The sequence below is a fragment of the Leptopilina heterotoma genome, unplaced genomic scaffold, assembly GCF_015476425.1.
Source record: "Leptopilina heterotoma isolate Lh14 unplaced genomic scaffold, ASM1547642v1 Lhet_223, whole genome shotgun sequence".
NCBI lineage: Eukaryota > Metazoa > Arthropoda > Insecta > Hymenoptera > Figitidae > Leptopilina > Leptopilina heterotoma.
In genome coordinates, this window is record NW_025110941.1 from 667,501 (window position 1) to 955,858 (window position 288,358).

General features: G+C 31.6%; 4 protein-coding genes across 9 annotated transcripts; 1 reads left to right on the plus strand and 3 right to left on the minus strand.

The window, feature by feature from the left end:
* Positions 1-4,441: 4,441 nt before the first annotated feature.
* LOC122502242 lies at positions 4,442-5,284 on the plus strand. Its single transcript, XM_043612188.1, has one exon. It carries the CDS (start codon positions 4,442-4,444, stop codon positions 5,282-5,284), a length of 843 nt encoding a protein of 280 aa, XP_043468123.1.
* A 622-nt stretch (positions 5,285-5,906) lies between these two features.
* On the minus strand, positions 5,907-6,752 carry LOC122502243. The gene is made up of 2 exons (XM_043612189.1): positions 6,577-6,752; positions 5,907-6,390 (listed from the first exon to the last, which is right to left on the minus strand). Exons 1-2 carry the CDS (start codon positions 6,750-6,752, stop codon positions 5,907-5,909), a joined length of 660 nt encoding a protein of 219 aa, XP_043468124.1.
* A 496-nt stretch (positions 6,753-7,248) lies between these two features.
* On the minus strand, positions 7,249-8,109 carry LOC122502244. Its single transcript, XM_043612190.1, has one exon. It carries the CDS (start codon positions 8,107-8,109, stop codon positions 7,249-7,251), a length of 861 nt encoding a protein of 286 aa, XP_043468125.1.
* Positions 8,110-107,708: 99,599 nt separating this feature from the next.
* Positions 107,709-236,595, minus strand: LOC122502218 (titin-like). 6 transcript variants are annotated; one of them, XM_043612155.1, is made up of 12 exons: positions 236,495-236,533; positions 235,019-235,129; positions 219,011-219,162; positions 195,228-195,294; positions 182,022-182,278; positions 171,702-172,017; positions 164,452-164,953; positions 152,418-152,768; positions 138,857-138,927; positions 123,068-123,231; positions 111,116-111,275; positions 107,709-108,036 (listed from the first exon to the last, which is right to left on the minus strand). In XM_043612155.1, the coding sequence occupies exons 2-12, from the start codon at positions 235,115-235,117 to the stop codon at positions 107,980-107,982; spliced, it is 2,196 nt and encodes a 731-aa protein (XP_043468090.1). In that variant the 5' UTR covers positions 235,118-235,129; positions 236,495-236,533; the 3' UTR covers positions 107,709-107,979. The 6 variants fall into 6 exon arrangements, 5 of the variants coding, with proteins under 5 accessions (XP_043468090.1, XP_043468091.1, XP_043468092.1 ...); XM_043612156.1 differs by lacking the exon at positions 236,495-236,533 and adding an exon at positions 236,398-236,414; XM_043612157.1 differs by lacking the exon at positions 236,495-236,533 and adding an exon at positions 236,167-236,177.
* Positions 236,596-288,358: the final 51,763 nt, after the last annotated feature.

The window sequence follows — 288,358 nt, forward strand, 5'->3', positions numbered from 1 at the left end:
TGCTGGACCAAGGTCGGGTGCCGAAAAACCTGCATGTGGATCAAGGAAAAGAATTCTACAATATTAATTTTAAAAATCTCATGAAACAGTATAAAATAAATATGTATTCTACATTTAGTAATTTAAAAGCTTCGATTTGTGAACGCTTTAATCGTACCTTAAAAAACAAAATGTGGATGCAATTTAGTTTACAAGGCAGTTACAAATGGTTAGACATTTTGCAAGATTTACTTTTCTCGTACAATAACACTAAGCATCAAACCATTAAAATGAAGCCAAAAGATGTAAACAAAAATAATGAAAAGGCAATTTTATTTAATGTATATAAAACATTCGTTGCAAAAACTTCGAAAAAGAAACCGAAATTTGAAAAAGAAGATAAAGTTAGAATAAGTAAACTTAAACATATTTTTGAGAAAGGTTACACACCCAACTGGACAACAGAAATTTTTACAATTGATCGGGTAAACAATACTACACCAGTCACATACTTGCTCAGAGATTATCAAAATAGACCTTTAGCTGGTAATTTTTATGAAGAAGAAATTGCTAAGGTTAGAAATCCAGATATTTATTTAATTGAAAAAATATTAAAAAAACGTCGTCATTGAATGTATGTTAAATGGTTAGGTTTTGATAATTCTCATAATAGTTGGATAAATGAGGATATGTAACAAATTTTTTATTGAAATAAATAAATTCAAGAATTTTCATTAAAATATATTTATTGTTCAAATTTATTCTCCTTCAATATAATAGTTCTAAGTTATTACATCATCATCTTTTTTCTATTTATATTTCATTATTATCATTTTGCCATATGATACATTTCTTGTAAATTACACATTGATATAATTATAAAATATATTTTAAATACAATACATATGCACAATTAATTAATTTCATTCTTCTTTGCATCAATTATCATCTATTTTTCCTTGAAACAATACTATTTTTCCTTGAAACAATAATTGGTTTTCTTCAATTTTTGGATAAATTTTGTGAAATCTACTGGACAGAATTGTTCTGAAAAATATAACAGATATAAATTAAGTATATTATATATTAAGAAAATTTATACACAATGAGAAAACTAAGGAAATACTTACATTCTAATTTTCATGATATTTTGTTTGTATATTTCTGAATGTAAATTAAAACTTCATTACAAATTTCCTTTGAATGAAAAGTCATAATCTCAGAAAATAGCTTTTCTATATTTACAGGAGATGGACATCCACTATTTAATAATACTTTTTCTAAGACTTTAAAATAATTTTTCTCAATAAATTTTTCCAAAGCCGTCAGTTGGTGTAGTTCAAATCGCTGATACACAATTTCTTCAATTGTTTTAATAACACCTAATTTAATATATTGCAAAGGTAAAAATGTTATTTCCCTTGCACTTTCTTTCACACAGCGATTTAATTGCTTCAAAGCTTTAAAAGTTTCAAATTTCAGAGAAAATGAGTGTATTGAATCTAATTCTTCTTCTTCTTGTGAATTTCTAATTAACACAAAGCGATGATTTAAATAGCTGACAAAATTCAGATGGAATGTGTCACAGTTGATTTCATGAGGTTCAGATTTATTATCAAAAAATACCTCAATTTCTGAATAAAAAGTGGTAAAAAATTTCCATTCTAGTACTGAGAATGAGACTGATGTTTGTGGGTGGCTGCTTATTAACTTAATTTTTATGGATAAATTGCTCTTTAATTCAGCTCCAATAATTACTTGTTTTGTAAACGATGAATTTAAGTTATATGTGGTTGAAAGAAGTAGTTGATTACGAGGAAGATATGTCATTTTTATTATTCTGCTTTAGACACAAATTCAAAGTAATTATATTTTCCACCCAAAAATTTTAATTGTAATTCTCCTTTTTCTGCTGCTTGTTGTAAGTGAGTCAATGATTCATCATTACTTTCCAGAACCTTTACCATTCTTTGTGGTAAAAATACAACGTATTCACTATTGATTTCAGCCACAATTTTCAAGCCAAATTTTGTTGTCGTTTGCTTAATATCTGTAATATTATAATATTCATTAAGATTTAATTCACTCAATTTTTTGATAGGTAAAAAGCTAGCAGCTCTGTTTAATTTCTTTAATTTTCCATCCATTTTCTTCACTTTCTTATCAACCACACTGTATTATTTAAAGCTGTTTTTTCTTACACTGACAACAGTTTCTAGATTTTTTAACGCAAACACTCAGTTACAACTTCTCAGTACAGATCAATTACCGAAGACTTTATGGAAACTGGTAGCTAACTCTCACATTTTATACTCTTAAGCTTCATTCGCTGTCTCTTTTAAATAATACATTTCTTCCTTCTTTATTTATATAGATAAGTTTGCAAAATTAAAATTAGATTTCTTAATAAATATATATACCTATCTTTGTCTACCTTGGGGAATGATGAAGACACTAAATAACATATGTTCCTTTATATGTACACTTATGAATAATATAATGTGCTGACATGTATCATGTTACACTTCGGATGACTCCTCTCTGAAATGTACATGACTATTTTTATCATCTATGCAATAATTACTAATAACATTAACAGGTGATGCTTCCACATTCTTATTAATAGACAGCTGATTAATTTTCTATTAAATAATTAAACAATTTATTTGAAAAAATTTTCTACTTACCGTAAAAGCTTAAGATATAATAAAACAGTATGTTAAAGTATACATAATAAATATACTTATTCGTTTCTCAGTTTTGAAAAAAATTTACAAATTTTTTGAATAAGTTTTTTTTTGGAAAAATTTTTAGAAGAAATTGCTCTTCTCTTCTTTAGAAGTTTCTCGAATAGAATGGATTAGAACCATTTTTTTATTTCAAATGTCGGTAAATGTCGGTAAAGGAATCTGTATCCAGAACCGGCCCTATATATCTACTAAGACTGAAGTATTCCAGCGCCATAAGTTATTGAGTATTGGCTATTACATAAAATGCAGCTACGATGAATCGTTATGTAAATATGTACCGTGCCCGAAAAATGAATCTGATCCTGCTAAATGGTTTACTGAGGAATTAAGGCAATTATCTGAAAAAATTGATAATGTATTTAAAAATCCGATACCAATGAATGCCTTAACTCCTCAAGAAATTAGTGATTTCAAGCGAGCGACAATATGTCACATTTGTCATGAGAAAATACCGGCAAGCGAAAAGAAAGTCCGCGATCACTGTCACCTTACTGGCAAATATAGGGGTGCTGCCCATGAATCATGCAATCTAAACTACCAAGATTGTCAGACAATTCCCGTGGTGTTCCACAATTTAAGTGGCTATGACGCCCATTTTATAATTCATGCGATCTCGACGAGCTTTGAAGGAAAAATTGACCTCCTCCCCATTAACAAAGAGAAATATATCTCTTTTACTAAACACGTCAAGGGGAGTGAGGTCAAATTTCGATTCATTGACTCATTGCGATTCATGGCAGCATCCCTAGAAAAACTCGCATCGTACTTAGACGAGTATAAAATTGTAAACTCTGTTTTTGCCAGTACGGTGACAGATCCGGATAAAATAAAATTGCTAACGCGTAAAGGTGTGTTCCCTTACGAGTACTTTGACTCAAAAAGCAAGCTCGACGAAACCGAATTACCCCCGATAGAGAAATTTTATAGTACGCTTTATGATGCCGGTATTTCTGATGATGAGTATGCGCATGCGCAGAATGTATGGACCGAGTTTAACTGTCAGAATCTCTACGACTATGTACATTTATACATGAAAACAGATGTATTGTTACTTGCGGATGTCTTTGAAAATTTTCGAAAAGAATGTGTTAAAGCGTACGGGTTAGATCCTGCTCACTATTATACGACCCCCGGTTTAACTTGGGATGCTATGCTCAAGTACACGAAAATAGGATTGCAACTAATAACCGATATCGATATGATTATGTTTGTTGAGTCTGGTATTAGAGGTGGCATAAGTCAATGCTGCAACCGATATACTATAGCGAATAATAGATATATGGAAAATTTCGATGATAGCAAAGATACAAGCTACATCATGTACTTTGACGCCAACAATTTATATGGTTGGGCAATGGCTCAAGCGCTCCCTTATGGCGGCTTCAAATGGGTTGAAAATGTCGACAACTCTTTCAATTTTAATGTATCCATCCGACGATTCATCTGTTGGATACATACTCGAAGTTGACTTGGAGTATCCTGAAAATCTCCACGATACTCACAAAGACATGCCATTTTGCGCAGAAAATGCAAAACCACCTCTCTCGAAACAGGAGAAATTATTAACAACTCTCCAACCAAAAGAAAAATATGTGATCCACTACCGCACTTTAAAACAAGTTGTCGCTAACGGCATTAAGCTTGTTAAAATTCATCGAGTCTTACTGTTTAAGTAATCAACATGGCTTAAACCATACATAGACTATAATACAATGATGCGAACCAATGCCAAAAATGAGTTCGAGAAAAATTTGTTCAAGCTCATGAACAACGCTGTGTACGGCAAAACAATGGAAAATGTCCGTAAACATGTCGACATTAAACTTGTCACCCAATGGTTTGGCCGCTATGGAGCTGAAGCCCTAATCTCTCGCCCGAATTTCCATAGTCGAGCGATATTCAACGAAGATCTGGTTGCCATTGAACTGCGTAAAACCGAGGTACTACTCAACAAACCAATCTATGTGGGGTTAAGTGTGCTCGATGTTTCCAAAACGCTAATCTACGATTTTCACTACGGGTATATGTTAAAAAAATACGGCGACAATTGTAAACTGATGTATACCGATACAGACAGTCTAATCTACGAAATTAAATGTAAAGATGTCTACAATGACATGAAAAATGACATCCAAAAGTTCGATACGTCAGACTATCCCGCAAACAACGTGTACGGCATTCCGCAAGCCAACAAAAAGATTCTCGGTCTAATGAAAGACGAATGTAACGGCAAGATCGTTACCGAATTTGTTGGCTTGCGGAGTAAGATGTACAGCGTACGGGTTGAAGGTCAAGATTTTATTAAAAAAGCTAAAGGCATTAAATCCGGCGTTGTGAAAAAATCGATTCACTTTGATGATTATGTAAAATGTCTGCGAGATTTTGACATTCAAACTCGAACACAGTATAATATTAGATCACGATTACACAACCTTGAGACTGTAAAACAAATTAAAGTAGCTTTAAGACCGCAAGACGACAAACGGTATTTGTTACCGGGGAGTACCGACACTCTACCGTGGGGACATTATGCGATCCCTAAAATCGACGAATGATTTTGTAAAACATGATGGTAAAAAAATAAAAGGTTTGTTAATAAATAATGCAATTATATTCAATTTCCATATGTTTTTATTTAAAAAATCCTTCCATATATACATAATAACATATAATTAAAACTTATATTAATTTAAATGTGCAAATCGCCTCCAGTAACTTAACGCAAATGCCAATCAACCAGCAAAGCAATCAAAGATTAATGTTAGCGTAGAACCTCTCTATAAATCAAAATTACTTCCAACAACAGGCCTTCACAATGCCAGTGCCAACTGATTCATTGTTGATTCATTGTTGATTCATTATTGATTCATTATTGATTCATTAATGATTCATTGTTGATTCATTATTAATTCATTATTGATTCATTATTGATTCATTGTTGATTCATTATTGATTCATTATTGATTCATTGTTGATTCATTATTGATTCATTGTTGATTCATTATTGATTCATTATTGATTTAATGTTAATTAAATTTGGCACTGGCAGTGTAAAGGTCTGTTGTTGGAAGCAGTTTTGATTTATAGAGAGGTTCTACGCTAACATTAATCTTTGATTGATTTGCTGGTTGATTGACATTTGCGTTAAGTTACTGGGGACGATTTGCGAATAATAGATTATACATTTGCTTTATCTTCCCACGTATTGTGAGAATTATCAAAGCCAAGCCATTTGACAAGAACTTTGTTTCCACGTGTCCTGAGAATTTTTTCCACAAGATAAATATCTGAATATTTTACTTTAAGAAGTTCCTCTTCATAAAATCCTCCGCTGATGGGTTGATCCTGGTAATCCTTGAGCTTGTAAGTCACTGGTTGAGTTGATACAACTTGATCCACGGTGAATATTTTTGTTGTCCAATTGGGTGTATATCCTTTCTCGAAAACGTTTTTATATTTGCTTCCTCGAACTTTGTCACCAATTTTATACTTTGGTCGTCTTAAAGGAATTTTTCTCAGTTTAGAGATCCTTTCTTTTAAAATTTCAACGTCTTCTAAAGTAACATCTTTAGGCTTCATTCCAATTGTTCTATGTTTTGTATTATTGTAGTTGGAAATAAGAGTAGGCAATATATCATACCACTTGTAATTTCCTCGTAAACTAAATTACATCCACATTTTTCTTTTTAGTGTTCGATTGAACCGTTCAACAATAGAAGCCTTCATATTACTGTATGTTGAGTAAAAATTTATTTTATGCTTTTTCATTAATGCTTCAAATTGTGAATTATAGAATTCTTTTCCTTTGTCACTATGCAAGTTTTTTGATATGCGTTTTTTAGCAAACATAGATTGCATTGCATGAGAAACATCTTTTCCATTTTTACTTTTTACTGGAACAGCCCAAGCATACTTTGAAATTATGTCTATAACTGTTAGTAAATACTTGAAACCTTTATTTATTCTTGAGTAAGGTATCATCTCTACTAAATCTGCTTGCCATGTCTCATCAATATCACGCATTTCAACTCGCCGTCGAGGATAATTTTTTCTAGCCTGAGTATGAAGTTCATTCACTACTGTTAATTTTTTGTTGTTCATTCAAAAGAGCACATAAGCGAGTATCCAATTCACTAATAATTTCAGCTGTTCGATAAGATAAGTCTGGATTTATATCTTTTTCAAAATTTTTTATTTTTTCTGTAATCGAGTCTTCAAGAACTTTTAGAAATAAGTTGTTATTGTCCACCTCTGATCTAAGTGAGGCACTAGCTTCATACAATAAACGCACTTCGTGTTTTATCATATGTCGTACAAGTTTTAAATTGACAGCGTCGTTTTCTTCTTCAGCGTTAGCAAGATTAGAGAGTTTTCTTCCTTCAACGTCAAAGTTACCTTGAGAATTAAGTTTAAAACCAACTCCAGGAGGCCCTCGTCTTGCTGTTCCTCTTTGATTGAGAGGATGTCCGAACACGTCAATGCTCATTGTTGAAATGAATGATATTTGCTAAAACACATCTTAATATATCATTTTAGCTTCACGTAGTTCCTCAATGATAGACATGATTTCATTATTGTGACTAGGATTTCCAGCAGCTTGAGAAGCCATTAATAGTCTAAGACGGTCAACCAACTCATTTGGATCATCCCAATAGATATATTCTCGTTGAAAATTTCTGTTTGTAATCATAAATTTAGGTAATGAACTACCGCTTACAGATGGCTGTTTGGTAGGTGTTCGAGGGAAGAATTGAGATATAAAATTCAAATACTTGTAACTCTTATCCGTGCGTATAGATTCAAAGGAACTATACTTCTTTTTGTGTGCATTAGTAGCAATCAGAATCTCTTTATAGTTTCTTTCATCATCTTCACGTATAAACGATCTCGTAGGTTTACTTTTGAATAAAAGTTCAAGTAATCCAAGCGTTTGAAGATATCGTTTATTACCAATTTTTACATGCTGATCTTCAAGAGTTATTAGTGAATCACCAATCATAAGTGACCCATCACTTAGCTTACGTACGCCGTATGTTGAATCTAAACATTGCTTTCTATTATGATTTAATAAGTATAGAAATTTATTACTTATTTTATCATCATCTGCAGATTTTTCAGTTTCACTTTCATAGTTTATGCTATCATCTATCTTCTGCTCTTTCTTTTCAACCTTAACATTTTCATATTCAGTGTCTGTCAAGTTAATAATTTTTTGTAAGGGTTGAACTATCGGTTTAAAAGTTTCAGTCAGCACATTTTCAGCATCTTCTTTTCCTAATTTTAACATACGATGTTTTCGCCTAATTGCCTCACTAGCTTTAGCAATTTGATGAAGATATTCTTTTTCTTTATGAAACATGTTATTATTACAAGGTTTCATATTGAACTAACAATATTTTAGGAATGATCTTATATTTATAGTGTTACAAAGCTGTCAAATCCTTTTCTATACCTTCCATCATTTAAATCAGAATCCTTATCAATTACTACAAATCCATATTTGTCTGAATTCCAACATGTTGAACATAGTTCTCGAAATTGATTAAATGTCATGTCAGTATTAACATGATCATCATAAACATGCCTTAAATTTTTCTCATCTTGACGAAAAAGAACTAGTAAATTAACATTATCACGTACTAAATGTTTAGGAACGCGGGCATATGTTTGACAAAGATAAAAAGAATCAACATCAACATGTCTACCCATGCAAAAAAATGCCCTTACATTATCTTGCTTCTCACAAGCAATATCATCAAATATAAATATTGAATTCCGTTTTGCATCTTTAGGAGTAATGACTTCTTCATGCTCACTAAATGGTAAATACTCTACTCCTTCAACATTACTTACAACTTGTTCCAAGAATTTATACTTGGGTTGATGTAAAGACTTTGAGTATAAGTAAATATTATCAAATCTAAGACCATTAGGATGTAAAATTAAAGAAAGGAGTACATTTGTCTTTCCACAATTTGATGGTCCACAAAAAATAGCTCGAATACTACCTGATAACAAGCTACCATGACGCTTCACTGTCTTCTCTTGTTGTTCAACAATCGAGTCTAGATTGACGACTGGCAGCTTGTGAAGTTGTTCCTTGAACCGCATCCTGATTTAGACTGCCGCTAAAGGTATAAATACAGCGCTTATATAGCTCACAAGTCATTCTAATTTTAACTTTCACAGAGTAAGGTATGATTATACATCATCGCTCTCGAGGAAAAGGTTTAATTAATAAACTTATAAACAAGTTACCATTTGAATTACATTTGCCAGGTTATCAATATTGTGGACCAGGTACAAAGTTAGCAAAACGTCTAGACAGAGGTGATCCAGGTGTTAATCCATTAGACGCCGCTTGTAAAGAGCACGATATTGCTTACTCGAAAAATCGAGAAAACGTTGAAGAAAGAAACGCTGCTGATAGAGTATTAGCTGACAAAGCGTGGCAACGTGTATTTGCTCCAGACGCACAATATAGTAAAAGAGCTGCAGCTTACGCAATAACAAACGCTATGAAAGCAAAATCAAAATTTGGAATGGGTTTAAAGAAGAAGAAGACAAAGTCAAAGAAACGAGTAAAGAAGATAAAATCAAAAAAACGAGTAAATCTTAGAAAAATTGTTGATGCTGCAAGAAAATCAATAATTCCTGGTAATGATGCTCGATCAACAAAAAGGCAGCTATTGAAACAGCTCGAAAAGCTGTAAGGAAATCAGGTGGTAGAGAAAAAGTTTTAACACCTCGTATTCTAACTGTCCCATCAAAAGTTGGTGGTCTGTTACCATTGATTCCCATTTTTGCTGGTCTAAGTGCACTTGGAGCGCTTACTGGGGGAGCTGCTGGTGTAGCAAAAGCTGTTAATGATACAAGTGCAGCAAAAGAGCAGTTGAAGGAAGCTCAGCGTCACAATAGAGAGTTAGAAGCAGTTGCACTTGGTAAAGGTCTACATTTAAAACCATACCGACAAGGTTTGGGACTTCATTTGAAAACATACGTTAAAGGACAAGGTATTAAGAGACAATGTACGAAAAAAAAAGTTTAAAGCTACCTCAGCGAGCACTTACTGATCTAGATTTACTTAAATATGCTAAAGAAATGAAAATTCCTCACTTTCAAGGTGTTTTCATGCGAAATGAATTACCTATAAGAGGTCCTCGAAAAAACGAATCAGCCATTATTAATTTAGATGATAAGGATGGTTCTGGAACTCATTGGGTTGCATATAAAAAAGTTAATAATAAAGCAGTATACTTTGATAGTTTTGGTAATCTTCAACCACCCTATGAACTTGTCAATTACTTAGGTTACAATACTTTAATACAGTATAATCATCAAAATTATCAAGATTATAATAGCTTTAATTGTGGTCATTTATGTCTAAAATTCTTATGTGGACAGCTTGAAATTACTAAAAAATATATTCTATATAAGTGATTGTAAGTCATTCCAGCTAATCAGTTTATAAAAAGTCATCAACATGGAAGAATCTTTTACTCTGACTATCTCAGGCAATTCATCTGTCCTGGAGGCAGAATATTTTCCTCCGATAGAATTATTATCTAATAAAAATTATGTACTTGGCTTAGTTGAATTACTAACCTTCAATTCAATTCCTAATATTGATCAAGGTAAAAATAAATTTTATATTGGTGATAAAGTGATTACTATACCCCCTGGAAGCTATGAAATTGAAGATATTGAAAAATATATTCAAAACTCTATTGAAAATGGATCTGAAATTGTAAGAATTAAACCTAACAATAATACTTTACGTAGTGAAATAACAAGCAGCCTTGAAGTGAGTTTTGAACAAAACGATTCAATTGGTAAATTATTAGGATTTACTCCACGAATATTGACAGCTAATAAGCCTCATACGTCAGATATACCAGTAGCTATTCTTAAGGTAAATGCTATCAGAATTGAATGTAACATTACTACTGGTGCATACATAAATAATAAAAAGGTACACACAATTCACGAATTTTTTCCAATTGTTCCAGCTGGACATAAGATTGTGGAAGTTCCATCCCACGTCATTTACCTTCCAATCGCCGTGAAGACAATACATAATATTCAAGTAAGAATCGTTGATCAAGACGGAGATTTAATAAATTTTAGAGGTGAAACTATAACAATTCGATTACACGTTAAAACAACGTAATGGGAATTGTATTTCATAGAAAAACTGGTGGAAGCTATATAAAAGAGTTGCCAGGTCAGAAGTCATTCATTCCTCAATCAGTTCGCAAGAGACTAACATCTCAGAACATACTATTTCTGAAGCAGCTCGGCCTAAGAGTTTATCAAGAAAACAAGGGAAAAAATTGATTTTTCACATACTTTTTATTTGTTGTTGTAACAAAAATGGAAGAAATTTTAAACATTCTAAGTCCAGTTAAATTTGATAATTCTGTGGCACACTATGAGATTCATGCACATCAACCATACGTGTCATCAGCATTTAATAACAGTGACGAGATTCGAATTGCAGTTCAACATCAAGACTTGTACATTCTTCCCTCTAAAAGTACTCTACACGTCACTGGCAGAATTGTTAAGCCAAACAATACGCTTGTAACTAATACAAAGTTAATTAGCAATGGTATTTCCTACCTGTTTAATGAGATTCGTTATGAATTAAATGGTGTTGAAATTGATCGCTCTAAAAATGTTGGTATTACAACCACAATGAAAAATCTAATTTCTCAAACACCTAATCAAATGATTTACTCTGAAAATGCTGGTTATCTACCTTATGATGATGATAGTAGAGTAACAAATGATGCTGGATATTTTGATGTAAATATTCCACTAAGTATGATTATTGGTTTTGCTGAAGACTATCGAAAGATTGTTGTAAATGCAAAACATGAACTTATTTTAACAAGATCTCGTACTGATCTCAATGCTGTAGTAAACATTGGAGCAGCTGAGCGTGAAGAATTTAAAATTATAATTAATAAAGTTGAATGGTTGATTCCATATTTAATGGTAAATGATCGCCAAAAAATTGAATTATTGAAATTCATTGAAAAAGACTCACTTATAACAATGAGTTTTAGATCATGGGATTTATATGAGTATCCTATGATTCCTGCCACTCAAAAGCACGTGTGGACTGTAAAAACTTCAACACAAGTTGAAAAACCTCGATATGTTATTCTTGGTTTTCAAACAAATCGAAAAGAAGATCAAGGAAGGTATGCAAATTTATTTGATGCCTGTAATCTTCTCAATGTTAAACTTTTCTTAAACTCACAGTACTATCCTTATGGAAATTTAAATTTAAATTTTACTCAAAACAAATTTTCCATACTATATGATATGTATTGTAATTTTCAACCATCCTACTATGGAAAAGAATCTGAACCTTTATTAACTAGAAATAACTTTAAAGATTATGCACCATTGACTGTTATTGATTGCTCAAAACAAAACGAATTTCTAAAACAAGCATCTGTAGATGTGCGATTGGAATTTGAAGCAAATGAAAATTTTCCAGCCAATACAGATGCATATTGCCTTATAATTCACGACCGCATTATACAGTATACACCAATCAGCGGCGTTGTTAAAAAAGTAACGTGATTGGTGGAAATAATGACCAATCATAGACGACATCGGTAGTGGGGGTATTTGGAGTGGTGGGGGAAAGTCTATAAAGAGAGCGTCTCTTTAAGGCTTGAGCCATTATTCTATTTCAGATACCATGGCGTACGTCGTAGATATTCAATGCTTCAAAAGACCTTACAACGAGTTTGTCATCAAAGAGTTGGCGATTCTACCACTTCAACAAGATGCTCATCCATTGGTCTACCTCTTCGAGCCGCCATATGCCTGGAGTCGATTGCCTGCAAGATACAAATGTGAGAATCGATGGCTTACAAATAATTATCATGGTATCGATTGGGCTGCTGGTGACGTATCTTATGAAGAATTACAACCTATAATAAAAGAAGTATTAATAGATACACCTACTGTTTATGTAAAAGGTTTAGAAAAACAAAAATGGTTAGAAAAATATACATTAAATGTGTTTAATTTAGATGATTTTAAATGTCCGTCGCTAAAAAGTTTAAGTGTAGATAGTTCATCTACATGTACAAATCACACACGTAGCTTCAGCAACTGTGCTGTGAAAAATGTATGTAATCTACGAAATTGGTTGATACAACCATCGAATGTACTACGAAATAATATAGAAAATAATGATGAAGTTGACAATGATTGTACATTGAAAGATTTTTATAATGATTGTGAAAATTTCCTATATAATGAATAAATGTATTAAATGTCTATTAATGTTTACTTTAATTAACCCTTCCCTATCCGATTATCTTTATTACACATGTATAAAACTATTAAACATGTTAAAACTAGTTTAAACTTGTCTTATGACGTCTCAAAGTGGGCGTGGCTCAATAATAAAAAGTGGGGGTATTTTACAAACATAAAACGCTATTGCGCATGCGTAGAATTAGTGGTGGGGGGTAATGCGCATGTGCAGAATTAATGGTGGGGGTAATGCGTGATATTTGGGTATAAATAGAGGCACCTTGAGCTGTAAAGCTCATTCTGTTTTGTAACTTCACAAAGTATTATCTCTAAGAAAAGATGGATCTAACCAAAATCAACGCTATTGGTCGCATGGATGCTTTCCTGCCTACGAAGCCGCTTTCCGAGCTGACTCCTGGACATAAGTATCCTATAACAAAGATCCAGGTTGTCAACACCAGGTATGGAGTCAAGGTCGTCGTTGAGGTGGATAAAAAGTTCAATACATTCCTACCTTCAAGATTTGTACCAATGTTCACTAATGACTCTATATGCTTGGATCAGATGCAAGAAGCCATTAGTTCTGGACAATTACGGCTGAAATATATTGGTGGTCCATACAACCACATTGAATTTAAAATAAAACAAGTGTAAATATTGTATATTGAATGTAAAACAAGTGTAAATATTGTGTATTGATTATAATAAATGTATGAAATGTTATTAATATTGTATTTAATTAAATACCCTCATTAGCATTTAGTTAGACATAATTAGAATTAAGTTAGAAATAATTAGCATTAAGTTAGAATTAATTTGTATTAATATCCTGTAATTCAAAATTGAAACAATATTAAATCAAAGTTAAATAGAATTAAAGCTAAATTGTAGTTGATTCTATGTCAAGCCAAAGTTAGATTATAACAATTAATTAACTATATTATTATTTAATCAATTCGAGAATAGGTTTAAAGTATAAAACAAAATTTCTATAAAGTTAAAGTGAAATGAATAATAAAGAAAACTCATGCAACTAAACTAAATTTAAAAAACATGTGAAAATAAAACAAAAGTCAATTACAAAAAAATAATTAAATATGTATTATAGGAAAATATACATATGTACAAATGAAGATATATATTTTTATATATATACAAAACAAAAAAAACTTTTTTTTACATATGTATGTTTCCAAGAAAAAAAGAATATAAACAATTAAAAAAAAACTTATAAAATGAATGAAAACATGCAGGCAGTATTGAAAATGAAAAAAATGGTAAAGCGTTTAATTAAAAAGGAAAAACTAAAAAACAAAGCACAAAAAAGGTTTAAACTTGATGTTCAACTAAAAAAACTAAGTATAAAAAAACATTAAACTCAATGTTTAACTACAAAAAAAATGAAGACACTTGAGAAAAAAATAAATTTATCTCAACATTTTAAGGGACTTTCGCAAACGTTGATGCAAAGTTCCTTTTAGTGGTGGAGGAGGAATGAGAATTGATCTCCTTGCAGCTGAAGCAGCACGTGGCGGTGGTATTGGAGCATGAGGTGGTGGTATTGGAGCATGAGGTGGTGGTATTGGAGCACGTGGCGGTGGTATTGGAGCATGAGGTGGTGGTATTGGAGCACGAGGTGGTTGTATAGGAGCACGAGGTGGTGGTATTGGAGCACGAGGTGGTAGTATAGGAGCACGAGGTGGTGGCATTGGAGCACGAGGTGGTGGCTTTGGAGCACGAGGTGTTGGCTTGGGAGCACGAGGTAATGGCTTTGGAGCACGAGGTGGTGGTATTGGTGCATGAGGTGGTGGTATTGGTGCATGAGGTGGTGGTATTGGTGTATGAGGTGGTGGTATTGGTGCATGAGGTGGTGGTATTGGTGTATGAGGTGGTGGTACTGGTGTATGTGCTAGACGACGTTTTACTGGAACAGGATATTTTTCAGACTCTATAACATCTGCAATTTGTTGTGTAGGAGGTTGCAAACAAATTGCAGATGGTTGGTATGATGTCGTTAATTTTGGTGTGGTTCTACGACGGATCCATAATGGTTTATCTTGCAGAACAACCGGTTGTTCTGCAAGCTGTTGTTCTGCATCCTGTTGTTCTACAACCGCTTGTTCTGCAACCTGTTGTTCTGCATCCTGTTGTTCTACAACCGCTTGTTCTGCAACCTGTTGTTCTACAACCGCTTGTTCTGCAACCTGTTGTTCTGCATCCTGTTGTTCTACAACCGGTTGTTCTGAAAGCGGTTGTGCTGCAACCTGTTGTTCTACAACCGGTTGTTCTGCAAGCGGTTGTTCTACAGCTATGAGTGATTGATCACGTGGCTGCTGATCTCAGCGGCTAGCTCGCCGGATGAACAACTGAGGGTGTGAAGGATCGTAAATCATGGCACTCATACCATCGATTGCTCTTTCAATTTCATTCTGAAAGGAAAAAAAGTATATTTTTAATACAATAAATTTTAAGGAAAATATTATCAAATTATCTTATTATTATTATCCTCTAGTTAACCTCTAAATTTATCTCTGGTTTTTTTCTCACAAAATAAACAATTCAAGAAATTCTTTCCGATTTAATACTTGTCACTGGTTTTTTTCTCACAAAATAAACAATTCAAAAAATTCTCTTTAATTTAATACTTGACAGTGATTTTTTTCACAAAATAAACAATTCAAGAAATTCTTTCCGATTTAATACTTGTCACTGGTTTTTTTCTCACAAAATAAACAATTCAAAAAATTCTCTTTAATTTAATACTTGACACTTATTTTTTTCACAAAATAAACAATTCAAGAAATTTTTTGCGATTTAATATTTGACACTTATTTTTTTTCACAAAATAAACAATTAAAGAAATTCTTTCCGATTTAATACTTGTCACTGGTTTTTTCTCACGATAAAAACAATTCAAGAAATTCTTTCCGATTTAATACTTGTCACTGATTTTTTTTCACAAAATAAACAATTCAAGAAATTCTCTTTAATTTAATACTTGACACTTATTTTTTTCACAATAAAAACAATTCAAGAAATTCTCTTTGGTTGAATACTTGTCACTGGTTTTTTTTCTCACAATAAAACAATTCAAGAAATTCTTTTTGATTGAATACTTGTCACTGGTTTTTTTTTCTCACAATAAAAACAATTCAAGAAATTCTCTTTGGTTGAATACTTGTCACTGGTTTTTTTTCTCACAATAAAAACAATTCAAGAAATTCTCTTTGGTGGAATACTTGTCACTGGTTTTTTTTTTACAATAAAAGCAATTCAAGAAATTCTTTCCGATTTAATACTTGTCACTGATTTTTTTTTCACAAAATAAACAATTCAAGAAATTCTTTCCGATTTAATACTTGTCACTGGTTTTTTTCTCACAAAATAAACAATTCAAAAAATTCTCTTTAATTTAATACTTGACACTTATTTTTTTCACAATAAAAACAATTCAAGAAATTCTCTTTGGTTGAATACTTGTCACTGGTTTTTTTTCTCACAATAAAACAATTCAAGAAATTCTCTTTGATTGAATACTTGTCACTGATTTTTTTTCTCACAATAAAAACAATTCAAGAAATTCTCTTTGGTGGAATACTTGTCACTGGTTTTTTTTCTCACAATAAAAACAATTCAAGAAATTCTCTTTGGTGGAATACTTGTCACTAGTTTTTTTTCTCACAATAAAAACAATTCAAGAAATTCTCTTTGGTTGAATACTTGTCACTGGTTTTTTTTCTCACAATAAAACAATTCAAGAAATTCTCTTTGATTGAATACTTGACACTTATTTTTTTCACAATAAAAACAATTCAAGAAATTCTCTTTGGTTGAATACTTGTCACTGGTTTTTTTTCTCACAATAAAACAATTCAAGAAATTCTTTTTGATTGAATACTTGTCACTGGTTTTTTTTTCTCACAATAAAAACAATTCAAGAAATTCTCTTTGGTGGAATACTTGTCACTGGTTTTTTTTCTCACAATAAAAACAATTCAAGAAATTCTCTTTGGTGGAATACTTGTCACTGGTTTTTTTTCTCACAATAAAAACAATTAAAGAAATTCTCTTTGGTTTTATTATCATGCTGGGTTCAATTTATATGTTGAAATTTGTGAATATACTTCACTTACCATTTCTCTTTGTAGTGCTCGATAGTAACACTCCTGTTGTTGACAGCTACAATAATACCTTATTTGTCTTGAGTTCTATGCAAAACAAACAAATATATTAATATAATTCATTATATTTCTATATACAGCAGATATGAGGCATTATTCCTGAACTGCCCCAAAAATAAAAAAAAGTTCTTGGATTTCCTTTATACTTTGGAAATATGTTACCCTAGTAGGTACAAGTTACTACACCAATTTACAGGTCCAACCCCCCACCCCAATCAAAAGGGTGGGGGGTTGAAATTTCAGCTTCAACTCGAACATGCATTCTTTAAACATTTGTAGTTTCTACTTAAATTATTCAATTAAAAAAAGTAAGTAGTGTTTTAGAAAGGTTTTTTTGTGTACTTTTAAAATATTTTATTTATATAATAAAAAAAAAATTTTTTTTGCAAAAATTTTTTAAAATAAATAGTTTTTTTGCAATTTTGTGCAAGTTCGGTAGTTTTTATTTTCTTTTTAATAATCTCAAATGAAAGCTTGGGAATTCCCCTAAAAGAAGATATAAGTCTGAAAATGGGCCGAAACAATTTGCCAAAGATGTAGTGTAATAAGTAAAATTTGTCCGTCCGCTCGCGCACTCCAGCGCGATGAACAGTGGGATTTTTTTTCAACTTACTATTGAAAATTGTCTAGAAACTATAAATTTTATCGGATGTTGATGTTCTTGATTTAAAATTACTAAGAGATCCATCAAAGTCGATTTTTGAATTTTTAATTGTTTATTTTTTTCTTGTTACTCAAAAATTTGACAAATTACAATATTTTTAGAAAAAATCATGTTAGTTTTTTTATTTTTCCATTACACATGATCGAAATCAATTTAAATTAGTCTAGTATGACCACCGGACAATTAATAAAGCATAATACAATTTATTTAAATTGTTGCAAACAATGTTAATTAACAAATAGATTACTTCGGACCTTCTTCATAAAAAAAATTGGTTTTTTTTGCAGACAAGTTTAAAGTTATGTCTAATTTAGTAAAAAACTATTTTACAGTTAAAAATTATCATTAATATTAACAATTATATAAACAATAATCAACTTCCTTTTGTATTTGTAAACATTTTCGTCATTTTTCAAACTTTAAATATTTGTATCATATGTACATTCTTTCAAAAACTTAAAAAATTTATTAGCTTAAACAATTACATTTGTTATAAACAAACTTTTCATTTTTAAACAAATAAGTAGCTTTTTTCATCAAACAAAATTTTTTCCTTTTTTTTATATTTACTATCATAAAAAAGAACTCCTTAATGAAATGGGAATACTATAAATTATTTATTTAATTCTAACGAACATTATAAGTTAAGAAATATTTATATTTTTAATGAAGTAAACCATTATTCAGTTAAAACAGTTCATCGCGCTGGAGTGCGCGAGCGGACGGACAAATTTTACTTATTACACTATATCTTTGGCAAATTGTTTCGGCCCATTTTCAGACTTATATCTTCTTTTAGGGGAATTCCCAAGCTTTCATTTGAGATTATTAAAAAGAAAATAAAAACTACCGAACTTGCACAAAATTGCAAAAAAACTATTTATTTTAAAAAATTTTTGCAAAAAATTTTTTTTTTTATTATATAAATAAAATATTTTAAAAGTACACAAAAAAACCTTTCTAAAACACTACTTACTTTTTTTAATTGAATAATTTAAGTAGAAACTACAAATGTTTAAAGAATGCATGTTCGAGTTAAAGCTGAAATTTCAACCCCTCACCCTTTTGATTGGAGTGGGGGGTTGGACCTGTAAATTGGTGTAGTAACTTGTACCTACTAGGGTAACATATTTCCAAAGTATAAAGGAAATCCAAGAACTTTTTTTTATTTTTGGGGCAGTTCAGGAATAATGCCTCATATATAAATAATATTTATATTTATAATAATAAATTAAAAAAACGATTTACCATCATGATCAGTCACTGGATAGGTATTCTAAAGGTTAGGTTTGACATAAATATGGCAGCTCAGGGGTGAAACAATCAAAATCGTTCCCCAAATTTTTCAAAAATTTTATGATTCTCAATGATAATGTAGTTAATACATTAAGAAAATATCTTAATAGGAATAGAAAATTACGTTTCACAATTATTAAAGTATAAAAACATAAATCTAATAAATAAAATAAAAATGAAACTCAAAAATTCCCGCCGCGCAATAAAGTCTTATAAAATTGTGGAAATCACAAACGTGAATTTCGAAGATAAATTAAAATAAATATTTATGAAATAATAAAATTATTAACCATATCCAAATTATTAAAGTTTCATTATAAAATTATTATTTTAATTAAAAATTCCATGTTATTGTTTAATTTATTTCTCGATGAAAGAATTAACCAATAGAGAGACTCCATTCTCTTGGAGCAGGCACAACATCGATTCAAATATATCGAGAGTAAAGTTAGCGCGAAATTCAATTTGAATTCGGAAACGCTTTTTTGTAATTTTAGGTAATAATTTTACTTACCTTAATTATAAATTGTTTATAATTAATAAAATAATGAAAATAGTAATAATAATAAACAAAAAAATAACTAAGCTCACCTTAATTAAATAAATAGTTTTAAGAATAAATAAATATTAATTATAAACAATTTATTATTTTTTGTATTACGGTAAATAAATATTAATTATAAACAATTAGTTATTTTTTATATATAATAAATATTTATAAATAATATTTTATGAAAAAAAATTAAACATACCTTCATTAAAAAAATTTAGTGGCGCCATCTATCGGTGGCAGCCGGAACTAAAAAAATTGGTCGGTTAAACAGAGCACCCTTTCTAAGCCACTTGAAAGTTTGAAAATAAATTTTTAAATTTCCCGCCAAAGGGGTTTGGAATTCGCAAGTGGCGCCATCTAGCGGTGGCAGCAGGAACTACACTCGGTCGGTAAGGTAGAGCACACCCTACCAACCACTGATAATGTAGGAATCTACCTTACCGACCTGTCCCAGTATCCTCATAGCTATACTACTTACATTTCTACGTACCTTCCATATTATTTAAAATCGACTTCATATTATTACAAATTAAAATAAATTAAAATAAATTTTATTTTTAATTTACAAAAATTTACAAAAATAATATTATTTTTTGTAATATTATTAATTAAATTAATTTTCCTGCTTTATTGTTTATTAAAATTATTTATTTCAACGTTTTTTTCGAAGATATATTACAGGGAAGAAACGAATTTTTTAACTCAAAATCTAAATAAAAAGAAATTAGTCATGTCTTATATTCCGGACCTGATTTCAAATACTACAATCTGAATCTATAATTTTGAGATACAAAATTGGTTACTTCCCCGTAGTGTAAATGACCAAGTCTGGGAATAGCCTGGGAAAAGGTGTCTAAAAGACATTAAAAACCTTGGGAAAACCCTTGGACAAGGTAAACATAGTCTCCGGGACTACCCTTGCTAATGAACATTTCCCAGGGCCTGGGAATTGCCTAGCTGAATACCATCATTAAAACTTACAAAATTTATTAAAAAACAAGTAAATTTCCCTGGCTAAACCCTGGCTGCACACAAAAGTAGCTTTTCCCAGGCAAAACCATGGCAAAAATGATTTCAAATTAACAGATTTCATTACCTGGCTACACCCTGGTTGCACACAACAGTCGCTATTCCCAGGCTAAACCATGGAAAAATAATTTCAAATTAACAGATTTCATTCCCTGGCTACACCCTGGCTACACACAACAGCCGCTTTTCCCAGGCTAAACCATGGCAAGAATAATTTCAAATTATCAGATTTCATTCCCAGGCTACACCCTGGTTGCTCACAACAGTCGCTTTTCTCAGACTTAACCATGGCAAAAATAATTCCAAATTTAGATATTTCATTCCCTGGGTACACCCTGGTTACCCACAACAGTCGCTTTTCCCAGGCTGAACCATGGCAAAAATAAATGCAAATTAAGAGATTTCATTCCCACGCTACTCCCTGGTTACACACAACAGTCGCATTTCCCAGGCTAAACCATGGCAAAAATAATTGCAAATTCAGAGATTTCATTCCCTGGCTACACCCTGGTTACCCACAACAGTCGCTTTTCCCAGGCTGAACCATGGCAAAAATAAATGCAAATAAAGAGATTTCATTCCCACGCTACTCCCTGGTTACACACAACAGTCGCATTTCCCAGGCTAAACCATGGCAAAAATAATTGCAAATTCAGAGATTTCATTCCCTGGCTACACCCTGGTTGCACACAACAGTCGCTTTTCCCAGGCTAAACCATGGCAAAAATAAATTCAAATTCAGAGATTTCATTCCCTGGGTACACCCTGGTTGCACACAACAGTCGCTTTTCCCAGGATAAACCATGGCAAAAATAAATGCAAATTCAGAGATTTAATTCCCTGGCTACACCCTGGTTGCACACAACAGTCGCTTTTCCCAGACTTAACCATGGCAAAAATAATTTCAAATTAACAGATTTCATTCCCTGGCTCCACCCTGGTTACACACAACAGTCGCTTTTCCCAGACTTAACCATGGCAAAAGTAATTTCAAATTAAAATATTTCATTCCCTGGGTAAACCCTGGTTGCACACAACAGTCGCTTTTCCCAGGCTAAACCATGGCAAAAATAAATGCAAATTCAGAGATTTAATTTCCTGGCTACACCCTGGTTGCACACAACAGTCGCTTTTCCCAGACTTAACCATGGTAAGAATAATTTCAAATTAACAGATTTCATTCCCTGGCTACACCCTGGTTACACACAACAGTCGCTTTTCCCAGACTTAACCATGGCAAAAATAAATGCAAATTAAGAGATTTTATTCCCTGGCTACACCCTGGTTACCCACAACAGTTGCTTTTCCCAGACTTAACCATGGCAAAAATAATTGCAAATTTAGATATTTCATTCCCTGGCTACACCCTGGTTGCACGCAACAGTCGTTATTCCCAGGCTAAACCGTGGCAAAAATAATTGCAAATTAAGAGATTTCATTCCCCGGCTACACCCTGGTTACACACAACAGCCGCTTTTCCCAGACTTAACCATGTCAAGAATAATTTCAAATTATCAGATTTCATTCCCAGGCTACACCCTGGTTACCCACAACAGTCGCTTTTCCCAGACTTAACCATGGCAAGAATAATTTCAAATTAACAGATTTCATCCCCTCGCTACAACCCTGGCTGCACACAACAGTCGCTTTTCCCAGGCTAAACCATGGCAAAAATAAATGCAAATTAAGAGATTTCATTCCCTGGCTACACCCTGGTTGCACGCAACAGTCGTTATTCCCAGGCTAAACCGTGGCAAAAATAATTGCAAATTAACTGAATTCATTCCCTGGCTACACCCTGGTTGCACACAACAGTCGCTTTTGCCAGGCTAAACCATGGCAAAAATAATTGCAAATTGAGAGATTTCATTCCCTGGTTACACACAACAGCCGCTTTTCCCAGACTTAACCATGGCAAGAATAATTTCAAATTATCAGATTTCATTCCCTGGCTACACCCTAGTTGCACACAACAGTCGCTTTTCCCAGACTTAACCATGGCAAGAATAATTTCAAATTAACAGATTTCATTAACTGGCAACACACTGTCTACACACAAGAGTCGCTTTTCCCAGGCTAAACCATGGCAAAAATAAATGCAAATTAAGAGATTTCATTCCCTGGGTACACCCGGGTTGCACACAACAGACGCTTTCCCAGACTTAACTTAAGTCTGGGAAAGCGTCTTTAATCCATGCCAAAAATAAATGCAAATTAAGAGATTTCATTCCATGGGTACATCCTGGCTGCACACAACAGTCGCTTTTCCCAGGCTAAACCATGGCAAGAATAATTTCAAATTAACAGATATCATTCCCTGGCTACACCCTGGTTACACACAACAGCCGCTTTTCCCAGGCTAAACCATGGCAAAAATAAATGCAAATTAAGAGATTTAATTCCCTGGCTACACCCTGGTTACACACAACAGTCGCTTTTCCCAGGCTAAACCATGGCAAAAATAAATGCAAATTAAGAGATTTCATTTCCTGGCTACACCCTGGTTACACACAACAGCCGCTTTTCCCAGGCTAAACCATGGCAAAAATAAATGCAAATTAAGAGATTTCATTCCTCTGGCTACACCCTGGTTGCACACAACAGTCGCTTTTCCCAGGTATACCCTGTTTGCACAAAAAATTTGCTTTTCCAATGTAATCCCATGGCAAAAACGAATATCAAATAATTGCAAATTTAAATATTCTGTTTTACGGCAAAATCATGGTTAAAAACAAAAATACTTCAGTTAAAGCAAAACCATGGGAAAAAGCAACTTTAAAATATTTAAAAAATGAGTAGTTTTCATTTATGAGTAAACCCTAGTTGAAGACAAATGAAGTTTACCCAAGGCAAAACGATGGCATAAAGCAGTATACAAATATTTGAAAATTTAAAGATTTTGTTCCATAACAAAACCTTTGATTAGAACATATTGGCAGCTCAACCATGACAAAACTACGTCAGAATTCAGTTTATTGAAATTTAAAGATTTTGTGTTATAGTAAAAACCTGGCTGAGGACATAGGGACCTCAAACAAGGCAAAATTATGGCAAAAAGCAGTATTTAAAAATTTTGTTTCATGGCAAAACCCTGGCTTAGAACATTGGTACCTCAACCAAGGCAAAACCATGGCAAAAAGCAGTATTTGAAAATTTAAAGATTTTGTTTTATAGCAAAAACTTGGCTGAGGACATTGGCACATCAACTAAGGCAAAACCATGGGTAAAATCAATTTAAAATTTTTGAAAATAAATAGATTTTCTTACATGGCTAAACCTTGATTATAAATGTAAGGTAAATTATTTACATATTATATATAAAATTCTGACTTGATTGTTAAAATTTATTAAAGTTATTACATATTAATACAGTTTTAAAGAGTATAGTTATCATTAGGAAAAGATTTAAATATAATATAATTTTTATATATATATATATATATATATTTTTTCTTTAAAGTTGATCCTTGTTAAATGACGCCATCGTCTCGATCCAAGCAATGCATAGTGAAATGATGTGAATGTGGTTGTCTTTAGGGTTTAAATTATATTTAAAATTATATCAATTGTTGCACAGATTCTAGAGAAGGAAGCGTTACTCTTTATCACATATTTAAATAATTAAAGAAATATCAAATCATTTTTATGTATAATTTTTTTTTATCTTTTGGTAGAAGAGAGAAAAAAGAGTTTTAAAAGTCCTTTTTTCTGAAAATGTTAAATTTAAAAAAATTATAACTTTTATAATTTTTATTAAATAAAAACACGTATTTTCTTATTTTTCATATAGAAATCGAAAAAAATTGTTTTAATCCAAAAATAATTTTGAGTGAAAATTTCACGGAGAACACCCTATAAGGAAAAGTGAAAAGAGCGCTTTGTTTTGGTTCTTAATGAAGTAAAACTCAGTTACTAGAAAAGAAAATCCTGACTTAATTGTGCAGAGCGGTTTTTAGAATCTAAACACTTATGTCTGAACGACAAAAACACTTGTTTTTGTAATAATTAGTTAAAGTTATTACATATTAATACTATAGTTAAGATTTTTATTTTTTAAATAAATTTTACAGTTGTTTCATACATTTGTAATTTTTAAATATTTATTTTTTCTTACATGTAACATTTTATGTTTATTTTAGTCACTTTGTATAAAAATATTTGAAGTTCTTCATCCAATTTGTTAAATTTTATTTGAATGCTTCCATATTTGCCGTAACGATTCTGTTCTAGAAATACATTTTATTATAAATTAAATTTGTTCCGTCTTATTTTATTCTCGTTCTTAAATATTAAATTAAGGTTATGTTATTCAGTCGTCACTTGTTCCCATAGAAAGTATATGGGGCACGTGACCACTGAATAACATGACCTTAAAGGGCTATATAGAATAAGCCGTCGAACGCGAGGTTTGATACTTGACTGATATTATCCCTTTCAACCACGCGTTCGTCCCCTTATTCTATGTAGCCCTCCAATTATACATTTTGCAAATAAGTAGTTTTATTGAATTACGATTTAACTTAAACATACTTACTCTTTTTGTTATTTTTTTTATCTTGAGTATTTAAATACATACAATAAGAATAATTCAATATATTAAAAATATTTACGGCAAATTTTATCAGCCGAATAGTTCTCTCCATATACTTAGAAGTTGAATGTGTGATTGTGATAATATTAATGATGATAAACGCTGTTTTTTGGTCAGCCAAAACTGTGGCGAACATTTTTACTATTAGTGACACTTAATTTCAGCCAATAAGTTTTTAAATTGAATTCAGCCATATGTTTATCAAATATTTTTAACTTTAGTGGCGAATTATTTTAAAAAGCTTTAATTATATTATACATAGTTAGAATTGAGCCATGTAATAACAATAGTAGTGGCGAAGATTTATAGTAAATATTTTAAATTTTACTGTGCCATATTTGTGAAAAACATCTTTATTATTAGTGGCGCGTGGCGATTAAATTAAACAAAAATATAATTCCACTCTGACAAATTTGTGTCGAAATTATAAACGTAATATTATTTTCAATCCATGCAGCCGCCAAGTATATTTTATTTTTTCACACAAAAGTATGTCACTTTTTCATAAAATATGATATTTATCATATGTTTATATGATAAAATGTTATCATTTTATTCATTTTCTACTAAATTTACCGGTTGAGAAATAAACGTTGTTGTTGTATTTTCCTTTTGAACATTTATAAAGAAACATACGTTTTGTAAATTTTCTACACTTACAACATCCATTTGATTTGGCATTTCATAAACTCTGTGAATAAAGTTCAATCTTATTCCGGAAAGAACAGTTGTTGGAAAAGCAAGTTCACTTTGGTACCTTCTAATAATAGCATAGTACGTTCCTGGACAATTACATTTATTTGGACATTCACAAGAAAATATTTTTAAAAACAGTCGAATAATTCCAAATCTGTTGTGATTGTTTGCAATATATTGTGCACATTTGGAGTTTGTAACTTTGGCTCGTGTGTAAATTTCGGATGTATATATAATTTTATTTTTCTTTAATTTTTTAAATACTCTATATTTCATACCATGAATTCCATGGTTCAGAAATATTTGATGTACATCATTTGGAATTTGTAATCTGGAAAATGCGCCAACAATATGTAAATTATCTCCTATACATTGCAGTCTTAATTGCTTTGTACTACATATATACTTCTTGCAAAAATTGTGCGCTTTAGATTCTATATTAAGTTGGTCTTGATTTAGTGTGAACGTGTTAACATATAAAGATGCACCAAAATATATTTGTAGTTGCGCCCCTTTGCTGCCATGCACTAAATTCTTTAATTTCCCATTAATATCTTCATATGTAAAACACAAATACATATAGAGAGGGCCATTATCTCGTACATCTTGAACAAAATGCAACAACGAATGCAAATTATTTGTCATATTGCGAGCATCGTAAAGATATTCATATCTCGAAACAAATTCATGTATCATTCGATCCGCGTTATTTAGCATATCCTCTGATATGCTTGGTTGACTTAAGAAATAGATAGCGCCAACTAGTAATTTCAAATGCTCAAAGTAATCAGGTTTTAATGTTCCTTCTAAAACTACAAGAGACACATAAAAAAAGAAAACTTTTAACTCTGATGCTTTCCAGTATTTTATATGCTCTTTAATAGATCGCAGTCGTCTTTGAACGAATTGTGGCAATTTAATGTTTTTTATTAGCCCATCGATGTCGTCAACTTTTTCGTGTATAGAATAACGTTCGTATGCATGAGAAGGGTCGAACCAAAGATTCAAAAGTGCTTTAAATACGCCGAGAAATACGCAATGCATAGGATCTATCGCTGTTGTTCTAATCCATTGATGAACAAAGTAAGACAAAATAGTTGGCCCTTTAACATCAAAGACAGGTTTTTTACTAGTACCTTGTTGAGCATACTCTAATGTTTCGGCTTCAGTCCTTAGTTCCAGCTTACTTTGATATGGATAAATCTGTCTATTATCTTCTCTGTTACTTTCAATTTTACATTTATGACAACCACATTTCGAGTTATATGGGCTCATATTTAGGAACAATGCTTTTGCTGGAAGATCACATTTCTCACAGATAACCATAGCCTTTACAGTAATTACATTTTCATTTTCATTTTCAGGTATATTAACATCAATGCCAGTTGCCATTTGCACAACTTCGTCTTGAAGTGGTAGCAGAAATTGGTTAGGAGAAGGTTTAGTTTCTCCAAACCAAATTCCCGCTAAAATCAGATTCTCTTTTTTAAACCTTAGGTCGTAGGGAAGTTCATTAATTACTAAGTAGAAATGGCCAAAAGGAAAATTTGGATGATTTAAAAACTGTAACACCATCTGTGTACCAAGAGAATGAAATATTATTCTGAAAAGATAAAAAACCACCAGGCTCGCTTAGTTCTTTATAAATATTTCCGTCGTAAATGTCTTCGATATTTTCCAAATTCAATTTAGTTCTATTAAATCGATGTTGTAATTTTTGATAGAACCCTTGTCTTTTATAAAGAGCTTTAAGTTGAGCGATTATTGATACTGTTATAAAATAGGTACTTTTACATTGCTTTGAACAATGTGGACATCTCAACATTTCTGTATCATGATTTTGTAAACAAAATGAACAATAAAAATGTCGAGTAAGAGGACTATGTAATTTTTCGAAATATTTTTTAAAATGATACAAGGTTTTTTTACAATTATTTGGTTCAGGACAGTGCATGGCCAACAATTCTAGTATAGCATTTGTTATTACTCCTGAAAGAGAAAAACGCAATACAACAGCGAGAATAGACAAAATGCTTTCCCTGACTGTCAATGGTGAACCATTATAAAGCGGAAGATCTTGATTGTCCTGTTCAATATTTTCGCTATAATTAGAAGCGTTTTCTATGTCACTGTTATCATCATCAGAATCAGAATCCTCACTATTATCTTCATCATCATTAACTTCATGATTTAAAATTATATTCAAATCTATTTCATTAGCAGAGAGAATATCATCATCAGCATCAGAAGGTTCTGTATAACATTATAATTTTTATATACAAAATTGTTAGAACTAACATTTTTATTAACTAGTAAAATTTATATATAAGTTTGAATTTGAATAAAAAATGTTCGAATTTGAAACAATTGATGATTTCAAATTAATTATATTTAATTAGATTCGATTCACGATCTGAAAACCTTGATTTAAATTCTAAATGATTAAGAAATGTTTATAAATTAAAGAGAGTAGTCATCATTGAACCGGGTTGTTTTTATGAAGGACTAGTATTAATTAAATTTTACCCATTTTGGTAATTTTTTCTCATCAATATAAAACTAAATTTATTTTTAAGATGATGCGTTTTGCTCTGCTAAGTTGAGTAACTCCGATTCTTTAAACGAGCAAGCTTAAGATTTCCCTACTTTAGTATCGGTAAAAAAACACTGCGAAAGGCCACACCAATCAAAAAGCGGCAATGCTCAACAGCGGCATTCGATAGCCTGTTTACTCAAAACTTACTTACCGCTGGGCCACAACTATTTGTACTCTAGAAATTACTCCTTCATTTTGATAATGTATACGTTGAACCAGAAATCCCTATATTTTTGAATTTCCGAGAACAGAAGCGTTCAGTAGTGACATCCGAATGTATGTATAGAATAAGGAAAATTACATTCAGTCATTTCTTAAAAAATTAATAAGTGGTTCAATAATGGCCACTCTATCTACACTCAAAGACTACAATATATGTACATGATCACGTACAAATACGTGAAAAATAAATTAATTGCTTGAAAATTCTGTAGGGAGCACGGGCAGTGCGCTTTGCGAACGAGCGATAGTTTCGAGGACTTCCTAGAAAATATTCGAAAGAAGGAAGCTAAGGAGATTGAAAAAATAAAGCGCATTCTTGAAAAAATAAAAAGTGCAACGCTGAGGCAAACAAACTTCAGAAAACACATAAAACTAGGTCTCTCTAAAATCGAAGAGTCTCTGGATGTTCTTGATTATGAGCTTCTCAGCCAGTTGATAATTGATCATAAGGCAGATATTGTTCTGGTTAGCAAACTATACACCAGGAAAAAGACGGCAGGATTTTACTCCGATGAATTAGGTACAGCTGCTATATAGATAATGAGTTCTTTAAAAGGACAACTGGAGGATCAAAAAGCAGGTAGAGAATTCTTGTAGGTAAGATAAGTTATCTGTAGGTAGTTAAACATTTTTTCAAATCGTATGAAATTTTAAACTAGAGTTAGTCGGAAAAAATTAAATCTTAAAGTCAGACTATTTAAAGAAAATGAACCTCTCACAAGAAGTAATAATAATAAAGACGCTTATGGGCGCAAAAGTTAGCGTTTTTAAACTTCTGAAGACAGTGAATAAAGACTTTTTTCATGCATGTAAAGAAAATGTGAGATTCGCGATAAAGGTGAGTTATTCTAGAGTTATTTTATAGACATCTATGGGTCAGACATAGAACGTCTTTTGTGGACTGCTATAGGTCTTCTTTTTCATGCTCCCTACTGCCCATTCGTGTTATCCTTACATCAGAATGGAAAAGATTGTTAAAAATTCTTTAAACATCGTTTAATAAGTTTTCATACTTAAAAATTTATATTGCAAATATAATATTTAGAAAACGCTAAGAGACAACATTTTAAACTAATATTTTACTCTTGTAAAATGTTTTCGAATAGTGGTACAATTAATAGTAGATTGTGCATCAAGGGAGGGAAATAGTTGATTTTCGACGAGTGTAGTTTGCAGTTCGAGGCGTAGCGAGCGCACGAGCCGAAGGCTAGTGCTTTCGAGCGAAGCCCTTGTTCTCCACTCGTTGCACAATATACTATTCCTCCCGAGTTGCACATACTATTTTCTCTAACACACGTATACCGAAAGTACAAACGCGGTAGTGTGGTTGTTACTTTTGACTGTATTGTATTGTCCTTATCGAGAAAGTCGATAAGGACCCATGGGGTCTGGCTTTTAAAATCGTTTCTAAGAAATTAGTAACGAGGCAAAAGACCCCCGGCCTGGATAACCCCGATTGGGTCAGAAAGATAATAAAGTCATTGTTTCCTCCTACAGAGCCATTCCTTAGGATGGACTGGAGTTCTTGCAAAGTCGAAGAGGAAGAACTTTTCACACTAAGTGAATTGAAAAATGCAGGCAAAAGATTGAAAACAGGCAAGGCGCCTGGAATGGATGGGATAAGTAACGAGATCCTGAAATTGGTTATCGACACTTCACCCGAGATTCTGCTTAGATGCTTCAATCTTTGTCTAGAGAGAGGAGAGTTCTTCCGCGACTGGAAGCGTCAGAGGTTAGTCCTCCTAAGGAAAGGTGAAAAACCTTTAGATAAAGTCACGTCGTACAGGCCTATATGCCTATTGGATACGATGGGTAAGCTTCTAGAGGATATGGTTCTGCAGAGAATGCAGGGCCACTTGACCGGAGAGAATCGTCTATCGGATCACCAATTTGGTTTCCGTAAAGACAAGTCCACAGTTGATGCCATCCAGGCAATAGTGGACATAGCCAAAGAAGGAAAAAACAAATTGGGACCAGGGAAGAAGAAGAGCGATTGACATACGCAACGCGTCTAATTCCGCGAGATGGAAAGATCTCATCGAGTCGATGAGAAAGAAAAACATGCCGACCTACTTGTTACAGATAATGAATAATTATCTTAGCGACAGGTGGGTTATTTATGAGGGAGACATCTGCACTCTTAAGGAAGAGATGCAGCGTGGGGCTCCTCAAGGCTCGAGGGTGGGTCCGTTTGTATGGAATACATATATCTTATGACGACTTCCTAAGAATAGACCTGCCCGAAGGTGCGGTGATCATCGGCTTTGCGGACGACGCGTTGTTTGTGTGCACTGCCGAAACTGAGGAAGCTCTAGGGACATTGGTGAACGAATGTCTGCTACTAGCAAAAAGCTGGCTGGATGCCAGCGGTCTTGAAATGGCCCTGGAAAAGACCGAGGCAATGCTGGTCACACAGACGTGGTTATGAGTTCCCACGAATCGTGATAGACGGATTTGAGGTCAAGTGGAGGAAGCAACTGAAATATCAGGGTGTGGAGTTGGATAAAAGGTTACATTTTCATCACCACATGGCTACGGCGTCTAATAAGGCGATCGAGTGTGCAGCTTATCTTTCGTGAACAAAAACGAAGACTGGTGGCGAGTGTCGCTCACGCTAAAATGCTTTACGCAGCACCAGCGTGGGCCCCATCCCTGAGAGGTAAAAGATGTTTGACCATCTGTAATAAGATACTGTCGGCGCAGAGATTGATAACAATGCGTATCATCTCTGCATATAAGACGGTATCTACGAGTGCTACGCAGGTCCTTCCTAGTGTCCCGCCAGCAGATCTTTTGGCAAGGGAAAGGGAGGAAATGTTCCTCCTTTCTAAAGAGAGAAGTTCCTCGGATGAGGAATTAAGGCCAAGCAAGGGCCTGACCCGCAAAGAAGCGAGGCGCAGGCTCATAGAAAGATGGCAGGAAAGATGGGATGGTGAGGAGAAAGGTCGATGGACTTATCGCCTTATCCCGACACTCGCCACCTGGATAAATAGGAGACACGGTCAGGTTTCCTATTACTTGACGCAAGCGTTTACAGGGCACGGGTGTTTTAACTCGTACCTGTATCGCTTTAAATTACGCGAAAACGAGGTGTGTGCGTATTGCCAGTTCCCTGGGGACGACGCGGAGCACACCCTCTTTTCATGCAAGAAATAGGACTTGGAGAGGCAAGCAATGTTCGACGGTGTAAACTGCCAGGTTACACCAGAAAACATGGTAAAGCTTATGACCCAGTCAAATGAAAATTGGCGGCAGATCGAGAACTTCATATTCTCGGTTACGGCGAGAAAGAATCTCGACGGCCGCCAAAAAGCCTAATTTAAAACAGCTTTTAATTGGTTTGTTCCGTACTAATTTATTTTGTGATTTATTTGTCCGTATACAATTTTAATTTATTCTGTTATTTTTTATTTGTCCTTATATATTTTTATTTACTTTGTGATTTTATTTGTCCCTTTACAATTTAATCCATTTGACTTACTTACCTGTTCATTTTACTTGTTTACAATTTTATCTTTTGACTTTCTACACTTCTTTTAACATTTGTTTTTTACTGTTGTGCCATCGCGACAGAGTTGAAGCGCCGCCCTCGTAGGCTAAAGACTTACGACAGTTCCGAGGGTGGGTAAAGGGCTTCAAAAGAAGGGTTACGGGTTTTAGTGGGTCGGGGCTGGCAGTAGGTCGCCAGCTTATGAAACAATTTTATAAATTTTATTTCTTTACTTATTTTTTCATATTCGTTTCTTATTTATTACCAACCCCACATAACTTTGGAAGTACGGAATCCAAAGTATCTGTGTGCAGATTTTCTAAAAGTCCCTAAGCAAAAAAAACCTATGTTACGTAATTTACGTAAATCGCTTAAATTATGTTACGTAACTTACGCAAATCGTGTAAATTGGGTTATGTAACTTACGTATTACCAATGATCACGTCAACGGGAGGTAATGTTACATTACCTCCCGCTGACGTCACTAGCCTGGAGGTAATGTAACATTACCTCCCGCTGACGTCACTAGGCGGGAGGTAATGTATATTACCTCCCGCTCGCCGGGAATCATAAACTTTTCTCCCGCTTGACAGGTAAGAAATGCTGTACTTTCGGTGCATATGTTAGAAAAAATATTGTATCTTGTATCTTTTAATAATAGAACGGTCAAGTGGACAGACCCCTTTCGCATGTAAGTTTGGCCAGCCGAAAGGCAAAGCGGGACGCCTGCGCTGGAAACGCGGAAGTCTGCTCATTATTTTGGCCTTCCGGCAGGCCAAACTTACATTTTGAAGACATAAAAATAGACTCTAAAAATTTTTAATTGATCAGCTCTGGCATTTGAGTTTAGAGCTTTCATTTTTTTGTGCTGTAAAGCTGATGACTTTACTGTTTAAACTGTATATATAACTTTGTGTTTTACTAAATCCAAATTAATTTTACATCTCCAAATAGAGGATCACGGCGGGTCCAGCAAGCTTCCTGGTAGGCCCCTTGTACGTTCTATTATTAATATTTTATGCTATTATTTTGCAAGTTAATTGAGAAAATATTGACAATTAACACTATACTTCGGAAACATTAATTACAATGCTCCCCGACGTATTACTAGATCCTAAAAGAATTATTTTCAGGGTACCTTTCGTTGTTAACATCTCTTAAAGGAATTCAAGGTTAAACTTAATGGCAGTCATATAGATTCTATGTATTATCTGAGAATTAAGGCGCTCGCACAGCTCTACTGCCTGCCTGCAGGTCGTCATGGTAACACCTAAGAGTAAGAGAGTCAGAAAATTCAAATTAAATGTTTTTTCTCCCTTCCTCTCATTGCGCCTGCGCAGGCAGGCAGTAGAGGTGAGAGAGTACCTTTAACCCTCTGCCTACTCAAGTGACCATTATCGACAAAAAACGGCAATGGGGTCGCCTAGTGGGGACTATGGGAATTACATTCAAAAGAGCTAGACCTCAACGTAGGCTGAAGGTTGATAAATATTTTCGATTTCATTGATTACACGGGCCGTTCAAAAAATACGTAACGCTTATATATTTAAATAGAGAATTAAATAAATTAATTTTTTATATAAAGTAATAAATTTTTTTTATATTACAAATCAAACAAACATTATTTACCATTGTCTGATATTTCATCATCTTCTTCTGAGTTTGAGTTATATGATATATTATTGTCGCTGTTACTACTGCCAAGGCTAATAGAACTGGAACTCATATTTTCATTAGGTAATTCTATATTATCAATTTCCATTTCATTGACATCATTTAATGCCGAGTTTTCAAGTTGTTGATTTTTTATTTCAAAATCCTAATTAAATAATAATTTATGTCATAATTTTAATTATATTTTATATTTAATAGCAGATGTGTTAAAAGCTAGAAGCTCGATCGAGCTCAGGTTCAGGCTCGTCTATTCGAGCTTTTTTAAACATCTTTAATATTCGATAAAGAATGGAAGATTTGATTCTCTTAACGAAGAATATTTGGAGAAGCATGAAGAATTAAAAGAGAATATACAATAAAAATTTGATTCTCATTTAATTCTTCTCAGGTGTACATATTTTCACTCTTGCACTAACAGAATTAAAGATAATCAGGTGTAATCTGCTCACTGAAAAAACTCGATCTCAAATTGAGTAAGAATCTCATTCAATATGATACGCATAAAAAATAAGTAAGGCAGCTGGAGCCACGTTCTTTGTCATTGAACATAGACTCATTTTGAGATGCAACAAAAATGAGTTCAAGTTTTTTCTGTGCTCTCAATGATTTTTTAGTGATTTTCTATTATTCTTCATTGATTCTCTATAAACATTGAATCAACACGTGATCGCTGTATGTTAAAACTTTCCTAATTTTTTCATAAAACTATTTTAGTAGCATTTTCTTACAATAATTTTAGGAGGGATCAATGTTTTTAAAAATCTCTGCTTTGGTTTCTTATTTTAGACTCAAACATATAATTGCTACTAGACCTATTCAATTTCAATAGGTTTCAAATCATGTCCTCTGAAAAATGGCCAGGCATAACAAATTTTATTAACATACATTGAGAGCTGCAATGCAACAACACGTTCGAGGCTCGAAAAATTTTCGAGCGTTGAACGAGTTGTTTAAAAACCTTTGACTTTCTACAAGTTTTTAAAAACTTATATTAAAATTAAAATAGATAAAAAAATAATATCAGTTTAAGAATTTTGAATTTTTAGTGGATAGAGATTCTTAATTAGTGAAAATTGTGAGATTTACATCTTACAATTGGATCGTAAACTTCGAAAAAGGCTCAACTGTGATTTTGGTTCAAATTTCACTTTTTGTATTTTTTTGCATTATTACATATTTATTCACGTTTTCTTGAAAGGTTTGTTTTCTAATCTTAATGTTATATCAATTTTCTCTAACCTATTGTTATTAAGGACAATTATTTTATCATTTTCTTAGATAACATAACATATAGTTACTACAAAAAAAGTTAAAGCTGTTTGAAATAAAAGGACCCTAAAGTTTCATACATTCATTTGAACAAATACCAAAAAAAAATTCGAAAATTTTAATATTTAGTGTGAAAAACAACCCTTAAGCAAAAATACGTATGGTATATACATTAATATCTATATACTATAAGTATCAATATTTGCATCGAATTCAGAGTACTTGTTCGGATAATTATAAAAAACAAATCCCACCATGTAAGAACCGGCGCTCATCCCAGAAAAAACCACCCCTATTTTTTAAAGTTTTAAAGTGCACATATCGAGAGTACTTTTTCCGATATTAAAATTTTAGAAACGCTAAAAATTTTCTAAACTTATAACAAACAAATCCTACCATGTCAGAACCAGCGCTTATCTCCCCCCAAAAAAACCACCTTTAATTTTTTGAAGTTATAAGTGCGCATATCGAGAGTACTTTTTCAGATATTAAAATTCTAAAAACGCGACAAAATTTCTAAAATTATAACAAACAAATCCTACCTTGTCAAAACCGGCGCTCACCCCCTTAAAAACCACCCAATTTTTTTTAATTTTAAAGTGCGCGTATTCAAAGTACTTTTTCGATATTAAAATTTTAAAAATGCTAAAAATTTTCAAAAATTATAACAAACAAATTCTACCATGTCAGAACCAGCGCCCACCCCAAAAAAAACAACTCCTATTTTTTTTAAGTTTTAAAGTGCGCATGCTAAGAGTCATTGTTCCGATATTAATATATATATCAAAAATTTTAGAAACGCTAAAAATTTTCTAAACTTATAGCAAGCAAATCCTACTATGTCAGAACCAGCGCTTACTCCCTCCCCTCCCCCAAAAAACAAAACCACTTCTATTTTTTAAGTTATAAGTGCGCATTGTATATCGAGAATACTTGTTCAGATATCAAAATTCAAAAAACGCCAAAAAAATTCTAAAATTATAACAAAATTTGTAATAAAAATTCCACATGTATACTGAATACAATAATAATAAAAAGTAAAATCATAATTCTTAAAAATTTAAGTGTTTTATTTTTGTACATTTATAAACTTTCTATTATTATATTGCGTTAAAAATAGAAAATAAATTAAATTTTATATGATGATCAATACATTAATTACACAAGCAAACAATTAATTCTGACATTAATTCTGTGTTGTTAAAGAATAAATTTGCATAAATATAATTTCCTATTTTGAAGAAAACCTGTTAATTCTTTTTTTTACTTTAATTCTTGAATTTTAAATTTAAGGGTAGTTTTTACGATTTAAAAAAACAGGGGGTGATGTAGTATTTCTGACTTCATATTTGTTTTCAGGGGGCTAAAATACTATAAGATATGTATGTCTTGTTCAATGAACAGACAACTTTTTTTTGTGTGACTGTGTTATACTTTAATTGATGCAATTGTCAATAAATTTTTTCTTGACTTACTAAAGTTATTCACAATGATAATTTATATTATTTTTTAAGTCTTAATTAAAAAAATTAAAAAGAATTTGAAATCATATTATTATAACCTCAAAAATTTTTTTTTTACTTTAGTTTAAAGATTTTTAAGTAAAGCTAAAAAAATTTAAATGTAATTGAAACCCGTTGATATTGTTGTAGTTACTTTTATTTATTGTGTAACAATGTGCTTTATATTTAATCTAATTATAAGGAAATTATAAAGCAAACAGTGATTTTTAATAGATAAATTATTTTAAAGAATTTAATTCATATTTTCAATTTTTAAAGTAAAATGTATTCCTCCTTGTTTTTCTCCACGTTCATTTCTTCCCCTTGCTCCTACTTCTCGTCTTCCATTATATACTTTTTGTTGATATCCTCTTCCTCTTCTTTTAAAATCACAATTCCATTCTCTTTGCTGACTAAAATTTCCTTTCCAATATTTGCAAACTTTCCCTCCTTTGTCATTACTGCCATTTTCATTTTTATAATTATTCCATTGGCTTCGTCTCTTATACCATTCTCTTCTACTTTTACCGGCTGCCTTAGTTCTTTTTCTTAAATTACCTGTGTTTAATAGAAAACAATAATCTTATTCTCACGATGAAATAGTACATTTTTAATGAACACAATTATCTAACAAAAGCGGGTTATCATATTATAAACAGATTTTTCAACTTTAATTGTGTCTTTAAATGTGTCAATTTCTAAAAGGTGTAAAAAGTGATCAAAAGTTAAAATAAGAAATAAAGGCTGACTAAAAGAACTAAATTTGTATTTATTTCATCCACACTTAAATCTCTGTAGGTGAAGTATAAAAAGTCTTTTTTCTATTTCTTATACTTTAAAAAATTTAGATTTTGAAAGAAAACATAAAAAATAAACTATTTATGTACAAAAAATGTATTTCTTTTGTTACCGATATTTTGCTATAAGCTGTTCGTGTTCGATATTTTAAAAAGTTTATACAACATAATAGACATTTGCAAAAAAATTATTTCATTCGCGACCTATAGTTTACCATAATTATCCTTTAGTTTACTATTCAAAAAAGATCTTGTTTTAAAATAAACAAGTTGCGGAAAAAATAAAAAATTCTTTAGTAACCATCAGTTTGACATATTTTTTATTACTTAAAGTTTTAAAAAATTAGACTTTCCATTATAAAATTATGTCAAGAGGACAAATCCTATAGTTGGCTACAGCGATTTAAACATAGACGAAATCTTGAAAAATATTATCCTATTGTCTGCTTTTAATTTCACGACGGATGCTAAGAGATAAATATTCTCTGTAATTTTTATATAACTCAATTTACTATAAAATCAATTTTTAATAGACGATTTTTTAATTGGAATTAAAAGACACACAATTGGATTGTGTGTCTATAACTTTCAAGTCAAAACTCTCAACTGGAAATTTCTTTCCTCTAAAAGTTAATTTTCTTAACCTTCTGTCCGTTCTTTATCCTTATTGATATATCTTGACGAATTCTTCCACTCTCCGCTCCAAACTGGAATAAATTTTTCTTTTTCTCGCTTATCTCCATCTAAAAGGAATGAATTTATATTATTTGTTAATTTTTTAAAATAAATAATTAATTAATTTAAATAAATACATTCATTTTTAAAGCAAATTTTTCTATTACAAAATATACCATTATTATTATTATTATTATTATTATTATTATTATTATTATTATTATTATTATTATTTTTTTGCTTAGGGACTTTTGGGAAATCTGCCTACAGATACCTTGGATTCCGCACTCCAAGGTTATGTGGGGTTGGTATGATAAAACAAAAGGAAATATAAAAAAAAGAAAAAAAAAATATATATATATCAGAGTAAATTTAATAAACTGGCGACCTACTACCAGCCCGACCCACTAAAACCCGTAACCCTTCTTCTGGAGCCCTTTACCCTCCCTCGGAACTGTCGTAAGACTTTAGCCTTCGAGGGTGGCGCTCCAATTCTGTCGCTAATGCGACTTTCTTCTCTGCGGTTATCCTGCGTTAATAGTTAAAAATTTAAAACTATTTCAATATAAAGCGGAATTAACAGCACAACAATAATTAAAAATAACAAATGTGTAATTAAGTGTAAAAAGTCAGAAGATAAAATTATAAACAGATATATAAAAAAAAGAAAAAATAAACGCGTATAAAAAATTGAAAACATAAAACTGTACAAAGATAAAAAAAAAAAAAAAAAAAAAACACAAACACAAACAATTAAAAAATGTATAAGAACAAATAAATCACAAAATAAATTAATAAAAAACAAACGAATAAATTAAAAGCTGTTTAAATTACGCTTTTTGGCGGCCGTCGAGATCCTTCCTCGACATAACCGAGATTATGAAGTTCTCGACTTGCCGCCAATTCTCCTCTGACTGGGTCATCAGCGATACCATGTTCTCCGGTGTAACTTGACTGTTTACACCTTCGAACATGGCCTGCCTCTCCAAGTCCCATTTCTTGCATGAGAAGAGGGTGTGCTCCGCGTTGTCCTCAGGGAACTGGCAATATGCACACACCTCGTCCTCGCGTAATTTAAAGCGACACAGGTACGAGTTAAAACACCCGTGACCCGTGAGCGCCTGTGTCAAATAATAGGAGACTTCTCCATGCTTTCGGTTTATCCAGGTGGTGAGTGTTGGAATCAGGCGATAGGTCCATCTGCCCTTTTCCTCCCTATCCCATCTGTCCTGCCATGTCTCGATAAGTCTGTTTCTCGCGTATTTGCGGATGCGGTCCTTGCTAGGTCTTTCTTCCTCTGGGTACTCGGGATTATTTCTTCTTTTAAAAAGAAGAAATACTTCCTCCCTTTCCCTTGCCATAAGATCTGCTGGCGGGACACTTGCAAGGACTTGCACAGCACTCGTCGAGACCGTCTTATACGCAGAGACGATACGGGTAGTAACACATCTCTGCGCAGACAGCATATTATCGCAAATGGTTTTGCTTCTTGTTTTAAGTGAGGGAGCCCACGCTGCTGCTGCGTAAAACAGCTTAGCGTGGGCAACACTAACCACCAGTCTCCTTTTCCTTTCACGTGGTCCGCGAACGTTTGGCATAAGTCGTGCCAAGTCTGACGCACAGTTTATCGCCTTATTTAAGGCCGTCGCTATATGGTAATGGAAGTTTAACCTTCCATCGAGCTCCACTCCTAAATACTTAATATGTTTACTCCACTTGACCTCGAATTCGTCTATCACGATTCGTGGGAAACTATAACCACGTCTGTCTGTGACGAGCAGAGCTTCGGTTTTTTCCAAGGCCATTTGAAGACCTCTGGCATCCAACCAGCTTTTAACTCGCCGCAGACATTCGTTCACCAATGTCCCAAGGGCTTCCTCGCTTTCCGCTGAGCACACGACCAACGCATCGTCCGCAAAGCCGATGATGACCGCGCCTTCAGGTAGACCCATTCGCAGGAAGTTATCATAGGATACATTCCACACGAATGGTCCCACCCTCGAGCCTTGGGGGGCACCACTTTGCATCTCTTCCTTCAGAGTCCAGTTGTCCCCCTCATATATTACCCACCTGTCGCTAAGATAATCATTCATTATCCGCAACAAGTAGGGCGGTATTCTCTTCTCCATCATCGACTGGATGAGATCTTTCCATCGTGCGGAGTTAAACGCGTTAAGTATGTCAATAGCCACCAATGCACAGAAGCCCTTCTTCTTCTTTGGTCCCAATTTGTTTTTTCCCGCTTTAACTATGTCCACAACTGCCTGAATGGCATCAACCGTGGACCTGCCTTTGCGGAAACCAAATTGGTAATCGGATAGACTATTCTCTCCGGTCAAATGGGTTTGCATTCTCTGCAGAACCATATCCTCTAGAAGTTTACCCATCGTATCTAACAGGCAAATAGGCCTGTACGACGAGACTTTATCCAGAGGTTTTTCACCTTTTCTTAGGAGGACTAGCCTCTGCCGCTTCCAGTCGCGGAAGAACTCTCCTTTTTCAAGGCAAAGATTGAAACATCGGAGCAGAATCTGGGGTGAAGTGTCGATAACCAATTTTAGGATCTCGTTACTTATCCCATCGATTCCAGGCGACTTGCCTGTTTTCAATCTTCTACCTGCATTTTTCAATTCTGTAAGAGTGAAGAGTTCCTCCTCACCGACTTCGCAGGTACTCCAGTCCTTCCTAACCCACTGTTCTGCAGGAGGAAATAGAGCTCTTATAATCCTTCTGACCCAATCGGGATTGTCCAGGCCGGGGGTCTTTTGCCTCGTTCCTAATTTCTTAGTAACGATTTTAAAAGCCAGACCCCATGGGTCCTTCTCGACTTCATCAATTAGGTCTTTCCAGCAACGGCGTTGTGAAGCTCGAATCTCTTTTTTCAGGCTTTTCTTGGCCTCCTTAAATACTTCCTTTAGCAAAGGATCTCCCTTAGAACGGGTATAATTCCTTCTAGCTTTGAAGCACGCTTTCCGCAAGGAGGCCAGCGCATCAGACCACCAGTGCACCGAGTTTTCCCGTGAAGGGGTTCGCTTACGACGCGGCATAGATGCATCGCAAGCTGTGGTGATGGTTTTCCTCACCGCTCGTACCTCTGCATCCAGGGTATTTGCCCTCTGCACCCAACCCAATTCCTCAATGAGGCGGGATTCTTCCAGGGATCGGACAAATTTCTCCTTATCGATTTTCTTCACATTCCAGGAGAGGCGTTTTCGACACGGTGCTTCCTGTCTTCCACCATTTCCTGTGTCTCCCACTGAGACTGAAAACTCGATGTACTGGTGGTCACTTGCGGTATACTCCTCAGAGACTCGCCATTCGTTTATGCGTCTGAATAGAGGAGATGATGCAATCGTAAGATCAATGATCGATCCAATTGCACCCCTCCTAAACGTCCATGTCCTTCCCCGGTTCACAATCGTTAAATTGCTCCTGGAGACCATTTCTCCGATCACTCTGCCTCTTTTATCGAGCCTTGACTCGACCCACTCCGGCGACTTAGCATTTAAATCTCCGGTGACGAGTACATCCAACCTGGATCCTCTAAGGCTCGACTCGAGTTGCCGAATGTCAGCTTCAAAGTCCGTCAGTGCATCGTTTGGCGAGAAGTAGCAGCTGTACATACGTATGCCCGCAACCTCTACCCAAACGAATCCACTGCTCGTCTCCAGATACCTGGCAACCCGCAGCTCAGGATTGCACACTTGAACAGCGGCCCTACCTGATTTATCCTGGTACCAAGGAGCGAGGTCGTTTTTCCTGTGTTGCTCGCTGCAGAACAGGATGTCGATCCCTTTTTCCTTGACCGTCTGCATCAGGAGGGCCTGCGCCGTCCTGCAGGTGTGCAGGTTGACCTGCAGAAACTTTAAGGGTTTGCCTTTTTAAGCCTCTGCAGCAATTCCCTGTAAACCGGGCAAGAGCTTTTCCCGGATATATGGACAATATCTGTCTTTCCTAAATCTGTGCATGTTAAGCACTTAAGTTGTTCGACAGAACAGTTCTTTGCCATGTGACCCTCACCGCCGCATCTCCGACAGTTTTTAGTTCTGTCGGGGCCTTTGCATGATCGGGTCACGTGTCCATATGTAAGGCACTTTAGACACCTCACAACTTCCAGATGCTCTCTGACTTGGACGTTTAGCCATCCTATTCTCACTTTGCCGATCTTGAGCAGAGTCTGACTATCAGCCTCTGCCAGGCGGACCAACGCAACTTTTGTGCCACTAAAACGTGGCAGAAGTCTGCACACTATGTCCGTGTCAGGCTTTCCCAATTTCTCCCTCAAAACTGAAACTACATCCTCCTCAGTCGTAGTTTCATCAAGGCCGTTCAATTCCAGACACCTCTTATTTACAAGAGCCGTAACCTCGGCCCTACCATGTGAGGCCGAGGCCAGAGCCCCCGCAAACTTCAAGGTTGATCCTGAGAACCTCAATATTGGACTCTTCAGGCCTCACAGAGCGTTTCATTTCAGTCACGATCTCAGCGATAGCCTTTGGGTTTTTCGCTGAGATCCTTACTGCCTCTGTATTTCTCGGCTTTGAAGGATACTTTTGGAGCTCCTTCTCTTCTTTCTTTTTTAAGGCCTTCTTTTTGGCCTTTGCCTTTTTATCGATGACAGCGGCAAAGCCGTCGCCATCCACTGTGTCATCCTTTGAGCTAACTGAAGCGTAAGTCTCTTTGACTTCTTTCTCGGCTTTTTCTCCACTACCTGGCTTCAACGGAAGGGTTTGCGCAGGTACTTCCTCGCTCTTCCTCTTCTCAGACTGGCCATCAGGATGTGGACTCGCTTCTGAACCATTCCCGCTTCTCCGGCGCTTTCTATCATTAGTTGCACCGCTCGGACTCGCCGCAGCACGCCTCTGTGATGGTGATACACAGTTTGCGTTTGTTGGCTCTGGGATTATGAAGGGCTCGGGGATAAATCTCATGTTCCTGCGAATTATTTCGTGCACCTTTCCTAACGCCACCATTCCGTCCTGGACGTCCTTGCTAATGTTTTTCTGCTTTTTGCAGGCCCGCCACATACCCTCGAGTATTTGAGGCATTAGTTCGACCTGCTCTACAACATTTTTTTGGAAACTGTTAAGTCCCTTCTCCGCAGAATTTTCGTTTTGGCCCCCCCCCAAAATCCGTGGGGCCTGCGACGGTCTTTGAAAGACCGACGGGAGTATTGTCCCCTTGCGGGGTTCCTCCTTGGGGTAATTCATTTACACTTTGACTCATCTTCATTAATTTTTGGTTTTTTTTATCAGGGAACCACCCTGTTGGTTGTCCTTTAGTGAAAAGCCCCGCCACCACGGCAAGGTCTACCGAACATATCCAAGATGACAGTCGTGTCTGGCAGCGAACCCACTTCTCCCAACTCATCAAAGAAATCAATCATGTCTGGCAGTGGACCCACTTCTCCCAACCCATCAAAGAAATCAATGATGTTCGGCAGCGGATCCACTTCTCCCAGCACATCAAAGAAATCAATGACATTTGGCAGTGGATCCGCTTCTCCCAGCAAGTAAAAGACATCGATGAAGTTCGGTAGTGGACAACCATCGGCGGGGATTATTATTATTATTATTATTATTATTATTATTATTATTATTATTATTATTATTATTATTATTATTATTATTATTATTATTATTATTATTATTATTATTATTATTATTATTATTATTATTATTATTATTATTATTATTATTATTATTATTATTATTATTATTATTATTATTATTATTATTATTATTATTATTATTATTATTATTATTATTATTATTATTATTATTATTATTATTATTATTATTATTATTATTATTATTATTATTATTATTATTATTATTATTATTATTATTATTATTATTATTTTTTTTTTTTTTTTTTTTTTTTTTTTTTTTGCTTAGGGACTTTTGGGAAATCTGCCTACAGATACCTTGGATTCCGCACTCCAAGGTTATGTGGGGTTGGTATGATAAAACAAAAGGAAATATAAAAAAAAGAAAAATAAATCCATAAAAAATTAAATTTAATACACTGGCGACCTACTACCGGCCCGACCCACTAAAACCCGTAACCCTTCTTCTGGAGCCCTTTACCCTCCCTCGGAACTGTCGTAAGACTTTAGCCTTCGAGGGTGGCGCTCCAACTCTGTCGCTAATGCGACTTTCTGCTTTTCTCTGCGGTTATCCTGCGTTAATAGTTAAAAATTTAATACTATTTCACTATAAAGCGGAACTAACAGCACAACAATATTTAAAATAACAAATGTGTAATTAAGTGTAAAAAGTCAGAAGATAAAATTATAAACGGATATATAAAAAAGAAAAAATAAACGCGTATAAAAAATTCAAAAAACATAAAACTGTACAAAGATGAATAAAAAACACAAACAATTAAAAAATGTATAAGGACAAATAAATCACAAAATAAATTAATAAAAAACAAACGAACAAAATTAAAAGCTGTTTAAATTACGCTTTTTGGCGGCCGTCGAGATCCTTCCTCGACATAACCGAGATTATGAAGTTCTCGACTTGCCGCCAATTCTCTTCCGACTGGGTCATCAGCGATACCATGTTCTCCGGTGTAACTTGACTGTTTACACCTTCGAACATGGCCCGCCTCTCCAAGTCCCAATTCTTGCATGAGAAGAGGGTGTGCTCCGCGTTGTCCTCAGGGAACTGGCAATATGCACACACCTTGTCCTCGCGTAATTTAAAGCGACACAGGTACGAGTTAAAACACCCGTGACCTGTGAGCGCCTGAGTCATATAATAGGAAACCTGACCGTGTTTCCTATTTATCCAGGTGGCGAGTGCCGGGATAAGGCGATAAGTCCATCGACCTTTTTCCTCACCATCCCATCTTTCTTGCCATCTTTCTATGAGCCTGTGCCTCGCTTCTTTGCGGATCAGGCCCTTGCTTGGTCTTAATTCCTCATTCAAGGAACTGCTTTCTTTAGAAAAGAGAAACATTTCTTCCCTTTCCCTCGCCAAAAGATCTGCTGGCGGGACACTTGCAAGGACCTGCACAGCACTCGTAGATACCGTCTTATATGCAGAGATGATACGCGTTGTTATCGATCTCTGCGCAGACAGTATCTTTTCACAGATGGTCACACATCTTTTACTCCTCAGGGATGGGGCCCACGCTGGTGCTGCATAGAGCATTTTAGCGTGGGCGACACTCGCCACCAGTCTTCTTTTTTGTTCACGGGGTCCGCCAACATTTGGCATTAGCCGTGAAAGATTAGCCGCACACTCGATCGCCTTATTTGACGCCGTAGCCATGTGGTGGTGGAAGTGTAACCTTCCATCTAACTCCACACCAAGATATTTAATTTGCTTACTCCACTTGACCTCGAATCCGTCTATCACGATTCGTGGGAGCTCATAACCACGTCTGTCTGTGACCAGCAGTGCCTCGGTCTTTTCCAGGGCCATTTCAAGACCTCTGGTATCCAGCCAGCTTTTAGCTAGTCGCAGACATTCGTTCACCAATGTCCCAAGAGCCTCCTCACTTTCGGCAGTGCACACGAATAACGCGTCGTCCGCAAAGCCGATGATCACCGCACCTTCGGGCAGATCCATTCGCAGAAAATCATCGTAAGATACATTCCATACAAATGGACCCACCCTCGAGCCTTGAGGAGCTCCACGCTGCATCTCTTCCTTGAGAGTGCAGGTGTCTCCCTCATATATAACCCACCTGTCGCTAAGATAATTATCCATTATCCGCAACAAGTAGGGCGGCATGTTTTTCTTTTCCATCGACTCGATGAGATCTTTCCATCTTGCGGAATTAAACGCGTTGCGTATGTCAATTGCTACCAACGCGCAGAAGCTCTTCTTTTTCCCAGGTCCCAATTTGTTTTTTCCTGCTTTGGCTATGTCCACAACTGCCTGGATGGCATCAACCGTGGACTTGCCTTTACGGAAACCAAATTGGTGATCGGATAGACGATTCTCTTCGGTCAAGTGGCTTTGCATTCTCTGCAGAACCATATCCTCTAGAAGTTTACCCATCGTATCTAGCAGGCATATAGGCCTGTACGATGAAACCTTATCTAGAGGTTTTTCACCTTTCCTTAGGAGGACTAACCTCTGTCGCTTCCAGTCGCGGAAGAACTCTCCTCTCTCAAGGCAAAGATTGAAGCATCGAAGCAGAATCTGGGGTGAAGTGTCGATTACCAACTTTAGGATCTCGTTACTTATCCCATCGATTCCAGGCGCCTTGCCTGTTTTCAATCTTTTGCCTGCTTTTTGCAGTTCACTAAGTGTGAAGAGTTCCTCCTCTTCGACTTTGCAAAAACTCCAGTCCCTTCTAAGGTATGGTTCCGCAGGAGGAAACAAAGAATTTATTATCTTTCTGACCCAATCGGGATTGTCCAGGCCGGGGGTCTTTTGCCTCGTCGCTAATTTCTTAGTAACGATTTTAAAAGCCAGACCCCATGGGTCCTTATCGACTTCCTCGATTAGGTCCTTCCAGCTACGGCGTCGCGACTTGCGGATCTCTTTCTTGAGGTTCTTTTTTGCCTCCTTGAAAGCCTCTTTTAGCAAGGGATCTCCCTTAGATCGGGTATATGTCCTTCTTGCTTTGAGGCATTCCTTCCTCAAGGAGGCTAGCTCCTCTGACCACCAGTGCAAGGATTTTCTTACGGGAATGGCGCCTTTGCGTGGTATTGACGCATTGCAAGCGGTGACTATCATGTTTCTCACCGCTCGCACCTTCCCATCCAGACTGCTCGGCCTTTTCACCCAGCCCAAGTCCTCAATCAAAAGGGATTCTCTTAGGGACCGGCCGAACTTTTCCTTGTCGAGTCTCTTCATATTCCACGAGGAGGTTTTGCGACTAGGAACATCCTGTCTTTTTTCTCCTCGTGTGCCTCCCATCGAGACTGAGAACTCAATGTACTGGTGGTCACTTGCGGTATATTCCTCTGAGACCAGCCAGTCGCTTATGCGGCTAAATAGTTTAGACGATGCGATCGTTAGATCTATAATTGATCCGATCGAACCTCGTCTAAAAGTCCATGTATTGCCTCGGTTCACAGCTAATAAGTCGTTTCTGGAGATCATTTCTCCAATACGAATTCCTCTCTTGTCGAGTCTCGTCTCACCCCACTCTGGCGACTTTGCGTTAAAATCGCCAGTGATGATGACATCCAGCCTGGATTCTGTGAGGCTCGCTTCTAGGTCTTCGATATTGGCTTCGAAGTTTGTCAGTGGGTCGTTGGGTGAGAAGTAGCAGCTATACATACGTATATTAGCTACCTCTATCCACACGAACCCACTGCTCGTCTCCAGAAACTTGTCAACCCGCAATTCTGGGTTGCACAGCTTTATGGCGGCTCTCTTCGCCTTATCCTGATACCAAGGGGCGAGGTCGCTTCCTTGATACTGCTCACTGCAGAACAGGACATCGACCTTATTTTCCCTTGCCGTTTGCATTAGGAGCAACTGTGCATCCTTACTTGTATGCAGGTTAACCTGCAAAAATTTTAAGGATTTGCCTTTTTAATCTTTTGCAGTTCTTCCCAGTAAACCGGGCAGGCTCTCTTTCCGGACTCATGATTTGTTTCTGGCTTTCCCAGGTCCAAGCATGTAAGGCACTTCGGCTTAACGTTACAGCTCTTCGCGAGGTGTCCCTCTCCGCCGCATCTCCGACAGTTTTTACTTCTGTCGGGGCCTTTGCAGAATAGGGTTCTGTGTCCGTAACCTAGGCACTTTTGGCACCTAATTACTTCAACATGCTCACGAATTAGAGCGTTTATCCAGCCGATTTTGATTCGGCCAAGTTTAAGCAGAATGTCACTTTCTGCTTCTGCTAAGCGGATTAGAGCCACCTTAGTACTTCTAAAGCGCGTCAAAAGGTGGCACTCTATCTTCAGATCAGGTTTGCCCAGCTTATCTCTCAGAACTGAAATCACCTCATCCTCCGTCGTGGTTTCATCCAGCTCCTTGATCTCAAGAGACCTTTTATTTACGAGAGCAGTGACGTCGCATGGCAAGGCGCCATGCAGAGCCGAGGACAGTGCTTCCGCAAACTTCAAGGTATCTCCACCCTTTTTCACTATCACAAGAACCTCCTGTTTAAAGGTTCTCCTGATTTTATGAATTACGGTACCAGTGTCTTCTGGTTTAATCTTTGCTTTTATCAGCGGCAAGATACCCTCATAAGATTTTGGGTCTCTTGCCGTAATCTTTACCGCTTCCGTGGTTCTAAGCTTCAAAGGGTGTTTTGGGAGCTCTTTTTTCTCGCCTGGGGGCTTTTTTCTTGGAGCCCGTTCCCTTCTCTTTCCAATAACCTTAAAGCCGTCCTCATTGTCCACTCCGTCTTTTAATACGGTCTCAGCATACGTCTTGCTGGGACTACTTGAGGGCGCCTCTTTTGCTCCAACTAGCGACTCAGAATTAAGCTGTGGAGCATCCTTTCGCTTAATCCTCTTTCCGCTCCGAGTTACTTGTTGAGGACTCTTATCCGGGCTTACACCTTCTCTGGGGCGCTTACTCACCTTCTTTTCCTTATTAGAATCTGTAGCTGCTGCACTATCAAGAGTTGCAGCAGCACTCCTCTTTTGCCTTGGAGTTCCCACAGTTGAAATCCGTGGCTCCTGATCTCTGAACGGTTCAGGGATAAAACGCAGATTCCTACAAATTGTTAAGAACGCACTCTCCAAAACCGCCACGCCATCCTGGATGTCGCGACTGACGTTCTTTTGGCGCTTGAATGCCTGGTGCACGCTCTTAAAAATCCCGGGAATAGCCAGGAACTGATTTGCGACATTTGATTCGTAGCATGTCAGCTGGCTATCTATTTGGCTCCCTCCAAAATCCTTGGAGCCATCTGCACCGACTATCGGGGCTTGCACCCGATCAGAATCGGTGGTGGGATTACCCTCTTTCGAGGTACCCACTTGGAGTATTTCATTAAAAATTTTGTCCATTCATTCATTTTTTTATTTCTTTGTCCCGTGTCGAGGGACAATCGGGCCTTAACAGGGTACTACCATCTGGCCAGGATGGGCCCTGAACCGCCTCCGTTAGTTACATAAACGTTATAGCATTGCCGGAGCATTGATGCGACGTCTATGATATCCAAGGGCACGTGAACATGTATGTTCGGACGTGGAGGTCGATGTGTCTCTCCAAGATAGCAGGAAGTTTCCGCAAAGGGAGTGCATCCTGGTATCTCTTCACAGAGTTTACCCTCATTATTATTATTATTATTATTATTATTATTATTATTATTATTATTATTATTATTATTATTATTATTATTATTATTATTATTATTATTATTATTATTATTATTATTATTATTATTATTATTATTATTATTATTATTATTATTATTATTATTATTATTATTATTATTATTATTATTATTATTATTATTATATTTTATTATTATTATTATTATTATTATTATTATTATTATTATTATTATTATTATTATTGATTATTATTATTATTATTATTATTATTATTATTATTATTATTATATTATTATTATTATATTATTATTATTATTATTATTATTATTATTATTGTTTTTTTGTTTTTTTTTAGTCGGAAGTGGAAAAATCTGCGAATTCAGATACCTGGTTACTGAATTCCAGGTTATGTGGGGGTGACCGCTCTTGTTCTGGTCTACCCACTAAAAACCACTCCCGTCTTAATTTGGGACGCTTGATCCACCTGCGGAACTACCGTCAGGCCTTTAACTATCGCAAGTGGGGTCCCCCTTACCGTGTTCCTTAACGTGCTTTTAATCCGCCCATACAATGTGGAAGCGTGGGTGGGAGGAAAACTAAGTGATTTCCTCCCCCCCACGCTCACACACAGCTGAGCACTGGATTCCTTCGGTCAACCTCGTCTTCCGTCTCTATCTTTTTCTTTCATTACTTTAATAATGAAGGATTCAATATGCCTCCACGAGTCCACGTTCTGAACCATGGTAGACACCATGTTATCGGCGTTGATTTCAAAGCCAACTGCCGTAAACATGACCATTCTATCATGGCTCCAGTGCCCGCAATAAAAGAGAGTATGCTCCGCGTCATCTACTGCAGCGTCACAGTAGGCGCATTTTGCTACTCTCTTAATCTTAAACCTATGAAGGTACTGTCGGAAACATCCGTGACCTGACAACACTTGTGTCAGGTAGTAGCCAACTTCACCGTGCTTTCTTCCTAGCCAAGTGGCGAGGTTGGGGATTAGGCGATATGTCCACCTTCCTTTAAGATCCCCATCCCATCTCTCTTGCCATTGTTCAAGGAGTCTACATCTCGCCTCTTTGCGGATAGCCGCTTTGGCGAGATTTCTACTCTGCTCTTGCGAGGTAACTAGATCTTTGTTACGCTGAAAGACTTCCTGTCTTTCCCTCGCCAGTAAGTCCACTGGCGGGAGACTCGCAAGAACTAAAGCAGCGCTCGTTGAAACTGTTCTGTAGGCTGAAACTACACTCCGCGCACAACCACCCTGTGCGGAGAGTAGCTTGTCAGAGATGCCGCGGTTCTTTAGGGACTCAGCCCATGCAGGGGCAGCATAGAGTTGCTTTGCTTGAACCACGGTCGCCACTAATCGGCGTTTCTTTTCCCTGGGGCCACCGACATTGGGCATCATCCTAGAAAGGTTTCCCATGCAGTCGGCGGCATTCAGTGACGTGATCTTAGAATGTTGGTCGAACTTTAATTTTCGATCCAACGTCACTCCCAGGTACTTTAAACTGTTTTCCCAGGAGACTTCAGTCTGTCCTATCCGAATCTTCGGGACCTCAAAGGATCTTTTACTTGTGACAAGCAAAGCTTCTGTCTTCTCTGTGGCCATTTGTAGGCCGTTGAGATCTAACCAGAGCTTTGCTCGTCTCAAGCTTTCGTTGACCCTTATTTCTAGAATCCGAGAAGTCCGCGCGCCACACACTATAATGACGTCATCCGCAAAGCCAACCATTATCGTATCTTCAGGTAACTCAATTCTAAGGAAGTCATCGTACATGACGTTCCATATGAATAGACCTACCTTTGATCCTTGGGGAGCTCCGCATGTCATTTCATGTTTGAGATGACATGCATCGCTCTTGTATTCAACCCATCTGTCGCTGAGATAGTTGTCTATCATTCGCAACAGATAGGTTGGTACCCCTTTACGACGCATCGCCTTGATGCAATTGTCCCACTTTGCGGAGTTAAATGCATTACGTATGTCGATGGAAATAAGCGCGCAGAATCCCTTCTTCTTGTCCTCTTTGACTTTCCTCGCATGGTTTACAACAGTGAGTATTGCGTCAACTGTTGACCGGCCTTTACGAAAGCCAAATTGATTCTCCGATAGGCTATTTTCACCTATCAGGATTTCCTGAAGTCTCTGCAGAACCATTCCCTCTAGAAATTTGCCCATCGTATCCAATAAACAAATTAGTCTGAACGATGTGACCTTATCCAGAGGTTTATCGCCTTTCCTGAGAAGGACCAACTTCTGCGTTTTCCAGTCACCGAAGAACTCTCCGTCTGTCAAGCACTTATTAAAGACGTCAAGAAGCAACTCAGGATCCACTGCGACAATCTCTTTTAAGATTTCGCTCGGTATCCCATCATTGCCCGGCGCTTTGCCGTTTCTTAACGTCTTTGCCACCTTTTTTAATTCCTCAATCGTGAAGAGCTCCTCGTCTCGTACTACGCAGTGAGTGTAGTCCTCTCTGGGGCTAGGTTCCGCATAGGGAAACAGTGCCTTTATGATTTTCAGGTCCCAAATCGGATCATCCAAACCAGGGGTTTTATGCCTTGTCACTAATTTCTTAGCGACAATCTTAAAGGCCAAACCCCACGGATCCTTCTCGGAATCTCCGATTAGGTCCCTCCAGCAACGGCGTTGGCTACTTTTCACGGCCTGCTTAAAAGTACGTCTGGCTTTATGCCATGTTTCCCGCAGCTGGAGGTTTCCCTTCGAGTGGGTAAAATGCCTCCTTGCTGCGTGACACTCTCTCTTAAGACAGGCCAGTTCTTCATTCCACCAGTACATAGATCCCTTTCCCGTTTTTCTCTTTTGCCGGCGAGGCATAGAGTGATTGCAAGCTTGAACAATCACCCGCCTCGCCTCTCGCACTATACCCTTTAAAGAAGCTGGTTTCCTCACCCAGTTTGATTTGCGAATAAGTCGCGACTCTTCTAGGGATTCCGCCAGCTTCTCCCTGTTTAGTCGCCTGAGGTTCCAAGAGGCTCCCTTGCTACCATTTTTTGGTGCGGTACGTCCTCGAAGTTTTTCCTCAGAGACTAAAAACTCTATGTACTGGTGGTCACTCAATGTTTCCTCATCCAGTACCCTCCATTCTCTTATTCTGCGGGCTAGGCGGGGAGATGCGATTGTTAAATCAAGGATAGATCCCGATTCTCCCCTCCTGAACGTGAACTCGTGGCCCCGGTTTAACACCACCAGCCCATTCGTCGCCAGCATGTCGGAAACCAAAATTCCTCTCCTGTCCTGACGAGTCTCTCCCCATTCCGGCGACTTACTATTGAAGTTTCCCGCAATGAGGACATCCCCGTCAAAAGCTCTCAGACTTTCTTCAAGATAACGAATCTCAGTAGCGAATTTTCCGAATGGGTCGTTGGGCGAGAAATAGCAGCTATATATACGAATACCTGCCACGTCCGCCCAAACAAACCCCTTGTCTGTACCCAAGAATGAACCGGTGGTGATACCCGGATTGCATATCTGTATTGCCGATCTACCTGATGAGTCTTGAAACCAATTCGAGAATCCTTGCTTCTTATACTGCTCACTAATAAGCAGTATATCCACACCTCTCTTTCTGGCAGACTGCATCAGGAGATTTTGGGCAATACTTCCTTTTCTGAGGTTGACCTGAAGAAATCTTACCTCTTCTGTTTCAACCTCTTCAGTTCCTCCCTATAGACAGGGCAGGACCCACTTCCTGGAGCATGATTTGTCTCCTTTATCCCTTTATCCTCACAAGTTGTACAGTGGAATTCCTTTGCACACTTCTTGTGAGAATGGTCTGAAGATCCACACTTCCAGCAAGCCTTGCTTCTATCGGGTCCTTTACAGACCCTTGCCAGATGTCCGTAGCCCAGGCATCTGTGGCACCTATCCACTTCCACCCTGCTGCGGATCCTGCAGTTTATCCAACCTACCGTAACCTTACCGGCCGTAAGCAGAGCATCAGCGTCTGCTTCTGGCAGTTGGATTACTGCCATCTTTACTGATCCACGCAGGGTGATGAGTCTGCAAGAAACCTCCAGATCGGTCCTGCCCAAAGCTTTTTTCAAGGCCTTAGTGACGTCATCAATCTCCGTTGTCTCATCTAAATCTCTTACCTCTAGTGATCTCTTTGTCACCAGAGGTGAGACAATTGCTTTGCCTTTGAGGGCCTCGGTCATCTTTCTGCTGAACGCCGAGAATTCCTGTCCCTTTTTAAGAACAAAAAGCAAATCTTCCCTTTTTGTTCTTCTAATAGACAGAACCTCTGTTTTCGTTTCAGCAGGGTTGACCGTGGCAAAGATCTCCTCAATGAGTCCTTTTGGAGGAACCTTTCCCTCCTCCATCGATACCCTGATAGCTTCGGTATTCCTTTTTTTGATCTTCCCTCGACGACTAGACGGTTTTTTTGTCTTTTTCTCTTTTGTCTTCTCTTTCCTCTTCTCCTTTCTGGAAACTACCTCGCTCCAGTCAGTGTTATCCCTCTTTGACTGCGTGTCGGATTCCAGATTTGTCTCCTGCTGCATTGGCATAGAGGCCGGCTTTTTTGTCTGTCGGTCCTCGGGAGATGTTGAGGCGCCTCTCTTCGTGCTCTTGGTAGAAGAGGGGGCCTTTTGTTTCTTCTTTTCTTTCGGAGTGGTCAACGGCGTTTTAAGATTTGCCAATTGACCTACACTTCGGTACTTAAGTGGCTCCATTGATTTTTGGAGCCTATCTGCTGATGACCGGAGAGCGAGGCCCGCACTCCTGACTCCGGCAGAGATTTCCTTCGCTTCAGCCATGATCTCTCTTACCTTCGTAGGTGTGTTCTTTCGGAACGAATTCTCCATGGCTAAAAGAGTTTTCTCCATCGCTTCATTTTGAAGCCTTTGCTCCGCCATGATACCTAGCATGATCTTCCATACTTCTGCCCATGGCGGGACTGATGGGCCACCTTGTTTTGCTCCATTTGTAGCAAAGGTTGCGCTTTTTCCTTCCTCACTTGTGGGAGGGAGCTGATGCACCTCTGCTACAACCTTTATTTCTTGGAGACTCTCATCTGACATAATAACAGACTCCGTATCTCCGGTCTCCATTACCTCGATTTTGTTTTCATCGTTTTTCTTATTTTGATTCTCCATAAATTCGTTGCTACCAGCGCATCGTCTGTGGAGGAGCGGGTCAATATAGTTGGGAACGGGTGTACCCTCGGACGTATCCTACCCCAGTTCCCTGAGGCCCAACCACCGCTTAGCCGGTCCCGGAATACACGGACGGACCGGACTCGCCCGGAGCAATATGGATTCCGACCTCCATATTCACCACAGACTCTCCTGATCAGGGTCCCGAAGGGGCTGGCTCCTGATTCCTTACCTCGGCTGACACATCGGCAGAGCAAGCTCACATCAACCCCTAGGCCTCGAACACCGAAAACAAGTGAACGAAGTTTCGGGGTACTCCCAGTGGGCCGAGGAAGGAAACAATCATATGGGTGTGATACGTGTATTGTGAATATGTGTGAAAAAGATGTATAAATGATGTAATTGTGTGTAACCCATATATGTGTAGAGAGGTGTATGTGTAGAGTGTACTGTTTGGTTGCCCTTTGGTGGAAAGCCCCGCCACCACTGCAAGGTCCACCGAACATATCCAAAATCACACTCGAGTCTGGCAGCGGACAGGCATCCCACCCCTGTGACCAACGCCGTCAAGAATGGCAGTAATGTCTGGACTAAGGATATGCATCCAGACCCAGCACACCCATGCCATCAAAGACGGCAGCCGCGCCCGGGAGAGGATAATCATCCGCTTCTCCCAGAACATCAAAGACATCACCGATGCTCGGCAGTGGACAACCAGCGGCGATTTTTATTATTATTATTATTATTACTATTATTATTATTATTATTATTATTATTATTATTATTATTATTATTATTATTATTATTATTATTATTATTATTATTATTTTTTTTTTGCTTAGGGACTTTTGGGAAATCTGATTACAGATACCTTGGATTCCGCACTCTAAGGTTATGTGGGGTTGGTGTGATAAAATAAAAGGGGATAAAAAAAAGAAAAATAAATATATAAAATAGTAAATTTAATAAACTGGCGACCTACTGCCAGCCCGACCCACTAAAACCCGTAACCCTTCTTCTGGAGCCCTTTACCCTCCCTCGGAACTGTCGTAAGACTTTAGCCTTCGAGGGTGGCGCTCCAACTCTGTCGCTAATGCGACTTTCTGCTTTTCTCTGCGGTTATCCTGCGTTAATAGTTAAAAATTTAAAATTATTTCAATATAAAAGCGGAATTAACAGCACAACAATAATAAAACAAATGTTTAATTAAGTGTAAACAGTCAAAAGATAAAATTGCAAACGGATATATAAAAAAAAGAAAAAATAAACGCGTATAAAATATTGAAAACATAAAACTGTACAAAGATGAATAAAAAAAAACACAAACAATTAAAAAAAAATGTATAAGGACAAATAAATCACAAAATAAATTAATAAAAAACAAACGATCAAAATTAAAAGCTGTTTAAATTACGCTTTTTGGCGGCCGTCGAGATCCTTCCTCGACATAACCGAGATTATGAAGTTCTCGACTTGCCGCCAATTCTCTTCCGACTGGGTCATCAGCGATACCATGTTCTCCGGTGTAACTTGACTGTTTACACCTTCGAACATGGCCCGCCTCTCCAAGTCCCATTTCTTGCATGAGAAGAGGGTGTGCTCCGCGTTGTCCTCAGGGAACTGGCAATATGCACACACCTCGTCCTCGCGTAATTTAAAGCGGCACAGGTACGAGTTAAAACACCCGTGACCTGTGAGCGCCTGAGTCAGATAATAGGAGACTTCTCCATGCTTTCGGTTTATCCAGGTGGTGAGTGTTGGAATCAGACGATAGGTCCATCTGCCCTTTTCCTCCCCATCCCATCTGTCCTGCCATGTCTCGATAAGTCTGTTTCTCGCGTATTTGCGGATGTAGTCCTTGCTAGGTCTTTTCTCTTCTGGGTACTCGGGATTATTTCTTCTTTTAAAAAGAAGAAATACTTCCTCCCTTTCCCTTGCCATAAGATCTGCCGGCGGGACACTTGCAAGGACTTGCACAGCGCTCGTCGAGACCGTCTTATACGCAGAAACGATACGGGTAGTAACACATCTCTGCGCAGACAGCATATTATCGCAAATGGTTTTGCTTCTTGTTTTAAGTGAGGGAGCCCACGCTGCTGCTGCGTAAAACAGCTTAGCGTGGGCAACACTAACCACCAGTCTCCTTTTCCTTTCACGTGGTCCGCGAACGTTTGGCATAAGTCGTGCCAAGTCTGACGCACACTTTATCGCCTTATTCAAGGCCGTCGCTATATGGTAATGGAAGTTTAACCTTCCATTGAGCTCCACTCCTAAATACTTAATATGTTTACTCCACTTGACCTCGAATTCGTCTATCACGATTCGTGGGAAACTATAACCACGTCTGTCTGTGACGAGCAGAGCTTCGGTTTTTTCCAAGGCCATTTGAAGACCTCTGGCATCCAACCAGCTTTTAACTCGCCGCAGACATTCGTTCACCAATGTCCCAAGGGCTTCCTCGCTTTCCGCTGAGCACACGACCAACGCATCGTCCGCAAAGCCGATGATGACCGCGCCTTCAGGTAGACCCATTCGCAGGAAGTTATCATAGGATACATTCCACACGAATGGTCCCACCCTCGAGCCTTGGGAGGCACCACTTTGCATCTCTTCCTTCAGAGTCCAGTTGTCCCCCTCATATATTACTCACCTGTCGCTAAGATAATCATTCATTATCCGCAACAAGTAGGGCGGTATTCTCTTCTCCATCATCGACTGGATGAGATCTTTCCATCGTGCGGAGTTAAACGCGTTACGTATGTCAATAGCCACCAATGCACAGAAGCCCTTCTTCTTCTTTGGTCCCAATTTGTTTTTTCCCGCTTTGGCTATGTCCACAACTGCCTGAATGGCATCAACCGTGGACCTGCCTTTGCGGAAACCAAATTGGTAATCGGATAGACTATTCTCTCCGGTCAAATGGGTTTGCATTCTCTGCAGAACCATATCCTCTAGAAGTTTACCCATCGTATCTAACAGGCAAATAGGCCTGTACGACGAGACTTTATCCAGAGGTTTTTCGCCTTTTCTTAGGAGGACTAGCCTCTGCCGCTTCCAGTCGCGGAAGAACTCTCCTTTCTCAAGGCAAAGATTGAAACATCGGAGCAGAATCTGGGGTGAAGTGTCGATAACCAATTTTAGGATCTCGTTACTTATCCCATCGATTCCAGGCGCCTTGCCTGTTTTCAATCTTCTACCTGCATTTCTCAATTCTGTAAGAGTGAAGAGTTCCTCCTCACCGACTTCGCAGGTACTCCAGTCCTTCCTAACCCACGGTTCTGCAGGAGGAAATAGAGCTTTTATAATCCTTCTGACCCAATCTGGATTGTCCAGGCCGGGGGTCTTTTGCCTCGTTCCTAATTTCTTAGTAACGATTTTAAAAGCCAGACCCCATGGGTCCTTCTCGACTTCATCAATTAGGTCTTTCCAGCAACGGCGTTGTGACGATCGAATCTCTTTATTCAGGCTTTTCTTGGCCTCCTTAAATACTTCCTTTAGCAAAGGATCTCCCTTAGAACGGGTATAATTCCTTCTAGCTTTGAAGCACGCTTTCCGCAAGGAGGCCAGCGCATCCGACCACCAGTGCACCGAGCTTTTACGTGAAGCGGTACACCTGCGACGCGGCATAGATGCATCGCAGGCAGCGGTGATGGTTTTCCTCACCGCTCGTACCTCTGCATCCAGGGTATTTGGCCTCTGCACCCAACCCAATTCCTCAATGAGGCGGGATTCTTCCAGGGATCGGACAAATTTCTCCTTATCGATTTTCTTTACATTCCAGGAGAGGCGTTTTCGACACGGTGCTTCCTGTCTTCCACCATTTCCTGTGTCTCCCACTGAGACTGAAAACTCGATGTACTGGTGGTCACTTGCGGTATACTCCTCAGAGACTCGCCATTCGTTTATGCGTCTGAATAGAGGAGATGATGCAATCGTAAGATCAATGATCGATCCAATTGCACCCCTCCTAAACGTCCATGTCCTTCCCCGGTTCACAATCGTTAAATTGCTTCTGGAGACCATTTCTCCGATCACTCTGCCTCTTTTATCGAGCCTTGACTCGCCCCACTCCGGCGACTTAGCATTAAAATCTCCGGTGACGAGTACATCCAACCTGGATCCTCTAAGGCTCGACTCGAGTTGCCGAATATCAGCTTCAAAGTCCGTCAGTGCATCGTTTGGCGAGAAGTAGCAGCTGTACATACGTATGCCCGCAACCTCTACCCAAACGAATCCACTGCTCGTCTCCAGATACCTGGCAACCCGCAGCTCAGGATTGCACACTTGAACAGCGGCCCTACCTGATTTATCCTGGTACCAAGGAGCGAGGTCGTTTTTCCTGTGTTGCTCGCTGCAGAACAGGATGTCGATCCCTTTTTCCTTGACCGTCTGCATCAGGAGGGCCTGCGCCGTCCTGCAGGTGTGCAGGTTGACCTGCAGAAACTTTAAGGGTTTGCCTTTTTAAGCCTCTGCAGCAATTCCCTGTAAACCGGGCAAGAGCTTTTCCCGGATATATGGACAATATCTGTCTTTCCTAAATCTGTGCATGTTAAGCACTTAGGTTGTTCGACAGAACAGTTCTTTGCCATGTGACCTTCACCGCCGCATCTCCGACAGTTTTTAGTTCTGTCGGGGCCTTTGCATGATCGGGTCACGTGTCCATATGTAAGGCACTTTAGGCACCTCACAACTTCCAGATGCTCTCTGACTTGGACGTTTAGCCATCCTATTCTCACTTTGCCGATCTTGAGCAGAGTCTGACTATCAGCCTCTGCCAGGCGGACCAACGCAACTTTTGTGCCACTAAAACGTGGCAGAAGTCTGCACACTATGTCCGTGTCAGGCTTCCCCAATTTCTCCCTCAAAACTCAAACTACATCCTCCTCAGTCGTAGTTTCATCAAGGCCGTTCAATTCCAGACACCTCTTATTTACAAGAGCCGTAACCTCGGCCCTACCATGTGAGGCCGAGGCCAGAGCCCCCGCAAACTTCAAGGTGTCACCGCCCTTTCTCACAACGAGGAGAACATCTTTATTGAGTGCCCTCCTGATCCTGAGAACCTCAATATTGGACTCTTCAGGCCTCACAGAGCGTTTCATTTCAGTCACGATCTCAGCGATAGCCTTTGGGTTTTTCGCTGAGATCCTTACTGCCTCTGTATTTCTCGGCTTTGAAGGATACTTTTGGAGCTCCTTCTCTTCTTTCTTTTTTAAGGCCTTCTTTTTGGCCTTTGCCTTTTTATCGATGACAGCGGCAAAGCCGTCGCCATCCACTGTGTCATCCTTTGAGCTAACTGAAGCGTAAGTCTTTTTGACTTCTTTCTCGGCTTTTTCTCCACTACCTGGCTTCAACGGAAGGGTTTGCGCAGGTACTTCCTCGCACTTCCTCTTCTCAGACTGGCCATCAGGATGTGGACTCGCTTCTGGACCATTCCCGCTTCTCCGGCGCTTTCTATCATTAGTTGCACCGCTCGGACTCGCCGCAGCACGCCTCTGTGATGGTGATACACAGTTTGCGTTTGTTGGCTCTGGGATTAGGAAGGGCTCGGGGATAAATCGCATGTTCCTGCGAATTATTTTGTGCACCTTTCCTAACGCCACCATTCCGTCCTGGACGTCCTTGCTAATGTTTTTCTGCTTTTTGCAGGCCCGCCACATACCCTCGAGTATTTGAGGCATTAGTTTGACCTGCTCTACAACATTTTTTTGGAAACTGTTAAGTCCCTTCTCCGCAGAATTTTCGTTTTGGCCCCCCCCAAAATCCGTGGGGCCTGCGACGGTCTTTGAAAGACCGACGGGAGTATTGTCCCCTTGCGGGGTTCCTCCTTGGGGTAATTCATTTACACTTTGACTCATCTTCATTAATTTTTGGTTTTTTTTATCAGGGAACCACCCTGTTGGTTGTCCTTTAGTGAAAAGCCCCGCCACCACGGCAAGGTCTACCGAACATATCCATGATGCCAGTCGTGTCTGGCAGCGAACCCACTTCTCAATTTATTACTTATTCATTATTTTCTTGTCTATTATTTTTATTATTTACTTCTTCTATTATTTACAATTTGTTACTTATTATTATAGCTATTTATTTTATTTATTTCTTTCTAATTTATTACAAATTTAAAAGTAAAATTTATTTAATATCAATCATTTAAATTAATTTTTATTTTGTTATTTAATAAATAGTTATTAATTATTTATTTTATGTATTATTTATATAGTAGTTACTTACCAGTTTAATTTTTCTTATTTATTTCATTTACTTATAATTAATTGATTATTTACGTGAATATTATTGTTATTAATTATTTTTTCTATTATTTACAATTTGTTGCTTGATATTATAGCTATTTATTTTATTAATTATTTTCTAATTTATTAAAAAATTATAAAGTATAAATTATTTATTAACTATCATTTTCTTTATTTTTAAATTCATTACTTATTAATTGTTCATTGCTAGTATACTTAAAAATTTTTAATTTATAATTTATTAACTATTTACTTGTTTATCATTGTTATTTATTTTATATATTATTTACACATTGAATATTTTTTAAATTTTCAATTTATTACTTATTCATTATTTTCTTGTCTATTATTTTTATTATTTACTTCTTCTATTATTTACAATTTGTTACTTATTATTATAGCTATTTATTTTATTTATTACTTTCTAATTTATTACAAATTTAAAAGTAAAATTTATTTAATATCAATCATTTACATTATTTTTACTTTATTATTTAATAAATAGTTATTAATTATTTATTTTATGTATTATTTATAAAGTAGTTATTTACTAGTTTTATTTTTCTTATGTTTTTCATTTATTTATAATTAGGGGAGAGTAGGCTACATTGAACCAGCGTCAACAGTGAACCACTTCAATTTTCTGAGAAATGACTGAGTGAAATTTTTTCTTATTTAATATATAAGTTAGTTTTACTGAAACAAACTATGTCCAAAAATTACGGGCACGTAGGTTTATTATTTATAAAGAAAAACTAAAAAAACTGTTTTTCACTTACAAAACAAAAAATTTTGTGGAAATATAATCAAGTTTCTTTTTTGAAATAGGAAGTTTTAAAAATTAGTAAACTTGTGATTTATTTCGCTTAGGGTATCAACTTCAATATTCCGATGTGATAAAGAATTTTAACTCTTACATAAATTTATTATAAACAATTTTTGTTGTGAATGTCATGTGAATACAGGGAGTGCAGCATCATTAAACCACCCGAAAAAGCAAAGATTTTTCAATTTTAAGAGCTTTAAAGTTGTCTGCTCTACAAATTAGTAAGAAAAATACTGGAAGACATGCTTTCATCACAATTGTGAACGAGATAAACTCAAACTGTCACTTTACCTACCTAACCTGACATCAAAATATATTAATCTCCTATATTAACAAATAATAACTCTTTAACAACAATTTTCTATTTTTTTGAGTGAAAAATAAGATTTTTTACAATGTGTAAGTGGAAATATTATTTTTGAAGTAAATTGTAGTGTTTTATTAGAGGTGGTTTAATGTAGACACACATTCTTCAAAATTAGAAAAGTGTAACTTGTTAAAAAAAATTAAATTTTATTATTTAATCATAATAATTTGTGTTTGTAACGTGTTTATTAACTAAAGGAGTACTTCAGCTTAATTTTGATACAAAAACCTTATCAAAATTTGTAAAATTTAATTAGTTCTTGGACTTTATAAAATACCCGGTTCAATGTAGCCTACCCTCCCCTACTTGATTATTTACGTGAATATTATTGTTATTAATTATTTTATCTATTATTTACAATTTATTGCTTGATATTATAGCTATTTATTTTATTTATTATTTTCTAATTTATTAAAAAATTGTAAAATATAAATTATTTATTACTTATCATTTTCTTTATTTTTAAATTTATTACTTATTAATTGTTAATTGATAGTTTACTTAAAAATTTTTAATTTATAATTTATTAACTATTTACTTGTTTATCATTGTTATTTATTTTATATATTATTTACATATTAAATTTTTTTTCAATTTTCAATTTATTACTCATTCATTATTTTGTTATCTATTATTGTTATCATTTACTTCATTTTTTATTTACAATTTGTTACTTGTTATTATAGCTATTTATTTAATTTTTTAATTTTAAATTTATTACAAATTTAAAAGTAAAATTTATTTATTATTTATTTTATGTATTTTTTTATTAGTAGTTATTTACCTGTTTTATTTTTCTTATTAATTTTATTTACTATTAATTAAATCTTTATTTACGTGAATATTATTATTATTATTAATTATTTTATCTATTATTTACAATTTGTTGCTTGATATTATAGCTATTATTGTTTTCTAATTTATTACAAATTTAAAAGTAAAATTTATTTATTATCAATCATTTACATTATTTTTTACTTTATTATTTAATAATTAATTATTAATTATTTATTTTATGTATTATTTTTCAAGTAGTTATTTACCAGTTTACTTTTTTTATTTACTTTATTTACTATTAATAAATTGATTAATTACGTGTATATTATTGTTATTAATTATTTTATCTACTATTTATAATTTGTTAGTTTGTTTATTATAGATATTTATGTTATTTATTATTTACTGATTATACATTTATTTATTATTATTATATATTTACTTAAATCATTTTTAATATAGAAGATAAGAATTACTTGGAAACTTTGGAAGTTTCAACAGCGGGATCGATATTAAAAAAGGGACAAAATACAACAAAAACATCAAAAAAAAAAGTGACAAACAAACGGAAAATTCAAGAAAGACAAAGGAAAGAAATGCTATACAGACCGAAGTAAACAAGAAAATTCTTCAATTAAATCCTGTATCAAATTTAGTCACTTCAAGGAAAGGAAGGGAAAAAAGTAATATATTATTTTTAAATTTATCTGTTATTATGATATCTAGTAAATAAGACATATTTTCAACGCAATATCTCAATGATAACCCAATTGATTAAAATTTCTTATATGAGTATCGGTGTGATATTCTATACTAATATTTGACACATTTCTATTATACCCAAGCAGCACGTAATATAATCATTCCCCTAATATTCTCTTAACATCATCTTGGAATATTCCGTCAACATTACGGTGTAACATTCCCTCAAAATCATTTTGGAATATTCCTTTAATATTACCGTGAAACATTCCGTCAATGTTATCTTGAAATATTCTTTTGAGGTGGACATTTTAATCTTACCTTAAGATCTTTGGAACATTCCACTAGAAAATTTTAAATATATAATGTAATTTGTCTTTATTGTAATGTTATATTCTGTGCTTCTTGGAATCTTCTAAATGCTTTTATTCACATTTTTTAATAAATGAATAATATTTTAAAAAATCTATAAAGGTGAACAGACTTCAGCAAATAAGAGTGCTGCAACAACTAGTCAAGATAAAAGTATACCGCAGCATCCTAAATCTAATTCGATCAAAACACCAACTGCAAGTACATACGGTGCAACAATTGAACAAGAAACACGTGTCTTACAGCAACCTCAATCTCAAAGTTTACAAGGTATTTCTAATAATTTAAAAGAGAAGACATAGCCAGAAAAGAAAATAAACGTAAAGACCACCAGAAAACAACAAAATAATGAATCTTCCTTTTCTCTCCTGAACGGTGATTTACTTTTCTGTACTTAAGATCTACTCCTAAAGTTCGACACTTGATTTTTTTATTTAATATAATTTAAAAATCCCGAACTGTTTCACATACTTGAAATATTTTTATAGTTTGATGTATTTTGATGGATTTTACCTGTACTTTCTTTTCCACGCGGGTATAAATTTGATAAATTATATATTATCAAATTTCGGACAAATTTGGAATAAAAAAAACAAAACAAAGTATCTAACTGAAAACCTTTTAATTAAGATTTAAACAATATTTATTATTATTTATAGTAGTAATTTTATCTAATGACAATTTAAGGTAAAAAATCAGAAAGAATTGCAAATGCTGAGAAGTTATCAACGACCAGAAAGAAGATTTCGCGAGCTCATGAAAGTGACAGTTCAGAAGACGAAATCGTGACTACAAATCAATCTGAACTTCAAAAGAATGTCATTTTTAATGGTGAAATATTAAAATATATATACTACAATTAAGTAAGAAAGAAATTTTTAAATATATAAAGTGACAAATACAGGACCTTTAATTGCAAGAAGTCTAAAAAGACAGGCTTCGCACTCTTCTACTAAAAGCTACTATTTGATACTTTTTTAATTCGAGGCTACTTTTTTTAGCATGATGCTACTGAAAACTACTTTTCTGAACAAATAGTCAAATTTAGATTTTTAAGTTTTCACATTTCCATTTTAAAACAGCGTTAAAAACTAAAATTGTTAATGAAAAACGACCGTCAATAAGATATTTGAGAATAATTTTCTCTCTAAATTTGAATCTGTTAAAAATAACTGATTTAGAAGCAAAAAGTCAATTATTAATTCAAAAAAATAATATTTCTACTGATAATTAGTTTAAAAAAATGATTGTCAGTTAAAAAGAACTGAAGTTTTAGTAATTTTTTTTTTTGACTGATTCAATTAGTCAAGTTTAACTAATTTTTTAGTTAATTTTAACTGAATATTAGTTATTTTTTTTACCGAAAATCATTTATTTTTAACAGATTCAGGAGCAAAAAGTCAGTCACTGATTGTCAGTTAAAACCACGATTTTTAACTGATTTAAATTAAGAGAGTTACTGACATTTACTCCATCAATAGTGACTTATTATAAATAGTGTTTAGGTTTTATGCGGAAAAAAGTGCTTAGTTTTGCCTCTTTTTGTTCAAGAAAATTCCCGGTTTTATATTTTATTTTCTCTTCAAATTTTAATTTATTTAATTTCAAACATAAATAAATCTACCAATGGCTTCTTTGAATTTTCTCAAAATAATGGTTTTTTAATTATTTTCATAAAAAAATTTGGAAAATAATTGAATTAAACAAAGAATTTTTTCAATTTTTTAAAATAATCTTGTCTGTTTATAATTATAATTGAAAATTTATTGATACTAATTGAATTTGTGCGTGCAAAGAATTTTACTATTTATAAAAGTAATTGAATTCTTACAAAGAATATTATTATTTATGAAAATAATTAAATGCTTGCGGAGAACTTTATTTAAATTTTTATAAATTATTCTTTTGTGAAGAACAATTAAATTGTTTATAAAAATAATTGAAATTTTGAGAAAAATTAAAAAAAAAATTTAAACATAATTGAATTTCTGGGAAGAATTTTTGAAAATAATTGAATTGTTTTTTTTAATTTTATGAAAATTTTTAAAAATAATTCTATTATTAAGAAGAATATTTTTTTAAATTTATATTCGAAAGATTCCGTAAATTTAAAGAATTTTGCTATAATGAAAATAATTAAATTCTTGAAAAGAGTTTTTTTACAGTTTCTGGAAGTAATTGAAATCTTTCGACAAATTTTAATAAAATTTTTAGGAATAATTACTTTTTTCGAGGTATTCGATTAAAATTGTATTAAAAATAATTGAAATTCTGCTATGAGTTTTACTATTTATGAAAATAATTAAATATATTTTTATTCTAGTTTTTATACAATGAATTTCCGTATTTGTAATTAACTCTAAAATTTCTTTTAAGGTGAAAACTTTGATTTGACTAATGGTGACTCTCTAAATCATCCAGGAAGTTCTGAACTTACTGAAAATTTGACTGAGAATACTTCAAGTAGTCCAATTAATAATCTGCCAGAAGTCGAAAATTTTTGTTTCCCAGCAGGTTGGAATTTTTTCTTTAAAAAATTTTAAATTTAAACTTAACCATTGTATTCATTTTTATATTATTGTAACACCTTTCGAATAATATTAACTATTTAGACCTTATTTATGACAAAAGTATTCGTAAATATTTATTAAATTCAGTTAGAAACATTATTTATCTTCTAGTAACTCCTGAAATTGCTGTGTTCCTGCAGCAGCTTGCAGTTTACGCTCAGGCAAAATTAGGTGGAGATAAATCTGCGACTAATCCAGTTAGTTACATTTTACAGTATTATTTTATCAGCTTAGGCATGTGTAAGTGTAAATTAACTATACTTTTATTAAATTCATACAAAAATATAGTTCTTGATTCCGTCATCCACGAACAATATTGCTTCAACATCATCATCGTCACTGATGATAAAAAATGGGGACATTGTATTCAACAAATCTAAAAAAGTAGAATTTACAAGATTTAAAAAAAGGCCAGAAGAAATGGTTCGTCGTTTGCTATTAGAATTAGTAGGGCGAGAAGAGCTAAAGACTATGACTGCACTTGGCTTTGCAAGAGGTGGAAAAACGGGAAAAGCTGTACCTGAGGAGATTAGAAATGCTGTGTACAGTGTGTATTTTTTAAAAATATTGCTTTTTTAATTAATTGCTTTCTCATAGGGGAAGGATGTATTGGCAAAATTTTCGATTGCTATTTTTTGACATGTTTCCATATAATTTTATCTCAAAAGTTTGAAATATGTCCATGTATGTGTATATTAACAATATCTCAAACCGAGAAAGAGCTAAAGGATTCATTTTTAATTTCATGTCTTCCAGGGGACATAGAATGAAAGAAGTTTTATCCCAATTCATAAAGTTTAACTACATTTTTTAGATTTTTAATTTTTCAAAGAAACGTTTTTTGCTCATAAGTTAAAAAAAGTAAATATTTTTTAATCATTTTTTCAAATGTATCTTTTGAGCCTCTGTTGCTCATTTTTTGTCCTTATTAGCCATATTTTCGTCCATATTTAAAAATTTCAAATTTTGAAAAATAGTACTTTTGGAAATTTTGTTGAAAAATGTATCAGAAACTTTAAAAATATCCTTACCAATTTCTAACGTATAAAAAAACGCTTTAATTGACCTATTTTTGAACAAGATTAGTTAGAAATTATAACATTATTAGTATTTTCAAAACTTTCTTCTTTATTAACTTTTGTGTAATTATTAAACAATTATAACCATCATATAGAATGTATAGAAACATACTTTTTGGTAAACAATTTAATGATTTTTAACAAGATTATGGAGAAGAATAACTATATTTCAATTATGGATATTTTTATGAGGAAGCAAAGTGTTTATGAAATGAACAACAAAATTATAACAAAAATATATAATTTGGCAGCGGAATTAAATGTATTTTAATTAAATTTAATTCAAATTGAAATTATTTTGAAATTTCAATAATTCTTATAAGTAGTCTTGACTGACAATTTGCAATATTGTTTAGATTATGTTAAACCTAAAGCAAAAGGATTTAGATATGAAAAGTTTATCGACACAATTAACAACCAATGCTGTACTTTGCGAAATCCGAAAAAAGAAAAGCCAGCAAATTAAAAGGTGAAGAAAATTCGTAAAGTAAATAACAATAATGATAATCGTGATGAACAGAATGATGAAATCGATGGAAATAAGGATGACAAATGCGCAGATAGTAATGACGAAAATACTGATCAGGAAGACAAGGATTCTGAAAATCAGGATGAAGAAAATGTTAGGTATTTCTCGTTCAGTAAACAAGAATTTAGAATCGATATTTAGAAAAAAAATTAATTAAAATCTGTAACACTTTATTCAAAAATTAAACAAAGTATTTAAATCTATTAAATTATTGTCCCACCTGTCGCAAACGACATTATCTTAATTTTACTAACTACTATTCATTAATTCAAAAAATAAATAATCTTTAAAATGTTATAAAATTCAAAACGTCCAAACACATCTTAATAAATTATTATATAATAATTTAAAAATTAACATCCTAATAATACAGCGCTAATCAAATGTTTTTTTAACAGTAAACCACCTATACAACCAGATTCAGAATCACCAGTTGCCAAAAAAAGGAAGCATTAAAAATAATGAAGAAAAGAAAAACAATTCTATTCGTGTTAACAATTAAAAATTAATTATATTATTAAAAAAAATTTTGTTTAAAATATTAAAAAATAAAATACAGTTTAAATAAACTTAAAAAGCAAAAAGAATACTTAATTTCTAAAAGCAAATAAATAAAAAATCTAGTAGATTCTCCATAGAAAAAAACAATTTACATTAAGAAGGTAAAAAAACAGGAAAACCAGAGTTAAGCCATGGTTCGGCCTTAAAAAAGCAAGAGTAGTGAGTAACCAGGAATTAGCAAAGGAAAGAAATCTCTTAATTAAAAATTATTTTTGACATGGTTTTTCTTAAAAAAGCGACTTTTAAGTGCAACCAATATTCAGCCAGAAAATAAAATATCTTAATTTGAAAATTATTTTGCCATGATTTTACATAGGAAAGCGACAGTTATGTGCAACCAGGGTTTAGACAGGAAATAAAATCTCTAAATTTGAAATTATTTTTGCCATGGTTAAGTCTGGGAAAAGAGACTGTTGTGTGCAACCAGGGTATACCCAGGGAATGAAATCTTTTAATTTGCAATTATTTTTGCCATGGTTTAGCCAGGGAAAAGCGACTGTTGTGTGTAGCCAGGGTGTAGCCAGGGAATGAAATCTCTGAATTTGCATTTATTTTTGCCATGGTTTAGCCTGGGAAAAGCGACTGTTGTGTGCAACCAGGGTTTAGACAGGAAATAAAATCTCTAAATTTAAAATTATTTTTGCCATTGTTTAGCCTTAGAAAAGCAACTGTTGTGTGCAACCAGGGTTTACCCAGGGAATGAAATATCTTAATTTGAAATTACTTTTGCCATAGTTAAGTCTAGGAAAAGCGACTGTTGTGTGTAACCAGGGTGTAGCCAGGGAATTAAATCTCTGAATTTGCATTTATTTTAGCCATGGTTTAGCCTGGGAAAAGCGACTGTTGTGTGCAACCAGGGTGTACCCAGGGAATGAAATCTCTGAATTTGAATTTATTTTTGCCATGGTTTAGCCTGGGAAAAGCGACTGTTGTGTGCAACCAGGGTTTACCCAGGGAATAAAATATCTTAATTTGAAATTACTTTTGCCATGGTTAAGTCTAGGAAAAGCGACTGTTGTGTGTAACCAGGGTGTAGCCAGGGAATTAAATCTCTGAATTTGCATTTATTTTTGCCATGGTTTAGCCTGGGAAAAGCGACTGTTGTGTGCAACCAGGGTGTAGCCAGGGAATGAAATCTCTGAATTTGAATTTATTTTTGCCATGGTTTAGCCTGGGAAAAGCGACTGTTGTGTGCAACCAGGGTGTAGCCAGGGAATGAAATCTCTGAATTTGCAATTATTTTTGCCATGGTTTAGCCTGGGAAATGCGACTGTTGTGTGTAACCAGGGAGTAGCGTGGGAATGAAATCTCTTAATTTGCATTTATTTTTGCCATGGTTTAGCCTGGGAAAAGCGACTGTTGTGTGTAGCCAGGGTGTAGCCAGGGAATAAAATCTCTGAATTTGCATTTATTTTTGCCATGGTTTAGCCTTAAAAAAGAAACTGTTGTGTGCAACCAGGGTTTACCCAGGGAATGAAACATCTTAATTTGAAATTACTTTTGCCATGGTTAAGTCTGGGAAAAGCGACTGTTGTGTGTAACCAGGGTGTAGCCAGGGAATGAAATCTGTTAATTTGAAATTATTCTTACCATGGTTAAGTCTGGGAAAAGCGACTGCTTTGTGGAACCAGGGTGTAGCCAGGGAATTAAATCTCTGAATTTGCATTTATTTTTGCCATGGTTTAGCCTGGGAAAAGCGACTGTTGTGTGCAACCAGGGTTTACCCAGGGAATGAAATATCTTAATTTGAAATTACTTTTGCCATGGTTAAGTCTGGGAAAAGCGACTGTTGTGTAAAACCAGGGTGGAGCCTGGGAATGAAATCTGTTAATTTGAAATTATTTTTGCCATGGTTAAGTCTGGAAAAAGCGACTGTTGTGTGCAACCAGGGTGTAGCCAGAGAATTAAATCTCTGAATTTGCATTTATTTTTGCCATGGTTTAGCCTGGGAAAAGCGACTGTTGTGTGCAACCAGGGTTTACCCAGGGAATTAAATCTCTGAATTTGCATTTATTTTAGCCATGGTTTAGCCTGGGAAAAGCGACTGTTGTGTGCAACCAGGGTGTACCCAGGGAATGAAATCTCTGAATTTGAATTTATTTTTGCCATGGTTTAGCCTGGGAAAAGCGACTGTTGTGTGCAACCAGGGTTTACCCAGGGAATAAAATATCTTAATTTGAAATTACTTTTGCCATGGTTAAGTCTAGGAAAAGCGACTGTTGTGTGTAACCAGGGTGTAGCCAGGGAATTAAATCTCTGAATTTGCATTTATTTTTGCCATGGTTTAGCCTGGGAAAAGCGACTGTTGTGTGCAACCAGGGTGTAGCCAGGGAATGAAATCTCTGAATTTGAATTTATTTTTGCCATGGTTTAGCCTGGGAAAAGCGACTGTTGTGTGCAACCAGGGTGTAGCCAGGGAATGAAATCTCTGAATTTGCAATTATTTTTGCCATGGTTTAGCCTGGGAAATGCGACTGTTGTGTGTAACCAGGGAGTAGCGTGGGAATGAAATCTCTTAATTTGCATTTATTTTTGCCATGGTTTAGCCTGGGAAAAGCGACTGTTGTGTGTAGCCAGGGTGTAGCCAGGGAATAAAATATCTGAATTTGCATTTATTTTTGCCATGGTTTAGCCTTAAAAAAGAAACTGTTGTGTGCAACCAGGGTTTACCCAGGGAATGAAACATCTTAATTTGAAATTACTTTTGCCATGGTTAAGTCTGGGAAAAGCGACTGTTGTGTGTAACCAGGGTGTAGCCAGGGAATGAAATCTGTTAATTTGAAATTATTCTTACCATGGTTAAGTCTGGGAAAAGCGACTGCTTTGTGGAACCAGGGTGTAGCCAGGGAATTAAATCTCTGAATTTGCATTTATTTTTGCCATGGTTTAGCCTGGGAAAAGCGACTGTTGTGTGCAACCAGGGTTTACCCAGGGAATGAAATATCTTAATTTGAAATTACTTTTGCCATGGTTAAGTCTGGGAAAAGCGACTGTTGTGTAAAACCAGGGTGGAGCCTGGGAATGAAATCTGTTAATTTGAAATTATTTTTGCCATGGTTAAGTCTGGAAAAAGCGACTGTTGTGTGCAACCAGGGTGTAGCCAGAGAATTAAATCTCTGAATTTGCATTTATTTTTGCCATGGTTTAGCCTGGGAAAAGCGACTGTTGTGTGCAACCAGGGTTTACCCAGGGAATGAAATCTCTGAATTTAAATTTATTTTTGCCATGGTTTAGCCTGGGAAAAGCGACTGTTGTGTGCAACCAGGGTGTAGCTAGGGAATAAAATCTCTGAATTTGCAATTATTTTTGCCATGGTTTAGCCTGGGAAATGCGACTGTTGTGTGCAACCAGGGTATACCCAGGGAATGAAATCTTTTAATTTGCAATTATTTTTGCCATGGTTTAGCCAGGGAAAAGCGACTGTTGTGTGTAGCCAGGGTGTAGCCAGGGAATGAAATCTCTGAATTTGCATTTATTTTTGCCATGGTTTAGCCTGGGAAAAGCGACTGTTGTGTGCAACCAGGGTTTAGACAGGAAATAAAATCTCTAGATTTAAAATTATTTTTGCCATTGTTTAGCCTTAGAAAACCAACTGTTGTGTGCAACCAGGGTTTACCCAGGGAATGAAATATCTTAATTTGAAATTACTTTTGCCATAGTTAAGTCTAGGAAAAGCGACTGTTGTGTGTAACCAGGGTGTAGCCAGGGAATTAAATCTCTGAATTTGCATTTATTTTAGCCATGGTTTAGCCTGGGAAAAGCGACTGTTGTGTGCAACCAGGGTGTACCCAGGGAATGAAATCTCTGAATTTGAATTTATTTTTGCCATGGTTTAGCCTGGGAAAAGCGACTGTTGTGTGCAACCAGGGTTTACCCAGGGAATAAAATATCTTAATTTGAAATTACTTTTGCCATGGTTAAGTCTAGGAAAAGCGACTGTTGTGTGTAACCAGGGTGTAGCCAGGGAATTAAATCTCTGAATTTGCATTTATTTTTGCCATGGTTTAGCCTGGGAAAAGCGACTGTTGTGTGCAACCAGGGTGTAGCCAGGGAATGAAATCTCTGAATTTGAATTTATTTTTGCCATGGTTTAGCCTGGGAAAAGCGACTGTTGTGTGCAACCAGGGTGTAGCCAGGGAATGAAATCTCTGAATTTGCAATTATTTTTGCCATGGTTTAGCCTGGGAAATGCGACTGTTGTGTGTAACCAGGGAGTAGCGTGGGAATGAAATCTCTTAATTTGCATTTATTTTTGCCATGGTTTAGCCTGGGAAAAGCGACTGTTGTGTGTAGCCAGGGTGTAGCCAGGGAATAAAATCTCTGAATTTGCATTTATTTTTGCCATGGTTTAGCCTTAAAAAAGAAACTGTTGTGTGCAACCAGGGTTTACCCAGGGAATGAAACATCTTAATTTGAAATTACTTTTGCCATGGTTAAGTCTGGGAAAAGCGACTGTTGTGTGTAACCAGGGTGTAGCCAGGGAATGAAATCTGTTAATTTAAAATTATTCTTACCATGGTTAAGTCTGGGAAAAGCGACTGCTTTGTGGAACCAGGGTGTAGCCAGGGAATTAAATCTCTGAATTTGCATTTATTTTTGCCATGGTTTAGCCTGGGAAAAGCGACTGTTGTGTGCAACCAGGGTTTACCCAGGGAATGAAATATCTTAATTTGAAATTACTTTTGCCATGGTTAAGTCTGGGAAAAGCGACTGTTGTGTAAAACCAGGGTGGAGCCTGGGAATGAAATCTGTTAATTTGAAATTATTTTTGCCATGGTTAAGTCTGGAGAAAGCGACTGTTGTGTGCAACCAGGGTGTAGCCAGAGAATTAAATCTCTGAATTTGCATTTATTTTTGCCATGGTTTAGCCTGGGAAAAGCGACTGTTGTGTGCAACCAGGGTTTACCCAGGGAATGAAATCTCTGAATTTAAATTTATTTTTGCCATGGTTTAGCCTGGGAAAAGCGACTGTTGTGTGCAACCAGGGTGTAGCTAGGGAATAAAATCTCTGAATTTGCAATTATTTTTGCCATGGTTTAGCCTGGGAAATGCGACTGTTGTGTGCAACCAGGGTGTACCCAGGGAATGAAATCTCTGAATTTGAATTTATTTTTGCCATGGTTTAGCCTGGGAAAAGCGACTGTTGTGAGCAACCAGGGTGTAGCCTGGGAATGAAATATGATAATTTGAAATTATTCTTGCTATGTTTTAGCCTGCGAAAAGCGACTGTTGTGTGTAACCATGGAATGAAATCTCTTAATTTGCATTTATTTTTGGCATGGATTAAAGACGCTTTCCCAGACTTAAGTTAAGTCTGGGAAAGCGTCTGTTGTGTGCAACCCGGGTGTACCCAGGGAATGAAATCTGATAATTTGAAATTATTCTTGCCATGGTTAAGTCTAAGAAAAGCGACTGTTGTGTGCAACCAGAGTGTAGCCAGGGAATGAAATCTCTTAATTTGCATTTATTTTTGCCATGGTTTAGCCTAGGAAAAGCGACTGTTGTGTGCAGCCAGGGTTGTAGCGAGGGGATGAAATCTGTTAATTTGAAATTATTCTTGCCATGGTTAAGTCTGGGAAAAGCGACTGTTGCGTGCAACCAGGGTGTAGCCAGGAAATGAAATATCTAAATTTGCAATTATTTTTGCCATGGTTAAGTCTGGGAAAAGCGACTGTTGTGAGTAACCAGGGTGTAGCCAGGGAATGAAATCTCTTAATTTGCATTTATTTTTGCCATGGTTAAGTCTGGGAAAAGCGACTGTTGTGTGTAACCAGGGTGTAGCCAGGGAATGAAATCTGTTAATTTGAAATTATTCTTACCATGGTTAAGTCTGGGAAAAGCGACTGTTGTTTGCAACCAGGGTGTAGCCAGGGAATTAAATCTCTGAATTTGCATTTATTTTTGCCATGGTTTAGCCTGGGAAAAGCGACTGTTGTGTGCAACCAGGGTTTACCCAGGGAATGAAATATCTTAATTTGAAATTAATTTTGCCATGGTTAAGTCTAAGAAAAGAGACTGTTGTGTGTAACCAGGGTGGAGCCAGGGAATGAAATCTGTTAATTTGAAATTATTTTTGCCATGGTTAAGTCTGGGAAAAGCGACTGTTGTGTGCAACTAGGGTGTAGCCAGGGAATTAAATCTCTGAATTTGCATTTATTTTTGCCATGGTTTAGCCTGGGAAAAGCGACTGTTGTGTGCAACCAGGGTGTACCCAGGGAATGAAATCTCTGAATTTGAATTTATTTTTGCCATGGTTTAGCCTGGGAAAAGCGACTGTTGCGTGCAACCAGGGTGTAGCCAGGGAATGAAATATCTAAATTTGCATTTATTTTTGCCATGGTTTAGCCTGGGAAAAGCGACTGTTGTGTGCAACCAGGGTGTACCCAGGGAATGAAATCTCTGAATTTGAATTTATTTTTCCATGGTTTAGCCTGGGAAAAGCGACTGTTGCGTGCAACCAGGGTGTAGCCAGGGAATGAAATATCTAAATTTGCAATTATTTTTGCCATGGTTAAGTCTGGCCAAAGCGACTGTTGTGGGTAACCAGGGTGTAGCCAGGGAATAAAATCTCTTAATTTGCATTTATTTTTGCCATGGTTTAGCCTAGGAAAAGCGACTGTTGTGTGCAGCCAGGGTTGTAGCGAGGGGATGAAATCTGTTAATTTAAAATTATTCTTGCCATGGTTAAGTCTAGGAAAAGCGACTGTTGCGTGCAACCAGGGTGTAGCCAGGGAATGAAATCTCTTAATTTGCATTTATTTTTGCCATGGTTAAGTCTGGGAAAAGCGACTGTTGTGTGTAACCAGGGTGTAGCCAGGGAATGAAATCTGTTAATTTGAAATTATTCTTACCATGGTTAAGTCTGGGAAAAGCGACTGTTGTGTGCAACCAGGGTGTAGCCAGGGAATTAAATCTCTGAATTTGCATTTATTTTTGCCATGGTTTAGCCTGGGAAAAGCGACTGTTGTGTGCAACCAGGGTTTACCCAGGGAATGAAATATCTTAATTTAAAATTAATTTTCCCATGGTTAAGTCTGGGAAAAGCGACTGTTGTGTGTAACTAGGGTGGAGCCAGGGAATGAAATCTGTTAATTTGAAATTATTTTTGCCATGGTTAAGTCTGGGAAAAGCGACTGTTGTGTGCAACCAGGGTGTAGCCAGGGAATTAAATCTCTGAATTTGCATTTATTTTTGCCATGGTTTAGCCTGGGAAAAGCGACTGTTGTGTGCAACCAGGGTGTACCCAGGGAATGAAATCTCTGAATTTGAATTTATTTTTGCCATGGTTTAGCCTGGGAAAAGCGACTGTTGCGTGCAACCAGGGTGTAGCAAGGGAATGAAATATCTCAATTTGCATTTATTTTTGCCATGGTTAAGTCTGGGAAAAGCAACTATTGTGGGTAACCAGGGTGTAGCCAGGGAATGAAATCTCTTAATTTGCATTTATTTTTGCCATGGTTTAGCCTAGGAAAAGCGACTGTTGTGTGCAGCCAGGGTTGTAGCGAGGGGATGAAATGTGTTAATTTGAAATTATTCTTGCCATGGTTAAGTCTGGGAAAAGCGACTGTTGCGTGCAACCAGGGTGTAGCCAGGAAATGAAATATCTTAATTTGCAATTATTTTTGCCATGGTTAAGTCTGGGAAAAGCGACTGTTGTGGGTAACCAGGGTGTAGCCAGGGAATGAAATCTCTTAATTTGCATTTATTTTTGCCATGGTTAAGTCTGGGAAAAGCGACTGTTGTGTGTAACCAAGGTGTAGCCAGGGAATGAAATCTGTTAATTTGAAATTATTCTTACCATGGTTAAGTCTGGGAAAAGCGACTGTTGTTTGCAACCAGGGTGTAGCCAGGGAATTAAATCTCTGAATTTGCATTTATTTTTGCCATGGTTTAGCCTGGGAAAAGCGACTGTTGTGTGCAACCAGGGTTTACCCAGGGAATGAAATATCTTAATTTGAAATTAATTTTGCCATGGTTAAGTCTAAGAAAAGAGACTGTTGTGTGTAACTAGGGTGGAGCCAGGGAATGAAATCTGTTAATTTGAAATTCTTTTTGCCATGGTTAAGTCTGGGAAAAGCGACTGTTGTGTGCAACCAGGGTGTAGCCAGGGAATTAAATCTCTGAATTTGCATTTATTTTTGCCATGGTTTAGCCTGGGAAAAGCGACTGTTGTGTGCAACCAGGGTGTACCCAGGGAATGAAATCTCTGAATTTGAATTTATTTTTGCCATGGTTTAGCCTGGGAAAAGCGACTGTTGCGTGCAACCAGGGTGTAGCCAGGGAATGAAATATCTAAATTTGCATTTATTTTTGCCATGGTTTAGCCTGGGAAAAGCGACTATTGTGTGCAACCAGGGTGTACCCAGGGAATGAAATCTCTGAATTTGAATTTATTTTTCCATGGTTTAGCCTGGGAAAAGCGACTGTTGCGTGCAACCAGGGTGTAGCCAGGGAATGAAATATCTAAATTTGCAATTATTTTTGCCATGGTTAAGTCTGGGCAAAGCGACTGTTGTGGGTAACCAGGGTGTAGCCAGGGAATAAAATCTCTTAATTTGCATTTATTTTTGCCATGGTTTAGCCTAGGAAAAGCGACTGTTGTGTGCAGCCAGGGTTGTAGCGAGGGGATGAAATCTGTTAATTTGAAATTATTCTTGCCATGGTTAAGTCTGGGAAAAGCGACTGTTGCGTGCAACCAGGGTGTAGCCAGGGAATGAAATCTCTTAATTTGCATTTATTTTTGCAATGGTTAAGTCTGGGAAAAGCGACTGTTGTGTGTAACCAGGGTGTAGCCAGGGAATGAAATCTGTTAATTTGAAATTATTCTTACCATGGTTAAGTCTGGGAAAAGCGACTGTTGTGTGCAACCAGGGTGTAGCCAGGGAATTAAATCTCTGAATTTGCATTTATTTTTGCCATGGTTTAGCCTGGGAAAAGCGACTGTTGTGTGCAACCAGGGTTGTAGCAAGGGGATGAAATCTGTTAATTTGAAATTATTCTTGCCATGGTTAAGTCTGGGAAAAGCGACTGTTGCGTGCAACCAGGGTGTAGCCAGGGAATGAAATATCTAAATTTGCAATTATTTTTGCCATGGTTAAGTCTGGGAAAAGCGACTGTTGTGGGTAACCAGGGTGTAGCCTGGGAATGAAATCTCTTAATTTGCATTTATTTTTGCCATGGTTAAGTCTGGGAAAAGTGACTGTTGTGTGCAACCAGGGTGTACCCAGGGAATGAAATCTCTAAATTTGAATTTATTTTTGCCATTGTTTAGCCTGGGAAAAGCGACTGTTGTGTGCAACCAGGGTGTAGCCAGGGAATTAAATCTCTGAATTTGCATTTATTTTTGCCATGGTTTAGCCTAGGAAAAGCGACTGTTGTGTGCAGCCAGGGTTGTAGCAAGGGGATGAAATCTGTTAATTTGAAATTATTCTTGCCATGGTTAAGTCTGGGAAAAAGCGACTGTTGCGTGCAACCAGGGTGTAGCCAGGGAATGAAATATCTAAATTTGCAATTATTTTTGCCATGGTTAAGTCTGGGAAAAGCGACTGTTGTGGGTAACCAGGGTGTAGCCTGGGAATGAAATCTGATAATTTGAAATTATTCTTGCCATGGTTAAGTCTGGGAAAAGCGGCTGTTGTGTGTAACCAGGGTGTAGCCGGGGAATGAAATCTCTTAATTTGCAATTATTTTTGCCACGGTTTAGCCTGGGAATAACGAATGTTGCGTGCAACCAGGGTGTAGCCAGGAAATGAAATATCTAAATTTGCAATTATTTTTGCCACGGTTTAGCCTGGGAATAACGAATGTTGCGTGCAACCAGGGTGTAGCCAGGAAATGAAATATCTAAATTTGCAATTATTTTTGCCATGGTTAAGTCTGGGAAAAGCAACTATTGTGGGTAACCAGGGTGTAGCCAGGGAATGAAATCTCTTAATTTGCATTTATTTTTGCCATGGTTTAGCCTAGGAAAAGCGACTGTTGTGTGCAGCCAGGGTTGTAGCGAGGGGATGAAATGTGTTAATTTGAAATTATTCTTGCCATGGTTAAGTCTGGGAAAAGCGACTGTTGCGTGCAACCAGGGTGTAGCCAGGAAATGAAATATCTTAATTTGCAATTATTTTTGCCATGGTTAAGTCTGGGAAAAGCGACTGTTGTGGGTAACCAGGGTGTAGCCAGGGAATGAAATCTCTTAATTTGCATTTATTTTTGCCATGGTTAAGTCTGGGAAAAGCGACTGTTGTGTGTAACCAGGGTGTAGCCAGGGAATGAAATCTGTTAATTTGAAATTATTCTTACCATGGTTAAGTCTGGGAAAAGCGACTGTTGTTTGCAACCAGGGTGTAGCCAGGGAATTAAATCTCTGAATTTGCATTTATTTTTGCCATGGTTTAGCCTGGGAAAAGCGACTGTTGTGTGCAACCAGGGTTTACCCAGGGAATGAAATATCTTAATTTGAAATTAATTTTGCCATGGTTAAGTCTAAGAAAAGAGACTGTTGTGTGTAACCAGGGTGGAGCCAGGGAATGAAATCTGTTAATTTGAAATTATTTTTGCCATGGTTAAGTCTGGGAAAAGCGACTGTTGTGTGCAACCAGGGTGTAGCCAGGGAATTAAATCTCTGAATTTGCATTTATTTTTGCCATGGTTTAGCCTGGGAAAAGCGACTGTTGTGTGCAACCAGGGTGTACCCAGGGAATGAAATCTCTGAATTTGAATTTATTTTTGCCATGGTTTAGCCTGGGAAAAGCGACTGTTGCGTGCAACCAGGGTGTAGCCAGGGAATGAAATATCTAAATTTGCATTTATTTTTGCCATGGTTTAGCCTGGGAAAAGCGACTGTTGTGTGCAACCAGGGTGTACCCAGGGAATGAAATCTCTGAATTTGAATTTATTTTTCCATGGTTTAGCCTGGGAAAAGCGACTGTTGCGTGCAACCAGGGTGTAGCCAGGGAATGAAATATCTAAATTTGCAATTATTTTTGCCATGGTTAAGTCTGGGCAAAGCGACTGTTGTGGGTAACCAGGGTGTAGCCAGGGAATAAAATCTCTTAATTTGCATTTATTTTTGCCATGGTTTAGCCTAGGAAAAGCGACTGTTGTGTGCAGCCAGGGTTGTAGCGAGGGGATGAAATCTGTTAATTTGAAATTATTCTTGCCATGGTTAAGTCTGGGAAAAGCGACTGTTGCGTGCAACCAGGGTGTAGCCAGGGAATGAAATCTCTTAATTTGCATTTATTTTTGCAATGGTTAAGTCTGGGAAAAGCGACTGTTGTGTGTAACCAGGGTGTAGCCAGGGAATGAAATCTGTTAATTTGAAATTATTCTTACCATGGTTAAGTCTGGGAAAAGCGACTGTTGTGTGCAACCAGGGTGTAGCCAGGGAATTAAATCTCTGAATTTGCATTTATTTTTGCCATGGTTTAGCCTGGGAAAAGCGACTGTTGTGTGCAACCAGGGTTGTAGCAAGGGGATGAAATCTGTTAATTTGAAATTATTCTTGCCATGGTTAAGTCTGGGAAAAGCGACTGTTGCGTGCAACCAGGGTGTAGCCAGGGAATGAAATATCTAAATTTGCAATTATTTTTGCCATGGTTAAGTCTGGGAAAAGCGACTGTTGTGGGTAACCAGGGTGTAGCCTGGGAATGAAATCTCTTAATTTGCATTTATTTTTGCCATGGTTAAGTCTGGGAAAAGTGACTGTTGTGTGCAACCAGGGTGTACCCAGGGAATGAAATCTCTAAATTTGAATTTATTTTTGCCATTGTTTAGCCTGGGAAAAGCGACTGTTGTGTGCAACCAGGGTGTAGCCAGGGAATTAAATCTCTGAATTTGCATTTATTTTTGCCATGGTTTAGCCTAGGAAAAGCGACTGTTGTGTGCAGCCAGGGTTGTAGCAAGGGGATGAAATCTGTTCATTTGAAATTATTCTTGCCATGGTTAAGTCTGGGAAAAGCGACTGTTGCGTGCAACCAGGGTGTAGCCAGGGAATGAAATATCTAAATTTGCAATTATTTTTGCCATGGTTAAGTCTGGGAAAAGCGACTGTTGTGGGTAACCAGGGTGTAGCCTGGGAATGAAATCTCTTAATTTGCATTTATTTTTGCCATGGTTAAGTCTGGGAAAAGTGACTGTTGTGTGCAACCAGGGTGTACCCAGGGAATGAAATCTCTAAATTTGAATTTATTTTTGCCATTGTTTAGCCTGGGAAAAGCGACTGTTGTGTGCAACCAGGGTGTAGCCAGGGAATTAAATCTCTGAATTTGCATTTATTTTTGCCATGGTTTAGCCTAGGAAAAGCGACTGTTGTGTGCAGCCAGGGTTGTAGCAAGGGGATGAAATCTGTTCATTTGAAATTATTCTTGCCATGGTTAAGTCTGGGAAAAGCGACTGTTGCGTGCAACCAGGGTGTAGCCAGGGAATGAAATATCTAAATTTGCAATTATTTTTGCCATGGTTAAGTCTGGGAAAAGCGACTGTTGTGGGTAACCAGGGTGTAGCCTGGGAATGAAATCTGATAATTTGAAATTATTCTTGCCATGGTTAAGTCTGGGAAAAGCGGCTGTTGTGTGTAACCAGGGTGTAGCCGGGGAATGAAATCTCTTAATTTGCAATTATTTTTGCCACGGTTTAGCCTGGGAATAACGAATGTTGCGTGCAACCAGGGTGTAGCCAGGAAATGAAATATCTAAATTTGCAATTATTTTTGCCATGGTTAAGTCTGGGAAAAGCAACTATTGTGGGTAACCAGGGTGTAGCCAGGGAATGAAATCTCTTAATTTGCATTTATTTTTGCTATGGTTAAGTCTGGGAAAAGCGACTGTTGTGTGTAACTAGGGTGTAGCCAGGGAATGAAATCTGTTAATTTCAAATTATTCTTACCATGGTTAAGTCTGGGAAAAGCGACTGTTGTGTGCAACCAGGGTGTAGCCAGGGAATTAAATCTCTGAATTTGCATTTATTTTTGCCATGGTTTAGCCTGGGAAAAGCGACTGTTGTGTGCAACCAGGGTTTACCCAGGGAATGAAATATCTTAATTTGAAATTACTTTTGCCATGGTTAAGTCTGGGAAAAGCGACTGTTGTGTGTAACCAGGGTGGAGCTAGGGAATGAAATCTGTTAATTTGAAATTATTTTTGCCATGGTTAAGTCTGGGAAAAGCGACTGTTGTGTGCAACCAGGGTGTAGCCAGGGAATTAAATCTCTGAATTTGCATTTATTTTTGCCATGGTTTAGCCTGGGAAAAGCGACTGTTGTGTGCAACCAGGGTGTACCCAGGGAATAAAATCTCTGAATTTGAATTTATTTTTGCCATGGTTTAGCCTGGGAAAAGCGACTGTTGTGTGCAACCAGGGTGTAGCCAGGGAATGAAATCTCTGAATTTGCATTTATTTTTGCCATGGTTTAGCCTGGGAAAAGCGACTGTTGTGTGCAACCAGGGAGTAGCGTGGGAATGAAATCTCTTAATTTGCATTTATTTTTGCCATGGTTCAGCCTGGGAAAAGCTACTGTTGTGGGTAACCAGGGTGTACCCAGGGAATGAAATATCTAAATTTGCAATTATTTTTGCCATGGTTAAGTCTGGGAAAAGCGACTGTTGTGAGCAACCAGGGTGTAGCCTGGGAATGAAATCTGATAATTTGAAATTATTCTTGCCATGGTTTAGCCTGGGAAAAGCGGCTGTTGTGTGTACCTAGGGTGTAGCCAGGGAATGAAATGTGTTAATTTGAAATTATTTTTCCATGGTTTAGCCTGGGAATAGCGACTGTTGTGTGCAACCAGGGTGTAGCCAGGTAATGAAATCTGTTAATTTGAAATCATTTTTGCCATGGTTTTGCCTGGGAAAAGCTACTTTTGTGTGCAGCCAGGGTTTAGCCAGGGAAATTTACTTGTTTTTTAATAAATTTTGTAAGTTTTAATGATGGTATTCAGCTAGGCAATTCCCAGGCCCTGGGAAATTTTCATTAGCAATGGTAGTCCCGGAGACTATGTTTACCTTGTTTAAGGGTTTTCCCAAGGTTTTTAATGTCTTTTAGACACCTTTTCCCAAGCTATTTCCAGACTTGGTCATTTCTACGCGGTCATTTCTAATTATTTGTATTATTCAATTTGTTTTTAAGATACGTATCTTAAAAACAAATTGAATAATACAAATAATTTCAACAAACACTAATTTTACTGAATTTGGCTAAAAACCAATATTGATAATAAATATTATTAATTAATTTTTAATTTAAAAATTAATTATAAAATAAAAATAGGGGGTTGGCGCGCAAAGCGCGCAGGGGGGCGGAGCCCCCCTAGTATTATTAATATATTTAATTATTTATACTAAACATAACGTTTTATGTCAAACTTGTTAAATTTTAGCAGTTTTTAATAAGTGTCTCACAACTGGAGACATTTTTTTTTTTTGAAAAAAGCGATGTGCTCGGAAATTGTATCGTAAAATTTTTTGAGTTCATCGAAACACTATACTTTTTTTTAATAAAAGTTGCGTATTTCTGTTACCTTTCGAACGGTGTATTTTATTTACAATTTCGTTAACCTGTTTACAATTTACAGGTCAAAAATAGAACCCGTCTCACAACTGGAGACTCTCCCCTAATTATTAAAAAATGAACTTTTTAAAAATTTTCTGATTCTGAACGAAAGTATATTTTATCTCCTTTATATTCCCGCTTGGTTTATCTCAAACTTCGCACGGAAATCCATATGGATATTCGTACGAAATTTCCTACTAATTTCTTAGCGCGCTCCATGTTACCGCAGATTAGTAGAATAGGCGTAGCACTTTTGAGACTAAGGAGAGCAGAAAGGGTCGAAAAGAGGAATTATTATTAGACTTAAATGCTACTTATGAAGCAGATAAAGGGATATGTATAGTGCTGGAATAGCCGATTAATGTGTAAGCACTTTAAAACATTTTTTTTGTATAAGTATCAATTCTTTGATACTTTTTTTCAAATGCGTTTTTCTCAAAACAGGATTTTTGAAATTGCCGTGCAGTGTAGCTTAAAAAGTTATTGAACTAAACTTGAAAAGAAAAAAACAAATTTTAGTACCTTTTTTTAAATGAAAAAGTTGCAAAAAAGTAGGCAAAAAATCGAATATTTTTTCAAAGTAGTGTCAATTTTTCAATCTTCAATATTTTCACTTAAAAGCTAGTTTACTTAATAATAAAATATTTATAAAATGTGAATAAACTTTATTTTTTGCTTTCGGGCAAAATTTGTGGGCTCAGGACTGCACGGCAGTCATGAACTCCGGCGGAGCAGCTCTATATGTAATAGCTCCAAATTTAAAAGATTTTTTATATAAACGCTTAAAAAAAATATGAGTTACAGTTGATTATATGTGAAACATGGTGGAAATGTTTTATTTCATTCAAAAAAATTCTTACCTTAAAAAAAAATTCGCGAAAAACGGCTAAAAAACAGCGTTCTAATGTGGTTTCCCCCCTTAAATTGGAATTTAATATTCGTTCTTGATTATTTCTTTAAATTAAAGAATTGGGAACAACTATTCTAAGCAAAAAAATTAGCGTCTTGGATATCTTAATCTATGAGTAAAAAATGCATTTTTTCTTAAATTTGTTCTTATTTACAATATTATTGTTAATAACAAATATCAAATATTTATCTATTTTTCCATTTGTTTATGCCTACATGACGGTACCAATTTCCAAAAACTTCACATTTATTAATAAATTATTAATTTAAAATATCGAAAATTATTAAAATATAAGTGGGTTACTGAGAGGCCCAGCATGACGCAAAGGGATATCTTTCACGCACCCTGTATAGCCAAAAAATATTTTAATTTTTAATTGTTGTGTGATTTATTTGTCCTTATACAGTTTTATCTTTTCAACACTATATACGTGTTTACTTTTTTTTGTTTCTTTTTTACACCCGTTTACAATTTTAACTTTTGACTTTTTACACTTTTTAAAAATTCGTTTTTTAATATTGTTGTGCTGTAAATTCCGCTTAGACTATGAAATAGTTTTTAACTTTTTTTAACTATGGGCGCAGGAGAACCGCAGAAAAAGAAGAAGGTCGCATAAGCGACAGAGTTGGAGCGCCACCTCGAAGGCTAAAGTCGTACGACAGTTCCAAAGGAGGGTAAAGGGCTCCAAAAGAAGGGTTACGGGTTTTAGTGGGTCGGGCTGGCAGTAGGTCGCCAGTTTATTAAATTTATTATTTTATTTTTCTTTATATTTCTTCTGTTTTATTATACCAACCCCACATAACCTTGGAGTGTGAAATCCAATGTATCTGTAGACAGATTTCCCAAAATTCCCTAAGCAAAAAAAAACAAGCCATTGAAAAATGAAATCAGTTTATTCGTTTAGTCACAAGAGTCAAAAAAACCTTAGGTTTTGTAAGTCAATTAATTTTCTTAATCACTCCTTCTACTTAAATTAATAATTTTTAGTCGCTAGAAATTCTCTGAAAAAATTTGGCAGAAGAATTAGAAGCAAAATGTCAGTGGTGTCCCTTGTCCGCACATAAGAAAACAGAACTTTACCTAATAATAAAAATTTTGATTCTCACATACACTACCGTCCAAAAGTATCAGGACGAATACATTCGACTCTATGAAAAAACATGCCACCACTTTTTCAATCATATCTCGGAAATAAAAGGAGATACAAGAAAGAATTAAATGCGGTTAGAAAGCTGATTTAATTTTGCGTAAAATAAGCCGTCTTTAAAGTCATTTCCATAATTATTTTTTGAGTTGTAGAGTGAGAAAGAAATAAAAAAAAATATCAAATTTTCTCATTTTTGTCTCTTGACTACAACTTTTTCAAAAATCTAAAAAAAATTTAGATAAATGTTTTTTAAAAACACAGAAATCTTTGTTAGAATTTCAGCTTTGAAATAAGCCTTTGAAAATTAAAAAAGGTTAATCCGTCTTCGATATACCATTAAAAATGTGAAGCCGTGTTTCGACCGATTGGTGCATTGAAATTCAACAGTGACGACTCGATTCTGGCTTCGCGCGGCAGCGATTGAGAGAAAATTATTTATTAAATAAATATTTATTAAATTACAGTAAACCCTCGTTAACGCGTACTCGGTTAACACGAATTCTCTCTTAACACGAACAAAAATTGCGGTCCCGGCAGAGATGCATATAAACTGTATAGAGACTTACTCGGTTAACACGAAACCCGGTTAACACAGTTACAGTTAACAGTTTTTGCGGTCCTCATTTCGTTCTTAGCTCAATTAACGCGTACAAATTGGTACCATCCCACTTAGAGTTCTTTGTTTCAAATATTTTTTCATCCCTTAAAATATTTTTGATAATGTAATAATTCTATTAATCGTTTGATCAATTAGTATGAAATCTTATTTCCGTCAAATAATACAAGAAATAGTGTTTACATTGCTATGAGTGAAAGAAAACAATCGAATATCGACCTAAAAGCAAAATTATTAATTATGGTACTTTATGTTATTTATTATGAATGCCTCGATAACATGAATTATTTTAACACGAACCGCTAATTTTTCGGTCCCTTCAAGTTCGTGTTAACGAGGGTTTACTGTATTAAATTTGAAGAAAAAAATCCAGAAATAAAAACTTTGAAATATGAAATTTACTTGTCGAGCGATGAAAAGAAATTCTACCGCGCGCCTGCGGAGGTTCGCCGGAGGAATCAAGCTGCCAGGGCCGGATGGCCCTGTTTTTAATTTATGGGATCCGTTTTTCTCTTTTAAAAGAATTTACCAAGCAACACCTTTTTCTAATTTAGTAAAATGATGATAACAGAGATCAAATATAAAGACATTAAAGAGAACAAGATTTCAAATAAAAAGTACAATTTATTTTAAACCAAGAATAAGAAAATCATTACAGAAAAATACAAAGAGAGAAAAGTAAAAAGGAACGATACAGTATTCAAAAACTCACCCTCTCTTTTTTTAAACATAAATTTCTTATTTACTACCGCCTGAGTTTTGAGATGCTCGGCGGGCGAAGATTCTCAATTGTCTTTGTACGAATTTGCTTAGGCCTTAATTTCGGGTAACCTAGGCAAATGCACGCAGGAATAAAACTCAAAAGGAAAGGGGAAATTCTAAACTTCACGCACACACACGCACTGAATTTATTATCAACACCTTTAATTAATTTTGAAGTTTTTTTTGTTGGGTTTAATTATTGATTTGAATCCAAAATTAGTATTTAAAATTTTAAGGAAACGAAAAATAATTAAATTGGATCGGGCTTCACTTGTGAAGCTTTTGCCTTTTTATTTATTTTCGTCTGTCCTAAAATCTTAGACACTATCTTGTAGTGGTCTTCTTAGACAAGGGGCCGATTAACAGACGGGCGAGTCCCGGCAATTCGCAATGCGTTTATGCCTCCGCGAGGAGCTGACTAACAAGGCGAAAATTGTACTGCGAATTTGGAAAATTCTTTCTAAGCCTTTACTCCTCGCTTCTAAATCTGGGGGAAGATTTTGGGGCAGAAGAGGTGGTTTGTGGGAGTAGAAGTGGGATAGAAACTTTAGGCCCATTGGTCGATGCGATTTTTGCTGACTTTGGGATCTTGTGCTAGGCGTGAGACCGGAAATTAGTTTGCAGAAATATGATACTTTTTGAAGAATTATTATTTTCAATAATTCCAATCATGAACTATAGAAAAAAAAATTTATTTAAAAATTTTTTTTGTTTATTGCTATCATTGTTACAAAAAATTAATTAAAATTATTTATCAGTAACAACGCAATAGTGTTCATAATAATGTTTCAGTTGTAATTATTTTGGCAATTCCAGAAACATCTTTTAAATTTTAATTCTGCAAATAATTTCTGAAATAAATAATTTTAATTTATTTCGTTGTTCTTTAAAAAAAATTAATATCCAGCTTGAATCATCGCACGTGCGTTTGTTTGGCAAGCACATAGGGCCCAGGGGAAGAGGGAAGGATGCAACGAAGGAGAAGAAGCAACGAGTGAAGGCTTACAATGTGTGAGTGGTATGTACTATGCATAGTACGTCTATGTGCGAGTCGCCACAGTTAGCATTGTCCCAAAGAGTTCGTATGTATGCGTGTGCATTGCCATAGCCATCCGAAGATGTATAGGTCTAAGCGATATAATTACGGATTATTTCATTTCTTTACCTTTAATTCCATTTACTATTTTATTTTATAAAACAATTTAAATATCTTTTTAGTTATTTTGACAACATATTAATTTTACAACAAAATATGCGAATCACAATTATAAAATTACAGCAAAATTTTCTTAGATTATTTCGCTGTCGCGAAATGTGCACACATAACCCATACGTTCGACCTTTAATCATGGAAACGTGTTTAAGTGTTTATAAGATTTTCGTACAATAATTTTGAATTGGGAATGTTGCGACCCAGCGGAAACTGTTCAGGCAGATGCCGCAAACTTCATTTTACGGTTCGCAACATTCGCAAAATTATTATACATAGTTTTTCAAAATGAGAATGTTGCGACCTAGTGGAAACTGTTCAGGCAGATGCCGCAAGCTTCGTTTTATGAGTTGCAACATTCGCAACATTGCCGTTTTAGTTTTTCAAATGGGAATGTTGCCGCAAGGTTTATTATTACTTTTAAGTAGCTGCCATTCCGATTTAAATACTTTTAACAGGTTTTATTCAATATTTCAAGGAGAAAATGCATGTTGTTTCTCCAATTTGCATTTTACGTCGGCTGGAATTGAAGAAGAAGAATTTCGGGGAAATTTAGAGTGTTTTGTCAAGGAAAAAAAAATTAATTCTTTTAAATTATAGACAATAATTTGTTTGGAGCTGCATGTTACTGCGCCCATCAGAAATCGTTATTACCGGTAATTAATTATAAATACTGCACATTATTGCAAGTGAAAATTTTATTTTAGTATTCGGTGATTTCCTGAAATTCATAAAATTTATTATTAACTAACCTTTTGTTAGTTATAAAAGAAATATGCTCAAGTAAGCCAACTTTGTTTCCGATGCGATGCTGACGCAGCTTATGCTTGGTGATATCGAGGATATCACCTTTCAATTATACTAGCAAAAACTGACGCGCGCGAGCGCGCGTGCATTTTTTTTCAACGTTTTATTTTAAATAATTAAAACTTTATTTTTTAAGCGAATTTGAACCATTATGACGTCACAATTTTTTAGCAAATGCTGTGAACAAATTGTGACGTCATTATGGTTCAAATGCCCTTAAAGAAATTATTTCATCTTCTATTAATTAATATATTTTTGCATTTTCTTTTTTTATATAAATAAATTAAAATTTTTATTTATTAATTGAAAATATCTGTTCGCAGTTTATATTTTTTTGTTTAGTATTTTAATAATTTTATGTTTTAATATATATAAATATATTTTTTCTATTAAAATAGCAATTTTTTAAAATAATTATTATTATTTTTAAGGGTATTTTAATTATTATTATGACGTTATAATGTTTTAAATAAATTTAAAAAATGGAAATGCTGGAAAGAATGAAAAATACATTTTTTTTAGAAATATAAATTTATTCAATTAACATCTTCTATCTTTATATCTTCTCTCTATATTAATATCTTCTTCTTCTTCTTCTATCTTCTTTGATTTAGTTGTAATTTACTTTTTTGTTTCCTATCTTCTATAATAATTTTATGTTTCAATATTTTTAATTTTAATTAAAATTAATATATTGAATTTCATTTAAATTCTTGCAAAAAATTTGAGAATCATTGAATTTCTTCAAAAAATGTCATTATTTATGAAAATAATTCAATTTTCGCTAAAAATCATTAAATCAATTATGGAAACCCTAATTAAATTTTTCTGAAGAATTATTTTTTATTTTTTGTTTAATAATTGTGTTTCTTTAATAATTAATAAAATAATTTAATAATTATTATCTTCAATCTATTAACTAATAATATGAATAATTTTTTTTTAATATTTAATGTTATTTAATTATAAATTATAAATAATATATTATTTTAATAATTATTTTTACTTAGAATTTTGTTATTATTTTGTTTTAATTTATTATATTTATTATTTTAATGTGAAGAATTATTATATATATAATTTTTTTTAATTTTAAAATACTAACTGATTGGTTTGTGTTCTACAGCATTACCAATTGTTTCGAGTGTATAAACTTCGGTGCTATTCTCTTTTTGTATTGTTTTATTGATCCCAAGAATATTTAATCTTGTATTAGATTGGATCGACAATTCAAAATGCGCATTTCCTGATTGTGATGAATTCTGATACGTCAACTTTCGCACTGTAGCTGCATCAATATGTAGAATCTATTAAAAAATTTAAAAAATAGTTTTATTATTTAAAAATTTTAAATAATAATATAATAATTTTTTAATTAAAAATAATTTAACCAAATTATATGTAATATATAATAATAATATATATATAATCTTTATAAATAAGATCAGACTTTTGTCTGTACATTGCATAGAATTTGAAATTTCATGTTTAGTTTTTCTATTCGAGTAGTAAGAATTCCAAAAATGACAATAAAAAAAATTATGTATGTATGTATGTATGTATGTCTGTGTGTATGTATGTATGTATGTATGTCTGTATGCAATATTTTGTCCGGGATAAACACAAAGACTACTTGACCGATTAAAACGAAACTTTACAGTCTCTTTGGTCTGAGTCTAACTTAAATTTATAGCCATATCCGATTGAAAAATATTAAGCTGAACGAAAGTTATAGCTTTTTTCACAAAATTCAAAAAATCAAAAAAATGCAAATTTTTTAAATTTTTGTCAAATTGATGAAAAATATACACTTTTTGTAGCTACTTTTTAATGTAAATACAACTAATTTTTACTATAAAAATGAAATATAAATAATTAATCCGAATTTTTAAGCCAAAATCATATTTTTGATTTTCGACAAAATTTTTAATTAATTTTTTTTGTTGAATATTGTTTAATTTTTTATTAAGTTGGTAGTGATATCGATTGATGTTTTTAAATTTTTAATTACATTAATTACATTTATTTTATTAAAAAGTTTAGAGTCATGAATTTGATGCCGATTACAAATTTTCTAAAATCAATTAACGTGAGAGTTTGCAAACAATTTCTATATTGATATTTTCAGGTTTTAAGTTTGAAAATTTCATAGTATGTATTATCATATTTAACGTAGAAAATGAAATATTTATGTTCAATATAAAGGGTATACAGTAAAAGTATCAATAATACTGAAATTTGACTTCAGCGGGCACTGGGACACAGAAAGTCCTTAAGATTTATGAATTGGGATTTATGAATCAAAATTTTCTTTTTTTGAATTCAAGAAATGTTTTAGAAATGACTTTGAAAATAAATAACAAATTCCTGTTTATGAATTAAAATTGTTCTTCTTGAATTTTATAAATGTTTGGGGTATGGTGTTGCTTTCCAAAATTCTATCCGGGCATTACGCAAAAACGGGTAAAATGTAAAATCCCATGTGGAAATTTTTAATAGGGATATGGAAAAATTATACCATACGGTTTTACATAGGAATCAATAGGGTTTCCTTTATAAAAGTAGATCCCATGTAGATTTCCCATGTGGGAATCAAAAACGTGTTATAATTTCTACTAATACATTTAACAGAGTGTCTATTAATCGGAAAGGTATCCCGAGAAATAGCCGGGAATTTAATTCGACTAGAAAAATCGGGAATTTTCTTATCTAATTAAAAAAAGTTTTATTATATTAATTCATTTTTAAAAAATTGTTTTTGCTTTAATTTCTATTGATGTAATATTTTTATTTGTCAAAATTTAAGACCTACTTTCAGATTACAATATAGGTCTTATTTTTTATTTTAGCAGTCGTAACGTGGGGCCTACTTGCGATACAATTAGTTCGAATTAGACTCTTATATAACTCCAAAAGCTGGTGGAAAATTAGTATTAATTATTAATGCATTAATTGAAATACTACGAACGCATAAAGTACTACAAATTGACAAATACTGTTCTGTAAATCTGAATTAGTTGAAAATAGTATTTGATAGAAAAAGTCATTTACTGATTCAAATGGTAATATTTTGATAATGAAATAGTAAATGGTAACTAATTATTAGTTTTTCCCAGTCAAATTAAATTCCCAATTGGTAGACACCTGTTCAAATATATTAGTAGAAACTAAAACCCGTCGAAGACGGGTACGACAGCTAGTATAATATATAATAATAATATATATAATCTAAATTTTTCTAGATTTTTGAAAAAGTTGAAGTCAAGAGACAAAAATTAGAAAATTTGATAATTTTTTTTATTTCTTTCTCACTCTAGAACTTAAAAAATAAATAACACAATGACTTCAAAAACGGCTTATTTTACGCAAAATTTAATCAGCTTTCTAACCGTATTTAATTTTTTTTGAACCTCCTTTTATTTCCGAGATATGATTGAAAAAGTGATGGCATGTTTTTTCATAGAGTCGAATGTAATCGTCCTGATACTTTTGGACGGTAGTGTATAATTATTTGTTTAAATATGTGTTAAATTGTTAAATTCATAAAACATCATTATGTAGTTCTACTCAACTTAGGAAGTCTAAAAAATGCACATTGTTTCATATAACAGAGACGTAGCTTATGAAGGACTTGTAAAATACCAACATATCTATAACAAATCTAAAATATTTTTAAAACTGGCGGCCATATTGGCTCTGATCTTCTGTATTTTTGAAATCTGATCTCAGCTTCGTAATAAGTGACTTTAAAAAACCCTAGACACCAAGTTTCATTAAAATTTTTTAATAAAACCAAACAATTTTTTAAAAATTCGTCCGCCATATTGGATCCGCCATTTTGAATTTTTCTAATTTGACCTTAAATTCGTAATCAGTGACCTCAAAAAAACCCGATTATGAATTTTCAAGAAATTTGGATGGATTTTTTAAAGACTCATCCGCCATATTGGATCCGCCATTTTGAATTTTTTAAATCTGACCACAGCGGTGATACTCTAAATATATAGAAATCAATGTGTTGACGGTGCCCGGTAGAGGCGCTGGCAGTACCTTGGTCTTACCGTAATAGCGGGCATAAGGAATATACTTGAATATTTGAAAAAAGGAAAATAATTTTAAGAAATGGTTAAGAATAAACACTTTATTAATAATAATAAATTAAGAATAAAACTCGAGCTTATATAAATAAGCTTTTTCAAAACAATTATGCCCTAAAAACTAAAAATTAAATATTCATTTTGCTTCTCCGGTAAAAAAAATACGATTTTTTAATATAATACCTGCAATCCTTTCTAGTAAAAACATATATATCAAAAACGGGCCTGAAAATAACATTTTATACCCATGTTACATCACGGGAAATTTTTTAAATAAGTCTAATATTAATTAAATAAAATTCAAGAAAAATAAAAACATTTATTTTTATTAATAGCATAGAATTTAGACTTTAAAGGAAAATAAATAATAAAATATTTTCCTTATTCTATTTAAAAGCAAATATAAATAGAATAAATTGTATTTACTCTATTATGCGATTTTTCAATTAAATACTAAATAACAGCAATTTAATAAAGTCTTTATGCGTAATACTGATCAATTCTTTAAATTAACTAACATATGATTGAAAAATGAGTTTAGAAACTTCTAAAGATCTAAAAACAATCGATTTAAGCATTGACTAATCGAGCAGCTTTCTTTTTTTCTTTGTTAACTTTTTTAATTGCAGTTATTTTGTCTTTTGCAAATTGACGCATTCGGTATTGCAGATAAAAATTAACGATATGTGCTAGAACATCTTCCGCATGTTCTTCGCACGTAAATGTTAATTGTGTTTGATTAATATCATTTAAAATTTTATCGAGAACGTCACTCTGATTGCAAAATTTAATGAACGACATCTCAATCAACTTTAAAAAATTAAATTATTTGATATTAGGATGTTGAATTAAGGAATTACTCTCTGATGATAGTAATCTTGCAACTGGATAGCTTGTAATAACATTTGACGAAGCATCCGAGTAAAAAAATGATTCACAATTTACGCATTTTGTGAATCGAAGAAGATTTTTAGTAATTTGTCCGGTAACAAAGTACATTAAACAGTCTTGTACATAAGGCAAGTCATAATCGTGATCTACTGCATTGACAAAATCACTAAAATCGCCATCCTCGTTATTTATGACGATATTTAATTTTTGTTTTATTTCCTCAATTATTGATTTTTTGTTCTTGGTTGACATGTAAATTGATTTTAATTTTGTCAATGACATTAATGGTTCTACAGGAGTGTTGTCATTAATAGAACAATTTCCATTTCGAGGAGGTCTCAAGATGCTATAAAATGAAAGAATTTTATAAATTTGAAGAAATGTAGGCCCAGCAGGATGATCATTATGCCCTCCAGCAAATCTAACTGTTCCGAAGAATCTCTATATAAGGAAAACAAACAACCACAAACAATTTTTTAGAAAAATGACGTTAATAAAAAAATGACACATATACAGACGAGACAAACATGTAAACAGGACGAGACAAACATGTAAATAAGACAAAACACATAATATACAGTAAAAAAGACGAAGGACACTGTTTTTAATCTTTTATAAAGATACCTCCAAAGAATTGGATTTATTTTGCCTGTCAAAATGTACTCCATTTTTAAATCTGTAAGGAAAAATTTTGCTAAATCTAAGGTTGAACTCAGCGTTATTCGAAGACCTTCAGCTGTTTTATCAGTAAGAAACTTATTTTTAGGGATGATTCCAGCCTCCACCCTTTCTTCCCATTCATTTAACCACAACAGAGCATCTTCCAGAATCTGAAAAATAAAAATGATTAATTTCTGAAATTATAATATATTAATTGACAAATTAAGACTCATACTTTTATATCTTGGCTGCCGAGACGAACGCCTGTTGATGGCAAAGTTCTATTTAAGGCATCAAACATTTTATTCATAATTTCGCAAAAATTTGCAGTTCCTTCGCTTTTGGAAAGTTCCGGCTCATAGTCTTTATAGAATCGTAAAGCGCGGGCTACAGAATTGCTGAAAAGCTATGGATAATAATTTAATTTATTATTATACACATCAGTGAGAAATTTATTTTCATGGAGTTTAGTTAATTAATGACAATTCTTTTTATATTAATTAAAATTCTACTTAATTTACTAAAAATCAATGTTAAACATACCTTCCGCAGAATTTTGTTTCAATAAAGCTTACCTGAAGAGATAGAGACACTTTCATTCTGTTTAATGAATTTGTTTCTACAGCAAAATGAGCATTTGTAATTTTTGGACAAAGGCGAATGCTTGTTGGTCGAAGTTTGTCAACCTCAAACAAAATTTTAAAATGTTTCCCATTTTATAATATCCTCATCAGGTTTAACCTTAAAAAAATAACTTTATTAAGATAGATATTCATGAATTAATTATTTAGTCTACATACTTGCAACTCTTTCATGTTGAGCAAACGATTTCTTATGGTCTTCAACAGATGTAGAGTATCAGAAAAAAGAAAGACCTTTCTTTTTTCATCTATAGGATTTGAAAATGAATTTTTTAAATTTCCCATTTTCCCACTGCAGCCCATTTCGGTCCACATTTTCCTATTCGAAGAGCCACCATCAGCAATTATGCCATGGACTTTTGCTCCAGCATTTTCCAGCATAACAATTGCCTGAACAACAAGTTTTGCCAATTTGTCACCATGCGTAGGTCCCTTTGATGCAAATACTGCAATTGGCTGAGAGTAATTGTCATAAAGAGGTTGAAAAACGAATACCAAACCATGATCAGCCATTTGGCGGTCAATATCTACTGCCTCTTTATCACCAAAATCAGAAACACCCTTAAACTGCATGGTTTTTTCATCTAAAAGTACATTTTTTCTCACAGACATTTCATCTAACAATAGAAGTCCATGGAGTTGATTATCATTTTTTTAAAAAAGTGTTCTTTTAAAATATTAAAAAAATTTCGATCAAATCCGCATGAGCACTCCATTTGCGAGAAATATCTGTAAAAAATTATACATTATAATAATTTAATAAAAATATTCTAAAATATTATTAATATAATTAATATAAATTAATTTTACCTTCTAATCGTTCGAACGGTAGGTAATGGTAGAATTTTATTGTCCCTAATCATTCGGAATGTTACCGGAGATCACATGTGCAATAACATGGAAAGGATAATCCAATCGTCAGAATACCTGCGACTCCTAGCATCTGCCGTGTTGGCAGCTTTCATAATTTCTTGAATAGCAATCTTTTCGTTGCTGCTTATATTTTTATTTTGGCTTAACCCTTTCACGCCCCTGGGACATATACGTCCCACCTACAAAAACCTCAATATCTTTGAAGAAACTTAATATAAAATTGTTACTCGGGGGTTTTCGGGGTCGATGATTACGAATCCGGTGCTAGTTTTTCAAAATTCAAAATGGCGGATCTAATATGGCGGACGACAAATGTAAAAATTAAACGGATTGTCATGAAACTTGTTAATCGGGGGTTTTTAGGGTCGCTGATTACGAATATAATATCAGTTTTTTAAAATTGAAAATAGCGGATCCAAGATGGCGGACGATTATTTTTAAACATTTTAATTTCACCTGAAAATTGTTACTCGGGGGTTTTCGGGGTCGCTGAATACGAATTCGGTGTTATATTTTTAAAATTCAAAATGGCAGATCCAATATGGCGGGCTTCATTTTTAAAATCGTTTAGTTTCACCAGAAACTTGTTACTCGGGGGTTTTCGGGGTCGCTGATTACAAATCCAGTGTTATATTTTTAAAATTCAAAATGGCGGATCCAAGATGGCGGACAATTTTTTTAAACATTTTAATTTCACCTGAAACTTGTTACTCGGGAGTTTTCTGAGTCGCTGATTACGAACTAAGTGTTAATTTTTAAAAATTCAAAATGTCGGATCCTATACGGTGGACGACAAATGTAAAAATTGTTTGGATTAGAGGGAAACTTGTCACTGAAGGGTTTTTATGGTCTCTGATCACGAATTTGTTGTTTATTTTAAAATTGCGATTGTGTATTTATTTATTTATTTTTGTCAGTAAAAAGTAAAGTATGATTTCATTGTATGCCCTTTCGGGCCTTTACAATCTCCTCAACATAACTATACTAAACTCTTCTAACTCACAAACTCTTCCTCCATGTCCCTACTTTTGCGGCTGCAGCCGACTTAGGTTAGGAGTACTCGCATTCGCCTGGACATTCGGCCAGGGGAGAGGAAAACTGCAGAAAACCTATTTCCCGAGTACAATCGGTTTATTGATGTCGAGTCATGAATGTACATTTGGATAGCCATCACAAATGCACAAACATAACCTCGGCATCAAACCTCCCGTTTGATATATCTCATCAGTGAAAAACACCGAAACTGTAGCGATTCACAGAGGGTCACCCATCCAAGTACTAACCGCACTCAAAGTGGCTTAACCTCTGTGATCGCAAGCAACGGGATTCCACCAACCGAGCTATACCATCGGTAATTTTTATTTCTGTCAGTAGATGGACTTGTTTCTTTCTACTCTAACTGGATTTGTAATCAGCGACCCCGAAAACCCCCGAGTAACAAGTTTCTGGTGAAACAAAACGATTTTAAAAATAACGTCCGCCATATTGGATCCGCCATTTTGAATTTTAAAAATATAACACCGGAATCGTATTCAGCGACCCTGAAAACCCCCGAGTAACAAGTTTCTGGTAAAACTAAACGATTAAAAAAAATCGTCCGCCATCTTGGATCCGCCATTTTGAATTTTTTAAAAATGATGTCATATTCGTAATCAGCGACCTCAAAAACTCCCGAGTAACAATTTCCAAGCCAATCCGATCAATCTGTAAAAAAGTTGCTTGCCATATTGGATACGCCATTTTGAATTTAAAAAATTTTATAATTCTGATATCAGATTCGTAATCAGCGACCCCGAAAACTATGCATAACTTTACACTTACGTTTTTTTAGCCGTCCAGTTATGCCTGGGTGTGAAAGGGTTAACATATTCTCCATATTTTTTTTATCTAATTGAATGATTCGATTTTGTTGCAATCGAACATTCTTTTTTAATAATCTGTTTGTTGTCAACACTCGTTGTTTCGTTCGATTTGTCGTAGAAAACTTTTTCTTTAATCTTAATATTTTTCTCTTCTTAATGGGCTTATTTGATTTATGTTAATGTAATTAATGTTCCTGCTTTGCTTTCTACGAATAATTTTTCTTCGCAAATTTTCTTTTACACTTTTGCAGCACTTACATTGATCAGCCCTTTGTTTATTATAAATTTCTGTTAAAATTAGAGGACAAGATTTGTGACGTAGATTATCAACTTTGTCGGTGTACGTAAATGAAACCAAAAGACCATTATCGTCTAAAATTTCAGGACAACCCTTACAAATTCGCTGTTTATCAACACTTTTAATAAGATTTTCGATCTCATGTATTGAATGAAATACATTATTATTTAATCCAAACAAATTATTTTCGACGATTTTCCCATAAATTTTGATAATTATGTTCATGTTGTGATCTATTATTATCTGTTTATTGCAAACTGTATCAAGCGATTCATTAGGTCCTTTTCTCCCAATCCAATGGCTAATCGTAATACCTTTAAGTCCACCCCATGAGATATGTGCTCGAGCCCATGACATTGGGAAAGAAACGCTTTTATCATCCTTATACAATGATTTGAAGAGGGCTCTGTCAAAAGGCTGAGTATCAACGTAATGGATTGCTTCATTCTCTTCATGAAAAACAGTATTACTTGGTCCAGATTCAGCAATGTCTGTTTCCATATTTTCACCTTTCTCAATTTTTTCTCTTGTTTCTTTTGCCTTTTGCACATTTGGCGTTTTAGATTTTCTCGGTGATGGTCGTCGTTGACTAGCTTTTTTTTCAATACGTCCAAGATGCAATGCTGGCAAAGCTCCTTTTCTTAATTGAGGTATTTTGTACGTGCTCTAAAAAATCCATAAATATAAAGAAAGATTAATATTTAAAAAAAAATAATACGTTAAAAGCAAGCTATAAAATTAAATTAGTTAATTGAAAAATAAATTAATTTTTTAATGAAAATAAATCATAAAAATTAAAAAAAAATTTAAACAAAATATCAATTATTTTAAAGGTTTCATTTATTTATTTTAGTGTATTTATTTATCGATTTCTTTCTTTTTAAAAATTATTTTAACTTATGTTTTTTTATTTTAAGAGTAGTGTAGTAATATTTTAGATTTAATTTTGGTTACATTCCTTGAAATATAATTATTTTTGAGCATAAATTAAATTGCATTATTTGTGCATGTTATACACATTGTTCTATAATAATAAATTAATTTTAAAAATTGATTCAAATTTATGTTTGAAAATAACAAAATACGTACTCTTCCTAAGATGCTTCCATCAGGTCCTTTTGTTAACCTCTCCAAAAGAATATCTTCTGGATGAAAGTGCTTTCGACAGACACCATCACCTTCTTTTAAGTTAATGTCATCCCTAAAAATAGCTTTTTGCCACAATTTTATTAATTTTTTATCCTTCGGGACAGAGAAAAAACCAATTTTATTATCCTGTGGATTCGATTTGTAACCGGTTTTACAACCCACTATAACGCACTTCACCATTTTTTAAACTTTAAATTTTTAAATTAAAATCAAATTTAAATTCTCAAACTTTTATTTTTTAAACTTTAAATTTTCTCTATTTTCGACCGTACTCATTTTACTGATTTTACTTAACAAAAAATCGAAATCAATTTAAAAACTATGCGTTCGTTTGGTTTGTTTACATATGTATAGGACCAAGGTACTGCCAGCGCCTCTATCGGTCACAGGCAACATTTATGTCGACTTGCTTTGTATGTTAATACAGAAGTATCACCGCTGTGAATCTGACCTCAGATTCGTAATCAGCGACCCCAAAAACCTCTAGATACCAAGTTTCATTACAATCAAACAATTTTTTGAAAATTTATCCGCCATATTGGATCCGCCATTTTGAATTTTTTAAAGCTGATCTCAGATTTGTAATCAGCGACCCCAAAAACCCCTAGGTACCAATTTGTAAAAAAATTCAACAGTGTGAAAAATTTGTGCATTTGGAAACAATTTTATGGGTGAAAATAGGTACGCAGGAGGGTTAATTAGATAAGAAAATTTCCGATTTTTTCTGGTCGAATTAAATTCCCGGTTATTTCTCGGGTTTCCTTCGCGGTTAATAGACACTCTGTTAAATGTATTAGTAGAAACTATAACACGTTTTCGATTCCCACATGGAAATCTACATGAGATCCACTTTCATAAAGGAAACCATATGGATTCCCATGTAAAACCGTATCGTATAATTTTTCCATATCCCTATTGAAAATTTCCACATGGAATTTTACATTTTACCCATTTTTGCGTAATGCCCGGATAGAATTTTGGAAAGCAACAACATACCCCAAACATTTCTAAAATTCAAGAAGAACAATTTTAATTCATAAATAGGAATTTGTTATTTATTTTCAAAGTCATTTCTAAAACATTTCTAGAATTCAAAAATAAGAAAATTTTGATTCATAAATCCCAATTTGCTCTAATGGCGTCTTAAGGACTTTCTATGTCCCAGTGCCTGTTGAAGTCAAATTTCAGTTTTATTGATACTCTTTACTTTACTTTATTGATACGCTTTATATTGAACAGATATATTTTATTTTTTACGTTAAATATGACAATACATACTATGAAATTTTAAAACTTTAAACCTGAAAATATCAATTGAGGCCTTGGATCCAATAACTCGCCCGACGCTCGGAAGGACGCGCAACTGCCAGTCAGTGAGCAGTGAGCGCCTCTGGGCCACTCACTGCTACCCGACTGGTATTAGCGCGTGTCTCCCAACGTCGGGCGAGTTATTGGATCCAAGGCCTCAATTTAGAAATTGTTCGCAAACTCACGTTCATTGATTTTAGAAAATTTGTAATCGACATCAAATTCATGACCTCTAAACTTGTTAATAAAATTAATGTAATTTAAAATTAAAAAACATAAACCGATATCACTACCAACTTATAAAAAATTAAACAATATTCAACAAAAAAAATTAATTAAATTTTTTTCTAAAATCAAAAATATGATTTTGGCTTAAAAATTCGTATATATTATTTATATTTCATTTTTATAGTGAAAATTAGTTGTATTTATATTAAAAAGTAGCTACAGAAAGTGTCACATCAATTTGACAAAAAATTGAAAAATTTGCATTTTCTTGATTTTTTGAATTTTGTGAAAAAAGCTTTAACTTTTGTTCAGCTTAATATTTTTTAATCGGATATGGCTATAAATTTAAGTTAGACTAAAACCAAAGAGACTGTAAAGTTTCGTTTTAATCGGTCAAGTAGTCTTTGTGTTTATCCCGGACAAAATATTGCGGACAGACATATATACATACATACACAGTACACACATACATACATACACACATTAGCCTGGCCATTTTTGTAAAATTATTTAATATCAATGAGTGCCGGGCTGAAAAAGTTTCCCTTTCATCTAACAATACAAATCGACGCCCCCCGTCAATATAGTGTTTATTCGAACGCCAATGCAATAAAGCGTTAATTCAAAAATTGTGCTATATGGTGTCTTATTCAATTGTTTGTCCAACATAGTCCTAATTCACATTGATTTCAAAAAAGGGTTAATTTAATTTTTAAAAGTCCATATGATGCTTACATTCAAACAATTGTGCAATATAATTTTATCAATTCATTGTATTTTTTTTACAAAATATTATCGAAAAATGAAAAATATTGAAGATCTGTCATTTGGAATTAAAAATTTAATTTTCCCTTTAATGAACTCAACGTGAATTGAGATTATATTACACAAACAAATGAATAGACACCATATAGCACAATTTTCTGAATTAACGCTTTATTGCACTGGCGTTCAAATAAATACTATATTGACGGGGGGCGTCGAAATACAAAAATAATAAAGTGCATGTGTGAATAATTAATGGACCCAAAAACTGATTGAATGTGAAAAAAGAGATTTTATTGCATTTTTGCAGCAATTTTCAATGTTTCTTTAAAGAAAATAGTTCTTTTCTGTATAGCTATACCAAAAACATAATATATATGTGGCATTCCACGTCAAGTGATCCGGGGGTCAAATTTACCTGGAATGTTTGAAAAATTTGTAGTTTCTTTGAAACAAAACGAAAATATGTTTTCTATTTTGGGATTTATTGCTGTTTTCCAACACTTTCTAATAGTGTAAACAAATTTAAAAAAAAAAATTTTTTTGACCTTGAAAAATTAAATTAAAAAATTAAATTTCATTTTTTTATCAAATGGACATTTTTTATTTAAAAAAAAAATTTTTTTTCATAAAGGTGAGGTTTTTTCCTAAAAAAATGTGTAGGTCAAAACGTGGGACAAGAACTTTTAACTGGTCAAAATAAGCATTTACTTCTGCAGTGCACCGGCCCACAGTGGAATTTTTTTTACAATTTACTGTTAAAAAATGTCTACAGCTTACAATTTTTAACCGATTTAAATGTTCTCTGTTTTAAATTGAAGGGGAATAAATTCTTAATACATCCCTCGAAGCCGATTTTTGAGATTTTAATTGTTTATAATTTTTTTTTAATTAAAGTTAACAAATTAATACACTTTTTTTAAAAATGACATTTATTTTCTTATTCCGTTGCTGCACATGATCTAAATCAATTTAAATTTATCCAATATGACCACCAGATAATTCATAAAGCATAAAATAATTTATTTCAGTTGTTTTAAACAATATACAGCCTAACAACGCGCAGCGGAGGTGTACTGCAGAAGTAAATGTTTATTTTGACCAGTTAAAAGTTCTTGTCCCACGTTTTGACCTACATATTTTTTTTTAGGAAAAAACCTCACCTTTATGAAAAAAAAAATTTTTTTTAAATAAAAAATGTCCATTTCATAAAAAAATGAAATTTTATTTTTTAATTTAATTTTTCAAGGTCAAAAAATTTATTTTTTTTAATTTGTTTACACCATTAGAAAGTGTTGGAAAACAGCAAAAAATCCCAAAATAGAAAACATCTTTTCGTTTTCCTTTAAAGAAACTACGAATTTTTCAAATATTTCATGTAAGATCAAAAATTTAAACTTTGACCCCCTCCAGTTTTTACATTTGTTTGAATAAATTAATAATATTTTGTATTTTTAATTGTATCTAATAGGACTACTGTTTATACAAACTTTTAACCTGATCCCAAACATTCCAAATTATGCCCGGATCACTTGAGGTGGAGCGTCACATATGTATATATATGTCGTAGGCAACTAGAAGAATCCGGCATTAAGCTTAATTCCTAGGCAATAAGCTTACTGCCGGCAATTAGACGAATACACGACGAAATCGTTCAGATTTGTCTATTTGCCTAGGCAGTAAGCTTAATGCCCGGCAGTAAGCTTATTGCCCGATGAAGATTCGGCAATTAGACGAATCACATTAGAATCCATTTGCAGTGCACAAACGTCCTATAAAAAATTAATTAAAAACAATAATAATAATAATAATAATTTGCAAAAAAATTTAAACTATAACTATTAGACGCAATTTTTCTTACGAGTTCATTGATACCAAAAACTCATTTTTCACCAAAATGTCAGTTAACTAAGTTTTTATAGCACACGGCAGGCACTCTTATAAATATTTGTTATCATTGAGAAATATTTCTTGAGTCTAATAAATATTTTTTGACTCAAAAAGAAAAAAAATTCTTGGATGAAAAAAAATATTTCTTAGGAAAATATAAATTATTTATTTGACTCAGGAAATATTTTTTTTAATCAAAAAATATTTAATTCTGTCCAGAATTATTTAATTGATCCAAGAAATGTTTACTAGACTCAAGAAATATTTTTTTTACCCAAGAAATGTTTAATTCTGTCCAGAATGATTTATTATTATTATTATTATTATTATTATTATTATTATTATTATTGTTTTTAATTAATTTTTTATAGGACGTTTGTGCACTGCAAATGGATTCTAATGTGATTCGTCTAATTGCCGAATCTTCATCGGGCAATAAGCTTACTGCCGGGCATTAAGCTTACTGCCTAGGCAAATAGACAAATCTGAACGATTTCGTCGTGTATTCGTCTAATTGCCGGCAGTAAGCTTATTGCCTAGGAATTAAGCTTAATGCCTGATTCTTCTAGTTGCCTACGACATATATAAGAGACTTCTTTCCCTAAAATTTTTTTTTAAATTCAAAAATTGTTAAAGATACGCCATTTTGAATTTTAATATTAATTTTATAAAATTTTGAATATCTCGGAATATTGTTTAATAAAAAAATTAATTTTTAAATAAAAAATTTTAGGTATATCTCCGGCTGCTACTCTTGAAAAAATTGATTTTTAATAGATTTTCTTCAAATTTTAAGATAATGTTTCTTTGTAAATATTTAAATGTGGTAAATTATTTCAAAACTCTTTGCCATGTCAAAAAACGAGATATTGTGGTTGACATTTTTTATTTTTAACATAATAAAATAAAAAAAAATATAAAATAAAAAAAAATAATAATAATAATATTATAAATATTAATTTTTAACCGAAAATCTGCAGAACCATTTGAAATTTAGATGTTTGTAGTTAAATTTTTCTATATTATCTATATTATTATAACATACGGTTTAATAATTCTGTTGTTTCCTAGAACTGTACACGAGATACCAATTTCTGTTAATTTATTTATTTCTTCCACAAATGAGTTTAAAAAAACACACATATCAGGCTTATTTTTGCCAAACCATAGGCCAAAAAGGACAGTTTTTGAGGATCTAATATGTAATGGAGTTACATTTATTACAATTTGAATTGGCCAAATTGAGTACTGTAAACTGGGGCTATTAGGAACAAAATTCTGTTTTCGGGTGGAGTTGATGCTATCGGCGCCATTTATCGATAAATTGTGTTACTTACATACTTTTAAAAAAATTGTTGCTGCGGTGACTGGCAATACTTTTCAATGCAATAATTGTGACTATTAATTATTATTTTGTGAACAGTAGTAGCTTGTAAGTGACTTAATGTCTCTCTTTACCTAATTTGCATATCTGCTAATTTCATATAAGGATTATTGTTTATTATCCACGATGTTCTTCAAGCACTTTTAGGTTTACCTAAAATGAGTCAAAATTGTGCTAACGCAGTTTTATCTGGAATCGTCCGAAGATTCCAAATTTTCATTTCCGAAAATCGTAGCTGATTCTTTTTTCGAAAAAAAATATATATATATATGGGCAATTCTACGTGAGATTTTAGTCGACCTCTTAAAATCGGCCAAAAATATTTTTTTTCTATTCTGTATCGAAAAAACAGATACTTATTTTTTATTTTTGTTTAATTGTCCAAATTTTCGAGTTATGAATTTTCGAAATTTTGCACTTGTTATTGTAGACCTATATTCAGTAGCTTATACACGGAAAGAAAAAGTCCGTCAACCATTAATGGATTAGTATATTACTTTGAGACGGGACACTTTTTCCGTTGATGGTTACTTAACTTTACTTAACGATTGAAAACGAGTCATGGATTGATTAGAATGCCAGTATGTGACCAATTGTTTTAGATTTAATGCTGAATTGTTATCAATGGCTGTTTGAATGTTTACGAATCATTAGTGAAAGTTTGTGAAACGTTAGTTGACTCGTATTCTAAATCGGCGCTCTTCACTAGCGCATTGTTGCGCAGTGTACCGATGCGCATTTCTTCCGGTTTCTCTATAGTCCATGTGTTTTTGCTGTCTGCTATACATATCCCTATATACTATTATGTGTAATGTGAATATTTAACTTAACTAACAATTTGCAGTTGAATTGCGTCTAGAAATTGACCTCGATGAAAATATATTTTCTTTTATATTTCTCGCTAATTAAAAAGTAGTTATTAGTGCAAAATCATTTCTCACAAGTTGTGAAAAATTTTGTTATTTGGTATATAAGAACAGTTCGCTTCTAAACTTAAAATGTTATAAGTGTGCGTTTCTACGTGTAGTTATTATAAGTGCGAAAATGTGTTGGTCTAAAGCGTCTAAGAGTGTAAATAAAATATCGGAACTGTGCAACGAAAAAAATGTGTTCATTCTGTACCAAATAGTGTCTAAAATTAGGGATAATTCTGAAAGAAGTTGAATTTTTTGAATGCTTTTGATAGTCATAGAAAATTTAATAGACAGTTTTCTAAATTTTAGTGAACGAGTTTTATATATTGATGACAGTTTTCTAAATTTTAGCAAGCAACTCGTCACTGATTGTGACTCAAAGTATGTTATCCATTGAATGATTTTGTGTCCCGTCTCAAAGTAATATACTAGTCTATTAATGATTGACGGACTTTTTCTTTCCGTGTAAGTCCGAAAATATTGAGTTTAGGAAAAAGTTGTCAAAGAATGAAAGTTTAAGTTTTCTTTAAACTTTTAAGAAATGTAAACAAACAATTTTTTAAAATTTAAAAAAAAAAAAATTTTTTTTTTATAAACAAATTATTTTTTTTAACTTTGGGCCGGATTTTCTTTTATTTTTTTAAAATTTATTTATTCCTTATAATATAGAGAAGATTTTCCAAAAAATCCCGAGATGGGCCTGATGTGTTAAATAAGTTTTAAAACATTTTCAAAAATCACTTGCAAGCATCACAGCGGGATTTGTTTACAATTAACTTTTTAAAACTGTCTACATCATAGACCTTTTAATTTAATACAAAGAACACTCAAATAGATTAAAAATTATACGCTGTAGACAGTTTTAAAAAGTTAATTGTAAAAAAATCCCACTGTGATGCTTGCAAGTGATTTTTGAAAATGTTTTAAAACTCATTTAACACATCTGGCCCATTTTGGGACTTTTTGGAAAATCTTCTCTATATTATAAGGTATAAAAAAATTTTAAAAAACCGCTGCCAGCTTGTATATTTTTTTATAATTTTGGTGTTCATTTCTTGAAAACTTTGCTTCCTCATAGAGATAATAATAATAGAATTATATGAATAACTTTTTATAAATATGGTAAAAGTGATTGAATCTTGGGACAATCAATGTATTTTTAAATACCTTACAAGATAGTTATAATAGTTTAATAGTTAAACAAAAATTTTCAAACAAAAAAGTTGAGAAAATGTCATTTTCACAATTTTTGGTTTTTAAAATACCAATATTTTCGAAATTTATTGTCAAATTAATTTAAAAAATAGGTCAATCAAAGCGTTTTTTAATGCTCTACAAGTTGGTAACGATAATAAATTTTAAAGTTACTTCAACATTTTTAAACCGGTCAATATAGAAGAAAAATGTTCAATTAGGACTCAAAAGATGCGTATAAAAAACTCTACAAAATTGTGAAAAAACATGTATAGGTGTCCTAACTTTTTTTTAAAGTTATGGGCAAAAAACGTTTTTTTGCAAAATTAAAAATCCAAAAAAATTTAGTTAAACTTTATTAATCTATCTTAAAGTACTCTCATTTTATGTCCGTAGGTGAAATCTACAATTTAAAAAAAATTCAACCCAAAAGCTCTTACTGATTTCGAGATATTTATGAAAATGTGATATTTACACACACATACACATACGGACTGACATTTTTAAAAAATGTCATTTTTGAACTCCTGAGGTCAAATAACATAAAGATATGGGAGGTGAGGGAAAAAAATTCTGACTGAACTAATTGAATTGACTAGAAATATTGTGTGTGAATGTGTGCTCTGGAGAGAATTTAGAGATAAAATAAAACTAAGGATTTAATTATATTTTTGTTGAGTTTTTAACATTTATCTCTCCCTAAAAATCTCTTGCTGATTCACCACCTGAAAAATTAACATCCTTTTCTCACACTCGTTACTCCGACTTTTCATTACCACCGAAACTCTCACAAGGCAATTCGCAACAATACACTACCATAGGAAATTGTCAAATCCGCAGTTTGAGCACTGCTTAAAAACATATCAGGATTTAATTTACCATTTTTTATTAAAGAAAAATGATTTTATTTTCGCATAGCAAAAACAGTCAAATTCATTTATTTTTCTCAGGCAATACAATCTTTTTATTTGTGCTATTTTAACATAAATTAGAGTGATAATTTCATAAAAATTTTTAAGAAGGGCGCAGATAAAGTTAATAAATTTGAAGCTCATTAACAATTACAATTAACAATTTAAATGTACTTCTTAAAAAATGAATACATTTTTTATAATATTCTTAAATCCTGACTAATTGTAACGTACATAATTCTTTATTTAATTTTTAAATAAAAATTAATTCATCCGTTATTTTACTTTAATTAAGAAACAGTCTTCTTCGTCAGTGACTGACGCTCCTGAAACTCACATCGTCCATCGTATTTTGCGTTGGAGAATCCTGTGAAACATTTTTATAATTAATAATAAAAGTTAATGAGACAACTTTTGTTTTCAAATAAAATTCGGACTAAAAAAATGTCCACTAATTATTTTACAGGATGTTTATGAATATCATTATAGGGCAGTTCCATACGAAAAGCAAATGGTGGATCACCGATTTTTCTTAAAGTTTGTAACTTTTTAGTACTTGGGGTACTAAATAACTGTGCCAAACAGTTTTGCAAAAAAAAATTTTTTTTGCAAGATATTTAGATTTGAAAAATCGGAAACTGAAAAAAATGACTTTTTTTGAGAATTTTTATTTCGAAAACTATTGATTCTACAAGAAAAGTCATTTACTCAAAATTGTATAGAAAATGTCAATTTTTTATATAATATTAAAAAAAAGTTAAGAAAAATTAATTTTTTAATAATTTGTTTAAACAATAATTTTTTATTGTTAAAAAAAAGCAAAGGACATCATGGAATTTTCTAGAAAAATTATTTTTTCAAAATTTGAACCTTCCTTAATAGTGGTTAAATTTTTAAAGAAGTGATTTTTGATATTTTTGAGAAAAAAATTTTTGAAGTTTGCGCTACGAGTTTTTGTGCGTTGCGCTAACTAAGCAGCGCCTATGTCAGTGTATTTTTAAAGATGATTTGACCTTTACTGCTCGCCCCTAATACATTTATTAATTATATACGTATATATTATTATTATAAACAGTTTAACAATATATTTTTAACTTTTTTATAAACATTATTTTCCTTTTTTAACCCATTAATGGTCATAGGCACAGGAACGCATAATATAAAAAGTAACTATTGGGATCCTGGCATAGGATCATAATAATAATTTTTGACGTTAAAAATTAAAAAAAAAATTTTAAACAATTTGTTATAAACAAATGAAGAAAAATTGATTTTCATAAAAAAACTGATAGCGCCATTCGATTCGACGCAAAAAACTACTACGAGATCGTATATTACATAATTTAAAAAAAAGACATACTGTTGTAAAAATGTTATAAACAATTAGCCTGCATTTATACTGTATGAGGTAGAAGGATCATTTTTGAAGTTAAAAATTTTTTTAAACAAAACTAGTTTAATTAGGAGAGTTTTTGACGTTAAAAATTTTTTAAACAAAATTTTTACCTATAAAACGATTCTTCTACCTCATACAGTATAAATGCAGGCTAATTGTTTATATCATTTTTACAATAATATGTCTTTTTTTAAAAATTACCTATGTAATATACGTTCTCGTAGTAGTTTTTGCGTCGAATCGAATGGCGCTATCAGTTTTTTATGAAAATCAATTTTTCTTCATTTGTTTAGGGTAATGGGTACAGTGACCGACACACCCATTCAGTGAACGACACCCCCAATTAGAAATCGCAATAAATATAAAACAAAACATTGTTAATGAATATTTTAAAATATTAATATTATAAAATACAATAAATGGAAGCTATTAAAGTAGTAGCAATATTTAATTTATTTTTATTTTTAACAGCATTTTACTTTCTGTGAAGATAACCTCAAAAAGTGAATTTTGAGGTTATCTCCATAGAACTTAAAATTTTATCCAAAATATAAACGAAATTAATATTGCTGATATTTTAATAGCTTCCAAAAATTGCATTTTATAATATTAACATTTTTCAAATATACATTAATAATGATTTGTTTTATATTTATTGCAATTTGTACATGATTTTTAATTGGGGGTGTCGTTCACTGAATGGGTGTCGGTCACTGTACCCGTTACCCTATAACAAATTGTTCAAAAAGATTTTTTTTTTAATTTTTAACGTTAAAAATTATTATTAGACCATATGCCAGGATCCCAATAGTTACTTTTTAAACCTGCGTTCCTGTGCCCATGACCATTAATGGGTTAGAAAAGGAAAATAATGTTTTAAAAAAAGTTAAAAATATATTGTTAAACTGTTTATAATAATAATATATACGTGTATAATTAATAAATGTATTAGGGGCGAGCAGTAAAGGTCAAATCATCTTTAAAAATACACTGACATAGGCGCTGCTTAGTTAGCGCAACGCACAAAAACTCGTAGCGCAAACTTCAAAAATTTTTTTCTCAAAAATTTCAAAAATCACTTCTTTAAAAATTTAACCACTTATTAAGGAAGGTTTAAATTTTGAGAAAATAATTTTTCTAGAAAATTCCATGATGTCCTTTGCTCTTTTTTTAACAATAAAAAATTATTGTTTAAACAAATTATTGAAAAATTAATTTTTCTTAACTTTTTTTTAATATTATAAAAAATTGACATTTTCTCTACAATTTTGAATAAATGACTTTTTCTTGTAGAATCAATAGTTTTCGAAATAAAAATTCTCAAAAAAAGTTATTTTTTTCAGTTTCCGATTTTTCAAATCTAAATATCTTGCAAAAAAAATTTTTTTTTGCAAAACTGTTTGGCACAGTTATTTAGTACCCCAAGTACTACAAAGTTACAAACTTTAAGAAAAATCGGTGATCCACCATTTGCTTTTCGTATGGAACTGCCCTATAACCACTTTAGGAATACTGATCGTTTTTCGTATTAGTAAGGAAAAGTGCATATTACACTGGTTCACAAAATTTAGATTTTTCTTTACTACGAGGGTAAATGTTGGTGATTTTAAACGATATTAGCAGTAGATTACGAATTTTTAGGAGCCAGGCTCTAAGTAAAATGCTCCCATTACTTCTCAGTTTTAAGTAAAACTGGTTAAAAGTGTCAGAAAATATATTTTTTGTCACTTTTTAAATAAAAAAACACATTTTTTCTTTAAATACTTCAAATACTGATCAATTACGAACTCAAAGCTTTAACTTTAACCTCCAAAAGCAAAAACTTATGAAGAAATAACTTAAAATTGTCAGGATCAACTTTTTAGTACATGCGGGCTCGAAATACAAGATTCAAGAGAATCAGATCAATTTTGTTTTCTCATAGGAAGCTTTACAGTGATGTCAAATTCCGAATTTGTTAGAATCAATTATTGTTACAAATATAGCATATTTATTTCCATTTTCTTTTGAAATATAGTCTAATAATAAATAAATATTTCAAAAACTCAACTCTTTCTAAAACATCTTCTGCAGCGGTTACTTTTGATGGCCTTGCAGGTATTCCCTTTTTAGGTTCTTCTTCCATTTTATGAATCATCTTATAAACACTCGAGCTCATCAGGTGATCAAAATTTGGAAGAGCTGTCTTCTCAAATTTCTTAAAATTGACTCTGAAATTATATTTAAATTTATATACATATTATAAATTTTTACAAAAAATATAATACAGGGTAGCTAAAATGTCTTTCTTTAAAAAGCATGGTTAGAGGCATGCTTCAGGTTTCATATGAGCTAAACGCTTTTCTACAGATTTTTAAAAAAATTTTACCATATGTTTTTATTATCATTCTTGACATATCAAAATTTTATTCTTTGCTTTTTCATGTAAAGCAGGAGTAATGTATGGGGTAAAGAAGAACATTTTCATAAATACAAAGTAAGGAATTTAATTCCAAAAATTGGACAAACAGTTTATTGAACTAGGGCTTTTCGATGTTTGCTACAAAATATTATTACATTTACTAGTAAAATTTCACAGCGAAAAGAACACTATTAAATTTCAATATCTCGACCCTTAATAAATAGCTTAAGGACGTTTATCAAAAGAAATATTGAAATCCAGAAAAATAATTAATTAACATAAAAATAATTTAAATACTCTTAATAATATTATTTTCTATAAAATCAAAGGTATTAATTTTCAAGAAAAAATATTGACAATCAAAAAATTTGTTTATTTATACAATTTGCATATGATCCGAATTTTTTGACATATTAATTCTGAAGCATTTTTTAAAATTGATTCGATTTGAATGTAATATCGATTTTTTTCTTCAAAAAATAATTCTCTTCATCGTCTCTGTTCATATTTTTAAACAAACATGTCGTTTTGAAAATATGCTTATTTGTTTAAAAAAGGCAAAATTTCTTTTAAACAAATAAGAATATTTTTAAAACATCATTTTTGTTTTAACCCTTTAATGGCCGAGTTTTTTGCCGTTATTATAAATGTATAATGTTTAGTAAATTCGATTATTCTATTATTCAATATGAGAAAGAAATTTTTTTAACATGTTCCACCCCTTAAAATCACCCTTAACGTATATTACTACCCAAAAGAATTGATAATTAATCTAACCCAAGTGCGAAATGCCAAGACTGCAAAAACGGCCCATTATTGGTGCAGTAATGTCTGCCGAGAATTGGCAGTAGTTACTGGGCCATTATTGGTAACCAAAACGTCCCATTACTGGGCCAATGATGGTGCCGATGGTCAGAATTTCAAATTTTTTAAGACTGGGCCAGCTCTCGGCCCAATAACGGCACATTCATGGCAAAGTTTATCAATGTTTAATGTCAAAAGACAATTGCCAGTGATGTGCCGACCATCGGCCCAGTAATGGCTCATTATTGGCACTTTAATGGCAAAAAATTTGTATCGTTCATGGCAAATTATAATTACCAGTATTGGGGAGTAGCTTGGCTCAGTAACGGCATAATATTGGCAAAGTTGATCAATCTTTAATGGCAAAATTCAATTGCCAGTGATGTCACGAAGATCGGCCCATTAATGGCACATTAGTGGCACTTTAATGGCAAACATTTTGTATCTTTGATGGCAAATTATAATTGCCAGTATTGGGGCGTAGCTTGGCCCAATAACGGCACGTTATTGTCAAAGTTGATCAATCTTTAATAGGAAAATTCAATTGCCAGTGATGTGACGAAGATCGGCCCATTAAAGGCACATTAATGCCATTTTAATTTGGTATAATTTTTTATAAGAATTGAAATTTAAGAAACATTCAGGTATTCAATAAATTATTTATTTTGTATTTAAATAATTGAATAAGCTTGAAAAGGATTCAAATTAAAATATTTGAAACTTTGAATTTTCTATATTTTCAACTGTCAATTTTAAAGAATTAATTTTTTTGAAAAAGTTTAATTAAGTATTAATTTAAAAAAGAAGTTATTAATGTTTTCATATAATTTTACAATTAAAGAAATTCGTAAATAAATGTTACAGAAACCTTTTTTTGAGTAAAATTTTTCCTTTATTATCTAAAAATTAAGAAATTTTCAATTTCACTTTCAATTAATATTTGCAATTGACAAATAGAATTTATAAACATTTTTTCCTTCATTTTTTAAAAATCTTTGAATTTTTCTTAAAGCAATTGTAATTAAGAAATAGAAATGATGCAAATTATTTCCTTAAGAAAATTTATTGAATAAATGAATGTTTTTTAAAATTTAATTCTCATAATTCAATTTTAAGAAACATTTAGTTATTCAATAAATTATTTATTTTTGCATTTAAATAATTAAATTCTCGTAGAATTTTGTAGTAAAAATTGATTTCAAAATGGATTCTAGTCAAATTTTCAGATAATAATTAAATATTAAAAATATACCATGAATTATGATATTAAAATTTTTTTAAATTCAATCGCCAATGATGTGACAAAGATTGGCCCATTAAAGGCACATTAATGGCACTTTAATGGCAAAAATTTTGTATCTTTAATGGCAAAATATAATTGCCAGAATTGGGGCGTTGCTTGGCCCAATAATGGCACATTCACGACAAAGTTGATCAATCTTTAATGGTAAAAGACAACTGCCAGTGTTGTGACGAAGATCGGCTCATTATTGGCACTTTAATGGCAAAAAATTTGTATCTTTCATGGCAAATTATAATTGCCAGAATTGGGGCGTTGCTTGGCCCAATAATGACACATTCACGACAAAGTTGATCAATCTTTAATGGTAAAAGACAACTGCCAGTGTTGTGACGAAGATCGGCTCATTATTGGCACTTTAATGGCAAAAAATTTGTATCTTTCATGGCAAATTATAATTGCCAGAATTGGGGCGTTGCTTGGCCCAATAATGACACATTCACGACAAAGTTGATCAATCTTTAATGGTAAAAGACAACTGCCAGTGTTGTGACGAAGATCGGCTCATTATTGGCACTTTAATGGCAAAAAATTTGTATCTTTCATGGCAAATTATAATTGACAGTATTGGGGCGTAGCTTGTCCCAATAACGGCACATTCACGGCAAAGTTGATCAATCTTTAATGGCAAAATTCAATTGCCAGTGATGTGACGAAGATCGGTCCATTAATGGCTCATTGTTGGCACTTTAATGGCAAACATTTTGTATCTTTGATGGCAAAATATAATTGCCAGAATTGGGATTAGCTTGGCCCAAGAATGGCACATTAATGTCTATCATTTTGTATCTATGATGGCAAATTATAATTGCCAATATTGGGACGTAGCTCGGCCGAATAATGGCACAGTATTGGCCAGTGTAGTGTAGCTTATAAGAACCCTTTTGCTTCCTCGACTTCAAGTCAGAGTAGCAGAGTGGTCAGAGTGTTAGGCTGTGGAGCGTCAGGTTCAGGTATCGATCCCCGCGAGAGGTAAGAATTTTTCAAATATTTGTAAGTTTGCGTTTAAATTAGGGAAATAAGCCGTATAAATGTTATAAATTAATTAGTTAATTGAATAAAAAAAAATTATTTTTATTTTTTTCTAATTTTGTCAACACTGGGGGAGTAATGGCAGCCAATATTGGGCCATTAATGTCTGCTGAGATCTGGCTGCCAATAATGGGCCATTAATGTCTGCCGAGATTTGGTGCCAATATTGGGACAGTAATGTCTGCCGAGATCTGGCTGCCGACGTCCAACCGCGGTTAACACCACAAGAGTCGGCGCAAAGTCGGGCCAATATTGTCTGCCAAGTCTCGATGCCAGCTTTGCCAATACTGGGCCAGTGTTGGGCCGCGTTGGTTTTCGCACTTGGGAAGTGATAAATTAAATATTTTTAGCTCCTGTCTGCTTTATAATTATTTATACCTAAATATTCTCTGATTGTTCTAAAATAAAAAAAAATTATAAATAACCACTTGAACACCACCTTAAAGTCAAATAGCCATCCATTGCCGATAAATTATATTAATAATTACTTACTATTAAGTTTTTGTGAATATTTAAAAAAAATCTATAGATTCTAAATGCATCTAAATTATAAAAAATGTTTTCAAGTGACACAAATATGGGTAATAATGTTAAACACCCCCTTGGAACCCACCCCTATTTCATAATTATTCTTACATACTGTCAATAGTTTTGAACAATTAAAAAAATAATTTTCATAGATTCTATACGTTTCGAAAATACAAAAAAATATTTGTATGATGACTAGGTAATGCTAGTAAATGTAAACTAGCCTCTAAAAACAACCCTATGGTCAAATAACCACCCCTTTTTGATAAAAGTTTTTGTGAATGACAAAAAAAATCTATAGCTTCTAAATGCTTCTAAATAATAAAAAAAAAGGTTTCTAAATGACACAGATATGGATAATATTAATAAGCACACGCCTCGAAACCACCCCTACTGCATAAAAAGATTCAGGCGAATCTGATAAATTTTTTTTATTTTTTTGTCCAACATATTGGCCCGCCATTTTGAATTTTCGAAAACTGACATTGGATTCGTAATAAGCGACCCTGAAAACCCCCAAATAAAAAATTTTCTGCGAATTTGGTAGATTTTTAAATTTATCGTCCGCCATGTTAGATCTGCCATTTTGAATTTTTGAAATCTGACATCGGATTCGTATTCAGCGACCCCGAAAAGACCCAAGTAACAATTTTTAGACGAATCTGATAAACTTTCAATTTATCGTCCGCCATGTTGGATCCGCCATTTTGAATTTTTGAAAAAGCTAACATTGGATTCGTAAACAGCGACCCCGAAAACCCCCGAGTAACAAATTTTAGACGAATTTGGCAAATTTTTAAATTGTTTCGTTTTTTTGGGGTAGTTTTCATTTATTTTTTTTACCCTGAGGTAAAATTTGGTTATTAATTTTCTTTACAAGGTTTATAATATTTTAAAACATATGTTACTTTGAAAGCCGAAAAAAAAATTTTTTTCTTGAATTTATACCTTTTTTAAATTTTTGTCATTTATTGCGGTTTTTGAAGGGGTGTATTTCATAAAGGGTAGTATTTTGGAAAATGGCATTCATATGTATTTGTTACTCTCGCTCACCCCTTCAAAATGAGACCTTAGCGGAGTTGATCCGTTAAGTTTTAAGAAAGTTATGACTTATTGAAGTAGGTGGTACGTATGTGTACCACTGGCCATTAAAGGGTTAAAATCTGAACATTGATGATGTAGAGAATTATTTTTTGCAGAAAACAAGCCATATTACATTTTAACGATGGACTATAATATAGCAATAGCATAGGTACAATCTGTTTAACGATATTGAGGCGTGCTTGAGCCACTGATTAAGTTGATCGATAGCATGCTTCGCGAAAGGTCCCTAGAAACAGAGCGTGGTGAGGCTAAAGTAACAGGCCTTGTCTTAAAAGGGTACCCACAAGGAGGAGTTCTTTCTCCTTTATTGTGGTGCCTAGTGGCTGATGAGTTGATTAAAAATCTCAATAGCCAGGGATATTATACGCAAAGTTATGCAAATAATTTCCTTATAATTGTAAGAGGGCACTCTATTAAGATCCTCTTGAAACTTACGGAAAGTGCGCTTAAGATTGTCAATGATTGGTGCAGTCTAACGGGACTTTCTATGAACCCAGAGAAAACGAACATAGTAGTTTTCACAAGGAAATATTAGGTACCGAGTTTAAAGAAACCGATATTTTATGGAAGAGAAATTTCTTTTTCCGAATCTGCTAAGTACCTGGGAGTAATCCTGGTTAAAAAGCTGAGTTGGGAAGAACATTTTCACGGTCTGGCAGTTCGAGATCTATGCGATTTTAACTTGCGCCCAAATGTCCATTCGAGAAGGAGCAAAGAACAACAGGATAGGCATTTGTGTGGATAGTCAGGCGGCCTTAGGGCCCCTGAAAAATCCCACAATAGAATCTAAATGCGTCTGGGAATGCCGTAGCGTACTAGATAAGCTGGGTTCAGTAAATAAACTTTCATTGATCTGCGTACCGGTCAGACGGAAATCAATAGAAATGTAAGAGTAGACGTCTTGGCAAGAACTGATTCTGAGACGGAATTGATAGGTCCTTAACCAGCAATGGTAATAATGCCGTGCTTGGTTAAAGGAGTCATAGAAAGATGGGGTCAAAGGGATAATGAAACATATAGGACAGCAATTGAGGTAGGAAGGAAAGCGAAGACCCAGGTAGAAAAATTTAATGGAAGCCTAGATATATGCTAGCGCCACCACTGGAATTTGCATGGCAATTTATCTCGCCGACGTCTTCTAGCGCCTTGCATGGCGCGAGCACTTTCCGCTAGAATGCAACATAACCTCAAATTTCTGTTGCATAAAGTATCAAAGGTGTTTGCTTCTATTTTTAAAGTAAAAGTAAATGTTTGCTTGTAGAATATTGTGGCATTTAAAAACAATATATAGTAAAGGATTGTAAGTATTTATATATTTGTAATTGTATTAAATTTAAACATAAATTAATATTGCATTATAAATTTCTTGTTCATTCGTTAATTTATACACTTATTTATAAAAGAATTTTTAGTATATGAATGTTTTATTCAATCTCCAAGAAAATTTTTAAATATATTTTAAGTAATTAATTTAACGATTTATCACCAAGAGTAACAATAAATACTTTTTGATGGATCAAATATATTAATAATTTTTCTCCATTCGAATTAAAAAACATAACCTCAAACTGGATTTATTTTTTCTTTATTTTTAATTCACCTGACAGAAAAGATTTACTGATTTTAAATAGGAACTTAATTTTTGCAATTATTATTATTATTGTTATAAAAGAAATTGGTTAATTTCAAAAATTTTAATTTCAATGTTTAACATGTGTAACTATTTTTGACACTGTTACTAAAGAAATAAATAATTTTTTATGAAAATTTAATAATAATTTATTCTTAAAATTTCCATATTTAAAAAACAATTTTATACAGCAAATAATGATCAAAATTTTGATTAGGCTTGGGATTAAGAAAAGGTTGCCGTTTTCTGAATTAAAATCTTACCATAACTTTAAACGAAACGTGAATTAACTCTTCAAATACGTTAAAACTTCATTGTAGGCAGATAATTAGTAAATGTTTTTTATATGTACACGATTTTTTTTAATTATTTTCGTCAAAAGAAATGACATAGGAATCATTTTTTAATTCGCGAAATAAAGTTTTGGCAGGTGAGGTTATGTTCATTCTAGCACTGTGGGCAGAATGCGAGAAAGGCGCTAGACTAAAAAAGTGTTTCAAATGCTCTTACACGGAAAAAATAAGTTCAGCAGATTTTACGAAACTAATTTCGCACTAGCGGATATTTAAGATTCCTTGACGAAGTTTCTCAAAAACCCAGAAATTTTCACTACTTTAAGCAGAACAATTTTCGAGAAACTGCAACCAGTGTTGTAATTTATAAAACAAGCTTGAATGTAGAAATGTTTCGTATTTTCTGGTGAACATTTTATCAGAAAATGGTAAAAATGTTTCGTGCAATCTAAAAACGCGTGGTTTGAGTTTCCACTTCGCTGTCTATCGTGAATTCTCGAACACAGAGTTTCGTAAAATTCTATACGGGGTGTACCAAAAGTCGCGTTATAAATAGATATGTTGAATAAGCTTGTCTCGTCGCGTCGGTATTAACTTGTCTGCTGTATATAGAGATAATATGTGGAAGGAAAAAGAGAACTGCTTTACCTGCCGGTAACATTTAGATAATTGTTTTCTTTTACGTATTTCACATTTCATTGTTCCAAATTCGTAACATTTTTTATGTGATTTTGTAATCCAAACTTTTAATTATTATTAATTTCTTTTAATTTACATTCCAATAAATTTTATAGTTTATCATAATATTTACCGATGACAATAAATGTACATATATATTAATTTCTCAAAATTTTAATTAATTCTAATTTTTATTAGTTTTAACTGTTATTACTTCAAATTTTAGACAATTTAATATTAAAATTTTTTTGCAATTTATTTATAATTTAAAATTAAGAATAAAATTATTTTTTAAAAATTGAAAAATTTTATAGAGATTTTATAACCAATTATAATTAAAAAATGTTATTTTAAAAACTATAAAATATTTTGTATAACTTTTAAAAAAATGATTTTTTTAAAAATTAATATTCAGTATATTGACATTTCTCACAAGCGCAGTTTTAATCTTAGGCCAGTCGGTGAGTGCAAAAAGTGCACAAAAGTGCAACTGGAAAAGTCTCAATAGTTTCTTGTAGTTTGGGGGCCCCATATAAGAGCCCCATGGTTTGCTCTCGATTTCCGGTTGCAAAAAATAGTGTAAACAATCGTCAAAGTTCGAGAAACGTAGTTTTTCGATGACCCTTGCTTCCGGTTAAATTTTAGAGGAAAAAGTTGTTATTGAAAGTTGTAGAGCCTAAAAATACCTTTCAAATGATTGGTCATACGTTGAAAAAGGTTAATTAGTTTAGTTGCAAATGAATTTAAACCATTAAAAATAGCACTTTTTTAATTGTTTAATAACTTTGTTAATAATTATTGAATTTGTTTACAACTCACCAGGAATATTCTCCTTGCGAAGCTGAATAAATTAAAAAAAAAGTCAACTCGATCGGACAAATAGTTTATGTTTTATTCCATTTGTTAACTAAAAACATGAAATTTTTCAACAGAATTTCCCCACTTTTGGACCTGCGAATTTCGTTTTTTTTTCTTCGAGAGTACAGTTTAGGAGTCAAACTTTGATTCCATTTAAATGGGAAATTGATTTTTCTTATCTAAGTGCATAATAATAGACGTTAAAAAAGGGTATGTTTTTTTGACATAAACAAATGGAATAACTCAGTCAATTTTCACTTTATCGATTTTGTGTAAAGGGATTTAAATTTCATTCGTTTTCACAAAACTTTTCCAAAAAAAAATCCGACCTAGCTTCAAGGAGGGGGGAGTTAGTTTATTTTTTTCAAAAAATTCCTGACTAGTTAATTATCAATATTTTTAATTGCAATTCATACCACTTATAGTTCAATGTATGTATTTTATGAAAAAAAATTGGACATAAGGTTTTGTGCATTTATTTTTAATTTATATCAAGTAAAAGTAAATGTATCCATTTTTCAACCTCTGAACGGCGGAGTGGGGGTACTCGGAGGAGCGTGATTCTCGCCGCCACAACTGAATTTAGCTGTTCAAATTTGCAAAAATGGTCATAACTTCGTTAATTATTTACCGATTTTTATCTTTCTTTTTTTAATTTGATGTATTTTTTTACGCTGAATCCAAAAATAATTTTATATGTTTTCAAAATACAATATTTTTAATAATAAGAAAGAAAAAATTTTTAACAACAAATTTTTAATTATTATTTATCATATTTGACAAAAAATTCTTTTCGTACATATAATTCCATTGAATTTAAAATAATATTATGACATAAAAAAATTAAAATTAATTATATATAAGTGTGTAGGCATCAGGTTCACATATGCACACCTGTTCAACTATCAATACAACGATGCTACACACTTATATATAATTAATTTTAATTTTTTTATGTCATAATATTATTTTAAATTCAATGGAATTATATGTACGAAAAGAATTTTTTGTCAAATATGATAAATAATAATTAAAAATTTGTTGTTAAAAATTTTTTCTTTCTTATTATTAAAAATATTGTATTTTGAAAACATATAAAATTATTTTTGGATTCAGCGTAAAAAAATACATCAAATTAAAAAAAGAAAGATAAAAATCGGTAAATAATTAACGAAGTTATGACCATTTTTGCAAATTTGAACAGCTAAATTCAGTTGTGGCGGCGAGAATCACGCTCCTCCGAGTACCCCCACTCCGCCGTTCAGAGGTTGAAAAATGGATACATTTACTTTTACTTGATATAAATTAAAAATAAATGCACAAAACCTTATGTCCAATTTTTTTTCATAAAATACATACATTGAACTATAAGTGGTATGAATTGCAATTAAAAATATTGATAATTAACTAGTCAGGAATTTTTTGAAAAAAATAAACTAACTCCCCCCTCCTTGAAGCTAGGTCGGATTTTTTTTTGGAAAAGTTTTGTGAAAACGAATGAAATTTAAATCCCTTTACACCAAATCGATAAAGTGAAAATTGACTGAGTTATTCCATTTGTTTATGTCAAAAAAACATACCCTTTTTTAACGTCTATTATTATGCACTTAGATAAAAAAAATCAATTTCCCATTTAAATGGAATCAAAGTTTGACTCCTAAACTGTACTCTCGAAGAAAAAAAAACGAAATTCGCAGGTCCAAAAGTGGGGAAATTCTGTTGAAAAATTTCATGTTTTTAGTTAACAAATGGAATAAAACATAAACTATTTGTCCGATCGAGTTGACTTTTTTTTTAATTTATTCAGCTTCGGAAGGAGAATATTCCTGGTGAGTTGTAAACAAATTCAATAATTATTAACAAAGTTATTAAACAATTAAAAAAGTGCTATTTTTAATGGTTTAAATTCATTTGCAACTAAACTAATTAACCTTTTTCAACGTATGACCAATCATTTGAAAGGTATTTTTAGGCTCTACAACTTTCAATAACAACTTTTTCCTCTAAAATTTAACCGGAAGCAAGGGTCATCGAAAAACTACGTTTCTCGAACTTTGACGATTGTTTACACTATTTTTTGCAACCGGAAATCGAGAGCAAACCATGGGGCTCTTATATGGGGCCCCCAAACTACAAGAAACTATTGAGACTTTTCCAGTTGCACTTTTGTGCACTTTTTGCACTCACCGACTGGCCTATCTCCTCAGTTAGTATATAAAGAAACTCAATTCTTTCATCTACAAGTGCGAGTTATATTGTATGTGCGTTGCGTCAGAATTCGTTTATATGTATGCGTATTTCCGTTAAGTTAGTGTCAGAATAAAATAAGCCAATCCAAGCGAACCATTGCGTTGTAGAGGGCAGTCACATGTGTCGAACCAATCATCTATATCCTATAGAAGACGAGAAAAAATGGTCTTGAGAGCTCATTGGTACATTAAGAAATTCTTTTTTCTGCTTTATTCGTTTTTTTCTCCGTGAATATTTTTTTCCGTGGCGCATGCGCTTCTGGCTAAACATTTTACAAAACTCTTGAATTAGAACGTCCAACCGATCATTTGTGAATTCCATAGAATTTTTTTTGAGTTTTCGAGAAACGCAGTCATCATATATTACTATTGATTCTGTTTTATCTTATACTAAACTCCTCTCCGTATCCGCTATTCCAAAATTAGTTTCGTAAAATGTACTAAATTAATTTTTTCCGTGTAGCGCCACTACAGCGCAATGGCACGCAAGAGTGGCACCATGCTAGCGCCACCAAATTTTTCTACTAGGGGACTTTTGGGGCTAGTACTCAACAGGACGGGGGCGAATGATCTCCTGAAACTCGATAAGATCTGAGTTAGAACCGTAATTGAAAACCTTGGAAAATCCGTTGCCCACTTGAGGAATTCTTACCCAACTAACATTGGATTCGTAAACAGCGACCCCGAAAACCCCCGAGTAACAAATTTTAGGCGAATTTGGCAAATTTTTAAATTGTTTCGTTTTTTTTGGGTAGTTTTCATTTATTTTTTTTACCCTGAGGTAAAATTTGGTTATTAATTTTCTTTACAAGGTTTATAATATTTCGGTACTAACTTTTGGTATCGAATCGACATAGATCCGTTTATTAACGTCCGTAAACTCTGCCTAAGTAATTGAAGCCGGATGTTTCTGTATATGAACTTCTACTTTTGCAAAAACAGGGAATCTTAAAAGTGGGCCAAAAGTTTCTCAAGAAACTTTAAAAAGTGTTTTAAAATAAAAATTTTTTTCGTATTTCAGACACCAAAAATGTCTTGATGTAAGACCCTTTTTTGTAATTTATTAATATACTATAAATATGTTGAAAAAAGGAATTATTTTAACAAAGATAAAAAATTACAAACCCCAAAGTTTTACCCCGGAGGACTTCTGCTTGGGACGAGAGGACTTCTGCTATCATATCGTCATTGAAGAAGTCATTCGTACATCGCCATCTTCTTCCATAAGTGAGCTCTAATTGTTTAGCCTGAGGCCAAAGTTCTTGAGAACGCTTTCTCCCTTGTTTGTGCTGTGAATAAATTACCAGAATTATTATATAATTTACTTCTAATGAAATCTTAAGTTTTATAATTAAAAATTATTTTTAACAAATTCTTTCAGTATATCAACATGCAATTTTCATCTTAAAAGACGTTTAGACGAAGAAAAATATAAAGTAACTTTTACTACTTTCGGAATAAATTTTGCTAGGTTCGAAGTAAATTTTACTATGTTCAAAGAACATATTTGTAAAAAATGAGTAAATTTTACTATGTTTAAAGAACATATTTGTAAAAAATGAGTAAAATTTACTTCGAACGTAGCAAAATTTACTCCAAAAGTAGTAAAAGTTACCAGAAATGTTTTACTATAGAAGTAATAAAAGTTTCTTTATATTTTTCTCTGTGTATACTTATTGAAGATCAATCATCTAACAAACTTAAAATATTTGAAAAAACCTCTCTGGCAGATTGTAAAAACCAAGTAGTAATCGGTTTTGGTTAGAAGTGAAAAATTTTGAAGAAGACGACTTAAAAAGTTAAAAACAATTATTGAAATAAATAAAGTAACAATTCAATTATTGATTTACACAATATTAGATATAGATACTGAAATTTCTATTGGTCTTTTTATTAACGGTTAAGATATTTGTTTATTCAATTTGATTAAACTAATTTTTACATGTTTCGACTTTTAAGTAAAGTCCTTATCAGTCAATTTTTAAAAATAAAGTAACATTAGTTTTAACCAAGAAGGCTAGAGACAGGGGGTAAAACTTCGGTAATGGGGGTGAGTCATAAATCTGTCTTTAACGCAGGAGTTTCGTTTCGAAAAGTGGAAAGCTGCAGCAGACTTCTGTGCACCACTAGCAAATCCAAATTCTTCTATTACCGTATGTATAGAATATATTTTCCCGTGTTTACATGTGTTAGATGTGCAGAAGTCCATTACAACGTAGATCTTTTTAAAAGGAAACGCCTGACGAAAGCGAAAGGCCAGCTGAAAGACTCATTGTCAGCATTGACTTACCCCCACTACCGAAGTTTTATCTCCTGTCTCTAGCCTTCTTGATTTTAACGAACGTAAGTAAAGAGAACATCATGTATCATTATTAATGTGACTAAACACATGATGTTTTATAAGCATGTATTTGTTTAAACTTATGTTACTTTATTTTTAAAAATTACTTGATGAGGAGTTATCCTGAAAGCCGAAACATGTAGAAATTCGATTAATTAAATTAAATAAACAAATATCTTAACAGTTAATAAAAAAGAACTCTTAAAGTTTTATTATCATTGATAAAAATAACGGCTCCAAAAAACAAATTAATATTAGATGTAAATTAAAATTCTATTATTAAATTACTAGCTTTCTAGTAGTGCACGCCTGATAATATTTTTGAATGTCAGATTACATTTCGTGTACATTTGATGTTTGGTATTTTGCTAATATCAAAGAAACCATTAATTTTTACCGTTTTATTAATTGATTCTGTTTTAAATTTGATTTCTACAATCAAAAAAATTGAAGACTTTAAAAAATACAACTACAACTTCATTAAGGAATTAAACAATTAACATAACAGGAAATTAAAAAATTGTTTTTAATCAAAAATTAGGTTTTGGTTGAAAAATTAGGACTTATTGTTTATTTAAATTTTTTATTGTGAGAATAGTCTGTATTTAACTCAAAAAGTTAGCTACCGATACTTCAGATCAATATTTTAAAATCAGATATGGCTAAGATTTTAAGTTAGACTAATAAATAAAAGAGTATCAAGTTTCACTTAAATCGGTTAAGCCGTTTTCAAGTGATGTTGGAACAAAATTTAGCGGACACTTAAATTAGTAAATTGGTAACATTTTGTAAAATAACTTTTGGAATAGATAAATGAACATTTGTAGAACAAATTTCTGCACTATTTAAAATGAATTAATACACATTACTTTGTTATTAACATTTAAAGTGAGCGATGTCTGGTGACATAGCGACAAACGTGTGTGAATGTATATGTAAGAGTGTGACATGTGCTAAATATAACACTGTTGTAGGAATTATATTTAAATATTATATTGCATGAAGAGTAGCTACGCGCCTGGAACCAGTTTTGATAGAATGATGATCGACAGACTTCAGTGAATAAATTCGCTTTTCGACGAAAAGTATTCTGAGAATCGGTCGAGTTGGAGAAATATTTTCCTTTTAGGATGTTTAAATCTTTGCTGAAGCGCGGTTGTAAAATGACAAATAAGAAAGTAATGTAATGCCAACCGCATGTCAACTAGGCTATTGCGCTCACTCTATATCTAAATATTTCTGCACTCTTTTGGCGTCAGGCTGTAATGCACCTCTTTCAGCTTGTGATTACATTATTTTCCAGATTTCATTTTACAAGCGAATTTGTGCATGGATTTAAATAATCTTTTTGATTAGTGTACCTTAATAGCATTCGCATATTCAGGATATCCTAAGGACATTCGGAAAATATTATTTCCGTGCAATATCCCAGGGATGTTCTGGAATATCATTAGGACACCATAAAGATATCTTAATTTCTGATTATGACTAGGATGTGCAAAGAATATCTTGTAATATCCATTTCCGATAGAGGAAATTTAAAATATTCTTACCCATTGTACATTGACAGATTTTGTAAAAAGTGTCTGTGTTAGAAGAAAGTTGGAAAATGTTTGTTCACCTGTTTCATGTCATTTAGATCAATCAGCGCCGTTTCTTTTGGGATATAATCGGAGGTCTAACTGTTAATATATCAAAATAGACGGATGAATTTAAAAAAAAAATTTTATGTAAATTAATTAACTCTATGCTTTTGGACATTTTCTGTTTGCGTAAAACTTACTTATATTTACATTTTAGAATAAGGTAAAAGTTCATTGAGTCATTTTCCGAAAAGTGAAGGGGTTCAATAGAATCAATGGTTCAATCAAAGCCACTCTCCTTTACTGTTTGTTAAGTCCTAAACAGGTAAAGCGTTTCATTTCACATATTTCTCAACTTAAAACTTACTAGCGATATTTTCCTCGCTCGCTAACGCTCGCTCGGTTTATATTTTATTTATTTATTTTTATTTGTTTTTATTAATTATTTTTTTCTAATTATAATAATTTATTTTTTTATGTTTATTTACAAATATTTTTATTTCAGGTACAATTTTTAATTTTCCTATGAATCTAATTTGTTTCTGAGTTGGCACAAAACTATTAAATTAACAAACTGAGTTTATTTACGAGTTGAACTGAAACTAAATTCAGATAGATAGTTTCATGTGGACTGGAAACTAAACAAAAAAAATTAGATTATTTAACACTTGAATTAATTTTAGTACATATAAAAAAATATCTGAGAAACTCAATTATCTAGTTCTAATTAAAAAATCACAGCTTACAATAAAATATTTAAAGAAATACACTGAAGTCTTAGTTATACGGACAACTCGGGTGTGTGTCCGTATAATCCAAATAGGTCACCTTGACGAAAAAGTATAAATATGCAGGACAGTACGAAGATTCTTTTTGCCCTCGGTTGAAATAGAATCGCCTGCTAATTTTTTTTTATACCTTTGAAATTTATTAATATAGTGTAAAATTGATAATTTGAATTTATTAAATTACATTTGTAGACAAATAAATAAATAAATTAATATTGTCTGATAGCTCACTAACAACTTTGAGGTTAGGTTATATCAAGGGGAAAAAAAGAATCCAGTGATAGGTGCGCTACTGACATCATCGAGTCAAGCACGACCCTTCCCTTCACCCCTCATCCCGTTTCAGCGCCATCACATTCCGTATAACCAATTTCCGTATAACCAAGACTTCAGTGTAATAGAATTATAATTATTATAATTATAAATTGGCTGTTTTTTAAAACAAAAAACGATAATTTTCTTAAAAATTAGCGTACAATAATTTTTAAAAAAGTGTTTGAAAGGTGACAAAATAAGCTCTTAATTGCAATAAATGAAATTTATGTGTGATCACTTGTTAAAAAACTATATTTGTTTAAAATTTATCACTAAAAAGTGAAATATTTTGTTTATTGGTAATTGCATTTAAACAATAATTAAGAATTAATTAATTAATGTAACATTGATAGAACACTACTGCGCATGCGTAACTTTGATAGAACACTACTGCGCAGGCGTGACATTGATAGAACACTACTGCGCATGCGTGACATTGATAGAACACTACTGCGCATGCGTGACATTGATAGAACACTACTGCGCATGCGTGATATTGACAGAACACTACTGCGCATGCGTGACATTGAAAGAACACTACTGCGCATGCGTGACATAATTATGTCATAATACATAACACATAATTAATTGACAGAAAACTACTGCGCATGCCAAATATTAATAGAGCACTACTGCGCATGCGTAACATTCACAGAACACTACTGCGCATGCGTGACATTGACAGAACACTACTGCGCATGCCTAATATTAATAGAGCACTACTGCGCATGCGTAACATTCACAGAACACTACTGCGCATGCGTAACATTCACAGAACACTACTGCGCATGCGTGACATTGACAGAACACTACTGCGCATGCCTAATATTAATAGAGCACTACTGCGCATGCGTAACATTCACAGAACACTACTGCGCATGCCTAATGTTGATAGAGCACTACTGCGCATGCCTAATGTTGATAGAGCACTACTGCGCATTTTATTTTATTTTGCATTTTACTTTTTAAATTAAGATAAGCCAGGTTTTTCGTCAGACTACCGTCTCACATTAGGTACACTTATTATTTGCATGTTCCTATTATGCGAAACACACAGGAAATAAATAATAAATAAATAATATATAGTATATATATAATATATATATATATATATATATATATATATATATTACTTATTATTAAATATAATAATCAATAATTCATTCATTCTGTTTGTCCACATCTGAAGTTTGACTTTTGAAAAAAAGAAAACAAAACCATACGGTTTTGTTTTCTTTCTTTAGAAAATATTGTTTGACAAATAGAAAATATGCAGGTATTTTTCATGATTTATAATAAAATAATATTTGAAATTGGAAAATTAAAAAATTTTTTAAAAGTTATGATTAACAAATAAATTTTGTTTTTTATACGCTTTTTATAAGAAACTTCGTTTGACTGATCTAAATTATACAAATTTGTATGCTTTTTATTTATAAAAAATATTAGAAAATTGTTAATTGTTAAGAATTATGATTAAGAAATAAGAAATATAAGGTAAAGGTCCCAATTATGGGACAATTTACAATTTCGTCCCTATTATAAGACAGTATTACAAAAATAAAATAAGTGCAATTAAAATTGGTCATACGAAATTTCTACTTATTTCAAAAAATTTTACACGCTATAAGAAAAATTATTTGTGTATAGCATTTAATTTAATAAGAAATGTTTAATTGCATTTTAGCTTTTAAATTAAGGTAAGCCAGGTTTTTCGTCAGACTGCCGTCTCACATTAGGTACACTTCCCACACAGCACATGATATTTCCTGAACATTTCACTGAAAGATTGAAATATTTCAGTGCAAGGTTTGCAATTGTCTGGAACCTACAAATTTTATCGGATTTTCATGGATTTGGTCTTAAATTGAAGGGAATAAAATTTCTAAGAGATTCCTCTAAACCAATTTTTGAATTTTAAATTGTTTATATTTTTTTTGTTATTCAAAGTTAATAATTTACAATATTTTTAGAAAAAATCATGTTAATTTTTTTATTTTTTCGTTGCAGATGATTGGAATCAATTTAAATTAGTCTAGCATGACCACCAGACAAATAATAATGTATAATACAATTTATTTAAATTGTTGCAAACAATGTTAATTAACAAATAACTATTGTACTTTTTTATAAAAAATTTTTTTTTTTGCAGACAAATTTATGTTTATTTAAGTAATCTATGTCGATTTTGGTAAAATTTATTTTGAATTTAACAATTACCATTGTTATTAACAATTACATGAACAATAATCTAATTATCAATAATCAAGTAGAGCCATTTATTTGTTTAAAAAGTAAATAATTTGTTTATAACAAATGTAATTGAGGGGACGGATTCTAAAAGGGGATACGCGTGGATTGTCACGTATACACTGAAAAACTGTTGGTAGAGCAGTTCCGCTATTGACTGTTGTGCAGCGCTACTTAACTTTAAACTCACAGCTCTATCAAAATTAGGCGAGTTGCTCTCCTAAACTTGACTACCAATGGCGTTGGCGAGCGGCTGCTTGACAAAAAGGTCAGCAGCTCTATCAAAAAGGAGAGTTGCTCGCCCAAAAAGGAGAGTAACTCGCCCAAAAATAAAGTGAGCTGTGCGTTTCTTTTTAACGCAGCAGTTCACCGCATTGGGCGAACAGCTCTACCAACAGTTTTTCAGTGTAACTATTGACCAATAGTGCGATTTTCAAACATTTTCAAATTTAATGACACAAATTTATACACAATGAAAATGCGCATCTTTTTTCTTTAAGAAATAAATTTATATCTTTTTTAGTTTATGAAATAATGAGAAAAAACTAAATTTTTGAAAACCAAAAAATTTAAATGTTTTACGTCTTTAACTCGTCCTGGCGTTTTTGATTTTTTATATTTTGTAATCAAACAAAAACGAACTTACAGATTAAGGTTTCCTGAAACCAACTATACTTTTAAAACTACAAAATCTTAATTAATAAAAAGTTTATTAATTTTTTCGAAAGACGTTGCAAAAAATGTGTTTTTCCAACTTTCAACGCTTCGTTTATCGAGGAAATTTTAAGGTACAAAAAACTTCCAGTGACAAAGTTTTTCATTACTATACGGACAAGTTTTCTGTAAAATTTTATTAACATGATATGAATGCTTACAAAGTTATTAATGTTTAAAGCGTATGGTGCGTCAGATTTCTCGCGCCTCGAACACATTGAGTCCCAAGGTGTTCGTTTGCAACGCGTTGAAAATGTGTTTGTCAATTAATATTGAATATTAATATTATTAATTAATATTCACAGTAAATAAAATTTAATAAAATTTATTTTTAACATAAATGTTTTATTTTGTTATATATAAAAAACTCAACTACAATAATATTTCTTATATTTAACTTTCTTGTTTTATTTAGTTTAAGGCTTCCACTCTTTGTCAAAATCATCTCGTTTACTACATTTCATGTTTTTAAAATAATTATTAAAAAACTCCTGTCCGTTTGGAGAAAGATATCGTACTAAACTTTTTACATCATTCATTTTGATTCAATTTTGAAAGCGGAAGGATTTTGTAATTATAGTTTTCAAAAGTATTTATACTTGATTCTGGTAAATACTGAATTGCGTAGCTTTCACTGATTTTAACATTTTTCGGGATTATTACTTCTTGGTCTGGTTCTTGACCAAAATGGCCATAATGTTTTCTCAATTGTGATAAAAAAATCTCGAAATCCTGGGAAAATTGTATTGGGTTTTTCCGAACCCTTTTTTTTGCAATCAACGGTCTCGGCAGCCGCGACCCATCTGGATACCATATTTTCCCGTAGAGTGAAAACAAATCACAAGTTTGAGGAAAATAGCATTTAAAAAAGGGTTACTTCCTCGAAAAGTGCACATGATAACCAAAAAAATTCTATTTTTTGAAAATGTCTGACAAAATACAGATATAAATAAAATAAAAATACTTCCTCTATGAGAGAGCAATATGTTTTAACGACAATATAGAATATAGAAAATATAGTATTATTGTACAAATTATTTTGCGAATAATTCTGCAATATTTTTTAAAAAAATATTTCTTATGTTTTTTGCTTAGAATACATGTTAAAATAAATAAACTGATGCTACTTTTATATAAAGTTAGCCGAATCGTCATAATCTCATAGTTAAATATTATTTAAAAATAATTACTTTGATAGCAAAAAACTAGTAAATAACTAAAATAATAATATTTTTACTATTCTTAATCAACAATTATTAGTTTAATTAACATTTAAATTAATGTCAAAATAACTGTGCATTAATTATTTGTATGTCAGTCAATTTTAACTATCTTCAGACGATTTTGGCTAATTATTATTAGTTACTTTTTAATAATAAATAATCGTTTTTAACTAAACTGCGATTCCAAAAGTTATCTGTGACTTCATTAAAAATTGTATTTTTTTTAAGTAAACAAATGAATAAACTAAAATAGTCTTAATCTGTTACAAACGAACACCTTGGGACTCAATGTGTTCGAGGCGTGAGAAATCTGACGCACCATACGCTTTAAACATTAATAACTTTGTAAGCATTCATATCATGTTAATAAAATTTTACAGAAAACTTGTCCGTATAGTAATGAAAAACTTTGTCACTGGAAGTTTTTTGTACCTTAAAATTTCCTCGATAAACGAAGCGTTGAAAGTTAGAAAAACACATTTTTTGCAACGTCTTACGAAAAAATTAATAAACTTTTTATTAATTAGGATTTTGTAGTTTTAAAAGTATAGTTGGTTTCAGGAAGTCTTAATCTGTAAGTTCGTTTTTGTTTGATTACAAAATATGAAAAATCAAAAACGCCAGCACGAGTTAAAGACGTAAAACATTTAAATTTTTTGGTTTTCAAAAATTTAGTTTTTTCTCATTGTTTCATAAACTAAAAAAGATATAAATTTATTTCTTAAAGAAAAAAGATGCGCATTTTCATTCTCTACAAACTTCAGTAATTCAAATTGCAATTTGTAATAGTTTCAAAAATTGACCTAATGGACAAAACTTAAACGCGTGAATCCACGCGTATCCCCTTTTAGAATCCGTCTCCTCAATTACATTTGTTATAAACAAATTATTAATTGTTTGTGCTAATAAATTTTTAAAGTTTTTGAAAGAATGTACATATTATATAAACATTTTATGTTTAAAAAATGCATAAAATGTTTACAAATGTCAAAGAAACTTGATTATTGTTCATGTAATTGTTCATAACAATGGTAATTGTTAAATTCAAAATAATTTTTACCAAAATCGACATATATTACTTAAATAAACAAAAATTTGTGTGAAAAAAAAATTTTGTATAAAAAAAATTTCTATTTGTTAATTAGTCTGAATTGGCATCTTTCTGCACCCAACCGACGATATATTGATAAATGTAACTAATTTTAAGAAGAATTTGAACTATTAAAATTTTGAAAAAATCTAAGTTTTTTAAAGTTTCTAATTACATTCATTAAAAATTGAAAGTTTATGAAATTTCAAATTAAAGCCTTTAGCCTTTTGAAGTTCATCTATTTTTGAAAATTGTAAACTCAATTCTTTTAAATGGCAATTAATATTGAAATATTTAAATAAAATTATTCAATAAATAATTTATAAATAACAATAATTGTATGATTGTTTTTTAAGAATGAAGTTATTTAAAAAGAAATATTACTGTCGGAAATAGAAAAATTTGAAAGTTTTGTATTAAAATTCTCGGTGATTTCATAGCAAAAAAGAAACCATTTTTGATTTTTTAGGTCAAAAAATTGAGAGTTTCCGGGCAGCGATTTTTTTTTGAAATTGTGTAGGATGATTAGGAGACTCACTAGGAGTCATTTCCAAAAATAAAATCCTTGGTCAATTCATAACTCTAATTTTTACATTTATGTTGTTGTCAAGTTGGTCTAGTTTGCATACATATTGTTGATATTTTAAGTTTGTAAAAAATGTAATTTTTTATGATTTTGAGTTTTGATATTTGCTTTCTGTTGTGTTTGTGACTTTTCTTTTGATATCTGTTATATTAGTTAAATCTTCTATTTAAAAAAATATTTTTTTTCGTTGATAAACGTTGTGGACTTCAACGTCGTTAAAAATTCAGAATTTTCTTAGGAATTCATATGTGTGAGTAATTAACGTATTGTTGGAAGGGGTATAAATATTATACCCCTTTCATTATCAATTTTTCAAACTTGGAAGGGGTTGTAAAAAAAATTTTTTATCCCACATGCACAAAAACGGCGCTTTCTGATAGCAGCCGACAGGGAGGAAAGTCATTCATTTCTTCGACCGTATGAAAATGGCGGCCGTGTTCTCCCAAGGGCAAGAAAATTAGCTGTTCACATGCATTTTTCTTGCCCAAGGGAGAAATCGGCCGCCATTTTCATACAAATCGAACAAGTGAATGACTTTTACTCCCTGTCGTCTGCTATCTGAAATCGCCGCTTTTGTGCATTAGGAATAAAAAATATCGTAAGTAACACGAGAATAAAGGCAGCCAATTTCTTTACGATGATTTTTGTGACACGAGTGGAGGTCCTCCACTCGTGTCACAAAAATCACCGTAAAGAAATGGCTGCCTTTCTCCTCTTGTTGCTTAATATACTATTTTTTCAAAAATTTTTTTTTAAAAAAAACCCTTAAAATCGTCTTAAAATGGATTTTTAAGTGAAAATTAGTATAAATATATATTAGGGTGGTCCTTAAAAAGGTTTTTTTCGAATTTCTTTGCTCCCAGGGGCTTAAATGCTTCCAAATCAATAAAAAAAAATTCCCTAAAAATTTGAGCTCTTAATATTAACTTTTAGATAGTCCGCACTCAAACTTAAGTTTTTGATGTGTTTTTTTTTGAAAAAAATTTGCTTTCAGGGTGCAGTCCCATGCTGAGCAGAAAACACAATGCAAAGCAGAAATTCGTGAGTGCAAGAGAGATAGTCAGATATCACTATCCTTTCTACTCTCACGAAATTCTGCTTTGCACTGTGTTTTCTGCTCAACATGGGATTTATATCCAAAAAATTGTAAACTGACATTAAAAATGGAAAAAACAGGCAGTCCACTCATGGTTACAAACAGTGGTCCACTCATGGTGACATACAACTTTTCATGGCAGACACCACAATTTTTTTTAGCCAAAATTATCACTTAATTAAACTAAGAAAATCAATTTCAATGTTCAAAGTAGTAGGAAAAAAATAAGTAACCTTTTAAAACTTAAATTTTACACTACTTTTACACTTCCGAATCAGTTTACTTATTGTAAGAGCGACTTTTTTTGGTTTGTGATCTTAAAATTGCGTTACATGAAACGGTAACGTATATGCGGAACTTAATTTCTTACGGTTTCTAGGTGCGGTGCTGCAATTCGCACTATTTATTTTACGTTTCCACTGTCAGATAACTTAAAAACTCAGGCGGTCCACTCAAGGTGACATTACCCTATATTTATTAAAAGTATATAAAAATAGTCATTTTCAAAAACCCATAAGTTTTGTCCTAATAGAGATAGAGAACATTTATTTTTTTTAATTTTCTCACAATTTAACTAACTTTACTTTATCTTTTGACAGTTGTAACTTTAGATGCATAGAAATCTGTTTAAATCTCAAAAACTGAAAAATTATTTCCTATTTAAGAAATTATATGCAAAAAACATTATTTTAGAAGGTCGCAACTTTTAGACTGATAAAGATAAAGCACTTCATTCTTTTCAAATTAACAGAAAATTGTATACACTTTAATTTTAGTGTAGACAAATTTGAGTTTACATGTACTGGAAAATAGTAATATGCAAAAAGTAAATTATGAACAGTTTTTTCATGGTTTTTCCTGAATTTCTATGGTTATTAGTTGCCGCAAGAAATTTAACAGTAACATCCTCTTTTCTACTTTTCATTTAAAGAACTTAAGGTAATAAAATACTAACTATGATTTATTTTCTTAAAAATAAGTTAACTAATATTTAGAAAAAAAAGAAAAAATAAGTTTTCTCAAAAACGGCTCGAGCGATTTTGTTCTTTTTGGGCTCAAAATGATCACGAGACAACCCAGAAACAAATTCAAGAAAAAAACCGGAGGTGCAAGCATTTTTTTGGTTGAACTTAATTCAAACCCACCGTGTATAAGCAAGTAAATGTACAATATTGCGACTAATGGTAACTTTTACGAATGTCATAAATTGTTGCAGGAAATAATCTACAGTCAACTCTATGAATAGTGCTGCAAAATTGCACAGCGTTTACGACTTTTCTTGGAACTGTAGTACCCCCACTGTTTGTATATTTCTCTCTTAGGGGAAACTCGAAATTCAGAAGCCGTGCTGAGTCGCTAAAGTGGGGATAGAGCTCGAGCGAGAAAGAGGAGAAGTGGCACTATTGATAGCGGCACTATTCGTAGAGTTGACTGTAATAGTGTATTAGTGCCAGTCTAATAGACGTATTTGTAATGACTTTGATATCGAATAGTTTGTCTGAATCGTACATTATACCTCTCTTTCTTGATGGTGTTTACCAACAAGAATTAAATTGTTTATTCGAAGTCCTGTACAGCGATTAGACATCTACTTAGCATCTGAGATGTCGAATAGACCCTTCGTCTTTTTCGAATGTGTAGCTGAATTCTGCGCGGTAGACGTCTAATAGACAACAATTTCGACGTCTTGTGGCGTCCCATTTCGACATCTATATAGATCTCGATTAACATTCCACATAGATCGATGTTTTAGACGTCAATTATATCTTTCATTTCTTACTGGGTCACAGCATGGTATATCCCATTTCCATCCCGCGATATCCCTGGGGTATCCCAGGGAGATCCCATGGGATATCTCACGGGACATTAATTTGGATAGTGAGAAATAAAAGGTCTAACCGACGTCTAAGAAGTTGAGAGGAGATCTAATTCTAGATTTAGTCTAGAAATGTTAGATATAGGTGTCAAAGTTGTTTGACTTCAAAGATATTTGTATTTGTCATTTAGTGGCTTAGTGTAATTTTATAAACATTGTAAGCATATGAAATTTATTGTTTTCTAAATTTCTTCAAGTAAGCAAAACAAAAGAAATTGTTGGTTTAGTACTGATTATGGCATCTAATGGTAACTTTTACAAATGTCAAATTGTTGCAGGAAATAATCCAATAGTGTACTAGTGCCAGTCTAACAGACGTATTTGCAATTACTTAAATATCGAATAGATTGTCTAAATCCTCCATTGTATCTTTAATTGTTTGATGGCGCGCACCAACAAGAATTAAGTTGTCTATTCGAAGTCCTAGACAGCGATTAGACATCTACTTAACATCTAAGATATCGACTGATTTTCAATAAATAAATAAACCACTCGTCTTTTGCGAATGAGCAGACAAATTCTGCGCGGTAGACGTCTAATAGACAAAAATTTCTACGTATATATAGACGTCTTTTGTTTCGTCCCATTTCGACGTCTATAAAGATCTCAATTTAGATTCCACATAGATAGATGTTTTAGACGTCGAATAGACGTCGATTAGATCTTTCATTTCTGACTGAGCTGGGATGTCCATAGGATATGCAAATTTTTTTTTCGTGGGGTATTTTGTGTGGGATATTGGGGAAAGGTGTACGAGATGATCCCCCTAAGGGAAAAAACCTATTATTCAAAGAAAAATCAACATATTCGAGTTTTTTTTGTACGCACTACTAGATAATTAATCTATCTAACTATCCTGATTTGAAATATATGCAGCTAATTAATATTTTACTATTAAATTTAATTTTTCTAAAACCTTACAAAAGGATCATCTTGGACACCGGGGTGTACAAGATAATCCCCATGGTATGGACAAGGTGATCCGTAGGATTATCTTGCCCCAATTATTGGAAAAGGAGTCTAAATTGAAGGAATAACAGTGTAAAGATAATAGTGTGTAGATAAGTTAGTTTTCATAATAAAAACATATAAGAAGCGAGAAAAATTGAATTTTTTATTAATACTAGATCATTCAATTTGAGGTGAGGCGAAATACATGGTGATCAGGGGGGATCATCTTGTACACCCATTGAGGGATCATTTTGACCCAAATGCCACTATTTTATAATTTGTTCGTAACTTAACCTACGAGCTCTGTTATTCCATAATACCAATCTGAACACTTAATTGAAGATATACTGAAGCCGTGAGTACAAGAAACATGGAATTTCAGCTACTACAACAAAAGTTATCTAAGCCCAAAATTAAGCTTTCCTTAGATCAAAAGTATGAAATTTTTATTTTTTCCAATAGAATTTTTTTAATGACGCGTGTTGTCATGACAATTTGACTGATTCATAGGTATGTCATTGGCAACGTATTACCGTATTTGCCTAAAAGGTGATGCTAATAGGCTCTCCAAAATTCAAAAGGATCATCTTGCCCCAGGGGATCATCTCGTACATCTTTCCCCTATGTTGCAGCGCATTAGCAAGAAACGAAATGAGATCGTTCCAAGTGTCAAAGAGTGTTTGTCCAGCTTGAAATGTAGAATTTTGTTATTCACTTTTTTTGGTAGATGATATATTAAATTACCATAACAGTTATATTTTGCACGTGTATAACCTCAAATAATGTATTCTTGACATAGTGAAAAATATCCGTATCACTGTAAAAAGAGTGTCATTCTTTAACACATTTACGTGGTCATTTTTAAGACGATTATTGGAGTCTTATTAGCCTTCTAAAATGCGTACATTTAGAGGTTATATTTGTAATCTAAGACGCTCAAATAAGACACTTATTTACAAAAGACATTTGTAAACGTCCAAATGTCTTCTATTAAGGTCACTTATACTAAAAGTGAAACCGTTGGCATTTTGTAATTAATTGAAAGCAATTTCATCTAGGGATATCCTGCAATGAAATTCTGTGTATTTGTGTTCTATGTACCAACACAGAACCTTTACAGGAATTTTTTAACCCGGCGAGTATGTGGTTGGGCATGTCTTGCTCCACACTTACTAAAACCTTATTAAATCCAAAAATTTCCACTGTATCGTTTTTGTCTTTCGAGTAGCTAGAGTTATGGGTTCATAAGAGAAGATGTTGGTGTGGTGATAGTGTTGTGCAAATTATGTTTTAAATTACTTGGACGTAAACGTCAGTTTGATATATCATTCGGCCTATATGTGTTCAACATGCGAGATTGTTTTACCTTTGCATGAAAGAAAATTGAATTGTAATATATTTTAAAAAGCAGTATTATACTTATCTTATTCTATAACGTTTAAAGTCCTAACTTTATAAAAGTAAAAAATTTTTTTTATAAAAGTTTAAATGTTTCATTGTTTTATTTAATCATATGATAAATCTTAAGATAAAGAATTGTCTTTGTCATCATAAATAAATAATTAATAAATAATTAAGGAAATACATTTTATTACATGCTTTTTTATAATATAATACCAGAAATTAACTTAATATAACCATAAGTAACATTTACAGGCAATTTTACAGTCAGGGCATACCATGCCTACCTCATGGTCGGTGTAACAGTTTCGCGCCACATGCTCACCGGGTAAAACATCTTTTTTAAAGGTACTTAAAATAGATTTTTACATATGATTTTTCAAAGCAGCTTTTAATAGGTTGGCATGGAAGATTTTTAAGAGTCAGAAAATGTATTGCTACAATGTTGTAACATGATGTTCCAAATAGTGTACGGTAAAATTACTGTAGTACGTGTTATCTGTTTGCAATTTTCTAAAAAATACTTTTGAGTAATAAATTAACGGTTTAAACATATTTTTAGTTAATGAAAATAAATTATGTTCATGTTGTTTAATTATAATAATAGTAGGTTTATGAACAGGTATTTGCATAACAAAAAATTTATTGACAAACGGGTTAACTAATAATAGGTTTATTTAATTTTTATGGCATTTGATACCTTTAATTCATCTATCAATTGCTCTTTAGGATCCTTATTTGGATCAGGTTCATAGTCTTCTATATGAGAGCCTACAAGTATAAAAAATATTATTTAAAAATTTTTTTATATAATTAAAATTTCTTTGTGATAAAGATAAACTACATCAAAATAAATGAAAGCATCCACTTGAAAAACTGTTATCTCCAATATAAATTTTATCTTTGTTCTATGATGAATAAAAATAATATTTCTCCATGAATATATTCAAAAATATTATTTGCTCTAAAAATAATAGGTGGTTGAATTTTTTAGATTGATAATTTTTCTTATTGTAAATATAGAAATAAAAGGTGCACTAATATAATTAAGGAAATACTTCAGTTATACATGTAAACATTGCTCTTTGGTCTTTCTAGGGATACAACAAAACTCTTATGTAAAAAGATTCAAAAAATTGTTTTAAAATGTCTCTAAAGCTTTTGAATCTAAGGTACGCTCTGAACATACATCTTAAGAAAAATCTTATTAAAATTTTTAATTTCGTTTTTTCAGAAATTAAATTTTTGATATTCTGTACTTTAAAATTCTGTAACTCAGCGATTTTTGCACCAAACTGGACTTAAGACTTTTAAAAAATTTTCAAACTTGACTAGGAATTTCACAATAGATATAGATAAGATAGGTATAGATAAGTTAAAAAGTGCCAAAGCATTTGGTCTAGTGAAATTGGAATATTTAAAAAAATTAGGATTAATTATAAGTCAGTGACATTAGGAATAGAGAAGAGTGGACTTCATTGAACCAGTGTTTTCAGTGAACCACTTCAATTTTTTGAAAAACGACTGAATGAAATTCTTTCTTATTCTGTATATAAGTTAATTTTACGCAAACTGACAATATTAAAAAATTTCCGGCACGTAGATGTATTATTTAAAAAGAAAAAGTAAAAAAAAACTTATTCACGTACAAAAGAAAAAATTTGGTGGAAATATAATGTTTTTTATTGAAATAGAAAGATTTAAAAATTAGTAAACTTGTGATTTATTTCACTTAGGGTGTCAACTTCATTATTCCGATATGATAATGAATTTTAAGGCTTACATAAATTTATTATAAACAATTTTTGCTGTGAATGTCATGTGGATACATGAGGCCAGGCAACATTGAACCACACGAAATAGCAAAGAATTTTCAATTTTAAGAGAAATAAAGTTGTCTGCTCTACTAACCAGTAATAAAAATGCTGGAAGATATGCTTTCATCACAATTCTCAACGTGATAAACTTAAATTGTCACTTCTGCTACACAACCTGACTTTGAAAAATATTAATCTAATATATTATCAACTAATAATTGTTTAACAATAATTTCCTATTTTATTGTTTGGAAAACTAGTTTATTTACACATTGCAAGTAGAAATATTACACAGGCACACAACAAAAATAAAATTGCGAGTGCGAAGAGTGCCAAATGGTAGGTTCTCTTCCTTAGGATATTTCTAAAGAAAAAAACGTTGTTTCTATTGATTTGAATTCAGTGACTCTACGTACATAAAAATTGAATACATAAAAGAAGTTGATAATGGCTGATCCAAAGTCGCTGATTACGAATTTGAAGTCAGTTTTTAAAAATTTAAAATGCCGAATTTTTAATTTCTCAGATTCACTCGAAAATCGTTACTCTAGGGTTTTCAGGATCCCTGAAAACGAATATCCTTAGGACTTCTATGTCCGTTCGAAAGACATCCAAAAGAAATCCTATGTCCTAAGGATGTTTTTAGGATGTATATCCTTTGCACGTCTTTTGAAAGGACATAGCCCTAAAGACATCCCATGTCCCAGTGCCCACTGGGTTGTTACTTAGGTGTTTCCTCAAATCGCTAACTGTAAATCTGAATTTTTCCTAGTTCTGAAATGCACTGAAAAAAATGAACTCAAAATGAGTCACAAAAGTGACTCATTTTGAGTTAAAAAACAATGAGTCTTCTCCATCTTAAACTTCTTCAGAGTATCCGCTGAAGATATAAAATAAAATTCGCGTACATTTTCCGCATTTTTTACAAAAATTCCCGTACATTAAATATAAGGGTTTGTGCAGCATTGTATAATAGGTAATATTAAGAAAAAGTAATAGAATTTTTAATGTTAATTTTTTATTACTTAACCCATTAACGCCCAACTCGTGAAAATTCTTTGGTCATTTTCAAGCTACGTAATTATAAATAAAACGGTTGCCAATTTATACCAGAGGTACATTTTCTAAAGGTTTTGGATGTGCTCTTTACGATTCCGGTGTCAAAAATAAATTTCGTCCAAACCAAAATTAAATATGGCGGTTTTAATGTTAAAAACACAAAAAAAATTCATTTTTTCAAGTTTAAAATTTTTGCACCTCGCAAAAGTGTAAAAATAAAATTCTATTTTCAACCATCGGTGCATAAAAATTATACACTTTCGAGAAAAGTGAAGTAGAATTGAAAATTTCAAGATGGCGGACCAATATGGCGTCAAATCTAAAGTAAAATTAAAAAATTTTGGGCAATATTCTTCATATTGCCGAAAAGTTAATGAATTCGTCTGAATTTTGTTCCTTGGGGGTTTTCGGTGTCGCTGATTACGAATATAAAATTCATTTTCAAAAATTAAAAATGGCGGATTCAATATGGCGGACTTATTTATTAAATTGATCAAATTCACTTGAAACTTGTTACTCGAGTGTTTTTGGGGTCGATGATTACAAACCCCCGAGTTACAAGATTGAAGCCAATATAATGACATTTGAAGTTTCTTATCCGCCATATTGAATCCGCCATTTTGAATTTTTAAAAATAAATTTCATTTTTGTAATCAGCGACCCCGAAAACCCCTGAGTGACAAGTTTCAAGTGAATTCGATGAATTTTTGTAAAACTGGTCCGCCATATTGGATCCGCCATTTTGAATTTTTGAAAAGGGTCAGAATTCGTGAAATTTCCACAGAAAATAAAAAGTATTTTTTTATATCGAAATGTTGAAAAAAAATTTTTATTTGGCCTTAAGAATGTGTCCACCAAAAAACAGAAAAAAAATATTTTTTATAAAAGTTATTGCAACATTAATTTTTTTGCAACTTTTTAAACAAAATTTTATTTCTCCTAAATGAATGAACCAATTTAAATGGAACAAGCGGGAATATAAAGGGGATAAAATATACTTTCGTTTAGAATTAGAAAGTTTTTAAAAAGTTTATTTTTTAATAATTATTTAATAAATTTTTTATAAACAATTAGTTTTTTTTAATGTTCTGCTCCTTTTAAAAATTTGAAAAAAATATCAACATACACTTAAAACTATAAGAAATCAAAATCCGTTGAGAAAATTTTGGAGCGACAATTATTTTAAAAGTTATAATGGAAATTATATTGAACGGAGATGCGATTTTGATGATTTTTAGAATAAAAACATTATTTTTAACTACGAAATGAACAAAACACTGTCAAATTAACATTTTTATTTAATTATATAACCATAAAAATTGATAAAAATGATCAAAAACTAATTTCAGCGTTGATGCACTACACCGCGCCAATATAATTTCTATTATAACTTTTAAAATGATTGTCGCTCCAAAATTTTCTCAACGGATTTTGATTTCTTATAGTTTTAAGTGTATGTTAATATTTTTTTCAAATTTTAAATTTTTAAAATGCGTAGAACATTAAAAAAATTAATTATTTATAAAAAATTTATTAAATAATTATTAAAAAATGAACTTTTTAAAAATTTTCTAATTCTGAACGAAAGTATATTTTATCCCCTTTATATTCCCGCTTGGTTCATTTAAATTGGTTTATTCATTTAGGAGAAATCAAATTTTGTTTAAAAAGTTGCAAAAAAATTAATTTTGCAATAACTTTTATAAAAAAAAAATTTGTTTTCTGTTTTTTGGTGGACACATTCTTAAGGCCAAATAGAAAAGTGAATTAGATGAATTTTTATAAAACTCGTCTGCCATATTGAATCCGACATTTTGAATTTTTGAAAATGAAGTTGATATTCGTAATCAGCGACCCCAAAAACCACCGAGTAACAAGTTTCAAGTGAATTTGATCAATTTAAAAAATAAGTCCGCCATATTGAATTCGCCATTTTGAATTTTTAAAAATGAATTTCATATTCGTAATCAGCAACCCCAAAAACCCCCGAGGGACAAGTTTCAAGTGAATTCGATGAATTTTTGTAAAACTCGTCCGCCATATTGGATCCGCCATTTTGAATTTTTTAAAATAAAGTTCATATTCGTAATCAGCGACACCAAAAACCCCTGAGTGACAAGTTTCAGGCGAATTCATTGACTTTTCGGCAATATGAAGAATATTGCCCAAAATTTTTAAATTTTACTTTAGATTTGACGCCATATTGGTCCGTCATCTTGAAATCTTAAATTCTACTTTACTTTTCTCGAAAGTGTATAATTTTTATGCACCGATGGTTAAAAATAGAATTTTATTCTTACACTTTTTCGAGGCGAAAAAAATGTCAAACTTAAAAAAATGATTTTTTTGTGTTTTTTGACATTAAAACCGCCATATTTAATTTTGGTTTGGACGGAATATATTTTTGACACCGTAATCGAAAAGAGCACATCCAAAACCTTTAGAAAATGTACCTCTGGTATAAATTGTCAACCGTTTTATTTATAATTACGTAGCTTCAAAATGACCAAAGAATTTTCACGAGTTGGGCGTTAATGGGTTAAGTAACATTGAATCAGTAATAATATATTTATATTATATTTTTCAAATTGAAGCAATGAAATATAAAATTATTTAAAATAAATATCAAACAAAATAATTAACTTTTTAAATCATATCTCGTAAATAAAAAGAGATATAAAATGCACAAATCGGTCGCAACACGGCTTCACATTTTTAATGATAAATCGATGAAGGATTAAAATTTGTTAATTTTCGAAGACTCATTTTAAAGCTGATGACTTAAGACTATTTTCAGAAAAAAATCCCGTTGAACAAAATAATTCCCGTACATTTATCCCACATTTCCCGTTTAAAATCTACGGCGCTATCTACGAGGTTCATTTTTGATGCAGCTCATAGTAAGTCACTTTTGTTCAACTTCGCATTTAAAATTTTATCAAAACCGACATTATGATCGTTTTCAGCGACCCCGTAAACCCTTCAGAGTAACAATATACGAGTAAATTTGAGAAATTAAAAAATTTTTTGGTCGCCATATTGGATTTGCCATTTTTAATTTTTAAAAACCGACTTCAAATTCGTAATCAGCGACCCGAAAACCCCTAAGCAACGATTTTTAAGGAAATCTGAATAATTTTTGTAAAAATCCGCCATTTTAGGTCTGCCATTTTGGATCAGCTATTTTTAATTTCTTTTATGTAATTAGAGTCACTGAATTCAAATCAATAGTAAAAATATGCGAAAAGTCTGTTTTATTTATAAAAAGTAAGTAAATTCCCCAGTAAATCAATTTCTCAGACTTTATTTTCTTTTTAAATACATTTTGAGGAAGAGAACCTACCATATGGTACTCTTCGCACTCGCAATTTTATTTTTGTTGTGTGCCTGTGTTATTTTCGAAGTAAGTTCTTGTGTTTTAATAGAGGAGGTTCAATGTAAATACAGGGTCTTCAAAATACAAATAGTGTAACAGGTTAGAAAAAAAAAATTTTATTATTTAGTCATAATAATTTGAGTTTGTAACGTGTGTATTAGCTAAAGGAGTATTTCAGTTTCATTCTGATGTAAAAAACTGATCAATTGTAAAATTTAATTTATACTACACTGAGAAAACTGTTTGGTTCCGGTAACAAAATTTTGGTTGTACCAACAAAATCTTTTATTTGAAATATGTGCAACAAAACCGTTTGGTTGGGCGAACCAAATTCTTTTGTCGACTTTTTCCAAAACAAATTTCAACACTAATATTTTGGTATAAACATGTAAATTTATAAATAAAGACTATAAATATCATTAATTGAATTCAATATAATATTGTTGATATTACTGTTTCTGTTAAATTATGAAAAAAAAAGAAAAAAAACAACGTCAACTGTCAAAGTGTGTATGGTTTCACGAGCAGCCATATTTATTAGAACAGCGCGTGCGCAGCAGACAATTTAGGGCCAGTTTCACCAAACTAGTTCAAGCACTAAACTCGTTCAAAGTATGAGTTGAACGAGATCAAGTCTCTGCGTACGTTTCACCATCTACTTAACTACGTTCAACTCGGTTGAACTAAGTTTATATTTTAATCGCTCAATTTTGTCGGTTTAAGCAGAGTTGACCACGTTCAACTTGGCGAACTCTCCGGAAGCGCAGTGCGAACTTTTACGATTTGTTGATTTTCTTAAGGGACTACTACCTATATGTAAAAAATTAATTAACATTCAGTGTATTATTTACTTAACAAAATAAGTGGAATCATTATATATATGTCGTAGGCAAATAGAAAAATCCGGCATTTAGCTTAATGCCTAGGTATTGGGCTAAATGCCGACAAGTAGATAAATGAATCGTGAAAAATGGTTATTTTTCTATTTGCCTGAAATCAATTAGTCATTTAGCTTATTGACTAGGCGTTAAGGAAATTGCCTAAGTAGCACCCGGCAAATAGAAAAATGAGAATACAGTAGGATCTTTGAATAGTGCAGTTCTGAACAGTGCAGTCATTAGTAAGTTGAGTAGACAAGAGGTTTCGGGGGGCAAAGAGGAAGGGAATCTGTGACGTCAAATACAGTGCCGTCGCTCATTTGATTATTTACACGGAGAAAAAGGAATAGTTGACACATCCAGATACATGGATGTCATAACCATGTTATATTGAAAAATACGGGATATCCATAGTTAAGGTTGCTGCTTCCATATTCTATGGCTGGCTGTATATTGTTGGAGCAGCAAAAGATCAATGGTTGGGTGATCCATAGTAATGGAAATGGGAAACAAAAAAATTTGAATCACTCAATTAATTAAATTCCATGTCACTTGAGATATTTCATACACATTTTTGTTAATTAATACACACCACTTATTGAATAACCGCATATTAACGAAATAAATTATTAACCGATGGGGGAGACACGAACCCTAGACCTAACGCATACTAAACACTAACGCTATCCACTACACTATACACGCAACTACAATATTTGAGCATATAATATTCCTTATATACTCTACACATATTTCATGAAAATGAATTTACATAAAAACTAATAGACAATAACGATAATAAATAATAAACAATTATAACACTATTTATACACAATAAACTTACAACGTGATTATATAGACGTGACAGGAAACCGACGCGACGGACAAATTGAGACGACCATTTTTAAATGGATGCCATGATAATGAATTGCGCGCAACATGTATCGAAATTTTGAACTAACTATGGATCTCCCAACCAAAGTTTACATGGATGAGGCAGCCATATGTGAAAATCCATAGCATGAATTGTAAGCCCAACCATGCCTATGGATGTCACATCCATATTTGATTCAACAATATAATATGGCTCCCTCATCCATTGAATATGGAATGTGCTTCCATTCTGAAAGTTGTCTCTTCCATTGAATTGGATAACACAACAATATTCTGCTCAACAATATTTTTATGGATATCTCTTCCAGACCTTTTCTTTCCGTGTAGTATCATTTAGTGGTGCCCGGTATTTAGTAGTGGGGGACCCTTAATTTTCTTGACACGGACCTGAATGTTTTAGTTTTTGCTTGCTTCGAATAGTGCACAATATTCCCGACGACTGCACTATTGAAAGATCCTACTGTATGTGCATGTGTCACTCAACAGAAATATTAAAAAAAAATATGTCAAAATTAATTAACACAAATATTTTATTATCAATAATAATTATATTTTTTATTTATTTATTACGGCATGTAGAGGACTGATGACACCGCGAGTTACATAGTATTTTAGCCTTTTAACAAGAGCATCTGTTTGTTTGACATTGATTCAAAGCTGCCTTACAGTTACATATTTTGTAACCCTGTCCACCAGTCATAGATTGCTGAGACACAGCTTCCCTTAAAGTTAATGTAACATCTTTACATACGTCGTCAACTTTTATAATTTCGGTTCCCGATTGCACAATGTTAGTTCGAGGAAACCAACCTTTTATAATTCCACCCTTAGTTCCTATTTGATAAACACCATTTTGAACATCTAAAATGACACCAAAAATAGTCGCGAAATCAAATGGTCCACGATCTACAGCCGGAACCGAAAGAGTTATGCAAGACCCAATTTGTGTTAATTAATTTTGACATATTTTTTTTTAATATTTCTGTTGAGTGACACATGCACATATTCTCATTTTTCTATTTGCCGGGTGCTACTTAGGCAATTTCCTTAACGCCTAGTCAATAAGCTAAATGACTAATTGATTTCAGGCAAATAGAAAAATAACCATTTTTCACGATTCATTTATCTACTTGCCGGCATTTAGCCCAATGCCTAGGCATTAAGCTAAATGCCGGATTTTTCTATTTGCCTACGACATATACAAAGCATTCTATCCCAAACTGACCCACTATCAAAACAATATTGCATGTACACTCCCGCTCAATAACTTTTGCCCACCCTACAGCGATTGAAGGTTTTACAAAAAGTTTTGTATTTTTCTTATTATTAAAGATAAAAAGCTCAAAAAGGTCTCTTTTTAAAGCTCTTTTCCTGAGTTTTAACACTGTATAAAACAAAAATTTAAAAAATTAATTTGTTAATGTTTAAAAAATGTTATTGCAACATAAAATTTTTCGTTTTTTTTTCGCTTTTTTTAAAGTGATACAGTTTCATAGGAAATGGTCGCACATTAATCAAACACATATTTTCTGAAAGCTAGTTTTATCACCTTTAAAATGCATTTTTTAAAATTTTTATACGATAATTTTTAAGAAAAATATAATTTTTTGTTTAAAAAATTAGCCATTTTTTTCAATTGTTGATAATTCAAAAACTGTTAATTTAGGAAAAAATTTTTAAGAACATAAATTGGTCCTTTTTGTGTGCAGAATTAGAAAAAAAATATTAAAAATTTTTTTTTGAAAAAAATTTTTTTGAATTTTTTTGAAAAAAAATTTTTTTTCATTTTTTATATTTTTATGTTTTAATTGTAGAAACTCGCTTTTTACACTCACTTGTGACAATTGTTACAAGACTGAGATTATGATGACAATCGTCAAAGTAATTAAGAACCTTTAATCCGTTTACAAACAATATAATAAATAAGTATTATATCAAAAGTTATTTAAATGATTGGTGAGTTAAAATTATTAAAAAAAATTAAATAAATACGGTGAAAAATTTTCTTGCTTGTTGTAGTGAGTATAAAAAGCGAGTTTCTACAATTAAAACATAAAAATATAAAAAATGAAAAAAAAAATTTTTTTTTAAAAAAAATTTTTAATATTTTTTTTCTAATTCTGCACACAAAAAGGAACAATTTATGTTCCTAAAAATTTTTTCCTAAAGTAACCGTTTTTGAATTATCAACAATTGAAAAAAAATGGCTAATTTTTTAAACAAAAAATTATATTTTTCTTAAAAATTATCGTATAAAAATTTTAAAAAATGCATTTTAAAGGTGATAAAACTAGCTTTCAGAAAATATGTGTTTGATTAAAGTGCGACCATTTCCTATGAAACTGTATCACTTTAAAAAAAACGAAAAAAAACGAAAAATTTTATGTTGCAATAACATTTTTTAAACATTAACAAATTAATTTTTTAAATTTTTGTTTTATACAGTGTTAAAACTCAGGAAAAGAGCTTTAAAAAGAGACCTTTTTGAGCTTTTTATCTTTAATAATAAGAAAAATACAAAACTTTTTGTAAAACCTTCAATCGCTGTAGGGTGGGCAAAAGTTATTGAGCGGGAGTGTAGATGCTTTGTTTCAACAGATTTAACTTTATTAAATGTAAATTAAATTAAAAAAATATAAAGAAAGAAGGATTTTAAAAAAAGAAAAATAAATCTGACAAATGTTTAGAAATATTCATATAAAAGCCATTACAAATTTTGAATGGTCATTTAATTGACATTCGTATTGAAATTTACAAATCTGATCTACTACTCCACAATCACAAAATATGTATGTACTATTATGTTATTAAATTAAGAAAATATAAAAAAGGACTTTAAAAAAAAGTTTGGCTCTCTCTGTCTAATTTTGCTTTCAACAAAAAATTTAAATTTTGTAATTTTTTAAATAACTTTTTTCTTTATTAAAATTTTCATTTACTCTTGTCAAAATTGTATTTCTGCCATGAAAACGAATCGATTTATGTATATAAAGTATATATTTTATCAATATTTATAAAATTAATCGGACGATATTTTTATTTTTAACAAAAAATTTAAATTTTGTATTTTTTGAAATTTTTTAAAATACTTTTAAATAATTATTCTAGATTAAGAAATTAAGCAATTGGTATATATATTATATTGTGGAAGCTAAATGATCATAAAAAGAACAACTTGTTTTTTACTCCACTACTCATTTTTTATTAAGGTTTTAATTTAAAATAATAGATATTAAGCTCAAAAGAACCTATGCGACATTTATATTTTAGGTTAGTTCAGTTGTTTATTTACATTCCGTGGTTAGATTTAAGCGCCATAACCACTACACTGAGAGAAAAGAAGGTACACTGCTGTTCATTTGGAGGTTGTGTATCGCAATTCAAATTTGGATCAACTGCGCACTCTAAAGACCGCATGGTCAAATAACCTAGGTTATGGAGACCATGCGAGCTCACTGCGTCCCATGTCAAGAGTCAGCAGCGCGCTCTAAAGGGGCGCGTTACACGCCCCTTTAGAGTGCGCAGTTGATCCAAATTTGAATTGCGATACACAACCTCCAAATGAACAGCAGTGTACCTTCTTTTCTCTCAGTGTAGGAAATTCTAGGGAATGTAGATTAACTAAACGCGTTCATTTTAAACTGGGATTAGGCTGGTGAAACGCACTAGCGGTTAACTCTGACGATCAAGAGTTGAACGAGTTCAGTTGAACCAAGCTTAACCGCCAGTTGGTGAAACTGGCCCTTAATCACATTCTGTAGATTATTTAGTACGGACAACCAAATTTTAGTAATCTCAACAAAAAGTGCTCAACAAAACGATTTTGTTGACATTACAATATTATTTTTCTCAGTGTAGGACTTTATAAAAGACCCGGTTCAATGATGCTAACTCTCTCCTACTTGTTTAGTAACTTGATGTCTTTTACTGCTGTTCTGCTTTTTACTTGAAATAAGCCTCTCACATGTTCATTATAGAATATATGCATAAATGAATGTAAAGGTTAAAATAAAGGGTTTTTTTCGACGTTCAGGCTGACAGTGCTGTGAAAATAGCAAACGAGGTTGGTTAGTGAGTAAAATTGTGAATTTTGGTTGGCTAAAGTCTAAATTGACAGTTTTCGTGCTATCATTTGATGCCCCAGTAAGAAGAGGAAAATTGAAAAGAATTCAAAAGTTGTATTCTTCTCAATAGGCGAATTTACCTCGGATCTCTATTCCACGGGAACCATCAAAATTTCAGAAAAATCTTTTATTCTGAATTGACTTCACAAAATATAAAACGCGCATTCAAAAGAATGAGAAAGTACAACAAATCAGTAGAAATTTCTATTCCACTAAATTGACTTGAGGTTATGTTTCAAAACTTTTCATTAAACATAATTAAACTTGACGTTAAACATTAAACACTTCAAAATTTCTTTCAATAAGAGCATTTTACATTTTATTGTAAGCACTATGCGTTTTTTAACCATATTTTCACTAGTTTTAACATTTGATTTTAATAATTTAGCACTGAAATTACCACTAATCTGAATTTTAATACATTTAATTAGTTCACTTTACAATAAATAAATATATAACAACAATTATTTATCTAATATTATTCGCACACTAAAAAGATATGATAAACATATTTTTTATGTGCGAATAATATTAGAAAAGTAATCATCCTTACAAAAATAACACTGCACTTTTTCTTCGAGTACACAAAATATTTACAAGTTGCACTTATTACACGTGTTTTACATCCCTCGACTCTCGACATCTCTTCTGACAGTTTCATCACTTCCACACACTCAATATTCTTCTTAGCACAAAAATCACAAAAAGTTAGAAACAAATAACCACATTAAGCTTTAACAAATGCACTAAGAGGACAACACTATATGTTATGCGTCATATGTCAAGCCGACATCTTTTTTTCTCGTTTACTAACGAAAACGGTAAAGCCAACTACTTTTGTGAATGCATTTACTGTTTGACATTTTCTAATTCTAAATAGTTACGTTAGACGACATCTTTTTTTTCTCATTTACTAACGAAAACGGTAAAGCCAACTATTTTTGTGGATACATTTACTGTTTCACATTTACTAATTCTAAATAGTTACGTTTTACATGCAAAATATTAAAACTTACTGGTAAAATTACTAGATTTTACTAACAAAATAGACGGGAGAATAAATTCCGCTTTTACTAATAATAAAGTAGTTGCCCTAACCATTCATTTCTCTCAGTGTGAAACCATTAACAGTCAATCCAAAAAAATAGAACTCCATATTTTTTCAGAAACTTTGCGCATTAAAAAAATAGAAAGTTTGAATTCTTTGCTATCGCCTTGCTCACACGTAGAATTAAGAATAATAGGTTTTTTTGAAATTTGGTGGTTCCCGTGGAATAGAGCTCCAAGGTAAATTTGCCTATTTAGAATAATTAAAAATTATCGTTTTCAAACAAATTTTCTGGAAATATAATTATTCTCTATTCCTCGCTTATTACCGGGGCTTAGTTTCAAATGACTGAACGTGAAAACGGAACCCTAAAACTGCCAATTTAGAATTTTAGCCAATCAAAATTCACAATTTCACCCACCAACCAACCACGTTTGCCATTTTCACAGCACTGCTAGCCAGAAAGTCTGAAACACCCAAAGTAAGGCCTGCTTGGAAATTTTAATTCATCTACCTTCTTTAAGATACCGATGTGTACATTAATGCCAGTTCTGTAAGTGTTTTACGTAATTTATAAATAACCCCATTAGAGGATTTTCGGGTAACCAAAAATTCAAAGATTTTTCTATAAGCAAAGTCAATCGAAATTTGAAAAAAACTTATTTCAAGCGCAGTAGTTTTCAAAAATTCGAAGTGTCCTGTTCTATTGAAATTGCAATTCTGTAAGCGATTAATAAGCAATCATAAAGTTTAAAATTACGAAAGTGGCTTTGATTGGGCTATAAAATGAAAATTTTGAATATCATAAAATATAGATAATTGAAAATCAGAGATAAAACGTTTTCATGAATCTGCTTTCGATTGTTTTGACCTTTTATAAAATAATGTAAATTTCAGTGCTGAAAATAAAAAAAATTTTAAAGATATGTTTATTCTTCTTCTAATAAAGCATATATCGAGATTCTGTTGTATCATAAAAATTATCATAAAAACTGATAATAAACAATTTGAACTAATATTTTTTATAAAAAGTATTAAAAATTGAATACAAATTTTTTTATTTACCTGCACGTTGTGTAGTAATTGGGCTAGGATCCCTAGATTTGACGGCGTCGCGAGTCATTTTCTCGACCTTTGACTCATATGATACAATGTACTTTTTCACAGTGTTCTCATCCTCTTCTGTACTTTTAATAGATATCTCTAATTCCCCAGAGTCTGGTTCACCGTCATAATCTGGTTCGACTATTTCTGGAATCGCCTCAGTATCACTCAATTTAGACCTCCTCCCATCTGACGCACGGCTTTGCTGTGGACTGTCGTCACCAGGTCCTAACTCTCGTATACAATGGCACTCAAGGTCGTCGATTTTTTGTTTTCGCCTTTCTTCTTCACGTTTAGATAAATCCTCTTCTTCTACAAAAATTTTAAACGGATGTTAACACAATTATTATATATAATTACCTTGATATTTAAAGATCTTTTGTGAATAACATAAGCATGTCCAAGTTAAGTAATTTAATAAGAAAATATAAAAAATAAAAATATCCAGTTGTTTGCTAATGACATATATATATACAAATTAGTAAACTACCAATGTTATAGCTAGGGCGCGCGGCGGTTAGTACTCTGTGGGACGCTATATAGTCCAGTCACATTAACATTTTTAGACTTTTTATCTCTGGACCCCAATTTTTTTTGCTTAAACCTTTCAATTTACGGTCAAAATAAAGTGCCTAAATTTGGTACTTCAAACTCCGTCGGGAAAGCAAAAAAATTTTGCAAAAGAGGTGCAAAAATCAGTTTTTTGAAAATTACCGCTTTCTATTCCATTTAAGGGTAAAAATAGTCATTAAAAAAAGAAAGTGTAAAAAATTCTGAGCAATTTAAAAAAAAGTGAACCTTGTAGCTCAAAAATTGACCGAGATATGCCCTCTGCAAAAAACACGTTTTTTTTCGTGATTTTAGCCAAAATTCTCTATTTCTCAGTTTTTTCAGAACTACTTCTAAAATAACACAGGTTTACAAATTAAAAACTTTTTTTTGTTAATCGAAAAAAACATTTTTTTTTTAATAGTAGGTATTTTTTGAGTAAGAAAATCATAGTTTTAATTTTTTTTCCTCGTGCAATTTTTCTGTAGCTTCAAATTTTGCATTTTCGAGGTGCGGCGTCACTTAAACTTACCTGTAGGAAAATTAGCTTGTCAAAATATAATAAGTAAGGTATCATTGAAAAGGTTATTGAATTACCTTTCGATCCATAGGTCCCAGAATAATATTCAACAAAAATTCAGAGAGTTACAGTCGATTAAAGATCAAATTTCATGACAATTTTGATGATTTTTAAATATTTGAGTAACTTCTACTATTTTGTTCTACATCAAACAGGAAAAAATGTTTAGGTTTTAATTTTTTTATTGATAGACTATATGATTACAAAAATTTTGAGCTCTTGTAGACCTCGATTGGATTAAAAATGACAATTCTACACTAAATTTAGTGAACTAAACTACTTTCTTCATTTTTAGTATCCCTTAAACATTTGCAGCAAAAATTCAAGTAATAAAATTTAGTTAAGCGCTAAACTTACTAAAATCACTAATCAAGGGTTTCTGAAGTCGTATATTTCAAATGCACTGTTAGTTTTACAAATTTCAAAATGGCGGATCCAAAATGGCGGACAAGTTTCTAAAAATCGATGAAATTCGTCTGAAATTCGTTACTCGGGGGTTTTCGGGGTTGCTGATTACGATTCCAATGTCAGATTTCAAAAAATCAAATTGGCGTATCCAATAGGTGCCAATTCGATGGATTTTTAAAAAACTCGTTCACCATTATGAATCCATCATTTTCAATTTTTGAAATTGTCAGGAATTTAGTCAGCTTTAAGTCCTCTGTTGGTCATTTTTTTAAAAAATCATTATTTTAGAAGTAGTTATGAAAAAACAGAAAAATAGCGAATTTTTGCTAAAATCACGAAAAAAAACAGGTTTTTTGCGGAGGGAAAGTTTTCTTTCCTTAGACACTTAGCACTACATTTTTTTCTCGTCAGATTTTAAAATCTTTGTATATCGTTTAAACAATTTTGCTGTAAATAATAAAAAATGCATTTTCTTTTATTTTTTGAAGAATAAAGTTTCATAAATAATCTAAAAATGTTTTTAATCGAGCAAAACTCATCACTTAAGGGTTCTCGGGTCGCTGATTACGATTCCAGTGTTGGTTATGAAAAATTTAAAATGTCCAATGACTTATTGAAAAATTGAATTAGTTTTGTTTATTAATTGTTTTTGCTTTTGGGTCATCGATTACGTATCCAGTGTTAGTTTTGGAAAATTGAAAATAACGGATCCAAAATGACTGCAGGCTTTTGTAAGAATCGATTTATTTTGCTCAAAATTCACCAATCGGGGGTTTTTCGGGTCACCGAATACGAATTCCGAATTGGTAGCGAGATATATAGTAAATCTACTTATAAAAACAAAACAATACAAAAAAACAGAACCGAAAAATAGTCAACTTTCATAACAAAGATTTCCTTTGGTTTTTACTTTAAAATAATTTGATTTAAAAAAAAATGTTTTTCGTTTATAACAAATGAAAAGAAGTGTAAAAAACAAAGGATATCTTTTTTATGACAGATGGCTATTTTTCTTCTAAGAAAGATTAAAGCTCAATAATACTGTTTTTCTTTATGATTATTTTACAGATTTTCGTAAAATATTTATAGGTAAATACGTTTTGTCTTTATTTGCAGATTCATTATATTTCTAGCAACCAATTTCGTATTCGTATTCGGCGTCTCAAGAAACTCCCGAGTAGTACGTTTTGAACAAATTAGTTCAATTTAAAAAAAAAGGTTTTAACCATTTTGGATCCGTCATTTTTAATTTTTGGTAATTAACATCAGATTCATAATCAGCAAACCAAAAAACCCCGAGTTGTGAGCTTTGACCAAATAAATTTAATTTTTTAATAAATCGTCCGCCGTTTTGCATTCGTTATTTTGAGTTTTGAATAACCAACACTGCAATCGTAATCAGCGACCCCGAGAACACCCGAGTGATGAATTTTAAGCGATTAAAAACGTTTTTGGACTATATATGAATTGCCGGTAGGTGGCGGCTTTTGAGCACATGTTTGTGCGTGTCTCGGCTTTTTTATATAGTTTAACCGGTTTATAAGTTCGGTTTAATTTTTTGGTGGAGTGTCTTAATATTGTGGTGCTTCCCTCATTTTATATTTTGTGACTTTTTCACTTAAATCCTGCATTATTTATTGTAAACTTGGGTCTACATTTCCTAACCTCATTTAGGACATTGGTTCATTAACAAGGTTTTCTTTCATTAAAGTGAGTTTGCAAGTTGCAATTCTTTTTTGTGAACTTCTGATTTTTACATATTGGAACTTTCTAGTAAATTAATAATGGCATCTGCAGTAAATATTGAGAAGTGTACAAAGTGTGGTAAAGACATTGCACGTGCTATTCCTACGTTTTGTTATGGATGTAAACTTCCTTACCATCGGAGCTGTGCAATACAGACCTCTACTTTGCCTAACGGATCGTTTGTTAATTGCTGTAAGCCGATGTCATTGTCCCCGTCAGCTGACTCACAATTCTCAAACTCTGCTGTCAATTTGGATACTATTGTGGACGCCTTAAATCAGCTAACGTTAACAATATCTCGTAATGTCTCTACAATGAATGAAAATTTGAAGGAAGTAAATGTCAAATTGGATGAGACACTTTCCAAAGTAATAAATATGGAGGGTAGAGTGGTTGATTTGATGAATCGTCTTGCTTTGGTTGAGGAAAGAATTGACAAGATTGAGGCGGGATGTTCACGGTTGGACAATCCAACAGTCGAGATTAATGCCTGTATTAATGAAATAGTGGATCGGTCAGAAAGAAAGTGTAACTTAGTTCTATTTAATCTTCCTGAAGATGAAACACCTAACACAGACTCTAACACCTTGAAAGCAGTTGTCAGCAACAAATTTAAAAAGTTTACTTAATCAACTGATCTTGATGGAATTCGAACATTCAAAATTGGTGCTAGTGCGCAGGTCTCTCAAAAGCCACGCCCGGTGAAAATCGTATGTGCGACGGAGGAGAGGGCACAAGCGATTTTGCGATCGTTCGTGGCTGCTAAAAGAGACTCTGTAAATTCATCGGACTTGGAGAATTTATGGTTGTCGAATGAAAAAACGAAGATACAGAGGGACGAGATTAGGAGAGTGAAGGAGCAGTTACCCGTGCGTCGACGAGAGGGAGAAGCAAACATTTGTTTGGTTTTTCGTCGTGGAGTCTCCACAATTATTAAAATCCCTCCCGGCAAACGTACTTCTACTTTCACACTTCAGATAGGCGGGTAAACAGTTGGCCAATCCAACTGCAGTACCTGGTTTTGGATTAATTCTTCTGTCATTATTCTCTTCAGTGTTTAAATGTATTCAGCAAACTTTTTGTGTGTGGATTTTTTGAGTTAAACTCTTTTAAAGTATTGTGATTTATTTCTCAAAATGACATTTTGTTAAGCGAAAAATGTGTATAATACCCTCCTCATTTTTTATGTTACTCATTGAATTTCTATATATTCTTACAGTTTCTAGAATGTTTTAAACATGTTATTTCATTCAGAATTTTTAATTTTATTTTTCATATAATTTTTACTAATTGTTTAAAATTAATTCGGATAGAGATACAAATTTATCATTTATTAATATTATTTTGATATTTTTCTATTAAACTGTAAGATTCACTACAATAACTAACTTTCTAATGGACTCAGTAAAGAAACAAAGATATCTAATTATATTACTTTATTTTCATTATTACACTACAACGGTGTTTACATCTATACCGAACTTAAACTTTTGAAGCGCCAACCTTCATATTGTATCTGCGTTTTTATATGTTACAAATGTAACTCTTAGAATTAGGGAGTACGTAATGTACGAAAGGGCATGTCCCGTTATGTTATTAAATAAATAAATATATATGCAACTTCATTCTCCAAAAACTAAAAGAAAATGCATTTTTTTATTATTTAAAAAAAAAAATTTCTAAAATCCATTTAGATGATGTCTGTAGAGTATTTTGAACCTCGTTTTTTATTTTGCCCAACTGTGTTTGAAGTGAAGAAAAATATCCAGGAAAAAGTCAAAATTCTGTCTGGATGTCAGAAAAATGTTCGGCATAAACAAAATCAAATTTATCTGGCAATTCTATTTTATTATTAAATAATTTTAAATTTTTCTTACAAGAGAATTTAAAAAACTGAAATTAAATTATCCTTTAGTGAATCAAAAAATAAATAATTATATATCAGACTTTACTAATCTTTTGTGTCTTTTATTTTTCAGCTTCTTATTTAGCTGCGGCTCACAAAGTACAATCGAAAAAAACCTAATAAAAATCTTAATCAACAAATGTATAGAAATAACGCGACAGAAGAAACGCGACGCGTCAATAACCTCGGTAACAATAATATATACAAAAATGCAATAAATATGTCAAACACAGAATTAGAACAGAAGCATACGCTAAAACAAAAGCTCGCACTGTTAACGCCAGCGTGCCTCTGGCATACGTGCCGCACATATGCCTATCCATAGCGGACACATATGCATGGTGATCGGATGGCAGTAGGTGCGTGCTGATCCACATGTATGCTTTGCATTTTGCAAGCCATGATCTTACATTTTGTTATCAAGGCGGAACTTTTAAATTCACCTTGAATCTGCTACAAGTATACAGCGTAAGCTTACAAACTATATACGTTTAATCCACACAACTAACTTACAGCAAGATATTGTGCTATGTGGGATGAATCGACTTGTCCAATCAATGTCATTGTAAATACTGATCAGTTCTGAATTCGATGGAATGTGGAATCTGATATGTCGAATACGGAATAAGTTACGTAATCGAACCCCCAGTGACCTGCGCGTTATGTCGCTGGATTCTTTATTGGTTACGACAGGGCCGAAATTGACACTTTACTAGTTAGGGCACAAAATTCATCAATCATAAATTATTTTTTTAACTTTACAACTTGATCAATTAATAGAAGTTATTGACTTAACCGATCAAGTGCCATTTATGAGATGACGAAGAATTACCATATATTTAAAATTTTTGTATTTGAGTTTAGTTGACGTCTCATAGAAGTACCAATCAATTGATCGGTAAAGTCGATAACTTCTATTAATTGATAAAAATTTAGAACCAATGATTATATAACTTGAGCATGTACACAGTAAATACAAACATACGAGACCCGTCGATTTCGTATATCAGCTCCTAAACTGGTAAACGGAATTTCAGAAATTCCGTTACGAGCTCTTCCTGGTAAACGGAAAATTTCCTCAGGGCTTATAAAGATCAAATAATGCTTAAACTGATATAGAATCATATAAGATTTAATGAAACAGGTTTAATAAAGTAGGTAATAAATAATAAATTAATAATAAATAGAGCTGTGCAAAATAATTCGAACCGAACTGTTCGAATTTTTTCGCTTAGTTCGAATGTCGAATATTCGACATTCGAGTTACTACAAAATTCGAACCGAACCGAGTTTTGTTCGGTTTTGAGGCGCCGAATTGTCGAAAAACCGACATTAGAGTTAGCCTAGTTCGAATGTCGAATATTCGACATTTCGGCGCCCCAAAACCGAACAAAACTCGGTTCGGTTCGAATTTTGCACAGCTCTAATAATAAATTTTAACAAAAAAAGGAATATTTTGTAGTAGTTAAAAATAAAAAATCATAAATTATCCAATATTCTTTTTTATTTATTTGTTTATGGGCAAATCCATAAAACTTTTGACTTTAAAAAAAAATTTTTTTTTTATTAATTTGTATGCACTTTGCATACGTGTTCAAGAATGTTTTAGCACTACAAATTCGTATGCGTGATTTATTTTTAACTCACGCCGCCAATGTTTAACACTTATTATTAACCCCTTCCTGAACTGAAATATTATAAACTGAACCAAAAATGTGTAAGACCTTCCCTTTAATTAAATCAGTTAAAACTTTTTACTCGGAGGTTTTCAGGGTCGTTGCTGGCTAATCTAAAGTCGGTTTTTTAAAATTCAAAATGGCGGCTCCATTACGACGGATGACAAATTTCAAAACTAGTTGGATTTGATAAAAACTTGTTACTCGGGGGTTTTTGGGGTCGCTGATTACGAATTTAATGTCGGATTTTCTAAATTCAAAATGGCGGATCCAATATGGCGAATGACGAATTTGTAAACTAAAAGGATTCGCTTGAAACTCATTACTCACGGGTTTTTAGGGTCGCTAATTCCGAATTTTAAGTCGGATTTAACAAATTCAAAATGGCTGATCTTTAAGGCTTATGACTTTAAAACTTATTAAATTTGCTTGAAACTGTTAACTTTTAACATTTTATTATATAATACATTAAAAATAACTGAGTAGATTCAAAATTAATTTCCCAGGAGGTGGAACTTTTAAATTATCACATTTATGTGAGTAAAATGTAAAATTATTAATTTTTAGCTTATGTAACATATTTTTATTTTACTTAATTTTTTAATCAAATAATCACATTTAACTTTCGGTACATATGCATTTTTAAGTTTATGTATTGAAACAAAAGTACTTTAAGCCTAAACTATTTATTTTAAAATATATTTTTTATAAGATTTTATTTAAGTAAAGACGCAAATTTTTGTTAAGCTATAACGGTTTTGTATATATTTACTAGTTTAATAAATGTTTAAACAAATAATTGTTATTTACTTACACCATGCACAAAACATAATTAAATTTTTTTTTAATTTTGGTGGACACATTGGATAAAAGAAACTCAATATTTTGAAAATCTGACTTCAGATTCAGCGACCCAAAATACCCGTTTGTACCAAATTTTAGTTACAGATTGGCTGATTACAAATTTTTACTCAGAATAAAAAATTTAAAATCAATTCAAAATTTAATGTAAAATTCAAGTTTTTTATATGACAGTTTGCAGTTTTTTGCATTTTCTCGAAAAATATTCAATTTTGGTCAAAAGTTCATAGAACATGAAAAACCTAGTTTATTGAAATCTATAACTTTTATCTAAAATATTTTAAAATATTTTTTATAGCTACTGAGACAAATGCGAGAAATCATTATTTTTGTTTTTTTTATTTTTTACTATAAAAATGAGTAATTTGACAATTTTCACTGTTCATTTTGTAATCAGCAGACAGAATTACAAAAGTATACGAATTTAAAAAAATAATGAACCTATAATAATTGAAGTTTTTGATTTTTAAAAATTCAACTTCTGAAATTTTAAGCATATTCTTAACTTAATAAAATTGATAGTTTTCAAAATCTTTGAGCGGCATACTTTTTTTGAATATCTGTGAGGCAATGCTTCGATCACACTATACATGGACGTGTTTGAAGTAAAATTGTAGTTGTGCCTTTCAAAAATGTATAAATTTAAATAAAATCACGATTTTTATTAACATCTTTAAATTGTTTCTACAGGAATACAAATAGAGGCACACTACCGAAAAAGGACTTAAAATGTTCGTTATTTTATTGTCTATTTAGAAACTCATTGAACTTTTATTTTCATTCTACGCCGCACTAGATATTTTCATAAGAAGACGTTTAATTAAATTTTCTTAAAAAGTGTCGTCACTCAATCAAACCTTCATATCTTTTCTTACAGTCATGGCACACTAATGGAATAGTGAAAAAAGTTTGAAAACATAGGTCTGTTTGCTATTTTTCTTGTAGCTGAACTAATATTTTACACGCCGGAAAAATAAAACCGTTAAGAATGTAAACTTTTCTAAGAGTTTCAAATGAAATTTAAGCGTTTTTTCAATTTTAAACTCATAAAATTAATTGACAAATTAATATTTTGTTCTAATACTGTACATAAATGTTACTTAGTATATAATTTGGGAAAATGTTATTAAACAATAAGTTTTAATCTAAAATAATACGGACTTTTAAGTGTTCGATTCGAGTATCATAAAAGTTAGAAGTTTCGTGGATTTGCCCTTATACATCCATCTTAAGCCTACTACAATCTTGGCTATACAAGTGTTTCTACAATTTTATTTTTACTAATTTTGCGTCTACAGGAACGACTTTAAATTCAGAGTACTTTCATTTGTCTGGACCACTCGTCTAATGGGTTTTCTCGCCATAGGAGAGGGAAAGTGTAAAAAACATCTCCTGTGTACAACCGGTTTATCGACAGCCGAGTTCTAATGGTGTTTACCGGACAATAATCGACAGTGCACATCATTATACCTCAACGTCAAACCTCCCGTTTGATAAATTACGAAATTAGTGAGAAAACACCAGGCTATAGTGAGAGTCGAAGCGCGGTCACCAAGTACTAACTCTGTACTCAGGTTTGCTTAACCCAGACAATCGCAAGCTACACGGAAAGAAAAAGTCCGTCAACCATTAATGGATTAGTATATTACTTTGAGACGGGACTCTTTTTCCGTTGATGGTTACTTAACTTTACTTAACGATTGAAAACGAGTCATGGATTGATTAGAATGCCAGTATGTGACCAATTGTTTTAGATTTAATGCTGAATTGTTATCAATGGCTGTTTGAATGTTTACGAATCATTAGTGAAAGTTTGTGAAACGTTAGTTGACTCGTATTCTAAATCGGCGCTCTTCACTAGCGCATTGTTGCGCAGTGTACCGATGCGCATTTCTTCCGGTTTCTCTATAGTCCATGTGTTTTTGCTGTCTGCTATACATATCCCTATATACTATTATGTGTAATGTGAATATTTAACTTAACTAATAATTTGCAGTTGAATTGCGTCTAGAAATTGACCTCGATGAAAATATATTTTCTTTTATATTTCTCGCTAATTAAAAAGTAGTTATTAGTGCAAAATCATTTCTCACAAGTTGTGAAAAATTTTGTTATTTGGTATATAAGAACAGTTCACTTCTAAACTTAAAATGTTATAAGTGTGCGTTTATACGTGTAGTTATTATAAGTGCGAAAATGTGTTGGTCTAAAGCGTCTAAGAGTGTAAATAAAATATCGGAACTGTGCAACGAAAAAAATGTGTTCATTCTGTACCAAATAGTGTCTAAAATTAGGGATAATTCTGAAAGAAGTTGAATTTTTTGAATGCTTTTGATAGTCATAGAAAATTTAATAGACAGTTTTCTAAATTTTAGTGAACGAGTTTTATATATTGATGACAGTTTTCTAAATTTTGGCAAGCAACTCGTCACTGATTGTGACTCAAAGTGTGTTATCCATTCAATGATTTTGTGTCCCGTCTCAAAGTAATATACTAGTCTATTAATGATTGACGGTCTTTTTCTTTCCGTGTACGGAGTCTCACCACCGTAATATACCATCAGTTTAAATTATCCAATATTCACTGTCGGTAGAGTATAAAGCGAGACATTTTCGACAGTACCCTGTTTGACTGCAGTGAATAAAATAATTTTTCTTTTGCATAAATCGGTAGTTCTTTCATAAAAGCACTTTATTAAACCTTTTTCATTAATTCACATATTATTCTTTATCATTTTGAACGTTATTTCATATTTAAGAGCCCTAACTAGGAATATCCAGAACACTAATTTATAATTATTTTGGGATGTTCTTAGGATATATCTGCACAGAAAAATCCTAGACTCAAAGTGAGTAAGAATTTGACTCGATTTGATACGCATCAAAAATGAAAGTAGACATCTCATTTTGAGTTACAACTAAAAGTTTCGAAGTGAGACAGTGCAGTTTCATTTTGAGTAACAAAGTGAATGTAGAAAATTTCGTCAAATAACGAATATTTCTATACCAATCTATAGAATATAATAATTATTATCCGATAAAAATAACATACCGGACGTATTATATTGTTTTATTTCAACGTCAATTACTTATAGTCGTGTAATAAAATTGTGAGTAAAGGCGAAGCATTTTTAGGTTATGAACGTGAAAACATGTGTTTTGACAGCTGCGTTAAACAACTTAAACAATAGCACTAATTTTAAAAATTTATAAAATTAATTATTATTTTAATAAATAATAATTAGGTAATAGTTTTTTCTTGAAAATTACTAAATATTCGTACTGGAGTTAAAAATCTTTCTAATATTTTGAAATTATTATAAATAATAATTAAAATTTTAAATAACTTTGAAAATTATACTAACCTAAAAATCCGAATTTCTGGCAAACTCATTTTGAGTAACTTGAAGTTTGTCATTTACTCAATTTGATACTGATCTCAAAATGAGTTGCAACAAATGTGAGTCTAGGTTTTTTCTATGTGCAATAATTTTTACATATTGTCCCTGGAACGTTGTTTAAAGACTGCAACATTCCACAGCTTCTGTGATAATATGGGCCTTAAAGACATCAGCAAAAAACAATCTATAAACGTCTTTTGAATATGTATGTCTGCTGAGAATAAGATGTAATAAGTGTTCAATTTAGTAAGGCGTAATTTGTATCCACTCTAAGAAAAGTAATCTTTCTCGCGAATTCATCAAAATTTTACTGAATATTTCCTCTTACCTATGATATGAAAAGTGAAATTCTTGTAATAGGATTTTTCAATCGCTTGTATTATTATTATTATCGCATATTATTTGACAATTGTGTTTATATATATGTATACTAATAGAAAATGCTGTTGTAATACACTAAATTAAATATTAATAGTTAAATACATACAATATTAGTATAATTAATTGTTTACCTTAGTTAATAAATTTATGTATTTATTTTACTTAAATTAAATGTTATTGATATTAAAATTTTTAAAAAATTATGTTCTTTCATTGATGACCAACAATAAAAATGTTCTAAATTTTCGTGTTATACTTTTGTTTTAATTTTTTTATTGTGGTTTGTTTACTACCGATCATAGTACATGGATATTTAGAACTCTCGTGACATATCCTTCAAAATGATAACTAGTTTTTCTAATTTATTAGAAGACAATTTTTCTGATTTAAAGTTTTGATAATTGAAGATTTTTTAGATACAGCTTAATTAAAATTAAGATACAAAAGCATTTGCCTATTAGAAGTATTGTTTCTTTCATTTTCTTACCCTTGAAATAACGGCAGCAGCTTCCTTCTTTTTCATTACGAATACCACTCAGTTCCATTATTTTATATAATTGTTCTGATACAATCCTCAGATGATTTTCAATTTCACTTGGTAGTTGCTTTAAGGCCAAGAGTTGCTTTTGAACACTTTCCAGTTGCTTCTCAAGACTTATTTCAGTTGACACGAGTTCCTTTAATTTTTGTTCATCCAATTGTGGTGGAGACTGAAAGTTATCGTCTAAACTTGGTTCATTTACAAAATTTTCCTCTTTTTCGTATTTTTCTTTGAATTCCTCGCTAATTTGTTCGTCTTTATCAATAACTTCTTGAAAATTTTCTTCCTTCTTCACCACAACGTCCTTTTCATTTTCTACTTCAGCAGTTTCCGTTTCGTTCTTATTTCCCAATTCCGTTGTTTCCAATATTTCAATTTCGGCTTTTGAATCTATTTCCTCTATTTCTAACCTTCCACAAAGATCTGGAGTTTTAGTTGGTGTAGTGTTCTATATATTAAAAATAATTTTATATTAATGATATTTTTTTATTTAATTTGAGGAAAGTGACGTTGAAGATGAGAAATGCATTTTATAAGGATAAAAAGCAAAAGTAAAACGGTGAAATATTAATCAGAGATGAAGTTTACGAGTAAGAAATTTCATATCTAAATGAGTTATGTTTTTAATTATTATTAATGAGAAATGGATAATATTTTGAATGTTTGAATTTGATTATAAATTAAATTAAAACAAAATGATTTCGTGAATTTTATAACACGGAATAAAAAATATTCATATTTTTTGAAAAAATTTAAATTGTTTTAAACTTTTATAGAATGTTATTGAATATATTTTAATATTTATCTCAGAATTAAAAATAAACAGAAAAAGCAACATAAAATATTTGTTAGCAGGCACTCGGACAATATATTTCTTCGTCACTTTTATTTTGTTTAGCAGGAAAGGATATTTGGATATCTCTTTTTAAATGAGTTTCTATGAGCTACAATTTTACCGGTCAGGGTATTTTAATACTACAGGCATTTTTTCTTAAATTTCGCCTTTTATTTTCCTTTAGGCGTATAGTATCATCTACTACATAAACAATAAACATGCTTGATTTTAAATTGAAATTCTCTAATAGTACGTAAAGTTTTCTATGAATATGTAAATTAGAGGTGTGAAAAACTCGATTTTAAAAGTACTTGAAATCCGATATGATCAGAACCCATGTTAAATTTATGGGGTGAATCGAATTAAGTGATATCATTCACCTCTTTGGTAAATCTTTTTGAGATTTCGTAAGTATGTGTAAGTATTTTTAAAGATGCATAAGTATTTATAAAGCCATACGATAAATTTATTACATAATTTTACTATAGAACTACTGTACAATCACTTCTACTTACTTTGAAACATGCCGTATTTCAGATCGTTAAATGAAACAGGATTTACTAATACAAATTACAAACTGTTCAATAAGTATTATGTTCATTTCAATATAAAAATTTTACTTTAGAAACTTTCTTTATTACATTTATTTAACACTTTATCAAATGTTAAACTAATGTTATCACTAATAGTTGATTTTCAATTAAAATTTTTTAAATTTCTGAGTTAGAAAATCAAAAATTATATTGCACCTTTGTCAAAAATCTTGCAATAAATAAGATACAGTGTATCTTATGTAAATTTAATACACTGTTCCTCATAAAAGGATAAAAAAATATTAAAAAATATCATCCATTTATTGGAGAAAACATATCTAAAAATCTAAAAACAATTATTATATTTTATGCTTGTTTTTTTTTTGTTTTATTAAAAAATATTCTTCCGAGAGAAAATGTTTTGATATAGAAGTTGGATTGTTTCGTAAGCGTCAGGTACAGTAGTTGGTCCCTTGGAATTAAGAATTTGTCCCTTGGAAGATAAGTAAATTAAAATGTAAGCAATTATCAAACAATCTAAGTCAGGTATTAATAAACTTATTATGACATTTAAAGTAACTTTTAGTCTTAATTTTGGCTTTGAGTGTATTTGTTTTAATCACGATAGAGAGGAATTTTATTAAATTCTTTAACAAAAATCTATAAAAAATTTCGTGAACAATTTTGAATTGTTATTGTAGGATCAAACTTCAATTTCTTATAAACAGTGGTGTCAATGAAAAAATTAAAGCTTTTGTCATGTAGTCATTTTTTGTTATAATTAAAGTTTAATTACACCCATATGCTTTCCTTCTGGTTTGATAGCGTTTTAAAAAGTCATGACACATCTATCAAAATGTTGTTAGTTTATTAATACGTTACGAAGTAACTAAATTTTGATAGATATGTCACAATATATTGTTTGGCTTTAAATAAAAAAATTCCTTTCTCTTTACAAATTAAACTTTTTTTTCATAACCCCAGAATAAAATACACTTTATAAAATTTAAGGAGTTGACGGTCACTGGAGTTAATAATTAAATTAACTCCCTTATCGAGTTGATTCTTATTTTTTACTGTGTAAATTTTAACTCCCTTCATCCAACTTCCTTCGCTTTAACTCCCAAATGGGTGCGACTTTCATAGAATCCCCTGGGGAGTTAAAATTTAACTCCCTTTTTTACAGTGTATAATAACCTTTTTCAGATTTTTTGATTATAATCCTTTTTGAAATCTTTTTATGTTTTCTCCAATAATTGGATCATATTTTATAACAAAAGTTAGTGAAAATTTTGTATCTCGTTAACTCTTGTGATTTCTACCCGGTAGAAAACCCTGTACAAGATCACTTGCAGGGATCTAAAAATATATGTATATGTATCAAGTATATTTTCATGTTTATAATTATGTACTTAAAAATATACATGGTCTTGCATGTGACCATTAGCGAAAATTGAAACATTGAAAATGTACATGAAGCCATACATGATCATGTATGAAAAAATTTTCCACTGTAGAACTTGTACATTTTTATGTACATTTCCTTGTACTGGTATACAGTTATGTATATAAATTAGTAACTGATCTTGAATGTAAAAACTTTTGTACATTACTATGTTTGTTTTTATGTACATTTTCAGTGTTCTCATTTCCACAACTGGTCACATATAAGATCTTGTACAAAATTTTAGGAAGGATAAGAATTCTAAATCCAAGCAGAATTATATATAAAATCAGACGAAGTTATATTTTTAAATATTTTCATAAATAAATGAATATATAGTTCTGTATAATTCTTTAAGTCGATTAATTTACATACTTTTGAATTGTGACTGATTACAAATTGGATAATAAATTTATTTAATAATTTGCGGTTAATATTGTCAGAATATCTGTCGAAGAGATGTCAAAAATCGTAGAACACAATTATAAAGGTTTTTCAAAATGTAGACAGAGAGGGAGTTACAGATGTAATTGTTATGACATTTTAATAAATGACGCTTCCACACTTGATGATAATAATCGTTATCCCCTATTAACACTCTACAATTTGTGAGAGAAACCATTCAACAGAATTTGACGATTATTATTGTATGTTAATATTTCTCATTTCAAAAATTTACATCTTACAGAAATTATAAAAATACTATCTGTAGTGAAAAAAGTTTTCAAATTATTGAAAATTGTACTTGAGAAATGTAGGATAGTGCCATTTAGATTGAACACATTTCGTCTCTCCTTATAATTATAAGTCAAATTGTCGCATGTAGTTGTAAGGATAAACAGGCCTACCAGTTTCAGACCCAGAAACGGGATAGGTCATTTCCGATGTAATTTGTCACCCTGAATCCAAAGCTGGCAGCGAAATTGCTCTATCACGTCAGGATTCTGAGATATTCTAACCTAAAAGAGTAAAAAAGGCCATTTCTGGCAACATTCGACTCTCCATAAAATCTACAAAAAATTTTTTGTATCATTGGAACAAATTTTAAACGAAAGTACAATTATTCATCTTTTAAAATATTCTACACCCGATCCGATCCGACTTTTTTTTACTAAGATACAACAATTTAAAGTTTAGGTTACACGACCTAAAAACTGAAAAAAGGAAGAAAAGAATAATTGGAAAGTACTTTAACTTAAGCATCTGATTCTTAATATTTTGGGATTGTTGATTAGAAAACCGATGTCAGATTTTCAAAATTCAAAATGGCGGATCCAATATGGCGTATGTCAAAATAAAAAATTGATCGGATTCGCTTGAAACTTTTTACTCGGGGGTTTTTGAGGTCGCTTATTAAGAATCTGGTGTCACATTTTTGAAATTTAAAATTATCGTGGATCTAATATGGTATTATATGTTAGTAAATTCGAAGAACGTAAAACTCGAACATTTAGGGCATAATTTATACACTCTTCTAGTAAAGAAAATTGAAAGTTTTATTTTTCTTTATGAACCTTTACACATTTTTCTACAAAGGATCTTCGTATAGTTGGTTTCGTTTTTAGAATATAATACAGAATCACTCCTTTGCTTATATCTGGACCTGTAAATACATCTTTTCTCAATTTAGATATCTATAGGTGTGAAAATCTTTTTTTCAAGCACTCAAAAGACTTTGAATTTTACGTTCTTCGATTTTACTAACATATAATACCACATTAGATCCACAATAATTTTAAATTTCGAAAATGTGACACCAGATTCTTAATAAGCGACCTCAAAAACACCCGAGTGAAGAGTTTCAAGCGAATCCGTTAAATTTTTTAAAAATATGTCGCTATATTACATCCGCCATTTTGAATTTCGAAAATCTGACATCGGATTCGTAATAAGCGACCTCAAAAACCCCCGAGTAAAAAGTTTCAAGCGAATCCGATGAATTTTTTATTTTGACATACGCCATATTGGATCCGCCATTTTGAATTTTGAAAATCTGACATCGGTTTTCTAATCAACAATCCCAAAATATTAAGAATCAGATGCTTAAGTTAAAGTACTTTCCAATTATTCTTTTCTTCCTTTTTTCAGTTTTTAGGTCGTGTAACCTAAACTTTAAATTGTTGTATCTTAGTAAAAAAAAGTCGGATCGGATTGGGTGTAGAATATTTTAAAAGGTGAATAATTGTACTTTCTTTTAAAATTTGTTCCAATAATACAAAAAATTTTTTGTAGATTTTATGGAGAGTCGAATGTTGCCAAAAATGGCCTTTTTTACTCTTTTAGGTTAGAATATCTCAGAATCCTGACGTGATAGAGCAATTTCGCTACCAGTTTTGGATTCAGGGTGACAAATTACATCGGAAATGACTTATCCCGTTTGTGGGTCTGACAAAATTCTAAATTTTGTAGGCCTATAATTTAAAAAGTAATGGTTTTGCTTCCTAATGGATTTCCTAAGGGAAATTATTGGGTTAGTACTACAGAAGTAATTTACTTTTTTGAAAAAAATTGAAAAATTGTTGAGGAAGCCACTTAAAGCATAGGTTGGTACACCTTAAAAATGATATAAAAACTTTCAATAAGTTAATATAAAAATACACCTGCTTGTGACAGAAGAATATTAGAATACATTCAAAAGTAACGGAAAAAAGTAGAGTAGAAAAATTGTTGCAGTCAACAAGTATCATACAAATTACAACAAAGGTTTCAGAAAAAATTTTATTGCACAAAAAGAGGGTAAAAATAGGTTTGCTTTCAAATGATTTGCTTTTTACGAACAGTGTACTTTTGTTTATTTTTATAACACTTGTATACTGTATAATTAAACTATAGTGGATTTCTAATACACTAGTATACTATAGACTATATATTGTATTTTGAATACACTAGTATGTTAAAATTTGTGCATGCTATTAATTATGCAGAAAATTTTTGCTTAGAAAGGAAAATTGTACTAGTTTATACGTTAGAATGAACGCGGTGTACCAATCTTTGCGGTGTATCCAAAACAACTTTCCTCTACTAACGTCTCTCCTGGTACTGTCTTTTACAACTTGTATTGCAGTTCCAAAAAATATTACTTTTATTATAATATTCATCTATATCTTAAGTTCGTTTACTGTTAAAGAAGAGATAAAGTGATTAATGTGAATAACGTTCTCAAAAACGTAAAGATATTTTATGTGCAGAAGGCGTTTTAGAACTTAAGATGTTTCTGAAATAACTTTTGAATAGACATTAATGTTTTAAGGATGTTTTTGTCTCAAATTGTTTTTCTTAATTTGACACCTTTCTATTTGTATGCATAGAGCAAGACCATCGAAGCGCAGGGAACGAAAGCGTAGACAACAACTCTAGTGAAATCAACTCCAATACTATTAGTGAGGCCATCAAAAAGAACTGTTGGAACGAAAGACAATCGGCGACTATCGTTCAAATTCTCCATGTCCAGAGGTTTTTCATTGCATAAAATTTCTCCTTCCCCAGGGAATTTCTTTGTCACCTTTAACGAAATACCACTTAAGTTCTTAAGCCAATCAATCCATCCAGAATCGGATCTGTATTTGGACCACAACCTCTTACAACCCCTATGAAAAATTTCATTAGTAAGCGAGGAAAGGAAACTAGATCCAGAAGAACAGGATTCTGTATCTCCGGAAACGCAAAGAGAACTAAAAACGACTTTTGAAGAAGCCATATATTGCGCTAAAATACGTTTCATATATCGACCTTTATTCTGGAAATTTTTTGATGAACGTTTCTGAGAGAAAAAAAGGCTTTGAATACCATATTTTGCCTTCGCAATTGCCCAAGTGCTTTTGCGAACCAGATACCTCTCCACATAGTGGCCCCGAATGATCAACTTATTAGATCTAATTTTTGATTTACGATTGGAGCGTGACTGGGTCAAGGAGTTAATAATTTTTGTCAAGTATCGACCTTTTCGATATAGCTTTGAGCCACTGACTCTCTCCTTCTTCACGCCTGTGCGCTTCATTCTTAAAAAGTAGTTTTCAAAGTATCGGTTCCTCATATACAGTCGCTTAGGTTTACAGATGAATCCGCACTTGTTCATTGTCAGAGAGGAATCTGATGTCACTCTCATTGATTCCAACGACTTGGATGATTTTAAATTCGAGTTGGATCCTTCAGGTATCAAGGAATGTAGGTTGGATATTGATTCTGGGGAATTCCTATTTATCAAGGTTTTAGAGGAATTCAAAACGTTTGAGGATTCAGAGGAATTAGCAGAATTTGTGATTCCCGCGGAATCGTTAATATTTATGGTTTCAGAATTCACCAATTTGTTTGCTTCGAAGGAATTAACATAGTTCGAGGATTGTGTGTCCGCTTCAACTGCCCAACTTGGCACAAACATTTTTACCTCTGATCCCTGTTCGGAGCACTTTACACATCCTGGCTCCAAAAGACCTTTTTCTACAAGACGTTCAGTAATACTCTTTTTCGTCTGCTTCTTTATCACGACTTTATACGTTTCCTGTGGTTGAGTTGGTGTGTTTTCTTCAGCATTAGTAGACTTTGGTTTTGGTATGGGTCGTTCTGGCCTTTGAAGGAAGGTTGTATTACGTTTGAGTTCCTGAACTAGTGGAGGTTCTGCTGTGGCCTCTTTCTGCAATTCCTGGAATACTTTCGAGTCTTTGAAGAGTGGAGCCCTTGGACGCAGTTTTTTAAAGTTGACTCTGAAATGATTAATTCTGTGAATATTTTTAATAGTTATATTTTTATGTTATATTGTACAATTTTTTTAACTTCAACTAGAGCTTCCATAGTAAATGCTATTAATATTTTTAACAAACTAAAATATAATAACCCGTGTAGAAATTGCGTAATGTCCCTTTATAGGTTTTACCTAGATTTCACCTTTTTTTAACTAGGTCCCAGTTTGTATTTTCCTTTATACCCTACTGAAAATGCCCACATTGCAATCCTACGTGAGATCTTTAGTGGGTTGGATATTGGATTTTAATTTTTTTTGTACTCTTTTCTTCAAAATCATATATCTTTGGTTCTCCTTAACGGATTTTAGTTTGTGACCTCTTAAATTGTTCGTATTAAAATATATTAATATTTAAAAAATTAAAATTAAACAAAATTATTTAAATTAATCGTTTTAACAATTAATTTAATTTTTTGAAAAGCCATAGAAAAAATATGCTACCTTCAATTTTTTTCATTTTTTTACCATTTGTAGCCATAAATGTCTTGAACTAGTCCTGAAATTTCCATCATGGGACAGCTAGTAGTATTTGAGAAAAAAATAAAACGTAAATCCGCACACTTTCATCTGTAGGTTGAGTATACGCACTTTGTTGTTTGCGCGGTCGCGTAAACAAAAACGAATCTATTCTCATCTGTCATCCTCACTCGTGATAATTTGTCAAATTCGGAAGCTATGACCACTTTTGAAATGTAAATAGAAGAAAATGATTTTTGTTTTCAATTTTGACAAATAAAAGCTTAAACTGTAATACAGTATAGATGTAAACAAAGCTTTTTTCTGCTACTAAAGATTGAAAAGTATTTACAGTTTTTAAAGAAAAAAATACGCAAAGAATAACTGTAAGACCTCAGAAACTCCCTCGTTAAAGAATAAAAAACCTCCTTTGCAATAAATTATTTTTATTCTATTTGAAAATCATTTAACATTTGTATATATATATATACGTTTTGTAAATAATATTTGAATTTTCAGGTTGACTTAACCAAAATAAAATTAGGAACCCCAAGCGAAGTTCAAAGTATGTATGAACCACCTCTAATAAAATACTACAATTTACTTCGAAAATAATATTTCCACTTACACATTGTAAAAAATCTTATTTTCCACCCAAAAAAATATAAATTTGTTGTTAAATAGTTATGATTTGTTAATATAGGAGATTAATATATTTCGATGTCAGGTTAGGTAGCAAAAGTGACGGTTTAGGTTTATCACGTTGGCAATTGTAATGAATGCATGTCTTCCAGTATTTTTCTTACTAGTTAGTAGAGCAGGCAACTTAACCACTCTTAAAATTAAACATACGCTGTAAATTCGGGTGGTTTAATGATGCTGCACTCACTGTATAGACATGACATTTACAACAAAAATTGTTTATAATAAATTTTTGTAAGATTTAAAATTCTTTATCACATCGAAATATTGAAGTTGACACCCTAAGCGAAATAAATCACAAGTTTACTAATTTTTAAAACTTCCTATTTTAATAAAAAACGTCATTATAATTCCACCAAATTTTTTGTTTTGTACGTGAAAAACATTTTTTTTTAGTTTTTCTTTGTAAATAATAAACCTACGTGCCGGAAATTTTTGGACATAGTCTGCTTCGGTAATACTAAGTTACATATTGAATAAGAAACAATTTCACTCAGTCATTTCTCAGAAAATTGAAGTGGTTCACTGTTGACGCTGGTTCAATGTAGCCTACTCTCCCCTAAATGGTACATCTATTTTCCTTAATTTTCGTCGCTTTATTTATTTTAAAACTTAAATTTTTTCAAGTAATGCATAATTTAGTATTGTACTCTTAAAATGTCTCTATTTACCTTTTAAAATATTCAATCCGTCATTGTAAAGGCGCGCTACAGCGCTATGCTCGGATTTAAGATTTATTTTTTTTTCTCGAAAACTACTGGCTGTCCCACGATGAAAATTTCAGGACAAGTTCAAGACATTTATGGCTACTATAATGGTAAAAAAAATAATAAAAATTGAAGGTTTCATATTTTTTCTATAGCTTTTCAAAAAATTAAATTAATTGTTTAAACAATTAATTTAAATAATTTTTTTAATTTTAATTTCTTAAATAAAAATATATTTCAATACGAACAATTTAAGAGGTCACAAACTAAAATCCGTTAAGTAGAACTAAAGATACATAATTTTCAAAAAAAAGTACAAAAAAATTGAAAATCCAATATGTCCGTCAATTTTTGAAATTTTTTAAAATTGCTTAAGGATTTTATTTATTACTACTAGAGAATATAATCTACTAAATTTCAACTGAATCCCAAAACCTAGTAAAATTTTTTGTGTTGAACTGACGTGGAATACACCAGGTATCAAATCCTTTTTTCTAATAAATTTCAATACAATTACAATAAATAATTTAATTTTTAAGGGGGGAGCCTCATTTAGACGGTCGAAAAATGCGTCATTTTTGGGATTTTTTTTCTCGGGTAAAATAACTTCAAACGGTTTGTAATTTATAGGGTACTTTAACCCTAGAAGGAGTAACTGGGGTGTCTGGACACCCCAAGCAAAATTCAAAGTATTCCCATGACTTAACCAATAATTTTTTTACGCTCAAAACCCGTTGATGATTTAGTTCGAACCTATCTTTTGACACCTGTATGTGCCGCTAAAAGTTTTGCTCTAGGAAGAGCTCTATCTCCCGTTAAAATACGTCTGGGGTGTCTGGACACCCCAGTTACTCCCTAACGTTAGAAAAATTGTCAAGATAGGTAAATTCAAATTTAAAAAAAATCGTTTTTAATCAGTTAAAATCATCTGATAAAGTATAAATTGATAGGTTATGCATGAAAAAGTTTTATTTTATAAAAAAGGAACATTTTTATACAAAAATTCTATTTTTATGAAAAATAGACATTCTGTATTTGTAACAACTTATGAAATTTGAGTTAAGATTTATTAAAAATTTATGTGCTGTCTCTACAGTCAGAAATTAAATTCTAATACGAAAAAATGTAGTATATATGACAGTCAAATTTAAATTATAAATTCTATATTGTTAATAATATTTTAACATATATTAGAGGTATTAAGAATTGTTAATTAAAACTTTGATTAAATATTAATTTACAGAATCATTTCATAAGTTATTAATTTTAATGTTAATATATTCAGATATATTAAGTTTGTAAAATTTTTAATTTATAACACCATTTTTAGTCAATATTAATTGTTTAAGTCCATTTTATAGTTCATTTTTATGATTTTCACTATTCGTCAATTGTCTTTAATTTCTTTCACTTCAGATGTTCAAATAATTATGTTTTTTGAAAGAAATACAAAAACTAATTTTTTCCCCTAAAAGTGTATCTATTTAACTTTAAAAACCTAAAATAGTTTTTAAATTAGTCAAATTTTTAAGAAACTACAACGTTTTTTGTAAAAAAAGTCAATTTTGCAATTTTTTAGTGTTTTTTTGGCTTTTTTCGAAAATTTTTTAATTTATCAAAATATGAATAATAGTATTGTATTCCTTACTGAAAAACCAATCAATTCATTATAATAAATTTTTTTACGTTAAATATAAACCTTATAAAACAAGTTTAAAGCGTGGGGTATCGGGACACCCCAGTTACTCCTTAGAGGGTGAGTAAATTAACGTACTCCTTCTAGGGTTAATACATGTTTTGACGGTCTAAAAAAATTTTTGGAGAAAAAACAAAACATTTTTAGTATGTAAATATACACGGCGTCCATGACACCTCATTTTATCTGTGTACATTCTAGCGCTCTGGATTTTTTTCTAAAACAAAGAAACCAAATTTTTCTTTAAATTTTAGGATAATACCTTCGATGAAACATTTCGATTTAAAAAAAATTTCGAGACTGATTATTTTTACCTACTTTTATGTTAAAAGTGATTTTTCGTGCATAAAAATTGACTTTAAAATTCCAAAAAAATATGAAATTTTTTTTTTCAAGAAACACTAAATGTCACATTGAAGATTATTTAATTATCTTTAAAATGAGGTATCATAAAGCCTGATTGGTTCAATAGGGTGTTCTTAATCGTGAAAACAAAATTAGAAAATGGTGTTTCGAGAAAAATGCGTTTGAAGTTTTTTTTTAAAAAGTGACGCGAAGGTCAAACAAATAAAAGTAGGGTTGCCACATAGAAATTACAAATTATACTCAAAGTGGTACCCTGAATAAAGAAAGAAGGCAGATGGAATGCCAAAACAGAAAAAAACTCCGAATTCTGGTGAACATTTCACCAGACGACGCATGAAAAATGAAATTTTGTAACTTCTTTGCAATAATACAGATATCGACTTAAAATTTGAAAGTTATATTCTTAAATAGTTCTAGAATCGATTAAAATTATTTCCAGAAAATCGATTTTTTTGACGCAATAAATGAGGGTCCCCACTTAATGAAATAATTTTTGATCCTTTGAATATTCTCACATTAGATCTTTAATGTAATACAATAAGCAAGTTCCATATCAAATCCTGTGTCATATACGCATAAAATCCTATGTGAATTCATATAACATGTGCTTTTACATGGGACTAATCTTAGTAGATAATGGGATTTTTAATGGGTTTTTGTGTAAGAACCCGCATAAGATCTCATATGGGTTATTTTTAGTAGGGTAGAACCCATGTTGGCACATAAAGCTGTTCTACCTGGATCTTACCCAGAAAATATACATAGGACCGTGTAAGGATTCGACTTATTACCTACCTAGGGTAATAATGTAATTAAGTACAAACAAAAAGCCTGATAAATTTGACATTTATCTACTTCTTAAAGTTTCAGAAGACGCAGGTAACAATCTGTAGTAAAAACTGCGATAAAATAGTTAGTTTTCCGCTGATTCAAAATTATAATTATTGTTAAATACTGTTTGTTAATTCCCTCTGGGCACGAAAACGTCTTTGTTCTAGAAACATTCCTAAAACGTTTTTAGAACGTTTCATGTCCGCTACATAACGGATTTATCCAATGTTATAAAAACCTTTTTAAGACGTTATGTGGAGGACATGAAACGTTCTAGAAACGTTTTAGGAACGTTTCTAGAACAAAGACGTTTACGTGCCCAGAGGGTTGTGGCCTTAGATCCAAATAATTACAAGAAATAAGCTCTTTGTTAATAGAATTGTTTCTCTATTTCATTGGCTAATGCATTTTCGCTGTGAACACTAGCTGGAATCAGGACTAAAAATATATAGGAGATATAAAATAAGAGATATAATATATACATAAGAGATATAAAATTTTACAAATACACAAAAATCGGAATGAAATTCATTTATCATAGTTTTAACTTACCGCAATTGAATATTGCGAAACATTTGTTTTAAAAATATTTAGGGTTGACATAATCTATGCAATCATTCGTATGATAATAGATTCCTTAAATAATAGTGGCGATACAACAATAATTTGTTAATACAATTTCGTGGTTAGAAATAGATAATAAGATAAAATATTTTTAAAATAAATAATAGGACAAATCATTGTTTTGGAGGTAGAGCAACAAAAACATGTGCTCAAATTGGAAATAAATAGATAACACTTGCCATACAACAACGGTTCGAAAGTTTACAGAATTTTCATTTTTTATATGATACAATAAACAAACAGTATTTAACAAAAATTAAGGTCCTTGAAAATACCAGAATTATAATTATGAAAGAAGAGTTCGACTTTATCAACCAATAGTGACATCTTTTAGATGTCAATTAAACTCTTGTTTTAGAGTTAGTTATAAGATAATCGCAAAACATATGATTTTATGGTCTTTTTATGGTTTTCACCATGTGCGGCAATTTCTACTATGGTTTTAATAATTTACGCACAAAAATACGTAAGCATACCCGGCGAGCGTAATATTAATAGGTTTAAAATTTACCCTGTGAAATATTCATTTCTTGATAATTCGAATTTGAAATGCTGAATTTAACTGTCATTTTTAATAGCTGCTCTGGTTACGATAATAAATCAATAAAAAATTTTACAATCCTTATTGTTTATTTATAACTAAGATTGTCAAAATATGTACGCTGACTATAAAACACACCAAGAGTATTGTTTTTTGTATAATGTACAAAAAGATGGAATCATAAAGGTACTTCACTATTATTGGTTACTAGGGATAAATAATATATTGTACTATTTTTACAATGAACTTTTCATTTATTTAAACAATTTATTATTGCTAATTTATAACAATTCTGTAAACAAAATAGAGAAAAGCAAATTGGCATATTTGGCAGCTTTTATTGGTATTAATATTTAATGTTAAATCAATCAATTAAATTAAATATATTATATTAAATTTGCTCTAGTTATTATTTTACATTGTTTAGACAAATTAATTGTTGATATATATTAACTTTTTACCCATTGCACATAGAAAGATGTAGTTGTTTTCTAATCTTGCAATTTTCGGACCTACTTATAATAATAACCGATAAATGTTAAATTGCTATTTTAGCATTTGTTTGAACAATTGTTAAAGAAATTGGTGTTATTTTTCAATAGGAAGACGCAATTTTTGGACCTTTTTATAATAACCGATAAATATAAAATTTCAAATCGCTATTTAAGCAATTGTTTAAATAAATAATTGTTGTTATTTATTAACTTTTCTCCTATTGCCCCTAGAAAAACGTAGTTTTTTTTCTGATTTTGCAATTTATGGAGCTAATCATATAGTAACTGATAAATATTAAAAGTCGATTCGCCCATGGTTGTTTCCTTTATCATATTTAATAAAAATAATTGCTAAAATATTGATTTGACATTTAATATTTATCAGTTATGATAAGTAGCTCCATAAATTTCAAAATTAGAAATAAATGTGTCTTTCTAGGTGCAATGGGTAAAAAGTTAATACATAACAACAATTGTTTATTTAAACAATTTTTTCAATAGTTTTAAGCAGTTTAACAAAATTTCTTATTTGGATTATTAACCACTTCACTGGCAGGGCGTTCCAAATGGCGTTCCACGCGCCGAGGCCCAGACTGTCAAAAACACCGAAATGGCGTTCCTAATAAAACTTTATTTTTAAAGAGTGTACACTACTTTTAATTTCTACAAAGCAATATTTCTATAGTTTAGACATCAGGGAACAAGATTATCCAATAAAAATTTCAGTTTTTGAGATTTTCAATGTTTCTTCGAACGTTGAAATAGTCCATTTTTACCACTTTTCAACAAAAGGGCCGTTCAAAAAATACGTAACGCTTTTTGTGGGGAGGGGGGGGGGTCAAGCTATTTGTTACGGTCAGCAGAAAAAATGGCGCTAATGTATACAACATTGCGTTACATGGGGGGAGGGGGGTCTAAATTTCCGAAAAATAGCGTTACGTATTTTTTGAACGGCCCCAAATGGCGTTCCACTTTTTTTTCAATTTATACGCAGTAAAACTCATATTTTTTATTTAAAAAATATATTTATATACAGTATTATAAAATAATAATAATGTAATAAATTAAAAATAAATATAAATAATTAATAAATAAAATATTATAATTATTAATAATAACAATTACTATTATTGTTATAATTATTATTATAATTATTGCATTATATTATTATATTATTGTATATAAATATCTTTTTTTAAATAAAAAATACGAGTTCACTGTAAAAATAGAGCGTCTTGGTTTAAGACGTTTACGTGGTCACTTCTAAGACGTTTATTAGCGTTTTATTTGCCTTCTAAAATGCATGTATTTTGAGGTTATGTTTTTCATTTAAGACGCTCAAATAAGACGCTTATTTACATAAGACGTTTATAAACGTCTAAACATCTTATTTTGAGACGCCATTTTTGCAGTGTTGTATTGCATAAATATTTAAAAAAGTGGAACGCCATTTGTTGAAAAGTGGTAAAAATTGACTATTTCAACGTTCGAAGAAACATTCAAAATCTCAAAAACTGAAATTTTTATTGTGATAATCTTGTTCCCTGATATCTACAATATAGAAATATTGCTTTGTAGTAGTTAAAAGAAGTGTACATTCTTTTAAAATAAAGTTTTATTAGGAACGCCATTTCGGTGTTTTTGACAGTCTGGGCCTCGGCGCGTGGAACGACATTTAGAACGCCCTGCCAGTGAAGTGGTTAATTTAATACTATTTATTACTAAAAAAGTTAATTGTTTTATAGAAATTTGTTGATTTCTAGTTTTATTTGAAAATGCTATAAATAATCAATAATAAATTGTTTAAACAAATAAAAAAATTATCGTAACATTAATAAACTATATTACTAAGCAACATAAAACAATTATAGTAAAAAATTTCGATTATGTCAAGGTTTTTTTCAAATGTAAATAGAAAATCATTGCAGGGTAAAAAATACCCTGCCTTACGGTTGGTTTTATGCCGGGTTAAATTAGAACCGGGAAAATATATAGTCTTGCTTCAAAGGAAGGAAAACATACTCTAAAATCACGAATCCACGCTATTTGGCTATGTTTTCTTGGCTTTAAAGCATGTCTTCACTGTTAGAAAAATCTGTATTAAATTTAATAAATTGTAGGTATATGAAGCAAATATGCAGTACCATCATTGCAATTTAATATGCATTTTTAATAAGATTAATACACATTTATTTTAAATGTAATACAAATTAAATAGAATTTCAATGCTGGTATTGCATATTTTCTTCATATTATACAATTTATTAATTTTTATACAGATTTTTCTAAATGTGTATATTAGTCCATGCGAGAGAAGTATAGGTACCCGTGTAGAAATTTGTCGTGGCCTTCCTAAAAAATAGACTACAGCTAGATAGCATTTGTCGTGTAAAATTATTCTGAAAAACTGTCCTGGCCCCGAAATGTTAATGTACAGTTTTCCCCTTTATTTTCTTCGCTATGAAGACAGTCTAGAATCTGGCTAAAATTTGTCTAGGATACTGAATTGAAAATTCAGTACAAGTTCGTATAGCAGGTTGTCCAAGAATTAGCTGGGCACTGTCTAGGACGCTGACTTAAGAATTTAGTACAAGTTCGTGGAGAAGGTAGCTCTGAGAGTCTACTAAGCTAGCAGACGAAATCAGTTCTTGACGTAGTGCTTGATGAAAAGAAACCAAGAGTCTACAATTGTAACTTATCTTGTTGTGAAGATAAAATCAAATTTATAAATCTAGTGAAAAGTTTTCAGTTTTCCATTTTTGAACAGGGACAGTGTACAAGTTTAAATATATTACAGCGAAAAGAAGATTTATTAGAAAAAGGACATGTGATGTCATCATTCATAGTCTCAGATTGTTTTTCATATTATAATGTTCATAATAAGTAATAAAACTTTGGTAATTTTAAGTGAATTTTTTGTGATTGCAACAATATAATATACAATTAATTTTATTATCGGTACACAAGTACGAATCTTTGTAGTGAATGTGTTTGTGATTTAATTAAAGAAAAAATCCAATGTAGCAAAATATGTTACAATTAATTTCAAAAATAATTGTAAGAGGAATTGTGATAATAACAAATACTTTTGTATTACTCTTTTGTTTGTTTAAAAGTTAAACAAACAAAAGAATAAAGTTGAAAAATATTGTTCTATTATTTATAAACCTAACAATTATTCCCAGTATGTAGAAACTGCTTATTTTAATATCCAGGAACTGGCTAGGAATGATTTATTTTACTAGACAAGGACTAGACAAAATAACTGTACAAAATCTTGACGTTGCTAGCGTTACATCCCTCGTTCAAGCCTGTCCATTTTTCCTATCTAGTTGCTAGATTGAATCTAGCGCAACTGGACAGTTTTTCATACACTTCCACTGTAAATTTCTACACGGGTAGTGTCAAACTATTAAAGCTAAGTTTTTCTCTCCATGTGTAAAGATATTCTATTTTTGTTTCTAAATAATTATAAAGTAAAAAGAGGAAGAAGAGGCGCGCTTAGCGCGTCAAAATTTATCTAGTTATAAATAAAGAATTATTACATACCCTAGAACTCCCTTTTCTGAAAGTAACTCTTCCTCAACTATAATAAGCTGGGCAATTTCTTCGTCAGTCAAATTCTGATTCGGAATCTCTTCACTATTTTCATCTTTCGGTTTCTGTGGCACTTCTTCAATGACTTCAATAATTTTTTCAATGCTTTCCTCAATAAGTTCTTCCGTGACAGCTTCTTCTACTATCGGTTCTGCAGATAGTTTTGATAAAATGTCTTCCACCGGTTCAAGAGGTGGTAAATCATCCAACTAATAATTGATTAGATTTTAATTTACTTATACATTCTTTTCTTATGTTAAATTAAATTAATAAGCTTATACTAAGGAAATCCACGAAACATTTAACTTTTATAACAATTACAAAGTAACATTTGTGTACAGCATTAGAACAAAATATTATTTCATCTCCAAGGAAATAGCTAACTGACATCTTTTAAGAAAATATATCTGAGCTCCTTTTTATGAAATTTCTAGTACGGCGTAGAATGAAAATAAAAGTTCAAGGTATTTCTAAATACATAGATAATAAAAAACAAAAAATTGTAGACCTTCGTCGTTTATGTGTTTCTAATTGTAATCTTGCAGGAACAATTTAAAGATATTAATAAAAATTATGATTTTATTTAAAATTATAGATTTTTTAAAGGCAGAACTGCAATCTCACACTACCGCGTCCGTGAGTATCAGGACGCCCCTTTTTTCATGAGTGGAAAAATGCTTAAAACGTAGAAAATAAGAATGACAAAAATTTTTCGTATTTTTTTCCTGAAAGCTAATGAAATTATGAAAAGACTGACACCTGATCGAAGAATTTTCGTTGACTATTCTGTCAGATACAGAAAAAATACTGGATTTTGCATGCTTTTCGTAATTTTTTCATTTCTCGAAAACTAATTAACTTTTTTAGCGTTCTTGGTCTTGTTTCAATCTCTATTCAATGTAGAATCTAAATTAATTAATGGTATCGTGATATAAATTTTTCCAAAAAAATTTGAAACTGTGAAAGTCGGATAAAAAAATTTTGAAAAACAGATTAACACTTTTTCAACAAAAAAAATTTCTTTAAATTAAATAATTAAGTAATTAAAAAGCTTTTTTGAATTTTAGTATATCTATTAAATGAACATATTTTACATTGACCTTTTTGACACTTTAATATTCATGATAATTTTTTGAATTTTTTTAATCCTACTTTTACGGTTTCAAATTTTTTTGGAAAAATTTATTTCACAATACCAGTTAATAATTTAGATTCTACATCAAATAGAGATTAAAACAAGACCAAGAGCGCTAATAAAAGTTAATTAGTTTTCGAGAAATTAAAAGATTACGAAAAGCATGCAAAATCCAGTATTTCTTCTGTATCTGACAGAATAGTCAACGAAAATTCTTCGATCAGGTGTCAGTCTTTTCATAATTTCATTAGCTTTCAGGAAAAAAATACGAAAAATTTCTGTCATTCTTATTTTCTACGTTTTAAGCATTTTTCCACTCATGAAAAAAGGGGCGTCCTGATACTCACGGACGGTAGTGTATTTCAAACAAGGCAGTGTATGGTTGGTAGGTTTTTAATAAGGCAATGTAGATACTTGAACACGTATACAAAGTGACAACAATGTGTCTGCAAATTCAAAAAAAATAATTTTTTCCTTGAAAGTAAAAGTTTCGTGGATTTTCTCTACTACGTATTTAAAATGTTTTTGTATGTACATACTGGAAGCAAGATCATCGATCAGCTCACGGGTGCCCTAGCAATAACTGAACGGATTATTATGCGCTAAAATGAAAAGTATCATACATCGCGGCCATACAAACGCAATAGATTTCAACAAACTAACCCTCTGCCTGTTATACACACACTAAGGAGCGGTTGCACAACTTTTTTTAATCAGAGTTTAAATCAGTGAACTTGGTTTAGTAATATTAAATGTAAAAGAAGCTATCAATTATCCGAATCAATTTAAATTAAACATCTTAAATAAATCTCAATAAGCTCATAGATTTCATATGTATCGACAGCACAGCTGCCCGAATACAGAAACAATCAATTTAAATTGATTCGGATAATTGATAGGTTCTTTCATATTTAATATTTAACTGCCGAATGATAAATTCACTTTCTTTAATTTGGTTTAGTAATGTAATTAGATCGAGTTCAACGACTTAAACTCTGGTTAAAACAGTTGTGGAAATGGCCCTAAAACATTTCACTTCAAATGTAAATAAACTAACTTTCAATCTTAAATTAAAGCAGTAACTAAAAACAAGTTACTGTGGTTTATAGAAAGTAAGTATCCTATATCTTAAAGAACTTTAAAACAATAGGCGTACTGAAAAATTGCACCAATGATGCAATTCAATATTACTATTCTTTTAAAGTACCTTATAACGTCACCGATAGTAGCTAACCAAGTAGCACGCTGTATCACCTGAGTGTCATGGCGATATCTATCGGGGATATTCCTGTGATACTGAGGAAGTATCATAATGTCCGCCTTTTTGAATATCCCTGTGACATTCCTGCGATATTGAGGAGATATTGCCGTGACATCGAGGAGATACTGCTGTGATGTTGAGGCGGGATATTGCTGCGATATTGAGGGAATATTGATGCGATATTGAGGGAATATTTCACAAAATTTTTGCTATAAGTTTAAATTTGGACTTATAGAAAAAATTCTGTGAAATATTCCCTCAATATCGCATCAATATTCCCTCAATATCGCAGCAATATCCCGCCTCAATACCACATCAGTATCTCCTAGATGTCACGGCAATATCCCCTCAATATCGCAGGAATGTCACAGGGATATTCAAAAAGGCGGACATTATGATACTTCCTCAGTATCACAGGAATATCCCCGATAGATATCGCCATGACACTCAGGTGATACAGCGGTAACTTTCAATAACTGCACGGAACTGATTTTAAGGTTTTTGTCTTAATAGGGACTTTCATGCACTGGTTAAAACTTACGAGTGGTCCATCTTGGTTAGGCAATGATCTGCGTATTAATCACGAAGGCTGATTAGTGACCGATATGGGGAATCCACACTTCGATCTAAGAAGCTAAGCGTAACGCTTTTTCGAGGCGCTTCCTATCCTATATAAGAAATCTCTAAACGAAAATCTCTCGAAATATAGTAACGCCTATCCCATTGGTTGCTTTCACTCGTGAGCTATACTCAATTGGCTGAATTCATATTTTCTATCTTTGTCTTTTAAACACTTGAAATAGAGAGGTTCATTCACTATATACGAACATATACTTACACATTAAAATAAAAGTAGTGTGGGTAAGAGGGCTATATTCCCTTTATCCAAATCTTTTTCATCATCTTCGTCTTTCAAGTACTTAAAAAAATAGTCTCAATCTTTTTTGGAAATACGTTCGTGAAAATCGTTATCTTAATTAACGCGATTCCTTTAGATATATTATTGACGTAATAAAGTGATTCAATCTAATTAAATAAATTATAAATTAATAAATATGTGCTTTTTAAGGAAACTTATTTATATTTCATTGATTATTATTGATAAGAAATTATTTAGATAAATATAATTGTTAAATAAATTTAATTGAATTAATTTTTAAATGATTAAGTTTTATATATTTAATTTATGTAAATAATATTAATATTAAATTTATTCTAATATAAAATATTTAAAATTGTTAAAATTAAATGTTAAAAAATGTTATGAAAGATTAAATTCAATATAAAAATTTTATACATATTTTAATAACTAATAAAATAATTAATTTTACTAATGTCTTTCATTGCAGATAATAAAACGTATATTTATCTGTTTCATCTGAGAAGTGTGTATTATCTATAAATTTAAAAAGATTAATTCTAAAAGAAATTATTAAAGAAATACATAAACCAACAGAGAAAAGAAGGTCAGAAGAAACTGACAACATTAATAATAAATAAAAGTGTTTGGTTATTAAAAGAATTTTATTATTATATAACGTTTTAAAATTAATAATAATTATATTATTGATTTAAAATAAATATACACTACAGTCAGAAATTGTCGGTACGAACGACGGGCGAGCTAAGAAAAATTGCTGCATTTTCCAATAATAAACTACGTTAATTTAATTTCAGCAGCAATTTTTCTTAGCTCGCCCGTCGTTCGTACTGACAATTTCTGACGGTATATTGTATTTTAAAATTTATTTATTATTAATTTTTTATTATCCTACAATTTTTTGTTTTAAATAAAATTATATTTATATTATAAAAAAGTTTAATAATAAATAATATATAAATAATTAATATATTCATAAGGGTATCCAGCGGTCAGGGAAGTCAGGGAATTTTAATCAAAATCAGGAATTTTTTTAAATTTCATAAGAAATAGATTTTTTTTATTTTTTCAATTTTCAGCCGACCAGATACTTGAATGAGTGAATCACTTTCGTTTATTGGTTCTCTTTCATTTTTGAAATCATCATCAAAAGGCTTTTCTAATTTAAAAACTTTGTGAAAATGATTTTAATTTTATCTCATGGGAACGCGGCTTTAGATCGTGGTTTTTCAATAAACAAATAATTAAATTATTTTATCTTTGTTTTTTTAGATTTTATGTGTGTAATACTTTGTTTACAACAAAAGAAGGTTTATAATGATGATAAATAAAGTGTTTAAGTTCACTATCATAAAATTACGTTAATATTTACCAGCTCACATAATTTTTTTTGTTAAAGATTTGTTATAAAAAAGGGAAGGGAAGAGTCAAGGGAAAGTCAGGAAATTTTTTTCTTAGTACTTGCAGGACACCCTGAATTAATTATAAAATAAATGTATATGTATTTTATAAGTAAATAAAATTTATTTTTGAATAAATACCAAGAACCGTTTCGAAATTGCTTCCTCATAGAGGAAGGATTGTATTAGCAAAATTTTTGATTGTGATTTTTTGACATATGTATTTACAAACTTTTTTTTATTATACCTAATCTTTTAGTACTTTATGCACGAATGGGCAATATAAAAAAATTGTTATGTAATTTTATCTCTGAAGTCCAGAAAACGGATTTTAAAAAATTGTCCCGATGTGTATGTGTGTGTACTAACATTACATTTGCCTCAATATCTCAGAACGAGAAAGAGCTAAAGGCCTCAATTTTTTTTAAATTGTAGGTCTCCCCGGGGGACATAAAATGAGAGTATTTTCAGCCCGATTCATAAAGTTTAACTATATTTTTTTTGCATTTTTCATTTTGTAAAAAAACGTTTTTTGGCCATAACTTAAAAAAAATGTTAGGACACCTATAAATGTTTTTCTTTAGTTTTGTAGACTTTTTTCAGACGCATCTTTTGAGCCTTCATTGAACATTTTTCGTCTATATTAGCCCGAGATATTAAAGTTTTAAAAATCTAAATTTTTCGAAAATAACACTTTTTTGAAAATTTTGTTGAAAAATATAAAAGTAACTTTAAAAGTATCATTACCAACTTGTAGAGCATTAAAAAACGCTTCGATTGACATATTTTTGAACCTGATTCGGTGAAAAATTATCAATTTATTGGTATTTGAAAAATCAAAAATTGTGAAAATTAGGCCTAATTTTTGATGATTTTGTTCGTATTACTTCATGTAATAAATGTTTTTTATAATAAACAAAATATGATCATTTATTTTATATAAATATATATGTCTATTTTTTATAAATTATGTTTAATTATTTGATTTTTTAATTATGTTTTGAAAATTAATTTTTCATCGTCAAACTCGAAACACTGTTGGCGCGCAATTGTCGTCTAGTGTTTTACTATATCTATATACATAAGAGCGTCACGAGAAAGCGTCCCGCTTATATGCATCTTAGATCGAAGTGTGGATTCCTTAATACAGATGGACCATCTATGGATGACAAAGTTTTGCCTACCGTAGATATGAATGGTCGGGCAGACTTTGGCAACCATGGTCGGTCCAACTTCAGTAAAGTTAGTCGGGCCAACCATGAGTAAATATGTCATTGGACGATGTCATTTATTAATAAAAATAAATTGTTTACTACAAGAGCATATGATGGAAATTATATCTTAAATTGATCACATAATCATCGCATATAGGTACATATACGTATAGAGAGAAAAAATATTTTATAAACTGCAGATTGTGGGACCTACTATGGGGCCTAGTTGTGCCGATCATCAATAAGTAAGATTTTCAACTTTGGGGGTCATAGTTTATTAGACCATTGGTCCAACTATAGGCCACAGTTGTGCCGACCATCAAAAAGTATGTTTCTTATCTGTGGCAGCCATAATTTAGTCGATTGTTATTCCAACTGTGGACGAAGGTTGAGCCGATGTTTGGTTGTTAGCATTTGCCACGGTCGGCATGCTTGGTTGGACCATCTTTGACAGGAATTATCAACCAAATTCGGTCCACCTTTGAGTGATTTTATTTTAAATGCTTGAAGCTCTACAAGCTGAATTTGAATAAAAATTCAAAAATTATCTCATTATAAGACTGAATTGTTAAAAATCAATTCGTTTTTTTATTTAAAAAGTAAATTGTTTCCATATCGATATAATTATCTTAAGAAACATCTAACTCTAAGAGGATAATTGACATCTAATATATTTTACTATTGGCTGATAAAGTCGAAATCTTCTATCATACTTTCCTGTATTATTCACCACAATAACAAACCTTCGTTTCATAAGGGTCTATATCCTCTAGTCCAGAACGTTCTATATAATTTCCTGAATTATTTTTTTCCTTGTACCGTAAACTGGGACTATTAGGAACAAAACTTTGTTTTTGGGTGAAGTTAATGCTATCGGCGCTGTGTAACGATAATATGTGTTACTTGCTTTTGAAAAATTGTTGCTGCGGTAACTGGAAATACTATTGAATGCAATAATTGTGACTGTTAATTATTTTGTGAATAGTAGTAGCTTGTAAGTGACTTAATGTGTTTTAGTAAAGTTTTAAACGTCTATTTTGTATTTACAGTAAGATTTATGAGACAAAAACCAAATTCACAAACGGCGGGGCTATAAGGAACACAATTCTTTCTTTCGAATTGTTAAAGTGTGTTGTCAAAACGCAAGTTTTTCGTTATTTCTTTTGTTTTTTATCACCTAATTTGTTTCGTTTTTACACTTATTTTAAATTGTGGGTGTACTTTCGAGTAATAAACAATATTTTAATTAACTTTAAATACATTTTCCAATGGTTTTTACCTCCTTGTTCCTAATGCCCCATTTTGTAATTTTGAAAAAATGCGTCTTTTGCGTCTTTTTTGCTTAAAATTCACAAAAACTGTAGTTGTTGCCCCAAAAAACTTTTTCTTAAAAGCGGCTTGCGTTGTGCATGATAAAACGGGACTAAATAAACTGAAATCAAAATCAATGGAAAGTTTGTTTGTCTAAAAATAATTATGAAAATCATTTTCTTGCGGTCAAAAAGGTAACCCCTTAAAAACAACCTTAAAAATCTATATTTTTTTAATTAACTAACTGCAATTTTTTTATTTTTAAATTTACAGTAGCCAAACTTTTCTTATTGTGTTTTATTGTTTGAAAATATTGCCAAACTTTTAAGTAAAATTTTTGTACATTTGGTCCTTAAAGGCTAAATTGATGTAAGATAAGTAAAAATTATTGAGCGATATTGTATATACAAATATTAAAGGGCATACAGCATTTTTCGTGTATATAGTGCTGCCGCCGCTTGACAATTCCTTCTTTTCCTTCCGCTAATCGCATTTACTAACTGAATGAGTGACCAATGATCAAGCTTTTAGTATAGGAAACGTCAAAACAAACTTTATCTACCTGCACAGATTAGGGTTGTATTTAAATTGGATAACACCCGTCAGGTAGCAATGTACGGAGGTGCCCACGCTGCCTGATTGATATTTTCCCTTATGATTGCGCGTAGGGCGAGTTTTTCTTGCGACGAGCTCAATTGTAACACGTGTTTTACATAGAGAAAACCAGTTTTAGGTAAACTTACTGTCAAATCGTCAAAAAGTTAATACTTTTCGATAGGATTAATATGCTCCTCTTCCAAAATGTTTAACTAATAACATCCTATTAAAATTTTCTAAAAATTTTCAAGTTTTATATTTTTTACGACTTTAAAGGAAGCTAAGATTACCAATTCTTGGTTAAAATTAATATTTTTCAAAAAATGAACAATTTTTTTAATTACAATTATCCCAAGCCGAAATTAACTATAGGCGTATGGGCTCTGACTTGGGCTTAGTACTGATAATAGATCAGTAATGGTTAGTAAGGATTTTCTGTCCGGGCCAGTAGTACACCAGTAGTAAAGCAATTCTGGAGAAGCATAACCCCTAATGTTTCACTACGTTTTTGACATCTAAAATTAGGAAAGAAAAAGTCGAAACAGACAAATTAGAAAATTGGAATTTTATTTTGCAATACGAAATAAAATTTTTATTTAAATATTCAGTCCGTAATTTGTTAATATGGTTAATAAGAATACGTATTCACTTTAACTTGAAATGTGTTAGAATAAATTATTCTATTATACTTTTTTCCTTAGGAATTCGTGTTAATTCATTTATTTTGTTATTTATACACGGAAAGAAATCTGCTAGTATTATACCATTGGGCGGCCAATGGACTTATTTCATCGGACCCCCACCACTACTTTTCAGGCCGAGTAGATGCTATTAGTCCATCGCTGCATACTAATATTCTACGCAGAGATGGACTAATTCCATCTACTCGGCCTGAAAAGTAGTGGTGGCCTCAGATGGTATAAGTCTATTGGCCGCCCAATGGTATAATACTAGCAGATTTCTTTCCGTGTAGGGGAACATAGTCAAGGTTGGCCTTTGCAAATGCTTAACGACAATTTGAACAAACATTTTCTTGATAACATTAACTAGGTTTAGAGAATTGGCAAACACAGTCTAAAAAAGTTCGTCTTCTTACAAATCAGCTGTCAAAAAATGAAATAATCTTCAAACTTCCTGCAGATGAATCACGGAAATTAAGAAAAAATAAGGGAATTTATTTTTCACCTGACCCTTATAATGGTCATCCAATTTCTGAAGAGCAAATTAAACTTGTTGAAGAATATTATTTGAATGATGACTTGGATTGTACTAAACAGAGTCTCAATGAAAATTACGTGATTATTCTTCTTGAAAATAGGGCGAAATTTAAAAAAGTGAAACGTTTCTTGACGCGAAGCCATTAAAGATGTGTATAACATCTTTGTGGAAAAAACCCACTCGTGATATTGTAAATTAAAAATTTTATTCACTACGCCTACGGTACAAATGGGTCATTAGTGATACTCGATGAGAATGATGTGTCTGCATTTACTGCTCAAATTTCGAACTCTGTCTAATAGCTCTTATGCACTGGTCAGCTTTCGTGATTTTTTATTAAAATGCTTATAACTTATTAAATACTCAAGTATTTGTAATAAATTTATAAGATTTTTAATCCTTAAAAACTCATTTAATTAATAATGTACTTAAAAACAGTAGCTATTTGTTATTTCAAGAAAAAAAGCATAATATGAGATCGTATCCTTAAGTGTCCGACAACTATATTATCCTATATTCGATACGCCATTTTGAATTTTTAAAATGTTTCTTCCAATTTGTATTTAGGGACCATAAAAATAATAAGTTTAATAATTGTAGATAAAATATTCTTTATTTTTTTAAATTTATAAATTTTGACCAAAAATTATTAATTTTAGCTCACTTTGAGGTCCTAAAAAATATAGAATTTGAAAGTTTTTATAAATAATTAATTGTATATGTTGTTATTTATTTATTTATTTACAATGTCCCTGCGGTCAAAAGACCATAAATGGGTTACTAAGGAATACAAAAAGTGTGTATATAAAAAAAAATTATATTAGTGTATTATCGCAAATTCTCTGTGTATTGCACTAAACATCTCAAAAATGCTGACTGATTAGAGAAAAAAAGATCCAAATCCGTACGCATATTGTCAAACATTCTGTTAACATGGTAACACGCAAATACTATAGGAGAAGTCGAAGAGACAATATTTTGTTTGTTTAATTGATAAAAAGGTTCAACATTTCTTGAAGACAACCTCGGAACTCTAAAAAAAATTTCTCTCAGTAATTACGGACAATCGACTTCCCAAGCAGCACGTAAGCTTATCTTGACATCACTGTAATATTACATTGGAGATTCGTCATATTACACTTTAATATTACAGTGATCTTACTGGGATATCAAAATGTCCGCCTGGAGGTAATACTACGTTGTTATATTAAGAGAATGTTACCTGGTAATATTAAGGTAATATTACACTGTAATATTAACGTAATGTTAAGGTAATATTCAGATAAAATTAGAATAATTTTATAATTTTGAAAAAAACATTTCACAAAGCTGGACTTGAACCCTGAACCTTGTGCACAGTAATCAAGAGTCTTACCACTGAGCCAAACGTACTTATAGTGTATTAAGATTTTTGATGAAATATGAAGAACTTTAAAAAACTTACAAAGATTATATACCGTTGAGAATCTTAATAGACTACAAGTAAGTTTGGCTCAGTGGTAAGACTCATGATTACTATGCACATGGTTCAGGGTTCGAGTCCAGCTTTGTGAAATGTTTTTTTCAAAATTATAAAATTATTCTAATTTTATCTGAATATTACCTTAACATTACGTTAATATTACAGTGTAATATTACCTTAATATTACCAGGTAACATTCTCTTAATATAACAACGTAGTATTACCTCCAGGCGGACATTTTGATATCCCAGTAAGATCACTGTAATATTAAAGTTTAATATGACGAATCTCCAATGTAATATTACAGTGATGTCAAGATAAGCTTACGTGCTGCTTGGGTTAAGACCTAATAATTTTAAACAAAAAGGTGGCCGCAGTTATTAAATGGCGTTCAGCTAGCGTCATGAAACCAAAACGCTGACATAATAGTAAATAGTCGCAACCTCGGTTAGGATATATACCATCCTTCTTAAAAGCCATATATTTTAAAAACCTTTCTTGAATCGACTCAATTTCTTTATTATATTTATCGTAGTAGGGATTCCAGATTATCCTTGCATACTCTGTTCGTGAACGAATAAATGTGTTAAACAATAATAATCGATATGTACTAGGTTCAGCCCAGTGCCCCGAAGAACGAATTAGGTACCCCAGAGCACTCGCCGCAGCAGAAACCGTATTAGTGATATGTTCATTAAATGTTAGGTTAGAAGAAAAAGTCACACCAAGATCGCAAGTAGAAAAAACACGTTCCAAAGACACATCAGCCAACTTGTAATCGTAAAGGACTGGTGCTTTACCTCTATAAAAAGATATGACGTGAAATTTTTTAAAATTAATAGAAAGTTTATTGGTCAAACACCAGTCCCTCACGCAGTCAAGATAAGACTGAAGCTGCAGATTATCTTCAGGTGAGAGAATAGATCGGTAAATTATCAGATCATCGGCATAAATTAAAATGTATGATTTGACAACATTTGTTATATCATTAATATAAATTCCGAAAAGTGGGGATCCAAAGGATGAACCCTGTGGCACCCCACGATCAGGAATAAAAATTTTAGATCTGAAATTTCCAATTGAGACCCGGTGCGATCTATCATTGAGGTAGTTTAAAAGAGTAATTTTAAAGTTAAAAGGTAACTGCAGTGTGTCGAGCTTCTCCGCCAAAATATCATGATTGATACTGTTAAACGCTTTTGAAAGATCCATATATATTGTATCAACTTGTTGGCCCATTTGTATGCAGTCGTTCAAAAAATGTAAAAAGCATGTGAGATTAGTTACAGTAGTTATGTGAACATTCCTGAAGAGAAGTAGAATAATCGCATAAAAAAATTTTGATTTTTGACGATTTTAGTGTAAATTTACCAAGATCTGTTTTTATAACTTTACAGGCACGATTAAATATTAATTTGACCCTTACAGCGCACCCTGGGTGTACGACACCAATATTCTAGCTTTTTACTCTAATATCTCGTTTAAATTCGTAAAAATTAAACATATATATTTTCATGATACCAAAGAACCCTTTTATACAAATTTTTATCTTTCCAATTTTAAAATCAGATCAAAATTCAATGGAAATAAAAACCCTTATATTCAAAATTGTAAAAAATTCTGCATTAATTAAAAAAAATCGACATTTTTAATTTTTTAATTATGAGGTCAGAATTGTTTATCAAGCACTGAGAAACCTTTTGGACTGCTGCCAAACTACATAGGTGACAGCAGATCTATTATAGTTTTGGTGCACTGCAGACTAATTTCACTGTTCGACAAAATTTTGCTACAAGAATAAACGATTGTGATCATCGCGTCTCAATTTTGAGAAAAACAAGGTCAAAATGTCAAAAAATGGCACTTTTTGAAACACTATAAAAAAAGAACGCGACGTGATAAAAAGCTCAAATATGGCTTAAGTGAGAGCTCGAACCCTCAACTTTAACATCTAAAAGCAATAAACTATTTAAAATAACTCAAAATTGTGGGGAACAACTTTTTACCAATATGCCCTATATGAACGGTAAAATATTATCTGTTGGAGGCGCACGCGGTAAAAAGTTGTTCCCCACAATGTTGAGTTATTTCTAAATGGTTTATTGCTTTTGGATGTTAAAGTTGAGGGTTCGATCTCTCACTTATGCTATAATTTGAGCTTTTTATCACGTCGCGTTCTTTTTTTGTAGTGCTTCAAAAAGTGCCAACATTTTTTGACACTTTGACCCCGTTTTTTTCAAAATTGATACGTGATGGAGTAATTTCACTTACAGATTCGTAATCAACGACAAAAAAAACATTAATTTTGTCGACCAGTGTTTTTATCATGTGACTGTTCAAAATGAAGGTAAGCATTTCACAGAAGTAGTAGCTACTACTTCTGTGAAATGCTTACCTTCATTTTGAACAGTCACATGATAAAAACACTGGTCGACAAAATTCCTAGGAACGCTATCTTTATTCACACGCCCAAAATTGAGAGCTCACGTGCAATAAAGGGGACAGGCAGTATTTTCTTTGTCCCCTTACGCAGCCTCTGACTCGCTGTACCCTCAATTGAACCACAGCAGCCCAAAAGTATAGTTTCATAGCTGACAAAAAAATAGTCAGCAAGAGCGTATCGAAAGTCTCCTGCAGAACAAAAGGTCTCTGAGTAAGGAAAAACTAAAATTAGACATACATTTATTGCGTATGGCTCGATATTGTCCTTCTTAATTGCATCCACAAGTGTTTCCGTATCTTCAACCCTGTAAATAAAATAGGAATTTATAGAATTGTTCACTAAATTCTTGAATAAGTTATTAATTACCTTTTTAGTTATTAATTACATATTATTTATGTTTCAGCATATCTTTATAGATAATTATTTCTTGACTATCCAAAGCATAAAAAATTGTTTGAATTGATTTAAAACTTAAATGAAGACTTGTATTAGCAGATAATAGTTAACGTTTCTTGTAAACCTAACAATTTATACTAAGGGTTAAATGATTTAACTTAAATATCCATTTTTAAAATGTTTCTACATAGCTCTTACTAAAATCAATTAAAATGGTTATATGTCACTTTATGGTTTTTTTCCTATTTACTATATTAGTATTTGCCAGCAATTATTTCAGGTTAGGTTTTCAATGTTCTTAAATTAAATTTTTTCTACTTATTTATTTAATAGATAGATTGTTACAAATTACACAAGCCTGCATGAAAATAAAAGTTTCCGTTGTCTGAGATCGAGAAGCAATTTCCCGCAGTATTTTGTGCGATGAATCCAAATCTGGTAACGAAAACCACCCATCACGTCGGAATTTTGAGAAAAGTGGGGGAATTCCCAAAAATCATGTTCTTCGCAGTTTTTGAAAATTTCTATCAGGTAAATTCGACGTGCTAGAGACTTGTCATAGGAGTGATATTAAAGCTTTAACCATGTCAAAAATTTTTTTTAACAGTTGTCAAGCATAAACATTGACTGACACTGTCCGTAAATAAAACTATTTTAAAAAATTATTGGATTCGCTTAACCCTTTCAGTCCCATAATTAGGGCAATTGAAAAATATCTACAATAGGTATAATACCTATGGTTTTCGGGGTCGCTGATTACGAATCTAGAATCAGATTTTCAAAATTTTGAAAATTCAAAATGTCGGAGTCAATATGGCGGACTATAAAATTAAAAATTATTTAATTTTACTTGAAATTATCACTCAGGGGTTTTTAAGGTCGCTGATTACGAATCTGGAGTCAGTTTTTCAAAATTCAAAATGGCAGATCCAATATGGCGGACAAAAAAAAAATAAAAATTAAACAAATTTGCTTAAAAGTTGGCATTTGGATGTTTTTGAAGTCGCTGATTCTGAATCGGAAGTCAGTTTATCAAAATTATAAATGGAGGATTCAATATATTGGACGAAGAAATAAAAAACCATCAAATTTCTTGAAAATTACAGCTTAGGTTTTTTCTAGATCACAGATTACGAATCTGAAGTCAGTTTTTCTATCTATAAAATAATGGATACAATATGATAGTCAAAAATAAAAAATGGACAATATAGGACTGAATGCTGCTTCTTGGAAGTTTGCGGGGTGTGAAAATACAAATCTGGAATCATTCTTACAAAATTTTTAAATGGCGAATCTGATGCTACGACTATAACAACAATAATATTAAAAATAGGAGAGAAGTACTGTTTTTTTGTCGTTTGTCATTGTCCCTTTGTTTTCTCTTGATTGTCTTTTGTTTTTTTGTCGTTAGTCTTTTATGTTTCGTCACTTATTTTTTGTCGTTTGTTACGACAAATATAAAAATATTCAATAAATAAAAAAAATTAATAAAAGTGTTAAAAAATTTAATAAAAACATTAAAAAAAAATTAAAAGAAAAGAAATGAAACTATGCAATTGCCGGTCCCAAGCCCGTTTTAAAATAGAGGAGAGTGTTTCCAAATTCGTAACTTTTAATGTCCGCCATATGGATTTATAGACCCACTCTTTTTATAATTTTTAAAAACTGACTTTCGATTCGTAATCAGCGATCCCAAAAACCCCCGAGAGACAATTTTCAAGCAAATTTGTTTAATTTTTAAATTTTGTTTGCCATATTGGATCCACCATTTTGAATTTGCATATCTGATTTTAGATTAATATTCAGCAAACCCCCAGAATTTAGAAAATAACCATAATTTAAAGTATGTGTTACTGATTTAATTTTATAACAGTCAAGTTTAACGTGAAATAATGCGTTGCCGTGTATAAGTTTGTTAATAACAAAAAACATAAATAATATAGATTAATTTGTTAAAAAACTACTAAATCTTATTTGTAGAAACATAAAAATAAGAAATATGTAATTATTTAAAGTTTTCCTTTAAGTTATGTTAAAAAAATCGGTGGCATAAAAGGTGGTCGATATATCGACCACTGGGACTGAAAGGGTTAAAATTTGTTACTCAGGGATTTTGTGGGTCACTGATTACGAATATGTTGTCATATTTTCAAAATTTAAAATGTCGGGTACAGTAGGACGGACTACTTGATAAAAATCGATTAAAATTGCCTAAAACTCGTTACTCGAAGGTTGTCGGGTCGTTGCTTATAAATCTAACCACAAATTTTTAATTTTGACATCATATTTGTAATCAGCGATCCCGAAAACCCCAGAGTATTTATGGAGAGTGTGAGTCATTTTTTATGCTTGCCAACTGTTAAAAAAATCATTTTAGACCCCTGAGTAACAAGTTTCAAGCAAATATAAAAACCCATCAGATTTGCTTGAAACTTGTTACTCAGGGGTTTTTAAAGTCGCTGATTACGAATCCGCTATTAGTTTTCAAAAATTCAAAATGGCGGAAGAATTTAAAAAAATTTAACGGATTCACTTGAAACTTGTTACTCGGGGGGTTATCGGAGTCGCTGATTACGAATCTGAAGTCGGATTTTCAGAATTCAAAATGGCGGATTCAATATGGCCATATTAGATACCCTATTTTAAATTTTTTAAAACTTATACCAGATTCGTTAACAACGACCCCGATAACCCCCGAGTAACAAGTTTTAAGTGAATCCGTTAAATTTGTTAAAATTTGTCTGCCATATTGGATCCGCCATTTTGAATTTCTGAAAACTAATAGCAGATTCGTAATCAGCGACCCCAAAAACCCCCGAGTAACAAGTTTTAAGTAAATCCGTTTAATTTTTAAAAATTCGTCCGCCATATTGGATCCGCCATTTTGAATTTCTGAAAAATTTGCAAATCTGACCTCGGATTCGTATTCAGCGACCCCAGAAACCCTATTTAACTTCTATGACAAGTTTCTAGCAGGTCGGATTTACCAGGTAGAAATTTTCAAAAACTGCGAATAACATTATTTTTGGGAATTTTTCCCCACTTTTCTCAAAAATGATAATCTCTTTTTTTTGCTTGGAGTTTTTGTTTGTTTTATATCTAATTATAATGTTATATTATTATTGTGAACATTATGAAAATTGTGATTAACTTCTTTGTTAATAATATAAATATCAAACTAAATTTTTTCAAAATTTTAATAAAAGAATATTTGGGTCATTTTCAGTAAAAGTTTCACTCAAAAATTTTTTTGTATTAAAACATTTTTTTTTTTTTGAATTCTATATGAAAAATAAGTAAATGCGTGTTTTTTTATTTTTTTATTTGATCAAAATTATAAAACTTATGATTTTTTTAAATTTAACATCTTCGGAAGCAAAGGATTTTTGAAACACTTTTAACTCCGTTATACCAAAAGATAAAAAATAATGTAATATATAAAAATGACTTGTTTTTTCTTGAATATTTCAAATATAGGGTAAATGCACTAGTAGTCGGACACTTAAGGATACAATCTTAAATTATGCTTTTTTTCTTGAAATAGCAAATATCTACTGTGTTTATAAGCACATTATTAATTAAAGGAGTTCTTCAGGATTAAAAATCATATAAATTTGTTAAAAATAGTTGAGTATTTAATAAAATATAAACATTTTAATAAAAAATTACGAATGCTTTAGTAGTCGGACACTTTTTCCCCTTGTTTCTATAGCTGGAAAATTGAATTAAAGCATATTAGAAGTTATTAATATAATATTTAAACCCTATAAGTTTTAATATTTATGATTAATTGTCAACAAAACTTTGTGCCACTCATCGCGCTACTCGAAAATGGTTGTATCTATAGTCGGACACCATGATTTTTAAAGCATTAAATAAAATATTTCTTGTTTAATTATTTTCGAAAATAACACTATTTTAATAAAATATAAACTTCACACATTCGTCTAGTATACTTTTTAAAGCAATTATCACAATGCATTATTATTTATTTGTCAAAAAACACGAAAGTGTCCGACTACTAGTACTGTCCGACTATACCCGCACTTACCCTATATTAAAAAATAACTTTAATAAAGCGAAAACATTAAATAAATTGAAATTTCGTCTAACATGTGACTTTTCTCAAAAGCGAAGTAATTGATTTTTGATTTTTTTCTTCCATTACAATCACTAATAGATATAGAAATTTTTCCCACTTATGCCAAAGTGGTGTTCTTTAGGGTTCAAATTATATTTAAAATTATGACAGTAGTTGCACAGAGTTTTATTCGATTTTTACACTTTTTCAAAATGTAACCTTCAAAAACAAAAGAAAACGAATGTTTTGTGGTTAATTTCTCAATTTCCTTCTGTAAAATCTGTGCAACGACTGATATAATTTTAAATATAATTTGAACCCTAAAGAACACCACTTTGGCATAAGTGGGAAAAATTTCTTTATTTATCGGTGGTTGTAATGAAAGAAAAAAATCGAAAATTAATTACTTCGCTTTTGAGAAAAGTCACATGTTAGACGAAATTTCAATTTATTTAATGTTTTCGCTTTATTAAAGTTATTTTTTAATACATATTTAAAATATTCAAGAAAAAACAAGTCATTTTCATATATTTCATTATTTTTTATCTTTTGGTATAACGGAGTTAAAAGTGTTTCAAAAATCCTTTGCTTCCGAAGATGTTAAATTTAAAAAAATCATAAGTTTTATAATTTTGATCAAATAAAAAAATAAAAAAACACGCATTTACTTATTTTTCATATAGAATTCAAAAAAAAAATGTTTTAATACAAAAAAATTTTTGAATGAAACTTTTACTGAAAATGCCCCAATTTTTACTTTCAAAAAAAACAAAAATAATTAATTTTCATTGAAACTATATGATTAAAAATAAAATTTTTCTTATCAGAAATGGAATCAACAATTTAGCAAAATTGCTATTGCTAATATCAGTACTGATTTTCCATTGCTGAAGCAACTTTTTCAAAAATTTAAATGTAAAAAAATAATTCTTTAAAGGTAGAGGTTTTTTGTGAATTTTTTTTTTGTGAAATATTGATTTTATTCTAATGCCATTTGAAGAAAAAATTTTGTTGAGGCGCCACCCTCGCTTATTATGAACGTTTCCCAGGGCATGGGAAAAGCCTGTTGTTACCGTGGCTGAAGAACTTTGAATTTTTTTTAAATTTTATACAATTGCCAACTCTGGGACAACCCTGAGATCAATTTTTTCTTATTTTTTCATTTCCAAAACCATGGCTGAAGAACTTTGAATTTTTTTACATTAGCTGCCTCTTGGACAATAGTATTGCCGCGATACGAGACGAGGCGATAATTTCAACTATCTCGTCTTGTCTCGTTATTGTAGGTCAAATTATCGTCTCGTCTCGTCTCGTGTTTCGAAAATATTACACATTATCGTCTCGTCTCGTCTCGTCTAGAGTGTCGAGAATGATACACATTCTCGTTTTCTCTCGTCTTTTTCAGCTTTTTTATAGAAGTATTGTAAAAAATTTGACGTGTTTACACATTACGGAAAAATGACTTGACGATTAAGGTGAGACTTGGTAGTCTTTCAAGTATTAGTCTGGTTTAAAATTTTAGCCATATTGGAATAAAAAATGTTAAGCTAAACAATAGTTACAATTTATTTTCTAATAATCAAAAATGCAATTTTTTTTTTCTTGCATTAAAAAATATTTTTGTCTCAAATAACTGATTACTTGTTTTGTTTATTATCAAATATAAAATGCTGAAATGCTCCTATATGTCTTTATTCTTGGTTCGAGTGCTTATTAGAAAAAACACTGAAAAATGAATTAAATTTCAACTTTTAGTTGAAAAAGAGTGTATTTACTAAATATTATGTATAAAAAATATAATTTATATAAAATATTTATAATTTCTTATATTTTGTTTAAGAAATCTATTTAATACAACGTAAACCATAAAAGATTTTAGTATACATATATCTATCATATTTTATATAATTATATTAATCGTAACTATATTTTCAGAATAAAACTTTGCCATTTAAAAAAATTCTCGTCGAGAATTCTCGTCTCTCGTGACACCTCTCTCGTCTTGTATCGTTTTAGCGATAATTAAAAAAATACTGTCTCGTCTCGCCTCTCGCCATTATCGCGGCAACACTATGGACAACCCTGGGATCAATTTTTTCCGTTCTTTAAACAAGGCAAAACCGTGTCAAAGGCAGTTGCAATATATATAATTCCATTTTTTAGGTAATAATAATGATACTAATAGACAGGTAAAAAATTATAAAGAAAAACAATTGGTACCTAAGTAATTAATTGTTGAGTAATAATAGAATTAGTAACAATATTATGCAAGTCAGTAATTAAATAAAGACAATTAATTTGTTAATTTAATAATAAATTAGTAAATATTAATTACTTAATAATATTTAAGATAAAGAGCAATAATAAAATAGTAAAGAATTAATCAATAAATAAAATAATAATAAATGGTAAGTAAGTAACTATAAAAAAGTTAAATAACAACCTCAAAAAAGTAAATAATTATTTATTAATAAATCATAAATTTATTAACAGGTTTGTCAACGACATCTAAAATAAATAACAATAATAAACTAGTAAATAATTAATTGCTAAATAATGAATAAAAATAATAAACAAGTGATCAATTAATAAGTAATAAGAATAAATAAATAAAATAATAAATAAAATGAATAGTAATAAGAAACAAGTAAATAATTAGTGAATAATTAATAATTATTAATTATTATTAAATGAAATAAATAACAATAGTAAACTAGTAAATAATTCATTAATAAAATAAATAATAATAAATATGTTAATAATTGATAAATTAAAATCCTAAAATGATGATTAAATAAATCAGTAATTAATTAATTATAAATTAATGAATGAGTTAAATAATGGGAAGATAATTCAACAAAAATAAATTGAAATCTCAAAAAGAAGAAAAAATGTTTTAATTTTTTAGTTTTTATTAACCAAAATAATATATTATTTACCGCTTCTAGTTGAGATTTTTGGTTTGTAAAAAATTCCTTTTCAACAAAATTAATTTCCTCTTTGGCACTTACACATTTTAATGTTTCTTCTTTTTTCATAATAATATAGATTTTATCTTCGTCCAAAAAAAATAAACAGAACTTATTTTTTTAGATGCCATTTTTGACTTTTTCGAATCTTGTGACATTCGAATAGACTAAATTTAATCACATAAAACAAACGGAATTAAATTCATTCTATTCATACGTCACTATATTCGAAAAAGTGAAAAATAACATCCAAAAAACATAAGTTCTCTATTTTTTTCAGACGAAGATAAAACCAATAGCATTATGGAAAAACACGAAACATTAAAGTGTAAGTGCCAAAGAAGAAATTAATTTTGTTGAAGAAGGAATTTTTACAAAACAAAAATCTCAACCAGAAGCGGTAAATAAAATATTATTTTGGTTAATAAAAACTAAAAAATTAAATCGTTTTTTCTTGTTTTGAGTTTTCAATTTATTCTTGTTGAATTGTTTATGATTTAACTCATTCATTAATTTATAATTAATTAATTACTGATTTATTTAATTATCATTTTTGGATTTTAATTTATCAATTATTAACATATTTATTATTATTTATTAATTATTTATTTATTAATTATTTATTAATTATTTATTTATTAATTATTTATTAATTATTTACTAGTTTACTATTGTTATTTATTTCATTTATTGCATTCAAAGTTCTTCAGCCATGGTTTTGGCAATGAAGAAATAAGAAAAAGTTGATCCCAGAGTTGCCAATTGTATAAAATTTTAATAAAATTCAAAGTTCTTCAGCAACGGTAACAACAGGCTATTCCCATGCCCTGAGAAACGTTTATAAGCAAGGGGTGGCGCCTGGGTGTAGATCTTACTTGTCCCGGGGTTGCGCCAAGGTTGGTACTTGATATTTGAAACCATTATCTAGGGTGGTGCCGGCCTTGTGTCATTTTTACGCATTATTTATTAATAAATTAATTTATTTATTGTTGATGAACTGTTTTCGTTTATCTTTTGAATTCGTTTGTCTATCATTTAAGTGGAATTGTCTTCCCTCTAAACTTGAAAAACTTTAAAATATTTATGGAAGAGTGTAAAATATGTTTTTTGGCTACTGTTCAAACATTTAGGGTATGTCCAAGTTGTGAAATGTAAACAAACCAAAAGGTAAACAAACTAAACAGAGAAATCGCACTTTTACAACAGCCATTTCTCCTACAAAAATTAACATTTTTACACTTTCTATACAAAAATGGAAAATTAGAGTGTCAAAGTGTCCAATGAAATCATTTTTGACTATGAGCAATTAGTAAAATAACTAATTAAAATAACCTATAAAATAGAATTTTTAAGGCGTCGCGAAAAATAAACTGTTGGAGTATATCAACCGCACTGCCCATGAAGAAGTCTCATGTAAAGACTTCTTCATTAAGGTAAAAACTTCTTCATCGTCCGTGCGGTTGATATAGTCAAACACTTTATTTTTTCGCGACGGGAACTCTGTTGCTCTCTGCACATGCGCAGAGCGTACTAAGAATGCATTGACAGCACCATGTGGAAGTGCACATTTTGTTTTGAATGAAACTTAGTTGTTTTCTCATTTTTTCAGCTATGCAAGTTGTAGTTACCAAATTCAATACGCCAGTTCACCATTTTCATAAAGAAAATGTGAATTTATATTTATGTACGAAAATGAGACCTCGTGCAAAAATGATTCACTATTTGCTTCACTATTCGCTGTTTTGAATCATTTTTTCACAAGGTCTTATTTTTATACATAAATATAAATTCACATTTTCTTTATGAAAATGGTGAACTGGCGTATTGAATTTGGTAACTACAACTTGCATAGCTGAAAAAATGAGAAAACAACTAAGTTTCATTCCAAACAAAATGTGCACTTCCACATGGTGCTGTCAATGCATTCTTAGTACGCTCTGCGCATGTGCAAAGAGCAACAGAGTCTCAGATCGCGAAAAAATAAAGTGTTTGACTATATCAACCGCACGGACGATGAAGAAGTTTTTACCCTTTCTCTTGTAATTTCAAGGAGGAAAGGGAAAAATTTCCCCTTCCACATGTTGAAGGTTCAATCGCTGACATGGAACTTCTTCATCGTCAGTGCGGTTGATATACTCCAACAGTTTATTTTCGCGACGCGTCAAAAATGCTATTTTACAGGTCATTTTAATTAGTTATTGTACTAATTGCTTTTTATTGCTCATAGTCAAAAATGATTTTATTGGACACTTTGACACTCTAATTTTCCATTTTTGTATAGAAAGTGTAAAAATGTTAATTTTTGTAGGAGAAATGGCTGTTGCAAAAGTGCGATTTCTCTGTTTAGTTTGTTTACCTTTTGGTTTGTTTACATTTCACAACTTGGACTTACCCTTTGAATGGTAACACAACCCCACAAAAAACTTTTTCTCATGGCGCGACTGCAGTCAGGTTAATAATGAAAGAATACGAGCTATTTTTCAAATTGCAACCGCAGATTTTGCTTTAAAGGTATCGTTTGAAAAAATCCCTAAAAGTCAAAATTTCATATCCAAAATGGCGGATGTTTTAAAAATTGAATTGATTTACTTGAAACTTGGCACTTGTAGTAGTAATGCATTCGATCGATACGATATAAAAAACAATCGATATTTGTTCTTACATTATGTCAAAAAAAGCTATATTTTTTATTTGGGCATTATTTTTAAAACAATAAGAACAAAATACTTGACCAAATACATTCAAATAAATAAAAGTTTATTCATTAGAACTTTGTTGGTGTTTAATAATAAAGTTGACTACGTTTTTTAGTTAATTTATAGGAGAGAGTGGGGCAAACCGGCCATACCTACGGTTTTTTTACTCTTGTGACTAAACGAATCAACCGATTTTATTTTTCGATGGCTTGTTTGAAAGATCATTTACTTGCGCAACTTTTTCCCAGAGGCACCTATACTTTATCTTTTATTGTTTAGTTGCTGTGTTAACTTTAAAAAAATTTGCAAACCGGCCGGTTTGCCCCACCCCCATGGGGCAAACCGGCCAGTTGGGTTTTTTATCTATAATATTGCATTTTTATAATCTACAATAACAACAAACATAAAGAGTCATGTGAACAAGGGTTGTAATAATGTAAATAATAATACAGGATTGAATTTTAATTAAATAAATAATTTTTTTAAATAACAAAAAAAAATTTTTGAAAATATCAGAAAAACAATATTAAAGGGTCTAATTCTCATTGAAAGATAATTATTTTTCATTGAAAATAAATATTTTAATGAAAAAAAAACATTCTAATTAATAATAATTTTTGTGAAACTGTGATACAATGTAAATATCCTATGGCCGGTTTTGCCCCACATGCTCATTTTAAGAATTAATATTTGTTTAAAAAAACCGCTTTGCAAATTCATCAAAGTTTTTGATGGTAAATATTCCTGAGGTGTGTACCTTCAAAACCTAATACCTAATATTTGGAAATATTACACGATTTCCTCAGAATTTCCTTAACCCTTTCAGTCCCATAATTAGAGCAATTGAAAAATATCTACAATAGGTATAATACCTATGGTTTTCGGGGTCGCTGATTACGAATCTAGAATCAGATTTTCAAAATTTTGAAAATTCAAAATGTCGGAGTCAATATGGCGGACTATAAAATTAAAAATTATTTAATTTTACTTGAAATTATCACTCAGGGGTTTTTAAGGTCGCTGATTACGAATCTGGAGTCAGTTTTTCAAAATTCAAAATGGCGGATCCAATATGGCGGACAAAAAAAATAAAAATTAAACAAATTTGCTTAAAAGTTGGCATTTGGATGTTTTCGAAGTCGCTGATTCTGAATCGGAAGTCAGTTTATTAAAATTATAAATGGAGGATTCAATATATTGGACAAAGAAATAAAAAATCCATCAAATTTGTTTGAAAATTACAGCTTAGGTTTCTTCTAGATCACAGATTACGAATCTGAAGTCAGTTTTTCTATCTATAAAATAATGGATAGAATATGATAGTCAAAAATAAAAAATGGACAATATAGGACTGAATGCTGCTTCTCGGAAGTTTGCGGGGTGTGAAAATACAAATCTGGAATCATTCTTACAAAATTTTTAAATGGCGAATCTGATGTTACGACTATAACAACAATAATATTAAAAATAGGAGAGAAGTACTGTTTTTTTTGTCGTTTGTCATTGTCCCTTTGTTTTCTCTTGATTGTCTTTTGTTTTTTTGTCGTTAGTCTTTTATGTTTCGTCACTTATTTTTTGTTGTTTGTTACGACAAATATAAAAATATTCAAAAAATAAAAAAAATTAATAAAAGTGTTAAAAAATTTAATAAAAACATTAAAAAAAAATTAAAAGAAAAGAAATGAAACTATGCAATTGCCGGTCCCAAGCCCGTATTAAAATAGAGGAGGGTGTTTCCAAATTCGTAACTTTTAATGTCCGCCATATGGATTTATAGATCCACTTTTTTTAATTTTTAAAAACTGACTTTAGATTCGTAATCAGCGATCCCAAAAACCCCCGAGAGACAATTTTCAAGCAAATTTGTTTAATTTTGCTTCCTCATAAAGGAAGCCTTATAGTGATGTCGATTTCCGAATTTTTTAGAACCAATTATTTTTACAAATTTTCAAGTGTAGTATACATAATTCGTCGAGAGGAACAAATGTCCGGATGTATGTGTGTATGTATGTGTGTGTGTGTGTGTATGTCACCGATTCTTGTGGACAAATTTTCTCTTACACGTCTTGACGGATTTTGATAAAATTTTGTAGGTGTATTACGGTCACGAATACCAAAAATCAGACAAAAGGATTTTTAAAAATATCTGAAAAAAAATTTTTTTTCAACAATTTATTAATTTTTGAAAAAATTAATTTTTGGATTTTTTGAAATAACTTTTTTCTATATTAAAATTTTTAATAATTCTTGTCAAAATTGCATTCCTGACATAAAAACGAATCGATTCATGTATATAAAGTATATATTTTATCAAAATTTATAGAATTTATAAATATTTTAAATTTTCACAAAAAATTTAAATTTTGTATTTTTTGACAATTTATCTTAACACTTTAAAATAATTATTCTAAAATAAAAAATTAAACAATTGGTATATATTATATTGAGGAAGCTTAATGATCATGAAATGAACAACTTTTTAAATTTTGTTTGCCATATTGGATCCGCTATTTTGAAATTTTAAAAATTGACTTTAGAGTTTAGATTTGTAACCAGCGACCCCAAAAACCCCCGAGAGACCATTTTCAAGCAAATTTGTTTAATTTTTAATTTTTGTTCGCCATATTGGATCCGCCATTTAGAATTTTTAAAAACTGACTTTAGATTTGTAATCAGCGACCCCAAAAACCCCCGAGAGACCATTTTCAAGCAAATTTGTTTAATTTTTAATTTTTGTCCGCCATATTGGATCCACCATTTTGAATTTGCATATCTGATTTTAGATTAATATTCAGCAAACCCCCAGAATTTAGAAAATAACCATAATTTAAAGTATGTGTTACTGATTTAATTTTATTACAGTCAAGTTTAACCTGAAATAATGCGTTGCCGTGTATAAGTTTGTTAATAACAAAAATCATAAATAGTATAGATTAATTTGTTAAAAAACTACTAAACCCTATTTGCAGAAACATAAAAATAAGAAATATGTAATTATTTAAAGCTTTCCTTTAAGTTATGTTAAAAAATCGGTGGCTTTAAAGGTGGTCGATTTATCGACCACTGGGACTGAAAGGGTTAAAAAAAATTCGTAAAAGTGTAGAAAAAAACTAAACAATAAACTTTTGCTCCCAGAGTTGCACAAACAAAAGTAAAAAATGTCAAATATTGAAGAAATAAGGTATACTACACATGGTTGTTTTAAATTGCTAAATAGCACTTTTGACAATATTTCGCCATTTCGGAGATATTGACACCTGGCCGGTTTACCCACCGGGCCGCGCCGGTTTGCCCCACTTTCCCCTACAATTTTATTTTTAATTAAAAATTGATAATAATTAATGTCTACTTAATTTAACAAAATTAAAACTCAAAATTTAGTTAATTGTTTTTAAAATTAAATAGAATAAGAGATTTATTAAAACGTGATAAATTTAGCTACATTTTTTTACATTATGAGATAATTATTATCTTTTTTTCAGAAAAATTAAAGATTTTGTAAAATAATTGATAATTTAAAATTATAATATTTAATATTTATAATTCAATCAATGATAAACGAAATTTTAGGAGTTTTTTTGTAACATTTTTTTACTGTTTTATGCATTCGTAAATTTATCTTCAATCATGGTACACAATTGATTACGTTTAGGTAGTACGGTATTATTATTTAAATATTTAAAATATTCTTGTGTCATTTCATTGTTAAAAGAATTTATTGTTAAATATTTTCTTGAAATCCGTTCAACCGTCATATCATCAAGTTTTTTCTGGATAAATGACTAAATAAAAATTTTTGTCCAAACTTTTATTGATAATAATTAAACATTGAACACTTAAGGGGGCAGTCTGGGTCTTTTGCACGTATTTTAAAGAATTTTTTTTCATAGTGAAATTTATTTAAACATTTTAAAATTGTTACATATTATTACACATATATTAAACTAAATAAAAAAAATTTCTTTCTATATTTTTTGTTGTTAATAGCGAAGAAATGGCGACTGTAAAAAAAATCTCGAAAATATGGTTGACATGATATCTCTAGACAGAACAGACGGAATCAAAAAATTCAGACGGATTATTAAAATATAGGTAAGTGGTTACAGCCTGAACTAAAATAAAAAAATTTTCATTGGAAAATAACAAAATGGCGTACTTTTTACATTTTTACCCTTCTTTTGCAACCAAAATTGTTTAAAAAACAGGTTGAAAATTATGATTTTAGTTCAGGCTGTAACCACTTACCTATATTTTAATAATCCGTTTGAATTTTTTGATTCCGTCTGTTCTGACTAGAGATATCATGTCAACCATATTTTCGAGATTTTTTTTACAGTCGCCATTTCTTCGCTATTAACAACAAAAAATATAGAAAGAAATTTTTTTTATTTAGTTTAATATATGTGTAATAACATGTAAAAATTTAAAAATGTTTAAATAAATTTCACTATGAAAAAAAAATTCTTAAAAATACGTGCAAAAGACCCAGACTGCCCCCTTAACTTTAAAGAATTGAAAAATGAAATAAAATATTTTTATAGGAACAATCTTAAAATATACATTTTTTAAAAAGTGCATTTAGCCATCTCTCAACCTACATATATGTAAATCTCCATCTCTGGTTTCAATCAGATCAATTATTTTGTTCCCCGACATTTTTAATTTGTTTTTCTTTAATATTTTTTAAATATATGTAACATTATCATAAAAAATTGTAAATAAAAGTCATTAATGTCCATCTCACCCAATAATACATGATAAAAGTAAACATCAAAATATTAAATAGATACACTGAGAAAACTGGAGAGTCAAATTTAGAGGTTCAAAAAGTGTATGTTTCCTTTGCTTATGAAGAGAGTTAAATAGTCCTTCTAAAATAAATTCTGAATTGATAATGGAAATCTACTTGTATATTCTCCCCCATTATACACGGAAAAAATCTTGGGTGACGTGCCGTTCCAAGTAGACCGAAAATGTACGAATGCGATACGACTTTAGTTTGGAGGAGCTGCATTTCCAACTTGGGCGTGCTGAACGCCCAAGATGCGGCTATTGCAGTCCCAAGGTTTTGAGTCTCAAATCTTGGGTGTTCAGCGCCACCAACATGGGAACGTAGATTTCCCGAATTGAGAACGTAGCACATCCAAACTATAGTTCCCCCACTTTCCGACGATTGGGATTGCACGTCACCCAAGATTTTTTCCGTGTATCTGAGGGTTAAAAGTTGCGCAGAAAATGTGTACGATCTGATGCGCGCGAAAATATTTTTCTGACATTTTATGTATTTAATTTAGGGGTTAGGTTGCCATATTTATTCATTTCGCGCCGGATAAGGAAGGGATTTCTCAAGATGGTTAATATTGTCCCTCTGTTAGAGAAATGGCACGAATATCTGTCAATGGTGTATTTGAACATTTAGATTGTTATCCAATAGCTAACTCTCAAATATCAACGATTTGTCCCTCCAGATGTTTAGTCCAATACTCCAGTTTTCTCAGTGTAACGTAATTTTTCCTTTTATTTTTTGTTTATATCCAAGGGTGGGCTATGCACTACTCAAAAAAACTTAAAATTAAAAATTATGTTAAAGGATAACAATATAGCAATAAAAAATCTGAAATTCTCAAATTATTTTAGACCCATGCAAAAAATGTAGAAGGATTACACTGTTTACATTTTTATTATTTTTCATCAATTTGTTGTTTACATTTATTAGTAGTCACAAAAGGTTGAAGAATAACCCATAATAAGTGATATTTCTTAACGAATTCTGTAAAATATTTGAACTGGCCATCTCTCCCATATGGCCATCTTCCCCGGAACATCTCCTTTAACAAATAATGAACTTTGATTTTTTTATTTTAAATGCGTAATTCCAGTATGACACGATATATGAAAAAACAAGTGAATGCACGATATTTGCTTTTTAACATTTTTTAATAACGATCAATATGAAGTGAGATATTTAAAACTCTCGTATCCTTATGCATCATTATACTTGTAAGTTTTTAAAAATTCAAAGTGGCAGATCCAATATGTCGGATAAGTTTCAAATTTAATTGCATTTGCTTAAAGTATAGTAGTGAAGGTTTTGCAAGGTATCTGAATACAAATTTAAACAAACCCTGAAAATTGACCCTGAAAACCCTCGAATACCATGTTTTAAGTATAAATCAATTTAACTTTAAAAAATATTCGACATTTTGGATCCGCCAAATTGGATCCAAAATTTTCTCTAACTTCATCCTTTAATGCAAAATCAACTTTTAAATTCTGGCCTCAGATTCGGATTCAGCGACCCAAAATAAGTAGGAAATGACTATTCTAGTTCGCCCGACATAAAATATTTTTTTGTGGGGCTGTGTAACACAGGTCAACAAAAAAAGACTTACTTTTTTTATGAGATAGCGGAATGGTTTCCTATGTATTTTTGGACGCTGAACACGATCCCGACTTCCAAAATTGCCCATCACGTCAGGATTTTGAGAAAGTAGGAATAAAAACCCCAAAAACGCTTTTTTGAGGATTTTCAAAATTTTTTTCTCTTTAACCTGACGTGTTAGAGACTTCCACAAGGTCTTAAATTAAAGCTTGTAATGTGAACTACAAGACTCATATCCATAGAATACAAAAAAAATTAAATTTTTTTTTAAAAAATGGGGTTGAAGACACCAAAAATTTGTGTTTTTGGATTGCTTTAACCCATTAATGCCCATGGGCACAGAAACGCAGATATCGAAAAAACAACAAGTGAGATCCTGGCATAAGGTCTAATAATAATTTTTGACGTTAAAAATTTTTTAAAACAATTTGTTATAAACAAATTAAGAAAAATTGAGTTTCATAAAAAACTGATAGCGCCATTCGATTCTACGCGAAAAACTACTACGAGAACATATGTTGCAAAATTTTTTGAAAAAGACCTATTGTTATAAAAATGTTATAAACAATTAGCCTGCATATATGGGTAAGTCTAAAAAACATTCAACTTTTATGTGACTTTGCTTTTTTTATGTACGTATGCCCTACAACAAACCTAATTCCTTCTGGATGAAATACTTGTTGTACTACTTAATGCCTCAGAAAAAAATTTGGAGTGGTTAATTAAATAATTTATGTGTTATGCGACTTAAAAGTCAGAGAATAATAGAAAAACTCAAAGATTTGGCGGTGATTTTTAGAAGATGGAAGATTGAACTGAAAATAACTTTTGAAGCAATTTATGTATTAATCTGATATTTTGTGTATTATTAGTTCTTATTTATTCATTTCAAATATACTAAGTGAGAAAAGTGTGCAACAAAAAATAGCGAAATGGTGAGTATTTAATAAGGGGTGACTCTAATTTCAACCACAATAAATTATTTTAGTTTTTTGCATGTAGTTTTTGAAGCATTTAATTTTTAAAAATTTCTAAGTACACATTGTATTTAACAAACGATTGTTAACAATTTGGTATGTTGACAAAACGTGTGCCTTTAAAATAAATTGACCTTTAATGGTAAAATATTCTGAAAGGTGGAGTGTAATCTTTATTTAAATGACACCTTATTTGAAGGCACACTTACAAAATAATTCAAAACCACATAATTTCTTTTGTAACAGATAGATTTCTTATTTTTACATATACCTGTAAAATGCTTCAAAAAGTTTTTATTAGGAATATATAAAAATCGTGATTTACTGCATCGTGTGGTTTTTCACGTATGTATTTTAAAGTTGGTGCAAAGCTATGATTTTAAAATTAGCCAACATTTATATTTTTTTTGTAAATGACGAAGTTCATACTAATTGTCAATTGTAACCTATTCATTAACGTCAAAAGCAAAGAAATCGCAATGTCTTCAGGTAATTTAATATTATCCTTTACATTTTAATTATATTTAAAAATACTTTTTTTTTCTTGATTAGTCACGGTGGGTTTGAATTAAGTTCAACCAAAAAATGCTTACACCTCCGGTTTTTTCTTGAATTTGTTTCTGGGTTGTCTCGTGATCATTTTGAGCCCAAAAAGAACAAAATCGCTCAAGCCATTTTTGAGAAAACTCATTTTTTCTTTTTTTTCTAAATAATAGTTAACTTATTTTTAAGAAAATAAATCATAGTTATAGTATTTTATTAGCTTAAGTTCTTTAAATGAGTAGTAGAAAAGAGGATGTTACTGTTAAATTTCTTGCGGCAACTAATAACCATAGAAATCCAGGAAAAACCATGAAAAAACTGTTCATAATTTACTTTTTGCGTATTACTATCTTCCAGTACATGTAAACTCAAATTTTTCTACACTAAAATTAAAGTGTATACAATTTTCTGTTAATTTAAAAAGAATGAAGTGCTTCATCTTTATCAGTCTAAAAGTTCTATTCGCTATTTTGAAGCATTTTTGTACGAGGTCTCATTTTCGTACATAAATATAAATTCACATTTTCTTTATGAAAATGGTGAACTGACGTACTCTATTTGGTAACTACGCCTTGCATAGCTGAAAAAATGAGAAAACAACTAAGTTTCATTCAAAAGAAAATGTGCACTTCCACATGGTGCTGTCAATGCATTCTTAGTACGCTCTGCGCTTGCGCAGAGAGCAACAGAGTCTCAGATCGCGTAAAATTCAAGTGTTTGACTATATCAACCGCACAAACGATGAAAAAGATTTTACCCTTTCTCTTGTAATTTTAAGGAGGAAAGGGCAAAATTTCCCTTTCCACATGTTGAAGGTCCAATCGCTGACATGAGACTTCTTCATCGTCAGTGCGGTTGATATACTCAAGCAGTTTATTATTCGCGACGCCTAAAAATGCTATTTTACTGGTCATTTTAATTAGTTATTTTACTAGTTGCTTTTTATTGCTTATAGCCAAAAATGATTTTTTTGGACACTTTGAAACACTAATTTTTCATTTGTAGTGAGTCTGACTGTGTGAGTGTGAGAATGGGTATGGAGAAATGGAAAACGAGTGAGAGTGGGAAAAATTGAGTGAAGGAAAATTCGACGGATCATTCTTAATTTTGACTTACTCCAATAAACATAAAAATTGTTAAATATATTATAAAATTGATAAAAAGTGCAAAGGTGGAAATAATATAATAAAAGTGACGGGAAACCACGTTTTAAAGGTGAGCCCGATACATTTAAATTAAAAAATTTAAAATAATATATTTTGTTCAAATTGTAACGAACAATTGAGAATTTTATCGTTACAATTTATAGCGTGGTTTTCGTATATACTTAAAAAGGACGACAACTTCCAATCCCCGAGTTGCTGTCACTAATATCATAAGAAATATCACGGAGTTGTAAATAGAAGCAGGTGGATATTCGATATCTTGCTGGGAATATCGGTGGACGATACTAGGAGATTTCATCGCTAATAATCTACGCTGCTTGTAAAACAACATTAACGAAATTACCACACAGTAAGTTGGTGATAATATAAAAATTATATTGTATCCCTTTTTTATTTGAGAATATTTATAATAATAATTTGGAGTATAAAATCTGTATAAATGTATCTTTTAATGTGCGTGTGTGGGTGAGTGTTGTATGTAAATAAGTTAATTGATGTGTGATTATTCGAGATTTAATTTTGTTAAAAAAAAGTTAGAGTTATTTAAATTGACCTAAATTAAATTTTACAATTTTAATAATATACACTCGCTAAGTGATTATAAAAAAAAGAAAAAATAAATTATTATATTATTAATAGATTTTTATTTCATTTAATCAAACAATATTTAAATATTAAAAATAAAAATAAAATCTTAAATAAATTTTATTAAGGATATATGAATATTTTATTATATTAAATTATATTTTTAAAAATCAGTGTAGATTGAATTATTACACATTTTTGTAGAGAAAGTGTAAAAATGTTAATTTTTGTAAGAGAAACGTCTGTTACAAAAATGCGATTTTTGTGTTTGGTTTGTTTACATTTCACACCTTGGACTTACCCTTAATAAAATTTGTAATATTAAAAAAAATATTATAATTTGAATTTTCTTTATTTCTTGTTTAATATTTCACAAGTCAAGTCGTTTGTAACTGTGATATAGCATACCCGAAGGTTTGTTTTCCGTCTAACTTTTGAAGCTATTTATGAATATTAATTACATTGATATTTTCTGATTTATTGAATAATTATGAGTAAAATGATATAAACAATGCGTGAGTGCTCACAAATTAAAAAATTTTTCCTTTTTTTGTCGAAGTGAGCAAGTTTTTTAGATTATATGCAGGCTAATTGTTTATAACATTTTTATAACAATAGGTCTTTTTTAAAAAATTTTGCAACCTATGTTCACGTAGTAGTTTTTCGCGTAGAATCGAATGGCGCTATCAGTTTTTTATGAAAATCAATTTTTCTTAATTTGTTTATAACAAATTGTTTAAAAAAAATTTTTTAAACAAAATTTTTAATGTCAAAAATTATTACTAGACCCCATGCAAGGATCCCAATTTTTTTTTTTTTTTCGATATCTGCGTTTCTATGCCCATGGGCTGGAACGAGTATATATGCAGGCTAATTGTTTATAACATTTTTATAACAATAGGTCCTTTTCAAAAAAATTTGCAACCTATGTTCTTGTAGTAGTTTTTTGCGTAGAAACGAATGGCGCTATCAGTTTTTTATGAAAATCAATTTTTCTTAATTTGTTTATAACAAATTGTTTAAAAAAATTTTTTTAAACAAAATTTTTAACGTCAAAAATTATTATTAGACCCCATGCCAGGATCCCACTTGTTGTTTTTTCGATATCTGCGTTTCTGTGCCCATGGCCATTAATGGGTTAGACTTCTTGCAATTGCTTGGATTCGCTTGAAAATGGTTACTTGGAGTTTTTGAGGTCGCTGATTACGAATCCGATATTAGTTTTCAAAATTGCGGATTCGTGTTCAGCGACCCCAAAAACCCTGGAGTAACAATTTTCAAGCGAGTCCAAGCAATTCTTAATTTTTACATCTGCCATTTTGGTTCCGCCATTTTAAATTTTTGAAAACTAATATCGGATTCGTAATCAGCAACCCAAAAAACCCCGAGTAACCATTTTCAAGCGAATCCAAGCAATTACAAGAAGTCTATTAAAGCAATCAAAAAACACACATTTTTGATGTCTTCAACCCCATTTTTTGAAAAAAAATTTAATTTTTTTTTGTATTTTATGGATATGAGTCTTGCAGTTCACATTACAAGCTTTAATTTAAGACCTTGTGGAAGTCTCTAACACGTCAGGTTAAAGAGAATTTTTTTTTGAAAATCGTCAAAAAAGCGTTTTTCATAAAAAAAGTAAGTCTTTTTTTGTTGACCTGTGTAATTAATTAACAATTAGTTGTATAATTAATATTTTTTATGTTGACTGTTTCCGCGATTTGTTTTGGTTGTTTCAAGATGAAATATTTATTTTACTGTTATTTAATTACATGATTGAAGGTGTACTGAGAAAAATTAATAATTGTGACTACTATTTGGCTAGCAATAACGTCACTGCCAAATTTTATTATAGTTACTGCGTTACTATTTAGTTAGTAACGACCAGCTATTTAGTTACTAACGTAACAAATTAAATAGGTAAAGCAACAAAAAAGGGACTTGAATAAACTAATATAAGGGTGTAAGTTTACTAATATAAATACTAACACCAACCAATAAGTTAGCAGCAACATAGTTTACTAACTAAAAATAATATTGGAAAAATGGTTACCACAACTATTCTTTTCTCCCACAAGTAACATTACCCAAGTGTTACGTCGGGATTATGACTTTTCACCCATGGAAATTTAGTAGATAATTGAAAAATATTTGATACTTGTTTTTTTGTTTCGGCAGACATGTTGTTTAAAGGGACGAAAAAAGGAGCTGAAGCTTGATTTTTACCATATTCAGCCCTAATTGATCCAACTCTCAGTTAACTTTAACTGTTAGATTGCCGTAAGAAATAACATGCGATAAATTTATCAGACACTTATCGAGAGGTGGATCAATTGGGGCTCAACAATAAATAATTTAAAAGATGAAAGTTTTTAAAAATTCATCAAAAACGACTGAAACGAACTAACGGCAAAAAAAAAGTTTTCTGATTAAGCTAAAAATATTTACTCGGTGATCTTCATTTTATTTCCAATGGGTATTTTATAAATTTCAATGAATTGTTACAACCAACCAACAATTTATTTCTCTATCGTTTCCCTATTTAATTTCAATTAGAATAATTAAAATTGGGGCAGGATTTGGTGAATGAGCAAGAGTCGTCTTCACTAAATATATATATATATATATATGTGTATTTAAATATTAATGAACATATGTATTATGGTGTTTAAGAAACGATCTTTAAACTTTCTAATATCAGAGATTATGGTTGAATAGTTTTGTAAGCAGCGTAAGGAGGTTTGTTGAAGTCTTCGTACCGTATACGTACAATAGCCTAATTGTTTACTGGTGGGCCCTTTGAGATGCAGGAGACTGGTGACACGTTTAGGGTTTTTAAGCTTCACAAGCTGATTTTCCTTGAAACTGACTTTCCTAATTGATGTTGCTATTTCTGGAAGATTGTACATTTGACTGACAATATTACGTGACGACCGAACTATTAAACTATATTTATTAAATAACACTTGACGACTACTTCTGATCAGAGAATTTTCTTCACTGCAGTATGGACATCTGTTTCTGAATGTTGAATTTTTAAGACTGTTCTCTTGTGGACAGTTTAGTCTTTTTTATACAAAAAGTGGGTAAAAATGCTTAGACTTTTGGAAAAACATTGTTTTAAAACCATCTGTGTGAATCGTCTCTCTGAATTCATTTAATTGCATAGAGATCCTGTTCTATTTTATAATACACGTGTTGTTTACATTTTATATTTTGATAAAAATACCACATGTTATTATTACAATTTGTTGAATTTCTTAATTGTTGTTACAATTTGTTCATAATTTGTTGTTAGAAATTGATTGTTATTATTGTAATTATTTGTTGTTATTATAATTACAGTTTATTAAAATTAATTTGTTATTACAATTATTACGATTACAAAAGCCAGTAAAACAATAAAAATTTCCGTTGTCTGAGATCGAGAAGTCATTTCCCGAAGTTTTTGGTGCGCTACATCCGAATCTGGCAACGAAAGTATTTTCAGCTCAATCCGCCAACTTTAAAAGTTTTTTTTGCAGCCATTTTGATTTCGCTATTTTGAATTTTGAAAATCTGATATCAAATTTGAATCCAGCGACCCCAAAAAACCCTCGTCTATTTTTTAATTATCTATAAAATTTCCATAGGGAAAAATCAATCTCGGCGTGGCGCTAAAACTACCATAGTAGCAGAAACTGTAAGTTCTGCAATTTTTCATATTAATAATTTTCATAAAAAAATAATTTTTTAATAAAAGTTAGCTTCAGTTTAATTTTAGGTTTATATTTATTTATTGGTTTATACACCTGTCTTCAGCCTTACATACTTGGCTATACAAGTGTTTTTACATTTTCGTAAATTTCTCTTACAAATTTACAAACTTAAATACTAAATTTTGCGCCTACAGAGCGACTTGAAAATTAGGAGTACTCGCATTTGCCTGCGGACCACCCGTCTAAAGGGTTTTCTCGCCAGTGGAGAGGGAAACTGTAGAAAACCTCTCCTGAGTACAACCGGTTTATCGACAGTCGAGTTCTAATGGTGTGTACCGGACAATAATCGACAGTGCACATCATTATACCTCGACGTCAAACCTCCATTAAGATTATCTCACGTGCTGGAAAAATACCAAGCCAAATGGGCGCGAACCAAGTACCCTTGGTTCTAAAACGTCCGTTAAGCAAGGCACCTATCCGACTGAGCTAATCTGTCGGTATTTTAGGTTTATATATAACATTCTTACCTGTGAATCGCAAGTACAAAATTGTTTCCAGCCAAATTGAGTGCTTCGTGAGCTTGACCATGCGACAAATCACTTATGGGTTGATCGTTCAATCTGACAACAATGTCTCCAACTCTTAATCCCATACACTCTGATAAGCTTCCCTCTGTAACCTTTTAAAGTAATTTTAAGTAACATGCATTTTTAAACTAAAACATACTTTTATGAAAATTATACTGAAATAAGTATTAAATTAAATTTTGAAATAAGTACTCTACAAACACCTCGATCTAGAGCATATTGTATTACCTTACGCTGACTTGAAAATTAAATAACAGAGTAGAAAGAAATTGCGAGTGATATTTAAATAATCTTTTAAAAAACTGAGATATATAAGAGTAAAATTTGTGTGAAGAACATTTTTTTAAGTAAAAATAATATAGATATATTACAAATATATATAGTTCTAGTTATACAACAAATAGTGATTAGAAGAAACTACCAATTTGCTAAATATAAGGCATAGTTATGCATTTTTAAAGCATTGCTTACGAAAATAATAGTGAAAATTGTTGTAAATTTGATTACTTGTAGACTCTATGCTATGAAACTCTGACATTAGCTATATATGGAGTAACTTCGGATGTCACCCTGACCTCTCTACAACTGATCTTCACCTCACAGAGAAGCAGTCACGTACTTGGTCAAAGGCTACGTGTCTTATAGTCGGTGTTCTGAATCTAATAATAATATTATTATCATAATATTTAACAAATAGTAGGGTGCGTTCAGATAACTTTCACTTTCACTCGAAAAATCTTCACTTTCACCAAAAAAATTCTCATTTTTACTCAAAACATTTTCACTGTCACTGACACAAAAAATTTTCACTTTTTCTTTTACCAAAAAAATATCACTTTCACGCAAAAAGTTTTTACTTTCAATTTAAAAAAAAATTCACTTTTACCCAAAAAATTTTCAATTCCACCTTCACAATCTCGCAGCAAATTTGTTCAGGTTAAGAACAAGATTTTTTTCTCTGATGGTTGTTTAGCTTTTTGCTTAGGATCTTTGGTTAGCATCCGTCGAACCTGGGTTCAGTTCCCATCGAATTTATTGACAAAAATTTCTTATCAATAGTAAGTTCCAAAATATAACAACTAAGTCATAATTGATTTTTTAAAATTAAAAAAAGAAAAAAACTAAAAATAAATTTTTTTAATTTAAGAAAAATTGTGGATAAATTGCAGCAACCTTGCTGCAAACTTGCAGCATATTTTTAGCAATTCTTCAGCAAATTTTGTAATAAGTTGGCCTTGCATAGTAAGCTTGCAGAAAACTTTTACTGTAAGCTAACAACAACCTTTCATAGAAATATTGATATGCGGACATTTTACAATCTTGTCAAGATTGTACAATCCTGTCGCAAGCTTGCTGTAAGCTCTTGTGCTATGTGGGACACAGTATAGCAAGTTTTCCGAGAAAGGTTGTTGTAAGCTTTTAGCCAACTTGATGCAAATTTTCAATAAAATATTTTTTATCCCACATGCACAAAAATGGCGCTTTTAGATAGCTGACGACAGGGAGTAAAGTCACTCATTTGTTCGACCATATGAAAATAGCGTCCATTTTCTCCCTTGTGCAAACATAACCGCTGATCCCATGCGTTATTTTTGCCCAAGGGAGAAAATAGGCCGCCATTTTCATTTAAGTCGAACAAGTGAATGACTTTTTCTCCCTGTCGTCTGCTATCTGAAATCGCCACTTTTGTGCATTAGGAATAAAAAATATCGTAAGTAACACGAGAATAAAGGCAGCCTATTTGTTTACGATGATTTTTGTGACACTTGTTCCGGTCTCGGGGCGCCTACGGCGCCCTCGACCTCCACTCGTGTCACAAAAATCACCGTAAACAAATGGCTGCCTTTATACCCTTGTTGCCTAATATACTATTTTAAATTAAACTCAATTTTACATTATAGTATTTATACATTAATTTTGTATTCATTTTACTGTATTTTACATTAATTTTACATTACCTTTATTATATAAGTACCTAAGGGAAAGGCTTGCAAGTTGTCCGGCTTGCAGGTTGTCCCTTTTGCCTTATTTTTTATTGTAGAAGTGCCATAATTAAAAACGCGACTGATTTTGTTGTCAAATGATTAGTTAATACTTTTTATGATCTTTTAGAGCAAAAAGAAACATTAAAGGTTAGTGAAATTTAATGAATTGAATAAGGTTGTTCCATATTATTATCAATTTTTTAAGGTGGGTCAACCTACAAGCCCGAATTTCAAACCGTTGATTTTACAATATTTTTAAAATTTGATGTAAAAATTTTATTTTTTGACAATTTAAATTATTATCTATGTGTCGAATTTGTAGCTTTTTAGCTCCTCCTTCCGATGGTATGTTCATATAAATTAATTTTTCTTATTGAGTTATGAGCAAAAAAGCTTAGGTGTGGCAACCTGCAAGCCTTTCCCCTACATTAATTATATACACTTTATATTATTAATTGATTCGTAGAGATTAATAGCTTTTCTCACAGTTAATACATTTTTACATTGTTTTTTATTATTTTAATTTTAAGCTGTTTCAAACATTAATTCTTATTAATTATGTTTACTTGTTATATTTTAGAACTTATTACACAGGCCTGCAAATTTTAGCTTAGTTCTGTTACAGAAAAAGTGGTAGGTGATTCTTATAGCTTTTTTGACGTAGAATATGCGAATCCGATTTCCAAAATGGCCCATCACGTCAGGATTTCTTGTAATATTGACTTAAATTGCCAAACAATGGCTATTTTGGCCACTTTTCGGAATTTTTTTTGGATAACCAAAATTTTTTTTTCAATTTGCGAAATTGCATCGTATAGTAATATATCTAAGCTTTAAAACCCATTTTTTAAAATTGCTTTACGTTTTTTTTTTAAAAAAGTTATGTAGATTTGAAATTAAATGCCATTTTGAACTTTTCTATACCTACATTTGTATAAATAAAAAGATTTCAAATCTACATAACTTTTTTTAAAAAAATCGTAAAGCAATTTTGAAAAATGGGTTTTATGAGGAAGCAATAAAAACAATAGAACATATATTTTTTTGCACTTTTTATCTTTTTGAATTTTTAAATTAAAAAAAAAGAAATAAAAACAATAGAAAATATATTTTTTTGTTTGGACTTTTTGTCTTTTTGGATTTTTAATTTTTTGGATCTTTTGGATTGGACCTTTTGTACCAGAACGGAAAAATGGGGTTTAAAGCTTAGACATAGTACTATACGATGCAATTTCGCAAATTGAAAAAAAATTTTTGTTTAACAAAAAAAAAATTCCGAAAAATGGCCAAAATAACCATTTTTTGGCTACTTAAGGCAATATTACAAGAAATCCTGACGTGATGGGCCATTTTGGAAATTGGATTCGTATTCTACGTCAAAAAAGCTATAAGAATCACCTACCACTTTTTCTGTAACAGAAGTAAGCCAAAATTTGCAGGCCTATGTTATTAATGAGGAATGCCTGAACTGCCCCAAAAATAAGAAAAAGTTCTTGGATTTCCTTTATACCTTGGAAATATGTTACCCTAGTAGGTACTAGATAATACTCAAATTTACAGGTCCAACCCCTCACCCCTGTCAAGAAGGTGGGGGTTGAAATTTCAGCTTAAACTCGAACATGCTTTTTTTAAACATTTGTAGTTTCTACTTAAATTATTCGATTAAAAAAAGTAAATAGTGGTTTCGAAAAGTTTTTTTGTGTACCTTTAAAATATTTTATTGATTTAATAAAAAAAAAATGTATGCAAAAATTTTTAAAAATAAATAGTTTTTTGCAATTTTTTGCAAGTTTGACAGTTTTTTTTCTTTTTAATAATCTCAAATAAAATCTTGGAATTTCCCCTAAAAGAAGATATAAGTCTGAAAATGAGCCGAAAAAATTTACAAAAGATATAGTTTAATAAGTAAAATTTGTCCATTCGCTCGCGCATTCCAGCGCGATGCACAGTGGGATTCGTTTACAATTATTACTATTGAAAATTGTCTAGAACCTAAAACTTTTATCGGATGTTAATGTTGTTGGTATAAAATCACAAAGAGATTTATCAAGTTGATTTTTGAACTTTTAATTGTTTATTTTTTTCCTGTTACACAAAAAGTTATCAAATTACAATATTTTTAGAAAAAATCATGTTTAGTATTTTATTTTTCCATTGCACATGATCAAAATCAATTTAAATTAGTCTAGTATGACCACCAGACAAATGGTTTACTTCATTAAATATATAAATATTTGTTAACTTATAATGTTTATTAAAATTATATGAATTATTTAATGTATTCCCATTTCATTAAGGAGTTCTTTTTTGTGATAGTAAATATAAAAAAAGAAAAAAATTTTATTTGAAGTAAGCCATTTATTTGTTTAAAAAGTAAATAATTTGTTTATAACAAATGTAACTGTGTATGATAATAAATTTGTTAAGTTTTCGAAAGAATGTACATATGATATAAATATTTAAAGTTTAAAAAATGCCGAAAATGTTTAGAAATACAAAAGGAACTTGATTATTGTCTATATAATTGTTAATAACAATGATAATTTTTAACTTTAAAATAATTTTTACTAAAACAGACATAAATTGAAACCTGTCTGCAAAAAAAACAATTTTTTTATGAAGAAGGTCTAAATTAATTTATTTGTTAATCAACATTGTTTACAACAATTTAAATAAATTTCATTATGCATTATTATTTGTCCGGTGGTCATACTAGACTAATTTAAATTGATTTTGATCATGTGCAATGGAAAAATAAAAAACTAAACATGATTTTTTCTAAAAATATTGTATTTGTTAACTTCTTGAGTAACAGGAAAAAAACAATTCAAAATTCAAAAATCGACTTGATGGATCTCTTTGTAATATTAGACCAAGAACATTAACATCCGATAAAATTTGTAGGTTCTAGACAATTTTGAATTGGAAATTGTAAAAAAAAACCCAATGTGCATCGCGCTGGAATGCGCGAGCGAACGGACCAATTTCACTTATTACACTATATCTTTGGCAAATTTTTTCGGATTGGAACCTATAAATTTGTGTATTAACTAGTACCAACTAGGGTAACATATTTCCAAAGTATAAAGGAAATGGGAGCGTTCACAAATGATGTCACGCTTTTAGCGTTAGGAGGGGGGTCTCTACTAATAGTGACACAATGTATTTTTCTCATGTGAAATTGCAAAAATTGCGTGACAGGGGGAGGCGGGGGGATCGAAAATCTCCAAAAATTGCGTGACATCGTTTGTGAACGCTCCCAATTCAAGAACTTTTTTTTATTTTTGGGCAGTTCAGGAATAATGCCTCTAATAAGAAATTTTTGGAAAGAAATTCGAAGGGACTGGGAATTAAACCCGGGTTGGACGGATGCCAACCAAACACTGTAACCAACAAGCGAAACAACTAAATATCAGAGAAAAAAGTTCTTGCTCTTAACCTAACCAAATTTGCTGTGAGATTGTTGCAAGTTTGAAGCAAGCTTGTTCTTTGGAGTGAAAGTGAAAATGTTTTGAGTGAAAGTGGAAATTTTTTTGGTTAAATTTAGAGTAAAAATTTTTTTGGCGGAAAGTGAAAGTGAAAAGTTTTTGAGTGAAAGTGAAATATTTCTTGGTGAAAGTAAGAGTGAAAATTTGTTGGTTCAAGATAAAACGGATTTTTCTTAGTTAAGGGGGAGTGACACCTTTGAGGCCTCTTTTGAACCTGTTTTTCATGAATTTTTTTAAGACACGGGAATAAATTAAACAAAATTCGGTTTTGAGGGATTTATTTGTTAACTTTTTAAGTTTACAAAAATATATTTATACGTAAAAAAAGTTTAAATTTGTTGCCTATAGAGGGCGCCGAAGTTGGCCTACTTTCTCTGTAGAGCAAATCGGTGGGCAAGATTCCGGTTAGACCGTTTAATCTAAATCAAAAATTCAAAGTTTTTCTGAATCTGAGATAGATTTAGCTTTCGAGTACGTACGATATTTTAAAAATATTAATTTTTGTGTATTTGGCAGTTGTTTGAAGTAAAAAGTCAATTTTTCGGGCGAAAATTTGTCAAAAAATCTGTTGCCAAAAAGAAACAAATAAACCAAAAAAAATCCGCTACGTACTTGAAAGCATTAGTAAATGACGATCAAAAAAAACTTTGTCCGAAGTCAATCCGATCAAAACTGTTCTAGCTAGACTGCCCACTATTTTGAAAAACGTTATTTCGAGAAAGACGCGTTTAAAGTTTTGAAAGCACTTGAAGCGCTCTTGGACACCTTTTGCAGATTTTTATTTTTCTCACATAAAATAACTTCGAAATCATCTATAATGATATAATTTCTATTCTACACATTATAAAGTATCGTTTAAGCAAAAAAAAAAAAAAAAAAAATTCGATTTTTTTTCGGGTCAAAGGTGTCACTCCCCCTTAAAGTGAAAGTTACATGTTCGCAATCCCTGTATACTGTTAAGCTTTGATAATAGTAGAATAGTAGTCCTCTTTACTTTGTTTGCATATTTTATTTGCTAGCAACATAGAAAGCTTTCGGTATTAACCCTAGAAGGAGTATGTTAGTTTACTCACCCTTTAAGGAGTAACTGGGGTGTCCCGACACCCCACGCTTTAAACTTGTTTTATAAGGTTTATATTTGACGTAAAAAAAATTTGTTGTAATCAATTGATTGGTTTTTTAGTAAGGAATACAATAATATTATTCATATTTTGATAAATTAAAAAAATTTTGAAAAAAACCCAAAAAACACCAAAAATTGCAAAATTGACTTTTTTCACAAAAAACGTTGTAGTTTCTTAAAAATTTGACTAATTTTAAAACTATTTTTAGGTTTTTAAAGTTAAATAGATACGCTTTTAGGAGAAAAAATTAGTTTTTGTATTACTTCCAAATAACATAATTATTTGAACATCTGAAGTGAAAGAAATTAAAGACAATTGACGAATAGTGAAAATCATAAAAATGAACTATAAAATGGACTGAAACAATTAATATTTACTAAAAATGGTATTATAAATTTAAAATTTTACAAACTTAATATATCTGAATATATTAACATTAAAATTAATAACTTATGAAATGATTTTGTAAATTAATATTTAATCAAAGTTTTAATTAACAATTCTTAATACCTCTAATATATGTTAAAATATTATTAACAATATATATACAACTTTTTCATATATAACCTATCAATTTATATTTTCCCAGATGATTTTAACTGATTAAAAACGATTTTTTAAAAAAATTTAAATTTACTTATCTTGACAATTTTTCTAACGTTAGGGAGTAACTGGGGTGTCCAGACCCCCCAGACATATTTTAACAGGAGATAGAGCTCTTCCTAGAGCAAAACTTTTAGCGGCACATACAGGTGTCAAAAGATAGGTTCGAACTAAATTATCAACGGGTTTTGAGCGTAAAAAAATTATTGGTTAAGCCATGGGAATACTTTGAATTTTGCTTGGGGTGTCCAGACACCCCAGTTACTCCTTCTAGGGTTAATTAAAAATTCTTATAAAACAAATTAAATGACTTTCTTGACAGAATTAACATTTATTATAAGAGTTGAAGCATTTTAGAACCTTTGGGATTATTTTACAAAAAAATTAAACCGCTCTATAAAATGCTCTAAAAACGTCAGAAACATTAAAACCATTTTAGTCAGACTTAGCTATAAGTTTCAAAAAACGTCACAGTTTCTGATGTTTTATCATTATTTGTAACTTTTTTTTAGTATGGAATTTTTTTATTTCATTTTTATTTGTGATCTAACATTTAAACTAACTCTACCCAATGGGAAATGCCAGTGTAGCGCCGATGTTCACCACTGGCTTAGTACTCAGACGATTGTTCGGCGTAGTCTAGCCGAGCCTCGACAATTAGTGCTGGCGCAGTACAGAATTTTTGTTTCGCCAAAGCTTGGACAAGCCACGGCGGCAAGTGCTGGCTGAGTATAGAAAAATTGTTCACAACGCTCTTTGCCAACATTGCTTTTTTGACATAAACTTGAAAAAAATTATAAAAACAGTTTATGAATGTTTATAAATATAAATTTATTGAAAAAAATTAATATTTTACTTTTCAGTTGTTCATTTTTTATTCTTATTAAACTTAATAATAAAAATTTAACACAATTGTCTAATTTTGTAAATAATAAATTATTTAAACAAATTAAAATTATAAACAAAATTTAAACTTTAATCTCAATAATAATTTGGTTCCTATTAAAATACTATTATACTTCTTAGTATGAATAAAAAATTATTAAAAAATTACCACGTAATTTGAGAATTACGTCAAATGTTAAATGCAATAAGTAAAGTAATTTAATTATTAAAAATTTAGTTTAACTTATTTTACTTCAATTTATTCTTTCTAACGTATCCCTATTTTTTCTCATCTTTGACTCAATAATTGTATGTCTGAATGATACTGAGATATCAATACTTTACTGTACACATGTGTCGTTAGCATAGTGGTTTAGTCTGTTAGTCCGTAGGTCGTAGGTTCGATTCCCCTCGTCAGCAATTTTGTTTATTTTCATAGGTTTGCGATATTTCTAGATTCCAATCGTTAGGTACTAAAATATGAAAATCTAATGCACACTTACTGTAATTGTTTATTATTTAATTTTTAAATGTTATAAACAATTTTTGTCCACTTAATTTACTATATCCATTGTTAGTCTCCATCTTTAATACAATTTCTTTAAGAAGAGAAATATTTTATGAATAATAACTATTTATTAATATTATTTACCATTTTGTTGTTAAATTATTTATACCCAGGCGGAAAAGTCGGACGAACGTCGGAGTTTACAACCGGCTGGGATCCGCGCCCGTAGAGACCGCAAGTACCGACGGTCTGTACCGATTCGGATCTGAAAAAGCAACCGGCGCGGTACAGATTATGCTCCGACTGTCAGAACCGTCTTCCCACTATTGTCAGTACTGGCTTGGTACTGGATTTCTTCCGCCGGCGGATCTTATTCTTCTGCGGCGTCGGAAGAATGACGGATATGTTGAGTCTGTACTGGCTCGGTACTGAGGAGGATCCGACTGCGGATCTCGTCATTTATTGTCACATTATAAATTAAATAATTATTACAAGTAATTGCATTATTTTAGAAAATAATTATTAATAAATGAATCTAATCAATATATTAAGTAATTATTTATTGAGACTTTTTTAAAAATTAAATAATTAGAAAAATTCGTTATTAATTAATATTATATATTATTAATTAATATTAATATTGATAATTTATTATTAATTCTCAATAATATTAATGTTAATTAATAATATATAAAATTAATTAATAATATCTTAATAATAATAAATTTATTATTATTGAGATATTAATTAAAATTATTAATATTATTACGTTCAATATTATTATATTGAAAAACAATTATTCAATATATGTATTATATAATAATAAAAATATAACAAGTTTCTTTTTTAACGAAATATTGAAATAGTCCTAAATATACATTCAATAAAGTATTGAAAATATAGCGGTATCATTGACGCGTAGTAATTCTACAAGTTTTATTTCAGCTTGTGACACTTGAGAGTATTTAAGATTTGAGAGTCCCATGCGAGCGTAGCATAGTGGTTAGCGTGCGAGATTTCGGTGCGTAAATATTCGGTTAGGCGTAGGTTCGTACCCCCAAGCGTTAGGATTTTTCAAATGTCTATGTAATAAAAAATTGCGTTTAAGTGTATAAAAAAATGTGTAAAGTGAACTGTCAATGAATTGTCATTAGTATTTATCTTTTGCAATTAATTATTATTTTTTTTATTGATATTTGTTGAAATTATCATTTGGATCCGACCCGGTTGTCAGTCGGTAGAATGCCAGCGCTCAGCTGGCTATTAAATGAAAAATCCGCGGTCGGTAGAGTGCCAGATCCCAGCCGGTTGAATTATACACGGAACGGCTTCTCCCGGCCGGTCAGCGGGCGGTAGAATGCCAGTTCCGAGCCGGTTGCCAGCGCGCTCCTGGCCTAGTCACTATTCGGTAGAATGCCCGTTCACATTCGGTTGGCAGGCGGTTCCGAGCCAGTACAGTTACACCGGCGTCAGTACGGGCTAGGATCCGCGCCGGTTGGAAATTTCCGCCTGGGTAATTATGAATTTACGACTAATTAATAACAATACGGCATTTATTGCGGCAATATTCTCAGCCAGCACTGGTCCAGTGCTGTCTGGCAGCAATGGCAGGCAGTACTTCGCCAGCGTTAGACAGCGTTATCATCCTAAAGTTATGCCAGTGCTATCTGTCAGCGTAGCTGCCAGTACTGCCAGTGCTGGCGCAGTACTCCGCCAGTTGTAAATTTCCCATTGGGTAAATACTTACTTTCTAAGAAAAACTTATCTTCTAATAAAAAATTATTTTAAAAATAACTTAAAAGAAAAAACGTATATTAAATGTCAAATGAGAATTAAAAATAGAAATGAAAAAAATAAATTCGTAGGCGACCATGAAACTCAACAAAAAAATAAACTTACAATCTAAGAATCACTTACTGTCTAAGAGGAAACTTAGATATATGTTCTGAAAATAATAATTCAAAGAAGTACTTAAGAAGAAAAAATACATATAAAAAAAATAAACAAAAAATTGTAAATTTTAAAGAAAGATCTGAAAAAAATCGTAAGTAACGCTGTGCCTTGATAACATAACGCTTTTCTTTGATTGCTCGAAAAGTTTTCGCGATCCTACTATGAAACTTGTACGAAAAAATTCTTAATACTTTTGGCTATCACTAGAAAACAAATAATAAATCGGAGGGTGTGTTTTAAAAAACTAAAAAAAAAATTTTTGAAAAATTTTTAATAATTGATAATTTAAAAAAAAATTAGTTAAAATAGTACTGAGTATACTAAGAAATTTAAAAAAAATATTTAAAACAACTTCTGTTATCTCAATTTAAAAAAAATTAGTACATAAACTTTTAAATTTGAATATTTTCAAGAATGCATTTTAAAATTTTCAAAATCTTCTTCACTTTTTTATTTTTTACCCTTATAGCTATGTACAAGGAAAGAAAGTTTCAAGGAAATTGCGAAAAACATAAAAAAATCATGGATCAGGGGTCGATTATATAAATTGATTTGACTTTCACCATATTTCAATTTTTTCACTACACGGAAAGAAAAAGTCCGTTAACCATTAATGGATTAGTATATGGGCAGTTCCATACGAAAAGCAAATGGTGGATCACCGATTTTTCTTAAAGTTTGTAACTTTTTAGTACTTGGGGTACTAAATAACTGTGCCAAACAGTTTTGAAAAAAAAATTTTTTTTGCAAGATATTTAGATTTGAAAAATCGGAAACTGAAAAAAATGACTTTTTTGAGAATTTTTATTTCGAAAACTATTGATTCTACAAGAAAAGTCATTTATTCAAAATTGTAGAGAAAATGTCAATTTTTTATATAATATTAAAAAAAAGTTAAGAAAAATTAATTTTTTAATAATTTGTTTAAACAATAATTTTTCATTGTTAAAAAAAGAGCAAAGGACATCATGGAATTTTCTAGAAAAATTATTTTTTCAAAATTTGAACCTTCCTTAATAAGTGGTTAAATTTTTAAAGAAGTGATTTTTGATATTTTTGAGAAAAAAATTTTTGAAGTTTGCGCTACGAGTTTTTGTGCGTTGCGCTAACTAAGCAGCCCCTATGTCAGTGTATTTTTAAAGATGATTTGACCTTTACTGCTCGCCCCTAATACATTTATTAATTATATACGTATATATTATTATTATAAACAGTTTAACAATATATTTTTAACTTTTTTATAAACATTATTTTCCTTTTTTAACCCATTAATGGTCATAGGCACAGGAACGCATAATATAAAAAGTAACTATTGGGATCCTGGCATAGGATCATAATAATAATTTTTGACGTTAAAAATTAAAAAAAAAATTTTAAACAATTTGTTATAAACAAATGAAGAAAAATTGATTTTCATAAAAAAACTGATAGCGCCATTCAATTCGACGCAAAAAACTACTACGAGATCGTATATTACATAATTTAAAAAAAAGACATACTGTTGTAAAAATGTTATAAACAATTAGCCTGCATTTATACTGTATGAGGTAGAAGGATCGTTTTTGAAGTTAAAAATTTTTTTAAACAAAACTAGTTTAATTAGGAGAGTTTTTGACGTTAAAAATTTTTTAAACAAAATTTTTACCTATAAAACGATTCTTCTACCTCATACAGTATAAATGCAGGCTAATTGTTTATAACATTTTTACAATAATATGTCTTTTTTAAAAATTACCTATGTAATATACGTTCTCGTAGTAGTTTTTGCGTCGAATCGAATGGCGCTATCAGTTTTTTATGAAAATCAATTTTTCTTCGTTTGTTTAGGGTAACGGGTACAGTGACCGACACACCCATTCTGTGAACGACACCCCCAATTAGAAATCGCAATAAATATAAAACAAAACATTGTTAATGAATATTTTAAAATATTAATATTATAAAATACAATAAATGGAAGCTATTAAAGTAGTAGCAATATTTAATTTATTTTTATTTTTAACAGCATTTTACTTTCTGTGAAGATAACCTTAAAAAGTGAATTTTGAGGTTATCTCCATAGAACTTGAAATTTTATCCAAAATATAAACGAAATGAATATTGCTGATATTTTAATAGCTTCCAAAAATTGCATTTTATAATATTAACATTTTTCAAATATACATTAATAATGTTTTGTTTTATATTTATTGCAATTTGTACATGATTTTTAATTGGGGGTGTCGTTCACTGAATGGGTGTCGGTCACTGTACCCGTTACCCTATAACAAATTGTTCAAAAAGATTTTTTTTTAATTTTTAACGTTAAAAATTATTATTAGACCATATGCCAGGATCCCAATAGTTACTTTTTAAACCTGCGTTACTGTGCCCATGACCATTAATGGGTTAGAAAAGGAAAATAATGTTTTAAAAAAAGTTAAAAATATATTGTTAAACTGTTTATAATAATAATATATACGTGTATAATTAATAAATGTATTAGGGGCGAGCAGTAAAGGTCAAATCATCTTTAAAAATACACTGACATAGGCGCTGCTTAGTTAGCGCAACGCACAAAAACTCGTAGCGCAAACTTCAAAAATTTTTTTCTCAAAAATTTCAAAAATCACTTCTTTAAAAATTTAACCACTTATTAAGGAAGGTTCAAATTTTGAGAAAATAATTTTTCTAGAAAATTCCATGATGTCCTTTGCTCTTTTTTTAACAATAAAAAATTATTGTTTAAACAAATTATTGAAAAATTAATTTTTCTTAACTTTTTTTTAATATTATAAAAAATTGACATTTTCTCTACAATTTTGAATAAATGACTTTTTCTTGTAGAATCAATAGTTTTCGAAATAAAAATTCTCAAAAAAAGTCATTTTTTTCAGTTTCCGATTTTTCAAATCTAAATATCTTGCAAAAAAAATTTTTTTTTGCAAAACTGTTTGGCACAGTTATTTAGTACCCCAAGTACTACAAAGTTACAAACTTTAAGAAAAATCGGTGATCCACCATTTGCTTTTCGTATGGAACTGCCCATATTACTTTGAGACGGGACTCTTTTTCCGTTGATGGTTACTTAACTTTACTTTACGATTGAAAACGAGTCATGGATTGATTAGAATGCCAGTATGTGACCAATTGTTTTAGATTTAATGCTGAATTGTTATCAATGGCTGTTTGAATGTTTACGAATCATTAGTGAAATTTTGTGAAACGTTAGTTGACTCGTATTCTAAATCGGCGCTCTTCACTAGCGCATTGTTGCGCAGTGCACCGATGCGCATTTCTTCCGGTTTCTCTATAGTCCATGTGTTTTTGCTGTCTGCTATACATATCCCTCTATACTATTATGTGTAATGTGAATATTTAACTTAACTAATAATTTGCAGTTGAATTGCGTCTAGAAATTGACCTCGATAAAAATATATTTTCTTTTATATTTCTCGCTAATTAAAAAGTAGTTATTAGTGCAAAATCATTTCTCACAAGTTGTGAAAAATTTTGTTATTTGGTATATAAGAACAGTTCACTTCTAAACTTAAAATGTTATAAGTGTGCGTTTCTACGTGTAGTTATTATAAGTGCGAAAATGTGTTGGTCTAAAGCGTCTAAGAGTGTAAATAAAATATCGGAACTGTGCAACGAAAAAAATGTGTTCATTCTGTACCAAATAGTGTCTAAAATTAGGGATAATTCTGTAAGAAGTTGAATTTTTTGAATGCTTTTGATAGTCATAGAAAATTTAATAGACAGTTTTCTAAATTTTAGCAAGCAACTCGTCACTGATTGTGACTCAAAGTATGTTATGCATTCAATGATTTTGTGTCCCGTCTCAAAGTAATATACTAGTCTATTAATGATTGACGGACTTTTTCTTTCCGTGTAGACACTTGTTTTTCACTGACAGTTCGTACTGTAGATAATAAATAAAATAAAACTACTTAACACTTTTATTGGACTTTTTCACGTTATATGGCAGCCCAAGAATTTGTAAACAAAAGCTCTTTTCCGAGTTTTGACACAAACGGTCACTGAAAAACAAGTAACTAGTTAAAAAATTGAAATACTGTTAAAGTCATCTTAAAATTAAAGCAATTTATGTAATCGACCCCCAGTTCACATAGAATTGCTCAAATATTTAATATATTCTGCTAACTCTGCTCCGGCAGTTATAACACTGTCAATTAAAAATAATAGACATTTGGAATTTAATCTTCAAGTGTTTTAATTTTAAAATTTGTTCTTTACAATCGTATGCAGTCAATTGAGAAAATAGATAATTCAATTTTTGTATTCACTTCTAAAAGCTTTACGTTTTTGTTTTTCTGCCCAAAGAAGCTGATCTTGTTTAAAATAATAAGATATCTTTATTTAAAAAAATTCATCCTACTCAGTGAAAAATGCGCTTCGTCAGTAATCTACACATTCAAAAAATTGATAAGTCATTGTTTTTACAAAAAAACTTTAGAAATTCTAATCTTTCTATGTTCCTCCTTTCTTACCGGAACATAATTTATTACTTCAATCCAATAATTGATTTAATTCTTACTTCATTACTTGTTTGTACAGTATTTAATTCAGGACTTATTCTAGTACTTCATTTCATAAGCGTATAACTAGTAGTTATAATATTACATTTTATATATAAAATTTGTCCCAAAGCGAAAACTTAGAATATTAATTAAGCAAACTCCACTATTTATACTTTGTCCTTGATCGAAACATATAGAAAAAAAATTTATAGCTTATAAAAATAAATTTCTTCAAATAGCAGTTCAATTAAATTGATTATTGAATTGAATTATTGTAGTTACTCATTTGTTTATTAAATTCATTAACCTTCCAATCCTACATGTCAGACATTCTTCCTCAAACACTATAATAAACAGTCCCTTCTTTTAAAAACGATTTTTAAAGATAATTTAGAAATTTTAGAAATTATAGCAGATAATAACATTAATTTAGAACAACTTTATCAAAGGTACAAGCTAATCCAAAAACTTTAAATTTTCTATGTGGACGTTTGAGGAAAAATACCTTAACTATGTAATAAAAATGTTTTAATTATTTTTTCTTTTAAATAATGTTAATTTTAAATAGTTATAAAAGTTAACTGTATATTTTCTAATGCTTTATGCCTGAAGTTTGACAGATACTGAAAATTTAAACTCTAAGTATTTATTACTATAATCAAACATTTTTATACTGTTTATGATTGTAAATGTATTCTATGTTCTAAGATTTTTTTAAAGTTTATAAATTGTTGGTATAGCGATTATTACTTCGAATATTAACCCTTTAAATTTTTTTAACTATTTTAAGAAAATATATATAAGTATCCATTAGTTTGAAAAATATGTATTACTGATTATAATTAATTGAAACGATCAATGACAAGGTTAAATACCTACTCGGATGACAGTCAACGGCTGCGGAAAATCACTACCACCCGCCAGTCGAAAGCCCCATGGCCTGTTGTCGAACTTTGTGAACTTAATATTGGTTGCCATGTTATTCTACATCTAAAACCACACGCTGTTCTTAAGCAAAGCAATCGAATAGTTATAAAACCAGATCCCAAAATCGACCAAGTCTCCTTTTTCACAATAATCACAAAATTTTATTTCAACAGCAATATTTGAAAATTACAATTTTCTGCCCCTAAATACCATTCTATCAACTGTCATTGTAATAAGCGAAAAAGTTAAGAAATTCTTGCTAATATTTTATCAGTTATAGTCATAGAGGACGCAAATAAAATTATTTGAGTTTAATTATATTAATATTTTATAGTTTAAATATATTTATATTACATGAAAGTATTTTAAAAATCTTAAAATATTTTGTGGCAAATCTATCTTTAAATTCAAACAAATGAAAAGTTTTATTTGGTTAACAATACCATCTCAATGAAGAATCAACAGTTGCTAGCAGAAAATGAAGCAAAACGCAGCAAACAAAAGCCAACATTTGTTATTATTTAAAAAAGTTTAACTTTTTTGTTTATAATTTTCATTCAAATTTATATAATTAAGCCTGAATAAAGAATATGTTAGTATAAAGTTAATGAATTTCAACTTTAAGAAGGTGTCAGTTATTCCTACTGAAGGCGGAAAAATTTTAGTTAACTAAATAATTTTTCTAAAGCTTTAAAGTTTTAAAATGATGCAAAACATTATTTTATTACTTTTTCTTTTTCATTAGCATTCCTTTTTTATGTCAAAACACATTACCGTCCAGAAACCAAGTGAAAAAATTTCTTCATGATAATCATGAAATTATTGTCGTCCATAAATGAAGAGTTCAAAAGTTGCACTTCTCAAATGGAGAACAAAATTATTCTTTTAACAGAAATACACAGTGACTTATATAATCAAAAAAATGATTTCGCACTGATAAATAATTTCACTGAAAGAAATCTTTAATTAAATCTCTTTTACGAAAATATAAATTCCATAAACAAGGAAGAATTTTTTGCTGTGTTAGTGAATTATCTTAAACATCAATGAATAAATTATGCTATGAATGCTAAAAATTTGCCAGCACAGTAAACTCATACACAAACTGTGGAAACCTGGAGGAATATGTTTTTATGTCTAGCTACATATAAAAGTTTAAGCTTTTCTTGTTAAAAAAATTATATCTTTTTCCTCAAAAATGAAAATACATAATATTAAAAACTGAGAATTCTACATCTCCATAGTTTTGTAAAAACTTGTCACAAAGATTAACAAAATTTTGATCTAATACAAATAACAATTGGAAAAAGATAAAATTTTTCTTCCGTCACAATTTTGCTGATGAAATATTTGAGACGAATGATGCATGGGTATGATATTAACATTGCGAAGAAACCAACACGAGGGATTTTAACGAAAGTTGCTCACTGCAAATAGACGGCGACGGAACACCAAACAAGACGGATTAAAATGCACTGAAGATAGGTTTCTTGCAGGGCACACTGCAGCGCTGCACTCTGGGCTTTATGAAACGGTGTCACGATAAACTTTGCCAACAGCAATCAGTACTTTAGCTACAAATATCCACCCACCCCGCTTCGGCCGGAGAGTAGGCTCGATCTATTTACTGATCGATCTATTTAGCCTGAGCCTCGATCTCGTTATTCGTTACCAAAAGATTTACGATGGTCGTCTTAGTTTTCAACATATTTCAAGTAGATCAAGTTTTTTACTTCTAATTAGATTCAAATAGGTGCTGACTTACTCTTTGAATTGAAAGTAGACACTGCGCTCATCAATTATAATTTTAACCAATTTTGTTCATCATTGATTTTTGTATTCACAGTAATTTTTTAAAAAATATTCGTTAAATAGATAAAATATTTTGTTATTTGTACCTAATTAACTGTAACTGAAGATGATTGATTTTAAAAATATTTTTTGTTTATGAAGAAATTTGTATTGAACACAAAGTTAAAATAATCTTTTAAATATCATTCTATTTTTAGCTGGTTCATAATTACCGTAAGAAAATATTCATTAGTCGCACACAATATCCCTCACTCGCATTTGAAGGCTATAACTGCCATTTAGGTTTTCGCATTATACAGGGTAAAGCATACAGCAGAACGGCACTTAAGGATATATTCTTAATTGATAAAGCTTTAAAAGTGCAACTAAGAATTACAATTTTTTCCACTTGTGATTGTTCTATAGGGTTTATTAACCCTTAAACCGCACCCTGAGTGTGCGACACCCATATTCTAGCTTTTTACTCTAATATTTCTGTTAAATTCGTAAAAATTGAACATGTGTTGATATTGGATGGTACATTTTGTACTTAAATTTATGTTTCGTGAGTGACATTAGTCTGCCAAGTGTCTTTGTGTATTTGATAACTTTATGAAGTTGTCGGCGAAAAATTTCTGCTTGTCTGACACCCAGTTTTTGGTTTAAGGTAATTTCAGTAGTTTTAAAAAACTCTTTTTTAATTATTAAAATTAAATAAATCATTATGAAACCTATTTTCCTTCAAAATAGATGTACTGAGCTATATAAGATAATTTTTCCAAAAGATAATATCCTATTCCAGCTTAGAGAACACACTTAAAAGTCCCAGGGTGTCACACACCCAGTGTGCGGTTTAAGGATGGATTCGGCAGTGTGCGGTTTAAGGGTTAAAACTATTAAACTAATTACCAAATAGCATGAAAACTTGTAATAACAATTTCTTGTAAGCTTGATGCAATATTGTGGTAAGGTTACGCCAAGCTTGCTGAAAACAATTTTATTATATTAACCCAGATATCACGAGAGCTTTCAGCAAGCTAAGCTAAGCTTTGCACAGAGGGTCAGTTCGCATCCAAAACCGGACAAAAGTCCACTTTATGATTATAACATAGCGGTGTTTATATGTTTGTTAACCTTTATGGGACTGAGAAAAAAACATTCTATGGACGGACGAGGCACCCGGGTACCTATGTCTAATTTGTTGACGATTTCTTATTGATATTATTATTTAACTATAGGGCAGTTCCATACGAAAAGCAAATGGTGGATCACCGATTTTTCTTAAAGTTTGTAACTTTGTAGTACTTGGGGTACTAAATAACTGTGCCAAACAGTTTTGCAAAAAAAAATTTTTTTTGCAAGATATTTAGATTTGAAAAATCGGAAACTGAAAAAAATGACTTCTTTTGAGAATTTTTATTTCAAAAACTATTGATTCTACAAGAAAAAGTCATTTATTCAAAATTGTAGAGAAAATGTCAATTTTTTATAATATTAAAAAAAAGTTAAGAAAAATTAATTTTTCAATAATTTGTTTAAACAATAATTTTTTATTGTTAAAAAAAGAGCAAAGGACATCATGGAATTTTCTAGAAAAATTATTTTCTCAAAATTTGAACCTTCCTTAATAAGTGGTTAAATTTTTAAAGAAGTGATTTTTGAAATTTTTGAGAAAAAAATTTTTGAAGTTTGCGCTACGAGTTTTTGTGCGTTGCGCTAACTAAGCAGCGCCTATGTCAGTGTATTTTTAAAGATGATTTGACCTTTACTGCTCGCCCCTAATACATTTATTAATTATACACGTATATATTATTATTATAAACAGTTTAACAATATATTTTTAACTTTTTTTAAAACATTATTTTCCTTTTCTAACCCATTAATGGTCATGGGCACAGGAACGCAGGTTTAAAAAGTAACTATTGGGATCCTGGCATATGGTCTAATAATAATTTTTAACGTTAAAAATTAAAAAAAAATCTTTTTGAACAATTTGTTATAGGGTAACGGGTACAGTGACCGACACCCATTCAGTGAACGACACCCCCAATTAAAAATCATGTACAAATTGCAATAAATATAAAACAAAACATTATTAATGTATATTTGAAAAATGTTAATATTATAAAATGCAATTTTTGGAAGCTATTAAAATATCAGCAATATTAATTTCGTTTATATTTTGGATAAAATTTCAAGTTCTATGGAGATAACCTCAAAATTCACTTTTTGAGGTTATCTTCACAGAAAGTAAAATGCTGTTAAAAATAAAAATAAATTAAATATTGCTACTACTTTAATAGCTTCCATTTATTGTATTTTATAATATTAATATTTTAAAATATTCATTAACAATGTTTTGTTTTATATTTATTGCGATTTCTAATTGGGGGTGTCGTTCACTGAATGGGTGTGTCGGTCACTGTACCCGTTACCCTAAACAAACGAAGAAAAATTGATTTTCATAAAAAACTGATAGCGCCATTCGATTCGACGCAAAAACTACTACGAGAACGTATATTACATAGGTAATTTTTAAAAAAGACATATTATTGTAAAAATGTTATAAACAATTAGCCTGCATTTATACTGTATGAGGTAGAAGAATCGTTTTATAGGTAAAAATTTTGTTTAAAAAATTTTTAACGTCAAAAACTCTCCTAATTAAACTAGTTTTGTTTAAAAAAATTTTTAACTTCAAAAACGATCCTTCTACCTCATACAGTATAAATGCAGGCTAATTGTTTATAACATTTTTACAACAGTATGTCTTTTTTTTAAATTATGTAATATACGATCTCGTAGTAGTTTTTTGCGTCGAATCGAATGGCGCTATCAGTTTTTTTTATGAAAATCAATTTTTTTTTAATTGTTTATAACAAATTGTTTAAAATTTTTCTTTTAATTTTTAACGTCAAAAATTATTATTATGATCCTATGCCAGGATCCCAATAGTTACTTTTTATATTATGCGTTCCTGTGCCTATGACCATTAATGGGTTAAAAAAGGAAAATAATGTTTATAAAAAAGTTAAAAATATATTGTTAAACTGTTTATAATAATAATATATACGTATATAATTAATAAATGTATTAGGGGCGAGCAGTAAAGGTCAAATCATCTTTAAAAATACACTGACATAGGGGCTGCTTAGTTAGCGCAACGCACAAAAACTCGTAGCGCAAACTTCAAAAATTTTTTTCTCAAAAATATCAAAAATCACTTCTTTAAAAATTTAACCACTTATTAAGGAAGGTTCAAATTTTGAAAAAATAATTTTTCTAGAAAATTCCATGATGTCCTTTGCTCTTTTTTTAACAATAAAAAATTATTGTTTAAACAAATTATTAAAAAATTAATTTTTCTTAACTTTTTTTTAATATTATATAAAAAATTGACATTTTCTCTACAATTTTGAATAAATGACTTTTCTTGTAGAATCAATAGTTTTCGAAATAAAAATTCTCAAAAAAGTCATTTTTTTCAGTTTCCGATTTTTCAAATCTAAATATCTTGCAAAAAAAATTTTTTTTTCAAAACTGTTTGGCACAGTTATTTAGTACCCCAAGTACTAAAAAGTTACAAACTTTAAGAAAAATCGGTGATCCACCATTTGCTTTTCGTATGGAACTGCCCTATAGGGGAGGGTAGGCTACATTGAACCGGGTATTTTATAAAGTCCAAGAACTAATTAAATTTTACAAATTTTGATCAGGTTTTTGTATCAAAATTAAGCTGAAGTACTCCTTCAGTTAATACACACGTTACAAACACAAATTATTATGATTAAATAATAAAATTTAATTTTTTTTAACAAGTTACACTTTTCTTATTTTGAAGGATCTGTGTCTACATTGAACCACCTCTAATAAAACACTACAATTTACTTCAAAAATAATATTTCCACTTACACATTGTAAAAAATCTTATTTTTCAGTCAAAAAAATAGAAAATTGTTGTTAAAGAGTTATTATTTGTTAATATAGGAGATTAATATATTTTGATGTCAGGTTAGGTAGGTAAAGTGACAGTTTGAGTTTATCTCGTTCACAATTGTGATGAAAGCATGTCTTCCAGTATTTTTCTTACTAATTTGTAGAGCAGACAACTTTAAAGCTCTTAAAATTAAAAATTCTTTGCTTTTTCGGGTGGTTTAATGATGCTGCACTCCCTGTATTCACATGACATTCACAACAAAAATTGTTTATAATAAATTTATGTAAGATTTGAAATTCTTTATCACATCGGAATATTGAAGTTGACACCCTAAGCGAAATAAATCACAAGTTTACTAATTTTTAAAACTTCCTATTTAAAAAAAAACTTGATTATATTTCCACAAAATTTTTTGTTTTGTAAGTGAAAAACAGTTTTTTTAGTTTTTCTTTATAAATAATAAACCTACGTGCCCGTAATTTTTGGACATAGTTTGTTTCAGTAAAACTAACTTATATATTAAATAAGAAAAAATTTCACTCAGTCATTTCTCAGAAAATTGAAGTGGTTCACTGTTGACGCTGGTTCAATGTAGCCTACTCTCCCCTACTAACTAAATTACATACACTCGATTCTTGTTATAACGAATTTCGTTACAGGGTGAATCTCTCAAAAAGAACAAATTCTAAATTGTAATTAAAAAAAAAAGTTTCAAAAAAATTAAAATGACTATTCCTATGTGAAGAGGAGGACTATAGTAAGTCTCTAAAATATGTGGTTACGATCTTTATAAACATTATTGTTTAAAAAATAATTGTTTATTGTAAAATAATTGTTTCATTTTTTGTCGCAAATACAATGAGTGAATTGGCTTGAAAATGGTTACTCTAAGGGTTTTCGAGGTCGCTGATTACGATTCTAAGGTCAGAATTCAAAAATTCAAAATGGCGGATCCAATATGGCGGTCAAATTTGTAAAAATTGATTGGATTCTTCTCAAATTTGTTGTCTAGGGGATTTTGGGGTCGCTGATTACAAATCTGATGTTATTTTTTTAGAATTTAAAATGGCGGATACAATATGGCGGATAAAATATTTGAAATTAATTGGATTCTCTTAAAACATGTTACTTGGGGGTTTTTGGGGTCGCTGATTACGAATTTGCGGTCATAATTCAAAAATTATAAATGGCGGATCCTATATGGCGGTCAAATTTAAAGAAATTAATTTTATTTCTTTAAAATTTGTTGATTAGGGGTTTTTGGGGTCGCTGATTTCAAATCTGATGTTATTTTTGTTTTAAATTCAGAATGGCAGATCCAATATGTCAGATAAAATGTTTAAAAATTAATTGGATTAGCTTGATATTTGATACTTGGAGGTTTTCGAGGGTGAAGATAACGAATTTTATTTAGAATTTATTTTGAAGCTAATCCAATTAATTTTTCAATATTTCGTCTGACACTTTGAATTTTAAAAAACTAACATTAAATTTGTAATCAGCGACCCCAAAAACCCCCGAGTAACGAAATTAAAGCCATTTTACTAAATTCTAAAATATTTCGTCCGCCATTTTGAATTTTAAAAAACTAACATTAAATTCGTAATCAGCGACCCCAAAAACCCCCGAGTAACGAAATTTAAGTTATTTTACTAAATTCTAAAATATTTCGTCCCCCATTTTGGATCCGCCATTTTGAATTTTAAAAAACTAACATTAACTTCGTAATCAGTGGCTCCAAAAACCCTCGAAAAATGAGTTTTAAATTTATTTATCATTTATTTAGCAAAAAACGAAAAAAGTACTGTCGGTTACGGAATGGAGTTTTTGCTCCCTTGGACGACGCTTAAATTGATTACTTATATATTAAAAAATTTTCTAAACTTTGAATTAAAACGTTAAATGTCGTTAAGTTTTATAAAAATAAAAAATTATTCAAAGAATTATTAATAAAAATTTTCATTTACTTATAAAAAAAAAAGAAAAGCCACTAGCGGTAACGGAATGGAGTTTGGTTAATTTCGATAACTCCGAAATATATTGATTCTAATGTAAAAAGATAAAATTTTATTAACAAACAATCAATAGTATTTGCTATATTTTATTTAAATAAAGGAATATTTTATAAATTAATAATAATATTTATCACTTACTTATAAAAATTTAGAATTTACTGCGGTAACGGAATGGAGTTTTCTTTCTGTCGATGCCGACTACTCAACTGAAAATCTCATTTATACGGAATATTTTCTTTTCTTTTATCCTAATTCGCACTGATCTTCAATCACACTAGTATTCTAAATACTATTTACCTCTGTATTGCTCCCCTAACATGTTTGTTTATCTTTAATTTTTATATTTGTGACCGGTAACGGAATGGAGTTTTCAATGGCGCACAAAACTAATTTAATTCTAGAAAATAGAATTTGAAATATTTTGCCTTACCTTTTCCGGATTTAAGTAAAATAAAGAATAATTAATAAATATTACTAAACAAGAGATGAAATTAGATTTTAAATGGGAAGTAATATTCATTCTTTGAGTAAAATTAGCTTCATGCACGGTAACGGAATGGAGTTTTTGCACCATATTAATATCCCAAGTGCGAAAACCAACGCGGCCCAACACTGGCCCAGTATTGGCAAAGCTGGCATCGAGACTTGGCAGACAATATTGGCCCGACTTTGCGCCGACTCTTGTGGTGTTAACCGCGGTTGGACGTCGGCAGCCAGATCTCGGCAGACATTACTGTCCCAATATTGGCACCAAATCTCGGCAGACATTAATGGCCCATTATTGGCAGCCAGATCTCAGCAGACATTAATGGCCCAATATTGGCTGCCATTACTCCCCCAGTGTTGACAAAATTAGAAAAAAATAAAAATAATTTTTTTTTATTCAATTAACTAATTAATTTATAACATTTATACGGCTTATTTCCCTAATTTAAACGCAAACTTACAAATATTTGAAAAATTCTTACCTCTCGCGGGGATCGATACCTGAACCTGACGCTCCACAGCCTAACACTCTGACCACTCTGCTACTCTGACTTGAAGTCGAGGAAGCAAAAGGGTTCTTATAAGCTACACTACACTGGCCAATACTGTGCCATTATTCGGCCGAGCTACGTCCCAATATTGGCAATTATAATTTGCCATCATAGATACAAAATGATAGACATTAATGTGCCATTCTTGGGCCAAGCTACATCCCAATTCTGGCAATTATATTTTGCCATCAAAGATACAAAATGTTTGCCATTAAAGTGCCAACAATGAGCCATTAATGGACCGATCTTCGTCACATCACTGGCAATTGAATTTTGCCATTAAAGATTGATCAACTTTGCCGTGAATGTGCCGTTATTGGGACAAGCTACGCCCCAATACTGTCAATTATAATTTGCCATGAAAGATACAAATTTTTTGCCATTAAAGTGCCAATAATGAGCCATTACTGGGCCGATGGTCGGCACATCACTGGCAATTGTCTTTTGACATTAAACATTGATAAACTTTGCCATGAATGTGCCGTTATTGGGCCGAGAGCTGGCCCAGTCTTAAAAAATTTGAAATTCTGACCATCGGCACCATCATTGGCCCAGTAATGGGACGTTTTGGTTACCAATAATGGCCCAGTAACTACTGCCAATTCTCGGCAGACATTACTGCACCAATGATGGGCCGTTTTTGCAGTCTTGGCATTTCGCACTTGGGATATGACGGGTTTAACGTCAAGTGCCCCAGATCAAAAATTTACATGGAATATTTAAAAAATTTGTAGTTTCTTTAAAACAAAACGAAAATACGTTTTCTATTTTGGGTTTTTCTGCTGTTTTTCAACACTTTCTAATGGTGTAAGCAAATGTAGAGAAAAAAAATTTTTTGACCTTGAAAAATTAAATTAAAAAATAAAATTTCATTTTTTTATCAAATGGACAGTTTTTATTTTTTAAAAAAAAATTTTATCATAAAGGTGAGGTTTTTTCCTAAAAAAATGTATAGGTCAAAACGTGGGACAAGAACTTTTAACTGGTCACAATAAACATTTACTTCTGCAGTGCACCGACCCGCAGTGGAATTTTTTTTACAATTTACTATTAAAAAATGTCTACGCCTTACAATTTTTAACCGATTTGAGTGTTCTTTGTCTTAAATTAAAGGGGAATAAATTCTTAAGACATCCTTCGAGGACAATTTTGGGGATTTTAATTATTTATAATTTTTTTTTAATCAAAGTTAACAAATTAATACACTTTTTTAAAAAAGGACGTTTATTTTCTTATTCCGTTGCTGCACATGATCTAACTCAATTCAAATTCATCCAATATGACCACCAGATAATTACTAAAGCATAAAATAATTTATTTCAATTGTTATAAACAATATACAGCCCTACAACGCGCAGGGGCGGTGGATTGCAGAAGTAAATGTTTATTTTGACCAGTTAAAAGTTCTTGTCTCACGTTTTGACCTATACATTTTTTTAGGAAAAAACCTCACCTTTATGATAAATTTTTTTTTTAAAAAATAAAAACTGTCCATTTGATAAAAAAATGAAATTTTATTTTTTAATTTAATTTTTCAAGGTCAAAAAATTTTTTTTCTCTACATTTGTTTACACCATTAGAAAGTGTTGAAAAACAGCAGAAAAATCCAAAATAGAAAACGTATTTTCGTTTTGTTTTAAAGAAAGTACAAATTTTTCAAATATTCCATGTAAGACCAAAAATTTAAACTTTGACCCCCTCCAGTTTTTATATTTGTTTAAATAAATTAATAATATTTGATATTTTTTATTGTATCTAATAGGACTACTGTTTGTGCAAACTTTTTACCTGATCCCAAACATTTCAAATTTGGACCTGGGTCACTTGACGTGGAACCCGTCATATGGATATTTCAGATAATATAAAATTTTTATTTTTTTTCTCATATGACCTGATTAAATCGTGTTAAATACTATCATATGGCGGCCATTATTTTTATTAATTTTAAATATTTTTTAGAAAAATGTCTTGAACGTGTCATTTGTCCTTTTTGAGAGATTCACCCTACAACGTTCTCTCGTTATAACGAACATTAAAACTCTCGATACAACGACAAAAAAACACGAACGAATTTAAGAGTTTAATTTAACCAAAATTTTGGTTGACTAAAAAAACGACCAAGTTAATCAACCCTTAACTTTATTTAACCTAAAGAATCTAGTGATCCGATAATTATTAAAAATACTTACTTTTTCTTTTAACTGATTCCATAATTTAGAAACTTTTAATATAAATAAACATACTTTACGAAAACTTTTACACGTATTTGACGTTTTGTACTGTTAATAATGGATAAATTTATGCGTTCGAATAGAAGGTAAAGTAGGATCCTCTCCTTTCGTCGTAATATCGAGATTTTTAAGTCCCGAGATCGTCGTTATAACGAGAATCGTGTGTATTTTATAAATAAATTATGTGCAGTCCCTCATAGCATTAGATATCCTAGGATATTATCGAAACATCCCTCAGATATCCTTAGGATATCCCAATTATATCCTTGAATTAATCCTAAGATATCCATCGAATATCATCACGATATACATAAAGTAACTTTCGAAAGTAAAATACTATTAATTAATTATATATATACGGGGCAAAATTTCTCAAGTGTACCAATGTCAAAATTGCAAGTTGTTGGATCGGGCTTATATTTTCACAGTATTTAGTACTATGTATGAGTACTTCAACTACCAAGTATTATGAAATTTTATAAAAAATTGTAGAGGGGGGAGGGGGTTGAAGATTTTGGATAAGTATGAACAGTGAGTTTTCTAAAAAATCGTAGCTTCTATATTATAAAGTAAAAAAAATTTTGACCTGTACGTTTTTGGTAAGTTTTTTCACGCTCTTTCAAATGGTGAAAAAATTTTTTAAAAAAATTTAAAATTTAACCCTTTTTTGAAAATTAAAAATTTTTTTAATTTTTTTTTCAAGAAGGACTCTTTTTTTGTACCAAAAGAAAGCTTAAGATGTGTACTTTCAATAACTAGAACGAAAAAAATGACGTTTTTTGTTGTTTTCGAATTATTAATTATTTATTTAATAAAAATTGAAATATTTTACAACAAAATAAAGTTAACGCAATTCTGAAGTTACTACTGTAAAGCACTACAAAATCTGCATCCAACGAGTCCAATATGAAGTATTTTGGATAAATTAACGTTTTATAAATAAATATTTATAAAAATTAATTAATAAATGAATATTATTTATCCTTTCGTAAAAACGAGGTGTGTAAGATCGACTAACTTCAAGTGTAGAACTTTTTCTTGATTGGCTCTTTTTCAAAATCCTTTACTTTGATTGGATATAAAATCGTCGTGACACTACTTACTGATGTCAAAGCAGCTAACTTCAAGTGTAGAACTTTTTCCTCATTGGCTGATTTTATAATGAGTGTTCCTCATTGGCTGAATTTTATAATGGTGGTGACCTCACACTTTTATATTTTCGTTTTTCTTTTTTAAAATTCAAAATTAAATAAATAATTAATTAAAATTATTAACTAAAAGTTAACTAAAAGTAGTTTAATATAATAATTTTTAATTATGGTTTGGTTTGTAATAAATTAAAAGTTTAATATTAAAATATATTTAATTTTATGATTCATTTTAGACACTTCAAAATTGTTGCGCGCGCATCTTTTTTCCAAACAAAAATTGTTTATTTGCTACAGGTATGTAACATCACCTCAGTGTGAAACGCATAGTTTTTGATACGAAAAATTACGAAATGTTACAAGTGTTATCAACTGTCATCCATTTGCAAAGTGTGACACGTGTATTGTTTCGATAAGAAATATTGACTGTTATTTACCGAGTGATTTTTCTTCTGAAAGTATTGATTGTGAATTTTGTGGTTTTGTTTTTTGTATATTGAAAAAAGTTAAAGTACATTACATACGTTACGTACGTAAGTATTAAAATACATGTAAATACTAATTATATTTTTTGTTAATATTATTTGTATATTTATTAGGAGGAGTTTGTAAATAAAATGTGAATTATTTGATTTATTAATTAATTAATTATAAATTTAATTAAAGTTAAAGACATTAATTTAATTAAATTAAAGTTTAAAGGAATAAAGGACATTTGCCTGTTATTTTGATTTCTGAATGTAGAATATTAATTGATTTTTTAAAATTCTGATGTTTGTATATTACATAATTATGTTATAGTGGTAATAATTGTGATTTAATATTGATTTATATTTGTTTTCTTAATCTTCATTATTGATTTTTCAACATTTTGGTAGTTAGTTATTATTATTTATTATTTGGAAAAAACTTTATAAATATTAAAGATAAGTACTAAAAATAACATGTGATTACGAGATACCAGATACTTGATAAACATTAATTTAGTCAAGAGGTACTAGATTAACAGATACTAAACAGATACAAAACAGAAAAGCTTACAAAAAATACGCATATATTTATTGTTGATAAAATTTATAAAAATTAAAGATAAGTACTATTGATAACATGTGATTACGAGATACCAGATACTTGGTAAACAGAGATTTAGCCAAGAGCTACTAGATTAACAGATACTAGAATAAAAGATAAAAAAATAAGAAATATAACACGGTACCCTGGAACCAATCTCAACCCTCAACATTCTCCCTTTCAAAGATTCCTGTTGCAACTTGTTCGTGGTACCTCACTGAATATTTTCTGACAAGAAAAAATTTAAAAAAAACTGGTTTTAATGATCATTTAAAAAAATTCAACTTCAACTGGTCAAATTTTGTGCCAGAAATTGTACAAAACCATAATTCCGGTAGAAAATTTTCCGTATAATCGGAATCTGACGTTGGCTTTCGAAATTAAAGCAGCGGTATCCCAGAAAATCCGGAAAACTGTAAATATTATAAAAAAAATCTCACCGTCGTTTTTTTCAAATTGTCTGTCAAATTTTATAAAAATAAGTGCAATTTCAAAATTTATTAAAATTTACCAATAAGTAACAGTTACGTTTTCAAATTTGCAAAACAAAATATTATAAAATGAACATCTTTTTGTCAGTAATTAAAATTTTGAATTTAAAAGTTAAGAAAATCTAGGGTCTGTTTACAACGTTTCTACCTAGGTTTCTACTGATTTTAAATTTTCTGATTTAAATTTTCTTTCAGTTATTAAATGAGAGAAAAGAAAATTATGCAGAGCAACTCCTAATATCTGTGTGTTACTACAACAGTAATCACATGTAATCGTTTAATCTTGATATTTTTAAATGATGATATTATTAAAACTATAATTTAAATAGAGTAGCATTGACAGAAGTGGGCCACCCGCCGTTTTTGGTTTTACAAGTGACATATCTGTCAACCGAAAATTTTTTCTTTTGTTATCAACAGAAGGTCAACTTTCAGTTGGTTATTAAAGAGTGCGACGTACAATTGTGTTCTCCAGCAATTAGTGCCAAAAATTATCTACTTTTTCTTTTTTCTCATTGTAAAAGTTATCGTTGTTTACATAAGATATTTATCGAATTCAATCGGGCAAGTAGCCTTTATTATAGTTTCAGACCTAACCTTAAAAAATTTAAAGAGACTCTTTCATATTGTCGCGTGGTATTATGGTCACGTTGTTTCTCCTCAAATTAATCTTGTTGACTGAAGTGGGCCACTGCATTAAAGTTCCGATTTGACATTTAGTGATTTTGTTTAAACTAATGAAGTGGTTCTATGAATTATTTTGAATTTTTAGCAATCATGTCACCAAGAAAGGCTAAACCAACTGGCTATGAACTCATTGACTACGACAAATTACTTTATGCTATGAGTCAAATAAAAATTAATAAAATTTCTGAACGCCCTTCTTGTGCTTAATTGTACAATACTATTTATTGAAAAAATTAATCATTTAACATAAACAATCATAGTGCTTCATCCTTTTTCTTATTTTAGATGGAAAACTTAGGAGGCCCACTTCTGTCTACAAAATCATGATATCGCAAATTTCTCTTTTTTTGCATAACGATGTTATACAATATGTTAAAATTAAGAATTTTAAAATGTGAGTTTGCCTAAAGTTAGGTAAGTCCTTTTTGTTCAAATAAACGTAAAAAGGGTTCAAAAATGTTAATTTCTGAATATTCTAAAGCATCAAAACCAAAGTGTGGCCCACTTCTGTCGGCACTACTACTCTACTACTCGGCACTCTACTAATTTCGGAAATTGTGAAACTGTTTATTATTAAAAGTTGTAATAAAAATCTAATAACAGAATTTTCACTATTTATATATTTAATAACTAAAAGAAAATTTTAATCAGAAAATTTAAAATCAGTAGGAACGTTGTAAACAGACTCTAGATTTTCTCAACTTTTAAATTCCGATTATACGGAAAATTTTCTACCAGAATTATGGTTTTGTATAATTTCTTGAACAAAATTTGACCAGTTGAAGTTGAATTTTTCTTTAAATGATCATAAAAACCAGTCTTTTTTTAAATTGGGCGCTAAAAACACAAAAATTGAAATTAAAAAAAAGCGCCCGACGGATTTTGATTTTTCTTGTCAGAAAATATTCAGTGAGGTTCCACGAATTAGTTGCAACAGGAATCTTTGAAAGGGAGAATGTTAAAGGTTGAGATTGGTTCCAGGGTACCGTGATAAACAGATACAAAACAGAAAAACTTACCAAAAATATACTTATATTTAATAATATTAATAATATTAATAGATGAAGATACATACTTTACATTCTTAATAATCTTCAATAAGAAAGGATAAAATAAAAATTCCAGTTACTGTTAAATGTGACAATAGTAACATTATTTAGGGGAGAGTAGGCTACATTGAACCAGCGTCAACAGTGAACCACTTCAATTTTCTGAGAAATGACTGAGTGAAATTTTTTCTTATTTAATATATAAGTTAGTTTTACTGAAACAAACTATGTCCAAAAATTACGGGCACGTAGGTTTATTATTTATAAAGAAAAACTAAAAAAACTGTTTTTCACTTACAAAACAAAAAATTTTGTGGAAATATAATCAAGTTTTTTTTTTAAATAGGAAGTTTTAAAAATTAGTAAACTTGTGATTTATTTCGCTTAGGGTGTCAACTTCAATATTCCGATGTGATAAAGAATTTCAAATCTTACATAAATTTATTATAAACAATTTTTGTTGTGAATGTCATGTGAATACAGGGAGTGCAGCATCATTAAACCACCCGAAAAAGCAAAGAATTTTCAATTTTAAGAGCTTTAAAGTTGTCTGCTCTACAAATTAGTAAGAAAAATACTGGAAGACATGCTTTCATCACAATTGTGAACGAGATAAACTCAAACTGTCACTTTACCTACCTAACCTGACATCAAAATATATTAATCTCCTATATTAACAAATAATAACTCTTTAACAACAATTTTCTATTTTTTTGACTGAAAAATAAGATTTTTTACAATGTGTAAGTGGAAATATTATTTTTGAAGTAAATTGTAGTGTTTTATTAGAGGTGGTTCAATGTAGACACAGATCCTTCAAAATAAGAAAAGTGTAACTTGTTAAAAAAAAATTAAATTTTATTATTTAATCATAATAATTTGTGTTTGTAACGTGTGTATTAACTGAAGGAGTACTTCAGCTTAATTTTAAAACAAAAACCTGATCAAAATTTGTAAAATTTAATTAGTTCTTGGACTTTATAAAATACCCGGTTCAATGTAGCCTACCCTCCCCTACATGTGTTCTGAATTAATTAATTTTATGAAAAACAATTTTTTAGAAGCGATATCTTTTCAATAAATTGAAAGAAATCATGTCGAACAAAAAAGAAACTGTTAATTTAAGTGTTACAGATTTTAATATTATAATTACTGAAGGAGGAATGTTAAATGATACTCAAATTGATGAATTCGAAAAATTATTGAGAAGAGAATCAAATTCTGCTTTTAGCATGCAAAGCACTTTGTATTTATATAGGCTTGAATTTATTAGTCCGATTGAAAAAGGTAAAAAGCATATTCAAATACTTTTTAGTGGACCTATCAAGAAAGGTCATTGGATTTGCACTTATTATGATGGAATGAGACTTTATATTTATGATAGTCTTAATGAAGGATGTTTAAATGAAGATCAAAGGAAATATTTAAGTAGATTATATCCTTTTAAACCTCCAGTAGTTTTTACAACTGTTGATCAACAACCAAACAATAGTCTTGCTTGTGGAATATATGCAATAGCATTCGCAACATTGATATTTTTTAATATTATGCCCCACTCTGTCAATTACTATTATTATAACATGAGAAATCATTTAATGTTAATGTTCAAAAACAATCGTTTAAGTAAATTTCCGTCAGTTAGGTCGACTAATATTAGAACTATGACTGTTGAATATAATTGGGAGTGTCTTCTTAGGAATCGAGCTAGAGAAAAAAGTTTCCAACATGAAGAAAATAAAATTGTTGACAATAATTTATCATCGTTGAATTCAACCAGCAATGTTTGTAAAAAAAATTTTGTTGATAGTTTAGAAAATTTGCCTTTGATTCCAGCAAAAGATGTTAATAATATTTCTATTGATTTAAGCAATGGAATGAAAGATACAAGATTAATAATAACTGAGAAGCAAGGAGACAAAAGAGCTATAGTTTATTTTCCTGAAGAAGAAGAAAAATATAAAATCATAAAACGTCAAAAAAAAGCTGCTTATCAAAAAAAATATTGACAAAAAAAAGCGAGAAAATAATAAAATTGTTCGCTCTGAATCATTGGATTCTAATGAATTCATTAGTGCAGAGCAAACTTTAAATACGAGGCCCCAAAGCACATCTATTGCTTTATCATCAGCAGAAGAAAATATTTCTACTTCTAAAGTTAAAATGTCAATTCGTGACAGAAATGTTGCTTACAAGCGCACCTCTCGACAAAATAAACATACTTCTGTTAAAAAACAAAATCAGTCTGACATTATTTCAAAGTCACATATAGAGATAGGTTATTGTAATGAAATGAACATTACACGTGACCATTCTTATGTAAAACTTTGTGAACATAAAGTTAACAGTGAATTTTAATTAAGGAAGATTTCGACTATATCAGCAATTAGTGACATCTATTAGACGTCAATTAAACTCCTTGGTTTAGAGTCAGGTGTTATTCTTAAGATAATTATTCCGATATGGTTGTCGGTAAATAATTATATTTTTGAATTTAATTTTTGATCTAAAAAAATAAACTGCGTGAACGACTGCACTGTGCATCTGTGAGGACTCGAACCCCAGTTAATAGCTGCCTTTCGCGGGACTAACGCCTACCAATGTACCATGCCAACACAGCCTGGACGTTCACGTTTCTTATAATCTCAGATCAAGCCCATACACTAGTCATATACTAGCTCTTCGACTAGTGTATGGGCTTGATCTGAGATTATAAGAAACGTGAACGTCCAGGCTGTGTTGACATGGTGCATTGGTAGGCGTTAGTCCCGCGAAAGGCAGCTATTAACTGGGGTTAGAGTCCTCACAGATGCACAGTGCAGTCGTTCATGCAGCTTATTTTTTCAGATCAAAAATTAAATTCAAAAATATAATTATTTACCGACAACCATATCGGAATAATTATCTTAAGAATAACACCTGACTCTAAACCAAAGAGTTCAATTGACGTCTAATAGATGTCACTAATTGCTGATATAGTCGAAATCTTTCTTAATTAAAATTCTTAATCAGCAAATAATTTCCTACATTAATTAACAGTGAATTATTTATAAAATCAAAAACTAATGATGATTGTAATGATTCAAGAAATGTTACAAAATATACTAATTTAAAAAATGAAAATCAAGTGAAAAAAAGATCAATAATACGTTCTTTAGAGGAAGAAGAACAACATCAAGTCAAGGAGAGTCCAGAATAGAGTCGACGTCGGTATAAACGCGCTGATACTAACGCGCTCCTCCTAATGTATTCCATATGGACGAGCGCGTTACTATCAGAGCATTCGACTCTATTCTGGACTCTCCTTCATGAAACGTCAGAAGAAAGCTGCTTATCAAAGAAAGTTTCGACAAAAAAAACAAGAGAATAATAGAATTCTTAACCCTCAATCACTTTAAACAAAGGACAGTATTATTACAGTGTCAAAATCAAATATAAATTCAGAAAAATCCTCTACAACTGTTACTACATCTTTGGCAAAAAATAATGTAACTGTTACAGCAAATTTATCAAATACTAATATTTCCGGTCGTCAAAAAAATGTAGCTTATCGAAAAACTCATCGCCAAAAAAACGGGCTTCTGCACAGAATCAAAATTTCTCTGACAGTATTTCAGTCTCGCATATAGAAGAACATTTTGCTGGTGCGATGAACATTTCATGTGAGCATTGTAATGCTAAACATTTCCAAGCAGAAAGAGTATCTAATAAAAAAAATTCATTTCATGATTGTTGTAAACATGGCGAAGTCATTCTTGAAGATCTACCTGCTCCTCCACTCATATTACAAAATTTATTTGATGGCACCCACGAATTATCTGGGCATTTTCTTCATAATATACGACCTTACAATAATTCATTTGGTTTTGCTTCTTTCAACGCTAACTTAGTTAATTTTAACAATAGACGACCAGGACCATATTGTTTCAAAATACATGGTCAGGTTTATTATCAAATGAATACATCTTTGTATGCAGAAAGAAACGATACTCCTTCATTTGGACAGTTATTTATTGTTGATCAAAACGAAGCTTCCGAAATTCGTTGTAAGAATAATGTTCAATTAAACCGAGATATTGTTGATGGAATTTATACAGCCCTTCGGGATTGTAACCTATTTGCACAGTCCTACCGTATGATGCATGAAGAAATTAAAAAAAACAATGACTGGAAATAATGCAGAAATTGAGCCTGAGATGCAATTATTATTTTCATTAAAGCCTGGGATGGATAGTAGACGTTATAATTTACAAAGTGTCAATGAAGTTGCAGCAATTTTTACTACAAGTGCTGATGGTGATATTCCAGAATCATATGTTACCGTATATAATAAGAATACAAAAAGTTTACAATATATAAGTTCTATGAATCTTAATGTTGAGCCATGGATATATCCTTTATTTTATCCACATAGAACAAGAGGTTGAGACAAAAATCTGACCTGCGCTAATACAAATAAACGTGTATCAAGAGCTGCATACATCAGGCATAGAATGGCTTCTAGGGACAACAATGTATTTTTAAAGGGTGTTAGATTATTTCAGCAATGGATTGTCGACAGTTATGTGAAAATTGAAAAAGATAGGACAAATTTCTGTCGAAATAATCAAAAGAAACTTCGTGCAGATACTTACGAAGGTCTAATTGATCATTTACAAAGAAGAGCTGATGATTCGAGCAATGAAGTAGGGAAAATTGTAATACTTCCATCATCTTTCACAGGTTCTCCGAGAAATATGTTACAGCATTACCAAGATGCAATGGCTATTGTGAGAAAATTTGGTAAACCTGATCTTTTTATTACGATGACGTGTAATCCAAACTGGCGTGAAATAAAGGAAAATTTATTACCTAACCAAACTGCCTCTGACAGACCAGATATTATATCGCGTGTTTTTACCATAAAAAAGATAAACTTATTAATACTATTGTAAAGGAACAATTATTTGGCGAAGTGATTGCTTATGTGTATGCCATTGAATATCAAAAACGAGGATTGCCGCATATGCATTTATTAGTGACTTTGAAACAAAATTATAAAATAACAACACCCGAGATTGTAGACAAATATATTTCGGCAGAAATTCCAAGTCAATCAGAAAATGTTATACTTCATGACATCGTTATGAAAAATATGATTCATGGCCCATGTGGAAATTGGTGTAAAAATAATAATAGTAAATGTTTGAAAGGTTTCCCAAAGCAATTCTGTTCTGAGCCAATAATGGATGAAAACGGATACCCAACGTATCGCCGCCTTAATACAGGACAATACGATCGCCTAAATGGAGGAACTACAGATAATCAATACGTTGTTCCATACAATCCTACATTACTTCAGTTATTTAATTGTCATATTAATGTAGAAGTAGTTTCAAGTATTAAATCCGTAAAAAATTTGTATAAATATATCTTTAAGGGACATGATGCTGCTGCTGTAGTAATTACCGATAGTAGTAATAATACAAGTTCTTTAGAATATGATGAAATAAAAAACTTTATTGAAACAACGAAATGTCATTACAACAACATAAAGAGATTGGTGAAATGCAATATGTGAAACTGAATTCCAAACAGAAGGATATTGTTGATGAAGTATTAAATGTAGTTATCTAAGATAAAAGAATACCATCTTCTTCATGTTATTACATTGATGGACCAGGTGGATCCGGAGAAACTTTTGTTTATACAACTTTATACCATTTGTTAAGAAGTAAAGGAAAATGTGTTTGTACTATGGCATTTACAGGCATTGCCGCAATATTACTTCCCCGTGGTAAAACTGTACATAAAACATTTGGGATGCCTGTTCCATTGTTCTATGATTCTACATCAAATATTAAAAGTCAATCTAAGGAAGCTATATTTTTGAAAGAGGTTGATGTCTTTATTTGAGATGAAGCTCCAATGGCGCCAAGATATGCTATGGAATTAATTGATAGAACATTACGCGAATGTTGATATGCCATTTGGTGGAAAAACTATGCTTTTGGGTGGTGATTTTAGACAATTATTGCCTGTTAAAGTTAATGCTACTAGAAGCGAATTAGTTAATTTATCTATTAAATCTAGCACATTATGGAGTCATTTTAAGGTAATATCATTAACAGAAAATATGAGAACTTTACCTGGTGAAATAGAATTTTCAGAATATTTATTATCAGTTAGAAATGGTACTTTAAATGATAATGATAATAATATACTAGCACCAGAGCAATGTGTAGAGAATGGTGATATCATTCATAAAATATTTGGAGAATTAATTATCAATAAAAAATACGATGATTTAGCAAAAGTAGCAATATTGTCTGCTCGAAATGTTGATGTTGATGAAATTAACAACAAGGTACTCGAACTGTTTGATAATAAAAGTGAGCGAATAGTGTGTTGATAGTACCGAAAATTGTGATAATGGAAGTATAAATGATGCTATTTTAACAGAGTATTTGAATACTTTAAATCCATCAAATTTCCCGCCTTATGAATTACGATTAAGAGCCAATTGTATTGTCATGCTACTTCGAAATCTTATTAATAATGAAGGTTTATGTAATGGAACGCGAATGCAGGTATTAGAACTATCAAACAATCTGCTACGTTGTCGTATTTTAACAGGTGATAAGGTTAGAGATATTGTATTTATAAATTGTATTACGCTGTATTGTGAGGATATTTATCCTTTTACTTTCAAACGACGGCAATTTCCTATAAAATTAGCATTCGCAATGACAATAAATAAAAGCCAAGGACAAACTTTTGACAAGATTGGTGTAGACCTTTGTGAAAATGTATTTAATCATGGGCAAGTATATGTTGCATTTTCACGAGTTAAATCTTGGGAATCATTAATTATATATTTAGGAAATCAAAGACCTAATTTACTAATCAAGAATTATGTTTACACTGAATTATTGAAATAAAAGTAAATATTTTTTCTATAAAAATGTCTGAGTCGTTATATATATTTTTTTCTTAAAAAATGAGTGTGTATCAGTATGGCTGTCTTTACGCGTAAGACTTTCTTCGACGCTTCTTATTGGTAAATTACGTCATTTTTTTGTAATAAGATTCACACGTAAGATTTCTTTACACGTTTCTTTCTTATCAATTGGTCAAAGACGTTTTAATTTCCTAATTTCAAATAATAGTTCAAACTTCAGATAATTAAGACACTTATTTGTACGTATTTTAATGTACTGACAACCAGTTCATCTAAATCAACTTTGAAAAAAGTTTAAAGATAATATTTCTCAAGATTATTAACGAAATTTTGCATCCCATGAATTTTATAGAAAAGCATATATTGAAATAAATTATTTTCTTCGAAATGACAGAGTACTTACATTTTTTGTATAATATTTACAGAAACCACACTTATATTTCTTTTTTAATAATATTAATTAATCATACTGAATAAATAGTAAATTTGACTTTTATAAATCTTTTTACATTTCTAAAATTATCTTTACTTTATTCTATATTGTATAAATCCATTTATTTTCACATGCATTTTTTTATAAATATTTCTTTTGTTTTTTTTCTGAGATAGAAGTATGATTTAGTAAATTATTTTCAGAGGCCTACAGAATGTAAAGTTAAAAAAAATACCAAAAAATTTATTGGCACTTTTAACTATCAATAATTGAAAGAAGATAAAAAAGGTTCCTCAATATAATATATACCAATTGTTTAATTTTTTATTTTATAATAATTATTTTAAAGTATTAAGATAAAATTTCAAAAAATACAAAATTTCAAATTTTTTAGAAAAATTAAAATATTTATTAACTCTATAAATATTGATAAAATATATACTTTATATACATGAATCGATTCGTTTTTATGTCAGGAATGCAATTTTGACAAGAATTAATTAAAATTTTAATATAGAAAAAAGTTATTTCAAAAAATCCAAAAATTAAAAAATTGTTGAAAAAATTTTTTTTTTTGATATTTTTGAAAATCCTTCTGTCTGGTTTTTGGTATTCGTAACCGTAATACACCTATAAAATTTTATCAAAATTCGTCAAGACATGTAAGAGAAAATTTGTCCACAAGAATCGGTGCCATATACACACATACATCCGGACATTTGTTCCTCTCGACGAATTATATATAAAATTTAAATAATAAATTAAATGAATAATTTAAAATTAAATTAAGCTTATGAAAATAAAATAAAATTTAAAATTGATTAATTCTTGTTATCTTTAAAATTCTTTAATACTGTTAAAATTTCCAAAATGTTAAGCCCTATTATCTATAAGAGTCTAGTAAATTTTTTTTAACAATTCTTGAATTACATTCAAATCATTATATAACAACGAGAAGTTAAAAAAAATCATGCAAAAAGATTTGATTTTTTAGAAATGTATCCACCATATTGGATTTTCTATTTAAAATTTTTTTAAAATTATTTAAAATTCGTAATCAGCAAAACAGGAAACTCTTAAATGTCAAAATATATTAAAATCTGATAATTTTTCTTAAATTTCGTCCGCCATTTTGGATTCGCCATTTAAAATTTTTTTTAACTATCTTCAGATTTGTAATCACAGGACCCCAGAAACCTATAAATAATAAATTTTAGGCAAACTTGCGAGTTTAATGCTTTCTTTTTCCATGAAGCAATGATTATGACAGTAGAAGCTTATATTCTTTTTTAGATAAATTCTTTTTAGGAATAGTGTAGAGGTTAACGATTTTTTTGTATACTTTTATAACGTACGAGAAGAGATTACAATGAGTTAAAAGTGATTAGAAGTCAAATTCAACATGTGCCCTTCAAAAATGTGGGTTTTTATTATGAGTTTCGTTTTTAAATTTAACTTTTGAAGTCACTGCATTCCTAATGTTTAAGTGGCACATATTCCTGTAAGGGTTCAAATTACTTCTTATTATGTAGACAATGTAATCCCGTTTTATGGTTGCTTAACCCTTTCAGTCCCAGTAGTCGATATATCGACCACCATTTATACCACCGATTTTTTTAACATAACTTAAAGGAATATGGCGGACAAAAATTAAACAAATTTGCTTGAAAATGGTCTCTCGGGGGTTTTTGGGGTCGCTGATTACAAATCTAAAGTCAGTTTTAAAAAATTCAAAATGGCGGATCCAATATGGCGGACAAAAATTAAAAATTGAACAAATTTGCTTGAAAATGGTCTCTCGGGGGTTTTTGGGGTCGCTGGTTACAAATCTAAAGTCAATTTTTAAAATTTCAAAATGGCGGATCCAATATGACAAACAAAATTTAAAAATTAAACAAATTTGCTTGAAATTGTCTCTCGGGGGTTTTTGGGATCGCTGATTACGAATCTAAAGTTAGTTTTTTAAATTTAAAAAAAGTGGATCTATAAATCCATATGGCGGACATTAAAAGTTACGAATTTGGAAACACCCTCCTCTATTTTAATACGGGCTTGAGACCGGCAATTGCATAGTTTCATTTCTTTTCTTTTAATTTTTTTTTAATGTTTTTATTAAATTTTTTAACACCCCTGGCGGGTTGGGCTACCGTAAATCTACCCAAGTTATGGTAGATTTAAGGTAGGTTTCGGGTAGACTTAAAAAATTGCTATTATTCAATGAAATATTATAAAATAAATTATTGGGAATAATAAAGTAACATTTGTAGATTAAATTTTTAAATTATATTATGTAAATTAAACAATTATAAATAAATTATTGATATGTAAAAGTGACAAAGTAGTTTCCAGTGAATATAGTGGGTTTTAAATAGCACATTTAGTGAATAATGAAAAGAAAAAATTAGGAAAACTTATTTAATTTAACAAAAGTAATCATTAAAGCATTTATTTATTACATATTTAGGGCAAATTGATGTTTACTTATTAAATAATTAATGTTTAAAGTTGGAGATGTCAGTTCTACCTTGAGATGTATGCGTGTGTGTGTGAACACAGTAAAAACAAAGTCTTAAATTTAATGGTGGCTAGTTTTAATTTTTGACTTATCTTAAGCTATCAACTTTATTTAATCATAAAAACTAACTGAAAATTAAAGTTAGTTGTACTCTTACTTAAATAAAACTCAGTTTGTAATTTATTTGTAATACACCGGACTTAATTTCAGATCCAATGGTATTAATGAAAAGTTGGATGAAATTAACTTCTAATAAGGTACGCTAACAGCTGACTGTAAGTCTGGCGAGGCTGAAAAAGTCGATTGTGACGTCACAAGGGACGCAATTTGCAAACGTGAAAAGTCTGAATAGCGCGTCGCGTCGCCGGTTTACTTTTGACTCGTGTTATATTAATAATATATAAGTCCATAAATTATATTTATAATTGGTGAATCTTAGACAGAAAGCACAGGTGTCTGGAAGGAAGAAAAAGTTTGCCTACGATGCCAAAACAATTCATTGTTACCCTCTGGTTCCTTAGCACCCTCTGAAAAGAGAAAACTTAACCCGAAAATCGTAGCTGTTCATTTATGGAAAAATCACCCCTTTATAGGGGTGATTTGGAATTTTTTTCAGAAAAAATTGTTTTTAAGGAGCAAAAATTATTTTTAAATTATTTTGATAATTTTTATTTATGTGTGTGTTTACAGGGTTTAATTTTCTAGATACAATCGATTAAAAAGTTTTTTAAAAACAAAAAATTCAAATTTTTAACTTTTCTTTTATTTGGTTAACGATTTTTGATAACATCTATTTACATATATGTGGGCAATTTCATGTCAGATTTCAGTTTACATTTTCAATTTTGAAAAAATTTGATTTTTGAAAAGTAGACTTTTTTTCAATGGTCTACAACTCGAAAATTATTGGACTTACAAAAATTTCGTTGAGACAAAAAAAGTTTAGTTATCCTTCAACTTTTAAATGTTGTTACAAAACAAATTTTTTTAAAAAAATAAAAAATTATAAGTATAAACAAATTAATTTTTTTTAAATTTGGACGTTTTAAAAAAATTTTAAAAAAAACATAGCTGGCAATGATAAAAATAGTTTGCAAAATGTTTCAGAGTGTTCTTCTTGAATTTGATGTGTTAAAATAAATTTTTAATTTTATCGTGCAAGTTTTATGCGCTCTGCACTGTGCACGTTTTTTGAAAAAATTAAAATTTTTCAAAATCCATACGATTGATTATTTATTATCGTAAGAAAAGCATACATAAAATTTGGCAACAAAAATAATAAAAAATGTAGAATTAGTTGAATTTTTTAAAAACTACTAGTAAAATTTGTGCCATTCAAAAATAACCATTTCTAGGGGTATCAAAATTTTGTTTACATTTTTTCACTACCTGAAATCATATTACACTATAGAAGATTAATAAAAGTAATTTTTAACTGATTTACAATTTTTATTTATTTTTCAAAAACTTTGATTTTTAAAAAAAATAAAAATTTTTTGAAAAATAAAATTTTTTTGAAAAATACAAAATTTTTGAAAATCCATATGATTGATTGTTCAGAATTATGAATAAGTATATATAAAAATTAGCAATGAAAGTTATTAAAAATTACAAGAGTAGTTCAAATTTTTATTTTTTGAAAATTTTGCACAGTGCAGCGTGCGTAAAATTTGCACGCCGAGTTTAAAAATTTATTTTAACCTAACTAATAATTGTTTAATTGTTTTTGTAATTGTTTTGGCCAAATTTAAAATGTGAACTGAAATCTGACTTGAAATTGCCCACATATATGTAAATAGATGTTATCAAAAATCGTTAACTAAATAAAAGAAAAGTTAAAAATTTGAATTTTTTGTTTTTAAAAAACTTTTTAATCGATTGTATCTAGAAAATTAAACCCTGTAAACACACACATAAATAACAATTATCAAAATAATTTAAAAATAATTTTTGCTCCTTAAAAACAATTTTTTCTGAAAAAAATTCCAAATCACCCCTATAAAAGGGTGTTTTTTCCATAAATGAACAGCTACGATTTTCGGGTTAAGTTTTCTCTTTTTAGAGGGTGCTAAGGAACCAGTGGGTAACAATGAATTGTTTTGGCATCGTAGGCAAACTTTTTTTTCCTTCCAGACACCTGTGAAAGTTTAGTTTTATTAGTATGTTAATATTTTAATTCGATTATAAACAAGTTTATAAACAGTTTAGAATCTTAATTTCACCTAATATATATGTGCATTAGCATTTAATTCTTTATCTTAGAGAGAGAAATTTCCACTGATAGTTTTAATAATTGTTGTTTGTTATAAGAAATTAAATGTGACATATGTTTATTTTAATAAAATTCAAGAATATGAACATACACTGTAAAAACAAAGTCTTTCTTTAAGGCGGTGTCAAAGTCGATTGGATTTTTGCATTGAGCTTCAATGGAAAAATCGCATCGACTTTGACACCGCCTTTAAGCTCGAAATTTGTCTTTTTTCAAGGTGTAAACGGAAGACTCCCCAATTGATACAAGTAAGGTGTTAAATAAACTGAAATTCAACTGTAAGCTTGTAAGAAGGCTGAAATTTGGCTAGATGGTTTGGCTGAATTTTAGCCTTCTTACTAGCTTACAGTTGAATTTCAGTTCATTTAACACCTTACTTGTATCAATTGGGGAGTATTCTTTTTAAACTTCTAATCATTACTGACATTCAGCCAATATGGTCTACTTCCGTTTACACCTTGAAAAAAGACAAATTTCTGGCTTAAAGGAAGACTTTGTTTTTACAGTGAAGCAATGATAATATACTACTTGATATATCGCCGCGCATTTCTCACGACAGATGGCGGGACTGACATTCGAACTCCTCTGTTTTATCCACATTCAAAACAAGAAATAGGAAAACCAACTTTCCAAGATGAATTTTGTTTAAAGCAATTCTAAAAATTGTATATTGAAATTAACTTTTTTTTTAATTTAATCAATTTCAATGACAATTATTAGTATATTTAATAAAATATAAAAAATAAAAAAGCAGAAAATAAATAATTATACTAAGAAAGATAAAATATGCAATTTTTTCCCATTTTTCTAAAATTAATAGAAAATTTACTTTTTAGACCAATTAAAATGAGATTCTATCTCCTCCTGCTTTAAAAAAGCAATTTTTTATTCGTTGGTTCAACATTACAAAAAGGGAGTGAATATTCAATTTTTAAAAAGTTACATTTAGTCTTAACCCATTAAGAAAAAAAGATGTCTGGCCAATAAAAATAAACTCCTCCTATTTTCAAAATGCAATTTTTGATTTGTTAGTTGAGTGAAATTAATATTTGAAAAATAAAACATAAATAATACCAACCCCCAAAGAAAAAATGGATGATTTAGACCAATAAAAATAATAAACAAACTCCTCCCATTTTCAAAATCAATTTTTCTATTTGTTAGTTTAGTTAAACAAAATGGAGAAAAAATTAATATTTAAAAAATAAATCATATAATTCCAACCCCCAAAAGGAAAAATGGATGATTTAGACCAATTAAAATAAAATTTAAACTCCTCCTTCTTAAAGAAACCTTTTTTTCTATTTGTTGGTTGAGTTAAACAAAATGGAGAAAAAAGTAATATTTAAAAAATATAAAATTTAGTCCCAACCCCCAAAAGATAAAATGGATGTTTAAGACCCATTAAATTAAAATTTAAACTCCCCCCTCTTAATAAAAACTATTTTTTATTCGTGGGTTCAATAGAACAAAATGGAGAAAATATTAAACTTTAAAAAATATAAGTCTCAACCCCTCACGAAAAAAATGATATTAGCCAATAAAAAAATCAAACTCCTCCTATATTTTTATTCATTGGTTCAGTTAAACAAAATGGAGAAAAATGTATTATTTAAGAAATAAAACATATAATTCCAACCCCTAAAGAAAAAATGAATGTTCTAGACCAAGTAAAATAAAATTTAAACTCCTCCTTATTAATCAAAGCTTTTTTTCAATTGTTGGTTATAAACAAAATGGAGAAAAAATTAAATATTTTATTTTAGAACGTACTATTCCAACCCCCCAAAAAAATAAATGTTCTAGACCAATTAAAATAGAATTTTAACTCCTCCTTCTTAAAGAAACCTTTTTTTCTATTTGTTGCTTCAATAAAACAAAAATGGAGAAAATATTAAACTCTAAAAAATATAAAATTTAGTCCCAACCCCTCACGAAAAAAGAGACTGCTATTAGCCAATAAAAAAAATCAAATTCCTCCTACAGATATATTTATTTATGGGTTCAGTTAAACAAAATGGAGAAAAATTAATATTTAAAAAGTAAATCATATAATTCCAACCCCCAAAAATAAAAATGAATAATTTAGACCAATTAAAATAACATTTAAACTCCTCCTTCTTAAAGAAACCTTTCTTTCTATTTATTGGTTGAGCTAAACAAAATGGAGAAAAAATTAATATTTAAGAAATAAAACATATAATTCCAACCCCCAAAGAAAAAATGAATGTTCTAGACCAAGTAAAATAAAATTTAAACTCCTCCTTATTAATCAAAGCTTTTTTTCAATTGTTGGTTATAAACAAAATGGAGAAAAAATTAAATATTTTAATTTAAAACGTACTATTCCAACCCCCCAAAAAAATAAATGTTCTAGACCAATTAAAATAGAATTTTAACTCCTCCTTCTTAAAGAAACCTTTTTTTCTATTTGTTGCTTCAATAAAACAAAAATGGAGAAAATATTAAACTCTAAAAAATATAAAATTTAGTCCCAACCCCTCACGAAAAAAGAGACTGCTATTAGCCAATAAAAAAAATCAAATTCCTTCTACAGATATATTTATTTATGGGTTCAGTTAAACAAAATGGAGAAAAATTAATATTTAAAAAGTAAATCATATAATTCCAACCCCCAAAAATAAAAATGAATAATTTAGACCAATTAAAATAAAATTTAAACTCCTCCTTCTTAAAGAAACCTTTCTTTCTATTTATTGGTTGAGCTAAACAAAATGGAGAAAAAATTAATATTTAAGAAATAAAACATATAATTCCAACCCCCAAAAGAAAAAATAGATGTTTTAGACCAACTAAAATAAAATTTAAACTCCTCCTTCTTAAAGAACAAGAGTTCTTCAATAGAACAGAAATATATGATTTATTTTTTAAATATTACTTTTTTCTCCATTTTGTTTAACTAAACCAACAAATAGAAAAATTGATTTTGAAAATGGGAGGAGTTTGTTTATTATTTTTATTGGTCTAAATCATCCATTTTTTCTTTGGGGGTTGGTATTATATATGTTTTATTTTTCAAATATTAATTTCACTCAACTCACATATCAAAAATTGCATTTTGAAAATAGGAGGAATTTATTTTTATTGGCCAGACATCTTTTTTTCTTAATGGGTTAAGACTAAATGTAACTTTTTAAAAATTAAATATTCACTCCTTTTTTGTAATGTTGAACCAACGAATAAAAAATTGCTTTTTTAAAGTAGGAGGAGTTAGAAACTCATTTTAATTGGTCTAAAAAGTAAATTTTCTATTTATTTTAGAAAAATGGGAAAAAATTGCATATTTTATCTTTCTTAGTATAATTATTTATTTTCTGCTTTTTTATTTTTTATATTTTATTAAATATACTAATAATTGTCATTGAAATCGATTAAATTAAAAAAAGGTTAATTTCAATATGCAATTTTTAGAATTGCTTTAAATAAAATTCATCTTGGAAAGTTGGTTTTCCTATTTCTTGTTTTGAATGTGGATAAAACAGAGGAGTTCGAATGTCAGTCCCGCCATCTGTCGTGAGAAATGCGCGGCGATATATCAAGTAGTATATTATCATTCCCGCGTAGAAATGACTGGCTACACCCTGGTTTCACACAACAGTCGCCTTTCCCAGACTTAACCATGGCAAAAAAAATTTCAAATTTAGATATTTCACTCCCTGGGTACACCCTGGTTACCCACAACAGTCGCTTTTCCCAGACTTAACCATGGCAAAAATAAATGGAAATTAAGAGATTTCATTCCCACGCTACTCCCTGGTTACACACAACAGTCGCATTTCCCAGGCTAAACCATGGCAAAAATAATTGCAAATTTAGAGATTTCATTCCCTGGGTAAACCCTGGTTGCACACAACAGTCGCTTTTCCCAGGCTAAACCATGGCAAAAATAAATGCAAATTCAGAGATTTAATTCCCTGGCTACACCCTGGTTGCACACAACAGTCGCTTTTCCCAGGCTAAACCATGGCAAAAATAAATTCAAATTCAGAGATTTCATTCCCTGGGTACACCCTGGTTGCACACAACAGTCGCTTTTCCCAGGCTAAACCATGGCAAAAATAAATGCAAATTCAGAGATTTAATTCCCTGGCTACACCCTGGTTGCACACAACAGTCGCTTTTCCCAGACTTAACCATGACAAAAATAATTTCAAATTTAGATATTTCACTCCCTGGGTACACCCTGGTTACCCACAACAGTCGCTTTTCCTAGGCTGAACCATGGAAAAAATAAATGCAAATTAAAAGATTTCATTCCCACGCTACTCCCTGGTTACACACAACAGTCGCATTTCCCAGGCTAAACCATGGCAAAAAAAATTGCAAATTTAGAGATTTCATTCCCTGGGTAAACCCTGGTTGCACACAACAGTCGCTTTTCCCAGGCTAAACCATGGCAAAAATAAATGCAAATTCAGAGATTTAATTCCCTGGCTACACCCTGGTTGCACACAACAGTCGCTTTTCCCAGGCTAAACCATGGCAAAAATAAATTCAAATTCAGAGATTTCATTTCCTGGGTACACCCTGGTTGCACACAACAGTCGCTTTTCCCAGGCTAAACCATGGCAAAAATAAATGCAAATTCAGAGATTTAATTCCCTGGCTACACCCTGGTTGCACACAACAGTCGCTTTTCCCAGACTTAACCATGACAAAAATAATTTCAAATTTAGATATTTCACTCCCTGGGTACACCCTGGTTACTCACAACAGTCGCTTTTCCTAGGCTGAACCATGGAAAAAATAAATGCAAATTAAGAGATTTCATTCCCACGCTACTCCCTGGTTACACACAACAGTCGCCTTTCCCAGACTTAACCATGGCAAAAAAAATTTCAAATTTAGATATTTCACTCCCTGGGTACACCCTGGTTACCCACAACAGTCGCTTTTCCCAGACTTAACCATGGCAAAAATAAATGGAAATTAAGAGATTTCATTCCCACGCTACTCCCTGGTTACACACAACAGTCGCATTTCCCAGGCTAAACCATGGCAAAAATAATTGCAAATTTAGAGATTTCATTCCCTGGGTAAACCCTGGTTGCACACAACAGTCGCTTTTCCCAGGCTAAACCATGGCAAAAATAAATGCAAATTCAGAGATTTAATTCCCTGGCTACACCCTGGTTGCACACAACAGTCGCTTTTCCCAGGCTAAACCATGGCAAAAATAAATTCAAATTCAGAGATTTCATTCCCTGGGTACACCCTGGTTGCACACAACAGTCGCTTTTCCCAGGCTAAACCATGGCAAAAATAAATGCAAATTCAGAGATTTAATTCCCTGGCTACACCCTGGTTGCACACAACAGTCGCTTTTCCCAGACTTAACCATGACAAAAATAATTTCAAATTTAGATATTTCACTCCCTGGGTACACCCTGGTTACCCACAACAGTCGCTTTTCCTAGGCTGAACCATGGAAAAAATAAATGCAAATTAAGAGATTTCATTCCCACGCTACTCCCTGGTTACACACAACAGTCGCATTTCCCAGGCTAAACCATGGCAAAAAAAATTGCAAATTTAGAGATTTCATTCCATGGGTAAACCCTGGTTGCACACAACAGTCGCTTTTCCCAGGCAAAACCATGGCAAAAATAAATGCAAATTCAGAGATTTAATTCCCTGGCTACACCCTGGTTGCACACAACAGTCGCTTTTCCCAGGCTAAACCATGGCAAAAATAAATTCAAATTCAGAGATTTCATTTCCTGGGTACACCCTGGTTGCACACAACAGTCGCTTTTCCCAGGCTAAACCATGGCAAAAATAAATGCAAATTCAGAGATTTAATTCCCTGGCTACACCCTGGTTGCACACAACAGTCGCTTTTCCCAGCCTTAACTATGGCAAAAATAATTTCAAATTAACAGATTTCATTCCCTGGCTACACCCGGGCTACACACAACAGTCGCTTTTCCCAGGCTAAACCATGGGAAAAATTAATGCAAATTAAGAGATTTCATTCCCACGCTACTCCCTGGTTACACACAACAGTCGCATTTCCCAGGCTAAACCATGGCAAAAATAATTGCAAATTCAGAAATTTCATTCCCTGGGTAAACCCTGGTTGCACACAACAGTCGCTTTTCCCAGGCTAAACCATGGCAAAAATAAATGCAAATTCAGAGATTTAATTCCCTGGCTACACCCTGGTTGCACACAACAGTCGCTTTTCCCAGGCTAAACCATGGCAAGAATAATTTCAAATTATCAGATTTTATTCCCTGGCTACACCCTGGTTTCACACAACAGTCGCCTTTCCCAGACTTAACCATGGCAAAAATAAATGCAAATTCAGAGATTTAATTCCCTGGCTACACCCTGGTTGCACACAACAGTCGCTTTTCCCAGCCTTAACCATGGCAAAAATAATTTCAAATTAACAGATTTCATTCCCTGGATACACCCGGGCTACACACAACAGTCGCTTTTCCCAGGCTAAACCATGGGAAAAATAAATTCAAATTCAGAGATTTCATTCCCTGGGTACACCCTGGTTGCACACAACAGTCGCTTTTCCCAGGCTAAACCATGGCAAAAATAAATGCAAATTCAGAGATTTAATTCCCTGGCTACACCCTGGTTGCACACAACAGTCGCTTTTCCCAGACTTAACCATGGCAAAAATAATTTCAAATTTAGAGGTTTCAATCCCTGGCTACACCCTGGTTGCGCACAACAGTCGCTTTTCCCAGGCTAAACCGTGGCAAAAATAATTGCAAATTAAGAGATTTCAATCCCTGGCTACACTCTGGTTGCACACAACAGTCGCTATTTCCAGGCTCAACCATGGCAAAAATGATTTCAAATTAACAGAATTCATTACCTGGCTACACCCTGGTTGCACGCAACAGTCGCTTTTCCCAGACTTAACCATGGCAAGAATAATTTCAAATTATCAGATTTTATTCCCTGGCTACACCCTGGTTGCACACAACAGCCGGTTTTCCCAGGCTAAACCATGGCAAAAATAAATGGAAATTAAGAGATTTCATTCCCTGGCTACACCCGGGTTGCACACAACAGACGCTTTCCCACACTTAACTTAAGTCTGGGAAAGCGTCTTTAATCCATGCCAAAAATAAATGCAAATTAAGAGATTACATTCCATGGTTACACACAACAGTCGCTTTTCGCTGGCTAAAGCATGGCAAAAATAATTTCCAATTAAGAGATTCTATCCCTGGCAACAACCTGGCTACACACAACAGTCGCTTTTCCCAGACTTAACCATGGCAAAAATAAATGCAAATTAACAGATTTTATTACCTGGCTACACCCTGGTTGCACGCAACAGTCGCTTTTCCCAGACTTAACCATGGCAAGAATTATTTCAAATTAACAGATTTCATCCCCTCGCTACAACCCTGGCTGCACACAACAGTCGCTTTTCCCAGGCTAAACTATGGCAAAAATAAATGCAAATTAAGAGATTTTATTCCCTGGCTACACCCTGGTTGCGCACAACAGTCGCTTTTCCCAGGCTAAACCATGGCAAAAGTAATTGCAAATTCAGAGATTTCATTCCCTGGCTACACTCTGGTTGCACACAACAGTCGCTATTCCCAGGCTCAACCATAGCAAAAATAATTTCAAATTAACTGATTTCATTCCCTGGCTACACCCTGGCTACACACAACAGCCGCTTTTCCCAGGCTAAACCATGGCAAGAATAATTTCAAATTATCATATTTCATTCCCTGGCTAAACCCTGGCTACACACAACAGCCGGTTTTCCCAGGCTAAACCATGGCAAGAATAATTTCAAATTATCAGATTTCATTCCCTGGCTACACCCTGGTTGCACACAACAGTCGCTTTTCCCAGACTTAACCACGTCAAAAATAATTGCAAATTAAGAAATTTTATTCCCTGGCTACACCCTGGCTACACACAACAGTCGTTATTCCCAAGCTAAACCGTGGCAAAAATAATTGCAAATTAAGAGATTTCAATCCCTGGCTACACTCTGGTTGCACACAACAGTCGCTATTCCCAGGCTCAACCATGGCAAAAATAATTTCAAATTAACCGATTTCATTCCCTGGCTAAACCCTGGCTTCACACAACAGTCGCTTTTCCCAGGCTAAACTATGGCAAAAATAAATGCAAATTAAGAGATTTCATTCCCTGGCTACACCCTGGCTACACACAGCAGTCGTTATTCCCAGGCTAAACCATGGCAAAAATGATTTCAAATTAACAGATTTCATTACCTGGCTGCACCCTGGTTGCACGCAACAGTCGCTTTTCCCAGACTTAACCATGGCAAGAATAATTTCAAATTAACAGATTTCATCTCCTCGCTACAACCCTGGCTGCATACAACAGTCGCTTTTCCCAGGCTAAACCATGGCAAAAATAAATGCAAATTAAGAGATTTCATTCCCTGGCTACACCCTGGTTGCGCACAACAGTCGCTTTTCCCAGGTTAAACCATGGCAAAAATAATTGCAAATTCAGAGATTTCATTCCCTGGCTACACCCTGGTTGCACACAACAGTCGCTTTTCCCAGACTTAACCACGTCAAAAATAATTGCAAATTAAGAAATTTTATTCCCTGGCTACACCCTGGCTACACACAACAGTCGTTATTCCCAGGCTAAACCGTGTCAAAAATAATTGCAAATTAAGAGATTTCAATTTCTGGCTACACTCTGGTTGCACACAACAGTCGCTATTCCCAGGCTCAACCATGGCAAAAATAATTTCAAATTAACCGATTTCATTCCCTGGCTAAACCCTGGCTTCACACAACAGCCGGTTTTCCCAGGCTAAACCATGGCAAGAATAATTTTAAATTATCAGATTTCATTCCCTTGCTACACCCTGGTTGCACACAACAGTCGCTTTTCCCAGACTTAACCATGGCAAGAATAATTTCAAATTATCAGATTTCATTCCCTGGCTACACCCTGGTTGCACACAACAGCCGGTTTTATCAGGCTAAACCATGGCAAGAATAATTTCAAATTATCAGATTTCATTCCCTGGCTACACCCTGGTTGCACACAACAGTCGCTTTTCCCAGACTTAACCATGGCAAGAATAATTTCAAATTATCAGATTTTATTCCCTGGCTACACCCTGGTTGCACACAACAGCCGGTTTTCCCAGGCTAAACCATGGCAAAAATAAATGGAAATTAAGAGATTTCATTCCCTGGCTACACCCGGGTTGCACACAACAGACGCTTTCCCACACTTAACTGAAGTCTGGGAAAGCGTCTTTAATCCATGCCAAAAATAAATGCAAATTAAGAGATTTCATTCCATGGTTACACACAACAGTCGCTTTTCGCAGGCTAAAGCATGGCAAAAATAATTTCCAATTAAGAGATTCTATCCCTGGCAACAACCTGGCTACACACAACAGTCGCTTTTCCCAGACTTAACCATGGCAAAAATAAATGCAAATTAACAGATTTCATTACCTGGCTACACCCTGGTTGCACGCAACAGTCGCTTTTCCCAGACTTAACCATGGCAAGAATTATTTCAAATTAACAGATTTCATCCCCTCGCTACAACCCTGGCTGCACACAACAGTCGCTTTTCCCAGGCTAAATTATGGCAAAAAGAAATGCAAATTAAGAGATTTCATTTCCTGGCTACACCCTGGTTGCGCACAACAGTCGCTTTTCCCAGGCTAAACCATGGCAAAAGTAATTGCAAATTCAGAGATTTCATTCCCTGGCTACACTCTGGTTGCACACAACAGTCGCTATTCCCAGGCTCAACCATGGCAAAAATAATTTCAAATTATCAGATTTTATTCCCTGGCTACACCCTGGTTGCACACAACAGCCGGTTTTCCCAGACTTAACCATGGCTAAAATAAATGCAAATTAAGAGATTTCATTCCCTGGGTACACCCTGGCTGTACACAACAGTCGCATTTCCAAGGCTAAACCATGGCAAGAATAATTTTAAATTAACAGATATCATTCCCTGGCTACACCCTGGTTATACACAACAGCCGCTTTTCCCAGGCTAAACCATGGCATAAATAAATGCAAATTAAGAGATTTCATTCCCTAGCTACACCCTGGTTGCGCACAACAGTCGCTTTTCCCAGGCTAAACCATGGCAAAAGTAATTGCAAATTCAGAGATTTCATTCCCTGGCTACACTCTGGTTGCACACAACAGTCGCTATTCCCAGGCTCAACCATGGCAAAAATAATTTCAAATTAACTGATTTCATTCCCTGGCTACACCCTGGCTACACACAACAGCCGCTTTTCCCAGGCTAAACCATGGCAAGAATAATTTCAAATTATCATATTTCATTCCCTGGCTAAACCCTGGCTACACACAACAGCCGGTTTTCCCAGGCTAAACCATGGCAAGAATAATTTCAAATTATCAGATTTCATTCCCTGGCTACACCCTGGTTGCACACAACAGTCGCTTTTCCCAGACTTAACCATGGCAAGAATAATTTCAAATTATCAGATTTTATTCCCTGGCTACACCCTGGTTGCACACAACAGCCGGTTTTCCCAGGCTAAACCATGGCAAGAATAATTTCAAATTATCAGATTTCATTCCCTGGGTACACCCTGGTTGCACACAACAGTCGCTTTTCCCAGGCTAAACCATGGCAAAAATAAATGCAAATTCAGAGATTTAATTCCCTGGCTACACCCTAGTTGCACACAACAGTCGCTTTTCCCAGACTTAACCATGGCAAAAATAATTTCAAATTTAGATATTTCACTCCCTGGGTACACCCTGGTTACCCACAACAGTCGCTTTTCCTAGGCTGAACCATGGAAAAAATAAATGGAAATTAAGAGATTTCATTCCCACGCTACTCCCTGGTTACACACAACAGTCGCATTTCCCAGGCTAAACCATGGCAAAAAAAATTGCAAATTTAGAGATTTCATTTCCTGGGTAAACCCTGGTTGCACACAACAGTCGCTTTTCCCAGGCTAAACCATGGCAAAAATAAATGCAAATTCAGAGATTTAATTCCCTGGCTACACCCTGGTTGCACACAACAGTCGCTTTTCCCAGCCTTAACCATGGCAAAAATAATTTCAAATTAACAGATTTTATTCCCTGGCTACACCCGGGCTACACACAACAGTCGCTTTTCCCAGGCTAAACCATGGGAAAAATAAATGCAAATTAAGAGATTTCATTCCGACGCTACTCCCTGGTTACACACAACAGTCGCATTTCCCAGGCTAAACCATGGCAAAAATAATTGCAAATTCAGAGATTTCATTCCCTGGGTAAACCCTGGTTGCACACAACAGTCGCTTTTCCCAGGCTAAATCATGGCAAAAATAAATGCAAATTCAGAGATTTAATTCCCTGGCTACACCCTGGTTGCACACAACAGTCGCTTTTCCCAGGCTAAACCATGGCAAGAATAATTTCAAATTATCAGATTTCATTCCCTGGCTACACCCTGGTTTCACACAACAGTCGCCTTTCCCAGACTTAACCATGGCAAAAATAAATGCAAATTCAGAGATTTAATTCCCTGGCTACACCCTGGTTGCACACAACAGTCGCTTTTCCCAGCCTTAACCATGGCAAAAATAATTTCAAATTAACAGATTTCATTCCCTGGCTACACCCGGGCTACACACAATAGTCGCTTTTCCCAGGCTAAACCATGGGAAAAATAAATTCAAATTCAGAGATTTCATTCCCTGGGTACTCCCTGGTTGCACACAACAGTCGCTTTTCCCAGGCTAAACCATGGCAAAAATAAATGCAAATTCAGAGATTTAATTCCCTGGCTACACCCTGGTTGCACACAACAGTCGCTTTTCTCAGACTTAACCATGGCAAAAATAATTTCAAATTTAGAGATTTCAATCCCTGGCTACACCCTGGTTGCGCACAACAGTCGCTTTTCCCAGGCTAAACCGTGGCAAAAATAATTGCAAATTAAGAGATTTCAATCCCTGGCTACACTCTGGTTGCACACAACAGTCGCTATTCCCAGGCTCAACCATGGCAAAAATGATTTCAAATTAACAGATTTCATTACCTGGCTACACCCTGGTTGCACGCAACAGTCGCTTTTCCCAGACTTAACCATGGCAAGAATAATTTCAAATTATCAGATTTTATTCCCTGGCTACACCCTGGTTGCACACAACAGCCGGTTTTCCCAGGCTAAACCATGGCAAAAATAAATGCAAATTAAGAGATTTCATTCCTCTGGCTACACCCTGGTTGCACACAACAGTCGCTTTTCCCAGGTATACCCTGTTTGCACAAAAAATTTGCTTTTCCAATGTAATGCCATGGCAAAAACGAATATCAAATAATTGCAAATTTAAATATTCTGTTTTACGGCAAAATCATGGTTAAAAACAATAATACTTCAGTTAAAACAAAACCATGGGAAAAAGCAACTTTTAAATATTTAAAAAATGAGTAGTTTTCATTTATGAGTAAACCCTAGTTGAAGACAAATGAAGTTTACCCCAGGCAAAACGATGGCATAAAGCAGTATACAAATATTTGAAAATTTAAAGATTTTCTTCCATAACAAAACCTTTGATTAGAACATATTGGCACCTCAACCATGACAAAACTACGTCAGAATTCAGTTTATTTAAATTTAAAGATTTTGTGTTATAGTAAAAACCTGGCTGAGGACATAGAGACCTCAAACAAGGCAAAACCATGGCAAAAAACAGTATTTGAAAATTTAAAGATTTTGTTCTATAGCAAAAACTTGGCTGAGGACATTGGCACATCAACTAAGGCAAAACCATGGGTAAAATCAATTTAAAATTTTTGAAAATAAATAGATTTTCTTACATGGCTAAACCTTGATTATAAATGTAAGGTAAATTATTTACATATTATATATAAAATTTTGACTTGATTGTTAAAAGTTATTAAAGTTATTACATATTAACACAGTTTTAAAGAGTATTGTTATCATTAGGAAAAGATTTAAATATAATATAATTTTTATAATATATATATATATATATATATATATATATATTAGACTGGTCGTTAATTTGCGAAATTTTGAATTTATTTCATTCCACCCCCTAATTCGCTTCCAAATGTAATAAAAATGAGCTACGCGAAAGAAGAGCTCATTTAATTAATATTAACCCGTGCCTGTAGAGGGTTAAAGTTTAAATGGGGTTTAACATAGGTTTAGTGCATTTATTCAGACTTTATATTCTAACTTTTGTTTTTATTGATTTTTTTGTTTACAACTCTGCATACTTACAGTTTAGGATGTGCTAAAACCGAATATGTAGTCAAAAATAAGTTTTGACAGGTGACAGCTGTCAAAAATGCTGTCAAACTTTTGACAAGGAGTATTTAAGTATTTTATTTAATTATTTTACATTCATTTAAATAAGTTTAAGTATTTTCTAGACAATTGAGATCAAACTAAGTGGCAACATGTCTTTTTGACAGTTGACAGCTGTCAAAAAATGTCAAACTTACAAAATTTTAGTTTTTTTTAGAAATTTTAGCTTTCTTTTTTCAAATAAAATTATTCTTTAGACTACTGAGATCAAACCGAATAACGGAATATCATTTCAACAGATGACAGCTGTCAAATATGCTGCCAAACTTTTGAAAATGAGATTTTTTGAAGTATTATGCAATATTTTACTCAATTTTAATTTTTTTTAAACACTAAGATTTATTTAAATGGCAACATGTTATTTTGACAGATGACAGCTGTCAAAAATGCTAACAAAGTTTTAAAAACAAGATTTTTAAAAGAAAAAAAAGGCTTAACTGTTGATAGCTAATTAGGTCTATTTATACTAACCATAAATAGCGCAGCCCAATACCATGTAATTCTATTATTTTAGTAAAGTTTTCTAATAAACTATAAATCATATTTAACTTACGTTTCATTTATTTTCCAATGTCAACATATTCCCAAGTAAATAAATAGCAAAATATAATTACTGTCTATTTGACCTAAGGATCTTTTAAAAATCTCGTTTTTAAAACTTTGTTAGCATTTTTGACAGCTGTCATCTGTCAAAATAACATGTTGCCATTTAAATAAATCTTAGTGTTTAAAAAAAATTAAAATTGAGTAAAATATTGCATAATACTTCAAAAAATCTCATTTTCAAAAGTTTGGCAGCATATTTGACAGCTGTCATCTGTTGAAATGATATTCCATTATTCGGTTTGATCTCAGTAGTCTAAAGAATAATTTTATTTGAAAAAAGAAAGGTAAAATTTCTAAAAAAACTAAAATTTTGTAAGTTTGACATTTTCTGACAGCTGTCAACTGTCAAAAAGACATGTTGCCACTAAGGTTGATCTCAATTGTCTAGAAAATACTTAAACTTATTTAAATGAATGTAAAATAATTAAATAAAATACTTAAATACTCCTTGTCAAAAGTTTGACAGCATTTTTGACAGCTGTCACCTGTCAAAACTTATTTTTGACTACATATTCGGTTTTAGCACATCCTAAACTGTAAATATGCAGAGTTGTAAACAAAAAAATCAATAAAAACAAAAGTTAGAATATAAAGTCTGAATAAATGCACTAAACCTATGTTAAACCCCATTTAAACTTTAACCCTCTACAGGCACGGGTTAATATTAATTAAATGAGCTCTTCTTTCGCGTAGCTCATTTTTATCACATTTGGAAGCGAATTAGGGGGTGGAATGAAAGAAATTCAAAATTTCGCAAATTAACGACCACTCTAATATATATATATATTTTAAAGTTGATCCTTGTTAAATGACGCCATCGTCTCGATCCAAGCAATGCATAGTGAAATGATGTGAATGTGGTTGTCTTTAGGGTTTAAATTATATTTAAAATTATATCAATTGTTGCACAGATTCTAGAGAAGAAAGCGTTACTCTTTATCACATATTTAAATAATTAAAGAAATATCAAATCATTTTTATGTATAACATTTTTTTATCTTTTGGTAGAAGAGAGAAAAAAGAGTTTTAAAAGTCCTTTTTCTGAAAATGTTAAATTTAAAAAAAATTATAACTTTTATAATTTTTATTAAATAAAAACACGTATTTTCTTATTTTTCATATAGAGATCGAAAAAAATTGTTTTAATCCAAAAATAATTTTGAGTGAAAATTTCACGGAGAACACCCTATAAGGAAAAGTGAAAAGAGCGCTTTGTTTTGGTTCTTAATGAAGTAAAACTCAGTTACTAGAAAAGAAAATCCTGACTTAATTGTGCAGAGCGGTTTTTAGAATCTAAACACTTATGTCTGAACGACAAAAACACTTGTTTTTGTAATAATTAGTTAAAGTTATTACATATTAATACTATAGTTAAGATTTTTATTTTTTAAATAAATTATACAGTTGTTTCATACATTTGTAATTTTTAAATATTTATTTTTTCTTACATGTAACATTTTATGTTTATTTTAGTCACTTTGTATAAAAATATTTGAAGTTCTTCATCCAATTTGTTAAATTTTATTTGAATGCTTCCATATTTGCCGTAACGATTCTGTTCTAGAAATACATTTTATTATAAATTAAATTTGTTCCGTCTTATTTTATTCTCGTTCTTAAATATTAAATTAAGGTTATGTTATTCAGTCGTCACGTGTTCCCATAGAAAGTATATGGGGCACGTGACCACTGAATAACATGACCTTAAAAGGCTATATAGAATAAGCCGTCGAACGCGAGGTTTGATACCTGACTGATATTATCCCTTTCAACCACGCGTTCGTCCCCTTATTCTATGTAGCCCTCCAATTATACATTTTGCAAATAAGTAGTTTTATTGAATTACGATTTAACTTAAACATACTTACTCTTTTTGTTATTTTTTTTTATCTTGAGTATTTAAATACATACAATAAGAATAATTCAATATATTAAAAATATTTACGGCAAATTTTATCAGCCGAATAGTTCTCTCCATATACTTAGAAGTTGAATGTGTGATTGTGATAATATTAATGATGATAAACGCTGTTTTTTGGTCAGCCAAAACTGTGGCGAACATTTTTACTATTAGTGACACTTAATTTCAGCCAATAAGTTTTTAAATTGAATTCAGCCATATGTTTATCAAATATTTTTAACTTTAGTGGCGAATTATTTTAAAAAGCTTTAATTATATTATACATAGTTAGAATTGAGCCATGTAATAACAATAGTAGTGGCGAAGATTTATAGTAAATATTTTAAATTTCACTGTGCCATATTTGTGAAAAACATCTTTATTATTAGTGGCGCGTGGCGATTAAATTAAACAAAAATATAATTCCACTCTGACAAATTTGTGTCGAAATTATAAACGTAATATTATTTTCAATCCATGCAGCCGCCAAGTATATTTTATTTTTTCACACAAAAGTATGTCACTTTTTCATAAAATATGATATTTATCATATGTTTATATGATAAAATGTTATCATTTTATTCATTTTCTACTAAATTTACCGGTTGAGAAATAAACGTTGTTGTTGTATTTTCCTTTTGGACATTTATAAAGAAACATACGTTTTGTAAATTTTCTACACTTACAACATCCATTTGATTTGGCATTTCATAAACTCTGTGAATAAAGTTCAATCTTATTCCGGAAAGAACAGTTGTTGGAAAAGCAAGTTCACTTTGGTACCTTCTAATAATAGCATAGTACGTTCCTGGACAATTACATTTTTTTGGACATTCACAAGAAAATACCTTTAAAAACAGTCGAATAATTCCAAATCTGTTGTGATTGTTTGCAATATATTGTGCACATTTAGAGTATGTAACTTTGGCTCGTGTGTAAATTTCGGATGTATATATAATTTTATTTTTCTTTAATTTTTTAAATACTCTATATTTCATACCATGAATTCCATGGTTCAAAAATATTTGATGTACATCATTTGGAATTTGTAATCTGGAAAATGCGCCAACAATATGTAAATTATCTCCTATACATTGCAGTCTTAATTGCTTTGTACTACATATATACTTCTTGCAAAAATTGTGCGCTTTAGATTCTATATTAAGTTGGTCTTGATTTAGTGTGAACGTGTTAACATATAAAGATGCACCAAAATATATTTGTAGTTGCGCCCCTTTGCTGCCATGCACTAAATTCTTTAATTTCCCATTAATATCTTCATATGTAAAACACGAATACATATAGAGAGGGCCATTATCTCGTACATCTTGAACAAAATGCAACAACGAATGCAAATTATTTGTCATATTGCGAGCATCGTAAAGATATTCATATCTCGAAACAAATTCATGTATCATTCGATCCGCTTTATTTAACATATCCTCTGATATGCTTGGTTGACCTAAGAAATAGATAGCGCCAATTAGTAATTTCAAATGCTCAAAGTAATCAGGTGTTAATGTTCCTTCTAAAACTACAAGAGACACATAAAAAAAGAAAACTTTTAACTCTGATGCTTTCCAGTATTTTAGATGCTCTTTAATAGATCGCAGTCGTCTTTGAACGAATTGTGGCAATTTAATGTTTTTTATTAGCCCATCGATGTCGTCAACTTTTTCGTGTATAGAATAACGTTCGTATGCATGAGAAGGATCGAACCAAAGATTCAAAAGTGCTTTAAATACACCGAGAAATACGCAATGCATAGGATCTATCGCTGTTGTTCTAATCCATTGATGAACAAAGTAAGACAAAATAGTTTGCCCTTTAACACCAAAGACAGGTTTTTTACTAGTACCTTGTTGAGCATACTCTAATGTTTCGGCTTCAGTCCTTAGTTCCAGCTTACTTTGATATGGATAAATCTGTCTATTATCTTTTCTGTTACTTTCAATTTTACATTTATGACAACCACATTTCGAGTTATATGGGCTCATATTTAGGAACAATGCTTTTGCTGGAAGATCACATGTCCCACAGATAACCATAGCCTTTACAGTAATTACATTTTCATTTTCATTTTCAGGTATATTAACATCAATGCCAGTTGCCATTTGCACAACTTCGTCTTGAAGTGGTAGCAGAAATTGGTTAGGAGAAGGTTTAGTTTCTCCAAACCAAATTCCCGCTAAAATCAGATTCTCTTTTTTAAACCTTAGGTCGTAGGGAAGTTCATTAATTACTAAGTAAAATGGCCAAAAGGAAAATTTGGATGATTTAAAAACTGTAACACCATCTGTGTACCAAGAGAATGAAATATTATTCTGAAAAGATAAAAAACCACCAGGCTCGCTTAGTTCTTTATAAATATTTCCGTCGTAAATGTCTTCGATATTTTCCAAATTCAATTTAGTTCTATTAAATCGATGTTGTAATTTTTGATAGAACCCTTGTCTTTTATAAAGAGCTTTAAGTTGAGCGATTATTGATACTGTTATAAAATAGGTACTTTTACATTCCTTTGAACAATGTGGACATCTCAACATTTCTGTATCATGATTTTGTAAACAAAATGAACAATAAAAATGTCGAGTAAGAGGACTATGTAATTTTTCGAAATATTTTTTAAAATGATACAAGGTTTTTTTACAATTATTTGGTTCAGGACAGTGCATGGCCAACAATTCTAGTATAGCATTTGTTATTACTCCTGAAAGAGAAAAACGCAATACAACAGCGAGAATAGACAAAATGCTTTCCCTGACTGTCAATGGTGAACCATTATAAAGCGGAAGATCTTGATTGTCCTGTTCAATATTTTCGCTATAATTAGAAGCGTTTTCTATGTCACTGTTATCATCATCAGAATCAGAATCCTCATTATTATCTTCATCATCATTAACTTCATGATTTAAAATTATATTCAAATCTATTTCATTAGCAGAGAGAATATCATCATCAGCATCAGAAGGTTCTGTATAACATTATAATTTTTATATACAAAATTGTTAGAACTAACATTTCTATTAACTAGTAAAATTTATATATAAGTTTGAATTTGAATAAAAAATGTTCGAATTTGAAACAATTCATGATTTCAAATTAATTATATTTAATTAGATTCGATTCACGATCTGAAAACCTTGATTTAAATTCTAAATGATTAAGAAATGTTTATAAATTAAAGAGAGTAGTCATCATTGAACCGGGTTGTTTTTATGAAGAACTAGTATTAATTAAATTTTACCCATTTTGGTAATTTTTTCTCATCAATATAAAACTAAATTTATTTTTAAGATGATGCGTTTTGCTCTGCTAAGTTGAGTAACTCCGATTCTTTAAACGAGCAAGCTTAAGATTTCCCTACTTTAGTATCGGTAAAAAAACACTGCGAAAGGCCACACCAATCAAAAAGCGGCAATGCTCAACAGCGGCATTCGATAGCCTGTTTACTCAAAACTTACTTACCGCTGGGCCACAACTATTTTTACTCTAGAAATTACTCCTTCATTTTGATAATGTATACGTTGAACCAGAAATCCCTATATTTTTGAATTTACGAGAACAGAAGCGTTCAGTAGTGAAATCCGAATGTATGTATAGAATAAGGAAAATTACATTCAGTCATTTCTTAAAAAAATAATAAGTGGTTCAATAATGGCCACTCTATCTACACTCAAAGACTACAATATATGTACATGATCACGTACAAATACGTGAAAAATAAATTAATTGCTTGAAAATTCTGTAGGGAGCACGGGCAGTGCGCTTTGCGAACGAGCGATAGTTTCGAGGACTTCCTAGAAAATATTAGAAAGAAGGAAGCTAAGGAGATTGAAAAAATAAAGCGCATTCTTGAAAAAATAAAAAGTGCAACGCTGAGGCAAGCAAACTTCAGAAAACACATAAAACTAGGTCTCTCTAAAATCGAAGAGTCTCTGGATGTTCTTGATTATGAGCTTCTTAGCCAGTTGATAATTGATCATAAGGCAGATATTGTTCTGGTTAGCGAACAATACACCAGGAAATAGACGGCAGGATTTTACTCTGATGAATTAGGTACAGCTGCTATATAGATAATGAGTTCTTTAAAAGGACAACTGGAGGATCAAAAAGCAGGTAGAGAATTTTTGTAGGTAAGATAAGTTATCTGTAGGTAGTTAAACATTTTTTCAAATCGTATGAAATTTTAAACTAGAGTTAGTCGGAAAAAATTAAATCTTAAAGTCAGACTATTTAAAGAAAATGAACCTCTCACAAGAAGTAATAATAATAAAGACGCTTTTGGGCGCAAAAGTTAGCGTTTTTAAACTTCTGAAGACAGTGAATAAAGACTTTTTTCATGCATGTAAAGAAAATGTGAGATTCGCGATAAAGGTGAGTTATTCTAGAGTTATTTCATAGACATCTATGGGTCAGACATAGAACGTCTTTTGTGGACTGCTATAGGTCTTCTTTTTCATGCTCCCTACTGCCCATTCGTGTTATCCTTACATCAGAATAGAAAAGATTGTTAAACATTCTTTAAACATCGTTTAATAAGTTTTCATACTTAAAAATTTATATTGCAAATATAATATTTAGAAAACGCTAAGAGACAACATTTTAAACTAATATTTTACTCTTGTAAAATGTTTTCGAATAGTGGTACAATTAATAGTAGATTGTGCATCAAGGGAAGGAAATAGTTGATTTTCGACGAGTGTAGTTTGCAGTTCGAGGCGTAGCGAGCGCACGAGCCTAAGGCTAGTGCTTTCGAGCGAAGCCCTTGTTCTCCACTCATTGCACAATATACTATTCCTCCCGAGTTGCACATACTATTTTCTCTAACACACGTATACCGAAAGTACAAACGCGGTAGTGTGGTTGTTACTTTTGACTGTATTGTATTGTCCTTATCAAGAAAGTCGATAAGGACCCATGGGGTCTGGTTTTTAAAATCGTTTCTAAGAAATTAGTAACGAGGCAAAAGACCCCCGGCCTGGATAACCCCGATTGGGTCAGAAAGATAATAAAGTCATTGTTTCCTCCTGCAGAGCCATTCCTTAGGATGGACTGGAGTTCTTGCAAAGTCGAAGAGAAAGAACTTTTCACACTAAGTGAATTGAAAAATGCAGGCGAAAGATTGAAAACAGGCAAGGCGCCTGGAATGGATGGAATAAGTAACGAGATCCTGAAATTGGTTATCGACACTTCACCCGAGATTCTGCTTAGATGCTTCAATCTTTGTCTAGAGAGAGAAGAGTTCTTCCGCGACTGGAAGCGTCAGAGGTTAGTCCTCCTAAGGAAAGGTGAAAAACCTTTAGATAAAGTCACGTCGTACAGGCCTATATGCCTATTGGATACGATGGGTAAGCTTCTAGAGGATATGGTTCTGCAGAGAATGCAGGGCCACTTGACCGGAGAGAATCGTCTATCGGATCACCAATTTGGTTTCCGTAAAGACAAGTCCACAGTTGATGCCATCCAGGCAGTAGTGGACATAGCCAAAGCAGGAAAAAACAAATTGGGACCAGGGAAGAAGAAGAGCTTCTGCGCGTTGGTATAGCGATTGACATACGCAACGCGTCTAATTCCGCGAAATGGAAAGATCTCATCGAGTCGATGAGAAAGAAAAACATGCCGACCTACTTGTTACGGATAATAAATAATTATCTTAGCGACAGGTGGGTTATTTATGAGGGAGACATCTGCACTCTTAAGGAAGAGATGCAGCGTGGGGCTCCTCAAGGCTCGAGGGTGGGTCCGTTTGTATGGAATACATATATCTTATGACGACTTCCTAAGAATAGACCTGCCCGAAGGTGCGGTGATCATCGGCTTTGCGGACGACGCGTTGTTTGTGTGCACTGCCGAAACTGAGGAAGCTCTAGGGACATTGGTGAACGAATGTCTGCGACTAGCAAAAAGCTGGCTGGATGCCAGAGGTCTTGAAATGGCCCTGGAAAAGACCGAGGCAATGCTGGTCACACAGACGTGGTTATGAGTTCCCACGAATCGTGATAGACGGATTTGAGGTCAAGTGGAGGAAGCAACTGAAATATCACGGTGTGGAGTTGGATGAAAGGTTAAATTTTCATCACCACATGGCTACGGCGTCTAATAAGGCGATCGAGTGTGCAGCTTATCTTTCGTGAACAAAAACGAAGACTGGTGGCGAGTGTCGCTCACGTTAAAATGTTTTACGCAGCACCAGCGTGGGCCCCATCCCTGAGAGGTAAAAGATGTTTGACCATCTGTAATAAGATACTGTCGGCGCAGAGATTGATAACAATGCGTATCATCTCTGCATATAAGACGGTATCTACGAGTGCTACGCAGGTCCTTCCTAGTGTCCCGCCAGCAGATCTTTTGGCGAGGGAAAGGGAGGAAATGTTCCTCCTTTCTAAAGAGAGAAGTTCCTCGCATGAGGAATTAAGGCCAAGCAAGGGCCTGACCCGCAAAGAAGCGAGGCGCAGGCTCATAGAAAGATAGCAGGAAAGATGGGATGGTGAGGAGAAAGGTCGATGGACTTATCGCCTTATCCCGACACTCGCCACCTGGATAAATAGGAGACACGGTCAGGTTTCCTATTACTTGACGCAAGCGTTTACAGGGCACGGGTGTTTTAACTCGTACCTGTATCGCTTTAAATTACGCGAAAACGAGGTGTGTGCGTATTGACAGTTCCCTGGGGACGACGCGGAGCACACCCTCTTTTCATGCAAGAAATGGGACTTGGAGAAAATGGGACTCCAAGCAAGAAATGGAAATTGGGACTTCTTAATTAAAATTTCACTTTTTGTATTTTTTTGCATTATTACATATTTATTCACGTTTTCGTGAAAGGTTTATTTTCTAATCTAATGTTATATCAATTTTCTCTAACCTATTGTTATTAAGGACAATTATTTTATCATTTTCTTAGATAACATAACATATAGTTACTACAAAAAAAAGTTAAAGCTGTTTGAAATAAAAGGACCCTAAAGTTTCATACATTCATTTGAACAAATACCAAAAAAAAAATTCGAAAATTTGAATATTTAGTGTGAAAAACAACCCTTAAGCAAAAATACGTATGGTATATACATTAATATCTATATACTATAAGTATCAATATGTGCATCGAATTCAGAGTACTTGTTCGGATAATTATAAAAAACAAATCCCACCATGTAAGAACCGGCGCTCATCCCAGAAAAAACCACCCCTATTTTCTAAAGTTTTAAAGTGCACATATCGAGAGTACTTTTTCCGATATTAAAATTTTAGAAACGCTAAAAATTTTCTAAACTTATAACAAACAAATCCTACCATGTCAGAACCAGCGCTTATCTCCCCCCCCAAAAAACCACCTTTAATTTTTTGAAGTTATAAGTGCGCATATCGAGAGTACTTCTTCAGATATTAAAATTCTAAAAACGCGACAAAATTTCTAAAATTATAACAAACAAATCCTACCTTGTCAAAACCGGCGCTCACCCCCTTAAAAACCACCCAATTTTTTTTTAATTTTAAAGTGCGCGTATTGAAAGTACTTTTTCGATATTAAAATTTTAGAAATGCTAAAAATTTTCAAAAATTATAACAAACAAATTCTACCATGTCAGAACCAGCGCCCACCCCAAAAAAACAACTCCTATTTTTCTTAGTTTTAAAGTGCGCATGCTAAGAGTCATTGTTCCGATATTAATATATATATATCAAAAATTTTAGAAACGCTAAAAATTTTCTAAACTTATAGCAAGCAAATCCTACTATGTCAGAACCAGCGCTTACTCCCTCCCCTCCCCCAAAAAACAAAACCACTTCTATTTTTTAAGTTATAAGTGCGCATTGTATATCGAGAATACTTGTTCAGATATCAAAATTCAAAAAACGCCCAAAAAATTCTAAAATTATAACAAAATTTGTAATAAAAATTCCACATGTATACTGAATACAATAATAATAAAAAGTAAAATCATAATTCTAAAAAATTTAAGTGTTTTATTTTTGTACATTTATAAACTTTCTATTATTATGTTGCGTTAAAAATAGAAAATAAATTAAATTTTATATGATGATCAATACATTAATTACACAAGCAAACAATTAATTCTGACATTAATTCTGTGTTGTTAAAGAATAGGGGAGCGTGGGGTAATGGGAGCTTGGGGGTAATGGGAGCTTTTAAATTTCACGTACTTAAAAGCCTTCAAATTCGCTGCAATGTCTAGAAAATCTTCTATAACCTTTGTTTATATCATTCCAAAACAAACGATCACATTCTTGACAAATTTTTAGTAAAGACAAGGGAAAATGTATTTTTTGAATTTTCGTTGTAAAATGCAAAATATTTCTAAACATCAGCATAAGTAGTTAAAATCGTATTATTTAATTCTGTTTTTTCATTATATTATAGGTGAATATGTGTAAATATGTATACTTGTATAAAAATCGAGATAATAATAAAATTTGTTTATGTTTTTATTTTTTTATTCAAATTTTGTCATGTAAAAATTCTGTGGGGTAATGGGAGAATTAGTGTCAGCCCAAAGAATTTTCGTTACTTTGTTACGGCTTTCGTTATTTCTTTGAAAATTGTAAAAGATATCACCTTATGAACAAACTTTTAATTAAAAAATAATTTTTTGTGGAAAAAATAAAAAATTTAATTTTTTTTTAAAAATTTTGTATTCAATTATAATTTTGGAAAAAAATTATTCTAAGTCTAAAGTTTTGGCTTCATTGTAAGTATTAACACTTTTTTCTATTAGAAAACAAAAAATATTCCTAAAAAATAGAAATTTTTTAAATTTCAAGTGAAGGCTCCCAATACCCCACAAATTGGGTGATAGCAAAAAATGTCTTTTTTTTTGAAAAATTTTTTTTTTCAATTTACTTTCTCTTTTTAAGTTTCTAATTAAACATAATTAAAGATAAATAACGAAATGAGTAGAAAATGACGAAAACAATTTATTATTATAAAGATAAGTTGGTTTTTTAAATAATTTTCCTTAAGGGGCTCCAATTCCCCCACGCTCCCCTAAATTTGCATAAATATAATTTTCTATTTTGAAGAAAACCTGTTAATTCTTTTTTTACTTTAATTCTTGAATTTTAAATTTAAGGGTAGTTTTTACGATTTAAAAAAACAGGGGGTGATGGAGTATTTCTGACTTCATATTTGTTTTCAGGGGGCTAAAATACTATAAGATATGTATGTCTTGTTCAATGAACAGACAACTTTTTTTGTGTGACTGTGTTATAATTTAATTGATGCAATTGGCAATAAATTTTTTCTTGACTTACTAAAGTTATTCACAATGATAATTTATATTATTTTTTAAGTCTTAATTAAACAAATTAAAAAGAATTTGAAAACATATTATTATAACCTTAAAAAATTTTTTTTACTTTAGTTTAAAGATTTTTAAGTAAAGCTAAAAAAATTTAAATGTAATTGAAACCCGTTGATATTGTTGTAGTTACTTTTATTTATTGTATAACAATGTGCTTTATATTTAATCAAATTATAAGGAAATTATAAAGCAAACAGTGATTTTTAATAGATAAATTATTTTAAAGAATTTAATTCATATTTTCAATTTTTAAAGTAAAATGTATTCCTCCTTGTTTTTCTCCACGTTCATTTCTTCCCCTTGCTCCTACTTCTCGTCTTCCATTATATACTTTTTGTTGATATCCTCTTCCTCTTCTTTTAAAATCACAATTCCATTCTCTTTGCTGACTAAAATTTCCTTTCCAATATTTGCAAACTTTCCCTCCTTTGTCATTACTGCCATTTTCATTTTTATAATTATTCCATTGGCTTCGTCTCTTATACCATTCTCTTCTACT

What these genes read in the sequence shown, in the direction of transcription:
- LOC122502242 (XM_043612188.1), top strand. Translation starts at nt 4,442, where the DNA reads ATGATGCGAACCAATGCCAAAAATGAGTTCGAGAAAAATTTGTTCAAG.
- LOC122502243 (XM_043612189.1), bottom strand. Translation starts at nt 6,752, where the DNA reads ATGCGTGATATTGATGAGACATGGCAAGCAGATTTAGTAGAGATGATA. An exon ending in TCTCATGCAATGCAATCTAT is followed by an intron (nt 6,391 to 6,576) that starts GTTTGCTAAAAA and finishes GATGTAATTTAG; the next exon opens with TTTACGAGGAAATTACAAGT.
- LOC122502244 (XM_043612190.1), bottom strand. Translation starts at nt 8,109, where the DNA reads ATGAAACCTTGTAATAATAACATGTTTCATAAAGAAAAAGAATATCTT.
- LOC122502218 (XM_043612155.1), bottom strand. Translation starts at nt 235,117, where the DNA reads ATGGCAACCAATATTAAGTTCACAAAGTTCGACAACAGGCCATGGGGC. An exon ending in AGCCGTTGACTGTCATCCGA is followed by an intron (nt 219,163 to 235,018) that starts GTAGGTATTTAA and finishes TTACTTTAAAAG; the next exon opens with GTTACAGAGGGAAGCTTATC. An exon ending in CTCCGGGGTAAAACTTTGGG is followed by an intron (nt 111,276 to 123,067) that starts GTTTGTAATTTT and finishes ATATAATTTCAG; the next exon opens with AGTCAATTTTAAGAAATTTG.